This window comes from Pieris napi, chromosome 4 (genome assembly GCF_905475465.1).
Source record: "Pieris napi chromosome 4, ilPieNapi1.2, whole genome shotgun sequence".
NCBI classification, from domain to species: domain Eukaryota; kingdom Metazoa; phylum Arthropoda; class Insecta; order Lepidoptera; family Pieridae; genus Pieris; species Pieris napi.
In genome coordinates, this window is record NC_062237.1 from 8,661,545 (window position 1) to 8,949,902 (window position 288,358).

At 33.1% G+C, this 288,358-nt stretch overlaps 14 protein-coding genes, 5 long non-coding RNA genes, 2 other non-coding genes and 1 pseudogene across 38 annotated transcripts; 11 read left to right on the forward strand and 11 right to left on the reverse strand.

The window, feature by feature from the left end:
• Positions 1-573: 573 nt before the first annotated feature.
• Positions 574-11,048, reverse strand: LOC125048889 (allatostatin). Its single transcript, XM_047647843.1, has 4 exons — positions 10,903-11,048; positions 3,586-3,691; positions 3,091-3,221; positions 574-1,410 (listed from the first exon to the last, which is right to left on the reverse strand). The coding sequence occupies exons 2-4, from the start codon at positions 3,679-3,681 to the stop codon at positions 1,251-1,253; spliced, it is 387 nt and encodes a 128-aa protein (XP_047503799.1). The 5' UTR covers positions 3,682-3,691; positions 10,903-11,048; the 3' UTR covers positions 574-1,250.
• Positions 11,049-29,802: 18,754 nt separating this feature from the next.
• Positions 29,803-36,064, reverse strand: LOC125048985. The gene is made up of 4 exons (XM_047647975.1): positions 35,966-36,064; positions 32,679-32,816; positions 31,273-31,434; positions 29,803-30,687 (listed from the first exon to the last, which is right to left on the reverse strand). The coding sequence occupies exons 2-4, from the start codon at positions 32,793-32,795 to the stop codon at positions 30,607-30,609; spliced, it is 360 nt and encodes a 119-aa protein (XP_047503931.1). The 5' UTR covers positions 32,796-32,816; positions 35,966-36,064; the 3' UTR covers positions 29,803-30,606.
• A 4,925-nt stretch (positions 36,065-40,989) lies between these two features.
• LOC125048815 (RNA-binding protein with serine-rich domain 1-B-like) lies at positions 40,990-43,877 on the forward strand. Of its 2 annotated transcripts, none has more exons than XM_047647728.1 (7): positions 40,990-41,085; positions 41,163-41,270; positions 41,622-41,759; positions 42,054-42,194; positions 42,628-42,869; positions 43,060-43,177; positions 43,363-43,877. In XM_047647728.1, coding segments are annotated over exons 1-7 (870 nt in total). In that variant the 5' UTR covers positions 40,990-41,083; the 3' UTR covers positions 43,484-43,877. The 2 variants fall into 2 exon arrangements, with proteins under 2 accessions (XP_047503684.1, XP_047503685.1); XM_047647729.1 differs by having other exon boundaries at positions 41,634-41,759.
• An 80-nt stretch (positions 43,878-43,957) lies between these two features.
• Positions 43,958-48,116, reverse strand: LOC125048813 (cell cycle checkpoint protein RAD17). Its single transcript, XM_047647727.1, has 10 exons — positions 47,964-48,116; positions 47,768-47,878; positions 47,398-47,692; positions 47,157-47,322; positions 46,570-46,698; positions 46,057-46,238; positions 45,747-45,905; positions 45,355-45,548; positions 45,036-45,157; positions 43,958-44,119 (listed from the first exon to the last, which is right to left on the reverse strand). The coding sequence occupies exons 1-10, from the start codon at positions 47,994-47,996 to the stop codon at positions 43,987-43,989; spliced, it is 1,524 nt and encodes a 507-aa protein (XP_047503683.1). The 5' UTR covers positions 47,997-48,116; the 3' UTR covers positions 43,958-43,986.
• A 1,274-nt stretch (positions 48,117-49,390) lies between these two features.
• LOC125049059 (NADH-quinone oxidoreductase subunit B 2-like) lies at positions 49,391-52,365 on the forward strand. 2 transcript variants are annotated; one of them, XM_047648132.1, is made up of 4 exons: positions 49,391-49,556; positions 49,634-49,946; positions 51,327-51,515; positions 52,174-52,365. In XM_047648132.1, the coding sequence occupies exons 2-4, from the start codon at positions 49,639-49,641 to the stop codon at positions 52,310-52,312; spliced, it is 636 nt and encodes a 211-aa protein (XP_047504088.1). In that variant the 5' UTR covers positions 49,391-49,556; positions 49,634-49,638; the 3' UTR covers positions 52,313-52,365. The 2 variants fall into 2 exon arrangements, with proteins under 2 accessions (XP_047504088.1, XP_047504089.1); XM_047648133.1 differs by having other exon boundaries at positions 49,415-49,514.
• A 1,662-nt stretch (positions 52,366-54,027) lies between these two features.
• On the reverse strand, positions 54,028-111,252 carry LOC125048647 (autism susceptibility gene 2 protein homolog). Of its 7 annotated transcripts, none has more exons than XM_047647428.1 (16): positions 110,663-111,252; positions 99,113-99,235; positions 89,453-89,572; positions 88,905-88,940; positions 88,007-88,033; positions 64,897-64,956; positions 63,264-64,820; positions 62,873-63,027; positions 61,166-61,310; positions 60,445-60,647; positions 60,178-60,287; positions 59,342-59,511; positions 58,562-58,690; positions 57,397-57,453; positions 56,401-56,605; positions 54,028-56,315 (listed from the first exon to the last, which is right to left on the reverse strand). In XM_047647428.1, exons 1-16 carry the CDS (start codon positions 110,900-110,902, stop codon positions 55,570-55,572), a joined length of 4,083 nt encoding a protein of 1,360 aa, XP_047503384.1. In that variant the 5' UTR covers positions 110,903-111,252; the 3' UTR covers positions 54,028-55,569. The 7 variants fall into 7 exon arrangements, with proteins under 7 accessions (XP_047503384.1, XP_047503383.1, XP_047503385.1 ...); XM_047647427.1 differs by having other exon boundaries at positions 60,178-60,290; positions 110,663-111,251; XM_047647429.1 differs by lacking the exon at positions 88,905-88,940 and having other exon boundaries at positions 60,178-60,290; positions 110,663-111,251.
• A 75-nt stretch (positions 111,253-111,327) lies between these two features.
• LOC125048649 (vitamin K epoxide reductase complex subunit 1) lies at positions 111,328-118,586 on the forward strand. Its single transcript, XM_047647434.1, has 4 exons — positions 111,328-111,468; positions 114,238-114,410; positions 116,162-116,259; positions 118,106-118,586. The coding sequence occupies exons 1-4, from the start codon at positions 111,361-111,363 to the stop codon at positions 118,306-118,308; spliced, it is 582 nt and encodes a 193-aa protein (XP_047503390.1). The 5' UTR covers positions 111,328-111,360; the 3' UTR covers positions 118,309-118,586.
• A 4,484-nt stretch (positions 118,587-123,070) lies between these two features.
• On the forward strand, positions 123,071-235,806 carry LOC125048939 (serine/arginine repetitive matrix protein 1-like). 3 transcript variants are annotated; one of them, XM_047647916.1, is made up of 12 exons: positions 123,071-123,278; positions 134,540-134,639; positions 147,286-147,322; positions 147,714-147,883; positions 148,269-148,341; positions 148,854-149,038; positions 225,224-225,376; positions 226,216-226,317; positions 226,877-227,027; positions 227,481-227,567; positions 230,438-231,647; positions 234,157-235,806. In XM_047647916.1, the coding sequence occupies exons 2-12, from the start codon at positions 134,559-134,561 to the stop codon at positions 235,337-235,339; spliced, it is 3,432 nt and encodes a 1,143-aa protein (XP_047503872.1). In that variant the 5' UTR covers positions 123,071-123,278; positions 134,540-134,558; the 3' UTR covers positions 235,340-235,806. The 3 variants fall into 3 exon arrangements, with proteins under 3 accessions (XP_047503872.1, XP_047503871.1, XP_047503870.1); XM_047647915.1 differs by lacking the exons at positions 123,071-123,278; positions 134,540-134,639 and adding exons at positions 135,563-135,647; positions 146,790-146,994; XM_047647914.1 differs by lacking the exons at positions 123,071-123,278; positions 134,540-134,639 and adding an exon at positions 146,695-146,994.
• On the reverse strand, positions 148,054-148,919 carry LOC125048945. The gene is made up of 2 exons (XR_007116914.1): positions 148,820-148,919; positions 148,054-148,305 (listed from the first exon to the last, which is right to left on the reverse strand). It is a non-coding gene; the product is annotated as an uncharacterized LOC125048945 (long non-coding RNA).
• Positions 155,856-163,755, forward strand: LOC125048942. Of its 4 annotated transcripts, none has more exons than XR_007116909.1 (5): positions 155,856-156,141; positions 156,226-156,453; positions 161,764-162,061; positions 162,980-163,028; positions 163,370-163,755. It is a non-coding gene; the product is annotated as an uncharacterized LOC125048942 (long non-coding RNA). The 4 variants fall into 4 exon arrangements; XR_007116908.1 differs by lacking the exons at positions 155,856-156,141; positions 156,226-156,453 and adding exons at positions 159,315-159,353; positions 159,438-159,665; XR_007116911.1 differs by lacking the exon at positions 156,226-156,453 and having other exon boundaries at positions 156,098-156,141.
• On the reverse strand, positions 157,428-165,353 carry LOC125048941. 5 transcript variants are annotated; one of them, XR_007116904.1, is made up of 5 exons: positions 165,049-165,353; positions 164,737-164,964; positions 159,122-159,419; positions 158,155-158,203; positions 157,428-157,813 (listed from the first exon to the last, which is right to left on the reverse strand). It is a non-coding gene; the product is annotated as an uncharacterized LOC125048941 (long non-coding RNA). The 5 variants fall into 5 exon arrangements; XR_007116903.1 differs by lacking the exons at positions 164,737-164,964; positions 165,049-165,353 and adding exons at positions 161,518-161,745; positions 161,830-161,869; XR_007116906.1 differs by lacking the exon at positions 164,737-164,964 and having other exon boundaries at positions 165,049-165,089.
• LOC125048943 lies at positions 157,684-158,213 on the forward strand. The gene is made up of 3 exons (XR_007116912.1): positions 157,684-157,747; positions 157,832-158,059; positions 158,136-158,213. It is a non-coding gene; the product is annotated as an uncharacterized LOC125048943 (long non-coding RNA).
• On the reverse strand, positions 162,970-163,499 carry LOC125048944. The gene is made up of 3 exons (XR_007116913.1): positions 163,436-163,499; positions 163,124-163,351; positions 162,970-163,047 (listed from the first exon to the last, which is right to left on the reverse strand). It is a non-coding gene; the product is annotated as an uncharacterized LOC125048944 (long non-coding RNA).
• LOC125049248 lies at positions 170,033-170,151 on the reverse strand. Its single transcript, XR_007116973.1, has one exon. It is a non-coding gene; the product is annotated as a 5S ribosomal RNA (ribosomal RNA).
• On the reverse strand, positions 170,329-170,441 carry LOC125049251 (annotated as a pseudogene).
• LOC125048940 (N-terminal Xaa-Pro-Lys N-methyltransferase 1-like) lies at positions 223,855-224,573 on the reverse strand. The gene has a single exon (XM_047647917.1). The coding sequence runs from the start codon at positions 224,515-224,517 to the stop codon at positions 223,870-223,872; it is 648 nt and encodes a 215-aa protein (XP_047503873.1). The 5' UTR covers positions 224,518-224,573; the 3' UTR covers positions 223,855-223,869.
• A 1,484-nt stretch (positions 235,807-237,290) lies between the features above and the next one.
• Positions 237,291-243,402, forward strand: LOC125049209 (UDP-glycosyltransferase UGT5-like). The gene is made up of 5 exons (XM_047648359.1): positions 237,291-237,347; positions 237,418-237,652; positions 240,119-240,723; positions 241,778-242,000; positions 242,818-243,402. The coding sequence occupies exons 1-5, from the start codon at positions 237,342-237,344 to the stop codon at positions 243,324-243,326; spliced, it is 1,578 nt and encodes a 525-aa protein (XP_047504315.1). The 5' UTR covers positions 237,291-237,341; the 3' UTR covers positions 243,327-243,402.
• A 1,183-nt stretch (positions 243,403-244,585) lies between these two features.
• Positions 244,586-253,778, forward strand: LOC125049132 (UDP-glycosyltransferase UGT5-like). Its single transcript, XM_047648253.1, has 5 exons — positions 244,586-245,551; positions 246,067-246,304; positions 246,705-247,303; positions 248,607-248,829; positions 252,823-253,778. The coding sequence occupies exons 1-5, from the start codon at positions 245,549-245,551 to the stop codon at positions 253,326-253,328; spliced, it is 1,569 nt and encodes a 522-aa protein (XP_047504209.1). The 5' UTR covers positions 244,586-245,548; the 3' UTR covers positions 253,329-253,778.
• A 518-nt stretch (positions 253,779-254,296) lies between these two features.
• Positions 254,297-258,501, forward strand: LOC125049093 (UDP-glycosyltransferase UGT5-like). The gene is made up of 5 exons (XM_047648190.1): positions 254,297-254,501; positions 254,987-255,221; positions 255,944-256,542; positions 256,988-257,210; positions 257,998-258,501. The coding sequence occupies exons 1-5, from the start codon at positions 254,499-254,501 to the stop codon at positions 258,495-258,497; spliced, it is 1,560 nt and encodes a 519-aa protein (XP_047504146.1). The 5' UTR covers positions 254,297-254,498; the 3' UTR covers positions 258,498-258,501.
• A 201-nt stretch (positions 258,502-258,702) lies between these two features.
• Positions 258,703-262,814, forward strand: LOC125049204 (UDP-glycosyltransferase UGT5-like). Its single transcript, XM_047648350.1, has 5 exons — positions 258,703-258,825; positions 259,179-259,416; positions 259,897-260,495; positions 261,082-261,304; positions 262,173-262,814. Exons 1-5 carry the CDS (start codon positions 258,823-258,825, stop codon positions 262,664-262,666), a joined length of 1,557 nt encoding a protein of 518 aa, XP_047504306.1. The 5' UTR covers positions 258,703-258,822; the 3' UTR covers positions 262,667-262,814.
• Positions 262,815-269,008: 6,194 nt separating this feature from the next.
• On the forward strand, positions 269,009-270,622 carry LOC125048899 (glutaryl-CoA dehydrogenase, mitochondrial). Its single transcript, XM_047647853.1, has one exon. The coding sequence runs from the start codon at positions 269,286-269,288 to the stop codon at positions 270,555-270,557; it is 1,272 nt and encodes a 423-aa protein (XP_047503809.1). The 5' UTR covers positions 269,009-269,285; the 3' UTR covers positions 270,558-270,622.
• Positions 270,623-270,739: 117 nt separating this feature from the next.
• Positions 270,740-270,812, reverse strand: Trnaa-agc. Its single transcript has one exon. It is a non-coding gene; the product is annotated as a tRNA-Ala (tRNA).
• Positions 270,813-288,358: the final 17,546 nt, after the last annotated feature.

Sequence of the window (288,358 nt, forward strand, 5' to 3'; positions counted from 1 at the left end):
TTTTCTACCACCGTAGTATCTATTGTAATTTGTATATAGATTTCATTAGAAAACTCCGTTACAATTAAATTATTTTCTTAAAAACCCTTAAGAATATATCCCAAACCAATGCAATAAAGTAGGTCACATCAAATTATCAAATTTCTAAGACAATTGTCTAATTGTTAAAAAAAGTTACATATATTTGAAATTAAAGGCGACAGTAAGAATAAAATCATTATACTTTTTTTTATAGAAGAGGGCAGGCAAAACCAACAAGGGAGCAAAAGGGCACGAGGGTCATCTGATAGGCCCATGGACAGTCTAACAGAAGGCTTGCAATGCGTTGCCGGCCTTTTAAGAATTGGTACGTTCTTATCTTAAAGGAAGTCGAATTGGGTCGGAAATACATCAGTGGGATGCTCATTCCACTTATATATATATATGATTTTCTTCTTTTGATAGACCTATAGCTACTAGAAATTATTTAAATTTATCGTATTATTTTTTGTTATATTTAAATTAAATATCAAGATAATATCTTCTTTAAAATCGTTTACTTTTGATATAAGATGTTTAAATGAAAACAAAGAGTCAGTACAACAACTTTATTATAGGAATTAAAACATTTTATCCTACTTAATTTTTATGTAAATATAATTGTGTCTAAATTGTAATACATAGTATAATGTAATGTACCTAATAGATTTCAAAACATAGACAGAAAATATTCTGATAGAAAAGTTTTATTATTCTCAACGTATTTTATAAACTCGAGTTCAATTGTGACAATGGAAACGAAATAGAGCTTTTTATGTTATGTGGTACATTTAAAGGCTTTTTCGAATTACGATGTAAGTCGTATCAAAGGTGTCACAAAAAGGGATGCTTCCACGTACGTGACTTACTTTTATTGTGCTCTGTGAAACATGAGCACATTCTGATGGTTTCTACATTGAAATACATTTACGATTATACGTTAAAAATTTATATTTAAATAGGTAACTAGTAAGAACATGAATTGTATATTTAATTACAATACGAATGTCTTTAAACCCAAATTTCTGATGAACCGCTAAATTGCCGCTAAAGATTTTGTTACATTTAAAAAAAAAACAGAATTTTCTCAAGTGAACGTCACGAAACAGTGGAAAATAGATTTAACATACTAATTAAAATATAAATATAATTCCATTTATTTACATTATTTAGTAACGGTCATAAACTAGTGAATATTTTGTTGGCAATCGTCGTTTTGTATCGTACGTTGTTTATTTCCGGAAACAGGAGATAGGATTGAAGTAGCATTGCCGGAAGCGCGCCTGTCGTTTGTCAGCGCGCCAGGGTCGATTAATTTGACCATCCAGGCTCCTTGCTCCCCAACCACGGCTCTGTCTTGGCCAGGATCGGCTCTCACGATTCAATCCCAGTCTATACAAACAATTTAATTTAATATACACTTTAAAGTAAAATAAACTTAACTTAATACCGTATTTAACATGAAAAACGTATAAAAATACTATTATAAAATTATTATAATTATGTTTTTAAGCACCGCTATGAATATTTATTTCAAAACGATGTCGTTCTTCGTTAGAACTTAGGTGCTAAAATTTCATAAACTGTAACTTAATACATTTATCGTTGCCTTAAAGGAAATACTTAACGACAATACTTTGTTTCGATTTTACTTTGCCACAGTTCATTTATACTGGAAAATGTTCATATTGTCGAGAACAGCTTACTAAAATGAAGTGAATGTTGAGGTTTCTTCGACTTCTGATTTTTTTATGCAACAAAGTTGCTTTGGTCTGCCGTGAAGCATTTGTTAATTAGTTTTCCTGATGGTTCGATCGACGATCAGACCGCGCCCTTAAGACATTACGCATATATAGTATAAATGGATATAAACTTAATTAGACTACACATATATGAAAAAAGTGGGAAATCCTTAAAACATATTATTATTTGTTTTAGTGGCGTAAATACTCGATTTGTAAGAGATTAACAGTTATTTTTCGAACGAGAATTAGCAATCTGGGCGTAAAGAATTAGTCTTTTTAACCGACTTAAAAAAGGTGGTAAATAATATATAATGTGTTTTTAATTATTTATCTTTACTAATATAATGAAGAGGTAAAGTCTGTATAAGGGATAATCTCTGGATCTCTGAACCAATTTGATAGTTATTAAAAGGCGATTTCGTGGTAGCCGGATTCGCAAAGTAATTCGGTGAAAAAACGTTGCCTTTTGATGACAGATATATGATTCAGTTCTAGAGATTGATAATGCAAAAGAAATAGCAGCGACAGAATATGTCTAACTTTTATATTATATAAAAAGTCCTCTGCCGCCTCTATCTATCTATTTGCAATGAATTCAAAAACTACTGCACGGAATTTATTGCGGTTTTCACTAATATACTAATATTAGTGACTAATACACTAAAATGATTGAAGGTATATATAATTTTTCAATGTATAACAGTTCACGGTTCACGGGTTGTCCGTGAGAAGCCGGGGCGGGTCGCAAGTATAGGTATATATTCTATAGACTAGGTAGACTTCCCAACCTCTATTAAGCCCCGATGTAGTTAACCTAGGTCAAGGGAAACATGAATTCTGTCCACGTCTTATACCAATTAAGGTACAATACATTCGGGGTTGAACAGCTTTGTGTATACAGTTTTCTGTCTTCGGGTCTGTAACTCAGCATGCAAGAAACATATGTAGGGTATTGAATTCTCAACTACAACAAAGAATCTGAACTACACTTTACTGGAACTTTAATTAAAAAAGTACCTTTCGGTCTTGGGTGTCCAGTAGTTAAAGACTGTTGTCTATAAACTACAGTTCTTCTTACAGTGCAGATAGCCTTCGAAAGTTGGCGGTCACCATAAACCACAGTAAAATCTTATATTATCAAATGAACAAAGTAACTAATAGTTAGAAAGAGTAAAACGTTGATGTGTTCGAGCCGGTTCATCTGCCGCATTACTCCAGCCTCCAGGCTTTAGGGTTGGTTATCCTAGTGGCTACTACTGTCTAGAAAATCATAGTTTAAATCATTTTCGATTGCATATAGAAGACTTTATTAATTTATTTTATATACCTTTCCTCGGCCTCCATTTGCAACAACATCTTGCGCAGTGCAGCCGTGTTAATTGCATCCCAATTCATGTCTGCATCCCCCATAATGGGTCTGCCAATCAACGTGTTTTCTCCTGGTTCATCTTCCGAATCCTAATAGTGAAACATTTATTTAAAAAAAAATTATATGAAAATAATTTAATATAGATCACGCAATTGTTTTTACAAAATCAATAGTATTTATAATATTGGCGGCCTGCCGGCGACATCACACTTTTACTTCAAAAATATTTCATATAGCCTATTTTACACCGATAATCTTATTCTAATGGTGAAAAAAAATTAGAAAACGTATTTCAGTTGTTTTTGAGTTCATTCGTTACAAAGATACAATAAATACAAATATTTCTCTTGTAAACAACATTCATACCATGTAACAATTTGGAGAAAGCTCTTGAAAATTGGAAAGTTTTCATAACAATAATAAAAAATTGTAATTAATCTTTACTATAGTTACCAATGGCGCAGTAAGCACAAGCGATGTCATTAGGAAAAATGTGAGAATTGCCAACAACAAGGCTATGCTGTTGTTGTGGATCGAGAAACCATTCATTTTGATGTTTCTGAAACAAATTGTATACTGTATAGGGTATCATTATGAAATGACATTCCTAATAACAAAGAATCTCGGTCACACTTATACATGCTTTTTAGCAGACACTGTTAAAATTATTACGATACACCGACAATGTTATCCAATTAATAATACTACATAACTTTAAGAACCTAAAGTAATAAAACTATTAAATTATTAAGTCTATATAAATGTTATTAAATAAATTAAGACAGTATTAAAAGGCACAAACTCATCTTAAGTCACGACAGCAGAGAAATTATTTATTATGTCAATTATTATAGAGCCTTTAAGAAATTATTAGGGCATGTGCCCCACAATTACCTTAATGGGAACTTTTAACATAATTTATTTTAGCGTGAAAATGTCGGATCCACCCTACTCCCTATTTTGTGTTTAGTAAGGAGTGCCATTATATGATATTAACCAGATTAAACTGTCTTTAAATATGACAATGAGAATATTATCAATACAACTATTTTACTGTTTTAAATTTATTATAGGCATGCTTGACTGTACGGGTGGGGTTAAATATAGCGCGTCATTTGTAATGCTTATAGTTTTGTATTATGTTAATTATAGTAACTTAATGGATTATCGGTATCAATATTAACTTCTTTCTATTTGTGGAGTCAACAAAACAAAAGAGTGTATGATTTTAAAAACGAATTCCTTTTTTAAAGTCTCACACTTATCACACTTATCTCTCACAAAAATTGATCCAGTAGCGTTACAGGCCTTACTGTAGTTAGGCCGCAGACGCACGCATGATATTTATTTTTAATAAATTTAAGTGCCTTAGCCTTATGAAATTTTTTGGATGCGCAAGACTCTGAAGCCGGTATAAGTGAGGCACTTATCAAGATTTAAGTTTTTTCCAGGTAGACAGTATCATGACTCCAAAGCTGGTGGTTTCCTTGCTAAGCGTATAACCATCGCAATACAGTGAGGAAGTAGCATTAAGCATACACAAACTTCTTTTTGAGTGTTTTTTTTATTTTAATATTAGATTAAAATTTTATACAAGTTTTTATTATAGTATCCTAGTTTTAATATCATAATAAATAAATAAAATATAAAGAATATAATATTTTCCATCCGTTATGAGCAATACTGAATTGATAATAATATTCCTATGGGAGTTCCTATCACAAACCGACCCAAGCTACACACGCTGCCTTGACAAGTAATTGGATACAAATATTATTTACCAATGGTTAACCCGTTTTCATACAGAAGGTCAAATAACTTATTGTGATAAGAATTATCTTATTTATTTATATGGTTTCGTCAATACAATATATTGCATAATTATGAACTTTAATAAAATCCTACAAAAGTTTGAACAATTATTATCTGTAATTATATTTTGTGACCTATTTTTCGTATACTGAGTTTTATCCTAAAATAGTACTGCTTCCAAAACTAAGCGTTTTTTAAGGCGGTTTCTGCAGCGCACCACAACCATGTAGAACAAACTGCCCACATAAGTACTTCCGAACCAATACGACTTAGAGTCTTTCAAGAAAAGTGCGTACCAATTTTTAAAAGGCCGGCAACTCACTCGCGTGCCCTCTGGCATTGAAAGTGTCCATCACTTAACATCAGCTGAGCTTCCTGCCATGCCGTATTGCTCCCTGTTCTATAAAAATACTACACGAAACTTATTTCAATCTAAGCCAGTGAAGGTTTTAAGGTGTTAGTATATATTATTTACTTAACTCGTAACTAATCAACATTTACGAAATAAGTTACAGCAACAAACATCAGTTGCGAACTTCGTAGAATGGCTACAAGCGTAGTGCTATATTTATATTTTGTACATAATAAAACACTTGAAAAATATTATAAATATAAGGAAATGCTTAAATGCTTATTGTAAGGTCTTTTGTAAGTTTTAATATGTAAGTTCGATCAATAAAAGACAATTATTAATCTATCTATCTAATGAGATATAAAATAAATGTTTAATTGAATTTATTTGTATCTTAAAGCGACCGAAAGATAAAATACTTAATACAATAAATTTCTCATTTCTTCCGTTCAAAAAAGCTTTACTTTATAAAACAATGATTAATTAACATTTATGCAAAATCAAAACTAGTTAATAAACTCAGTATCAAACTTATAAAGCAAAGTTGGTTTAGGGTATAAAAAAGAGTTTTTTTTAGCCCAGTACATATACTTTTTACTTATAATACGATTACAGCATTGTTGATGTTCATAATATTCAGTGTGTAAATGAAAATCGTACGTAAAGACTATATAAGGAAAAACTATTGCAGATCAACATATACGGACGGAATTTTAAATATTTTTAAATAATCAGAATTTCTTAAGTACATATTTTGATTAATTAGAAGTGAAAGCTATGTGACTCGTTCTTTGTTATTTAATTTGAATTACAATAAAGTAAATTAGTTCTCGCTTACACTTCTTCGGGGCTAAAGAAATTACAATATAGCTATAGTGAATTAAATGCCGCATTAATATGCAAGCGCGTTGATGCTGAACAAATGAACCTTCTGAGGCAATATCTCCGGCCTTGCTAGTTAAATGTCTATCAAGATGCATAAGAAAGGGCTGCCACTCCCAAGATATACAATTTTTGCAATATTGTGTAGTTCAATAACCAAAATAACATTATTAATCACTACACACTAACTAGGCGGGTTTGATATATAACAATCTCATTAATTATATATCTCGGCGTTGCCTTCTTTAGAATATGTGATATCATCAAGTACACTAAAAATTGGTTTACGTGACTAGAGGCAGGGGTTGCTCTAGGTATTCTTCACAAAGGAAACGACCGCGACAAGGGAATGCCTGAAATGAATTTACAGGCAAACGAATTTTGACGAAACAGAGACATTTCACCGTACACGTCGTATAATAAGACTGTTGAGAACCTACCAGGAGAAAATTAAATAACAAAACTAATTATGATTTAGTAATATAGGTAATTAAATAATTACAACAATATCACCGATTAATTCGTATAGTACACTTGTGAACGTCAGTAAAAATGACTCTAAATTAACATTTAATCACTTTCTCAAATCTAAGGCTTAGAACGGAAAACTGGCAATATAATCGTGCCTAAAATAAATAAATGAACTGAAAACGAAAAGAAATTTTGACAGCCCTAACTCAGGTGCATATTACGTTTCAAATATGTTTTTAAACTGTCATGTACTAACGAGATTTTTAGAAGGATCATTTTTACCGGGAGGGATTGAAGATATATTGAATCATAATAGGATCCTATGCTAATGTGTGTGCCATTATGTTATTCATACTTTGGTTTATTTTGTCCTTTACTTAAGCCGTTGGATTACAAAGGACTTCGACGACCATTTATGAAACTTAATCTTAACATTATTAAATCGATAAAGTCCCGCCAGATATTTGTACATTTCAACCCTAATAATTATTATATTATACAAGAATCGAGTACGAACTCATGGTTAATAGTTTATAAAACGATGGAGATGTTAAAATTTTGTAATACAACGAATTCTATTGATATCTTAAATAATACCCGACAGTAGAATTTAGATAAAAACTAGAACTTTAGGGTTGCCTGGAGGCAAGGATAAGCCGCCCGTTGCCTAATTACTTATGTAACCTACTTACTATATGTATAATTATGTGTATTATGGCAATGAAGTGTAAATAAATAAATAAATAAACTATCTAGACTAGAAAAATTTTGGATTAACAGAACAAAAATGGATGTTTCAAAACACTAAATCCATATAAAGCATAGCAATTACAGTACAATGGGGTTAATCAAGAATTAGTCGTCTGACACTTGTTGCACGAAATATGAATAAATTATACAAGCTGGTTTGAGCCGTATACAGTATGAAATGTAGAAACAATTGAATCAGTGATTTGTAATTTCCCATATGAGACCATACTGGAAAAGCAATTAAGTTGCGCAATTAACAAATTTAAAGGGTATTTAATACAATAATTTAAAAATGTTTTTATCTTATAATGATTTTTACAGCTTACCTAAACTGTAAGATTTTTTTGTAATAGCCTAACTATTCGAAACTAATATTAATACCCGTCATCTAAGTAAAACTAGAGTGTTTCATATTGTAAATTTAAAACGTGAGTGAAGTGTCTAAGCTACTTCAACTTATTATTACGAAAGTTCCCCTATGCGTATCGCGCTTTAAAGCGCTTGCTCATCATTTTATATTAACCACTTGAAAACTTTATTCTATTCCTCGCTGTCTCGTTACTAATAAATTGTACGAGCAATCTTCTACTTACAGTTCAGGATTTCTCATACAAACTAAATATTGTTTGACGAAAAATACTTAATAGTATTACTAGTCTCTTTCTGTCAAAAGGTGCAGGCGTTGGGGTGAAAAGAGACCGATCAGTGCTTTTTTATAAGTTTACCCGCACCGATACCGTGGTATAAGACGCAATCATAAATTTAAACTCAAAAATCGCTATTTAATGATTTGTCCTCATCACTCTTTTGGAATTTTTCGATACCTTTTAAGAAACGAAATTTACTATTTACGACATAACTAAATCGTAGTAGTGATCGATGGCAGCGTACTTATGTCCAACCATTTATAGAAAAATATACGAGTTATATAAAAACGTTACTTACACATAGAAACACATGAGAAGTAATTCTTTAGCTACTTTTACCTTTTAGCTTGTCAGGGATGAAGACATAACTATTTTATGAAGGAAATAACGGGGATTATGGGGTTACGGGTTTGTTTACGGAGTAAACCAAGGTGTAAGTAATAGTTTTAGTTGCTAGCTTATGGATAACAAAGTGTACAACAATTTTAGAAAATAATAACAGTATTTAATACAAAAAAAATACTGGTAACAAGACTTAATATTTCATCGTTATACTGTCATTCTAGTGCGTATGTGTAATCATAAGATAATGAAATAAGGTTTTTAGATAATATATAAAAATATAATATAATAAAAAGAATATATCGTAAGCATTTTGTTATTATTAGGGAAACTACAATGTTAGTGCTAGTTTAGAAAAGGTTCATACTTGCAGTATTATCGTTATTTACAATAAAGTTGTAAGTTTAATTACATTAGGCTTCCTTGAAACCATAAAGGACCATCGTGATTATTACTTAGATACGAAGTTGCGACAACATGGTTACAATGCCAATTAAATCAGATTTAATGAAGAGAACAAAAGAATAAAAAGGAGATAGAAGAGAATTGGAAATGTAAGGATTTTTAATTTAATTTTGTTATTTGGGTTTTAATATAATGATATTAGTTATTCAAATTACAAAAATATAAATCTTAGAACAAAGACCATATCAAAATGTGTTTTGTGACAATTGAAAATATTAGTTTGATAAGTAACTACAACACAAAATACATATCATTTTTACATAATTTGAAAATAATTTTAATTTTACAACAAAGCCAAAAACTTGCAAAGGTTAAAACATTACAGAGTAAGCAGTTTTCTCATTTGCTTAATAAAATTGACTCAAGAACCATTTATTAGACTTAAATATGAGGTTTGTTCTATATTCATTTGTAAGATGTTTTTACGCTTCTTTTGTTTCCAAACGATTCTATCCGAAACGAAAACATAATACCATAATACGTTCTAACTGAAAAATTGATGTGGGTGGATGTATATTTTTAAAGCTAGCTACTGCTGTGTATGTTAAAATTAAAACCTTTTGCTAAGTCGGTTTTATGATTTCACATCTCACCATAATTATTATAAATTTAAAAAATACGTCGTCTTTAAGACGTAAGTATCAAACTTTTAAATTGAAAATTACGACTTAAGCACTCCTAAAAAATGTCAAGTATAAAATCACCGGTACTATGAATTAGGTACCTACTTTTAAACGTTCGTAAAAGTTTGATACACGTTTTGAAATCGAATAAGTTTTCGAACGCTTTTGTGCTTGACGTGTCCAAACCAAACAAAGTAATTTAGAAGCTTCGTTTAATAAATAATTATTATTATTTAATAAGTATGTAAGAAGAATAATAAAGAATGACAATGCTGTCCGCCGTCCAGATTATAATAAACGATTTTCTTAATAAATAAATAAAAATGAATCGCAAAATATGTTGCTAAACGCAAAACTTGAAGACGGCTGGTCCAATTCGAGTAAATTTTTTATTCCCTAAACTCTGAGGAAGGTTTTTATGGAGAAAAAAATATATTAATACTTAGGAGTAGCACAGCAAAATATTCTATAGGTTGGTATGCAAGTACTAAAAAGATAGGCTAAGTAAAAAAATCATAATAAGGTCGAATCGAAGTTCGATAAAAATTTTTTATTTATAACATAATATGGTTAAAATATGGTCTGATACTAGTCCCCACACTAGCGAGACCCTAACTGGATCACAGCTGTAGATGTAGATGTATAACAATATTTTTTAAGAAAATATAAATGCTAAATCTTCTCAAACAAAAGCGTCAGTGTAGCGTGTGAAGCTTGGAGAAAAAATAACAATGCATAGTTTTAAATCTAGTGATAAATGAATATTTACTCATTTGCATTATATTCCACGATATAGCTTTAACGTTAATAAAATTTGTATGAATCCTAATCTAAATTTTAACAGGCACAATGTGTCACGCACTTTTCGGAATTTTCAAGAAAATATGTACGGATGGCGTATCTCATTACATGACATTTGCATTTTTTAACTTGTACCTTATGAATATTTATGAAATTCTTGTGTTGTACAGAATTTGTATGGTTGTATAACATACATTTTAATAACTTATTATGTATTGGCATTAATGTAGACCTGTACACGACGAGTTTAAACAGTCATAGTCAGTGGATTAAACAACAAACCTAAACTCATTTTTAAAAGAGCTTATGGGCAACATAAATAAAAAACTTTGTTATAATGAATTATTAAAACACCGAAGTTTTAAGTACACGTGTGTTAATTTCCCATACGTTTAAACCTACGTCGGCCTGAGCAAACAATACTTTATACGCTTTGTAAATACAATTCATAAAGTGAATTTATTAATAAACACTAGAATACATTTATACGGCTCTTTTAAAAATATCCTATAGTTAAATTCTATTTTTATTACAAGTAACAAAATTTGTTATAAATTTTTTAAAATAAAATTCGAAATGATTTGGAACCCAATACATTAGAGGAAATATAATAAATGGTACTTACCTTTCGTAGCAGCAAAGCGTAGTAACAATGTTGCGAGTCTCGTAGGCTTGTGTCGTAGATGGTTTATGAACGCAAATGAGAGGTGAACTCAGTACGGAGCGGTTTTATAGGGGATAGTGTCCTCGCGTAGGTGAGCCTGTAGAAGCGTAGCGCAGATGCCGCGTAGCGCGTAGCTACCAAGCCGCCCGCCCATAAACTGCTACGATCTAATTAAACTGTAGGAAGCTCTGATTTTATGCAATGTTTGTTTAATTCAACTACAGTTTGAAAGTAAAAGTGTTTTATTAAATTTATTACCCGCTTATTGCGTTTTAAAATTAAAAAGTACGTTTTACAAACTAAATAAAATATTGCATATTTATTCAAAGTAAAACAATATAGTTAGAGTAAATGCTATTTTAATTATTTTAGGTGTAATTTGGATTGAAAATGTTTGGTTTAGTTACGCTGCAAAATGGCAACATCAACGTTCTCAATTACTTTGTAAATATTCCGAGCAAATTAGAATTTTGAAACAAATGATTACTAAACTAATTGTTTACAGAATTTATGCATATTGCTTTATTAAACATATAAACATATAGACGATTATCCTATACCATCTTCGTTCTCCATTTATAGTTCATTCATTCATAAAAAGTACTTCCTTTTTGTTTGGAAATAGTTAAACATTTAAACGCACATTAATAGGCTAAACTGAAATTAATACTTAATGTAAAAAATCCACATTTTTTTTTGTTACGTAATATTCTTCTTAATATTGATATGAATGTATGTATGTATACCAAAATTGAGCATACATACATACATACATTCTAAGTCACAATGCATGTGTGTAAGCAAAGTTCAATGTGATATATATCTAATCATTATTCAAACATTAGTTTGGTAACTGAATACTGATGAACGTTTTCACGCATCTGAAATTACCTTTAGTGATTTTTGCGTTTTACCGGGTGAACAGCTGCTATAATATTATCATATACTAAAATGTTCCAATAATACTCTTATTTATACTGGAGAGAATTACAACGTTGAATAAGATATACAATATACATATTCATAGCGCATTCAATACTACGTAATATTATATTTCTAAATGTTGCGATTGTTTTAACCATATTTATAGTTATAGCATCCATAAGTCGCAGATCGAAGAGGATAATATAATATAGCACGTGTTTGTCTTTTTTATATGTGATACAACTGAACTTCTCTTTATTATTTCTAAAACATTGTGTACCCATAAAATTATACAAGGAATTTTACATACACATACACATCAATTATATTAGAAGATATGCAAGCTAGCAAGGGAAAAAATAAAATAAGCAACCACAAAATAAAAAAATAAAAATTATAACTAAAACTAAATGAAAACTTAAACCGAAGAGCATGATAAACAAGGTTAAGGTAAGTTGGAAGACTTTTGTACGATGCATCAATATTTTCATCGATGTTAGTAATCAATATTAGAATCCTTTTATGTATAGTAGAGTAGAATATATAATAGTAGTAAATAAAATAAATGTTAAAATGTATAACAAATTATTGGTATATCTGTTTCGAATATAGCCAACGTGAATGTTATATGTAAACCAGCAACAAAATGTCAAGTCCGAATCACTCAGGGCAGAGTAGTTATATGTAAAAAATGCTAACCATGGTAACGAACGTGGTAAATTCCCAATTTAAACATATAGGTTTTATAATAAGGCTACAAATATCTTACATTTAATTTATACTGTTATAAGATGTATATGTAGGTGTATTTCCTGCGTCTCTCATATCCTTGTATCTGTTGTTGAATCGGATATACTTCCGGGCCCACTAGGCAGCTTGTGTATAAGGAATTCTTCAAACTTTACGTACGTTTAAATTCTATTCAGTTTTTATTATATATGACGTTTTTTAATTTGTTTTATTATTTGCCCTGGGGTAGGTTAAGTATAGGATTAACAACTGGGGTTTTTTGTTCTATTTTATAATGTTGTACCTTAGAAAGTATTTAAATGTATTTTAAGTTGATCATTTATCATTTTAGATGTAGAAAATATGCGTTCAAGATGTTTTATTGAGTAAACCAAAGCCGAATTTGGTACGTTAAATTATATAGTAATTTTAACCTATTCTAATGTTTTAAGTATAAAACCAAGCTCAGATTCGGCAGAAAGTTGCTTTAAATCAAATCGTAACAGTGTTATCAGTAACAAAACAGATAGCTGTACAAATGTAGTCAGGGCGATAAATTTATCTAAAAATTTGACAAGATACGATCTAATAACAATTTGGAAAACAAATTGTGGGCATCGATTATGCCTGTGTAAACAGATTTCGATAAAAGCGATATAAACAGTATTATTGCGCGGATAACATCGTTTTCTGTATTATTTAGTAGGTTATTCATTACAATATGTATGCATATATGTATAAAGGTGTAGCAAATTCAAATTCAAATTCAAAAATCATTTATTCACGTAGGTAACACAATGTACACTTGTGATTCGTCATTAAAGATATAAATATTAATGCTTCTAATTTTACATTTACTGCCAGTTCTCAAATCAAGGGCGTAGAACGGAAGAGAAGAACTGGCAATAAACTCTCCGCCACTCTTTTTAATCGCCATGTTTTTTTTTTTTTTTTTACACAACGGTTGTAAGGAGCTGCAACCATTACACCATGTTCCACATGACATTTTAAGTAATTAATAATAAGAACATAAATAAAAACAAAGACTTGTCCCCTATCAGCAGGAGGCATGGTGAAATAGGAGCACGCACTTACATTCTCGTGGGAACAACACGCAAACACATAGTCGAAATAATTAACATCACCGCATACACGAATTCAAGTACGACCAGTCACCACAAGTAGCACCCGTTCACGAGTATGACGCATGGCCAGCCATCGGCCCCCTCGCCATATTTTAGGGAGAGAGACAACCCGACGCATGGACGCCGCCACAAGCAATGACATTTAAGCGAGCATGACGATCCTTGAAATGTGGACTTGGCTACATAAGAAAATAATAATAATACTGAAATAATTGGATACCACATGGATCACGGTTTGTTCCCACTTTACATTAAAACAGTCGTGGATGTTGACGATCGCCCCAGAGTCTGGAAATGCAGCCGAGAGATTCAGTCGTGTTACCTATAATATATACTGGAGCAACTCATATCCAAGCACTAGGATCGTTTAAATATTCATTTATATTATAATAAGCCTTAGTAAGCAGTTTTACTTTAATGTACGATTTAAATTTATTTATTGACAACGCTTGTATCTCACTAGGGATTTTGTTGAAAAAACGTATACAATTGCCTTGGAAAGAATTACTCGTTTTATGCAGCCTTCTGGTTGGTGCGCTAATTTTGTCTTTATTACGAGTACTATAATTATGGAAGCTACTATTCTTTTTAAAGATATCTATATTTTTCCGCACATACAAAATATTCTCATAAATGTATTGACTTGCCAGAGTCAAAATATGTAATTCCTTAAATTTGCTTCGGACCGACTCCCGTGGGGACATCCCACAGATCGCTCTTATAGCCCGCTTTTGCACTACAAATATCGATTTAATGTCAGCTGCATTACCCCACAAAATAACACCATATGACATTATACTATGAAAATAGCTGAAATAAACAAGCTTTGCTGTGTTCTCATCCGTAAGATCGCGTATCTTTTTAACTGCGAACGCTGCGCAGCAGATATACATTAACCACGTGAAATTATTCATGAAAGGTTGGCGTGTTTTACTTTTTTATACATCTTATTAACCGCCGTAACTTTTGCAACAACGCATATAGAATTGTTATACTAAAATCTCCCTTACTTTGAAGCGAGTAAATGAAATTTACTATGTTTCTTAATTTCAGCGGAGAGTTTGATCTAGATACTCTTAAAAGTGTTAAGTCACAAAAACAATTAGTTGTTGCTTCTTTGTTATCGCTTTTAGCATTATTCCCACGCGTGTAATTTCGGGACGAATATTTGCAAATTCAAACAAAATATGAAAATAAGAAAGTTGAAAAAGTTCCTTTCTTTAACCAATTTAAAAAGTAATAAGTATTACGTTCTTGTTGTAGTCTTCATAAGATTCGTTCCCATTTCGAATTAAAAAATGATGTGACATATAAATTAACAAACCCACAGTTAGAAACAGTCTTCTAAATATTAATAGATGTTTCTTTTGACACCTTTAATAACTTATTTGATCACATACATTTACGAATTGGATCCTTTGGCAACTAAAAATGATAAAAACGTATTAATAAATATGAGCTATAAACATTACCTTAATATCCGTCTTCTCACTACCGTGAGCTTTTGTGGAAGCTTTTTTGTTAAAAAATGCCAAAAGGTATTTTAATCGAGTCTTACCTCTGGACGCTGTGTGCATGTTTTCGTGTGTTTGCGAAATATATACTTAAATAGATTGAAATTCCACTGATTCAAACGCTCATCCTAAGGGTTGCCGGTTGATAGTAAAAGCTAGTGGCCAGCACTTGGATAACAATGCCTTTGAATATATGCTTATACGTGTGAGCAACATTACGGCAACTCATAATTTTTTAAATTCTACGCGTATGAGTATCATAAAATTGTGTTTGAAGAGCTTCCTCTTGAATATCTCTCTATTTATTTGCTTCTTTTTCCTTATACACTGACTTCGGTGCCTTTCAAACGGAATCAAGTACTAAACGCAAATTAAACCTATGTAAAAATGTATGAAATAACTAGGATTCCAAACTTTGGATATGCTCACGAACACGTCACATCAAACGCATGAGACATCAACGTAGCGATTTGCGAAGCACACGCGTCGAGGTCACATAGTTCTCAGAATCTTATAATTATACTAGCAGACCGGCCAAGCATTGCTGTGGCTGAGGTTTTTGTTATATTACATAGTAGTAAACTATTCAAGGGAAACGGTAGGAGAACACCAGTGATGGGGACCACCATGCTTTTTTGGTGGTTATGCCATTAAATTGTAGCTTATGTGAAACGTTGGTACTTTCAACTCGGCGCCATCTGTTAGAATTGTGACTATCAAATAATAAATAAATATTTTGCAATAAAATAATATTGTGGGTATACCTTGAGATGTAAGCTACCCTATCTTTTAAGTTAGATCAAACTGCACACGGTGTGCAAATTTGATTGATATCGGTTCGGTAGTTTAGGAGTCCATAGCGGACAAACAACGTGACACGTAATTTATATATATTAAGATATATCAGTTGTTGTTTTCATTTCGGTTAGAAACGTCGCGTATTAAATATTGTGATCGAAAAAGTGCAACGCGCTGACGCAGCGCCGCGATCGCGTTACGATGAATCGTTGACCTAATACATGTTATTGTGTAATGAATTAAGGCGAGGTTTTGTCTTTATAATTTTAATTATTATATAAAATTTATGATGTCATCTCCAAGTGTTATTGAAATTAAAACCCAAACCGAGCAATTACTAGTGGGTGAACTGAAAAAGGAAAGAGCCCGATGCTCAGACCTGGAAAGTATTGTCCATCAACTCAAGGAACGAATAGCTCAGCTAGAACAAAAAATAGATCAGCCCTTAACACAAAGGGATGAGGCAGCCGCTGAATCAATTCAGTATGAGACGGACGAAGAAGAACTGGCTAAAGAAACGGAATGGGTGCGACAAAAAAGCAGAAAGAAAAGGAAACTAAACACCTCCCCTTCCCCCATGAAAGAAGTTACTTGTAATAAAGTAACCAAAGAAAAACCCAAAAAGGAACCCCTTCCACCTCCGATTATTGTCGAAAATGTGATTGAATACCAATCATTTTACGATTCCTTACTTAAAAAAGAATTAAATAAAGACTCTTTCACCGTGAAAATGCTTAGGAATGGATCGGTGAAGATAAACAGCAATAGTGAAGCTACCTACAGAGGTATCACAAAACACCTTAAAGAAGAAAATGCTTCGTGGTTCTCATACGAGAACAAGCAGAGTAGGCCAATAAGAGTAATGGCAAAAAATCTGCATGCCTCTTGCAAGCCTGAAAGGATAGTTGAAGACCTCATTCTCCAAGGATTTAAAATCTTAGACGCAGCCGTCAAATATAGCTGGAAAAACAAGGAACCGCTAAACATGTTCATTCTCTCTTTCCACCATCAGGAAAACATAAAAAATATTTATGAAATAAAATCGATACTTGGCTGCAAAATTGATGTACAGCCATTGAAATCACCAAAATTGATCCCCCAATGCAAGAGGTGTCAGGCTTATGGGCACACACAGAAATACTGCTCCAAGGAGCCGAGGTGTGTAAAATGTACTGCAAAGCATCTCACAGTAGACTGTAACAAGCCACGAGACGCGAAACCGAAGTGCGTTCACTGTGGTGAGTCACACCCAGCTAATTACAGAGGCTGTGTTGTAGCTAAAGAATTGCAAAAAATGAGAAACGTTTTAAAATCCAAATCAAAAACTGAAACGGACAAACCTGTAAAACCAGCAAAATTAGTTTCCAAGACTGTTTCCTTCGCTGAGGTTACTAAAGGTCCCAAGATTCTATCCTCAACACAAAATGAGACTAAATCTAACACAGGCTTAGATGAAAAGATTAACACCATACTTTCATTATTGACAACTTTTGATGAAAGACTTAAAAAACTAGAAAGCAGCACCAAAATAGCAGCTTCTAAACGTCCAAAGCAATGATGTCTTTAAAAATAATGGCATGGAATGCTAATGGGCTTTTAAAACACCAAAGAGAACTTCATATAATTCTTAAACATGAAAACATTGACATCTGCTTGGTATCGGAAACACATTTTACCAGGGAGTCGTACATTCAACTTAAAGGATATAACGCCTACCATGCCCTTCACCCAAGTAATAAATCCAGCGGGGGAAGTACAGTTATAATAAAGGACAGTTTGAAACACCATGAGGTCTTTAAATATGAAAAAGAACATATTCAGGCTGTGGCTGTATGCCTATCAATGAAGCGGTGTCCATTAACAATATCTTCTATCTACTGCCCACCAAGACATGCACTTAAGTACGACCAGTACACAACCCTGCTAAAAAGTCTTGGAAATAGATTTGTTTTGGGAGGCGACTTCAATGCAAAACATACCTACTGGGGATCAAGATTAATAACGACTAAAGGAAAAGAACTATTTAATGCTATGAAAGATTTGAGATGTGATGCAATTTCGACAGGGAAGCCTACATACTGGCCAACAGACAAGAATAAAATACCAGATCTTATAGATTTCTTCATATTTAGAGAAGTATCACCAAATGTTCTCCAAATAGAGGAAGCTTATGATATGAACTCAGATCACTCACCAATTTTACTCACAATTGGCGAAGACCCTGTAAAGCGGAAACTGAATCCATGTCTCGTGAACCCGCATACGGACTGGGACAGCTTCAAAATTTATCTTGAGAATATTATAGACCTAAGAGTACCTTTAAAGACTGAGGAACAATTAGATTTAGAAGTAAATAAATTTACAAAGAACATCCAACAAGCTGCTTGGAGCAATACTCCAAAATTTAAGAAAAAGGTACAAAACAACTACTTTCCAGAAGAGATTATAAATCTGATAAAGACAAAACGAGCTCAAAGAAAAAGGTGGCATTACACAAGATGTCCTGAAGACAAAAAACATCTGAATAACCTCACTAAACAACTGAGGAGAGAGATTAAAATACATAAAGATACTTCAATAAAGAGATTCCTAAACCAATTAACTTCTGATGGTTCCACCAACTACTCCATCTGGAAAGCGATAAGAAATATCAAAAAACCTACAACACATATTCCTCCCTTGAGAGAGTCTGATGGGAATTGGGCTGTAAGTAATATACAGAAAGTTAGAAGGTTTGCTGATCATCTAGAAAATATATTTCAAATCGATGAAGAAGATTCACTTGACTTAGAAGAAATATCGTCAGAACAACTAAACATCCGTCTAGTCACACCAAAAGAAGTTTTAAGTGAAATTAAATGTTTAACTAAAAAAAAGGCGCCAGGCTTTGATTTAATTACTGGTGAGGTACTACAGCATCTCCCCCGTAAAGCTGTAGTTAAAATGACAACCTTAATTAATGCTTCATTTCGACTTCAATATGTTCCCAATATGTGGAAAGTTGCGGAAGTGATAATGATTCCTAAGCCAGGAAAACCACCACACGAAGTAACGTCTTACAGGCCCATCTCATTGTTACCTGTTATAGCAAAACTATTTGAGAAACTCTTTCTCAAACGTCTTAACCCTATTATTGCCAAAAAGCAGCTCATACCGGATTACCAATTTGGTTTCAGAGAAAAACATTCTACCATTGAGCAGGTTCATAGAATTACAAATAATATAGAAAAAGCACTAGAAGAACAAAAAGTCTGCTCCACGGTCTTTCTGGATGTAGCTCAAGCATTTGACAAAGTGTGGCACCGAGGACTTGTTTATAAATTAAAGAAACTACTGCCTCGTCAATTTTCAAATATACTAGAGTCATACTTAACACAAAGAATGTTTAGAGTACGACAAGAAGATGATTATTCAGAACTGAAAGAAATAAAAGCTGGGGTGCCGCAAGGGAGTGTATTAGGTCCGGTCCTGTACCTCTTATACACATGCGATATTCCTGAACTAGAAGATAACGTAATCGCTACCTTTGCCGATGATACTGCTATCATGTCTACGGCAGATACTGAAAAGGAAGCGGTAGTAAAACTACAAAAAGCCATAAATACTGTTGGCTTGTGGACCAAAAAATGGCGGATACGATTAAATCAGTCTAAATCAGTTCACATAAACTTTACCAACAAAACATCAAATTACCAGCCAGTATATATTGATAACGTCAAAGTGCCGTTCCAAAATTCAGCTAAGTACCTAGGTATGACGCTGGATACCAAACTCCGATGGAAGGTCCATGTTAAAAAGAAGCGTGAAGAGCTGGATCTCCGTTACACTAAATTGTACTGGTTGCTCGGAAGGCATTCCGCGTTATCAGTTCAAAATAAATTATTGATTTACAAACAAGTCCTGACACCTGTATGGACTTATGGTTGCCAGCTGTGGGGCTGCACCAGTAATAGTAACATCCAAGTAATCCAACGATTCCAAAACAAAGTGCTCAGGGGAATAGTCAATGCTCCCTGGTATATTCGCAATAACGACCTCCATCGGGACCTTAATATAGAGGACGTCGCCACAATAATAAAAAAGACTGCTGGAGCCCACGAACATAGGCTCCACCATCACGTGAATGTCGAGGCTATTCAACTCCTAGACACCACTGGCCTAGTGAGAAGACTTAAAAGGACAAAACCATTTGAACTAGTGAATTAGTGTTAGTGCACGTCAGTACTAAATACACAGTGAGTGAAAGAAAAAAAAAAAATAGAACACAAGAACAGAGTGTCTTCCCTTTAATAGAGACTGTAAGTAGTGTTATTGGACACTTTCTTATGAAAAAATCCTTATTAGTAAATTAGGTTAGACTTAAATTACTTATTAGTCTTAAGTTAGTCTAGATTGTAATGAGCCATGATGTCTTAGTAAAGACACATGTATATAAAAAAAAAAAAAAAATTAAGATATACAAAGTATTTAGCCAACTAAAAATAATACTGCCATCAATATTTTTTCATATAACTACTAGCTGTGTTATATGATAATTGAATTAATAAACAATCACAATCTATTAAATTATGAAAGCCTTGTAGATTCTCAAGTAAAATTTAATACTAACAGTTACACACAGCTACCGCAATAATTTATAATGGATCCTTGAGTGCTTTTAAAGGGTAGCTATAAAACAGAATACATATATACAATATACGTTTATTTACCATACAAGATTTTATAAAGTTGTTGCTTTACTTATTCATTATTCTCATAACATTTTCAGATTTTTCAGACTATTTAAAAATGACACAAATCTTTGATATACCTAGATGATTTTTTTAATGAATGTTTTTACCCAAGGTGGTCTTAATGGGTATTGCTACGAAAAGTAAGAAATATGTTGTAAATTAGTAACCAGAAAGTATATATATATGTATATATATACTTTCTGGTTACTACACCTTGGGTAGTTCCGGCACTGCCCTTTGAAGGCCTCCGTGGCACAAACATTCTACCGGATATAACATTCTTAGAAAATAAGTATTTCTGCTTTTTATATTAAACCATTATGAAAATGATATATGACCTACTTTTATAACCGTAAAATTAAATGAGAGGAGGATATAAAGCCTTACGACTATCAATTTTATAATTACGCTGTCATACTCGTATATAACTGACAGCCATGATTGAGTCCATTACAATCCACTTTATTATTTACGACTAGTAAAAACGATTTCCACATAAGTTCATTGCTTTTCAGCGGGGCGTCTAAGAATGTTCTACTTGGCGCCGAATTTTTTTATTTAGCTTAAGTGTTTATTGATAAAATACGCCTCAATATCAGCTATTAAAATACATACTTTACCGTACATTATACTAAGACCACCCCATATCACTGAAATTATAGTTTTAGCATAACCTATTGGAGATTGATAAATGATAGCAAACATGATTTTAACTGTCATCATATAAAGTGCGCTAGTTTTAAAGTAATATGTAATACTAATACACAATGTATTTAAGATGTGATTTTATCCGGGTGAGACATCTCCCTAGTTGTATATTTGACGGTCCATGGAAATAAAATTGCTACTGAGAACAACTTTCATACACACGTCTACTATAATATGGTAAGATTATATATTTTTTTGTATATACTAAACGTCGTACTTCGTAATTTTTTAATAGATTTGTTTGATCTATCATAATGTAATTGTATCATAGCAACTTTATATAAAGGTTATAAAAAAGCAAACTGTTAATTAGCTATCAAATACAAAAAAGTTTACACAACGTTAAAATACTGCCCTGCGATTCTGTAACTCACTTTTCGAACTCACACAGCGGTTTTCGCATCGGCGGTCATCATAAAATGACTGCTTCACGACTGATTTGAGAGCGACCGCCGATGCGAAAACCGCTGTGTGAGTTCGAAAAGTGAGTTACAGAATCGCAGGGCTGGTAATTAAAAAGTTCAATTAAATACCACGTTTTAAGAGACGGGTTCAAAACCAATGTTTATTTTACGCAAAAGTTGTTTTGTTTATTTCGCTTTTAAGATACCTCATTTAAGTTTAACCTAATAATTTCGTAATATACATACAATTTAATGTGATATTAATACAATAACCTAATTAAATATGTAGATGTAGATAATATCTACGTACATATCATTCAATCTAACCTATCTTCCGTTATCTTAGTCAAATTCTGCGTAAAGTTGGAAGTATTATCTACTATATATGTGTTTTCTTATGTAAAATGATCAATTGTAATAATATTTGTGTAGCTATAGGCTGTGATAACAAGTTTCACGGGTAAACTTAAAATCATCATTACTACACTGAATATGATTTTGTAAACAATAATACCATCAGTGTTAAACTATAGCTAATGCCTATTAGTCTTGAGATCTCGGGTTCAAAGTAAATAAATAAATTCATACTAATTCCATATTTTTGGTAGTGTCTTAAATCAATTTCATTGTGTTGTATGTTTGAACGTAAATTATTACTATACAATCTTGCGTGTATTATTGCGTATTGGCTTGTTTCAACCGAAAGACTTCCAATAAATAAGAGCAGACTCATCTCTTGGGAGTTAAAGCAATTAAGAAATTACGGTCGATATTTGATATATTCGACAAACATTGTAACTGAATTTGAAATTACACAGCCGTAAACCAATATAAGTTTGGATAATTTGCCTCCCTGTGGTAATCAGTGTTGACGTCAATTAGAAATTAAACAAAATTAAACACTGAATACAAACAATATTATTACAGTTATATTAAGTAATTATTTTTATAATATTTGTTAAAGGCAACGCACTTTCGGTTAGCGTTTTGGCATAACCTAGATTATTTAAGTAAACAAATATATCACTTCAGCCCTGCGATTCTGTAACTCACTTTTCGAACTCACACAGCGGTTTTCGCATCGGCGGTCGCTCTCAAATCAGTCGTGAAGCAGACATTTTTTGATTTGGCATTCTGATAAGGTGGGAGCTTGTAGTTTAATGTTTATCTGACTGCCAAATCATAAAATGACTGCTTCACGACTGATTTGAAAGCGACCACCGATGCGGAAACCGCTGTGCGAGTTCGAAAAGTGAGTTACAGAATCGCAAGGCTGTACCTGATTTCGTTAAACATAGCATAAAAATCCATAAAGTAGCATAATACTTGAATTCTAAAAATTCCCGACAGACCGTTTCCTTGAAGATTTCAGCGCCTTGAAAAGCTGTAGCTATGATTTTATCCGGATGATGTTAACTTAAAACTTAAAAGATAAATAAGCCAACATTTTCAACGGATACAAGACGAAAATAGACGTTGCAATATTCCAACAGGTTGTTATAACGAGCCACTTTTACGCTCTACTCACAACGTCTACAATTCTACGATATTTTGAAGTGAATACCCAGACATAAAGAGTAATTTCATTTGCTGCACGTGAATATTATACTTGTATGATATTGTAGGTACCTTTGGGTAGGTTTATAGGGCAAGCACAACGAGTGTCTAACAATTTTTCTAATTGTGGGTAATCAGTTTGTGTCTTCAAATCTTGACAATTATTGTTTGCCGGTAGTCGAACTCGCGACCTCCAGGTTTTACATATACGTTATCAATTAACCATGAAAGTGTAGAACTCAAAATGTTTGCAGCAAAGTACAGTTTTGGTGTCTTTATAAAAGCCCTTTACCCATAAACGGCGCTCATATTTTTAAACAATATTTTAAATAAAAAATAAAAATGTGTGATACGAATTCATCTTTTTTTTTTAAATATTGTTTGGAGGTTAAGAGCGGACTAGTTAAAAGGTGTTTAAAACTAGTTATGCATTTTTTATCATCTAATATAAAATAATACACTCCAGTATAATATATACACATTTATGTTATGCCTTTGCAAGTGTATATATTTTTAAGGTATTACGTCAAATATAAAATATCATTTATTAGATTAATTATCGAGGTTAAAGGACGTCGCGTAGATCGTATAGCATAATCAACTCACTGATCAAGTTACAGAATCACCTTAACGCTGTGGAAAATGTTATTTTATTTTCTACCTTCGAACTTAATGTGTTTAACGCAGAGGTTTATATTTTTATATCTATATTAATTTTTATAATATAACATAAAAAGATTTATATATAGGATAGCTGGTTAAAGTCTCTTACGCGTTATGTCAAACTAAAGCATCTCCAATTGGCTAATGATAGTGTAAAGGATTAGGTACTCTGACGACCCCAGTGCTTACAATCATAAATAATAGTTTAAAAAAAATAAAACACGCTTTTTTCACGATAGACGAAAAATATGGCACAGAGCGCCCCACGCTTTTTCACAATAATACCAGTATTTTTTGTTCATTACCATTTTCAGCCTAAATTAGGAATTATTTTTCACTTTTTAGTTTGATGTGCTTTAAAAGCGTGTTTTTTTTTAGTTTTTTTCAACTATTATTTATTTTTATTTTTTAGTTAAATTTTTTTTTCGGATTATTGCATTGTCATCGATCTTTGACAGGTGCGCAAAATTTGAATAAAATATGTCCGTTTAAAGCGGGTTAAAATCGAGTCCGAAGGAGTCATTACATACATACATACATACACGTGAAGCTAATATAAAGCGTGTAAAAAAGCCAGTTATAACTTCAACGCGATTTTATAAAATTATCGGGATGTCTATATGTGATTCTCAGGGGCATTATTGAATAAGAATGCATTCTTAAGAGTAATGTTGGCCTAGTGGTTTCAGCGTGCGACTCGAGTTCGTATGTTCGATCCTTGGCTATCCCAATGCAACAGATAGAGAAATCTGAGATCCAGATCTTGTAGCGCCACTGACTTATTTTTCTTGGACAAGTCTTTAAATATTGCCTTTTTATAAAACCTATATCGGTCTAATTAGACTAACGCTGGCGAATCTCTTTTAATCACAAGGTAATTACAATTAAGGCAGACACAAAGACATAAATTTATCGTTTTAATAGCGTAAACGGATTTAATATTTACGAAAAAGAAATCATGATCACAAATGATTATCTAAATTTTATTAATTATCATTATTAAGTTTAATACAAAATAATCATTAATAAACATAATATAAGCGTCCTTTAGTGTGTATTTTTTTACACTAGCAACGTCTAAAGTTACTCCAGAAGAACTGAAGCAATATTTCAAAGGCCTGCATAGTGTCCTGTTAATGACGTGGAAATAAAGTAAACATTGTTATATTTAAGTACCGTAATGTAACACTGCGTACTTTGTTGAGCGAAAAAAACGTTGCAATTTCTATCAATTATACATTAAGTAGAATTTAGAGTACAGCACTTACAAATGAAACAGCTTCTCAAGTATTTTTGTTAAACTTAATTCAAAGAAAAAATATTTATTTCGCTAAATTTTACATTTATATCATCTAAAGGATTCCAATGCGGTTTCCTACATTAGTAAATGTTATTTTAGGATAGTCTTTGTACGGGTTCCTGGGTCATCGGGTGTTTGAAATAATAGAAGATTTTTGACTTACTCTGTATTTATCACTCGCGTAACACAATATAATATGAGCGAAATAATGGAATGTTAATTGCTATATAACGACTGAGTGTAATTTAACAATCAAAGAGAGTACTGACGTCTGGCTACGGGGTGTATGATGATTGATGATCCCATAATTTAGTTAATTGTAATGATACGAATGACTGCAAAGTAACAGTCGAAGAGAGTGCCTGCGTCTGGCTATACTCTCGGGGCGTGACTCCGACGATTTAGGAAATAGTCATGCTTATAAGTGATCAAACTGTATAGCCAGGGCACGTAGATACATAGGAAATCGTTATGCTTGTAAATGAGCAAAATGTACGAGCTTTAGCACGTACAGTCTTAATGTAACCAAAAGGTTAATCTGCGAGTTTTTATAAAAGATTACAGCTTAGACATTTCAATTATTCATATAGGTAACAATGTACACTTATGAACGTCAATAGAAAAATGCTTATAGATCAGATTTTCTGTCCAAATCCAGTGAATAGAGCAGACGAGAAGAACTGGATATAAACTCTTGGTTTCCTGTTCTCAGACCTCAAGAGAATGCTCGCTGGACAGAAATTTTGCGCTGATGAAGAGGTAATCGCCGAAACTGAAGCCTATTAGCCTCAGGTAAAGACAAATCGCACTATAGAAATGGTATCGAAAAATTGTATGACCGCTATAATCGTTGTATCGCTCTCGAAAACTCTGAACAATCAATTCTATAAAAAAGTTTTTTTCTATGTTAGCCTACGAACTTTTCAGCCCACCTGTTAGTACACGAATTCAAGTCCGACCAGTCATCGGTACCACGCATGGCTAGCAGAGAAATAGAAATACAAAAATTACATACACCATAATATATTATCGAAACTTTATTAATTAGTATTTAGAAATTGCGTAAATGAAAATGATTTTCGTTTTTTGGTAATGTTAATTTCACATTGTGGTTCAAATTGCTTGGTTTACTTAGTTTAGCATAATCCCTTTCAAAAGTTTCAGGGTTCTATTATGACTATCAAATTTCTTAAGACTTTAATGATAAATCGAGGTTTAGTAGATTAATAAACGAATTTCTGTAAATTTTCTTACATTTAATAATTATGGATTTCCAGATTTATTTTAAATTTACTCACTACAATTATTCTCGAAGATATGAGCTGATGGGCAAACTACTGCTATACTAATTTTGAAATTATATAAATGCATACATTTAATATCTCCATTAGGAATTATCCTTACAAGTTCTTTTTTATTTTATGGGAGCAGTGGCTAACCACCTTTTCGTTACATACGTGGTCTTTAACGATGAGCTCTTTTCTTTAAAATGATCAACGAATCTTGACATTTCCATTTGTAGTCCTGCCTTGCGATTCTGTCTGATTAACAATAAACTACAAGCTCCCTCCTTATCGGAATGCCAAATCGTAAAATGACTGCTTCCCGACTGATTTGAGCGCGACCGCCGCTGTGAATACCGCTGTGTGAGCTCGAAAAGTGAGTTACAGAATCGCAAGGCTGATCAATGATTGAATCTTGTGTTGTGATATTTTAATAAAGTGTAATTTGAGTTTCTTCGTAATAAGTAATTGTAACTGGAACTACATAACTGATTCATATATTTCCATCTCCATGACAATATCACTTATAACTAATCAAAACTAGGCGAACCTACCTAGTTTCGAATATAAAATTTTAAAATCGGATTAAATTCAACCATATTTAATCTCAGGGACTTCTGCCCACGTTATTGTATTTTTATTCAACGCATTCTTGCATAAAATTACTCTTGTGTGAAATGGATTTTGTTACTAAGTACCTATTACGTCCCTGACATTATACAGGTTTATTTTCTTTATAAGAATCAAGTTCTATTCTAGTCAAACCCAATCCCGATCTGTGATTTTTTAACACGTATCACGTCGTCATATCGTACGTTCATATTTATTCTAAATTTGATCAAGTTTTAAGAACTCGATAATTTCCGCAAAAAGTACGTAACGTTTAAGTGAAGGGGATGCATATTTTTTTCAAACCTAGCTAGCGGTCTTTGGATTAATACGAGAACCCCAGCTAGAAAAGCATGTATATTTTAACATAAAGAGGCTTAGCATAATTTTTATTTACTGTGCAGCGACTAATTTGAAAGAACAAATTTCGTCGTTCGAGAGAATCTTCGCAATGTCATTGGGGCGTAGCTTTCGTAGAATACTCGTAATAGGTTAGGTAATTCGGGTTTTTAATGGAATGTATAATATGTATTGGGTTGTTTTAATAAGAAGCTATTTTTTTCGAAGTTTTCACTGAGTCATTTTCTTGGATACTAATAGAACTACTTTTTACCAATAAAATCCATATAAAATTAAAATCTTCAAAACATTCGAAGGAAATTATCACAGATTTTTCATTTAAAACCGATATAGACGGTATAAGGAAGTTTCATGTCACAATAACTGAGATATTTCTTTGCGATACGAATAAATGCGGCCACTAGTGAATAGAGGCATAAAATCAATGATCTAGATGCAAGCTGTAAAGATTTTGAAGTGAGATCATAATCGTGAAAATAAAATAGAATAGCTTGCAAATAGGTAACATTTTAATTATATATATATAATCTTTAATTAAAACCATTGTATCAGCTCATTGATAACTCGGACCAGGTAAAATAATAAATATTTGGGGTTTACCGAAATATACCGAGGGATGATTTCCTAAAAAAAATTCAAAGAAATAATCTATGGGTCTTCAAACAATCAATGTAGCATAGATTAGCCTTCGTATATTTATAGAATTACATAATTTGGCACCTATTTTGGCGCTTTAGGCATTATGTTGTTAATTCTTTGTTGGTATAATAATTGTATAAAATAAATTAAAAATTAAAATATATTATTTCAAATTGTTTAGTACAATGTAATACAAGAAAGGAAATTAACGAATATAATATTATGATGAATAATATTATGAGTAAAATTAGTGACATAAGTTATATTAAACAGCAAGAATGTAAAACTTTAACCATATAATCGTACTAGCGACATCTTGTGTTACACACTAGGGATACTTTGTAAGGACATCTAGCGAAGGGAGCTTTAACTTTGATACTAGGGAAACAAACAGGAGTAAAATAATTGTAATAAGAGTTATTAAGGCCTAGATGGAGTTAACTTTCCAGCAACCTTTCGGACTTTTCTGGGTCTATTTTGTCAGTCACGTCATGGACATAAATTTTAGCGAAAGATGCGCCTTGTATGTTAATTAATATGTCAAAGATGTAGTATGTATAGAAGTTCGAAAGTTCTTGTGCATATTAAATTACCGAATACATAGCCGTACTAAGTCAACGCCGAACTGAATTTAATAATTGAGAAAAAGAATTGATTGCACTACCCTTAGAGAAATTTGGACCGGCGCAGCGAGCTGATCATGAGATCATGAAATTCATTTGATTTACCTATTACGCGTACTAACATCGGGTATGCCTTATACATTAGCATATTGTGTAATTCCTATAATACTCATGCTTTCGTGCTCCTCTACTGCTTTCTACTTCTACTGCTTTAAAATCCTTCTCGTAATTGTTGTGTCTTTTATGAATGTACTCTAAATTGCTTTATATACGCTAAAGTTACGCTAAAGTTTACATTTCCGTGCCTATAATTGTATTTCTTTTTATTTTAGTTACGTTAGTCATATTTTGATAAAAAATCTCTTTTCTGTGAAACAATGCAACGACACTAATATAATTATAACTTGTATATATTTTTTATAAATCTGGTATCTTAATAATCTTGATAAACTCATACCCAAGTGTTCGTTATCTGTATTTTCCAATCAAAAATAATTATTCTTTCACCAGGATTCAAACTCAGAGACAATAGACGATTTGTGTAACAAACTAAGCCATAGAGCTGGTTCTTGATACTTAACAATAAGCCTGAGGGCGTCGCTGAGCTTTGAAACGAGAGTAAACCATAATGTTGTATTAAAACATCAATCAAACTTATTTATAATTGATAAATAATTAATAATCCTTCAATTTGTTATAATTCCGTATTCTGATTACTCTGAATTCGATCAAAACTTGATCAAGACTTTTAATTTTATTTCAATTAAAGGATTATAAGATCTAAATATCTTTATGTATTCTATTCAATTACTTTGTTTTGGTTTGAAATAAAATAAGGATAGATACCCGATTATTATTTTATTTTAATTAGTTAAAAAATGATATTTGTTTTAAAAGTTAAACGAAGACTGCTTTCAGTTTCTTATATAATTAAAAATAGCGAATGTAGGTATTATATACGTAAAACAAAATATATTTTTTAAAATAAGTTATCAATAAAAACATTCAGCTTCACACAACAGCTTCTTTTCATTTTTTTTTACATTGCTTAAGAACAAAATTTTATAAAATATTTATAAAATCAATCGACGTTTTTGTGCAATTTTGTAATCTTAGAATATATAAAGAAAGATAAAAGGGTTATACAGTCACCGCAACTACCTGACATGTGATTAAACAATCAAAATATTCTGCATATGCCTGAAACACAGAGTAACAAAGTATATAGAGCGAGCATTGGGAAACCAAATCCTCGGTTCCACGTGTGTAAATATATAATATTATAAAAAGTGGCTTATTATATTTTAGAGGGACATGTTTTCTGACACTAATTGAACGAACAATTTATTTATTTTTCTACATATTGGCTCGCTCACTTTACTATACATATTACAATATTTCAAATTATTTTATGTGAAATCACACGATTCGATAGCGGCAACTACTTTCAGTACAACCAAAAGCCCCTTTATCCATTCCATATTTTAATCTACATCGTTACAATGCAATTTGTTAATCAAATTAAACAGTAGTACAAAAGAGCGCATTACATTAAACATTCGTAAATAGCTATTAGAAAAATAGTTACATAAATCTTCATAAATAGACGTAAAAATTATTAAATAATGTGAATGATATTAATGATGTGGTATTGAAGATGATACGTATAATTACTGTTAGAAGCAAGTTATTGCGTTAAAATAACATCTGAGGACTCGACCGCGGTTGTTGCCTTGGCCTCGACGTTGAAGACCAGTCTGAAAACCATAATAAATGTATAATTTGTAATAAATAAATTAAAAATGTTGCACATCATTGATATCCATCATAATGGATAATTTATAGGTCGTCCGTATAGGAAGAAAATTTAAAAATTGTTGCATCTTTCGTTTGTGGACAGGTTTTTGGATCTATTGATATTGCGGTTAGTATTTCCCATTATATTTGGTGTAGTAATTTGATATGCGTATAAGTAAGAGATAGTTAACCCTTAAGTGGAGGGTGTACGGACCTTTTGAACCTTCCTCTTGGTCCTTCTGAAAAAAATGACTATGTACATTCATAAAAGTTTTATATACCTAACTTGAAGGGGAAATCATAATTTATTAGACAGTTAATGCCGTGTTTATAGTCTAATTACATCGTATAATATTTACAGTATAGGGTACATAAATTATATGTCTTTCCCAGTCAAAATGTTTCTACAAAATTAAAAATGTATAAGTGTCTTTACACATAATATTTAATACCATTTACATAATAGTTTCAAGTGATTTTCGTGGTCATGGCAACGTAGTCAATGGTCATAGTCTACAAATGATTATAATTAAAATGAGTTTTACCATATCGTTTGCATCATAATGTGCCAATCTCAATGGTGCCGTTCGTGGTCCATCGCGATCAGGATCAAATCGTGAAGTAGGACTTTCCCTTAGAGCCTTTTGCAATGCCACCAGAAGTCTATCAAGTACTAGTGCCGCCCTCTTCTGTGGAACTATGTAGTTCTGAAAATTAGTCTATGCTACAATAAATGTATACACACCCTAGTATTTAAAATACATATTCGAGCACAAGATATATATATAATCTAACAAAAAAAATCAATTAATTTATTCTGAAAGTGATACATATTTTCAGTAGCTGTTAATTTTTTCCAGTTTTACACACAACAATTTTGCGTTTTTATCCCAAGATTGACTCCTTTTTATTGTCCTGAATATCTCAAAAATAACAAATTATAATAAATTTAATTTAATTGTTAAGTTCAAAAAGCTTGTTATTAAATATTTTCCTATGACAATAAATCTTTAAACTCAGTAGATAATTAATCTTCCCGCAGAGTGACTTCAAACTAATTGTCAAAATATGGCCTTAATCGGTTAAGAAGGCGTGAAGTATTATAAAAGTTAACGCCAGCATTGCCTCGATTGTTTAGTAGATTACAAGTCATTACTTTAATGAGCTGTTCTAGATTTGTAAATAATAATTATTTTTCCGAGTTGTTAGGCACAGAAGGCTTACAGTTAAGTAAATGTTTTTTCCAAAAGCAACAGCAGATTAATAATTTTATCTGAAAAGCCTTGAAAAGTTCTGGGAGAAATTTATATTTAGGCTACGAAACAAATACAAGGTTTTCACGTAGGTAGTGTTGACCCAGTACTTTATCTTGCGACTCTCAAACATGAGGTGCTCGTATCACAGCTTCTTTGAGTTCGAGCACCAACTTTTTCTTTCTAAGTGCGCATTTAACACTCGCTCGTACGGTGACCAAAAAAACGTAAGGAAACTGGGCATGCCGCCATGTGTAAGGCACAGAAGCCTGATCACCTACTTAAAACGAATGATCACGAAACAAACACAGAATCCCGAGGCCTGGAACAAGGGTCGAAACGCCACCGTTTTGAAGTCATGTGGGTGTTATAATTAATCAAATTTTATGAATTCCTAAAAATTTAAAGACATTTTTAATATCTTTCAATTTGTATAAGATGACCAAAGTTTTGTACTTAACGACTTCCTATAAACCACTTTTCCTTTTTGATGTAAAATTACAATGATTCGTCATAAATCTTACAAAAAATAGATACTATTTCGATTTTGCTTTATGACTACGCATTTTTACTTATGTATCAATATCACTAAAAAGTATAACAATAATGTAAATTATAAGAAGGTGCTATTTACATGCAAAAAGAGCTAAAATGTTAACGATTTTTGTAAATAAAGAATAAGTAAAATTATCCTATACCTCTTGTAAATTTCTAGGGTCTACTGTTAAAGGATAATCTTCATCGACCAAAACTGCTGCGGGTAAAGCTGAGACGAGAGTAATAGACAGTGATACGATTAGCGGTAGTGACATCATCTTGATAACATTACCCAAAGCCTGAAAAAATACATTATCATATTTAACGATATGGATAATAATAAATATATAGACTTTAAACTTATTTCTGTGAAGCGATATAGAACCTAGCGAGGGCAATTAATTTTTTTACTAACAAATTAACACCTATTTAAATAAATAACTGGGTACTACGATTAGCTCCAGCCATGGACGTTTTCCATCTCATCAAAAATATTATAATATATTAAGAATTGGCCTTCATGGCTTAGTTTAATTTATTTATTCCTCAAATCTTATGTTTGACATGAAAAAATATTTGTGGGTACTAACCATTAACTGAAGTGAAAGTATCTTCACCACTATTGGGGACTTACGTACATTATTATATTATTGCAACATAGAGATACTTCGCCACGATAATAGCCTTAGACCGAATGAAAAGTTATACATATTTTATATGTATCTAAGGTTACAGTTAAAGTATTTACCTAAAATACTTTTACTTTAGTGTCGACCTTGTGACTTAGTCATTATCAAGTGAAAATGTACTCCAAATAATAAAGACGAAATATGAGGAATAGGTAATTTAAAAGATTTATAGCAAAAACCGGAGAATCGAGGTCGCATCCTCATTGTATCATGTTATAACGAAGTCGTTTGTTCATATTCATCAATAATTCTCTAAGTCCCTGCTGTCTAGCGAAATTTCGATATTTTATTTATTAGAATTTTTGGTACGTTTTTGGGTTAATCGCTGATGACTGTGCTTTTTTATAATAATGCTACCTTTTGAATGGAAACAAAAATAAAGCGAAGTTTTAGAATTAATATGACTTTGGTAGCTTCATAAAACTTATTATTATTATAACAGCTTTTTTAGTAGCATCAATATTATACACGATGCCTTAGACACAAACATTTCTTTATTTCAGATTAAATTTTGTCTTACCTTTTCTAATGTACTCGTAAAATATTTGTTTTTTCTTATATCTAAATCATCATGATTAATTGATTATTCTTTCTTTAGGTACAACTGTCCCCACAATGAAGATAAACATTGTAAGAAAAAGACTTGTGACCCAAAAATATTTACGTACGTTAGATACAGAAGGGTGGTCACTTATTTGATAAAAGAAAATGAGGAATCTAATGCCAAGTCCCATTGGGTTGTTGCGATAGAGACCGAAAGAAATTCTTTATTTAAAATTACCACCGAGTTGGCATTGTTTTTCTTATTATCTACTGAAACGGCGCAGATATGAATCGGAGTAAATAATCCGCCAAACATCTCAAGCATTGACAGCGGTCTTACGATAGTCTTTTGAAAAATAAAGGACAAATGGCACACTTATTTACGATTGTGGATAAACTTGTTTATTGCTTGCCCACTTTACTGACCAACTTGATATCTTTTCATGGGTGAGTGCGTTTTAAATAATTGTTTTCCATCGCTTTATGTCCTCAAGGGCAATTTCGTTAAATATTAGAGCATTTTCACTAATACGAATAAAATGTGCTCTTCAATATCTTCAATTTTTTTACGTGCGTTTACTTTTGAATACAACATATTTAACGAATATAAATCCAATACATTATTTTCTTAAAGTGTCTTTTCGAATATTTTACAGCAGTCGTGATGATGTTGAGAAACTATGTCAACACTTAGTTATGTAAATAATGCAATCAATTCGAGTTCATATCGTTTACTTAGATATACATCTAAGTAACTTGGTAGAAAATAAAAAAAACTATTTTTAAGGCGTAAAGTGGTTATTTTCCAAGCCAATGTTAGTGACGGGCGACTATCAAACTTCAGGTGTGTACGAATATGTATACCGGGTGTTCGAGTATGAGAAGCATTATTGATAAAAATTTCTTTTTCTAAAAGGTTTATAGATGAATCTTGAAATAATAAACTTTCACCGGGATTTGAAGGTATAAAATTTAATAATATTGAATCTTTACACAATTCATACCTATGGTATCTTAGTTCTTGCAAAATACAAACCTGGCCCATTGGTCCGGTATTGAAAGACACAATTATAAAAAGCTTTAAATTATGTTGAAGTTTGGTTAATATATAAATAAAACTAACAGCGTTTTAGCATATATAAAATATTTAGTATATTTGCATCAAAATGAGTGGCAGTGTTTATGAAAGGATATTAAAAAATATCTAGAAAATCCATTATGCTTCGACACGAGTGGAACTGTTGTTATAATAAACAGTTGCTATTAGCGCATTAAATCATAATTTCTTTTTATCAAGCTGATTTTATTTCTAATTATACAAATCGTACCATAGAAACCGTATAGGTGCTACGAACGCGTAGAATGTGGGTCGTAGACCTCAATATTATCAGAAAATTTACGTATAAATATATATTTTTTTTAACCGTTAAACTACAATAATTTATAAAAAAAACTAAACTATATACATGACACTAAAAATATTTAAAAAAACTAAACTAATAAAATATATTCAAAATGTGTATCAAAGTTCTCTTAATGTGGCGGGAGTTCCTCGGTGGGTTGCTAAACGCTTCGTGCGTGGGCCCCTGTCTCTTTGTAGAATAATAATTTTGCAAATTATTAAAATTAAACTACATTGCAAAAAAGGGAAACAACATATTTTTCTAATTTTATTAATATTACTAATTAGTGTCAATATAATAAAACTAAACTATGAAGTTTTGTTTCACGTAACGTCTTGGCACAGCAGTATTTTTTTAATTGTATATGTAATTAAAGATCTTTATGATATTTTTTATTACAATCTGTCAATCTAGATTCAAATTATTATTATACCAATTTTAACTATTTTTTTTTACTCTCAATACCTCCCCTACGAGACACACCTCAATATGTTTTATACTTATGAAACATAAATTTATCGTAGTAACTATATGTTATCTTAACATATTTTTCATGTTAGAATATTTTTTTGTAAATTTAAACAGTTTTTTACCATTTTCTTTTTATTTGGACTGAAGGTTGAATTTAACTTAAATTCATAACAATGTTAATTGAACCGTTACTTTAATTACAAAATTAACAATAATGATAATAATTAAGAACATACAAAAATACCTAATTGGTTCTTGCACACTTTATCATATAATTATTACTCTTATTAAAAACTTATTTATTGTTTATATATAATTTTAAAAAATAGTTATAACACTTACCTTAGTAAATTATCACTTTTATAGACTGATGAAAAGTTAGAGTACGGTTGGAGTTGTTTCCCGCGCGGTAGCGTAGAGCGTAGTATTGGGCGGGCGGGACCGCCCTTCCTTTATAAGAGCCTGATTCTAAAGGACGCGCATATAGTAATCATGCACTTAGTTATGATAATTATAGAACATAAAATAATTCGTATATAAAATGGTAAGTAGAATTTAATTTTAGAACATTTTTGACGAAAGCTAAACTAACTTTTACAAATAGGAATTCACCACGAGGTTTTAAATTGAAACTAAGTTATATAAAATGTAGTATGTACTGAAAAATTAATACTTCCTTTATATTTTTATATTTATAATGAATGTTATTGCTCTGTTAATCAAACCAAAATATTGATGACCTATTGTACCTGAGAATTCCATTTCTTGTTAAACGAACTTGGTCTTCTGGGAGAGAGTCTATTAATAAAATATATATTTTTAAGTATTTACACTCAATTCACGAGCTTCTTAGTAATCCCTAAATATATAAGACGAATCACAGGACCTAATAATTAATTTTGCTAGCAGGCTATACAAAGGCCTTTGTAGTTGTTAAAATGTATAAATTTTTATACTGTAAACATTACAATCGTTTTAAAATATTTGTACCAACATCCTGAAACCAAAAAGTACTAGAAAATAGGTACTTCTTTCGGGTATAGAAGTGTCATAAAACTTTCAAAGTTTCTTGAAACGTGATAAGGTAATAAGATTTGGCGATTACAAAAACTAGAAATAGATCCAGTTATGAAGATGCTGAGATTACTGGCGCGATGTTGAACACGTTTAATTTATGTTATACTACTTCCTGAAGTATATGTAATAGACAATTATTTTGAGATATAAGCTACGGTCTCATAAAAAACATCACCCTACAATATAAGTGCACGTTATAATCTTATTTGAGAATATGAATGAATGTAATTTTTCTCGAAGTAACCATTCGATTCCATTAATAATAATTTAATAGCCACGAAAAGTATACCTATTTCATACTAAACTGTGGTTAAACAATGTTATTTCAATTCTATAACCACAGCTTATCTAAAGGTGTTTAATCCCTTAAAGTGCCGCTATCGAGTTGATATTATGTTGATATTAATATTATGTTTATTAACTACCATCTATCTCATTTATGACGTCACATAATCGGTGTCATTAAAATTAATACAAACAGACGATGGGGCAATATGCATGATGATATTTTGTCTTCATTGACCAAGTAGGTTATGCTTTATTTGCCTGAAACAAACCTTGTTGTTGGTTCTTAGACATTCTGATTCCCTACAGAATAATGGTACATGTAGGTAGAAAAATCTATTGGGTTCGGCTGAGATTCGAATACACGTGTGCTCAGAATGTACCAGTCACTACACACTCGGTTTTATTTCAGAGGACGCAGAATATGTTCTCCAAACGATAATAGTTTATAAATTGAAAAAGAATAAAAAGTAGGTAAACGAGAATGAGAAAAGTCTTTTGCATTTTTTACTACTTTTATAAGGTATTACAAAAATCAAAACTGTTACAAATACAAAATAAATACAGAATTTTGTACTTGAAGTATAAATACATTTATTCCATATCAAATAATTCACATATCTATGAATATAAAAACTATCCATCGTCCAGAAATGCATTTCGGAAGGACATGTATTTTTAGAGGGGCCTTCGAAAAGCGATATAATACCCATGCGCCCTTCGGATTCATCTTTCCATCATAAAACAATTTGATTTACGGCCTCCGATGAACTGTCCTGCGTCACAAAACAAAATTAAAGCGTGTTTCATACGTTTTGTATCATGTCTAATAAATATTTCTTTTAACTATTGAAAGTTGTTTCCCCTCTTTGCTCCTCTATGTGACCTAAATCCAGTCTTCTGTATCTCACGAACAAACAATTAGTGTTTTCTGAAAAACAAATTTAGTTCCTCCGAATTATTTATTTAATTAAGCTGCTGCGCACGTAAATTGATTTTTCTATATACTAAGTACTGTATATATGGGGAAGAATACTACAATAACCTAACAATAATAAAATAAATAATGGGTGTAACCATTTAGTTATGAAAATAAAATTTAATATGGAAATACTATAAAAACGCCGACTTAACCCAAATAACATTTATTTGACAGCATTAAGGTATTTGTTTTCTCAAATGTGGATTATGATTTAATGTAGGCGGATAGACCACTTGTTTGCAAAGGGGTCACAGACGGGTGAGGAGGAAAGCTCCCGGCTGCGTTAATGTGACTGTCGTGTCACGCAGCATGGCGCTTATAGCTCCACACACTGGGGTCATAATAAGAGTGATTACCCAACGTTTACGGAGAAAGCTAACGTATACTGTTTTTAAAATCAATACAGATTAATCAATTATATTATAAAATCTGACTTACTTTTCCAAAAAAATATTCGTATTATTTTTATCAATATGGCGAGGCGTTTTTGACCACGGTCGGGACTGAAACCTGAAACAACATAAATTCCAGTAGAAACAACTTACTAATAAAATAAAAAGCTAAAAAAAATTATTTGATGAGTAAAACATTTTTTTTTATAAAACTATTAAGGAGAGCCCATTGCGCAGTGGCGTAACTATACCATCTGGGGCAAATTATTTGGATGGGGCCCTATCAGTAAAAATCGTCACGTTGTACTTAGTTTAATTTTAATAAACTTCGAGATTTTCAGCGTACTTAATTACACGTTGTATATGTCCCACTAATGGCCATAGGCCTCCTCTCTTAGCCGAGAGCGAATGGTCTGTAGTCCGCACGTCAGCCCAATGCGTATTGGAGACTTCACATTCATCGATATAACATAATATCTCCTGGGCAGGGGCCCGTGGTATTTTGCCAGCCCTGCCACCCTATTGTTACGCCACTGACATTGCGTAAGTATTTAAAAAAAATCAATACAAATTAAATAAAATCAGTCTGCATAATATGTTTACCCAGTATATTAAATTGTATTTATGTTTTTACTTCTTCTCAAACCTTTTCTTTCATTAAAGTGATTTTGGCGCAAGCTTTATAATAGGCAAAATTGAACACTTTTGCTGGAATTAAGAGATAGCGTAGGATTTACTGGATGTCGGGAAACTCTTCGCCAAATATTATTGGTTAATGGCTATGAATTTAAGAAAAACAAAAATGAATGTTGTTTGTTAATTGAGCGCAATGACATATCGGCCTGGAGACATTACTATTTAAGATCTATATCGTTGAGACGTGCAGAAAGAAAGAATATGAATGCTGCCAACTTCAATAAAATATGGTTAGAAGAAAAGCTCCTACCCAATTTCAATGAGCCAAGTGTAATTGTTATGGATAATGCCAGTTATTATTTTGTTATAGTAACTAAAGCCCCTACGACACAGAATCGCAAACATGAGATAAGAGAATGGCTTACTTTGAATAATATTCAATTTGAAGAGTACCATACGAAAGCAGAACTGCTATGTCTAGTAAAACGGTATAAACCAGAGCCAATATATGAAGTCGATGAAATTTTAAAGCACAATGAAGGTCATGAGGTATTGAGACTACCTCCATATCATTGTGATCTAAATGCCATTGAGCTGGTATGGAGTCTGGCAAAACGCAGAGTAGCAAATAAAAATATTAAAATGACAGAGCAGTTAAAACAAGTGATTAAAGAGTCATTTGAAAATGTAACAGCAGAACAGTGGAAGAAAATGACTGATCATGTTGTACATGTGGAAAATAAATATAAAGAAAGGGACTTGATACAGAGGAACATTTAGAAAGGTTCATAATCAATGTGAGACAGTGATAACAGGAATGACTCTGATGAATATATGCATATTATTTTGGATTCTGATTTTGATTATTCTGGATAAAGTTGTGTTTTATAATAAATATAGTTTTAGTTTTCCATGCAATGCTAGTCATTTTAAGTTTCAATAGTAAAAGACTAAATACATATAGTATTTAATCTCATAGAAATATTATCAAAGTAAAAAATAATAAAATAAAATCAAGTAAGTTTAATCCACAAAATATATCAAGCTTTTTCGTTATCTTCTTTCATTAGCCAGACTCTAGTCAAGACTAAAGGTCATAGACTAAATATAATATACTCTATGGTCGTAGAACGTAGACTTTACTAAAATTATAATGGCGGATAGTCCAACAGTGTGACCAGATTTAGTAGATTTCTACTTTTTTGGTAGATTTTGAGGTACTGTCAACAGAATTTAGTATGTAAAAATTATTTGGTATTTTTCAGTAGAATTCACGCTTTTCAGTTATTCTAGTACTTTTTTTGGCATATCAAATAAAAGCGAAGTATTCCTCTTTCATCGATTGGATTATAACTATTTAATGTTCATTCTTTTCGTTACTATTCGTGCCGTGAGCATAGAGTGTGATGTGGGAATTCCTTTATTGAGAATTTATATAATCGAGTTTAAAATAAAACATAAATATACACAAGGATATCGCAATGAATAGGAGCAAGATCCCTTATTTAAAGTTGGTTATTTAAATCTACAAAATTTTACGTTATTTTTCAAAGTGATCAGACCCTTATTCATAAAATTGAAACAGACATACAAAACATGATGAGTTCCATTTAGAGTTGCTTTATAAAGATAAATTATATAAAAACTACTCCGCTTCAGTCAATAGATCTGACAGAAGTACGAATTACTCGTATGTTCAAGTTAATGGACTCAAAATTGCTTTATGACAATGTTACCCAACATAAAGACGAAAAATCTTTACTTTAAGTATCATTTTATACATTATTTAGAATTTAATTTAAAAAAAAAACTTGGTTTCTTTTAAATTAAATTCTTATTTTTATTATTTTATCGTTTTATCAAGAAAACATTCATGTTTTACGTTGTAACACAACAGCAAAAAAATATATGTAATAGATTTTCTCGTTCCTTTCGGTAGAATTCAGTAGTTTTTAACCTCCACAAGCAGTAGATTCGTCAATTAAAATCTGGTCACACTGTAGTCCAATGATTAATCACCAGTGAAGCCGTAATACCGATGCGTTTATAGAATAACGAATAGTATATTAATTGTTGGTCCTTTTGAAAATGTAAGAACTTAAATATACTTTAGTAGTTGTTTGAAACAGCATCATAATATATTCAATCCTTAATTATTACTTTGCAGGGCGCGAAACAAATCTCCATCAATAGTTTCCGATAAAGATAAAAAGAAACCCAAAGAAAAGAAGAAAAAAGGAGAATCGGGCTCTAGCAGTAGTGATAGCAGTGGAAGGTAATGCTTTGTGTCAGCCGTAGCGACTTGTGAAACTGAATTGATTTTGATAGAGGTTATGTTCAGTTTGTTTATGACCAAACAATTTATTTAAACTGTTTGTATGAGATGAGTTGTCGCCTTTTCTTAAAAAATATTTTAAAACAAGTGGAGAATACCTAAGTGAAACAAAAAATGTTTCCTTTAATCCTAAATAACACTAATTAATAAATTCATCATCATTCTAAATAGAGTTGGTATAATGCTATCAGCTTAAGGTTTTACTGGAAAATTATAATATTAAACATTCTTCTCAAGAAATCTTTCTTTCCAATTGTTTAGTAAACAGTCGTTCATAATTTATATTTATAGTTCATCTGACAGCAGTTCATCAAGATCCTCATCAAGGTCATCATCAAGCAGCTCTGGCAGTTCATCCCATTCTTCATCAAGTTCTAGCTCCTCTAGTAGCAGCAGTGGTGCTAATGATAGAACTAGGCCTAAGAAGAAGTATGTAATTTTTTATATATATTGGTTTTATCACTTGATTTTTGTTATGAACTATGTGATACTAAATGGATAATATAACATGTTTTTCTATTGTTTATAGTTAAACATACATTTAACTTAAATATTATTTCTAAGGTTTGTATAACCATAAACGAATATTAATTAAACAATTTGACATGACTAAATAATTTTGTGTTATGAATATATACAAATATATAATAATATAGTAAATGAATATATATGTGAATAACATTTCCAATAAATTTATATGAATATTCTTTAATTACCCTTTAGAATTTCACCCCATAAGAGTCCAGCAAAGGATCGCCGTGACTCAAATAGGGAAAAACTTAGGGAAAGATCACCATTAGATAAGAAGAAAGTGATTACACCATCAGCTACAGACAAGGCAAAACTAAGAGATAAACTTGAAAGGTATTTCAAATTATGATTAAACATAAAAATATAGTTAGTATAAAGTATTATCTATATTTTTCTCAACCATTAAGCTTTAAGATGTACTTTAAATTATTTTCCTCTAGTGAATATCTAGTTAATGGCCAGTGCACACTACACATAAATACAATTTGATAACTTATTTCTGGATATTTTTATATATGCTGTTCAAATGCAATTGCTTCATTTGAATTTTATATTTAAGTTTGCTAAGTATTACATGTAGACTGAAGATATGTGGCATATAATATATTTCGAGCGAGCCCTCCGGCATTGAGAGTGTCTATGGGCGGCGGTATCACTTAACATCTGATGAGCCTTCTTCCCGTTTGCCCCCTGGTATATAAAAAAATAGGTTTATTAAACAAATTCTTATCAGCTTGTTAAATGTTAAGGGCCTATTCCTATTCAGATCACCAGCCCGCAAGAAGCGTGAGCGTTCTCCTGCACCTCGACCGACTCGTATACACATTGGTCGGCTCACACTAAATGTTAACCGTGAGCATATTCAGGAGATATTCTCTACATACGGAACAGTGAAAGCTGTAGAGTTCCCAATGGACCGACTGCATCCTTATAATGGCAGGGGTTATGCATATGTGGAGTTCAGCAATCCGGATGAAGCAGAAAATGCTATGAAGCATATGGATGGAGGTTTGAAAATCTGTTTGATTACTAAAAAACATTTTGATGACTTATATTGTATATTGGTGAAACTGGACCATCCAAATCATTCCATAAATAGTTATGGCTTAGAAATGTTTCAATAATTATAATATATATTGTGTTGACATGTGATAAAGACAGCTCCATTAAAAAAAATTAAATTAATTAATATTTGCAGGTCAGGTTGACGGTCAGGAGATAACTGCAGCGCCGGTGTTGATCCCGACACGTCCGCGCCGGCTGTCACCTCGCCCGCCCCCGAGACACCCGCCGCCGCGACGACACTCGCCACCTAGGTATACTCTTTTATTTCTCTGTACAATACAGTATGGTCTCAATAATTTGCTTAATGAAAACATAAATCACCAATAGCGCTAGAACCTTCAAGGTCTTGGTCTCAGATCTGTATTTGTTTTGTTAATATGCAAATATTTGTTTGAGAAGATGATGAGTAATATTTGTGTGTTAAATCTAATTCTAGATACCGGCGTCGCAGTCCGGTTCGCCGTCGGTCCCCTCCCCGTCGCCGCCGCACCCGCTCCCGCTCACCTCGAGCTCAACGACGACGACGCTCCAGGTCCTCTTCCTCTTCCGACCGTTAAACACAGACAAAACACTTACACACAAGCCTTCATAAACAATGAACACACCTACAAAACAATCCCTTCACACACACACGCCTATACACTACACAAACCCACACAGGCTAAAAATAAAAATATATTGACCCCATCATTTTATATGTTCATACAAATATAGACATTAATTTGTACATACATTACAATACATTTAAATCAGTGATACAGTCCAGTCTTTTCAGGTGAGTTCATGTAAAAGTCTTTAGTGGGCAGGTAAGTATAAATTTATTTGAAAACTGTCATATTAACATTAACTAATTTTCCTCATAAGCTTGCAAAATGGAAACTTCGCGAGTGACCGTGATTGACGTATAGTGGAGTGCTATGTAATGTAATTGTATTAAATATATAAAATTAATGGGTTTTTCTTTTCCTTCCCAGATCCCAAGATCATGCAACAAATTCCAAGTAGTTGAAACTTTGTTTGCAATAAAAATATTTTGTACTACATGGTTTTATTGACCGCTTTAATCCGAAATATCTAAAAGAATGTCTTCAGCTTTATTGCCAATTATTTTGCAGTAGGTCAAGTAGTCTGTCACTAGTACTTTGGCTTTGTATAAATAGTCTTTGTCGAGTTGTGGCATTTCTTTTAGAGTCCTGAAACAATGATTATATTCTAGAAACTTCCAATCTCTCTGCATAGGGAGATATTTCTGCCTAGCTGATAATATAAATTCTTGTATCTTGAAAAATATTAAAACCATTAACTATTCGGAATTTGTACAGGGCACTCATTTATTAGCTATATATATAACATTGTAGTAGAGATGTTATGGATATGATATTTCGGATCTGGATACGGATATGGATATAGGAATAAAATTATATCGGTTTCGGATACGGTTACGGATATGTAATTATTTCGGATTATCCGTTAGTTTCGGATAGTTTCGGTTACGGTTATTAGATTGAAGTAAAATATAAACACAAAAAGTATGTAATAATTTAGTTTTATATATAGGTTTCATATAGTCTAGGTTATCAGTTGGTATTATAATCGGTCATATAGGTAAGTAATTATTATAAACCTCCTCAGTTTTATCTATTGAAATAAAAGTGCAATAAATTTAATAGCTTTACAAAAACATTTAGCTTTATACATTGCACATATTAACTTATAACCTATGTATAACATATTAAATGTTTTCTTTTTAATTATTTTTGTGAGTAATGAAACCATTAACAACCTGTCGAAACATGTAGTTTTATCTAGATTTTGGACTCTGCTCTTATCCGAAACTATCCGAAAGTTGTGAAACGGATACGGTTACGGTTACGGATATATATTTATTTCGGATATCCGATTGTTTCGGTTACGGTTACGGAGCTCCATAACATCCCTACATTGTAGCTTGTTAGAATATTTATGTAGGTGCTTGAAATGAACAATTAATTTTATAAGATTTAATTTCTTTTTGATGGAGAGATACACACCCATCTTTACAATCTATAGCGTTTATAACAATAAGCGCTCACATTACGAGACACAAAATAATTAATGGTTAATACTTACGGATATTGCACTCTCATGTTTTTGGGACCACGCACAGGATTCCAAGCTGATACAGGTGCTTTGTTTGCCAACATTAGACCAGCTACTGCTGTATATAAGCCATATTCCTGACATGTTTTCTCCTAGAATTAAAGACATCAATTAACTTATAATGTTAATTGAAATGCGTAGTGAAAAAGTCAAGCAATATAGCGACAATTCTATATACATACAAACTAATATAATGTATTAATTACCCAAATTTGGTATATACAAATATACGTTCAAGAAATTTTTAGTTTTTACTAAACAATTAAATAATGGTAAATTCTTGACCTACCCTCCATTCTCCTAACATGAAGTCGCCATCACTTAGAGCTGATGCTGCTTTATCTACATCATTAAGGCTTGAGAAGTGGGCTAAGTAATTTTCTTCTAAAAATGCAATAAATGAACTTGGGTGGCTAATGAATTGTTCTATTACATCTCTTGGTGAATGTGTTAAATTTGTACCACCATTCTCTGAAGGTACAACTGAAAAACCAATTTAATCTAATTATGACTGCTCTTTAAATACTTGAAAATAGCAGTAGGGCCACACTTGGTGGGAAATAACTTATAGTTACAATAACTAAAGGTAATACAATTTAAAATGTAAGCTAATTAATTAATATTCTTTAAGTTGTTTATATTAAATGAGAAAAATTATATGCAAAGTAGTACATTATGTACCTTTAGGATTTAAAACTCTGCCCACTCCATGTAAAATACTAACAGTTTGATCCTTTCCCAGTGACATGAATTTACTTGATGAATTTTTTTTCCTTTTAACGCCTTTGCTTTTTACTTCCTTTTCTTGAATTATACTTGTCTCTAAATTCATTGTAGAACCTAAAAAGGTGTCAGTACAACATGAACTATTAGTATTAGCATAATATCATATTATTTACTTACAACTATTTTAAGATAAAATCTTGATTTGAAATTAACTTATTTATAGAATTATCATTTTGATTCTACATTGGGCAAAATAAAATGGTACCTTTTAATGCTGCGAAATGAAGATTTAAAATCGCAGATCTGACATCACCTCCCGATGAATGCACTACTGAATCCACTACAGATGGGCTAGGTATATTGTACATAGTAGTGTATTTCTTACTAATTATATCAACTGTTCGTTTTAAAGCTGACTTCAAACCCGTCACAGATATACTATTGAACCTGAATAATTATTAACTTAATTGTGAATGTTAAACTTAAAAAGATGCTAATTTTGAGGCTCTATTCAAAGACTTGTAGTACAATTAGATAAATTAACATTGATTAAGTCGAGGTATGTAAGACCTCTCACTAGGGCAATCTGCAGTTATTTTTAAGTTCCTGTATCATATAAATTATGCAAATTGGCTTGCGCCTTAACACAAATAATAGTTATGGACCCCTGGATCCCTATCTATGGATATTTAGATTATGCATATTAAAAAAAACCCTGGAAAAAGCTGTAAAATTTCCAAGGAATCTTAATTGATCATATACATACTTTTACACTTACATTATATGATTAATATTAAACTGATCCTTTATTGTGGGAGTAAAGAGGTGAAGAGCAGTATTCTTATTGTCACTGTGAGTTTCCGAACATATAAAAACTAATGGACTTTTTGCTCTTCGCTTGTACTGTCTGAAAAAAATCTATTTTTAAATTACAGTCTATTATAAAAATCTACATAAGAATCTGTTAATTTGAAAAAATATTAAATAAAAAAGTATTTTAATTAAAATAAAACATATTTGCCGTAATAGCTGACTTAGAAAACATTCACATCTCATAATATATATATATCTTTAGATTTATGTAATTGTTACTTTAAATCTAAGTGCTCGGGTCTGACAAGCAAAAAGCAAGAAACTCAGACAGGATTCATTTTTTAACCAAGTTCATAAAATATCATTTATAAGTAAAAACTAGGACAACTTATGTCCAAGCACTAGATTTGTTTATGTAATCTTTTACATTATAATGATCCTAATATTAGTCTAGTTATGTTCTAGAATCTAGAAAATACTGTTCTCTTAATTCCTAATGTATTAAGTTTACTATATTATGGGCTATGATGTGGTAGTATTGAATATTCTTACTGCAAAATATCTGTGAAATCTGCTGGTGTTCTTAGAAATGCATTTGGAAAATCTTCTACAAGTACCAGTTTTTTACTGTTACTATCCAAAAGAGATGTAAAGTTTGCTGCATTTATTATGAAATCTAAAAATTTTTTAGTCTGAGATTCTTTATAATGGTAGTCACCTGAAAATATTTAATTACATTAATGTTATTAGCCTATGTATAAGGAAATACATAAATTACAAGAAATTTTAATACCATAATCAGAAGGAATTTCTATATCAACAGGAGTTATCCATTCTGTTAATTTAATATCATGTTTAACTGCTAATGTGTAAATAGTTGCAGTTTTTCCGCACCCTACTGGTCCTGAGAGTAATAACATGTTACTATTGCTGCCGCTTAAACATGAACATTTTAACCACTCTTCAACTTCTTGTACTTTCTTATTATGAACAGCTAAGTCTTCTATGTTTACTGGGTCAAAATTTTTCATCCAATTTTTATTGTTTACATTATGCACTGTTATATTATTATTCTGTTTGAGTGGAACCTTAAAAAAGTAAAGGTATAAGAATTCAAAAAGATATTCTACAATTATATAATTTGTTGTTTCTAATGTACATACCTCTTTATCATAATTTTTTGTCTCTCTGGGTTTATTTATACTATTCCCTTTCTTTTTCTTTGGAGGATCAGGTTCCTCAAATTCAAACATGGGTTTAAACCATTTTCTTCCCTAAAATCATAATCCTATTTATATTTCCTAAAGTAAATTAAACTTTCATTTAAATAAATCAAGTTTAGAAACAAACTTCGTTTACCTTCGGAGTTCCCATTATTGTGTGTGCGTGCATATAATATAAGAAAACATTCACCGAGAAAACGTATTGTAATTATAAAAATATATATCTTTTAATAGTTATTCTGAATAAACAAAAGACGACTAATATAATATAAATAGGGATGTGAAAAAATAATCGATTTTATAGTAATATTAATCGATTATATACATTACGCGTTTAAATCGATTTTCATAAAGTGTCATCTGTTTCATCAAAAACGACGGTCGACCGCCAAGATATATGGCAGGTACATCACGAAAAATAATGACCTTGGCATCTAACCCATCAATCGTCAAAAATACCGAATTGGACCTATACGTTGCGGCACCGCTATCGGATCTTATGGTAGATCCTCTCAATGTCTATTGTCTGTCTGGAAGAGCTCTGAAGGGACTTTTCCTAAGATAACCGAATTGGCTCTAAAACATCTCTCTGTGATGGTCTGTTCCAAAGCGGGAAATATGGTCAGGAAAACACGAAACCGTATTTTAGGAAAGAGATTATCAAACTTACTATTTTTAAACTGCTTACCTAAAAATTTATGGTAATAATTATTCTTATCAAATGTAAAGTTTTTAAACTTAAAGATTAACGTTATATTTGTTTTATATTTTAGTTATCGCTTTAAGTATATAGTAATTTAAAACTAGTCGAGTAGCAATTTTCTTTTTTTGAGAAAATAAGGTTGTTATTTTGTTGGGATGCTCATCATTTCATTTTTATTTTAATGAAACGATTAACGGTACTGAAATTTTTTATCAATAATTATATTTGATTTCCTTATTTCTTATCTTGAAAGTTTAAAGAAATATTCGCTTTGATTTTTAGTTTTGAATTGGTTATTTTTTTATACATATCGTTTTATTTGATTTTTAACCTAATAAATTGTTAATATGGATCTCTTTGGTTTATTATTGAAAAATGAAAAGCATGATTTTTAAAAAATATAAAAAAAATCGATTTAGTCGATTCTTTTCCATTAATCTTACATCCCTAATATATTATATGCCGTACCCGGTACCGGACGGCAAAATTAAATAATGCTTTGTTTTGAAAATAAAATTGAATTTGACGTTCGACTTTTTTTTTTTTTTTTGGAGTTATGGCCTGGTATCTAGACCTTTAGGCCAAATTGACGTTCGACTGATTTGTTAAGATCACAGACCACTGAGACCTGAGTCCAAAACGGAGACAGGTAATGTTCAGTACTAACTACAGTTTGCTGTACATGCTAAAAAAACATACGTTTGAAAGTATTTCTAAAATTTTGTTACTATTGATTCTCATATTTATATTTTATTTATAAAAAGCTTTAATTTTCTTAAAAATATATTGGTTTGTGATATGACATAATTATAGTAGTCCTATGGTTTAATGACATTTGAGGTCTGACAATTCGCAATCGCTAATGTAAAATGTTTCAACTTCAATGTTTTTTGAAAGCTACGTTTTGCAAGTGCGCGTAGTTACGTAAAATACTTTAATATTAATAATAATTGTTTTAAGAAAAATAGGGGCACCACTTGAGTGGTGAGATATTTTATTTTTTAGGAAATATTACATTATAATTAGGTAAGTGCTTCAGAGTATATGAATAGGTCTTATAAAACTTAACTTAAGGCCCTAACTTGGTTATTGCGTTCTTTCAGAAAATATGCAGGCAATAAAAGCATTAGGAGCTGCAGCAGCTCCTTCTAATGTTCTCTCTGCATTAAGGAAAGGTGCTTTTACACCTATAATAGATCAAGTGCGGCAAACTCACTTGCCAGCACCAGATATATCTGAGAAGAGACCATACTCACCTTTTCAAAACACAACAAATATGGCAGAATATGCTGTTGCTCGTCTTGATGATTTGCTTAACTGGGGAAGGAAGGGTTCAATATGGCCTATGACTTTTGGTTTGGCATGTTGTGCTGTAGAGATGATGCATATTGCTGCTCCTAGATACGATATGGACAGGTTGGTCACTCTTTACTTTTAGATTGAAATGCGGTGACATTCATTATTATTCCATATATTCCATACATCATTACAAGTAAAATGATTTATGGCCCATTACTAAAATATTGCATTTCCTAGCACCTGTTTACCAGACTCCTAGTCCATGCTTTGTCTTGATGTTCCTCACTTAAGCACCAACTACACAAAAATCTAAGTTCTGTATTGTAAGGTGATCAACTATTTTTTGTTCAAAGAGTACACTTTGCAAGTATTCCATAGGTGAAAAAAAAAGAAACAACAATTTTTTTTTATTTTCTTTTAAAAACATATTTTTCTTCAGAGTGGGGTTTTTGCTATGTGAGGATGTTTGTCTAATTGTGTAGCCACATCTGAACAACTTTCATTTTGCATATTAAATTTGACTGTTAAGATGGCAGATAATGTTTTTACAGAAAGTTGCGACTTCTCACTGCCCCAATAATCATTCCCTAGTGAAAATACCCTTTCAACAGCAGCATAAGTGCCTGGAGCTATTAAAACTAAATTATACAAATGAGTACTTTCAGAGTGCAGGATTTAAAAAGAGTTTGTGAAAAAAGAGTACAAAACTCAGTAAATGAGTGTAGTTGGTCACCTTAGTACACCTTACAATACAGTATTGCAGCGCTCGTCCTTACTTCACCCATACCTTAAAACATATTAAATATATCCATAGCACTAGAGCTCATGAGCACATCCCCCATATACACACCAACATTTCTAAGCTAAATGTATTTAAGTTTTATAAATGTTTAGAATATTATGTATAAATGTGTTCCATTTTTGGCTATATTTCTTTAATTAACTTATCTTTTATTAACATAAATTTATTTTTGTCAGCTAAAAGTTGTCACTTTTTATACCGTTTTTCTAAAACTGAAATTACCTTTTAAAAAATCTTCGTGATCCCTTAAAAAATGTGTACCGCGGCAACTACTGTGTCAAAATATTCAAATTTAAAGCATTCATTCATGAGACTTCTTTAAACTGCAGAAATAGGTAGCAATCACTAGGACCTAGGTCCAGAGAATATGGAGAATGTTTCATTAATTCGAAGCCAGCTTCTTGTTAGTATTGGTTTCAACTATCAAAAAACAAATGACTGATTTTGAAATGAAATGAAATAATTTATTTGAATTTCGAATTTCAAGCCAATCAATAGGTAAAAATACTGGTTATAGAATCTCCAATTACATATATAGGTAAAGACCTATTACAAAATTAATAAACTTTATTAAGCTGCTGATTTGCAATTGCTGAAGGATGTAAGATGATATGATACTAAGAGTGTTATTATTAGTTCATGAAATAGTTGGTATACCTAGTAGTCTGTTTTTTTTAAAAAATATTACTTTTCAGATATGGAGTCGTATTTCGAGCTTCCCCAAGACAGGCTGATGTTATGATAGTGGCTGGGACACTGACAAATAAAATGGCTCCAGCTCTAAGAAAAGTATATGATCAAATGCCTGATCCAAGATGGGTGATTTCTATGGGCAGCTGTGCTAATGGTGGTGGATACTATCATTACTCTTACTCAGTTGTAAGGTAAACTATGTGATATTACTAGTAATTAAAAATGTAGGTACTTCATTTGTTAACAGAGTAAATTTGAACCAATAAATAAATTTACATGATGAAAATCTCGCCTGTGAAAAGGAAAAAAAAAGATAGGTTTATGCTATTTTATAGTTTGTAAAATGTTACTAAATAACAATTTGTTCTGCAATGGTTTAACATAATTTAAAGTACAGAGTTTATAATACATATACAATTTATGTTTCAATATATTTAAATGGATAATATTTTGTTATTATCTTTATTTATATACTGCCTCAAAATCTTATCATTATCATCTGAAATAAGTATCAATGAATTGGTTATAAAGATTTATCATATGGCATCTACTACTAGTAACTAGTAAATAACTAGTAAATAAATGAACCATATAAAACAGTGTTCCTATTTTACACAAAATAGAATTTCAATAAAACAGAACATACATTGTTATCTAATACACACAATTCATAAAACTTAGGTTTTTAAAGCTAAAGTTAACTAAACATTGTTTTTTCAACAAAACTGTATTGCCAGTCATTATAATATTTTCTATATCAGAAGATAAATAAGGGTAATATGCAGAATCAAGACTTAGCACTATATGTGACTCAAAAATAAGCAGTACAAGTTAAAAAAAATCTTTCAGAGGATGTGACCGAATTGTCCCAGTAGATATTTATGTGCCTGGTTGCCCTCCAACCGCTGAAGCGTTGCTGTATGGAGTACTTCAATTGCAAAAGAAAGTCAAGAGAATGAAGACAGTTCAAATATGGTACAGAAAGTAATCCGTAGCAGTGTAATTTATGATCTTTAAAAGTAAATAGAAATCATTTAAATAGACAGTTTATCAATATTTATCTTCCTTTAACATTATTTTGAAAATTTTGTAATGTACAGTAATATATAAGAATTAAAGGATGTAGTTGTGTGAACTGATTTTTTTTATAGCCATTGTAGTTATGGAGCTTAGTGGAGACTGTTACTGGAGTTGTCCTTAAATGGAAAGAACAAAAATTTGTATTAGAAAAAGAAAAAGTTAATTTAGACTAGTGTTAGTAATTACATAAAAACAATTCTTATTTGAACGCTATTGCGTCTGTTATTTTCACCTGACATCTTTTGCTGTACCAGTAATTATGTTGTATTTTTTAAATTATTCATATTTTGCGATATTGAGGTTTATACGAGGTTGCTTTATACGAGGATTGACATCTTCGTATAAAGCACGTGCAGCAAGCAATCCCAATTTCTAAAAAGAACAGATTTATTAGAAAGTTCGGTTCGTATGATGCCGACAGTCGAGTTTTTTACGGGCTAGGACAATAAAGCGACAAAAGAACGTACACAGCTCCGCAGTTTTAGCTTATTTCGGCAACTTAAAAAGTACTTTTTATTATTTAATTGTCGTTATTGAGGTTTGGTGTAATGTTAGAGCTAAACCAACCAAAGCCGAGTGATTTCGACGCTTTAGGAGGTCTGTCGGTAAATCGACGGATGTTCTGACTGTTCAGTCTCTTCACACATACATTCTATAACAAAGATGCAAGCAGCTTCATTTAGAATAGATATCTAAAGACTACTTTGGATACTACTTTTATTTATTTAAAATGTTTTTATACCTTATTAGGTAAATTGTCAGGGGTTCATGGCAAATAACTTCACAAAAATTTTTTTTCAAGCACTGATTTAAAAATGTCCAAATATTTAACATTCATTATTTTTTAATTATTATTATTAACTATTATGTTTTGGTCAATCCGATAGTATCAAATCGCTTGGCGAAAACATACATTTGATATTTTTTAGCTTTGTTGTTATATACTCTGATTTTTAATTCCGTAGAATTCTGACATTTCGTAAGTGTTGCTAATAAAACTTCTCCACCGAAAAAGAGAGAAATTTGACTAATTTGAGGGCAATACAAAAAAAATGCTACGTATTTTTTATGTTTTACCTACAAAAAGGTAAATCTAAATATTTACTTACTCAAGTGACCTAATACAAAAATAACAAATACATATTTCAATATCACGAACAGTATATCGAATTTACTTTATTCTTTAGCTGGCATCACTGCCTACTAATTCCAATTTCCAGGTTTATTAAAATAAAGGTTATCTTTACTTGTCCGTTTTTTACTGTTTGTGATGAAAAGGAACGTAATTAACACTCGCCGTTAAACCACTTTTAATGTGGATAGATTAACTAACGATAAAATGTATGTATAGTCTCAGATGTTCAGACTCGTATTAAAATTGAAAAATGTGCCCGGCCAAAAAGGTTTGCCATTCCTGACATGTCAAAAAATGATAGCTGTCAGAATTCTACGGCATTAAAAATTTGAGTATAGGTAGGTATGGTCTCAAAATTCTAAATGTCAGATATGTGTATCTAAAACGATTCTTTAATAAACACTCGTTTATTTGAATCATCAAATATAATTCAGAACATACAATGTTTAGGATATCTGACTAGAATAGGAAAAATACAAAAACTCGGATTGGTATAAAAATCAAAAGTTTTAATGGTATTTTCTGAATCGCACCAAGCTTTCATTTACTTTTTAGTATACAGAATGATTTTTGTATAAACTATAATACATTTTTGATAAATAAAATAATTGGAACACAATTTGAAGTGCCTTAACATTGTAATTTTGTCTGACCCAACATTCACAAAAAACATGGCACATGTTGGGTATAAAAACGGAAGCAACAACAAATTTTATATCGAAATGCTACTTGGAAATAATTAAAGGAAGAATGCAACATGATAATTTATTATTATTGTAATATTATCTAACTGCAAATAGATACTACTCTGAAGTCAGACAAAACGCATTTTACAATATAATAATATCACATATTTTAAATGCAAAGAGTCAACTGCTATTACAACAGACATATTGCTTCTAAAGAATCACGGAAGAAATGAGTACATATCATAAATAAATAAAACCAACACTGGTACAATTGAAAAACCATTTGAGATTTTTAACGGAAGTAAAAATTAAACTCCCGATACAATAATAATTTATGGGATTTTTATTTTATTTGACGTTAAATAAACCGATTCTATATTTTAATTACTAATTTACAATCTAATATTTACATTTTATTTATAAGTATATATAAATATGTATAATTATATCGATAGCGATTCCGTTCACCGTATCTATTCTTCAAATAATGCGATTGAATGTATATTTAACTAATGATGGTGACACGTTAACAACTCGATAGATATCTCATGTAAATAAACAAGCGGAAGTTTACAGGGCGCTTCGAGATCTCGTCTTAGGCCGGCTGTCCACTGGCAACTGACTTCATTCATTGGTTATTGAAAAATATTGTCCAAATATATACATTGGCTGTAAGTCATATATATATATATATACTTTAGAGTATTTATTAAGATTTATTCTGCGGCATGAAACATAGCATGCTTAAATTTCAAGATGTCTTGTTTTTTTTTAATTGTTGACAAGACCAAACTAGACTGGCTCGAGATACTCTTAAAAGTACCATATGAAACGGGCACGCGATTGCGAGTGCTCAGTCGGCCCCATATTGCACACAGCGACCCCTTCCCCGGCCCCGCCCCGTGCGACCCTCCCCCCACTACCACTCTACACACGACCACTGTACTTTACAAATTTCCAAACAATAGCTATCTATTGTATTTCATCTCAATTACACCGTTCTCACGTATTCGAGACGAGCTGTAAGACTAAAAGATCGTGTGTAATTAAAAACTACGATATAATATTACACTATAGAGAGACGCACGCGGCGGCCATTCAGCAAGCGACGATACAATAAATAATTTTCTAAAACGATAGTACGACGCATTGCAGCTCGGCAGAGCGGGCCGTGTCACGAAAACTTCGCTATGACTAAATTGCAATACGCCATTGCGTTACATTAATTTCACAAACACATTCATAGATCGTCGCCGCGTCTGCCGAGCCGCAAGTCAACACATCCTCTCACTCCGCGTTCACGCTACACTATTTACATTCGCGAATCGCGTGGTGCCGCTATCATCGCGGCTCTTCCTTCTTGAGCAGGTCGAGAGGGGCGAGCGGGGCCATGGGCGGGGCGAGGGGCGCCATCGGGGCCATATGGCCGCCCATGGGAGGGAGCGGTGCCCCCACGCCGCTCCTGTGGTGCAGCAGCGGACTCGACTTGAGCTGCTGGTGGTGGGCGTAGGCACTCAACATCTTCGCTCGATCTTCCTCTGCTCGGATGGCGGCTTCGACCAGGGGGGCGAAGCGCATGTGCTGCAGGGGGTCGAAAGCGGCTCTGTAGGGATCCCAGTGTGGCGGGGGGTAGGGAAGCGTCGGCGGTCGGGGAGGTTCCTTTCGCTCGTCCTTGGGTTCTTGGTGCGAGGGATGCGTGGAACGGTGAGGGGATCGAACTCGGGCTCTCTCTATGTCCCTATCGCGCTGTTCCCTAGCTTTACGTCGCTCGCGTTCCTCTCTATCCCGTCGTTCTCTTTCCTCCCTTTCACGTCTCGCTCTCTCCCTTTCCTCGTGCTCTCGGCGGACTTCAGCCGGCGTTGAAACAGGGGGGCGGTGCGGCCGCCAAGCGTCGTGAACTAAGGGATGGGGCACAGCATGTAATGGTGCAGAAAGCGCCAGCTCTCGACCGTACGGCAGAGAATAGGGCGCCCCAGGGAACCCGCCCCCGTACCGCGTGAATGGGGACACTCCTGAAACGCCCAGCTCACGCTCTGCTCCCAGCGGCGCACTACCGTATGCCGCACGAGATGGGTGACGCACTATACCTACGGAGATAAAAATCGTTATCATTAAGCCACATGTATAGATATACAAAGAACGAAGAAGGTAATATAGAAAATGGTACCATACCTAGCGGTGCGTGATGCATATAGGGTGGGGGCAGATCGTAGGGCGAGCGGTATGCGGGCGGCGGTGGGGCAGGGGCGGGGAAGGCCCGGAGTTTGTCCTTGTCCATGGCAGAAGGCGCCGCACCCGAACCAGTCTTCTCCTTCTGTTGGTGGTTGTAAATCTCCCAAGCGATACGTACGTGCATCGCGTTCCATTTTCCAGTTTTCTGAAATACAAATAATAAACAATTTAGGATAGTAATGAAAAAAAAACACTTTGAGCTGAACTAAACAATCTTTGTTTATAACAAGCTTGATAAAAGCATATTGTATTGCTCTTAATGAAATTTTGATATAAAATATAAATTTCATAATGTTTAAAAAGCATAAATAAAGAAGCAAAGTAACGGACACAGCATGTTTGGTAACAGTTGTCCGATTTACACTAATAATATATTAGAAATGAATTTTGTTTGTCTTTTTATTAAACTAGTTTTAAAAGTATTTATAGAAGTTGCTAAGAAAATTAGAAAAATTTATTATAAAAGCGTTGTAGTATGAGTGTGATATGGGGTAAAATCTATGGGACAATGTTATCATCTTGAATGGACGGTCCATTGCTTTTACGCCATTAAGCATACATAAGGGAAAAAGGTGAGAAAACACTTGAGCTACAGCTAAAATTCAAAGACAAATCTGGACTTGTGTTTGAATTTCACTTCCCTTGTACCCATATTCTACTGAACTGATATTCCCTTTAACATATAGGTCAAACAAAAAGTGTTAAAAAACATGATTTACAACAATTCAAATCACTAATAGATCTTTTTTGCATCAAATGTATAGTTATGTGAATCTAAACAAATGACAAGCAAAAACAGCACCTACTTTATTAACTTACGAACGTCTTACTTGAACGTTCGTACTTTGTGTTGTCATATTTAACTTGTAAGTAGAATATGGAAACATGTTAGTGTAATGAATAGGTTGCATGCATAAAGTGCTGAAATAGACCTACCGCGACAGCGGGGCGTTGTGGCGGTTTAGAGGCGGACTCGCTTGATGACACTACGGGCTGTTAACATGACGCGGAGCCAAGGTTAATGTATGAAGTGCAAATAAGGAAAGCATTAAGCTGACCAATGATTTAATCTAGAGGGTTTACGAAAACGTGCCAACTTAACGCATACATCAGAGAGTGTACGGAAAGAGAACCAGCGTGGTAGTTATGCGAACGAATATAAATCTTATTTGCTAGTCTTAATTTCATTTATTCACATACTTTTACTGTCAGGCTATAATGACGTAACAATATAACGAAAAAGGTAATTTAGCACAGCAAGGCTTCAAAAGCCCACGACGGTTCTCTTTCCGAATAGACTCTATTCAGTGCTATTATTTCGTATCATCTCTCATAAGCTGCCTGAAGACAACTCATGGCACTGGTTTTATCAATGACATTAGCTTACAGATCCTGGGTTCGAGGAAATTAGTGAAAAATAACTTTAATTTACAAAATATTTTCATGGAAGTGACTTTAAGACTAAATATTGTTTAATTGGCACGCTTTTATAACTTATAAGCCATAAATCATTTTATCAATTTCTTTCTGAAAGTAAATATTTATTTAAAGCTTTGGGTTGTAAATCTTAAATTTTTCTTTTCATACAAAATGATGTATGACTCTCAATACTATGTTAACTATTAGGAAGTTATGCCCATCCCAGAGAAAGTAATGGAATCTAAACTACCAGCAACTACATTGAGGGAGAAATCTAATTTCTATATGATTTATTCTATAGTATTTAACAGAAACCTTTTAAAATGTTATGTATATAATATATAGCACCTTAAAACAATAGATACGAAATACAATTTACTCATAATTAGTAAAATTTTTATTATCAAACATCGGAACAAAGGTTAGGTCAAGTTCATGACCTTAAAAAGGTGAATGACAACAAGTTCGAGAAAATTTATATTTTTAAATATTCTAATTGAACTTAGTATTCACAAGGGCTTCGTTACGAACCTTAATTAATTAGTATAAGAGTCCTACAACATTAATAAAATTATTATTTAGAATTAAGGGCTTATGTATAACAGCAATATACACTCAAGTCAAGTGTAAATACACACTGCCTATTTATTTATTTTATACAATAAGATTGAATTATGCTTACCTTAGGTGCATATGTAGTGAGTGGGGCAGGCGGTACGTAAGGCGCTGTAGGGTGTAACAAACTTGAGGAGTATGGATATAGACTCAGCCCGGATCGGTACAGCGAAGACATCTTGCCAACATCCTTGAACTGAAATAAAAGGAAAATTATATACAAATAATTCCTTCAATTTGTATATTAAAATTACGCAATTTACAAAATAGAATCCAAAACAAATTTATTATAATAATTTATTTTGCATGTATTCACTCGCCAACAACTGATAAACATATTTTACTTGGGTAGAGCTTTCTCTACGTTTATAAACGAAATATTCAGTTTCTATAAGACGAACCATATGCGAGATTTTGCAATAATGTATTTTATTTTTTAGAATAGTTCTGTACTTGAAACGTGTGTTCTACAGTTAGTTGGAGACAATAAAGTGTAAATATCTTAATAAAGTGAGCATTGTTGGCCTAGTGGCTTGAGCGTGCGATTCTCATTCCTGAGGTCGTAGGTTCGATCCCCGGCTGTGCCCCAATGGACTTTCTTTCTATGTGCGCATTTAATATTTGCTCGAACGGTGAAGGAAACCGATATGTCTTAGACGCAAAAACTCGACGGCGTGTGACAGGCACTGGAGGCTGCTCACCTACTTGCGTATAAGACAAATGATCATGAAACAGATTCAGAAATCTGAGGCCAAGACCTAAAGAGGTTGTAGACTGATTTTTTTTTAATCTTAATAAAGTAGTTTTTTCTATTATGACGTTGGTAAATAAATATAATTTCACTCACGAGTGGGGCGTGTGGCACCATCAGCTGATGTGGATGGGGCGGCGCATGCGCCGGATGCTGGTGCACATGGGTGTGTTGGTGCTGGTGATGATGAAGCTCCGTACGCACCGCTCCAGCTGCAGCCAGGAACCGGTTGTCCAACTCTCTACGAAGGAGATCCGCGCCTGGACCTGCAAATATCAAGTGATATGTTAGTCCTGTTATACACATTTATTTTTAATCAACTAGATTTTCAGTTGTATGTGATATTGTAAGAATTTGATATTATCGCTATAACGCTAATAGGAGATTTAAATAGGTCAACAGAGGTCAATGATAAAGTTTGCTATTTATATAGTTTACTATGTAGATAACCCTTGCCCCGTTTTGTTAAGATGTATTATAGTATCAGATTTTTTGCACCCTTTACTTTCTAATTTATACTATTATTATATATTTATACTTTTTATTGTTTTGAAAACAAAAGTCAATACAGGAGTAAGATTGGTAGACAATGATAAACATTTAATGAACCAAATTAAAATAAAACTTAGTAATAATGTAACTTATACATGTTTTACACTTCATGTCCATAAATTAATTTCTTCGCAAAACAGTAAAGCTAGAATTTCTAATAAAACGCAATAATTGAGTTGTGTGATAGTTTTTTAATCTGACAGTTAAATCAGTTGTGACCAATCAAGTCATTTAAACTACTCATTGTCAGTTTTTATAATATCTTCTTCGTAGCAATATTTATATTTATGAAAATTTATCCTAAAAAATTTCATCTCAAGCAGAAGCTGCATAACTCTTTGTTTTATAAAACATATGATATTTTTTTACGTAAAACTCACTGGATTGGAAGAGCGATTCCGCCGAGAAGGGATTAGGATTAGGCGCGAGTGGCGCTCCGAACAATGGCGGCGCAGGCGCAAATCCAGCACTGCGCTCTGACGGGGCCGGCCTGCTGCAAAAATTATTTTAATTACACTTCATGCTTGGGAAAACATTTTATGATATATCAGAACCATTCAAATATATATTTTTGTTATTTATACTGAGTAAACAATATTTGAATAATGAATGAATAAAAAATAGTAAATATTGGGTCGTATACTCACGTTACCCCCCAATGGGCGGGCGGTTTGGCACTTGAGCTGATGCTGGGCACTGTAGGCACTGGGGCTAAAGAATGGGACAGGTGCGGGGCTGGGGCGGGGGCAGTAGGTGTCGGAGCTGCAAGTGTGGCGAGCCCACTAAGGGATGAAAGTGGGGCTACTGATGGCTGTAAGCCTACTGACCCGCTGTGCGTTGGCACAGGACCCTGAAATGTATACAATTACCTTTAACATTTCAAATAAGAAAAAACGCACGAATTATCTTCGCCTTAATATCTATAAAAATTGTACTTGTATGTTATAAGTTTGAACACATTCTTGCAACATATTAATATTTTTTTAACATAATATACATGTTATACTTAATTTAGGCAAAATTGTATTGCCTATTCATACAACATTTTCACATACAAGAATCTATAGAGGCAAACGGTTAATAGCGGTAAAGCATAATTGAATTGTTGTCTGCCAATCAAGAGGGAATTGAAATACGCGTTATTGTTAATATTATTTTCGACATTCCAATACTTTACACCACATAATGGTAACTTTTAGGTATAAAGAGTCACTAGGTGGTCACGAAACGTTTTATTATACTTGGGTACAATACTGTACTTGGATTCAGAAAAACGTTACGGCGCGTTACATGGGAGGGGGGTCAATAATCTCCAAAAAATTGCGTGACGTAATACTTGAACGCTCCCCAACTAGTATGACAACTTACAGATAAAGGTGCAGCGAGTGGAGCTGGTAGCGGGGCGGGTAACGGAGCGGCCAGCGGAGCGGGCATTGTCGGTACTAGCGAGGCAGCGGACGCCGCCGCGCTCGCTGATGAGGCGGGCGTGCTGCGAGATAGACTGCTGATGTTACTGAAATATAAGATTGTACTATTTAAGGTCGGTGTAATATTTAAAAGAATAAGATTCGAACTCAAAGTCAGCTTCTTTAAGAATTGTTCAATACAACTGTTGTTAAGAAAACAAAGCCTAATTCAGTCACTTTTAAGCAAAACGAATATACTATAAGTATTAATAGTAGGCTCAATATTTTATTTTTATGTTCACACGATAACGAACTACAGCGGCAAGAAGTCTTGAATGTTTCGTAATTGAAAATTGTTTGATTAACCTGCTGAAATCAACTTGAAATCAATTAACAGTTAATTGCATATCATTACAGTAGAGAAATACAATCTGTAACTGCAATACGCATAATATATACGTATATGTATATAATACGCACAATACTGCAATAATATTAACTAGGGATGCATTGATACGCCTTTTTGCCGATACGATACCGATACTCTTATAGAAATATCGTCGATTCCGATACCGATACTAATGCTAATGCTTATTGAATTCAAATTAAATTAAGGTAAAATATATCAAGTTTGATTAAAGTTTTTAATTTTTTTTTATTATAAAATATAAACAGTCACAAACTTTAAATATGATTAAAGGTTTAGTAAATAAAATTAAGAATTAAGAGTAATAGTTAAATTAAAATAAAATAAATAACTGTTCATAATTAAAATTAACATTGATAAGATTTTTGTCATTCTGTATTTTATTTAATTTGGTATTGAAAAAATACTACGCGCGATAGCAGTTAAAAACCAACTAAAGTGTCTAGCGAAATGGAATACGCGGAGACTAAGCGGGTGTGAGGGGAATAGATAGTCCGTGCTTCGTTTCCCACGCCCCGATCAAACAAGATGCGCGTTTACATTACTTTTTTTAAAGCGCGAAATTTGAAAAGTATCGTTGTATCGGCAATCAAAATATCGCCGATACCGATATATCGGCAAACCCAAAGTGTCGCCGATATATCGGTATCGGTATCGGATGCATCCCTAATATTAACCAATTTTATTAGTGAATTTCATCTTAAGAATTTAGCGAAAAGCTCTTTATTATCGAGACAACATTTGTATGGGATTATTTCGTTACATTTCCAATCAATATTAGAGACAAACAGGAAAAAAGCACTTCGATTTGTTGAACTAACATTTTAAATAAATAGTGAGTCACAAGGATATGTAAAGATGCGTTTTGTATAATCTAAAAATCTTAATTTTGTTTAATTCCACCAACTTACGTGTTTAACTCACATAATTACCTGATTGTAGGAAATGCGTTCGTTACATAATACAAAGTTTACATTGGTAAATTAATGATAATTACCAATTATCGTTACATTGTTGTTGATACGTGAAACACGCAATTCAATAATTACGACACCAGATACAATATTGCACAAATCGATTCACTAACATTAAGTACTTCGAAGTAAACGCTATTTTTAGCTTTTACATTGTAGCGATCGTCTAAATAAAATAAAGATTTAATTTTTTCCATGGCTTCTCATTCAAAAAACAAGTTTCAGAGGCCCTTTTTTATTTTATTTCTTAAAAGAAATATTTTTTTACCTGAAACTTTCTCTTTCTCTGCTAGGGCTTTGAGTCCGTGGAGAGTAGGATAAAGGCGCGTGCACACCCGCACCACCGAGCGAGCCTGGCGTGTGTGGGCGAACTCCTTTAGGTGTTTTTGGTGCGACCAGTGGAGAGGCCGCTAGACTTGTCCTCTGAAATGTATAAATCCATAGAATTTAGCAAATGCAAGGTATTAAATAAATAATAAAATAAATAATAAACTTTAAGTACGGCTACGCTTCGGTATGATTTTCTACCATACTGATGTAATTTGAATAAAGACGAGTATTATTTAACTACGCAACTACTAAAAGTTATCTCATACTTTGTCAATTTTAGCACATAAAACAGCGATTGTTTTTTTATAAACAAGTTAAAGAATACAAACCGTGTCATTGGTATTCCTGGGTGATGCAGCAGAAGGCGGAAGATATGGACTGTGTTGCAAAGTTGGGGCGTAGGGTGCGTACAATGTAGGGTACGCATTTGAATACGCTGCAGGCGGCGGGTACCCGTTAGGCGCTAGGGATGAGCTAACCACCGCCACACTGTCAGATATACGCGATATTTCAGGCGGTCTCGTGTCCACTACCGGCGGAGGCGCAGGGTGACCGCTGGTAGCGCTAGATGCGATTACAGCGGGCGCTGACGTCACGGGGGAAGTGTCCATGTGACTCGGTTGTGACGGAACAGCCGAGTGAGGCAGACTGGGTTTCATACTCGGCGTCATACTTGCTATCGTACTGGTAGCGGTTGCCGTCGAGAATATTGCCTGCCCCACGTGGTTAGGCGTCGAGCCTAGCGGGTGAGATGACATCGGGATATGACTCGTGTGGCTCAAAATGGAATGGCTGTTAATTGGGTGACTTAAATGCGTAGGCGTCGGTGCGGGCGTCGACCCAGGCAAATGGCTTGAAGGTAAGTGGTTTGCGACGCTGAAGGGCGCAAGATGCGACGGCCTACCCGGATAAGGAACGGAATGTTTCTGTAAACTCGCTTGACTTGGGTAGCTAGGAATAGCATGGTGCATATTGGAACTTATACTCGAGTTTACATGACTAGAGCCAATAATTGGGGTAGGGTAAGGTCGGGAAGGCGCCGCGGGAGAGGCGGGCCGCGGCGTTGGTGCTTGCGCTTGACTCGGAAGACAATTTGAACCCGTAGTAGTCGGCATCGGCATCTGCGGGACGATGTTCTGTGGCACATTAGGCCCGACACGGTTTGGATACGAGGTAGGAATGGAGGAGTGGGGCTGAGAGGGTGGCGCGCTCCGGACTTCATGTGCAGGAATAACTGTATGCGGCTGAGATTGTGGGACGCGGTTGGGGAGACTAGGGTGTGCGGGTTGCGTGGCAGTGGGCGCGATCTGCGGCGGTCGCGGAGATGAGTGGTGAGCGTGCAGATCAAGAGGCGCATGGGCTTGTTCTGCGGAAGGCGGCTCGGTCCGCGTCTCATGGTTAGTAAGGCGGAAATCGGGAAGGGCAGCAGCGTGCGCTTGGTACGCCGTATGTGAAGGGAAGAGGGGTGAAGGAGCGGGCGGAGCTGGTGGAGCGGGTGTAGGACTGTCGGCGGCTGCGCGAGCACCAGGCTGCAGCTTGTTGTTACTCGCGGGCCGTTCAGGTGTGTCAGGGCCGGCTGCCCCGACTGGTCGGGCAGGTATTTGTGTCGCGGCCTGACCGTCTATGGCAGGAATGTGAGCGCCGTTAGGCCTGTGCGGTGTGTCAGCGCGGAATGGTGGCGGAGGCAGGGCAGGCGGAGGAAGGGCAGCCGGGGCGGGGCTCGGGGCGGGCTGAGGCAGCGGCGCGGGCGCCGGACTGGCACTTCCGCCGACTGGTGCCCTAGACAAAGCCAGGGCTCCTCCACTACCTCCCCTAGCGACGAGGTCATTTTTACCGCCACCCGCACCCACTCCTGTCACCCGGAACAGAGAGCCTGCGTCTGATGCCTGAAACAAAATGTTTATCTTAAGTAAAAATGCGTTTCTAAAGATTTATCATGAAAAGGACTTGTAAATAACTCACATCGTCCATTGATGCATCGTGATATCTCGGAGAGGCATTCCTGCTATTTTCTGGACTCGCCTATAACAATATAAAATATACATTTAATAACGCTCAAGTTATTGTTCTCGTAATAAGGTGGCGTCATAAAACTGTAGTTGGCGTTGTTAACCATTACAATTCAAAATAGGTTTCATAGCATGTTTTATGTTCTTATTGTTACTTTTATAGCTTATATCCGGTTCTAGTTCTAGATATTATGGCATCGATAAAAAAGTTATGCATCAAGTGCTTGTAACATAGCTAAGTTATATTGAAAAATAACAACATGCCACATACATATGCACGATAAAAACATAGATATGCAAAAATATAATCACTTTTTTACATGCTACAAAAATTTTAATGTTGTTTATTTGGCCACAAATATGTCAAATCATTGCAAGGTGTCGATTACGAAGTTGTTATCGAAAGAGATCTGGCATGATAGCAAAATATAAATATCGTAGAAAGTACGAAAATAAATTTATTTTTCATTTCAGGTAGTAAACGAGACGATCGAGAAAAATGAACGTTTTAACGTCGATTGCCATTATAAAGGAAGATCTTAAAGATATTTATGAAGGCGAACCGAAGTCTTTAACTGGGAATGAAAGTAATTACTCTGCGGACGTTTACGATCTCCGGGGAAAATGGCTCAATAAAACTATTTGGGTAACCGAGCTGTTTGAGCGGACAGATCACGATCGCAACAAGTTTCACATTGATTAAAACAATATTTAACGGGAATTCAGATACTCCAGACCATTATCGTCAAGAATTAAATTTTTGATTTCCACTATTAAACCAAAGTGATTCAATATTAGTGATAGAAAATAAGCTATATTTACTTTTGGGGACTGCATTGATGTTAAAATATACGGTAAATAATGAAAACGAGTGATGTAATGCCTTGAAGTATCATTAACTCCATCTAATACATAAAACTAAATATAAACGACTCCCCACACTATTCAATGTACAAAAATCGGTTATCATCTACAACGGAACTTTCATTTACCGTTAAATATCCTGTAATCTCGTATTTTCCAATCGACAGATAATACATTTATCTAAATATAACGTATTTGAATTAGTTTATTATTTTGATTGAACACGTAACAACGTAAAAACGTTTTTATTAATTTATCGCTGTATTAGTCAGCGTATATATCTATATTTTAATTTAAAAACTACATAAATATTACAGCGCATATTTTAAAACTCGTGTAAAAGACTACACATTCGTTTCAGCGTCAATTTAATGTTTGGTTTCATCCGGGGACCAACAATGGAATGATAAATCAGTCGCGTGCTACTGCTTCCCTTGCTTTAAGATACAAAGGTGCCGCTTATTGTTCTGCCTTTTGAATGAACATCGGGTCGGTAATATCAAGAAAATCGTAATCATCTCACGTATTCAATTTTACGGGCGACAAAGGACTTTGATTGTCTATGCATAAGCTTTATAAGGATGTATTGTTAGTACAGTTACGCCACCTCTTGTAAAAAGAATACATTACATATATCTATCGTTATTATTAAATAAATAATATAATTTATATTTCGTTTTATAAACACATAAATTATCCGTTCCATTACTAAACTAAATTAATATTCAGACTTACGATAAAAACTCAAACCACTTCAAAGCCACATACCAATTATTTACGTTTTTTATTTAGCTGCTTTAAAAATTCACGTAAATTATTTTATAGCAACCATTTTATTAAGAGCACGAGTGAAATATTTAACGTGTATATGTACGCTTTGTTACGGCCTGGCCACGGGGATCGGCGGTGCGAACCGCGATGCGGGAGGCGAGGCGACCATTCGCGCGGGGCCGTTTGCAGGCCACGGACCAGTCACGTTTGCCGCCGCGACCAGTAAGGAAGTTCGACAGCGAAATGTCTTTATCGAAATCATCTCGATATTGCTTGGAAAGTAATAGCTTTTGGTGCAAGACCTAATATTTGGAGAAATTGTGGAGAATTCCACAAGAAGTATAAGAAATTCAGAATATATCCAGAATATTTTTTTTGAGTATACCAGAATGAGTATTGAAACCTTCAATTATATTCTTATGAATATTCAACCAGAATTGGAGAAAAAAGTTAATGCAAATAGAATTTTAAGTGCCGCTGAAAAATTATTTTTGAGATTAAGGTATATTAAATTAATGCTGTGGATGGCCAGACTTCCAAATAGCTGGTCTAGCCAGTATTTCAGTAACAAAAAACTCTGTATTCATTTTTCGCCGCGACCACGACTAAACTTATTTATTCCCTTCTCTATTCGCCGCGACTGCCGCTCGACTCCGTGGCTTGCACCGTACTGATTCATGCATTTGTTTCGCTCGCCCGTCGCGACGTCAGTCGCCCGCGCGATTCGCTCGGTACATTTCGCCGGTCGCATCGCTGGTCGCCGTTGCGCGTGGCTTGATTAGTACATTGCTATGAGTTTATTTCAGTCGCTAGACGCATCGCGGTTCGCACCGCGCGAATATTCGCGTCGGCGAATGTCCCGTGGCCAGGCTGTTATGTAGGCCACGGCTGCACGCCGAGAAAATTGCGTCTCATTGATATTTGCTCTCAAACCTATCAAAGCTAATTGTAAAATAAAAAGCAATCATATAAACGAACTGCCTCATTTAAGAATGAGTTAAAACTCTTAATGTCTTAAGCCTTGTATCTTCCTAGTTTTTTTATAGCTGCTAGTATGTTTGTCGTTCTCCTAATTTATAAATTTTGTGCTGATGACAGCATGAGTTTTACTTTGTATTGTATTTTTTATCAGTGAAACTTTTTGTTTATTTTATGTTTTACTTTTATTTTATTTTTACTGTATAGAGATGTATCTGTTTAGTTTCCTTAATAAATAAACCTATTTTAAACCCACTAAAAATATTTATGGTAAGAATAAACCCGGAATCGCAAAAAACGCCGACGGTATTTATAGATCTTGGCAACTCTATTAACTAATTTTTGGATTCTTCGAGTTGATAAATAAACGTAGTTATTAACAATGTATTGTTCGTAGCGAGTTGGAACGTTGGCCGCTTGTCAAAACGGCTTAACATTCAAATAGATAATCATAGAGATATTAGCGCGATGAGTGATGTCGTGTTGGGTAGTAATAATAGTTCCATCGAGCCCACACCGGCCAGAAACACGCACGACTCTAAATAAACCAGCAATAAAAATAAACGACCCCATTAGTCAACCGTGTCAAAATAAACTTTGAAAGTCGACTCTAATATTGATCACGCTTTTAAATATTAATGTTGTTGCGATTATTTAAATGCGAACATATTTTTTTCTCGCTTATGATCTCAATACGGCACCGTAGGCAGTTCGTAATAAAACTCTTCAAAGAACAGGTATTTTAATTACGAATTCAGAACCGATATTAAAGTATAATCTCACGACTACAGCAAGGATGCTCCCCCGGGCCTAGCCATTGTTGTGAAGCAAGGCGCAGAGGGGGACGGAAAAAACGGCATGATAGCTTTTTCGCCCCTCATTCGAAATTCTAATACTTATACAAACTTTTAATAGGGTAAAACTTAAACTCGACGGGAACAGTCTGGTAGCAAAGTTCAACAGTACTGATCATAGCCTTTGGCGAATTTGTAATGGGCCACGTTTGCCTTATTAACGGTTTATTCAATTCGATACAACTTGACATCTTTGACAGATGTAATTTTTATCCAAGTATTTTATATTACGACACTTCTGGGAAAGTTTACGAAACTTTAAAACGACAATATGCAAAATATTTCTCGTGAAATCGTTATTTATAACACTCGAAACGTTAAGAATATAAACACTGTATAAGTAGACGGGTTTTTTTCAAAAGGCCGAACAAATAAACCTGTGTGAGCCGTGTGAAAAAAATACTAAGTGCCCGCCATGAATATTTAGCACGAGAATTGTTTGTTCGTGACCCGAATTTATGCTGCATACCAAATTTCCTACTATGTGACGGTCCGTGCATTGTAAACGAATCGGACGCAGACAATATGTAGAGGCGACAAATTATTGGACATGACCAGAACATTGACGATCCCGATATGGTAGATAAGCGTGACTTTAAAACATTCGATATTCAAAATCACGACCTTATCAGGTGAATAAGTGCTCTTGGAAATTAATTAAATGAAGAGATTAATCCAGTTCTCTACAATCAGGTAACAGATATATGAATAAAATATTGATAATAATTACAGTCGGGCTCGTTTTATGTGCATCTGTAGAGTTAATGAGTAATGCCGGGGGCAGTGTTCAGCTCCGCGGTAAACATAATATCAGCTCCGGTTTAATTTGTTTATCGGCCAACAATCAATCATGTTTATGTATTTTATCTATTTACTCTTGGTTAATTAAATGGTCAAATAGTCTTGTTAATAGTGTATTGACGCAAATGGTCTATAATAATGGGAGAAAAATTCTTATCTCCATTACCGCGGACAATGGATAATTTATAATACAATTAAATAGAATTACTGGTTAATGAACAGGGCTTGTCATACATTTTTAATAATTGGTTTAATATGATAATTATTAATATCCAATAAACAATATTATACGGTTAACGATGGCAAATTTAATTTGTCCGTTTAACAAATTAATATTGCAGCATTCGAATGTTATAATAATTAATAGGCAGTTTCTACGACCATTAAAATAGAATGAATAGTCGAGTAGTTTATGGAAATAATAATAAAATTGATGCTTTAGCTGATAATAGTAAACCGATTTATATATAGAAAATGTATTGAAACAAATTATCAATATAGAATAGGAAAAGCTTTATTCATTCATTACAATATAAAAGTACAAATTGAAAAATTATAATGTTTTTTTTATTAACAAACATAATTAAATATATGTATAAATTATTCCCTAAAAATACAAGACCTTGAATTATAAGATTTTTTCCTAGTAATTTCATGCGAATAATTATTATGTGCGCAATTAATTTAAATAAATGTAAAAAAACCTTGACAAATCTAGTTTGTGATTTTGCGTCGTATTAAATTGCAGCTTAATTAAAATATTGTTTTTATGGATAGATAATGTATTTTTAATATCCATTAATTATCTTAAAGGTCGTTATTATAAAAAAGCCTTTTTTATGCAATATTTGAATACGTTTTATTTAAATGTTGTCGTTAAAAGATCACTAACTTTTGCCTTGGCTGTTCTGCTGCTTTAATTTTGTTTTTAATTATTATAATGAATGTAGACGGTTCGGTGGACGGAGAACCATCGTCACGTGAATTTTTATATTAAATTTTTAATACATTTATTTTAAAAATGTAGGATAAAACACTGAGGTAATTTTAAAGTAACTAGCTCTTTAATCGTGGAATAACTTTTAGTATACATGTTATGAACTTAAAGTTTGAAAAAGTTTTTAAAACTTGTCTAGTCTCTAAAAATGCCAACTTCGTTAATATTACCTACTAACATTGTTTAGCACTATAACAAGACGTGTTTGTGTAAAAGGACGAAAATCTAGATGTAAAGTATGTAGATTTAACACCACCATCATTCGAGACTAGTAATGGTCTATAGGTTATGGCGAAAAAAATACAAAATAGTCACTATTATATTACAAATAACATTATAGGATTTTTCTATTATGTAGCATTATTTTTATTTCATAAAAAAAATTTAACGCATCGTCACATGTTACACGCGAAGTTAGCGTCGTGATCCGCCGCAATTCACGAAATCGCAGTGTTTTGTTTGCGAAATTTTCTATTTTCGTCACGGTGTGTTAAGTTTTAGAATAAAGACAAACTTTGTTATGCATATAGGGATATAGAATCTGTTAAAATCAAAAAATCAAATCAAAATTATGAATAAATAAATTTTTGACCACTAGACATTTCTGATGTTACGGAAAAAGTTCGATTTATTTTAAATATTTAATATATATCAATAAGAAAATGTTCTCTTCAAATAAGACCTAAACCAATCATCTGATACTTGAATATCTTTTGGTTTAATACCTCATTTTCCGTCTCATGTTTCGCCGGGGATCTCTTTGGCGTATCTTTATCCGTTTTTCCAGCGGTACACTTATCACTTTTATCAATTTTACTATTTGTCACGAAAGTATCGTCACTCTTCTGTTTCCCGCCTTTTTTCTTGCTTTCTTTTTTACAACCTCCCTCAGCATTGCTCTTAGGCGAATCTTTGATCCTCACTATGGCAACTGTTTTAACTTTTGTGTTTTAATATTAAACACTAAGTGAACGTTTAACACATACAATTTAACTTGAAAACAAATTAAAATTTCCTTCACTATTTCCCGAATTGTTTACAGTTCACGTACCAAAATAATATTCGGATTATTTCACTCACTTAAATCCATGAAAATCACTGCAATCCTCAGTCACTGAAATCCAGGGAATGCGTGTGTTGCGTGGGCGAACGCGGATACGTGATTAAAAATAACAATAGATCGCGAACCGCGAGTTGTGTATCGGCGTGCGACAGGTCGGCCGTGCGGCCAGTTCGTGAGTGGCGCGCCGGCCGCATTCGGCTGAACGGGTCGTCGACGTCTAGCCCGCCTCGCCCCGCGCACGCGCCGCCCGCCCAAATGCTGTGAGCGCATCACCCAAACCGCCCTATGTATGCAGCCTGCTCTCAGTTACTCTACTCGTATTTTTTTTATTTACGTCGCTCTACAATTGTTTGAATATTCTTCCTGAGGGGTCCCCATCATTTGTTGTCTCGCGAAACTTTAAATATTTGTTGTTTTTCGTGATATTCTATGCAAGAAGATGTTAACTTCTCTAAGAGTACATTTTAAAATGTTTTATCTGTCAAAATCTTAATACTCCGATAAAGTGATGATGAACTTTCCCACACACTACATCGTGCTTTACTCGGGTACCTAGTAGCAAAAACAATATTACAGTATGGTCAACCCGTTCTTAAATATTAGTAACTCAAAACAACAGTAACGTTTTATAAAATAAATTCTTGTTATATGCTGTATATAATATTGTTGAAACGCTCCGAACTCAAGCACCGCAATGCCAATACAATAGCTAGTTACTGTATACGAAACAACATTACAAGCGAAACCGTATAGAAATCTAATAAGCGTGCAAGATGTACAATCGATATCAAATAATGTGCTCCACTTCGCTCTTATACCGGAACACAAAGGTTCAAATTTGTTTACAGGTATTTGATTTACAAAGCCCACTGTACGTGTTCCATTTCAGCGTAAAAATCTTGAATGCGTAGAGATTGCAATAAAATATTCATATCGAAGTCGATGTTATTAAGACCGCTGAGAAATGTTAATTTGGTAATTTATTTGAGATGAAAGGAGCAAAAGAGCTTTAGGGGAGAGTGTGAAATAAAAGGTATGCTCGAAGCTTAGAAAAGAAAAAACGCTGGAATTAATTTGATGGAGTATTAGAACTGCCGTCGGGCGATTTGTTAGTTTTACCCCATGTTTTGTTAGTGATTAATTTTATCATTGCAGCGCCTTTTATACCTTTTTAATTAATACATTCCCTTTGTTCTTCATGATATATCGAAGTTTACCAAAATATTAAAATTCGATTATTGATTTAAGGATAAAAAAATGAAAGTTCTTTAAGCTCGAATAACATAAATCAGAAAAACATTAAGCACACCCCAGGAATCAAACTAGAATGAAATACGACGCTTAGATGAGCACTTACGTGGAATCAAAGCTGTGCCTATAAAACAAAGCGTTTGCCTTGTAGAACAATAGAAACATACGATATTTTAATACAAATAATCAAACATAACCGAATTGAAATTGAAATATCATTAATTTCAATTTAACATTTGAGTAAACAGATAACAAATTAATTGTTGAATGTTAATGTGCCTACCGTGTAACCGAATTATGCATGCCTCAATTAACAGTGAAAATATTAATCGTATAAAATATTTAACATGAGTACAAATCTTTGCTAATAATGTTTATTTAGCTTTCACTACCAGTTAATAAATTTTAATTTTTTTGTAATTTTTAATTTGAAGAGCTTTGGGATAGGTATATAGAGATTCAGGCAACCACGTTATCTTCCAAGGTGATCACTTCTCTACCTGTGCCTTTAATGTGAAATCGTTTTTAATTATGATTTTAGATTTAATTGAAATCCTTGGTTACCAATTTAACGCCAAACGCAAATGCTTGCTGCTTATTAGTTAGTAGGTAGTTCCTATCAAACAGACAAGTTTCTATTTCAGTAATAACTAAGAAGAATAAGTTAGCGATCTTCATTTCACTGATTTCCTTAATTGTAAAAGTATCACGTTACAACGTAATTACACATCAATCTTTTTGACACATTTTTGTGACCATATTTCCGTCTCACATTTTAATAAATATTTGTATATATTTACTAATCAATTGACAGTTTCCGCGTTTAACATAATTGAATAAACATAACCTTGTAATTTAATGGCATTATAAACGATATAGCATAGTTTTTTAACGTTGAATTTCACTTGAATATCAAAGCAACAGTAAAACATGCAAATTGAATATCTTTAGATACGATCTGATAATAAAATTAATATTCAACTTGTATTTTAATAGCAATTAGCTTTAACTGGACATGATAATTGCTTCCGGCATTGATTGCGTAGATTAAGAGCGGTTCACTTGCAGCCCGTTAATGACGTAAAAACCGCTACTTATCAAGTTTGTGGTGATCGATCTATAATTTAACTTTACAAACAATTTTGCGCTATCTGATTGGCCTCGATAGTCGATATAAAACAGGATTCGTTGTCGTGGCGATGGATGACAAAAGTGATTAACACGATATAACACCGGTTCGCTACGAAGCCCTCGGGGTTCGTAATGAAGGGCCGGCCCCGATTTGTGATAAGAATCTAAGCTTTTTCAGCAACCTATAAATTTCCGGTCCCGTATTAATTGACTGGAGTAATTTCAACACTCAATTTACGCCCATATTTTGTTTACCTGTTATAAAATTGTAGACAAAAGTTGGTTTATATTTTGCAAGCCCGGCGTAATCCTATTATGGTTTTTCATAACATTCATACGAGATATTTTCGTACGGTAAATGGCGAACAACGACAAACAGGGGTGAGATCCGAATTGGAGGGAATTGGAAATCAAATAACGACAGCGGGATTTATTTCGAACCTCATTCAATTTGCGGTGAACGTATTGTTGAATTGTTTTTTATGTCGACTGTATTTTAAGAGCGTTTGGTTTAACATATTTCCGATTCAATTAATAGTGGAATTAGCCGTACTATTGTTGTATTTTCGGTTTTAATATTTTTTATGATTTTGGTAGTGTTTTAAAGAGAAAGTGCGATGTTATGAAAGCGCAATACAAAAGGCCACACGTGCTCATATCGTGAAATGATATACTAAACATATTAATACCCTAGTGACTTGTGCGCACGAACTCTGAATGATAATGAGAACATCACTGGCGTCTAACGAAACGTTTTTAGGTAATGTATGTACTTTAATACCTACACTCTTTTTAATCGTAAACCCCACAACAGCCGAAATTAAAACAGCTATTTTCTCTTAAAATGCATTGTAAAAATGTGACTCGCCGAAACTAAACAACAATGGAAATGAAAGCAAAAATAGCAGTGGTTTTTAAATTCAAAAACCTTTGTGACGAGCTCGTGGCTCGTGCTAAGCGTCAGTAGTGTACTAAGAAGTTGCAATCAGGATTTGTGACAAAGAAACCAGAGACCGACGGAAATATGCAAGAGCGTCAACGGCACAAAGGGATTCGCCACTCGCCGGGTTTTTGTCAACTTACAATAATGTCATCGCGATCTAGTAACTTGTTATTCGTGATGAAAAAAGCTGTTGACATCAAGCCGACAACCGGTTCATTTAGATAAGATCTTGTAAAGATTATATAATTGGCATATTTAATACGTTGCTAAATCTAAAGCTACGAGATTTAAATTAATTTTACTACGATTTATTAAAATTGCCATACGTTATAAACTGATGATAGAATTCAGTGTCAACAGAGTGCGGAAGTAGGGAGGGGAAATGCAGTCGACGTTGCAGTGTGAGGTGACATAAAATTTTCAACGACTGCGTTGAGTGTCCACAGACATTATCTAACAGTTTGCGAGAATACCGACTCTTTTCATATCTTTTGAATGCAAACTTTCCGTATAAATAATGGTCTCTCAACAGTTTTCAGCGTTTATGAGATTCCCATTTCTCACAATATAGAATCTTACTAATGTCATTTGCCATTCTATTTACCACACAGGAGGCAAAACAGGAAAAAATAAAGTGCAGCGGTGGCAGGGCAAATGCGAAACTGACGAGGGTCGGAGAATTTCGTTATAGATGTGAATAAATAATAAGTTAGCTCGGCTCCCGCAGAGTCGTACGGCCTTTGTTCCCGGCTATTTTATACGATGGGATTACGGCAGACGCAAGCTCAATTTACTCCACTAATCGACCACCGGATGGACGGCATAAATTACCAAATCAAGTAATATGTAAACAGTACTCGCAATCTTTACTCTGCAAATGCATTTTACGTGTTCCATTCTCTTAACTGCACGAGCAAAACTCCAAACGAATAAAAAAGCACGGTAACAATCGTTACGTAATTTTCATGCAGGAACAAAGTCGTCAGAAAATGTTCTACATTTTTGATGCTCGTTTCGAATATGTTTCATTGTTGGAGTTGTTTCTTTTCAAACGTTATACGCCGCTGGATTCTTTTACAATATTTTTATGAAAAATACATGTTAAGTTAATAACGAGACTTTGTGATTCTAAACATACAAATTATTTTTTACAGTCTGCTATCAAAAAGCTGAAAAAAAATATTATTATTTTGCCAAATTGATAGTCATTGACGATCTGATTGTAGTCATCGCATGAATTTGTTGGGGGTTTCCTAAATTATATTGTAACAAGTTCAATATAAAACTATAGGTTTTATCTCAATAAATGTACTAGCTTAAAATATTTCAGTAAGAATCCTTTAAAAGTGAACAATTAAATCACTCTAAAGAAACCAGACTCAATTAATTCCATTCCAGTGAAAGGATAACTTTATCGTTGAATTTATTATAGAGCTCAATTTCCAGATGCAAAAATCGTTTTGCAAGAAGATTAACCATTGGAATAAAATGCAGTAATAAATTTTCATTGTATCAATGCTCCGGGTATTAAAGGAGAAAAAAGCGAAACAAGCACGCGACTGGTCCAGATGGATGATTTCGATCTTTGGAATGTTTTCGCCGGCTGCCAACTGGCTTGTTTGAACATTTGACAGCATCGATCAACCTACGCCAGCGATATGCGATCTCACATATCCTCTAAATCACTGGGTCATTTCGTTTATTTCTTTTATAGTCGATCAAAGAGACTTCAATTATTTTTGGTATTGAACGTTGAAATTCTACGTTAAAAGTTCGTAAACTACGTGTTTTTAGTTTGCATTGTAGCACCAACATTTTTAGCAAAGTTAATTTGTAATGTCAGCCATATCAGTGTCATAGCACGTCAAACAAACACGCGGCTGGCGCTGGCGTAGCTATTTCGTTAACAAAGCGCCGTTCTATAAGAGGATTTGGTCAAAGAGAAAGAGAATTTCGACGCGCTTTGTACGCCAAATTGAATTGAATGTCATGTAGAGCGCATTCCGTATGCTCAAAGGCAGTGTAATTGCGATCTGGCGGCTCCATTTAAAATGAATTCGTACAAATCTCGGCTAAGTACAGTGCTGAGAGTCGTAGAATAGAGTGTAGGGCGAAGTGATGTTTTGTAAGCAGTATTCGCGTTGCAAATCACGGAACCATCCATTCGTGTCGCAGCGAGACTTGGTTCCTTGCCAGACGCTTTGTTTTATCATCCTTCCTAACCGTTTGGCATCTAAACAATGTTTTCATTTAAACGCAATTGATATTTCAATTTATGTCCGCCTATTGCAGCTATTTATACATTATCAAGAGGAGATAAATCGTGGACGTTATGTTTTCACTCGTAACTATTGTGATTGTGCGATAGATTTATTACGTTATAAAACAAATACTAAAGATAACAAGAATTCTTCAAAGAAGTATTGTGATAACAATTTCGTATAAAGCGGCTAACGTAACAAATAAAAATAACACAGAAAACAATAAGCTCTGATTTTTCAAATAAAATTATAACGTATTAAGAGCACAACAAACCAAAACAGATAAAGAGAGTACGTAATAAAAACAGTTCAATTTTAGGGGTATTTTGTCGAGGTTATATCCATAAACTGAGCAGAGCGAGGGTAGACCTCCCTGCCCCCATCCTCTCCTCCTACCCTTACGGTACCAAGTAATGAATAAACTCACTAAACACAATTTCACGATGAGAGTAATCGGCCCACTCTTTAACGCTTTGTGCGACTGTGATTTTCGATGTACTAACATTTAGTGGTGCTATTTCATGTTTACTCAATTTAAAACTTCATTTATATAAAAACCACACAACTATTAAGTCGTTAAGAGCTGAGTGTGGTTACGATAATAACACGGTAACAATTTTGCCATTAATTCCTACAGTAGTTAAGTTGTTCATAAAACGAGAAGAACAAATGCGCATGAGGGGCGCTAAGTGTAATTAAAGCGAGGTACTCTGGGACCTACCCTTTCGTATAAAGTAATTCCTGCTCACATAAAACTCAAGACGTAATAGCTTTGGCGACCATTGTAGGGTATTGCGGTATCCAATTTACTCGCTGACCGGTCTTCTGTTATCTTAAGTGGAGTGGACATAAACCACTTCACACCAAAGAGTCGTTTAGGGATCCATTGTCATACGTCAACCCTTTTTACGACGGTGAAAATCTGAACTACATAAAGCAACAAGAGAACGGGCTATATTCAATAGTCGTAAGTTACTATCACTTGATATTGTAAAATGCATGTAAAATCAACGTTGCGCAAATATTTGCACGCCAACGCTGTAATAGAACAAAGTATTAAAGAGAGTTTTCGGGCTTGTTCCATTGAAATATCCGGTAAAGCTCTGAAGCTTCTCTGGCTTGGTTTTGTTTTCGCGTATAATGTAAAATGTTGTCACCATGTCACTATACGCTCTACGCTCTTTTTTATTATAATGAAAATAAAAGTAGCTTAATAAATAGATAACATACATTTGCAGTTTTAATTTTTTTTAATAATTATGCGTTAGCTCAGCTTAAGTCAACCTATAAAAGTTTTCAAGGGATAAAACTTATTGTGAAGTTGAAGTATAAAAGACTTTTAAAACTTGTGCAGTTGTTGAAATATTTGGATTCACAAGAACAACACATCTGTTAGAAGTTCATGAAAAGTGCAACACAATCTGCTCTTTTCAGCTCTGTTTTTAAAATACATTAACTTTGGTGACATGAACTGAATATAAAGAGGGAAAACTAAGCGAAACGACGGAGAGCAATGAGGCGATGCATAAAGTCACTCCGAGACAAAGTATAAAACAACAAAGTGGTCGACGCATCTAGCTCGGCATAAAGAGGGGAATAATCCCGCAACGTACGTTCTAGCGCCGACAACGAGTGTTTTAGCGTCCATATAAAATAATGATCTGTCTTCCCGAGCATTATTCACGTACAATTTACGACACAACAAAGAGTAAATCTATTTCAGAGTTTATAAGATGCCACCGTGTTGATTTATTTTATTATTTACTAGCTTACATCTTCCATGTTTGCGTTGTGTTACATTTAAAAGTAGGCTTATTTTTTCTTCTAAGGAACTCAATTTAAGGCAAAGTTTATAAAAATTGCTTTCCACTTTCTGTAACACACACTACTATACATGTGCGAAATTAGGATACGATTTGATGACCGCAGTTAATGACAGTATACCTACATATTAAATCGTAATTGACACTGTAATGCCCTCGTTACGGCCCTTTGCAAAGACAGGCTACCCCTGACAAAATTAATTGTTGTGCCATTGAGCGGAACGAAATATCGCTCGCGGACAGGCAAAAACAATAACCCTACAATATAAACTGTCAAATATGACTGGTAGCAGATTATTTTAAACGATTTGTGTTCACGGGCGTGAACCGTCACGATGGTGAAGGTGATAAGTGCGTGGCAGCGATAACATCGGTAATAATTTAACCAACTCAAAACATTAAGTCGGTACGAAATAAACGCAGAGATTTCTTTTAAACTTTCGCCCGAACGCTGATCGGTATCTCGTAAAAAGCGTATCGCCATAACAGACGTTTAGTGGAAGTGGAAACCGATTTAGTAGTGTCAGAGCGACGAGGTAATAAGATAAACACGAAACGGGACAAAAACACTCTTAATGAGCTTGCGAGAATGTACAGGAGATACGTCGATTCCAAGCAGCCGCCAGGCGTGGACCGGTTTTGCATGCTCCAATATTAAGGCTCATTTTAATGTCTGTACGTATTCAATGCTAATTGAATTAGAACAGCAAACACTATTCTCGTTAGTACCGCTTACTTAATTAGTGTTCGCCTTTTAAGTGCATAGCACAATTCTTAACGTATGTCAATTAAATTATTACGGCACGATGTTGGTTTTTCTCATTGGCTTATTAATAATCGTTAAAGGCCGTCAGCAAAAAATGTCACGGACGTGCGGTCTGTAAATATCAACGTCAGATGTTGCCACCGAGAGAGCATTAAGTTAAAACGAACCCAATTAGTTAAGTCTATTGACACGGCGTTGACATCACTCATGTGTGCATAGTGCGACTATTGTAATGTTTATTTATAATTATGATAATAGAAATCTCGATAAATATTTAAGTAAGATATTGCGGAGTAAGTCGACTTGTTGATGGATATGTGTTATCAGTGCTCGCAACTATCTGAAGGCGTAATGTAAGTAACATTAGTGCTGGGAACGAGCAATTAATCCAGAAACCGCACGCTCAAGCGACTCCGTCTCGGCTATGATACGATTAATCTCAATGGGTGGGGAAGCGGTTGTTCGTGTACTTAAACACCTGTCATCCCCCTCATCTCCAGGGATCGCCTAACTTAGATTACTTTATAATAATTCCTCCAAAATTTCACTCCAGACGGAATATATAAATTGGCTTTTGTCATACTTGCCGCATTATTAATGGATTACAACATTTCAAGTTGCGGAGTGATATAGTCAACCGCTTTATTACGGTGTCGTCGCGAGCTTAATTTCGTCATTCCGTGCTCACTGCTGTTCACCACTAACGATCTTCAATAATTTTACCTAATAAATGAGTGCTGAAACTTTAAATGTTATCTTTGAATTAATAATTGAAGTCTAATTTAGAATATCGAAAGCATGAGAAACCTTTACATTGTTTAGTAATGTTAACAAGGTAAAGGAAAGCGATTTAATACAGGCTGTACTGGCTTTATGTTTATATTTACATACAATGTTAAACATGTTTTATTTCTGCTTGTTATCGTTACGTAAACGGCCTGTTCTTAAGTGGGATTTCAGAGTAGGATTATAATTATGATCTCGTAAATTTTTTAATCTAAACCTTAAATTATAGTACCTACTTTTGTTAGCTTAGTTATATATCTCCGTGTTATTTTTTATATCACTTTGTATTTTATCGATTCGACTTTTTCTAAAGATAGAGTAAATGTTCGAACAAATAAATACCACGTATAGACTTAAGGTAAATACAAAGAAGGCGTAGTTTATGACCATAAATGATCTTAATGTAACATTTTTTATATAAAAAAAATCCAAAATTTATACAACGTATACGATTGCTTTTATTTAAAGTACCAGTAAAACACAATAATATTAGATAAATTAAAGCAAAAGCGCTGTAATAATTTCTACTCCAACACGTTTCCAGAGATGTAAACAAATGAGAAATGCAGCATAGAAAACAAACGAGCAAACGTCCACCCGGAACGTGGGCTTTTAAATTCCAGCGTCGAGCCGTAAATAAACGTCATGGCACAGATGCACTAATGCCTATGCGTTATACGGACCGTAGATTGCAACAGTGAATGAGGCTAAAGGCGTTTCGAACTCAAAGCACGTTGAAGTCCGTTTATCAGAGAGCTCACACCGCAGCCGAGCGCAGTGACAAACGGAATAGCAGAGTGCATCCCGAGTGAGCTGCTGATCTGTCGAGAGATATCTCGACCTCGACTCGAGTGCTACGGATAATTACGGCCCTTTGACGACGAAACTTTATCCACGGCCTCGGCCTTCGCTATGCAAATATTTTTATTTTCGTCAAAAATCCATTTTAAAAATATAGCTATTATAATACGTTATCAGATGATAAAACCATGTCAGATTTAGATCCTTATCGGTAATGCAAGTTCCTTGGCGTTTAAGAGATAGATAACAGCGCAGTGTTTAGCGAGTGACATGCATGTAGTTTTTATCTCTATCATGCTTACTGATACGCAACAACGACAAACAAAGATAATCGCAGGTTAAGGATGTTTAATAATATAGTTATTACAGTATACAGCATTTATATAATTACAATCTCAGCTAGAGTAATGGTAATGGCTCACTTGACACGAAAGATATTAAAATTACAATTTGCTTTAGTTAAAGCGGGGTCTTATTCAAGTCGAGCCGGTTAGCGCGACAGCATAATACGAATCTGAGTTTTCAAGCGAGCAAGCTTGCGGGAGTCGAAGGGCGGTGTAGCGGGATTGGGGAGGCTTGTTATTACACCCTCTCACCTACGCAAGGGGTTTCAGCTCCGTACTGTCGCACAAGATTAAGACGCTTCTAGCTTTACCGTTAACGCTCTGCCTTCCGTTCTACTCGTTTTGAATAGCGTCAAGAGCTCTCCTCTTTCTCTCCGCTTACTTTAATAAAACACGATCGGTTGTGTACACTCTCAGTCGACTGCAAACTGCACTCTCTAATGTTTACAATATCTTCAAGTTCATACGTCTACTACGTCATACTTCATAAAATATTTATAACGTGAATAAATCTACACAAGAAACGATACGACCTTTACGATCCCGGCACGAAAAACCAAAGAATAAAGAAAATCATCTATATCGTACAAGAAGGGCCATAAAATATAAGCTGCTATCAAAAACCATTTATATTAGGCAGTTATGTTTCGCCACTTCGGTTATAAATAAAAGTGCTGAAGGAAATCCAGATAAGACGGGAACGAAATAAGTTAAACCGAATGGGAGAAGGCATTATCATTGGCAAGCTCGGAACAAAGAGAATGTGGATAGCGAGCGTACGAGAGTACTTTATAGGCGCGTAAATATGTTTTATATCTTCTACTGTCTGTTATAGACTGGCGCGCCGCCGATCCACTCTGAGGACGCTCCACCTCCCGCCACCCTCGCCAGTCGCCCGGAGGGCTGCTTCGCTCTCGGAAATGCCGAGCTTTAATAAAACATATATTTTTCCGAGCGAGGAAAATACTGGGGAAACTCGCAATTTGTTCTTTCACTTTATGCTCGTTTACAAGACAAAAGTGGAACATTCCAGAAACATTATGTTAATCACGCAGTTACGTACATAGTTTATTGTAATTTATAAAAGTTATTTGAAGAACGTTTCATACGTTATGAAAGGGAAATAAGGCGCGGGGGATGGAAGATTGCGTGTAATGGGAGTGAGAAGTCGTAAAACGTTCGTATAGGGTGTTTATGCTGTTGATCATTAGGATTGTACAATGTAGTGGTAGTTGACGGTGCCGCGATGACCCTTATCTTGAATGCGCCAGTGTCGGCGCGGGTGTGGCCGATTTATTACGGTTCATGTCGGCACGCCGCTACTGAATTTAACCCTCCAACTTGGACACTAATTGTATTGCGTCTCAACTCTCAAACCACTGTTCTTCGCTTTATGTGCGGTTCAACGCATGCCATAGCAAATACAACAATAATTTTTATATCAAATTAAGAATCAGCCGTGGAGATTAAATTCTTGTTGCTGAATATAAAGAGTCTTAAGTGGTCGGTTGAAAGAGCGCTGAGGAAAATTTGTTACGAGTTAGAGTAAAACCGCGAACTCTCACCGCACCCAGACTCCATAAAATATTACAGTAAATGAAAGAAGCTCTTTCAATTAACTGAGGCAGGTTTGCGTAAGGTAAATCCTGGCAAGAGGCGGCCGACAGTGCCGCGTCGGGAAATATTTCTTTCGGAGCGATTTAACTTTAAAACGTTAAGTTCTATTAGATGTGGAATTTCAAAGTAATTAGTGTACGTGAGAGCGGAAAACGTTTATATTTATATGCTCAAACAAATTGTAATTTAAATGGTAGACTGCAAAATACTTTTTGCTAGCGAAATGCTTTTAAGTTTCTCTGAGGAAGTTTGTATTATTTATTAATGATGTCTACAAGGATAATGAAGCACGAATTACCATATTTTACGAGACAATTCACTGTAATATTTTATACATTTAATGTTTGTTTGACTCTTAATTTACTATAGAAAGTTACGTTAGCGAAACACTAAAGGGCAATTACTTAGTATATAAATAATGCAATTAAGAAGTTTTATTTAAACGAATAGTATTCGAAAATGGTAAGGTTACTATTATAGCTCATATTCTTACGAAGATCATGTTTTGATAAATTAAGGTAATATATTGTTTAAGTCGTGAGTCTTATCATAAAAAGATTTAATCTATGGATGCAATATCCTCTCAATCATATACAAGTAATTTGATAGCTTTTTGTTCGATCGATTGTCTCGTTGCTATGAGCTTGTCAAGTATTCATGTTCTTATTAATGTGTCTGGAATCCCCCTAAGCGGTGAGCAGATTGCGTTCACCTCGCTCTAATCGACTAGAAGTGATACCTATGATGAATGATGATGAGATTTACACATATTGCTGACCGTTATAGAACATGTTCAATTTAGATAAATTGAATTTCATTCTTATAGGAGGTAACAACCTAATGTTACATACTACAAAAAATAGAATTAGGTCCTAATCTTTAGAGTTATCATTATACGAAGCCAATCTAAGAACGACTACAGCTACAAAAATGTTGTTCGTTTTCGTAACTGGCTGATTCAAGGAAGCATAGAGAAAATTAAGACCTTGTTAAGGTTCCGAAATTCTTCAACTAACAATTAACTATTAAAAAATGAATTAGTTCAGCTGTAATTAGCACCGTTATTTAGACACATAATGATAACATTGTACAAAACTACATTTGCGCTATACCCAACATTATCTTGCCTTAGCAAGGTATTTTATACCTAAACTCATAAATGTTTTAAACAAACAAAGGTAAATCTTAAAGGTAAAGGTTATCCTATAAAATTACTCCTCTGCTAAGCTACTTAAAATACCACCTTGGAATAAATTAATTAATCCTATCTGCATTACAAAATTAACGTGGTAGAAACATTTAGAGACTTAAACGGTAATATGCCAAGATGTCTGTGGGCTGCTGGTTCATAAGCAATTATTCACAAACAAGTGCCTACGGGCTGCGGTCGACCGTCATTGCCGGTTGCCAGGGTCACCTTAGAGAATAGAGATTACACGAGTTAAACTTACTATTAAACTGCATAGGCATGTACATGACACATAACTTAGTAGCTGTTCTAAATTCATTCGGAAGTATAATATACTAAAAGTATTTTTATTTAAGCGATAATATATTCCAATGTAAGTTGGTTTTATGGCTAAACGGTTTCCAAGTTTCGTAATACGTATAAAAAATTATTACACAAAGTTACGAATGAATTATCTGTAAAAATTAATAAAAATACTTGAGTAAAAACGTATTATCGTTGTATTTAGTATAGGAATTAATTAGATAAACAGCTTATATATAATTTGAAATGTATGTACGATTCAATATAGCGCAGAAAGTCAAATAAATTAACGCAAAGCGCATCTGACGTTAGCGAGAGCTACGTAATTACCCAAATGCGGATTTGCATAAGAGTTGAGGAATAATTGAACCCCAGTGTAAATAGCCAGAGTTAAATCGGATCTAGTTTTCCCGCTAAGTGCGGCGAACATTCTAAACAAGGCTTGAAAGGTGTTCAGCATGAAGTTTTAACTGGATTTGCTTTGTGGGATATTTCGCTGGTGTAAGGCCGCGCAATGTTTGAATAAGTGTATTTATGTTTTCACATTATAGTGACGTATATGTTTGATGTCATTTTACTACGAGTATAACACAATACGTTCGTTAAGGTGGGAACTGACCAATGTTACGAAGTGTAATGTAACATGTAATGTAAAGGTGGGAACTGACCAACGTTACGAGGTGTAATGTAACATGTAATGTAATGTTACACAGCGAGTATTCCGTGCAGTCAGTACGTCGTGTTACGGGGAAAAACAACGTAACACGACGTACTGACTGCACGAATGCTCGCTGTACAACATTACATTACATGTTACATTACACTTCGTAACATTGGTCAGTTCCCACCTTAATGTTGTACAGCGAGCATTCGTGCAGTCAGTACGTCGTGTTACGTTGTTTTTCCCCGTAACACGACGTACTGACTGCACGGAATACTCGCTGTGTAACATTACATTACATGTTACATTACACCTCGTAACGTTGGTCAGTTCCCACCTTTAAACGTTACTTTTTGTTACACTTCCCGTTAGTCAAGCGACTAATTATTATAATTTATTTATTACAGCTATAATGCTATATACTGCAACATTACAATGTAACAATAAATGGAGGTTGCTTTTCTTTGAGATCATATTTTATAGGTAGAGTGGAAAAAGATAGACATAGACGGTGATTGCCATATATTGGACGTTCGAGTTATAAATTGTTATATCCAACTTTGATTTGTATTGTGGTAGATTACTTTGTAGCTGGTTCTTTTTATAATTATCCTGTACTCATTTTGTTTTATTGTATAATAAAACAAAATTAGGTTTAATAATCGTAATACCAATATATTATATTGGCTTATTGCTTTATGTATGTGAGGGGTTTTGCGTGTGGTGTCACGTATCCCATACTGACTTTAATACAAGAAAGCTCGGATAAAACGCTCGTTAATAACAACACGAATGACACTTCGCTTTCACTTTCACTTGTTACATCCTTGTTTGTTGAAATGTTTTGCGACCTTTCATCCACATTGGTTTCGCGTTGAGCTGCTGCTAATAGTCTGATTCGTTTACAATTACAACATATATTTATTTAGTTAAACCAATTCTTAAATATTGAGTGAGTATTGAACAATTATTTTTATGTGAATTTTAAGGTTTTGGACAATGTATAAGAAGAACAAGAAAGTTAGTATTGATTTAAATTCCTAGCCAAATTTTTGCTCTAGATTACGCTAGGAAATAATTTAAATTAGTGAAATTAGTTAAACAAACATAACATATACGACGACGACCCTCCCTACGGCTTAAATGAGCAGTGATAAATATTACTTTAACTTTAAGTATTCCCCTGAGCCAGAGGCTGTACTACATACGTATATGACAATAATATAATAGCTGATCTTACAAAAAACCCACAACTCAATTAAAAAGCTTCGAACCGAACGTTAATTTTGCAACGAAGCTCAAGAGAATCGTCCGATAGCGTCAAATCCTGTCGGGATAATTTAATTAATCGACGGCACAACACTGATTCTCTTCAGATATCCATTTACCGGCATTACTGTGCAACTCGATTAAGTTTAATATTAATATTGGGAGCGAAACGCCCTGTAGTTATTGCTTTCAATTACGTACGTAATTATGGCAAATTGAATTAATGAGATTGTAATGGAAACGTACGAGTTACGTTTTAAACGAGCGATAATTAGAATAAATTACTACTAGTATTAATAAAAATACGATTATCGCTCATCAACTATTACATTGTTCACAACTGTATCGTTAATATGGATTGAAATTCTCAAAGAACTTTAAGCCACGCTGTTATTAGTCTCAGTTGGACTGTTTGTATTTCACACTCGTGATCATTTATCAAACGATCGAGAAGTCATTTATTTGCTCGGAGCGCTATCGAGTGGTATTATTTTAAAGTTTTCAAACTTCAAGTTTATTTTGCTCAAGTGGGTGGTGTTTGGGGGCAGCGAAGCGGCCAGACGTAATTAGATTAAGAGGTACGTGGTCGGGACCGGATTGCAAGCGCCTGCGAACAATGCTATCACTCTAAAGCTCTTGGATTTCAATGGCCGTCGACTTTGTTTGTGGTTATTCCCATTTGTACGTGCTTAAGCCGACTCTGTTTATACAACAGCAAACGTATTGAAATTATTGCCACGAGTTTTCAGACAACAATATTCATTACGTTTTATTTATAAAATCGCTCTATGCCGATTTAACAATAAATATAACATCAATGTTAATTTAAATAAAACCAATTCATTCCTCCATCCGCCGGCGGAAATAATTCTCTGTTAATTTTGGGATAATTCGGGCGAAGCTTATTAAAATTTCAACGGTTTAACCTTTCAACAATTCGATTGTAATGAAAGCGAATCTTGGCTGGACGCGTAACGTGATTTTATTACACCGGTTCAGTTCAACGCTAAAGTGAAATATAATGTACTTAATTAGGGGCACTTCGCGTCAGCTCAGATCTTGTAATTACGAAACAGAGCAGCGGCGCGTAATCAGCACCCTTTGCTACGTCGACACGCGCTAAAGCTTTCCATGTTCAACTCTAGCCGCTTTTGAAACACATTTCACAACCTGTTGACGAGTTAGTTAAGCCCCTACAGCGTGTACAGAGCCGTACAAAGCGAAACTCGCTATTAACCCTCAACTGCACGTTCGCTTAACAACTCTGACCTGCCAACTAATTTCTGTCGGGGGTACGCTCTTCAAATAGTTTAAAATAGGTACGTGACAAAAATCTAATTAGTGAAATGGTCTAAACAATTTGTAAACAGGTGCTCGGCTCTCTCGGGAGATTAATCACTCGAAGCCGCGTCCAGTAATAAGCCGAGAAGGAGTAAGGAGTAAGTAAGTTTGCAACTCGAATCGCGCAGACATTTATCCTCTACACTGTTTTCAACTTTCAAAGAGTCGGGGAGCCGTTTAATTAATTTACGCGTATCGTAAACACCGCCGTGGTAAAGTTTTAACAAGAGGAGTTTTAGAGATACTTGCCTTGTCATCTTCGCCTTCACTATCACACTGCAAAGGAGAAAAAATATTATGAGTAAGTACACAACATCGCTGAAAAATAAAAGATAACATGCATTAACAGTGATAATAAGCAGACATGCATGGCGGTTGATATAAATTAATTCTGTGCGACTAAACAAACTGCACTCTAGTACGACACAATGAAACGAGACGACTAAAGCGTTGTTCAAATACTGTAGTATTATCATGCAAATAGCTTTATTGTCAAATATCACATTAATGTTAGATAATGTATGTATCATTGTTACAAGTGAATACAACATTCATTTGTTCGTAAACATAATATCAATCTCCGTATAAATATTGAGAAGTCAATAGAAGAAAAAGACTATCGTCGAGTTGGATCGCCAAATAAGCCATACAATATTTACGAAGTGAGATCGCGCGGGGAACAAGGGATCAGAATGAGATATTACAATTTCGAATAAATACAGAACATGAAGTATTCAGGGCGGTAAGGTAATGTTATAGTACGGTGCGGTACCGCCTCGACAAATCTTGTGATTTAGCAGCGATACGCGCCGAATATCGAATAGGGACTGTGTATTTTGCGTGATCAGGGTAAATTTGCACAAGGTAATCTAAAATTATAGCTTTCGCGTTTAAATCACTCTTCTAATGGAGTTTCATAACAATACTACAATGTTTACAGATGTGTTTAAAGCCTTATTAATGTACGAACAACCCCAAGTCTCGGAAATTATTACAAGTGAAGACATAAAAGTAAATGAACGGAAAAACAAAAAGTGAAGTTGCATGCTGAGTGAGTTAAACTCGTAGTTTAAATAAAAAGCGCAGTCGAGTGTTCGAAGGTATGGCAGAGATTTGTAAACTTAAGGACAACAATGATTATACTCACGATATAGCCTTTTCCGGAACTACAGCGGCTACTGGCCTGTAGGCAGGAAAGAGAAAGCGAATATGTGAGTGGAGTGGAGTGAAAAGGGGAGGTAACGTCGATCCCATCTCTCCCTCAAATTGACATTGTGTTGTTATTTGTCGCCGATACATCCGTGATAGCAAACGTTAAACATTCAACCCCACTTTATTCTATTTTTATTCCGTTAATCTCGCGACATTGAATATTTATACCGGATCGTAAGAGTAATAAATTCTCGTGCACATTTTTAGTTTGATTTATAGCGGTATAATGATAAATTCGAGCTGAGAGATGGGTAATTGCAACTAAAGTAGATTTACGTATGAAATCATCTAAGAGACTAACAAAAAATACATCCACAACATTGAGTGAGATAAGTTAACATGCAATGCCGTATCGGACGTAAGTTTTACCGATGGTCACAAGAGATATAAGAAACTTTGTGGACATATAACACTTGCTTATTTGTATGCTATGACTGTACATCGATCGTAGGCGGTTTTTGGTACAAGTGTATGAATACGTACGTCACTAAGACGATCGCGCGAGGAGTCGGGATCGCGTGGTGCCACGGAACTGCCAGTGAGTCTTTCTGACGCTCTGCCGCTGTCATCCGACGTACCAGCGTCTTGTATCAGCGTTAAACCCTGCAGAAGATCATCTCATATCAATTGGTTACATAGCTTATATAGATGATCTCATGAATAATTCCTACAATGAATAATAAACGAATCACAATTTCAAATCAAACTTGTTACAGACTAATTTAAATCCTATACCGTTAACGTAGCCAAGGGCATATAAAAGGGGCACTTTATTTCACAATTCTATTACTTGAAGGGAAAAGGAAAGCTTTTATGTGGGTCTACGAAATTGAGCGGTGTACGGAAACTTGATAATACGGAAGACGCGAAAAGACAGGCCTCCGTAACATGGACTGAACGTCGGTAATAAAAAGAGTTTTCCATTTATCACATTTCGCGTCTATTTTACTGTGGGGAGACGAGAATGCGTCTCTGCTTAGCGTCGAGTGCTCGACGGAACGGATAAAAGAAAATAAAACGACTAACTCGCTGTAAATGGATAACTCTCCGACCGCCCCCGCTCACTGAACTTCCATGTTATTATTACTTAGAAGTTAGTCTCGAATTTGATTTTGTTTTTCTATCCCATCTTGTATTAACTTTTTTGTTTGGCGTTATTAATTTTTGCGCATTCATATGGAAACGTTTGTATATTTTTATAGGTAAGGGGGGTTTACATATTATGTTTTATAAAATTCACGTCTATAAATAAGCTTTGAATTGAAATGTTATTTAGGTGAATGGAAATTTAATTGTAATTTAATTATGAATGTAATAATTACAAAACGAATGTATTTGTGGCTGTGTTAAACACATTAAGGAGAAACTCTTATTAAAGTATGTAAATTATCCAATTTTTTATTGTAAAATTATACAAATGTTTTTGAAACATATTAAGATGTATATAAAAGAAAAATTCAAGTAAATGACACATAATATATTTATAAACACGACGGCAAAGTCATTATCATTATTCGCTCCCAGTTAGCTTCATAATAAATGATGCCAAAAGGGAGTGGTCCCGTCCCATAATTCGTTTCGTGAAATTTTTTTGGCACGGGATTTTCCGGATTTTACTCTCCACTCGAAAATATTATCACAGCTATTACGAGGAAACTGAGCTCTCTTTAACGACAGAGACGCCGAACATAATAAGAATGAAATACGTTGTCTACACATTAAAAAGGTCGATTACACCTCCGAATGACGATTCAACGGCATAAATAAAAAGTTAAAGTCCTTAAAGGGAAACAAGCAGAATTGCGTCTATGGTACTATTTGCAAAGTTTAAAGAAAAAATCAAGCAGAGCGTCCAGATAAACTTGGTATATATAGGCGCTTGACGGAGATACGCCTATGGAAGATTATAAATAAAGCATATTGTCTAAATACGGGGTCGATTACGCCCCAATTCTAATAAACGGGATACGACCCTTTACGGATAAGTCGCACACATTTAACCCGTGCGTACAAGACCCCTTAATCCGGTACAACACCGCGTTTTAACGCCGGATGTTAACCGCATAATTGCTTTCGCTCATTACAGCTATACAATTGTTTAACTGATTTAACGTTATTTAAAAACGACGCGTAAGGTTAAATTAGCATGAAGTGAAACGGATGCGATATATAGGAGCGTTAAGAGGGCCGTTTTGATGGTTATTTTAATTGAAAACACTTGGGTTAAAAGAAGTAATGTTAATCAACAGTAAGGGTCTGTTTCACAATGTATGGATAAAGTACCAAATAGCTATGCAACACAAATTATTTGGAAGATAAATTGTGCTATTTGACAATCATCGGACTCATAACTTATGATGGACTTAATGTGACGAATAGTCTGACAGTCGTGAAACGCAACAATAGTGTTTATCCTACCAATAAGTAATAAATATCTAATTTGGAACTTATTTAGAACTTATCCGTACATTGTGAAACAGACCCTAAATGTATCAAATATGAAAATTACAGCAATCTATGTCAAAAACCATGATGTCAATAACAAAGCCATACAAAGCTCTACGTACAAAAATTAAAAAGTTAAATAATTAGTAAGGTCACAATTTCATATCATTTTCCACGAATGTCAGAACAGCCACCACAACGTGCCAGCGGTGTACTGCATGTAGGTCGTACGAGGTCGGTTTGGGCGTAGGGTGGTTGGGACACGACCGCTAATTGAAACAACGACTGCCGGACATTACTTATTCATGAGAAATCCATACGAACGTGATCCACGCGATAAATCATTCAATTTAAGTTTTCGTAGACACTGGTTTCTGATTTCAATCACGATTATATAATAACTTGTCTATGGACACCTTATTAATAATGCATTGTCGTCTGGCTGTGCGCTTGTTAATTCAAATGCATAATAATTAAATAATAAAAAACCTCGCATTTTTATTGAATGAGAATGAAATCCTTTGACATATGCTGTTTCGAGTAGTCTTAATATTTTTTAAGCCATAACTAATAAACTAAAAAATAATTATAAGTTACGTCTATCAAAGGCTTTTAAAAGTTAAGGTTAATCAAAAAGTAAACGTTAATTCAGGTTTATTAGTGTCATAATTGTGAGCTATATGAATTTTGTGTGCCCTTTTTTCAATTTAATACAAAATCACATCTCGTTTTACAATGTAATGTTTCCCAACTAATATCAAAGTTATTGAAGATAGTTCAAAACTTTTATGTGCAGCGAATCTGCGACTGCCGGTGCGACTGGCATATTTAAATAAAGATTTACTGGAGTTCAAAGCTTTTACATATTTTATAGCGTATTTATTCTTAACAATATTTAAACATTTAATGTATTTCAATACATGGAAATAAAAGTTCGCTGAGTCAACCCATAGTAATTTTAATTAAGGCTAAAAATTAACATGGTTTAAAGTTTCTGCCAATTTAATAAAACTATATGTATTACAAAATATTTTTTTAACAGAGACAGCCGTATACAAAATAAACCTATTAAGCAATATTTCAATTTTCAGTTTAAGTGCCTACAATCAGCTAATGTTATAGGATAAAATAGTGATACTTTCAGCGTTATGGATCTTTTAAATCTACAAGCGCAAGTTATCTTACATTATATTTGTACGATGCATTGCAATCTGCATAGTAATGCAGTCAAATAACGTCGGCGTTGCGTTACCGAGACCTAATTCTGGTACAAACATTGGATATTGACTTTCACTCTACTAATTTTACATAGTTTTAAAGCGGTAAAACCAAAATTATTCTTTAGTAACTCCTAAACTGTTCTACAACCTACTTAATTTTAAGGTAAAGTCAATCGAGTAGGAAATCGACATTTAAAGGCAATAGGAGGGCTAAGACTAAGAAGGACTAAGGAGAAGTAGATAAAAAACAATATAAATATGACACACATTCAGCCCGCTTTACGTTACGTAGTATAGTACTATTTCAATCAAAATAAAGGCGAGTATTAAACACTAGAATCCTGCGGCACTGAGGTGGCAAGGCGCGGTTCGTTAAGTGGCGTTGCATAATTTATTTATGTCTCGGCACGTTACTCCCATGTTGGGAGTTGACGATACCCTAATTACTGCACAGTGGCAGACGGAAGCTATCTTCAGTTACTTAATTTAAACAACATTTGAGCTAGGTAATTAATTGTGCGGCGAGGTTATCTGATGTTAGGGTTCTATAAAAAGTAATTGCTATTTTTTGTTTTAACTTTACTCCCATTAATGTATGATCTCAATATGAACTGTTATAATTTTTTATTGAGAACAGAATAAGTTATATTTGGTAATTTAACGTAAGAGATGAACGCGAGCAAAGTCTTTTATAATATAAATGGGCGTTTATTATTTATTAAATACAGTGTGGTATTAAATGAGTGTACGTTTTGATAAGTTAAGATAAAATAAAGATAAAATATTCCTATAGATTTCGAGAAATTCAAGATAATTACTGGAATTTCGACTGTTTATCAGCTGTATTTAATTTTTTAACTATAATACTTTTTACCTAAATAGATAAGCTTTCAAATTTAAGGGATAACGAAGTAATGAGGACGCTATTTAATTTATTGTTACTAAATTAAAACATTATTAAATTAGAGTGCAATCATAGTCAAAATGCTTTCAGAATGATAAATTGACGTAATTTTATACACTATATACGGTTTTAGGTCATGTATTTTGCAGCCGATTTGTAAGTGCTGATATTCAGGGGCGCAGGATCAATTGGCTGCAACGTTGACGTGACAGCGTCGGAGCCGGCAAATGGAATTTTGCGACAGACCGAGCTCAGATTAATATTACACCGAGCCAACCCGTGCTAATGGAACTGCGATTGAATTAGCATTTCCACTGCATTGTGGCGATTACGCTCACTAATTCTGTATTTTATTGCCACATTTATGTTGACGATTTATTTAAACTATTCATGAACTTGTGAATAATCGAATATCTATTAAAACATGAGATGGAACGTATTCATTTTAAAGATTCGATTCATAGTAGTACAATGTCTTAACTGTACATATTTGATTTCATAACGTAATCCAATCAGACATTAAAAATACAACTCTTCCGGTTGAGACATCGGGCGTGGTTTCTGATATGTTAATGAATGTTGAAACTTTTTGTTACAACTATACAATATATTGCAATCAAGTCAATTCAGATGTTAGTAAAATTCATTCTTGAAATCAATAACACAAGCAAAGGCGAAACCAATTCAATAATAACAACTATAAAATACATAGGCACTACACCTTGAGATATTTATATGCAACGATAAAAATTCACAAATCCCCACTTAAGAAACACTTGATACATTACGCACATAAGACAATTCAATACGATAAAAATAAAAGCAATTCATCATCTCTGAAACTTATCACTCACTGAAAACCTTAAATACATATAATATCGTAAAAGAGTACTTCCTATGTCTACGTATCTACAAATCTTGTCAGAAATAACCAGATAATTTAATTCAGAATATATTTATTATCTGTTCTACAAGATTTTCACTAAGGCCGGCATGAAATACAATTTTATATAAATATGGTTTTGTTACCAACGTTTTGCAACGCGGAAACATTAAGTGAGGTAATAGGTCCCTTCGTTGGTACATCAAGTAATTATATAACGGTCCACGGCTTAGCATAAGCTAGAAGTTTAATTCTACTACCACTTAGTTAAATTTACTTTGAAATTGCGGTTTTAATATTTATTTATGTTCAAAGTTAATTAACCGAATTCCGACGTTTGCGGATGCAAAAACAAATCATTTTAATTAAGACCCTATGTGTTATACAATCGCTAAGTAGTGAAAGGGAAGTTACGTTAACCAATACTCAATATGCGTTATGATGTTAAAATCACTGACAATAAACATTCTAAAGCCAATTATTAGCCATATATATAGCATCCATTATAGCAAACCATGCCTATATGGTTGTAATGTGCTTTTTATCAAGGTTGTTGCATTTTACTTAAATGTTAATAGAAGAAAGTAAATTATTCATAAACTTTGGTTAGTAAACACTAATCAATAAAGCATATCAAGATAACACTTGCATAATATTTTATATATTCGAAGAACATATCTTACAAGAGATGATAAGACAAAAGAACACTGTATAATAGTTGTAAGACGATTTTCACGTAAGGTCTCATCGTTATCCCCCTAGGAGAAAAGGCTATACTTCGGCTAAGTATCGAGTAAGTAATATATTAAGTATATTTTTATTAATATAAAAAAGGTTGAACGGTTTACTATGTAAATAAATGTTAAACAGTTTGTCTATCTAAATGTATTAACGTTTTTAAGGAAGTAATGTCTGATCGAACACGATAAAAACGATTAATGGCTCCCAGGTGAATCGACTTATAGGTCACCTGTGGATATTTATCACAAGTGCGTTTTAATGCTATTACTCGGCTGATATGGCAATATCATTTATTAATGGTTTCGTCTGAACCCCGCAGACTGCACATATCAGCTGTTGGCGCGATTCTTTATCCGATAAGGAACGTATACGACATAAGCATGCAATATCACTGCGAGAGCTGAATAAAAACGTTCGTTGGCGGCGGCCGTGGCCACTCGCCAGTTCTCCGTGACAACACAATAAGGATCGAGCCGTCGAAAGCAATCAACTTGTGTTCACTTCACCGCAACCAATTTCGTCCGGAAGTTCAATTCAATTTGTACTTTATATTGTTATTTGTGAGTGAAGTTTTCCGAAATCCGAAGAACGTCCCTCTTAATCACGTCCCTCTTAAGATCGTTAATCGAGAACATAAAATACGACTACTATTTTATAGTTAACAATTATTACAAACAAACGGCGCCGTAATGTACGTGTAAAACCAATTAAAGTCAGAAGTTGGCTGTCTGGTACGTGTTTGAAATTTTACTGCCTCGTCTCGAAGACGGGAGCGTAACTTAATGATCATGTAGTGTACCGGGAGACTATATTCCGTTTGACGATAAATTAAATTTGCGAAGCGCTATTAGCCGACACCCCAAGTTCCAACTGCCAACCTCGCTTGTAAAATACAAGTATTGTACTGAACTATAAAATAATGTATCATTGTGAACTGAACTGTCTAATCTTAATAAAACAAAGAATTTAAAACGCTGTTCGCGCACAGTTTATTTGATGTTTACACTATAAATCGCCGAGAAGGAATTCAGAAGCCAAGCCAAAGAGTCGATATAATATATTCTTTCCTCGAAAGAGCAAGATTTTCCGCTTTATTCGCGCATAGGGCAGGCAAATTGGATGGGATTGCGACATATCTCGGCTAGTGGCGAACCGTCGAAAGGCAAGTGTTCGCATGCCGGCGTGGACTTCTTGCCAACGGTAGAAACGTGAATCTATTTGGAGCTTATGTGCAAGAATACTTACGAGACGAAATTCGTGCAAGTAGTGGGTATTAGCGAAAACGTTATTCCTTTCATATAACGCGATATTTAACGCAAATTTTCTGATATAGTTTAGTAGTATTATTACGAGCAAACGATAAGACGTTACAGAGATGGTATTCTCAGTTATGAATAATGTATTAAGAGCTTTACTTATAACCGTTTGAGTATTTTTCTAAGGGTTATACAAGAAGCTTTAAGCATTATGTTAATGTTGATTTTATGTTTTCTCATAAATGCTTACAATATATTCATGGCATTTAGTAAACTGCCTATACATAATTCTATTGCTCATAAACTAGTGTCATCGCTCAATAAAACTAGTATAAATTCATATGAATACTGTTTGTGTACTGAATATTTTATTGCGAAACAGTTGTAGCATTCACTGAAGTTGTGATCATGAGTAATAATCGGTCAATTTATATAGGAACAGAACACAATGGTTGTGCGGACAGTGGGTGGGTAATATCAGTGGGTTTTCAGACGTTTTATTTTAATATCGTGTCGAATGCCGTCCACATTTCGCCCATTCCATCCAGTCTTTATCCAGTGCAATATTCAAGCGCATTGTGATTCACAGCCTTCCGTCTTGCTACTCTCACTACAATCAACTATTCACACAAAAGCTTTTCAATTTTATTTCCAGCGTTTATTTATCATCAAATGTATTTACAGTTTTTGCTGAGATTGCTTTTTAATTTTATATCCATTGAGACGATCATTTACGAAATACGTTTTGTAATATTGTTTATTTTATTTCAATATAGTATTTTGAACATGTATGAAGAGTATTATGTGTGATGGGTTTCAAGTGCATATCATCGTGCTGTTTAAATAAGCAAAAGGGATATTTAAAGCCGTTGTTGTCTTGAAAACATTAAGACATCAAATAGACATTGTAGGGTTGTTTGGCGAGTGTTCAATTGCGGCAAATGGCTTAGTAAACGATAAAAGATAAACAACTGGCGATAGTAACACGGCCGTTTAGCGAGATGAACCGAAGTGCGATGACAAGTCTTTTTATTTTATGAGTTTTTGCGAGAATGCCCGGAAGCGCAGCCATACAGATTTAGAATCGCTGCATTTAGACGTGAGCTTACTGAATAATATGTGAACAACTGCGTGCCTTTAAAGCAAATGTGAGAGTTAACGAGGTAAGGTTTTAGGAATACAGTAGAATAATAATTGAATAAACTGAATTGAAAACGCCTTGAATACTAATTAATATGACTGAATTTACGTCATACTTGCGTTATCACTTTGATATAATGAGATGTTAAATGCAAAAATATTTAATGTTTATGTTACCTTCTACGAAAAACATATATAAAAACAGTTTTAGACTATTTATTTGATTTTCTATTTATATAATTTGCCTCATATCGGGATAACTAAGAGTGGTATTCAATTATAAAATATGATAAACGGGAATCATTTTTGTATCTTAAATTTTTGATTATATTTGAACGTTGAAAGTCTCATTAAAAATAATATATCAATTCTTATTGGTCAAAAAAGTTTTACATATCATTTTGCTAACTTTGTGTAGGTTAGTTATTGGTATTTTTTATCTAAATTTTATTGTAAATGGTAAGGAATGTAAGTGGCACTATTATTAAAGGTGAAAAGTCAATAAGTACGTTTACAAATACCATTAGGCACAGATAATTGAATAACACCTACACGCATTAGTCGCTATTTGTCTAGCGATTGTGTTCAAGGTACCTTATTATAGTAATGGGAACATAATGTGTCATTGTAACAAGGTAGACGTACAGCTTTAAAAGATATAGGTCCGATTTATTAGCATTCTCTATCATCCAAACCAATTTTGATAAATTAGTATGAAAGGATGCTTTATCTCTCTCTAATAGAATATTCAATTTCATAGAGCTATTCGTCTTTCTTATAGAAAATTGCGCGTAAACCAATTAAAACGGAATTGAAATACTTTAAATATAATTTATTTAGCTACTTAATATATAGTTTCGTACCACGTGACACACAAGTATATTGACTGTTGTGTTAATTTATACATTTTGAAAATTGAAAATGATTGATTAACTATTTATCAAACGAAATTTGTTTTTATCAATACAGATAAATTACTTGATAGCGAGTATATATAGTATTTTATCTGTAAAAATAACAATGTAAATTTAAGAAACTGTTATAAATGATAGTTTTTATGTTTCACAAGCGTTCTATTTGAGCCAGAAAACTTGATCGTTGAAGAAAATTTGCGGTCACCGGCGCGGTCGCTTGCAATTGTGTTTAATTGGCGCAACCGGCACTTATTTACAGTTGTTCCGCTCATATTAAACTTCTAATACTTATACGACTACGCTATAAACAAGCTAAAGCGTGATTCGACTTATTCTGTTCTTAGATGTCTCTTAACAGGTACTTTCTATGTTTTCAATGTTGTTTTATCCGATATTGCATATTATGGGAAATTTTTAGTATTTCTGTGTAATGTGTATAATGTATATCATGCTACTACAAAATCAGGCCCGCATTTTCTTTCTTCATTTTTGACGAACGCTTAATTGTGTATAATCTATTAGTGACTGCAGTGCATCAACCAAGAGCGCGGTGTATGTAAATGCAGACTACCAATACTAATACGGCTCAAGCTTTCGTGTCAATGAATACAAACAGGCTAACATAACACACAGAACTTACGTTAGAGTTGACATTGTTAGTCGGGTGGTTGCGGGTTGCGTCTCCGGCGAGTGCAGCCAGCGGCAGGCGAGGTTTGGTTGACAGCGCATTCGTGCGCGGCGAGGAAGCACATTTTACTGCAGCCTGTGAACGAAACAAATGTTGAGGACGTCTTGCTTTATACCTTTTTATAAAGTTTAATGTTTAGCTGTTTTTATTGACTTATTCTTAGCATCGTCAGAGCTTGTTGTTTTAGTTATGCTTTGGCGGTCACCTTGTTAATCTATATTACAAATATTGTTTTGGAATAAACTGGTCAAGTTTTACGTACCATTCATTAGATATATACGGTATTTACATAGAAGATACAAAGTTGTCTAACATATCAAAAATATGTTTTATCAAGCAGAGGAAGGCGTAGCTGGTAAAAGCTAATTTAAGTAAGAACAATTTCAAAAGGAATCCATTAAAGGAATTAATTTAAAATGTCAACCACTCTCGAGAATATTTATTGCTGCTATCAATAGTAGGTAATTGGTTCTAACTAGATACGATATCAATTTATCAAGTTAAATAATTAATAATATTGTCAACGATGTTATAGTGAAGTAATAACGTAGTTTTTGACCACAAGGTGAAATAAAAAAGAGGCGGATTAAATATCTTTTAATACTTAGATAAAAGTTTTTATGTGTAGAAGCTTAGTCATTTTTTACAAGAAAAAATATAATGTTATTAAGTTCTAAGACGTATTAGTATTACTTTATAACACCTACATGGTAGGTACTAGCTTCAGTGTTATTCAATTTTTTTTGAAGTTATGTATCCTTTTAAACAAGTTGTGTTTTATTTATTATTGTTTTGTTAAACTATTTGCTTTATAAAATGAATTATTTCTTAAAGTAGTTTAGTTAACTGAAGTCATTTCGTAGCGGAGGTTACAGGCTATTTTAAAACACTATCAATATACGACTCCATTAATTGGTTTTATGGACTACATATTGAAAGACGTATAAATGTCATTATTATCCAAGATGAAAATAAATTTAAAGCAGATGGCTGAGGCTATTAATTCCACATAAGTAGTTTGATAATAAATATACTAAGCGGATTCTATGCGATTAGTTTTATTGACATAACACGTAAGCCACACAATATATCAACTATCATAACTGCTTGTATAATGTATATGTCACTTTTACCGAAATAATGTATGATTCATATATAACCGTACGCATTTACTCTATACCTAATTACAATTATTGTTAATAAAACGGTAGTGACCAAAATGTTCCTTTCTTTAAATCGACCCAGAATTGTTGTGACATATCTAAGTGACAACTTTAGTATGTGAATGTATTGCGACTTAGAAAAGAGTAGGTTAAGCCCTCAGGCAAAATATCTTTTTAAAAACGAAATACAATCATATTCAGAAGTAGTTATTTATATCTGTTATGCGTATTTCGCTGTGAATTTGATATAAGTGGCAATAAAATAAATAAATCACGGAAAACATTCATGTTTGCAACATCAATTTATTCGGAGCATGAAATAATATTACGATAGAGGCATCTGGATTTAAGATGTCGTTCCCACGGAGTTAGAGCCGCCGGCGGAAAAATAACTCGACCGTTTTCTACGAAACTGTGATAACCTTTTTATTAGACTGAAATGAATTGTATAAAATCTTTTGTCAAATAAAGATCTCGGTGGAATTTTCAAACATTCTTTTGTAATATCCGTACAACAAATTGTTCGGATTACCATTTAAGAAGCAAAAGTAATTTTGTGTTTGAATCAAGACGTTTTTGTTACATATTCATGGTTGAGATTTAAGATAACATTGTAATAAATATTTCCGCGATAAGCATTTATTTAGATTATTATAAAACTTATCATTTATCATTGTTTTAAGGAAAAAAGAAAATCTAAATATTTATAATAAGTGACACGGACACATTTCAGTGTATTTATCACTGACCATCTGTCTTAAATATATCGTCCAAGTGTGTTTCAATCACACTCCACTTAACCAAACTAGGAAAAAGTTATTATCCGGCAATCAGAACCCATAACCGGGAAATACGCACTATACGATACAAATAAAGCAACGCGGCGGTAATTTATCGGTATTCTAATTTTCCTATATCAAGAATAAATTTTCGCAACAAAATAACTGTAAATGGAAAACATATTACGATAAGAAAATCTTTGCGTTAGCCGTAAAGAGAAATTAAATGTAAATGTGAATATATAACCGTCAATTATCGGGCGTAGAGAGAAGATAAAACGACAGATAATGTGTGTCATTAACTTTTAGAACAGCACTTAAGCACAAGGTGGTAATAGTGTAAACAGACGTAAATCAATATCGTCATACTTTAGGATTTGATTGAATAATTGATGTATGGGACTGAAACCTAATGAGTACAAGTTTCAGAAGTAGTATTTTACAGTAAAGATTTGGCATTAGCTCTTTAAGAAGATGGAATAGAAATTGAATTAACTACAGTAAGTAAAACAGATATTAAATATTAACCCCCTAATGACATTATTTTACTAGCTTTTTAAATCTGTAATACTGTACGATACAATTATAATAATATTCATTTAAATATATATTTTTTTAGTATTCATTTGAAAAAACAAGTAAAGACGACTACGGTCACCTTACTGTACGCAAGGTTAATGGAACAGTTGTATTATTTACGCTTTTATATACGGCTGCAAATAAATTCGTAAGATTGCTTTATATAAAAGTGGTGAAGCCAAATTATAAGACTTAATATAAGAATTAAAAGAGGTTGAGAGATGTTTAATTACTTATATGGAAAGCGTAAAAAAGCTGTAATAAGTAAATAAAATATTACAAGAAAACAAAATATTAAAATGTATTACGGACAAAAATCATTAGCGCACTTTATTGCACGAGAAAATACAGCGATACCATAATCTCAATCAAAATCTAATCTGAACGGTGCGACTAAGGGTGAGATCTATAGAGCGCACTTAGACTTTGCTCAGACTTAACTATAACCATTCTTTACTTTTTTAAAGGATAATAAAGAAGGTATTGCATGAAATGAAACATCAATTTCTGTCTTAGCTTGAGCTTAGCTTAATCTCACCGTTAAAATGTCTATAAATATACTAAATCATAGTTTAACCTTAGTGTTTTTCGTAAGTAAAGTCTGAGCAAAGTCCAAGTGCGCACTATAGATCTCACCCTAAGAACCAGCGTAAATTGTATAGCGTTAGTAAGTCGATCCACCTTTAAACGTGAGAAAGTCGTTGCATATAAAATAACATATCCCGGCATCGTTAACTTAAGTAATCACCTGTCAAATTCTGCCGCGATCACACCTCACACCGATCGTATTGTAATTACTTTACCGACAATGAATTAATCACCAAATACGACAGCACTGATATTATAATGCTTTCTTAAAATTTATTTAACTATTTATAAGTCCGCAATTAACATAAATTACATTAAAGTTACGTTATTTAAATACGCATCTAATTAATTCGTAGATAATATACTTATAATTATTTTAAATGTATTTTTTTTTGTTACAATGTATTTATAATTGTTAGCTTTTTTCTTCGTCATAAATACTAAGAATAATTAAAACAATATGCAAATTTGCCGTATAATTAATGTTTCAACTGTGCAAGCACAAAAAATATAATTAATATTGCTTTGCTATTTTTGCAATCAAATAATGTTTATATTCCTCTGCAATAACACAAAAATAAAATTTATAACATCACATTTATTTTTAAATTAAGAGCCTTGCATGCAAGGTTTTAGGCAAATTTGCACCGATGTAGGCCATTGCTGCACAAAATGCATTTAATTTTTAATCTTGCGGTGGCGGAGGCTGGGCTAAGCGTGAACTTAATTTGCCGGAGCGCTTTAATTAACGGCGACACGGCAGATCATTAATTAAGTCATCAGACAAGCGGGTGTGAGCGCCGAGCGGATTAGGTGCTACGGTAATCAACGATTATGGAGCTCCATCGAGTATAATATAATTATCTCGTTCAACAACATAAGCTTGACAAATTTCTAAGTTGACTGCAATTTAGATGTAACAATTTAACTTAAGGCATTCACAACAGATTTATTTGCGGTGAGAGCTTAACAAGGCACAGTACACATGAGCCATATATAGCTGTCTAATTATAGGACTAGAAGACATATTTATTCAGAACCAATTGTGCGGAGATCCACTTCATTAACCTCGTTATTATTTAATAAAATATAAGGATAAATAGCTCAAATAAGATAGGGCGACAGACCACTACACAATAGATAAACCACTAAACAATAGATAAAAAAAAACTCTCTTGGATCAATTTTAATAACAGTGACTGTTTTAAAGCTTTTTCATAAGTTAAGGTAAACATTTTCTATTTCCAAGAGCTTTGGAGTCTGTTTAAGAATATCCGAACAGGCTATATTACATGTATTACTTTAATAAATAGTCCAATAATTAAATACGATACTTTAAACTTAAGAGACCGTCAATTATTACCGAGGAAGGGTGATCCCGAGCGACTGCCGTGGACGCCCAAAGTTATTAAATTCGACTATTTATCGATAGCCTGTCGAGCGGTCCTAATTTAAGATGGATAAATCATTCATCACGAGAAAACATTTACGAAAGTAAATAGCTAAGGGAAAATTGGTATTTGTTGAACACAAATAAAAGCTACATTATATTTCTTCTACGTAGTGAATGTCCTGTGTATCTGGTCATATTAAAAGAAGGTCATAATATGTTTGGTTAAACCTTAACACTATAACACAAAAAGCTTTGGATCAAAAGAAAAAATTTAAACCTTAAAGGCATAAATAAAAAGTATAATACTCTATTCAATATCCATTATGATCACTAAACACGGTAACAGCAAAAAGCGTTAAAAAACGAAAGCAATTGTGAAGAATCTTTAGAAAGAGTAAAAAAAACATCCATTCATTTTTGTTAACAAGATTGTTTAGATATCGGGTTCTGTTTGTTATAATAGCGAACTGCTACCGACTTTGCCCGTAAGAGACTTTTTAATCTTATTAATCGAATGCTATTCTACCTACTAGTTTATGTATATATTCTATTCGGTTTTACCTTACTTTCCAGGCGTTGATGTTTTCATATTTAGTATTGTATATATTTTCGAGGTACATATTAGGTTATCAAAACCTAAATTAACCATAATAACATTGTAATGAAATAAACCCCGTTGTAAAGTTTACGCATACTGACTTTAAATATAGTCATGTAAACATTCAGTGCTGTTACTTGTAAGCTATCGGCACGAGGAAACAATTATGGGAGGGATGTTATCGAAATATTTTGTAAACTAGTGTTATTGTCGCGTGTCGACGGGTGTTTATTTCTAAATGGGTACCGCCTCCGAGCCTCCCTATTTGATAGGAACCCTTGTAAAAGCGTAATTAATATCGTCTTCAAGTTGTAATTTTAAAACTTTAAATATTTACTGAAGTAAAATGTGATTGTGTGTACTAAAAAAGGCGGCGAATAAGCTAGTGTCATTTGCAGTTATAGCAAATACCGTTTTTTATGTTTTAAAACTGTGTTACCTAACTTAGAAAACTACTGGAGAAAAACAATCTGTGTAACCATTAACTTATTATCCAAATAATTTATTAAATGGTATTCGTTTACATCTGAAGAATAATTTTATGAAATTGTTTTCAATCCACGAGAGATAAATAGTAATAGTCCAATATTGTCCAGATTTCCATTAATTTCCGGGTCATCAATCAACCGAAATATGTTGGAGTTGTCAACATTCAAAAGGGCACGAAACGACCGCTCGGGCACGTCACAAACGCAATTCAACTAACTCGATTGTAAACATTGACTTTGCTTTGACGTTTTGTGCGATAATAGGGCGATGTATTACAAATGTTTGTATAATGTCGCGTAATAAACGCAAATATGTGCTAATATCCACTTCACGGCATCTGTTATAATCAATGATTACATATGTACAAGTACAACTAAATAGAATAATCTGATTAATTGGTGTGGTCACGTTTTATTTTTTAGCACATTTTTTATGTACAGACAAATTTGGAATTACATAAACAGTAAATACAAGACCTATTATTCCTGTAAAATGTTTAAGCAGCAATTATCTATTCAAATAAACATCCCTACCCCACCGTTATTTTTAGTAGGGACTGATAACGTAAAAAAGTTCTGTTTGTTATACGCTCTATCGAGCTGTTATAATTGAAATTCAAGCCAACATTTACACGAGACTAATCATAAACTCTATTGTTTATACTCGCGGGCTGGAGTTACGACAAGTTTAACTCATATTTTACAGAGTTAATTTAATTTAGAAGCTTGTGCCACCGCATTAACGTTTATGTTAGCAATAATGTTTCCAACAAACAGTTTCTAAATAAGAAATGAGTTAACGATAAGCCACTCACACTACAATGTATCGTAAAGCATGTTAATAGCTGTGGAATAACGTATGCAAATAACTGGTGTTTTACTAAAGTTCTGCTTCAACATCAAATTAAAAAATATTGTTAAACTCAGGCAAAAATGGCAAGCATTATTACGTATCATAATTAATATAACCCTGAAGTTGTTTTATATGAGATTTTCGCACTGGATGGTTAAAATGTCAATAGAAAGTTATGTTAGTAAATATTGATTTCGGCTTCGCGATATATATATATATATATGTAATAAAATTGAGACGTATATATTATCTTTAAACGCCAAAAGGTAAGCAAGGTTTTTATTACAAGTGTACTTTTGTGATCTATTCCGTCATCTCAAGTCTAGTCAAGTGGATGCCGTTCGATCGCTCTTGCCGAGTCTCGCCGCGATTTGCATGATAAAGAGCGCTAACTTCCAATAGCTGTACGCGACACTAAGGACGCCGCTTTTCATGCCTTTCACAAGCCAATGAATAACTTGCCTACCTTATACTGAAGGCATAAATTTTATTAAATCCAAGCAAACATTTGAGCGTGGAAATCAAATCATTTTATTTAATTTACCGTTACTTAAGTGAATTTAATCCAAATAAACATAGTTGTATACGATATAGACGGTCTCTCTGAAGAGAAAAAAAGATTAAAATGTACGTTTGTAACATTCTGGTTAATAACAACCATCTTGGTCACGAAAACTATTAAGTTTTTATAGTTCTTTTCGAAATTAGAGGCACATTGTATATCGGTTACCGCGTTTAATTACGCGTAGAATGAGCGATTAGCCGTTTTCATTCTCTAATACAATAGCCTTGTTTAGGTTTACTGTACGTCATAAATATTTTAACTCCCGCTTTCATAGCCAATTTGCCTTTTAAAGAGAAAGTATTTTCAATAGAAAGTACCTGCTTTAATTTTTGCTCAGTTAAAATTATGCGGTAATATTGTTTTGTATGACAAATCTGAGGACAGCATTAAACTCTAGTATTATTATGGAAAAATGCAGTTCTTAGAGAACTGAGGAAGGACTTCAATTTACCTAGATACAATGAAAGAGATAGAAATGTACCACAGCATGTCTCATTACATATAGGGTTATGGTGATTCACTCATTATAAACACTTTTAAAACAACCATTTTTAAATAAGGTTAACCATGTAACCTTTATATATCAATGAACAAAAAGCCAAATGATATAATAAATCTGGCAATGAAATAGGAAGAAGGGAAAATATGCATACTATCCAGATATTGTATGACAAAATGAAAGCGCAATAAGTAGGTAACATAAATGGCAATTATATGTATATTAGGTAATCAGTTAAATATATAATGAAAATATTATTCAAGTTGCTTTAAGCAAAATTACTAAATTGTGTACATAAGCAAAGTTCCAGCCATATTAAACACAAATAAGTGTACCAAAAATGTTTAATAAAACTTGTAGGTAACAAAAATAAATCTGTACACATGCTCGAGACTGGAGTATTTGCATAGTTATTGCTCAAGAGAACACTCAACAATTTAAAGTAAGTACGGGCAAACAAAACTTTCCCCTACAAGCTTAGGACAAAGCAATTTTTCTGCAATATTCACATACCTATATGAGGGATTTGTTTATTTGCCTGTTATAAGTACATTTATGAGCACTAGTCTTTATGTGTCTATGGGTAGCGGAACCACTTACCATCAAGTGAGTATCTTAGTTATGTGTCCTTATCCTATACAAATAAAGGAGTCACCAAAACTTAAGCAACACACATAATTAGAAATTAATTACTTATACAAAGTAAATATAAAATTGATTTTGTCTTACTAAATTAAGAGAGGCTGTTTTCTGTCAGATTAATAAATGCTTACCCAACCTAATACATACAAACACAAAACCTTTACATTAAAACAGTATTTTATTTGGTTTGTCCCTGATAACTTAAGGCGACAAAAAATCTTATTTCAGCATAAATACATTCCATTTCAAACGTCATTTAATTGAACAATAGCTAGACGGTGTGCCGTGTGGGTATTACAAAGAGGGATACTATAGGTAACAATTAACATCGAAATACTTTCAGTGTAGTTTCCAAACTCGAAGTTACGTAGTTAATAGTTTTGTTGACAATCGAGTTTCGAGTTAACTGAAGCACTAACGGGTAATAAAAACGGAAGAAACTTTTTCAAAGTATTTATGTCAAAAACAATGAATAGGAAGTTTGTCAAGACAAATTTATATTCTTGACCAGCGTTTCTAGAATATAGATTTCGTTTAAGATAATTGATTTGACTTTTATAACCTTTATTTTGTAAGAACTGAAACCTGTTGTTGCGTGATATAGTTTTTAACACTTGATAACATTGTTACTTACGTAAAACAATGCGTCTATCATGTTTTTATAACAAGGTGGTCATTACTCAATTAGGTTTAATGTGTGTATTGTTTATTTTTTACTATTAAAGGAACAATTAACAAATAATGGGATAAAATAGCAATTACATTCTGTATGTGTAGCGTAGGTCGTATATCATATGAATTAGGATAAAATCCAGTCAGAATAATTCATAGCCATAATGTAAATTCGAAAAGCGGAATTTTATACATTCTATCGCTCGGTCCCAATAAATATTCAATTGGAAATATTGCAAAGTCATTTATAAGCAAAAAGCGTAGCTCAGCAAATTCGTCGGTAGTGTATTTTCACGCTAGCCAACTTCTCCGTACCAGATTCAATCTCAACCGCTTATCAGGTGGATGGGGCTTGTCAAACTTTTCAAATTAGTTTTTACCACGCTTCACTTTACATTTTAATAAGATTAGCTCGATGTTCAGTCTAAGTACAGTAAACACGCCAACTTTATGATCAGATTTTATATTTTCTTTACAAACTACGTAGTACGTACCTACTATTAACAAGTTTTAGCCCATTTTCAGACTTTATATTAAGAAAATTATGAAATAATTGAAATAGCACTATGACAATAAGTTAAATAAGTTTTAATTTGTTAAATTAAACAATTTATTTATTTTCAGGTTAACTTATATAATTATTTTAGGGTTACACAAAATGTATGAATAAGACCGAATATGTATACTCTGACAGCTAGGTTCTTTAACTTAATGGTCTACTTTTCTATGACTAGGGAGTGCAATTTATTTAAGTACAATGTCCTCAAGGCGAAACGGGAGCTGGGTTACCGTGGGAAAATCATTAGGCAAGTACTCATTGTGTTTATAGTTCGCCGCTCAGCGGGCGTCAGATGACACGGTCATGCTCGTATAACTTTACTTCAACCTCGTCGGCAATTAAAATCACGACACCGTTGCCCTACGGCGATAAACTTTAAAATGTCTGGTAAACACACCGTAAAGTGCAAACATATTATTCTTTATTTATATAAATATAAGTATTCGTAACCTTAAAATGTATGATATAAAAAATTGTACCCTAAGAAAAGTTAATAATTTATATAGTATAATAGTTTATGAAAGCCTCAATATTATTCTTCTCTTATATTTTTATTTAAATTACATACTTTGTATGGTAAATATAAATAAAAATGTTTTTCATTTTTTTAGACAATAACCCATACAAAATCTCAGCAGCCTAGATATGCTAGGTATACAATATTCTTTAGCAAAGATGTCCTTTATTTATACATGGTTTTTTCTATAATTGAAGAATATCTTTACTTCCCCGTTATGCCTTAAGACCATCATTATTACTAAATCAAATTATATGCACCTTAACAACCATTTAATGCAATAAATTTTGTTAATATGTAGTCATTATTTCAGGATTAATCATGCTATTGCTTAGTATGAGAATTGAAATGGGCTTTGTATCATTTTAATTTCAGAATCCAGTAAGTTAGCTAAATAAGCTTTATTATAAACTATTTTAACTTTATCTTAGATTATTAGCTTCCATTATCTGTGAGGAAACATTATTGTCCTACATTTATGTTTGGTACCCAAGCGCTAAACATAAAACAGAAAGTAAGTAAGGTTTATCAGAGAGTTTGAATGAAAGCCTCAATTGGAACTACACAAAAATGAATTACCTATGTGTGTGTAAAAATTTCTAGCAGAATTTATTTTTTATTTATATAAAATATAATAACAGGTTATTAGGAAACCCCTATACATAAGTGGTTTTAATATGTAACCACATGCATTATAGTGAACAGATGTTGGCGCAATTTCCAAACCAGTTTCTGGTAGAAAATTAAGTTGCAGCCTTTGTAAGCAGAAATTGCACAAATGTTGCACACTGCATGTGGCGAATTAAATAGGAGCAAAGGAACCTGTTTTAGAACCTATAACATTTGTGCACAAGGCTCAAACAAGCCACAAATGGTGAGCCTGTCACCATAATTTAGAAAGATAACAAACAACTTAGTTTTATTAGATCAAATGAGACCTAATTTGTATCGTCGTTCGAGAAGGAAGGATAAATGAGCGCAAACGAGCGAAAGCCAGAAGCCACTTAGACCGAATTTACACTTAGCGGGAGATCGCGGGTGCACTCACGCTTCGAGTAATACAATCGACGTCAGGTACGCAAAAATTTCTTATCCAGTACTAAATGTTGAATTGGAAAATGTCTGATAATAATGAATAAGGTTTGTCCAGGGCTCAATGTAATTTCAAAATAAGTACACTATTCTTTATTCAATAGGTCAATGCACTTCCGAGACGTCGTTCGAGGCGATTATGGAGCGACGTTTTTGTAATGGGGATACTCATAAAAAGGAACAGTATTTAGCAATGCAAAATTAATTAATTCATAACGAGCTTCGCTATAAATGTTTATCGTGCATGTATTACATAAACTGAATAATATTGACAATGGATTCACGTTATCGCTATTTCGACTACCACTATTATCAATAAGTTTAATCCGATTGTGGGATTGATTATTGTTAGTATCACCTAATTATACAGTAATAGCTTATTAATTTGTATTGGTTTATTACGGTGAGCACAAATCATAATAAACATAAACTCGACAGACAAAAGCAAAAAGGTACTTGTTTAATTTTGTTGTCAAATAAGTTTTCGTCTTAGAATATGATTCAATAGGACTTACTTCGAGATCTTCGTAGGTGCGAAATGCCATTATGGCGAAACCATCGATGATATCCTCCTCGCCCAGAGGCTCCTTGGACTTCTTTCTCCTGGCCACCGGGCGAGGAGGCTTTTCTCTCGCAGGGGACTCATCCTCGCCACTGTCCCCATCTTTAGCCTTACTCTCTCTCTGTGCTTGCATGCGCTGAGCCCGTTCCCTTCGCCTGTTTCGCTGATTGCGCTGCTTTACTTCGTTTTCCATCGTTCGCACATTATTCGAAACACCCGACCACCGTGCTTCACTACACTAAAGTCCGCACTACACTTTTATCACACATGGCTATCCTATGTTTCTAAACCAAAAACACAATACAAATCTTGCACACAGAAGACACTGGCTGTTTCCAATGGCGGACCGTACACCGTTGCCGCATTGCAAGTAAAATGGCCGCGTAGCACTCGACGGGCTGTCTTTTATCACTTTTACGTAAACGGAGGCATAATTACACTTACACTAAGATATATTACAATATATTTTAACAAAAACTTATACAATAAAACGATAAATTAGTTTTGTACATTATTCTCTATGTTCAGAATCAGTCAATAGTCAATACAATGAAAGGTGTTGCACGACGCCAACGCTGCGTTGCGGTCGCGATGGTGAACTAAAACAGTGCTGCCAACATAACGCACATACATTCCGCAAAATTGGGCGTCATGGGTTGGCAATGTGGCGATTGTAACCACTCTTCTCTCTTATGTTGTGTTCTCTTTCTTTATCGTAAATTCCAAAACAGAGGATTTGACCTACATAAATTTTTTCATGTAAGTAACATGACTTTAAGTATTTATTTATAAGATTTAATTTGTTAATACAACCTGGATTCTGATTTGACTGAATAGAATATTGCGTAGTTGTTCCTATGTTATACCAAAAAATATTCTTTACAACAATAATTTAAAAAGCTATTCTTTGCTTAAGGTTGGTATAGATGTGCTCCAACAGGCTATGGTACCTAATCAGTTTTGACATTTATTATTATGATATATGATAAAAAGTATTCTTTACAGTATTTTACAAAATAATTTGAGTATTATGACGATCAATAAAAATAAAATATGAAATAGGTAAATAGAAAACAGAAATTTTGTTTAAAATTCACTAGTAGTAGCTGCTCACTAGATGGCGTTTTTTTCTAATTATGTTTTACATACCTAATATCTGTGTTTTTCTGATACTGCTCCTGTGGCAAGATCTTTTTAAATATGTTTAGCGCCATCTATGTATATTAATTAGCTCTGTTTTGGTCCCAAATTATTATAACCGTCGGCACTCGGCAGAGGTATGGCCTAACAATAAAAAAAATTATAACATAACACTTGACTTTGAAAAGAACTATGAGTATATTTTAAACTATTATTACACATCAAATTATTTTGGTACTGTAATCACAAATGTATTTAATTACTATTGTAAAGTATAACATTCTCATTATACGCTTCAAAGGATCTAACATAGATTTATGCCACCCTATTAATTTTGTTATTTACAATCTTAGACACCCCGTTATTACACAATCTTAGACAATGTATGTGACAGTAGCGTGAATATTCATAAGCGTTGTATGAATATTAAAAATGTTTAATAGAGTGTGAACGATCTAACTGAACAAGCAAACTGAAATCCTTACTTGATGTTCGCTGCGTTCAAACGCTAGTGTTTGTTTTCGAGCTTTTGGATTGAAAAGTTTAAGTTTAATGCAATACATTTTTAAATCAAAAGGAGGAAGTTTTGAAGTTGGAAAAAATAATGAATGTATTAAATTATTAATAACATTAAAAATACAGTAGAATACAGTTTTCTGCCTCCGTACCTCATCGAACTTACAAATGAATACTGGTGTAAGTATAAAACACGAACTACATAATATTGTCTTACTCGCAGCTCCCGCAGCTTAAATGTATTTTTTATATTCTTTTAAAAAGAGCCTTAGAATTTAACGGCTTTTATTTGCGTAATAAATAAATATTAAACACACTAGAAACCGATAAAATGACAAGTTTATTGCAATTTTTTATTGAGATAACCCATGCGAGACGACGGAAAGGTTAAATTTTATAAAACAAAATTATAGTTTTTTTAAATAAATAAACGCGTTTTAATATGGTAAAAATATTTTCTAATTAGTGATAAGTTTCACTGAGGATTTTTTTTTCATATATGGGAATATAGATTTATAAATCACTTTATGCTTTGAGAAATTCGTTATGGCATTAGGTGAGAGCATGGGGTGCGTCAATAGTGTGCTCCCCTCAGTCTATAGTGGTAGTAATTAACTTACGAGGGTCTGTGCTACGTGATTTTTAAGTTTAATATAAATATGTTTTCGTCTATGAGGTGAAAAGTAAGGATATAATAAACGCCTCATCAACTGTGGGCAAACTTAGGTATAAGAATTTAATTTTTCTTAGTATACCTTATATATTTGCAAAGAAGCATAGGTACTTGATTATTTGATGTAGAAAAAAATCTAATAAGAAAGTGTAATAACTAGTGTTTAATGAATTAGTTAGTTTCATGCCGATTACCAGTGGTTGTTGCATTTTAAAAGCGTTATTATTAGGTTTTTAACTTAGCCTATGGTATATACTGGCTATTTTTAGGCTGTTAGGAGCTGATTGCTGTATGCATTAAAATATTAGGGGTTTAAGGCCAGCAACTCAGTCGCAAGCCCTCTGACATTGAGTGTCCGTGGGCGGCGGTATCACTTAACATCAGCCCTGCGATTCTGTAACTCACTTTTCGAACTCATACAGCGGTTTTCGCATCGGCGGTCTCTCTCAAATCAGTCGTGAAGCAGTCATTTTTTGATTTGGCATTCTAATAAACAATAAACTACAAGCACCCACCTTTTCAGGATGTGAGTTACAGAATCGCAGGGCAGGTGAGTCTCCTGCCCGATTGCCCCCTGTTCTATAAAAAAAATCCGATATGAACTGAAATTTTTTAACTGAAATTGAAGATGTGACATCAAGCACAATATTTACCCTCATTATATATCCATCTATATATAACATTGCTGATATCTTATTGAAAGTTCATTAATTTCTTGTGATAGAACTCTGGGAATTTAGATTCGATAATGTTTATGAAAGGAGCATTGTTGGCCTTGTGGCTTCAGCGTGCGAGTCTCATCCCTGGTCGTAGGTTCGATCCCCGGCTGTGCCCCAATGGACTTTCTATGTGCGTATTTAACATTCGCTTGAACGGTAAAGGAAAACATCGTGAGGAAACCGACTTGCCTTAGACCCAAAAAGTCGACGGCGTGTGTCAGGCACAGAAGGCTGATCACCTCCTTGCCCATAAAAATGGCAAATGATCATGAAACAGACACAGAAATCTGAGGCCCAGACCAAAATAGGTTGTAATGCAGTGGTACTACATACTTTATTTAAAGTAAATATTGGAGGTAAGGTAACGTTAAATCACGCTGCTGTTTCCTGGTTGGCTCCGCGATCTTCTTATTTCAATTAAACAGCCGGCTGCAGTATCACCCCATGCCTCATACCATAACAACTTTACTAACATTTCAGTTCAATATGGGCGTTCAAAATATAAATCGTGGTGTGGTTCTCACGGGAATCCTTGGAGTTCTGGTGTCGATATACTCTCTGTACGTCGAAATGGCTGCAGAGTCCCGGCCAGGATATAAAGCACTCTGCGACCTCGCTGAACACGCCAGCTGTTCCAGGGTTCTTACATCTGAGTAAGTATATGAATATTTCTTGATTATTTTTTTTAAATATAAATCCATCTGCAATCAGCCTCATGGATTTTATCAGATTCCTTGATTCTTTATGAACAGAGCGTCTTAAAAGGCGGGTAACGCACTTGCGAGCCTCTTGCCTGTTTCCCACCTTTTCTATAAAAAGCTTTAATTTACTGTAGTGAGTGTTATTATTAATATCTCATGGATAATAAACCTCAATTGGGTGTAATAATTGGTTAATAATTTATTGAGTATTATAATAGAACTTTTATCTGAGCAATTCACTTTATATGTTTAAACCAAATCTTTTCTTTTATTTTACTAAATAATTTATTATTGACTGTGGTGATCGCTTATTTATTTATTTAAAAAATGCTTTTGCAACGGACATTACATTTAAAAATCTTATATTTAGAAACAAACAAAAGAAAACTTGCACACCTTTTAAGAGGCAAACAGCATGCTTTGTTTATTATTAATATTAATAATCACTAATAAAACATACTTAAAAACGAATATCTGTAGGTGTGTGAGTACTGCCGGACACCACTCCATAAGACAATGTCTAGATTCAGTGGTGTAACAATAGGGACTAGGGTGGCAGTGCTGGCAAAATGCCACGGGCCCCCGACCCATGAGGGCCCCTGCCCATGAGATATTTTGTTCTATGGATGACTGTAAACTCTCCAATACGCTTTGGGCTAAAGTGGGGACTACAGGCCATTCCCTCTCGCCTAAGAGAGGAGGCCTATGTCCATTAGTGGGACATTTACAACGTGCCATTGAGTACGCCGAAAATATCGAAGTTTATTCAAATTAAACTGCGTACAACGTGACGATTTTTACTGATAGGGCCCCATCGAAAGAATTTGCCACGGGCCCCAGATGGTATAGTTACGCCACTGTCTAGATTATATTATAAACGTCAAGAAAGCACCTTTGATTTGATTTTGTAGTTTCGGCGAGAATAACAAGTTAAAATATAAATGAATATAAAAAAGTGCTGCTACGCTATGCTTCAACCGTTTAATATAATATAATGTACGTTTTTGCGTTACTTGACTGTAGACTCCCTTCTCGTTGCACCGGTCCTATTAAAGGACAGCTGTTTCGTTCTTATAGGGAAAATATAAGGAATTACATCGTCACCAGAAGAAACTAACCAAACAATTAAACAATAACTGTTGAGTATAGACCGTAGCTACGGGTGGTCACTCGACTTCTTTATTGAAGTCCTTTTATCATGCTTTACACCATTTTTTTTTAATCTGTGCGTAATAATTGCATAACTTTGTCTTATCTGTAAAAAAGTGGTATATTTCTGACTAAATATTGACGTTGATGTATTTTAATTGAATTAATGCCTGAGTAGATGTGTAAAGGTTTGTCTATCTTTTATCATATTTTGAAATAAATATTTCGTTAGTACCATATTTTTCTGTACTTTATTAAATTTTTTGTAATATTGATCCACTCCACTCCTTGTCCACTTAGAATAAAGACACAACATATCTTAAAATTGCAAAAAATATGCAAAATATCATTACTCTCTTTTTTACGTTATAATAAACGTTTTAAGAGTTAACGACATTCCTGTCTCGAAATAAAGTTCGCTTTGAGTCTGTGGACCATAGACACATAGAGTAAGTAAAGATCACACTAGCCTGACAGCCGGTCCCTGTGGTTATAAACCAGGATTCGACTCGTTCAAATTAAGACATTTTTGAACAGTAGTTGGTTAATTACAGGTATTCTAAAGCGTTTGGTTTGCTGCCAAGAAATTCAGCGTTTGAAGTACCGAATTGCATTTATGGGACCCTCTTCTATTGCATTATGATCTTTCTGAGTAAGTCCATTAACCCTTTAATAAAATATTTAGTTACAGTTATTAAAATTTATATTTTCTTTGTATTAAAAATGGATTTAAGAAAGTCACACCTGACGTCTAAAATAATGTGGAGGTCTGTTCCATCAAAATAAAATTATATTTAACAACGACGTCATTAACGCATAGTTTCGTACAAAAACCGTGCACATTTTTCAATTCAATTCCACAACTGCTCGTTAAAATAAAACAGCAAAACATCGCAAATAATTTAAAACTATACAAAAACAATAAACCTTTCGAGAAGGCATGTGCATAAAATTATCTTCTCAAATTGAGATGTCATCATAAAGGGCAAAAACACACTGTCGGCAGCCGTCTGTAATTTATGGTCACCGTATACTATGTGATTACGTCCTAATGACGGCAGTGGATGGGACTTACAATTTTTTCTAGTTTATTGAAATTATTGCTATAACATTCTAAGGGTCGTACGCTGGAATTTTATATTCAACTACAATTCTTTGAACGGTTATTACTAAAAAAAATTACAACTTTGTATATATCTAGTACGCCAGGAGTTAGTTAAGGCATATTTATACTAGTGGTAACATGCTTCTATTCGTTATGGAGACAAACTGTACGGTGATTAAACGTAAGACCTTACAAATCTTTATAATAAACTTACAAATCGCATTTAAAAAGGTGCCTTTACACCGATGATTTCGCCTTCAATGACCTTTCCAAAGAAAAATGCCGATCAAATTTCTGGCGATTTTACAATTATTAATTGAGTACTGGTTAAACCGTGACACGTTTTAAATGTTGTCTCTGGTCTTGAAGACGTCATACAATATTACTGAAAAATTATGAAAAAAAGTATTTCTGTTTTTTTTTAATATTATACTAGCAAACTCGGCGAACTCCGTTTCGCCACCAGATGGCTTCGTTTTATGTAACATTTCGTTTGGTGATCCCGCTTTTCTGTTGAATTTTTTCCTGAATGTTCTTTGCTATAAACCTCACGGAGCCCGAGACCTTTCCAACGAATGCATAACCGTGGAAATCGGTTCGTGCGTTCTGGAGTTATAGCGTCAGGAAGGAAAACCCGAGTTATTTTTATATATTAGATAACTATTAGAGTCACGCGAATATAATGTTGCCCTGCTTTTAATATTTTTTTTATTTTTTCATATATAAGCTTAAACCCTTACAGCAAAAAAAATTGTATAAAGAAATAACAGCATATCAAAAATCTGCAATGAAAATGCATTGCGTCGTAAGAAATCTTGCAAACTACGATTTAAGATGCACTTATTTGGCCTCTTATTGCTAGTCATATATGGAAGTCCACGACTTGCGAATAACAGTTATCAGAAACTTACACTTTCCGATTTCTTGGGAAACTTGAATTGCAAAGAGTTATGGCGGCGATGGTAGAGAAATATTTATGTTGTGTATTTTGGTTCTTATTTATGATAAAAACTATAATAAATTCAAACGTAAGAATAGATTAAAACTATTGAAAAGATTTTCATGACCTATGTTAGAATAAAAATAAATGGGCTTATTTCACCAAAAGACATATCGAGATTTAAATCGATCGATCGATCAATCCCAACTTGGTTTTATTTAAAGTCTGTAAAATCCTAGCAGGGATGCCATGTATTAATAGTAAACTTTATTTTATTCATAATAATATTATTATAATATGTTATTTTAGGTATCAATAAAAGTGAACACATAGTTATTGCTTTGTTGGCTTAATAGAGATATACCATATACTGACAGAATGAATAGTTTTAGAAAATATCGCGGAAATCCAGAGTATTAAAAGGCTTTTAACTTGTCTAAACATTTTTTTCAGGCACCTATGACAACATCGCTGTAGTGCGACTTCAACTTCTACTGAATGCAGCATCGCTAATAACTTGTGTGTACTTGGCTTACCTTCTAATATTTGTCCTACGCGATTTTTGCATTGTATGTGTATCCACGTATGTAATTAACGCATGTCTTACATATTTATCGTTAAAAAAACATTCATTATTAAATAAGAAAAAGAAATAAACGTGTACTGCCATCTACCGTCAACTAGATGACTTTTATATTAATGTCAGCGCCATCTTGTATGATGTAACTAAATTAAAACTTTTGCTAGTTTTCGATAGATAGAGCTTCTGTGTCTGTAATAAAAATATTTATTGTTGGGAATGAGGGTTTATAAAAATTTAATTTTATTATTGATAAACATCGTATTTTTAAAATTTTTTGACTTAGCATTTAAGATATATCTTGATATATGTATAATGTTTTTAGAGAATCATGAGTACATAACTAACTAAATTTTCGCTTGTTTATTTGTAGATAGTACCTATTCCTTACACATTTTGTTTATGCTGTGATAAAATAATAGATGCATATAGTTTACTTAAGTTAAACCAGAGAAAATTTTAGTATTGGTTTTTTTAATGAGTAAAGGGACTTTCCGACTAGATTCCTTTATTATAAGCAAGTAAAATCTTAAGAAGCTTATAGACTAGTCTAGTCTGACACAATTTATTAATTCACAATCTTTGATTGACCTTCACAATAATCAACTATAAAACACATCAACTGGACAAAACAATTTTTAATTAAGGCTTTCTCTTTTATTGACCCTAAATATTTTGCTACCATCAAAAACTATTTTCGAATATAAACTACTTTTTATTGTGATCGAAACAAAAAAATAATATCTCTTGTCTCAATTTTCTGTTACAAAGAATTATTAAGCATGTCAAATATGGACTATTGCACACACAATTTGCTCGAAATGGACATCCTCAATCCTTGTTGACTCACGTGTGCTTAAAGAATATTTTATAATAATTCATACAAGACTCAGTATTTACTGTTTGATTCACGTTTCAATTGTGTTTTAACCAAAAAAGTTCTCGGTTCGCTTACATGTTGTGTTTGTATAACGTTATTAGTTTGGAAATTCCATTTCACTATCAAAGTTTAAAGACGTTGACTAGAAAACGTAACAAACATATTCCTCTATACAAGCAACATAATTCAAGAGGTTTATCGACTACAACTTGTTATTATCAAAGGAGTGTAGATTTTCATTATTTCGTATATGAAGTATAAAAAATTTGCCTCAGAAAATATGACCGCCCCGGTACTCCGTAACTTCTAACAGTGATACGCGAGGTTTTTGTATGCAATTTAGATCTATCAATATTCGTTGCACTTATGTCACGACCTAGGATTCACGTGATATAAAACTTAGCTAATGCGAGTTAAAGTACCAGGGGATAAGAATGCGGGACGTGGACAATGCTACGCTGTTACCGTGTCCCGCATCTGGAGATTGCTGCTGGTGTCATGGGGTTTCGTATGCACAGTAACGAGTCCCGCATAAACCTCCAACTAAAGGAGTCGCGGGGTGTGCGTAACGCAATTACGACCAGAAAGGGAGTTAGAAGGTACATCAAAGACCAAACGAGAACGAGTTGCATTTCATTGTAAATGGTGCAACGGAGTCATCCAATCACAACCGAAGGAATCGCGCTATCGTTTCGTCTTTTATTTATATATCTACCCCTTCATGAAAATTTTTGCAGTAGGCATACCTCATTAGACCCTAATGATTGGTTATTTAGTTAGGCAATTATGCAACCCAGGTATTCTATACGTAAGTACAACAGCCGCGTGTATTTAGTATAATTTTACATGATAATTAGCTGTTCCATAGAATTCTAAAGGCTTTATATGTCATCAATTTGCATTTACTTGCATGCCGATGGAAATGGTGGGTGGGGGACCTTGAGAAGATGACAAACAAGTTAGTAGGCCCTTGTATACTACTTCCTTAATAACTTCTATAATACGATAACTAAGGAAAAATCATATATTGTTTGTCGCGGCCGCATGATTTGTGCATATGGCTTTACGAATACGACTTTTTTATAGTCTATATTTTGTTATTTATATTTTTGTCATTTACATTACAAGTATTTGGTCTATGTCAGTGCTTGAAATAAAATAAAAAATCTCTACACTACACCAAAATAAAAATATAAAATAAATCAGTGGCGCTACAAGTTACAACCTTTTTAGGTCTGGGCCTCAGATTTCTGTATCTTTTTTCATGATCATTTGTTAATCTAATAGGCAAGTAGGTGATCAGCCTCCTGTGCCTGACGAACGCTGTCGACGTTTAGGGTCTAAGACAAGCCGGTTTCCACGATGATACCTTCACCGTTCGAGCGAATGTTAAATGCGCACATAGTAAGAAAGTCGATTGGTGCATAGCCCGGGATCCTCAGGGATGAGTCGCACGCTGAACCCACTAGGCCAACACTGCTCACACCAAAATACTTTTGCTAATTAATACTATAGTACTGGTTGATCTAATTCTAATTAAACGTTATAGTTTTTGCCATTAGAACATACTTTTATGGTACGAAGAACGCAATACGAATTGTTATGATTAAACGACGTAATAAATATTAGTATCGTTCCAAATATACTAACTCCTATAAAAGTCCCCATTTTGACTTATAAAGACAAATGAAAGTAAAAATAATTTAGGAAAATAAATAATAATATTGGAAAATAATGCAATATTTTGATAATTATTCTATGATTTATTTTCTAAATTGCCAATCGTACGAAAGCGCTCCGTAAGTATGCCTGGTTAATTCGCCAGTTTCGCAATAAATTAGGAAACTTTCAAGCATACTGACTCACTGTTCATAACTCAATAACTTTTTATAGCGCCGTTGGGTGCTAGTTGTGCCAAATTTGCACCTAACCAAACCCACACTACATTGTGTTAACTGGCATATTATAATCCTGCGTTAGCCTACGCGAGCCATATTTGGCCTCTACGTTTATTACTTTGCGGCAATTACTACTGTCCTTATAGCGGCCTTAAAAATATTTTTATTGTTAGCTCAAAAGGCGACCTTATTATAAATATGTTAAATAAAGGTAAAAGAAAAAAAGGAGGGCCTTTGGTAAAAATACAAAAGTCAAAAATCATTTATTCATATAGGTAACACAATGTAGGTACGATGAACGTCAAAAAAGAAATATATGTTAAATGCTTCTAATTTTACATTTACTGCCAGTTCTGAAATCAAGGGCGTAGAACGCAAGAGAAGAACTGGCAATAAACTCTCCGCCAGTCTTTTTAATCGCCAAGTTACAGTACAACCTGTGTCCATTCCTTAGTTAATTGTAATAATCGGGTAATATATGATCTTGTATCAATGTAATATTTGATCTATGCATAGACGGGTATCAAACCTACGACCTCAGAGATGAGAGTCACACGCTGGTTTCGAGGCCTATACTACTCGGCGTCGTTATACAGTGTGTAAATGCTGCCATATTACGCCGCCACAGGGATCACGTTTTTATTTTGAAATGATTATTTAATTTTTCTTGGAAAATACAAAGAAATCAATATACACACATTGTATCGAACTATATTATAATTTTCAAATAGCTAATTTACGTAACAAAAAACTGGCTTGACATGTACGTTACAGCAACTAGGATTCCATAATGTTTATTGTTGTCCAATACTTGACACAGTGTGTGGGTTACTCATGCATGTTGTATTGTTTATATTTACATACATAATATATGTGGTAACGCACATTAATCATTCCAATATTTTTTATTACTTGGAAACTTATTAGATATTTAAATTTATTAAAAGACAGAGTTATAATAATAATAAGCTTTATTTATAGCAAAATACAGTTGTGGCAAAATTGAAATAACGCTAGTCCCCCCAAGTGTATTTAGTGTCTTTTGTTTCGGGACCTTTTTAAGAATTTTTATATCTTAACAATTGTCGTATGGTTAGCGCTACATAAGACCTTGGTACATGTATTTCGCATACGTTCCAACATTTATAAATCAAATATATTTTTATTTGACAAAGATAACATTGATTAAACTACCTTTACCACATTTGCAACAATTTTATGATTTTTTTTACTATAACTTGATTTACACACATATATACATATGTGTCTATATTTGCTTATTTCCAGTAGATTGGACAAGTCGCTAGTACAGAATATTATAAACGATTTAAATTGCGTGCAAATTATGACATAATTTTCCTACGCTTTATTACTATGTATTTGGGACCGAAGAATTGAAGTTTGACCAGTTCGCCCACATCACAAGTACGACTAAAATTCCTTTAAATCGATTTTCAGTAATAACACAATTCAACATTAAAATATTTCGAGTATAGTTGTAATTGGAAACATCTTTTAAACCCATAGTCTAAAGACCTTCGGACTTAATGTGTGAAATGTACAAATATAACGTCGTTAAATACAAATGCTTTAACAGCTTGGTTGATAGGTATACAGATGTATGATGTGTTTTGTCTTGACTTTATAATTGAAAACTATATCATAAATACTATATGATAAACGTCATGTAAAGAATTTTGATATACAAATATATAGGATCGAAATAATCAAAGGGCAACAAATGGTATTTAACATTTCTTTAAATTGTCGTCATCATATTAGAATCTTCATAAATATTATAAGTATATAGGCTAATCCTAAATCGGACAATTCAGTACATTGCCTAATGAAGCCGCAAACGCGTCAAATTTGTGCTTTTTAAAGCGCAAGTACAGGTTTAAGTTCAGGAACCTGGCAGACAAGAATCCAGTTATCGAGTAAATTAAATTTTAAATCATGTCCATAAAAAGATTCGGCACATTTGGGCTTGATTACGAATAAAATAAACATGACTCGGCCCCCACTCCTGCGCAGGGTGCTTGTTCAACTGATTCGACTCGATGTCATGTTGTATTGAACTCTATGACGACCGCTCGTCTTTTGTTAACCGTTTACCGATAACACTTTTCTGAATGAAAAGTCTGTGAAAAGTGTAAATTTCGATGTGTAGTGTTGAATTTCAGAGCTAAGGTTTTCAGTGGTCACGTGTGTGTGATTGTTTGTAAATCATCTTACATAACCGAGCGTGAGAATCCGTTTTAACTGAAGGTAATGTTTTGTTTGCGTTGCTGAATTTATTTGCTGAAATATTTTCGGAATGTTTAGCAAACTTTACGTAAATATGTAGGTTAAACTTTAATACATATTTCTGTAAATCTTTGTAGTATTAAACAAACAATACTTGTATAAATGTACACACATTGCTTTTATGTATAATTTATTGCATATCGCTTGTATATATTCTTTTCCCCTACCTAAGTATCAGTTATATAATTTAAACTATAGCGTAATAATGAGGCATTAAAACTATCATTTACAAAGGAATGCAATGCATTTTCAATTTAATATGAATAGATAAAAAAAGGCAAATTATTAAATACTTAACATCGCATATACTTAGTTAAGATTAGCTATGACATAAGACGTCAATGGGTTGTGTATGGGTGCGCACATTTTATTATGCTTAGTATTTATTCAATGACGCATTAAGCAGGTATATATTTTGGTTAGCCATATATAGAGAGCCTCATTTATGTTTATATATCTTTGAATTTCGTTTTAACGTATTGAGTGGCTCTTGTTTCACATATTATATTAGTTATACTTAAAAGAATGAGACAAAAATCTGTATGAAAAATACTTTAGTAAATAAATGGCTTAAAAAAACATGAGATAATAATTAAAAAAATATGTTGATGTCCATAATTACTATACAATAAATTATCACATTTAATTTATTTATCAGAGAATCGACTTTTAAGTTATACACGTAGTCACGTGGAGGCTCTTATATAATAATATATAACTGAAAAATTAATTTAGTTGTTAATTATACAGTGAAACGAACATCAGAGTTATAAATAAAAATCAATTACAGTATTCTCTGAGATGGAAAATTACAAAATGTTAACTGAATCAAGTCATTCCTCATACATGTCTTGTTTCCGGTAACGTTGACTAAGGACAGACCGGATATGGTTTGCGTTAATACTAATTAGCAAATATCCTTGCGAAAATAAGTACTATAATAATTATAGTTAGTCATACCTAGATTAATTTAAAACCTAGTGGCATGCCCTTGCCTCTTTTATTCGGTAAACGCTCAGTGCTACCTTCCCAGGTACATTGCCATATTTTTATGTAGTTACACTACACGACACTCGTAATGTTTCTGAAGGCTTACTAGTGTCTATATACATATTGGAGTATCTTTAGACTTTCCATATACTTGGTATATAGCGTTCGAAGTTTTCGACTAGTATATTAGACTCTGTATGTTCGCGCTGTATTTAGTTTCAAACTTTTTTATACTATGTTTTTCTATTTATTACGTTTACGTTACACGTAACTGTTTGAATTATATTTTTTTTCATAACTTCCAACAACCAGCCTCGTACGAGCACTGTTTGAAATACATTACCACTATATAGGAAATTATTGATCAATAATAATTAATTATCAATAAATTGTAAACGGAGACTTTAATACATTGCATATTATACGATTGCATGGAAATGGAATGCATATTGGAAAAATTACAATTTTAAAAATTAATTTCAAATACATTTTAATTTCGGCGTTTCACTTATTGAAACTATGAAATATTTTAATTTAATTCACTTTTTAAATATATTTTATTAGCACCAATGAAAATAAATTATAATCTAACATAAATCAAACCAGTTAACACTGTTTATATTTTATTACACATAAAATGGGCAATATATTTTGGGCGACATTAATCGAAATAGAACGTGTATTGGTATAGTTCATAAATATTTATGTAAATTTAATGTACTAATTCAACTAGTTTGTACCTAATTTATTAACATTTGAAAGTGGACAGCCATTACACAATATTACAGAAATATCCTTCATTGAGGCTTAGTTTGGAGTTTCGCATTCCCGAAACAAACTATCTGTCAAGCAAAAAATATGATAAAAAAGTACTTTGTAAGGGGTTTAGTTGAATAGACGTGGTTGATCAAAAGTTTAGTAGAGTACGGATTCAAAGATTCTGTATTAGCAAACATCTTCTAATTCATACCAATCAGTCTTATGACACTTCTCATTTTTTTTTTAGTTAAACCAATGTAGATTGAATGCGTAGTTTAAATTATTTTATATTTTCTGGCACTTGCTTATATTTTAAGTATCAACAAAAAATAAGGTAAATTATGTTTAAGAAAGTAACGGCAGGCTTTGGAATTATAAAAAAAATCAAAGTTGTGAAGGGTTTCGTTGCTTTATTTTAGTTATAAATATTTTTTTTATTATTAGTGCATATTATTATTTTAGCATTACGAAGAGATTTCAAGCATTATTGAGATTTACGAAGCGCTAATTGACAAAAAGTACTAGCATAGGCCAAATATGTAAAGGCAAAACTCTATTTTAAATATCATTAGTCCTACTATTATAGATACCTACATTGTTCCTAAGGGATATAGACAACAGTGATTAGTGATATTATAAGAGATTAAGCAATATTTTTTGTTTGTACAACAGATTCTTTTTTAAGAATTGCTACGTTCTTTTCTAGGAGGACCCTAAGTTGATTTGGTTCGAAAAAACCTCGATGGCCAGCCGATGTCACATATTTTTCGCATTAACTTTCATATTTTCCTGCAAAACAAACAGCACGAAAACAAGTTTATACATTCTTATATTAAAACAATACTGTACTTAAATTATATATCATTTTCTTATAGTTCATATAACAGTAACAGAAAAACTTATTCAAATTATTAGAACGGGATAAACTTTTTAGGTGTAATCATTAATTCATAATGATCTTAGATGCTATGTTGACATGCTCAAAGCGTTCAAATTGTTTTCATCGCTACATAAATGCTGTCAAGCAAAAAGCGGTAATAAAAACTTAAATTGTCTTGGACATCTATACGGTGTTATTATATGCGATTTAAGAATAATGACAGTAAATTTTTCAGGGGCGCCTACGCGTGCTTTGTTTTGTTAACTGTTATTTTAAGATCAATGCTCTGAATAATTTGTATGCATGGCGATAATTGAAGAAAAAATGAACGTGGGTGGGTGAATAATAGATTCGAGTTTTTTTTTGTTTGACAAATCTATTTACTCCTAAGCTTCATTAGTTATGCCTTGGTAGTTAGATACAATGGGACATTACTTGTTGTAATTATTTTCAAGAACTAGTAATAGTTTATACTATTATACTAAGCTTTTGCACCTCTCTACATTCTTTCTACAGATACCGGCAAACATCTTGAACATTGAACAAGGGAGTGGGGGAAAGTTTGCGCAGCGCGGGACACAAACGTCAACTGATTTACCAATCACGCGATCGACAAGTCAGTCTCCCGCCGCCGCGTACCACCGACCCCCCTCCCCCCCCAGTGATACCTAAAGATCGCTTCTGCGCAGGCAAGGACATTTGTTCAAGATGTTTGCCGGTATCTGTACCTTAAGTTTTTTTCCAATAAGTATTATAACTGTAAACCTATAAGCTAGACGTTAATATATACGCATTGGGCCCGTTTTACCTTTATGAATATAGAACTTTTTATGTCGTATACAGAACATACTATGAAGACTTCATAAAAACAGTAAAGTTCAATCAAATAAAAATTCCTACACCGTACCAAAACTCTTAGAGTAATTTACTTTTTGTCCATCAAATTACGTTACCCTTTGTTCTTTTTGTGTAATACCTGTTCAAGCGAGTCAGCGTGACGTCTTTTTATTTAATTAACATGGACACCATACATTAAAATAAAATTATAGGTAATTATTGGAACGATGACTTGATAAAATCGTTTAAGGGTTATTCGTTTTATTTTTCATTGCTAGGTAAATATGTATGTAGCAAAAGTACTCAGGCAGAGTTTATTCACACTTTTGGTAAGTGGTTTTTATGAAATGTAACACGTTAGGTACTAGACATATTTCTATACAGCATAAATATATTTATTTTGTTATGATATCAAACTACAGTAAACGCAATCAATTGTGTAATTGCAAATAAAAGCGAGATTTCCAGATTAAAAGTCGTTTATTAAATACACATTTATAAATAATTGAAATCATTTTCATTAATTTTAATGTTTATAATGTTGGGTTTCCTGTTCAGGCGCCCGCCATTAAATCCGGTGTCTCTTCTTTAAAAACTGTGATACTGGCGTAAACTAAATATTAATTGAACTATTAAAAACTTAACCAACACTAGGCATAAGTAAAAAATATTCTCGACATTGTACCAACGCCTTGAAGTGCCTTGAACCTTGTACACGTGACGTGGACGCATCGTTGACAAAGTATAATTCACAGCACGAATAGAGTTGACTAAAACCTTGAGACGACTGGGTTTAGTACAAATTTCATCAAATAAACGAGAACTATGAAAAACTTTAAAATTAAAATGAAATCTTGTTTAGTTGAGCTATCTTTCGTACTTAAAAGAGAGCGTCAGACACGAGATTTCGATAACAGCTATTATTCATGTAGTGACCCATGTGTAGCTCAAGCATGAGACTGTCAAGTATTTTTTTTATATGATGGAGGGGAAAATGAGTCTACGGGACAGCCATAAAAGGCAGCTATCGCAGACCCATATTATAGTGGGTGCGTTGCCGGCCTAGAGGGTGGTACACAACCGGGTGCTTTAAGATTTCATGCAAATATTTTCGACATGTTGTACATTCAAGATTAAAGTAATTAATTAATCGAAAAATAGCTCCTTATGTTAGCGATGTTCTATAAAAACTTGTATGAAAAATGATCCTCTGACATGTAATTTCGGACGGTTTTTGTCTCAGCCTCTTCGTCTTATTTGCTGGAATTCGAAACATGATCTTGAAGTTATGTATATGGAAAGACAACTGTCTTTAATAAAGACAAGTTATTTCATAGTTTGCAATAAATGGCAATGCAACTTTGCTATCAATTAAGTTAAGGCGCAATAGTAAATAGTAAGTAAATATAAACTAATTTCTAAGCGATGACATTTAGGTAAGTATATACCTTTAAAGCTACCTGGTATACAGATACTGACGTTGCTTTGGATTTATTATGTTAAAATAATACACCGACGTCTTTCTACCAGTTTATTAAACCAGTACGGAGGGAGGACTTTACGGATCTTAGTACTGTTTGTAATTTTAGTTTTTGTATTGTATAAGCAATAAAATAATTACCTCAATACAATGTAAATAAATTATTACGCTATTGGAAATTTTTTGACTATAAATAATATCTGCCAAGTTACCCGGCTTTACCGATGATTCAGAATGTCATGCTTCGTATTTTTTACCATCGATTGAACATTGTTTTCTTTATAATTAAAGATGAGTCAACATTAATAACCAATAATACGATTCTATAGTCAAAGACCGCTCTCAAAGCATGATGATATACGTTTTGAATTCTTTAAATTGTGGTAGAGGTCTATGATCATGTAAATTGATTAAATAATTTCAATAGCACAGGTAACTTAACGGAAAAAAGTGAACTACAAACCTCTCCTTCTTTTTTAAATTTTCTTATTATTATGGGTACGTATTGTAAAAATTCTTAGTCGTATGTAATTAACTTCGTCTCATTCCCAAAATATTTTGTAATGGTCATATCTTTTCTTTGTAACCCTAGAGTTACTAGAACTAATAGTCTTCTAGACGTACCTACGGCTCGCTCCAGTGAATAGGCTATGTCGCTTTTACAACTTAATTACTAACATTGATGAAAATATTGATATATTTTACAACAATTTTCCAAATTACCGTAGCTTTGTTTATGTTCTTAAATAGTTTTAAGTTTCTATTCAGTTTTAGTTATTATTACTTTCTTCAGTTATTATTATATTATATTGCTTGTTTAATTTTTCCCTTGCTAGCTGGCTTATGTTCTAATATAATTGATGGGTATGTGTATGTGTGTAAAATTTGTGATGTTATATTTTCTTGTATAATTTTATGCATCCCCTGTTCAAGTTTTTATATAAGCACTATATGGGGGTCTCCGATTTTTCTTTGGTGATTACGTCAACAGTAATTATTTATTTTTTTACAAATATTAACCACACATTATCTATGCTTGAAAATGAAATGTATTATCGTTTTCGTACTCGTTTATGTATTAATATTTTTGAGAGCTTTGCTAACGCTGACAAGAGGAAGGGGGCGGGGATATTAATTGCAATCTGCTTACGTAACACTGCCCCATACACTTTATAACTTATAAATTAATTGTAATTTTAGTACCTTTTATATTCATTTATGGTCATACATGTACTAAATAACAAACTGATATATTGTAACGTACAAAACTTTTGCATATAACGTTACATATACTTCATGTACATTTATCTACTCTGCAATTACATTTAGCTTGATTTTATGTTACACATATATTTAAAAAATAACTTTTATATGTGACCATATGGTCATCCAAAGATAACCCTGACAGGGAGGAAACTATTATAAAAAGTTGTCGCAAAAAGCTTAAGGCTAAAATTAATCATGTCGACGCCCGGTGCAAAGAACTTGACCGAGATTTAAGGCCATAGTTGAGTGACATCGTATGAATAACAATAATTTGTGGTGTGAACCGCAGATTTATTGAATTATTCATACAATATGTCACTTTACTATACAGGGTATCACATAATTTGTTAAGAATAGTAATTTGATAAAGATAGCATCGTCCATATATCTCAGAGGTTTACTTTTTTTACGAAGGAAATATATAATTAAAAACACATACAGCTGTGTTAAGTTAAATGGCTATTAGTTTAAATAAAATTAAATATCAGTACTATAATCTAAATTAAGATTTAAAAAGGTATTAAGAATTACTTGTACTTTGTGCGTTTATCTATAAAATAATACGAAAATAAATTGATCTAGTTTGGTTTTTATGAAAAAAAAATCAGCGATGCTACAATCTCTTTAGGTCTGGGACTCAGATTTGTGAATCTATTTCATGATCATTTTTTTTCAATCTAATAGGCAATTAGGTGATCAGCCTCCTGTGCATGACACACGCCGTCGACTTTTTCGGTCTAAGAAATGTCGGTTTCCTCACGATGTTTTCCTTCACCGTTAGAGCAAATGTTAAATGCGCACATAGAAAGAAAGTCCATTGGTGCACAGCTGGGGATCGAACCTACGACCTCAGGTATGAGAGTCGCACGCTGAAGCCACTAGGCCAAAACTGCTTACAATTGGTTTTTATGAAGTTGGTTCAAAATTATTATCACCGATATAGGAGCTTTTGTTTGTTAATCGGCTTGCTTATGAATGAAGCTCTCACGACTATCTTAGAAATCTGAAGTATACCTACATAATTCCACGTGCCTTTACTTCCTCTTAAGCCTTAAGATAAAGGATAGTATCACAAGTCACGTATAGCCACACCTACATTGGCTGAATCAACGTTGTTTGCTTGAAGTCATTTGTTAGCTTATACTAGGTACTTTATTTCTAGAACATTGTTCTGTTACGGAAAAAATTTAGAAAAGTTTTGCAAAATTATAATTTCTTGCAGCCTTTGTAAACGTTTGTTTATAAATTTCATATGGTTTTAATTCAATACACAAATGATATTATTTGACTTTTGTTCCCGTGACTCCTGTTCTAACAAATCTAAAACTACATATTATTGTTCCTATGAAAATCCTTACGCATTTTTGTGCGGTTAAAACTAACAAAACAAATATCTTCGACAATTTAGAGAATCAAATAAGAATGGTTGCAAATCTATTTAAGAAATAACGTATTCATAATTTCCAATAAAGAAAGAAAACAGCTTGGGTTTTCACGTTTTTTCCTTACGAGCTATAAATATCGAATCCATAAAACTCCATTGTTCCCGCGATGCTGTTTGAATAATTCATCGGGGCAAAATCTGATACCTACTTAGTTTTACGAGATTTGGAAAGAATGTGAACTAACAATGAGATGATTGCTCTTGATCTCTAAAATCCTTTCTCATACTTCTTTGGTGGTGATACCAACAATACATTTTATTACCAAAAGGTAGGACAACTGCTAGGTGTACTGGTTGCAGCTCCTTACAAACGTTGTGTAAAAAAAAATGGCGATTAAAATGAGTGGCGGAGAGTTTATTGCCAGTTCTTCTCTTCCGTTCTACGCCCTTGATTTGGGAACTGGCAGTAAATGTAAAATTAGAAGCATTAATATGTATTTCTTTACTGACGAGTCATAAGTGTACATTACGTTACCTATATGATTAAATGATTTTTTTACTTTACTTTACTTTACTATTGCTACTGTAGCTCACTGTTACAACCTATTAAATAATAAAGATCGCATAAACTTGTATAAAATTGCACGTAAAATTTTCATCCACATTTTACACAGATATTAGAGTTTATTGCTGTGTCAAACTCTTGGTGCAACTACTGTAGTGAACTGAAGTTGCGTCAAAACTCCTACGCATGTTACAAAGTATTAACCAGTAGGGTCAATAAATTCTTAGAGATTATTCCAACAGTAGTCTTAAGTTTAATTTTGAATGTCTTTCTATTTAATTTTAGTATTAACTAAAATGTTTGTGTCTTCTTTTATATTAGCAGTCAATATTTATTAGTAAATTAATGCTTGCTTATGATTATTGTAGAATTAATTTAATAGATATATTGTAGGTACTTTTTCATGGAGCTTAATTTTGTTACGACGGGGTGTGGTAATACTTTTTGGTTTTACAGTTATGAAATGTATGTAAAATAGACAAAACTAGGTCCTAAACAAATTTACATACTCATATTAGTTAAAATTTAGTTTGAAATTTGAAAAAAAAAAAATGCTTTTTTCTAAATATATTTATTTTTAACCACGGAATCTTGGTCGTATTATATAAGTAATTTTTATTGGTATCTTATCAAATCAAATGTTTTGTACACTTATGAACGTAATATATAATAATTTGTACGTAGGTATATAAAAGTATGTCAATAAACAATGAAAAATATGCGAAAGCTTTAAGTTTTTGGTGAGCCTGAATAAAGGAAAGTATTCCTCTGCTACCTTATTCTATATACAAGTTTCCATTCTTGTTGAAGGCCAATTGACTCATCAAACGTATGGTTGGCACGTCATTATCAGACTTTAAAATCATTTTTATGTGAAGCAAGTGCTTCTTATTTTGATAAAATCAAAACGTGAAGTGATTAATGCAAAATAGGCAAGTGTTTTGCCTTCACAAATGATCGTACAGTTCCTACTATGCCAGTTTAGTACTTGATATAAATTGGAACATTTGAAGTGGCACTACAAATGCCGTTACTATTGCCTATAGGTTTAAAAAAAGGGTGCGTGTACTTATGTACGCGCGTAGGAAGTTATACTTCTTTGGCATTATTAAAAATAGAATTTTATTGCATGCAAATAATTAATTACAATTAAATAATCAAAGACTGGAAAAGGAGTCATTATAGTCAATAAAGTTCAGTTTACATTTGAAAAATTAAATAAATAAATATTTATTATTATTCTCTTCCATTAAGTGTAACATCAATTCTATTATTATTCGAATGTTGTTTTTAAATTATGTCCAATGCCGTAGCATCTTCCGTGGGCAACTTCATTCAGTTAATTTTTTGTCACGGTGCGCGCGCATCGTAAAATTTCACTCTCATCAATTTTTCATAGCGCGCCTAAAGAAGCATAACTTCAAAAACATGTAATTAGGCTAATAGGAATATAATATTATAGTAATGATTGTAGTCGTCAGTCTACCAAGAAAGTTTCGATGCAGTTTTCTTTCTGCTATTTTTAGTTCCAAATACGCCCACGGAGAGTTCCTCAAGTTAAGTTTTGTTTAGTCAAATATAAAAAAAATGTTTTAAGTAGATTGTTCGATAGTTTTCAATTATTATTATTATTCATCATTAACATTCATTTAACATCGTGACTTTATATTGTGATGGGGATTAATGGTATTTCATTCAACTTTATCTTGGAATAATTATTTGTTATTCGTAATATTTATTATATATTAAAATCAATTTTAAAATAATAAAATACCTAATAGTATCTGTAAAGATTGGTTGCTTTAATATTCAAAGTGAAATTTTATTGTCCTGTGTTCGAAGTTCAAAATCTTAATACCGTCAGTGCGAAAATAATAATTTAATTAAGAATAGGACAAGCAGATTTTTTAATATTTAATTAAAGCTTTCTATCGGAAATTATGTGTATGAACCAAATAATATCAGATGCGTTGCGTATTTGCGTTTAAATTTATCGGTAGTGCTTCTAAAATAAAGATTTCTATGTCCTATATTAGGCAACAGATTCCCATACAAGCGTTTCTATGTCATTTTGCGACACCATGTATTGTGGTCACGTGAAGGTCACTGTACTAAGTAAACAATGAACCATTTCGTGTAAATATTTCTTAGTTTCCATTGTCAGGCAATAAAGTTGTCGATAGTGGGCTTGATCTGAATGCCAAATGCAATGATATAACCATACATTTAAGGAAATTTATTATTATTTTATATCTACAGAAAAACCAACCATATCAATATCTTTATTTATTCATTCTGGTTGCCAACAAGATTTTTTTAGCGATAAAAATTCCCGTTGCTGGCAACACTTTTTATTCTTGTTTATTTAACAATAAATTGAAAATGTTATGTTCTTAAAAAAATATTAATTTTAACGTCTGTTTTTATGTATACCATTCTAATTTAATTTCTATGACACATAATAATTGTTGTTGTGATAGTCTAACAAAATTTGGCATTAAATTTTGGTAAAAAAAGGTTCGGCGCAACGATTTTTGAATCGATTGTAACCGGAAATGTTGTTTTATCAACTATGTGATAAGATTCACGTGTTTATTACTTCGTCTTAAGAAATTAAGGTCATCTGAAGTCACACCAAAAATTAACCAAGACAAACGAAGATCACTTGGTTTTTTGTTTTGTCCCATGCTTGGGCACTTCTGCGTAGGCTTTACTTTATTTAGCTTAAATCCCAAAGCACGTATGCTTCCTAAATACATACTACTCGTACCAGGTGCCCGCGTGTTTTTCAAACCCTTGTTTGCAAAATCAACTGATAATCCAGCTAGCTGCCATGTGTATTTTTTTAAATTTTACAACTTATTAACATATGGCATAATGATAGTAAAATAATTTTAAATAAATTAATTGTTGCTCCGAGCTGTTGAAAACCGCGAAAAATCTTCATGACCGATGAATTAATCAAACGCGTTTCGAAGATAAGCTTTGAACATCCCCAAACTGACAAAAAACAATTCTGTTCTATTTACTCATTTCTTATATTAATGACGTTGTATTTCAGGAACCGGTGATGTGCTGAAATGCCGAGCTCAGCATTAGAAAGGGACACCATCTCCGTGTCCCCAGTACAACCCGCCTCATTTGAAGATGCTGTAGCTACTGTAAGTGTACATTGTTTATAGATTCTAGACGTACTTCATGTGGGCAAAGACAACTCTGTGCTTCTGTGCCATTTGCTTGCGAATATTTTTATTCGTGGAATTATTTAAAAAAATGGTAAATTTACGGTATCTAAATGTTTCCAATAAATAATCTTTTGACAATAATGATCCGTTTAAGTTCATTTAATTATACAAATAGTTATTAGCAGTAACGTAAATTTTTTATATTTATGATATATTATTACTTAATTTTTTTACTATCATTTATCTGGTGACCTGGTAATTATTAGCGGAATTCAACGCTAATAGTAGTGTAACGGTAATGATTAAGCTGGTATCAGAACACTCAATATAGTTAACGTTATAACAAAATACTAGAACTAGTTGTATAAACAAAAGTCATAAAAGTGTTGACATCGTCATTTAACTGAACTACAATAGTACGGTAAAGGTGAATGGTAATTAAATACCGCTAGCAAATTACTCTACTATTAAATAGATTAAAGATTATTTCAACACGACAAAGCTATTGCGAATATTTTATTTTTAGTTTTCACAAAGTGTGTAAAACTGTAAATGTTACAGAAAGAAAAGGCTATACATTTTATTCCTTATATATTTAAGAATGAATTTTCTGTAAATCCCTGCTTAGAGATCATTCGACATAAAACCCTAAAACTGCAAAATCTTCATATTTTAACCTGCGCCAAGCTAACTTATAGATTAGATATAACATAAAAATAATTGGTATTTAGTTATGTAATAAATACATAACGTATTTCACCTTCGTTATTTACACGTTTTTGTATTTAAAAATCCTGTATCAATTGCAGCTATTGTGAATGGAAAATGTTGAGGCTAGCGGATAGTACAATTACTTGCATACAATACTTTATTAGTGTATTCTAGTGTACTGCAGTTAACAGACACGCGCGGTCTCTTCACTTCGCGAAAACGAGTGTCGTTTAAGAGTTTGATGTGAAAGTGCTCTAGTGCTAAGTGTATTTGGTATTTATTCAGTGTTTGGCTACGGTTGTACGAATTACCGTGCCTATTAAAATAAACCTTGTATTTATCGGCTTTAGCACAATCGCTTTATCGCTCACGACTTACGATTTAGCTACCAATTTTATACAATAGTGCAATAATGAAATTGATATTTACATTAAGGTATATTTTATTGAAACGGTTATGTTAAATTGTCTTTAACTATTGACATTTAATCCAATTACGATACGAATATGACTCTATGGCATGGTCACAGGTGCCTTGTCACATCGTAGAGATAATTTTAAAGATTTTCCTTACGTGAGATTTAGTCTAGTGGTTTGTACAACTTCCATATCTTAAAGAATAACTAATAAACTGCAAACTATACGTAATATTGACGACAATAATAATTATTATTATTCAATAGCAAGTTAGTGAAGCTGTAGGGGCATGAGATGTTTAGTAGCTTTAAAATTCTCTACTATTTTACTTTTAGTAGTCCTAAAACGAACACGAATTCACTCCCACCACGCAAAGTTAGACTACTAATATGCATTTAATTAGCGGATAACCGATTACAATTACAATTTACTATAGATTCTTTGTTTTATCAAGAAATATTTATATAGCATAACTTATATTAACGCACCAAACCTTATATAACTTCTTTCCTTAGCAAGCAAAATATATTATTAGATTTAATAGGATAAATGATTTATTTAAAGCCTTACGGTAATTTTGAATATAAAATATGTACACAAAAGGCGTGACGTGTGTACACAGAGAACAAATTAATCTAAAGTCTAATAGTTACGTATATATATTTTTCAGTTCTCACACTTTACTAAGATTAAGTAATTCATTGATCAGGGTTACGCAAACCGCAGTGACAGTTTGTGAATAGATCAGTAGCTGCGTGGGAGTTTATGTTAATGCCTACTGTTCGCAATACCTTTTTATACAACGCTTTATTTTAGTCATTATATAAATGACATTTTTCACAAGTAAGTGACAGATAGTACTGGCTATCAAAAGCACAAAAAAGTCTGTGGAATCTCTCGTTCTTGGCCTCAGATTCCTGTATGTTTTATGATAAGTCGTTTTCTTCCGAAAACGAGTTTAAAATTGATATGAATATTTTATATGTATTTACTAGTTCGGAAATTATCTTTTTCTAAGTTTATGGGAATTATTTTGTAAATAGAGCTTGTATTTTTCTAATTTGATATCTTTTTCGCCTTTAACTTACATCATGAAGTAGTCTACTATGATTCTTAACTCTCGTCGGACTTGGTTTGAATTTAAGTACCAACTTAAAACAAAGGCGCTAGTATGCAAATGCTAAAGAAAACTTTTTATACCATTCGAATTTTTAACCGCTTAAAATAGTCCAATCATTTAAAAATAAAAACATATAAGCCATTGAAAATAATACGAACACACTTAATATGTGAGACTAATCGCTTAAAATATTTCTAGAAATATTTTAAAAGGAAACAATAAAGATCTCAGCCCTCATATGCTATTAATATGTAGATTTATTCATCCATTTTGTCCGTGTTATGACATAATATTGACGTTTTATTTCGACCTTGCGTTATGACATCCTTGTTTGTGTATATCTTTATAAATATCCAATTTTTATAACATATCTAAAAAAGTGCGTGTTGACAATTTCATTTTCAGATCGTGAATGACTTTAATAAGAAATATAATCAGCCATAAAAACAGATATTTCTGTCACACAAATACATATATTTTTATATTGACAGACCGTCTGGCAAGACGAAACAATTATTGTTCCGCCGGTAATTGTACCTAAAGTTTCTTCTGGTTATACGTATTGCGTAACTCTCACTGGTTGAAAAACATAGGCACAGAAAAATATCACTTGATAAATGTAGACACTGAGACAGTCCCGGGTAGGCCAGGCCGGTCATCCAAGATTCTACTGCCTAAATATCACTTATAAGTAAACACTGGCAAAACTATGGACGGTCAGTATTTTAATTTTACAGTGTAATTAAGACGTATCAGTTAAACGCTGCTTCATAATATAGTTTGAAACAAGAGGCTCATGCTTGACTAATTCGTATCACGTATCAAAGATTCAGGGACACGCTCTCCGCGCCTTCAAGGTGCCTTCTTTACCCAATTATACAGGTCAATCACAAAAACACATCCTCTGAAGCTGTTTAATGATATGCCAACATACATATATCTTATATACATAAAATGTATACTTATCCCCCTATAGCCTAAATGTATTTGTAGCCTTTGGAATCTTTTTAAATATAGTTTTGTTCAAGCGTTATTTTCAAGATTATTCGATAAAATAACAAATCATGCGCGCTAATAGATGACCCATGACTCTAGACATAATGAAATAGTATAACCACAGTTTATAAATTTAGATTTTTTTTACGTTTTTTGTAGTCTGTAGTCTACAGACTACAAATAAAATTCACACAATACTGCTTTTTTGACACTTCAATGAAAAATGAACAGAAGCAGCAATACGATACCTCTAGGCCAGTTTTTAATATCCGGTAACGTTTGATTGATTGATAATAAGTACAAATGACGGTGCTCCTTCTAAGATTACATTTTTATAACAGAAGCATTTTTCAGAAACTTAATACTTATCTGTTGCAAAAAATAAATTAATCGAACTTAAACTACGTGAATTTCTATTTCTGATATTTAAAAAAAAAATGGTTGAACTTGTTAGTATATATTTTCCAATGCTACACAGTCCCTTATAAGTATACATTTTCCTGTAAAGGAAAATCGATTAGTCAATTTACGAAAAATCTGTTTTATCACAATGTCTTCCTTTACTTGAAACATGAATTAGTGCATAGCCGGGGTTCAAACCAACAACTTCAGGGATTGCACACTTTATGCAGTGTTCATTACACATACTATTGATTGCATTAAAAACATAAATTTTTACTTCTACACTGCACTATTTCAATTAAATTTTCATTTATCTCGTTTTAATTTTTATTTGTTATTTTTAAACAGCGTTACAAAGTTACCAATGAAACACATAATAACACGTCGATTTTATTACAGTAAATATATATATATATGATCACGCAACATCGTCAATTAAACAAACATTCTGCTGACTTAATTACTTTTAATAGAATACAATATTTGCATAAGCGCACAATACGTATAGTTTTATTAATAAAACTAGAAAATCGTTCATACTGTGCGTGTGTAGACTATTTGATTAATTAATCGTATAACAAAGCGATCGATTTAAGTCACGCTATATTGTTCTGATATTTGGTCTCAGGTCATATAAGAATGATTTGAGACCAAAATCATTCAAGGAAAATTCATTCTTTGTCATTCAAGATCGTATTCGTATTGCTAATGTTGAATGACTTCCATTTTTGGTCCTGATATTGTGTCTAAATCGAGCCACAGAAAATATGTTGTATAATATATATTATGAATTTTTTACGGAGATTTCATGGAATTTATTTAAAACAAAAACATATTTACCTCATAGCTTTCGCTTTACACGAACACATGACATGAACTCTATTAAGTATGTTTTATATTAATAATACGTTTGTATACTATTTTTTCCGGTTTTATTTAATAATACAATCAGAATACGGTAAGCTACAACAAATTGAGTACTGTTTTTTGTTATATTAAAATACATTTGACATTACACAAAAACCGTAATAAATCAATGTCCAAATTCAGGTTCAGAAATCTTTATTGAATAACTATGGAATAATGACTTGTCACAACAACCTTGAGTAAAGGGTTAGGCGGTCAATGGGCCAGTTACTCTCCATTTCTATGATTTTATATACGCTTTTGAAGAATAAGGCTTTGTATTGTGTACTGCTTTATAATGCGTGTTTAATAATCTTAAAAGAAATAAAATAAATATAGTTTAAAAAAACTATATTTATTTTTAAAAATTTTTTGTTCATTACCATTTTCAGCCTAAATTAGGAATATTTTTTCACTTTTAGTTTGATGTGCTTTAAAAGCGTGTTTTTTAGTTTTTTTTAACTATATTTATTTTATTTTTTAGTTAATTTTTTTTAATTTTTTTAATTTTTTTTTCGGATTATTGCATTGTCATCGATCTTTGACAGGTGCGCAAAGTTTGAATTAAATCTGTCCGTTAAAAGTGGGTCAAAATCGAGTCCGAAGGAGTCGGTTACATACATACATACATGCATACATACATACATCCATACATACATACAGGTGAAGCTAATATAAAGCGTGTAAAAAGGAACATAAACAAGCTGTATCCTATACCTATTTATAAAACATTTTTGCGTGTTTTGAGCAGTGTTATCTTAGTGGCTTGACAGGTGATTCTCAACCATAAGGTCGAGTAGTCGTATCACAGCTGCGAATCAATGGACTTGACTCGATTCACACTCTTATTGTTAAGGAAAACATCGCTTACCCAACACAGAAGACTGATCACCAACTTCCCTATAAGGAAAACAAAAAAGTATAAAAAACAAAAGAAATCTGAGGCCAAGGCGGAGTTTGTTTTATTTCTGCGTTTCTGTTTTTCATAATAGTTTGTGACTACCTCCAACTTACTGTTTCCTCTGGTAGTTCGAAGAGATAAAGTCATAAGAATGAGCTCCTTAGCTAAAGATCAGCGAATTTGTCTCCTTTAATCGTAGCATAAATAATGTAATAGACGGATACAAATACTTTTTGTTTAAACATTGTATAAGTGTTATTAGAAATATATTATAAAATCAACGACAAAAATATTTGAAATTAAAAATCAGTCTACATACAATAAAACATCGTACCCGTGCTATGTACTCGTATGTATGCAATAAATATTTTTATATATTTAAACCTAGTTTAATATAAAGTTTTTTATTTCATATCATAATATGCAAGCGTAAAAACTCCTACATTAGTTCTTCCCTACTAAAATGTATTCCATTAGCTTGAAAAACATAATAGAACCTATTACGAAATTACTATTTTTGTGTCAAGTGTTTTAGCAATGTTTATTCAAGCAGAACCTCATTAATTGTTAGTAATTTACTGTGGAATGTCAAGTTAAGTGATCAATTAATGATGCAAGTTTAAGTAACTGACGAAGTGGGTTAAGTTCTTTTTTATTGGGCTAATTCAATGATGAAATCAATCACTAATTCTTAATATGTGGACACCTAATTACGTTTTAAAAAGTGGATAATCACACAAATATATTAAAATATAATTATAGATACTTGTATTTCTTACACCACATGCATTTATAAACCTTGAACCATTATAAGAAAAAAAATGTGTGCGTGTACTAGGTGTACACACGTAAGAAGTGAAACTTCTTTATGACCTTATTTTTCGAAAAATGATCTACTATATCCAACTTTACAGAAATTGGTTAAATAAAGTTAAATTAGATAAAGTTTAACAAAAGGCTTTTATTATCATAGACATGAATACAAATACAATTATTTCACTTTAACTTATTACTGTACTACTATGTAGTACTGAGATTATTACATAATTTCATTAATTGTAATAGAATTATTAGTATTACTATCATTGTTATCGTTATTATATATAGTACACGCACACATTTTTATTTTTGTTACTAATGGCTTCGAATCTCTTCGGATCAACTGTGGTAGGGACAAGAAAAAGATGGCGCGTAACCGAAAAATGTGACAAATGTGTGTAATTTTTTTTCCAACGCCGATAAAGAAGTTTCACTTCAATAATTGGATATTAATAATATTGTAAGAATCTAGGAACCTATAATAAAAGTAGTAAAACGTTTTCATGCATGTATTAGTGAATGTTAATCTTTTATCTCTTATAAATAATTAACCTATCAAGGTGTGAAATGAATTGTCTTAGAAAAGTCTTGTAACATCTAAGTAAACAGCTTCCTAGCGTTATGCAATCATTTTGCATATTAAATCGTCAGTGGTTAACAGCGAGCGTGAAATGTTTACTAGAAATTCTATTGTGAGGCAATTAGATAATGATTTTCCGGGAGATTTAAATTATTATATATTGTTTAGCAGTGTTTGGTTATTCAAGAGTTAACCCTGAAGACATATCTTCGAACGACATGTCGTAAAACATGACAAAGAATCTACGATTCAGGTCAGAAAAGATTATTTTGGGTAGAAAGTGACAGTGTCACATTATTATTTTATTTATAGAACAGGGGTGGCCAGGAGGCTCACCTGATGTTAAGTGATACTGCCCATGGACACTCTCAATGCCACAGGGCTCGCGAGTGCGTTGCTGGCCTTTTATATATTACTTGTATAAGGATTTCATAATTGAATTCGTTTCATTCCCGTGTCAATAATACTAGGGAATGATAATATACGTATAATTACGATTTAATATTGGGCAATTAAACTAGTATTTTGATTTGATATAAAAATTAATACGCTTTTTTACTATTAATGGCAGGAATTGTCGTAACTTAAAAATTATTTTTTTCCTGTTACAACTGATACATAGTTAATGAATATTAATGTTTATAGTTTCCTAACGCATTAAAATTAATACTTTAATTGCACACATGTTTTCCTTATTAGTAAGTTAATGTTTCTAGAAACAGTGTACTAAAAATTTGTTGTTGCTGTTTTCTTTTTAAAATGCGACAAAGACACTTTAGTGTAACTGTACTAACTCACTTAAATGTTTTTTATTGTAAGAATAGTTGGTATAAAAACAGATTTAGATTTGTGTACTGAAGAAATAACTGTACGTCAAAATATATTATTAACAAGATCAATTGTTTCGTAATTCAAGAAATAGAACCATCGTCGCTTTAAATTCTTTTCAAAATGATTGCTATTAGTAGCATATTGTTTTGAAATGTCAGATTTTTAGATACAGTTGACCTCCGTCATAAATATAGGCTCCTAGTCATTTTGGTAATCTACTCGCTATATTTGGAGTGACCTTTTTGTAAATGGTTTTGCAAATGAGACTAATGCAATATCTTAAGAACTGGGCGGACAGCTAAGGGACATTACATACATTCTTGTGAATATTGTTTATGTTTTTATATTACTGGTAGTTTAAAAAAGTATATTCTTTAAGATTATTTAAGATTCTATAAGATTCTTTAAGATTCTTTAAGATTCTTTAAGATTCTTTAAGATTCTTTAAGATTCTTTAAGATTTTTTACGATTCTTTAAGATTCTTTAAGATTATTTAAGATTCTTTAAGAATTATTTAAGATTATTCTGATCCAAAGACGATTTGAGTTGACGATTTAAGTATAGAGCCCAATGTGTGACTTGATAATGTCATTTTGCGTGGTAGGTTCTCTTTAACAGAAGTATTCCATAATATAAATAAATAACAATCTAATAACTAATAAAATAGAAATTATGACGCGACAAAAACAAAAACCAATCTTAGAATAATATTTGAGGTTGCATAAAGCAACATACATATATGTATACCTTTAGTAGCCTTAAAAAGCTGTCACCATCATAAAATACTTTAAGGTAATATAATTATCATAACATGTAATTTATGAAATCAATCACTAATTCTTAATATGTGGACAACCTAATTACGTTTTAAAAAGTGGATAATCATCCAAAGATATTAAAATATAATTATAGATACTTGTATTTCTTACACCACTTGCATTATAAACTTAGTGTGAACCTTGAACCTTAAGTAGAAAATAATTCGATATGAATAATATTGTAAGAATCTTCTTCTTCCTATTCGGTGCACTCTTGACAGAGCGGTCGTGATCGCTAGGAAGTAGTGTAGTAGTAGGGGCAGATGCGATGCGCTTCACGACGTTTTGCGATCGTCGCCTATTAGTGGTCATTAATTGTAAGAATCTAGAAACCTATAAATTATGACGCGACCAAAACAAAAACCAATCTTAGAATAATATTTGAGGTTGCGCAAAATAACATACATATAACATTTAGTAAGAAGCCTTAAAAAGCTGTCACCATCATAATACGTTAAGGTAATATAATTATCATAACATGCAAATGATTTACTATACATGCAGGGTTCATTAAATCTACTAGAACAAGATATTTACTTGATACAGTCCATTGTATTCGACCTACAAGGTGATACACCATTTTAGCGACTAAATAATACACCCACGGACTCAGTTATGACAAAAACATTATACGATATCTACCGTTATGTAGTTAGTCATAAGACCTAAAATTCGGTGAATGTTTTTGCTGTTTCAGCCTGATTTAGCGGTAGTATGATGCTATTGTTCTAAAGTAAGCCATTCGATATTGATGGGCAATGGAGATAGGTAGATAGCCAGAAGCAAATCGGGGTTGAATGCAAGGTCTAAAGGCTCTTTGTATCAGACCCTTGCTAATTAAATGAGTAATATACAAACTATATATGTCTACAGAATAGTAGGTGATACAGTCCTGGTGCCGTAACAATAATTTGTTATGTCTTTACCTACGGTATAAATGATACGAAGCAAGGTTTCAAAATATGGCTCAGTGGGCGAACACTTGAGTAAAGCTAATAGGTTCTGGGTTTTGTTTCTGGCGAAACTTCTAACTTGAAGCGAAAAAATCGGTAATAAATTCAATGGACGAAAATAAATTAAACTATTTTAAATTAAATTATAAATCAATATAATACAATAACCATAGCCGTGACCCAATTGGGCATGAGCACAATTTGTCATGAGCGCATCACAATGCCCACGGGCGGCCTTGCGTCATGCTGCACTGGTCATTGCACAAGGGCGCGGCCAATTTGACACGTGCTCACACCTTATCTCACGACTATTAACATTATAATTAAGCGCACAGTATTTCTAGATCAAATACCGCAGTTAAAAAATAATATACAATAGCTATTATATGAATTCCTTGGACCCAACAACAGGATAAATACAGTTCTCCATTTGTTTCACAAGTCATATGTATATATATCAATCAATCATAATTTTTTCTTAGGAAATTAATCGTATTTCATATACTCGTATTTAAAAATCGAGTGTACTCCTCCCTCAAAGGCCGGCAACGCACCCACTAAAAATGGGTGTCTATGGGCCACAAAGACTGCACCTTTTGGTCGTCCCACAAGCTCGTTTGCCCCCCTATTATATAAAAAAAAATACTTCGGGTAAGATGCAGACTTGAGACGTGCTTGCTTACGCTGCGAGATAAGTTGACTTACGGAAGACATACTTAGCAATAAGCCACGGCGATATAACACACGTACTTATATTTACATAAACAATATTTTTTGTGTGAAATAGTCTCGTATCAATTAAGTAATCAGTCTCTGCCAACCACTATTTTAGTGTAGTAATCTTAGATAGTTAAAACATTAATAATTAGTAGATAATCACATTGGCATTCATAAAATAATTGTTTTATTTTTAATTTTTATTAATTATTTTAGTATGAAACAATTTACAGTTATTAGTTCGAATATTGAAACCATAATCCACATTCATTATATAGGTACTTTAAATAAATAGCAGAATAATAATAATAATTGTAATATTTTCTAAAAGTCAATTTTATTCAATGGAATGCGTTTTATTTTCTTTTGTTTTGCTTCACTGAACTATCGAGTTGAAATTCGCAGAGAGAAAACACATTCTTAACTATTTTTAATTACAAATATTTAGATAATGTATGCTATTTAATATCTTGTATATTTTTTAAAGGACTAAAGTTTTACTATTATATATAAATAAGTTTATAATAATATAATTTTCTAAATTCTAAATACCGTATTGTAATTAAAGAAAGTATATTTTACAATAAGTATTAGTATTTGCATAGAGATGTGGGGTCTCACTGCATCTTCTACCGCATTTACCACGGAGAGTGTTCAGAGGAGTTGTTCGGATTAATACCTGCAGTTTCATCATCGGACGTCGAGGCATAATACTAAATTCCACCCTTATCACCTCGACGTCCGTCGTTCGTAAGCGTTTTACGGCAGTTTTTGCCCCGAACCACCACTATGAAGAACCAGCTGCCCACCGAAGTATTTCCAAACCAATTTTGCTTAGGGTCACGAAAAGAGTATACCAATTCTAAACAAGCCGGCAACGCACTTGCGATCCCTCTTACCATGTGAGTGTTTATGGGCGGTGGTATTACTTAACATCTGGTGAGCCTCCTGCCCGTTTCCCCCCAGTTATAGAAAAAAATATATATTTTACAAATAAATTTTCTTGTTGTCGTTACCTGGATTATTTTTAAATTTTACTCCAATCTAAATAGAGCCAATACCATAAAATTAATTAGTTTACGATTTATGGTATGTGAAGATATAAAATTGATAGCTTTTTGATATGAATCGCACATGTCGTGCGCGTGCGACACACCGGAAGTGGCCGCGTAACTAGTGGAATACTCATGCGCCTCTTGCATTTAGGGTTGTTTATACGTTTTCATACCTTATTCAAAAGATTAAGTTTTTAGTGTAATATAAAAAAAATTGAAAGATTCGACAGAACGGAAGTATAAAGTGCGCTTTCTATATCTTCCTGTTCTATGTTCTATGTGGTATTTTAAATCGGTTGTATGCAAGCTAGATAATTTCAATTTTATTTCAATAACTTAAAATCATTGATTAGTAAAAATAAATAAAATAGCAAAAATATAGATCTATAATCTAATAGTTACAACGTAAAAAGCGTGTAAAAGTAAAGTGAGATATTTTGTGTTTGAAAATTAAGGTTTTTGGTCTTTGTTTGAAATACTTTAAAAAATAAGCTTCTTCGTACTAACATTGGTTATTTTGACATACAAAATTAAGTCTCTTTACAGAGCAAAAAATTTCTGGTTTGATCCTGTGAGGTATAAAATTAAATAAAATATGAAATTGAAGAATCCAAAGAATAACAATTCCTCCTGTTTCGGTTAGAACGCGGACACCTTTGTTTTCTTTCGCAAAATATAGCCAGCCCTAATAAATATTATAGAGGTGCCAAAAGAAAATGTTAATCCACACGATCCATTAATTGCATTACAGCAAAGCCTTTTGTGTTCAGTCAATTATTAGCAAACGATTTGAACACACGGTATACGTAATTGTTTGTTATTACTTTAATTGTCTTTAGTTATACAATAAAATAATTAAGCATAATAAATTTAATATTGTATAAAATTGGTGTATTTAAGATCAGCTTATCTATGAAAATAGATTTAGGTTGATGTGTTAAAAGTGTTGTCTGTAAATAACGTAAGCTGAAGTGTAGTTGTATGTATTTTAATGGTGACAGTTTTCTCGTTGAGTGAGCATGGCGCCATCAAGCGGCGGCCGCGTGTATTATTACGTTACACGACGGCGCCAGCGAATTCCGACGAATATAGTTTCGGAAACTTGGTAAGAGATGGCAGTAGTTTTTGAGAACATATTTTATAAATTATAAAATATTAAAATAAACCCAACAACTAAAACTGAGGCCATATATCATATACCACTTGTATGAAATCAAAATGTTTCTCGGAAATTTCTGACATAATTAATAATTGATTCCTATGAAGTGTGTGGAACTATACTTTACACGTAATAATTTATAACAATCTAAGTAGTTTAGGTTATGTCGTGTACATAAGGATTATAAGTGAATTTTGTGTTGTTTCAATTAATAAGTACTTATTTTTATCATTACAGGCAGAGCCAGGAGAAACGATAGCTACAACCAAAGAAGGCAAGTATATATTTATAAAGACAATTAAAAAAAAAACCTTTTTTTACGAGGTTCTACAATTATAAGTTAAAATTAATCATTAAAGTTGTAATAATGCTATAAATTCATTATTGGTTAATGGCGTCCAATCATAATCAAGCTAAACAATGTTCAGCTTTTACCCTTAGATGTACGTACCTCGGATACGCTTACCCCAGCCTGGTTAATCTCTTAAAATCAATGATTAATGTTACGATTTGTAAGTTGCACTTGCGACCACTAGCGAGCCCTCTGGCAATGTGTTATTTATAAAAATACTCTTGCCAATGAGAAAAACGAACGAATGAAATTGATGAAAATATGCCGTTTCTATGACCTCCAGGCTTCTAACATTTATATTTGTATACTACAGAGGAATGGGTGACACGCAAGACGAGCGAAGTGACCACAACACGTCAAATCGCTACGAGAGTAAAGAGGGAATTGGTGTTGGAAGATGGCCGCATCCTCCGTGACTCTGGACCAAAGATTTCTACTTCTGTCAACGAGGATACACATACCACCAACTTTCAACAAACTGAGGTTAGTTAAATTAAATTGTATTCGTATTTTTGTGCCGTGCCATCAAAAACAATCCGCAATTATAGAACTCAACAGTGCAAAAAAATAAACACAATTAAATATTACATAGATAAAGAAAAATAGTAATATAATATGTTTCCTTTTTCCAAAAAACAAACGAAACCAACAAAAACAATCCATTTTCATTTATTTATTGTTAAATTTGCGCCAATTATTTAAATCATTTTCTTACGACGAAAATTGATTGATCACAATTTCATATTTAATGTCTCAAGATAATAAAGAATTTAACTAAAGAATTTGTAAAATGTAATAGTTCCAGTGAGTTGTGAACTTCTTTTCCCCTTTTGTTAGAAGTGGCTTCATAATGCATATGTAATTACAGCATAGGGTACCTGAAGACCAGCAAAATCGAGAACCGGCTGAAAATCATAAAGTAACGGGAGGAGTTTACGATGGTAATTATTTTACTACTTTTTTTAATTGTTTATTGCTTAAAAATTACAAGTAATTGAAAAAAACTTAAAAAATAACTAAGGGGTGCACACCTTAGTACCCTTAAGGGCCAAAAGAAATGGAATAAAAGCATATCTTAGACTTTAGAGCAATAACGATGATTTCAAACGTGCGTTATATGTACAGTTTCACACACACAAAAACGACGGTGTGTATCAGGCACTGAAGGTTTACACCTACATGCCTATTAGAAATGATTACGGAACAGATACAGAAATCTGAGGCTTAGAGCTAAAAGGTTGTAGCACCATTGGTATATATTAAAATATCAGGAAAAGTCGTAGTTACGTTATTGTTTAAACATCAACAACGCTTGCCCAATATTCAATAAAAATTTACTATTAGTAATAATAAAAGATTTACTATAAAATATAACACAAAAAAACAAGTAAATAGTGCCATTATTCTTTAATTTTTTACCGTATAAGCTTCAATATAATCAATTGTTTTTTAGCACTGGATGGGCCCGAGAATGCAGTGGTACCAAACGATGCAAAAGTCTTGGTGTCTTCGCAAGTGGTTGCGAATCCAGACGGGAAAGTTCGGGAAAGTCACGAACGAAAAGTCCTTACCAGAAATATTACAGATAGAGTGAGGGAGACAGAAGAGAAAATACATACTGGCGATACTACGCACGAGGTTAGTTTCTTGCACAGTTTGTAATTTATCGCTTAAATTATAAGTATTTTTAAGAAAGATTTCTCATTGAAAAAGTTATAAGTTGTTAGAACACATCCAATAATAAGGTTATCGGAAATTATAAATAAATTGAATGAGATTCATTTTAAGAGATTGAACAATTTAAAAAATATAATAATATTTAACTCATTAAACATTAAATAATAACAACAGCAATATTAAACGTTAACCCTGAAACGATATGGTAAATTTTGGCCAATTCAAGAAACGTTCAGGCGACACACATAACCCTATAGGTAGTATGTAAGTAAGCCATTTTTAATCTAGACGGATCTAACGTTAATAAGCTAAATGAAATACTGCTGGTCTGTTGGAGCAGAACCATAGTTTATTTATAAAAGTTGCCACATCGACATAATTAAGAATTTAAAAATACGGAATATTATCGTGGCTCTATACATAATTACAAGTATAAGGCCAGTCAGGACTATAATGTGCATTACCATATTCTGAATATAGTAAATCTCTAGAGATATTCAATTTAGTAAGCTAAAAGCATGTGGTGCATTTAAATCCCACTGCAATAAAGGCGCCAAAGTAGGGAAGTGCGTTTGACTTTCGTATAATATTAGTAATACTTGCTTATAATGTTAAAGCGTAATATGAGTAATACCATTTCTTTTTAAGTTACATTAGTACTTGGAAAGGAAATCAATTATTTTCTGTAAACGTTTTAACTATTTGACGCAAAAACTTCGCGCGAGTGGTAGGATCAATAGTATAAAGACAACAAATGATTAAATCTTACCATTTTCTATACATATTATTAAATAAAAACTTAGCTTTGAACAGTAATGGTCGCGATCTTGAAATTTTTAGACTTAAAAAATATTCAGCTGTAGAGTCGATGACGTCACGACGGAATTAATGTCACGGTAAGTCCGTGTTCTCTATGGCGTCATAAAAAGTTCAATATAGAGGGCACGCTGAGTATTTAGCTCCAGTTTTTGTGTATTCGTTACGTAGGTAAGGTCGTTGACTCCTATGATACGGCCCTGACCTTTATTATGTAGTCCTGATAAAGGTGAATTTACATTGTGAACATGTTGTTTACTTCTGAGGTATAGTTATTGAGTAAGGTACACACGAAGTGTATAGTATACAGCTTTCTAAGTTTAGAATCAAAATGTTGAACAGATCTCTTCTGTATGGCAACAGGTGAAGATCAAATTAAATTATCTATTTATAAGGGTGATTAATCAAACGTTAATATAGCTCGCGGAAAAAAATGTTTTAAATTTGCTAGGAAATATTGTTATTATTTAAACCGCAATCGATTTTAAACTTACTATCAGCAAAATTGGTAAATACCCAAGTTTTATTTGTGGCTCATAACAACAATGGTATAGGTATTGAAATTCACCAATCCGATAAGCGTTTCAAAAACAGGAAAACAGTGGTCAGTTCTCCGCTAATGAAAGTCATAACAATAATTGATAGGTTGAACTGGTTTTATCACGACGCTTGTATTGGTGCTTATAAATTCTTATCTATCAATGGATATTGAGTAAAGCACACATAAAGTGTATAGTTTACAGCTTTTAGAATTCTAAATAGGGGAAAAATATAAGTTTTGCTTTGAATAGCGTAAGGAGATTCAAGTACTCGCCTACTGTAAAGAATGTCGATAAAAAAATAATACGTATGAATACTTTTATTATCTTACAATTAATTTTTAAATCAATTAATAACATTTTAGAGGCAATTTCCGATAAATTTACTCATTAAATAATTATTAACATTTAATTGAGTAATAAAAAACATAGCGCTCTGAATTACCGGTATACACTCGACAACACAAAAAGAGTTCCTTAACCTTCAAATTTATTTATGTTTACTGTCTAACAAAAATGACTAAGATCTCTTAGCATTTAAAAAACCGCGGTTACTTATGCTTTGGGTAACTGCGCAAACGGTGTTGCCAAGTCAAATACAAGACTTTAAAGAACGCAAGTTCCGAGTGATTTTTCATAAAAAATATAAAATATCTCCGTAATATGTTCGAAAAATTATTTTCTACAAGCGAAACTGGCCGTTATGATGAACCTTGATTTGTATAATGCAGAAGCGTCTCAAAAGTGTCTTTTTAACAGCACTTAGATCATGTGGTTGTAACTTTCTGTCACTATTTGGATCTGCCGGGTCCGGATCACGGATAAAGTCAATTCTAATCATAATTACCTCTTGTCAACGTTGTAATCATAAAATATGTCAACAATGTTCGATACCAATAAACAAATATAAATAATGCTGTGAAGCAGGAAAGAATGGGAGTTACGGTAATTATTACGTGAAGCGTTCCACATTCAAGATATTGGTAGGAAAGGATTGAGAAAGGAATGTGGAGAGGATCATCTTAATGTGAGTTTATAGAATATGCGAAAAAAAATTATTAGATAGCTCGGACTGGGATTCAAACCCAAAACCTTCCGAAGACATGTCGGCTACTCTACCATTTGAGCTATCCGGTCTATACTAAATTTCCTTTCGCTTATTCTATATACATTAAGCCACACCGTCCATCTTACGGTAAGCATTTTTACAAGCCTTTATACGTATCGAAACCCAGGACTCGTGCTCTCGAAAAGTCCTTTCGACGTATCTTGGTCCTGATTCGGCTATTTGCTCAAAAAAATGGCAGCTGTGGTGCATCTCAAAGAGGCGTGGAGCCATTGTAAAGAAAAACTTTTAGCTTCGATGCACAGAGAAGACTGAATAGACTCAGCAACAAGTCCAGTTGATTTCCTTTATATAATTTCTCTTATCATCAATTATCGCGGTATTTCGTTAACTGTCAATGTCTTTTGACCACAATAGAAATAAACTTTAGTCACAATATATTTACTGGCAACACATTAATAGATTTAATAACAGAAAATAGTTTTTAATAAATCTCTTATGAAGTGAACTTAACAAGACTTGTCCTTAGACACAGATAACGTTTCAAACTTTAATATTGTGCTTTGATAGTCAGCTATTGGATGGAATTTACGTTTATCAGTTTGTGGTTTTTCCATGTCATCAGACTGAAATAGCCTACTGTGTGGCTTAGTTACAGTCCTTATTATTCAAATTGTAATAATTATTTTACATAAGTAGCTTATCAAATGTGCGTCAAGTTAGAAGGAAAATAGGCGATTTATGAGCAGAGGTTCAAAATAGCAACCTATATATTGATTTTAGGATACGGAAATTCAGTTTCTCTTCAAATAAAATTTCTATCACACAGTACGAACATTTATTTGTAATACACACACCGAAATAAAACAAATCACATTGATATATTTTTTATTTCAGACCGTACCAGGTAGTCGGTGAAAAACATGTGAAGTTTAATTACATATCAAAACATCTTACACACTCGGTGACACATATATCAACGTCTTAACTAGACTACTTACGCATTCAACGGCGACATACTGTCTGGTGCGTTAGTAACATTACCAATGTAATTTATTAACTCAAATGAAGATAAATACTTTTTCCGTCTTCAAGAGCTTCCGGTTTAGTATCGTAAATTTTACTGTATTTAACATCAAAGATGCCCTAATTTGCAAGCTTTCAATAGTCCGAGATGTCAAGGCTAATTAAACTGAATTATAGGGTTATGGCAGTTTAGGCAATAAAAAAAAACATGATCTTGTTGTTATATATGGCGCAACAGAATTCGCTGACAAGTATTCATTCAGGTCAACTTTCATCAGATGAGTTCTAGAATTCACATCTTGACGTATGCATGTACGGAAGCGCCAGGATATCTTAAACATTGAACCACTTTTAGAACCATGTGAAACATTAATAAGGTAATAAGTAAGTGTGATTGAAAGCCACATGCTGAATTTGTCATTTATCGACAAGTGTTAAAGAGGAGAGTAGAAAAGGAATTTTCGGCTGACACGAAAAATAACTTTGGCAACTACCATTCAGTTACCCGATAAAGGATGGCTTATCAACATTTTTTTGCACACTTAAAAAGTAATGTAGCACTTCATAAATGAACGAGTACTGCTTGAAACTCATAACACCAGCATAACGTTGCTCGCGTACATTAAAAACCACTTTGGGTAGACAAATTTTGGAGGTTTTAATAAGTATCAATTTAATTATAGACGCATGAGAATAATATTATTTATAAACTGGAATTTTAGCGTTGAACAACAACGTACGCATTAAAATATTTCGAGAAATTGACAATGAAAAATCTAAAAGTGGATTTCAAAATCGAAATAGAAAATTTATTATTTAACTATACTTAACTCAATTATGTGCAAGTGGTGTAGTAAGTAAATGACAATTTAGTTGTTTAAAAATTCGATAACGGCAGTGGACACATTATCTTCTTAACATAGACGCCAAGTAATTGGTAACACAAGACATAGTTATCTAAATGGATCGTAAATCCGTATTTTTGCTGGCGAATTTTTTTAAGAACACTGGGCAGTGACAGGGTCCCAGTTTTGTCAAATTGCGCAGCACATATATCAAATACGCAAAACAGCGCAGAGCTACCAATCCCGTCGAGGCATTGAACAATTATAGGAGCGATTTTCTTATCAGCCGTTTGTCTCTCTAACTGAAGGCACATGTCTTTGATATTGCAATAAAAATCTATGAATGCATCCGGCTTGTGAGAAAAGTTATCCTCCGGCCAAGCGGTGTATTGATAATGCGATATTTTTTGCACCCAGCCAAACTTGTCGGTCAGACTTAACAAAGTTAAATTATAATGTGGCTTGATACTAATTTTTAGGGTCTTAATTCTAAACTTATCACTAACTTTCACACAACCCTCCTTTGAGGACCAGTATTGGTAACACTTCTTATCACTTAATCGACTGATCAACACTATAATTTGGACTTTGTAATTTGACACCGCTTGCCAAAATTTGTCACAGTCATCTTCTTCCAAACTTTTAATACAAATGTACTTCCGCTCGAAATCATAACCATCGACGAAACTTGCGTCAAGGACCGTCCCATCATTCCTGAGCTTGATGCGACAGTTAAGATAGCGCGTAAGATACATACCTAGTTCCTTTCTACACTCATTCTCATTCTGAGCTGACGCACTGTTTCCCTCTTCGTCATGACGAAGCATGCTGAGGGACTATTGCGTAATATTCCTTAATGATCCTGATAAGTGAATCAGGTCTGTTCATAAAGCTTAGAAAATCACTGGCATTGATATCTACAGCGGAGTTTGTTGCCATTTTTCGAAGTGTTGTTTTCTATCGAACTTAACTAAGTTCAACTATTGTTGATAACTTGAGGATAGAACTTTTCGAACTAATTTCCATTTCACGGTGTTGGAACTTATATATCCACCGCCGTGCCCATTATTAATCAATTACCTTAATCAAACCGTTCCCTTGCGATGCATTTCAGAACGTAAGCATCGCACTCAATGGCTTCATTATCGCTTAGAGTCACGTGAGGTAACTGTGCTTAGCAGGTTAGTATGCGCAACCCCTTGATTTATGAATAGAAAGGGGGAAGTTTGTGATATGTGTAGGCAAATTAAAGGTTTGTTGGTGGAAAATTGGAATGAAGCCAATTTACGGGTTCACCCGGTCATCAGATTTCCCCATGACTATCAGTCGATGTTTATTTTCAATATAGCATAACAACAGTCAAACATTTTTCTTCAACGTAAATAGAAGGTATTACATTATGTACCTAATTCACTTACAAGTAGGCAACAACGTTATTCTGCTCCAGCATATAAATAACAAAAGAACCACGTTGAAAGATTGCATGATGATATCTTATTACAGCAGTGTATTTTATAGAGTGAGTTCCATTTCATTAAGATATTTTTGGCTGAGTCTCATTTTCGCTCACTTATAGTCAACCCAAAACTAATATTGCACTTGTCTTTTAATTTTATTTTAAAAGCACCAATGGATCCACACTTAAAGCTAGCTCGTATTATACCAGTACTTTTTTGGTGTGAATCATAGGATATAAAGGTAAGCCTCATTAATTAATGAAGTAAATAAAAAGTTAATAGTCACATTCTGCGAACACCCTTGATACTATAGCGGTAAATGCCTAAAGCTTGCGATAAATTTATGAACATAACTATAAGGTGATAAAATATCTCATAGCTAAACCATAAACTATACCATACAGAGACTAAAATTTTGACAATCTACTCTCTTCGTGTGGATCTCAAATTTTTGGTTTAATGATAATGACTTTTAGTACTTTAGAGAAGCTTTTTACGCGCTCTCCTAAATACTTTTCAGAGCACGCCACTTATTTTAATGTAGAAAAAATTATAAAAAAATTTATTACATTTCTCAAGGCTATTTTCAACTGAAAATATCAAAACACGGAGAAATTATAGTTGATGGCTTAGAAAAATAATAGCAAATCGAATGTTATTAAATTTATCAGCGAAAGTGGACCATTGAATAGACGCTTGCGTGATGTTAATAGTACATTAAGATACGAGTGGCTTAAATGAGCGATTTTGAGACGACGTAAAGTTAGCGCACTCGCTTCGCTCGTGCGCTAACATGCCGTGAATGATCGCTCATTTAAGCCACGAGTATCTTACACTATTTTGTAGCACCAGTATCCTAAATTCGTCTTCAGTTTTATTTAAATTTAAATATAAAAATTAATTAAGGAAAAGCAAAAATAGTATATCATGCATAGCAGGACCGCAAGCATTCCAAATATATAAAACTTAGAATGCTAAAATAAACAATGCTTAAGTGCGCAAACTTGCCCTACATGACTCTATTTACCTAATTTCATTACATTATCCCGCATAAAACTGTTAATAGACAACCGAAAATTATACCCGTGTATACGTTGTTTATTTCACGATGACGTCATTTGGGTTTTGCCCATTTTGAATCATGTCACAGGTCACAGTTTGTTTATCTTCACTGAGTTAGTTTCACAATGTTATTATTATCGACGCATGATCAGGTTATCGGGGTGATTTTGATAGCTGGAATGACTTATAAAAATAACTCCCGGCAATTCAGTAGCTCTTTTGAATTGCTCTAGTAAACAGCTCCGGCATTGAGGTAACTATTCCTCATAATTTTCCGTGCATTTGTGTATTAGCTTGATGTGTTTATTTAGACGTTTAACTGAAATTTTTAAAACAGTTTTTAGAATAAAAAAATGAGCGAATACCAATATTTGACTTCGGAAATCCAAGTGCCGAAAGAATGGCCGGTGAACATTGCACGACAATTATTTGAACATCTTGTTAAAAATGCAACGATACGTCATCGAAAAGGTCAGCAAGTAGTCGTTACCATAGAAAACGTATCGGCAGTAGTTACCAAATTTGAAAACAAGCCGGGATATATTTTAGAAAAAATAGAAGAAATGTAAGTGTCCTTTTTTTTTTGTTTACTTATCAGATTTTACATTCTATTTTTCGTAACAATTAAACTTTATTTTTAGAAAAGATGAAAGTACTTACAAAATAGATCTTATTTTTCCGGCGAAAGTTGTGATTCTGCCGCTCAAACCTGGCGGGATGATTTATTTTTTATCTTTCAGACAATGTTTGCCGATTATTTTAAACTCTGATCACTTTATTTCGTACATGCTTGTGTTGAATCCTAAATTACACCAAGTTATCACGGTCGAACCAAACATGGAAAAGTAAGTATTTTATCTATACAAATTCCCTTACTTTTATTTATTTATTTATTGCAGTCCCAACAACCTAATATCTCATAGCTAAACCATAAACTATACCATACAGAGACTAAAATTTTGACAATCTACTCTCTTCGTGTGGATCTCAAATTTTTGGTTTAATGATAATGACTTTTAGTACTTTAGAGAAGCTTTTTACGCGCTCTCCTAAATACTTTTCAGAGCACGCCACTTATTTTAATGTAGAAAAAATTATAAAATTTTTTATTACATTTCTCAAGGCTATTTTCAACTGAAAATATCGAAACACGGAGAAATTATAGTTGATGGCTTAGAAAAATAATAGCAAATCGAATGTTATTAAATTTATCAGCGAAAGTGGACCATTGAATAGACGCTTGCGTGATGTTAATAGTACATTAAGATACGAGTGGCTTAAATGAGCGATTTTGAGACGACGTAAAGTTAGCGCACGAGCGAAGCGAGTGCGCTAACATGCCGTGAATGATCGCTCATTTAAGCCACGAGTATCTTACACTATTTTGTAGTACCAGTATCCTAAATTCGTCTTCAGTTTTATTTAAATTTAAATATAAAAATTAATTAAGGAAAAGCAAAAATAGTATATCATGCATAGCAGGACCGCAAGCATTCCAAATATATAAAACTTAGAATGCTAAAATAAATAATGCTTAAGTGCGCAAACTTGCCCTACATGACTCTATTTACCTAATTTCATTACATTATCCCGCATAAAACTGTTAATAGACAACCGAAAATTATACCCGTGTATACGTTGTTTATTTCACGATGACGTCATTTGGGTTTTGCCCATTTTGAATCATGTCACAGGTCACAGTTTGTTTATCTTCACTGAGTTAGTTTCACAATGTTATTATTATCGACGCATGATCAGGTTATCGGGGTGATTTTGATAGCTGGAATGACTTATAAAAATAACTCCCGGCAATTCAGTAGCTCTTTTGAATTGCTCTAGTAAACAGCTCCGGCATTGAGGTAACTATTCCTCATAATTTTCCGTGCATTTGTGTATTAGCTTGATGTGTTTATTTAGACGTTTAACTGAAATTTTTAAAACAGTTTTTAGAATAAAAAAATGAGCGAATACCAATATTTGACTTCGGAAATCCAAGTGCCGAAAGAATGGCCGGTGAACATTGCACGACAATTATTTGAACATCTTGTTAAAAATGCAACGATACGTCATCGAAAAGGTCAGCAAGTAGTCGTTACCATAGAAAACGTATCGGCAGTAGTTACCAAATTTGAAAACAAGCCGGGATATATTTTAGAAAAAATAGAAGAAATGTAAGTGTCCTTTTTTTTTTGTTTACTTATCAGATTTTACATTCTATTTTTCGTAACAATTAAACTTTATTTTTAGAAAAGATGAAAGTACTTACAAAATAGATCTTATTTTTCCGGCGAAAGTTGTGATTCTGCCGCTCAAACCTGGCGGGATGATTTATTTTTTATCTTTCAGACAATGTTTGCCGATTATTTTAAACTCTGATCACTTTATTTCGTACATGCTTGTGTTGAATCCTAAATTACACCAAGTTATCACGGTCGAACCAAACATGGAAAAGTAAGTATTTTATCTATACAAATTCCCTTACTTTTATTTATTTATTTATTGCAGTCCCAACAACCTAATATCTCATAGCTAAACCATAAACTATACCATACAGAGACTAAAATTTTGACAATCTACTCTCTTCGTGTGGATCTCAAATTTTTGGTTTAATGATAATGACTTTTAGTACTTTAGAGAAGCTTTTTACGCGCTCTCCTAAATACTTTTCAGAGCACGCAACTTATTTGAATGTAGAAAAAATTATAAAATTTTTTATTACATTTCTCAAGGCTATTTTCAACTGAAAATATCAAAACACGGAGAAATTATAGTTGATGGCTTAGAAAAATAATAGCAAATCGAATGTTATTAAATTTATCAGCGAAAGTGGACCATTGAATAGACGCTTGCGTGATGTTAATAGTACATTAAGATACGAGTGGCTTAAATGAGCGATTTTGAGACGACGTAAAGTTAGCGCACGAGCGAAGCGAGTGCGCTAACATGCCGTGAATGATCGCTCATTTAAGCCACGAGTATCTTACACTATTTTGTAGTACCAGTATCCTAAATTCGTCTTCAGTTTTATTTAAATTTAAATATAAAAATTAATTAAGGAAAAGCAAAAATTGTATATCATGCATAGCAGGACCGCAAGCATTCCAAATATATAAAATTAAGAATGCTAAAATAAACAATGCTTAAGTGCGCAAACTTGCCCTACATGACTCTATTTACCTAATTTCATTACATTATCCCGCATAAAACTGTTAATAGACAACCGAAAATTATACCCGTGTATACGTTGTTTATTTCACGATGACGTCATTTGGGTTTTGCCCATTTTGAATCATGTCACAGGTCACAGTTTGTTTATCTTCACTGAGTTAGTTTCACAATGTTATTATTATCGACGCATGATCAGGTTATCGGGGTGATTTTGATAGCTGGAATGACTTATAAAAATAACTCCCGGCAATTCAGTAGCTCTTTTGAATTGCTCTAGTAAACAGCTCCGGCATTGAGGTAACTATTCCTCATAATTTTCCGTGCATTTGTGTATTAGCTTGATGTGTTTATTTAGACGTTTAACTGAAATTTTTAAAACAGTTTTTAGAATAAAAAAATGAGCGAATACCAATATTTGACTTCGGAAATCCAAGTGCCGAAAGAATGGCCGGTGAACATTGCACGACAATTATTTGAACATCTTGTTAAAAATGCAACGATACGTCATCGAAAAGGTCAGCAAGTAGTCGTTACCATAGAAAACGTATCGGCAGTAGTTACCAAATTTGAAAACAAGCCGGGATATATTTTAGAAAAAATAGAAGAAATGTAAGTGTCCTTTTTTTTTTGTTTACTTATCAGATTTTACATTCTATTTTTCGTAACAATTAAACTTTATTTTTAGAAAAGATGAAAGTACTTACAAAATAGATCTTATTTTTCCGGCGAAAGTTGTGATTCTGCCGCTCAAACCTGGCGGGATGATTTATTTTTTATCTTTCAGACAATGTTTGCCGATTATTTTAAACTCTGATCACTTTATTTCGTACATGCTTGTGTTGAATCCTAAATTACACCAAGTTATCACGGTCGAACCAAACATGGAAAAGTAAGTATTTTATCTATACAAATTCCCTTACTTTTATTTATTTATTTATTTATTTATTTATTGCAGTCCCAACAACCTAATGGCAAATAACAGGGTCACTTTATAGTGTAATGATACAAAATTATAGTAAAGAGTTTACAATAAAAATGTTAATTATAACTAGCAACATTGCAGTCACTATGTGACTGCCGTGACTTGTGAACTATAAATAAATAAAATTTTGCTTCATTAAGGAAGTACTTTAAATTAAATTTAAATTTAAATTATACTTTACCGGACAAATTTTTGAAAAAATAAAATTTTTAAATGTTAGTATTTGTTCAGAGTCTTACGAAAAAATCAGACGTTTGCAGTATTTCTCGAATTATACTATCAGTCATGGATTAGATGAAGTAAAAAAAACTAAAAATCAGATTTTCGAAATATTCAGGTTTCTTTTTTTGCAATAAAATATATCAGTTACCGAGATATTTATTGAGAAATTAATATTTAAAAATCACAAAGAATTCTCAAGTTACTTACTATAAAATGGAGTCAAAAGATTTGGCAACGTTGCGAAGCGCGCGAGCTTCAGATCATTCAATAAATTCAAACTAAACTTTAACGCGCTTATGTTTTTCATGCATACTTATTAGTTAATTTATTGTTAGCAAATTTTCATAATTCATAATTGAAAAATAAAACAATAATTAAAAAATACTAGCATTCCTGCCATGAGACATTAGAATGTTATGGTTTTGTGACAAAACATTTTTAATTAATTTATTTATTTACACTGACTGCAAAAAGTTAAACACGGTTAAGGTTATATTGTGCAAATAAAAATGTAAACAACCGAAAAAAAGCGTTGTCAAATCACGGATAGGTTACTAACAGCTGATTTACAACAGTCAAATTAATTTTTGTATTTAACTATTTTTTTTTTAATTTTCAAAATTTCAACGATTAATGCCTCATATACTATTTATTTTTTAATTTTAGGAATTTTTATGGGTTTTGTATTTTAATTTATTTAAAATTTACTACTACAGTTGTTATGACTCAACTGGAGCGAAAGTACTTCCTTAATGAAGCAAAATTTTATTTATTTATAGTTCACAAGTCACGGCAGTCACATAGTGACTGCAATGTTGCTAGTTATAATTAACATTTTTATTGTAAACTCTTTACTATAATTTTGTATCATTACACTATAAAGTGACCCTGTTATTTGCCATTAGGTTGTTGGGACTGCAATAAATAAATAAATAAATAAATAAAAGTAAGGGAATTTGTATAGATAAAATACTTACTTTTCCATGTTTGGTTCGACCATGATAACTTGGTGTAATTTAGGATTCAACACAAGCATGTACGAAATAAAGTGATCAGAGTTTAAAATAATCGGCAAACATTGTCTGAAAGATAAAAAATAAATCATCCCGCCAGGTTTGAGCGGCAGAATCACAACTTTCGCCGGAAAAATAAGATCTATTTTGTAAGTACTTTCATCTTTTCTAAAAATAAAGTTTAATTGTTACGAAAAATAGAATGTAAAATCTGATAAGTAAACAAAAAAAAAAGGACACTTACATTTCTTCTATTTTTTCTAAAATATATCCCGGCTTGTTTTCAAATTTGGTAACTACTGCCGATACGTTTTCTATGGTAACGACTACTTGCTGACCTTTTCGATGACGTATCGTTGCATTTTTAACAAGATGTTCAAATAATTGTCGTGCAATGTTCACCGGCCATTCTTTCGGCACTTGGATTTCCGAAGTCAAATATTGGTATTCGCTCATTTTTTTATTCTAAAAACTGTTTTAAAAATTTCAGTTAAACGTCTAAATAAACACATCAAGCTAATACACAAATGCACGGAAAATTATGAGGAATAGTTACCTCAATGCCGGAGCTGTTTACTAGAGCAATTCAAAAGAGCTACTGAATTGCCGGGAGTTATTTTTATAAGTCATTCCAGCTATCAAAATCACCCCGATAACCTGATCATGCGTCGATAATAATAACATTGTGAAACTAACTCAGTGAAGATAAACAAACTGTGACCTGTGACATGATTCAAAATGGGCAAAACCCAAATGACGTCATCGTGAAATAAACAACGTATACACGGGTATAATTTTCGGTTGTCTATTAACAGTTTTATGCGGGATAATGTAATGAAATTAGGTAAATAGAGTCATGTAGGGCAAGTTTGCGCACTTAAGCATTGTTTATTTTAGCATTCTAAATTTTATATATTTGGAATGCTTGCGGTCCTGCTATGCATGATATACAATTTTTGCTTTTCCTTAATTAATTTTTATATTTAAATTTAAATAAAACTGAAGACGAATTTAGGATACTGGTACTACAAAATAGTGTAAGATACTCGTGGCTTAAATGAGCGATCATTCACGGCATGTTAGCGCACTCGCTTCGCTCGTGCGCTAACTTTACGTCGTCTCAAAATCGCTCATTTAAGCCACTCGTATCTTAATGTACTATTAACATCACGCAAGCGTCTATTCAATGGTCCACTTTCGCTGATAAATTTAATAACATTCGATTTGCTATTATTTTTCTAAGCCATCAACTATAATTTCTCCGTGTTTTGATATTTTCAGTTGAAAATAGCCTTGAGAAATGTAATAAAAAATTTTATAATTTTTTCTACATTCAAATAAGTTGCGTGCTCTGAAAAGTATTTAGGAGAGCGCGTAAAAAGCTTCTCTAAAGTACTAAAAGTCATTATCATTAAACCAAAAATTTGAGATCCACACGAAGAGAGTAGATTGTCAAAATTTTAGTCTCTGTATGGTATAGTTTATGGTTTAGCTATGAGATATTAGGTTGTTGGGACTGCAATAAATAAATAAATAAAAGTAAGGGAATTTGTATAGATAAAATACTTACTTTTCCATGTTTGGTTCGACCGTGATAACTTGGTGTAATTTAGGATTCAACACAAGCATGTACGAAATAAAGTGATCAGAGTTTAAAATAATCGGCAAACATTGTCTGAAAGATAAAAAATAAATCATCCCGCCAGGTTTGAGCGGCAGAATCACAACTTTCGCCGGAAAAATAAGATCTATTTTGTAAGTACTTTCATCTTTTCTAAAAATAAAGTTTAATTGTTACGAAAAATAGAATGTAAAATCTGATAAGTAAACAAAAAAAAAAGGACACTTACATTTCTTCTATTTTTTCTAAAATATATCCCGGCTTGTTTTCAAATTTGGTAACTACTGCCGATACGTTTTCTATGGTAACGACTACTTGCTGACCTTTTCGATGACGTATCGTTGCATTTTTAACAAGATGTTCAAATAATTGTCGTGCAATGTTCACCGGCCATTCTTTCGGCACTTGGATTTCCGAAGTCAAATATTGGTATTCGCTCATTTTTTTATTCTAAAAACTGTTTTAAAAATTTCAGTTAAACGTCTAAATAAACACATCAAGCTAATACACAAATGCACGGAAAATTATGAGGAATAGTTACCTCAATGCCGGAGCTGTTTACTAGAGCAATTCAAAAGAGCTACTGAATTGCCGGGAGTTATTTTTATAAGTCATTCCAGCTATCAAAATCACCCCGATAACCTGATCATGCGTCGATAATAATAACATTGTGAAACTAACTCAGTGAAGATAAACAAACTGTGACCTGTGACATGATTCAAAATGGGCAAAACCCAAATGACGTCATCGTGAAATAAACAACGTATACACGGGTATAATTTTCGGTTGTCTATTAACAGTTTTATGCGGGATAATGTAATGAAATTAGGTAAATAGAGTCATGTAGGGCAAGTTTGCGCACTTAAGCATTATTTATTTTAGCATTCTAAGTTTTATATATTTGGAATGCTTGCGGTCCTGCTATGCATGATATACTATTTTTGCTTTTCCTTAATTAATTTTTATATTTAAATTTAAATAAAACTGAAGACGAATTTAGGATACTGGTACTACAAAATAGTGTAAGATACTCGTGGCTTAAATGAGCGATCATTCACGGCATGTTAGCGCACTCGCTTCGCTCGTGCGCTAACTTTACGTCGTCTCAAAATCGCTCATTTAAGCCACTCGTATCTTAATGTACTATTAACATCACGCAAGCGTCTATTCAATGGTCCACTTTCGCTGATAAATTTAATAACATTCGATTTGCTATTATTTTTCTAAGCCATCAACTATAATTTCTCCGTGTTTTGATATTTTCAGTTGAAAATAGCCTTGAGAAATGTAATAAAATTTTTTATAATTTTTTCTACATTAAAATAAGTGGCGTGCTCTGAAAAGTATTTAGGAGAGCGCGTAAAAAGCTTCTCTAAAGTACTAAAAGTCATTATCATTAAACCAAAAATTTGAGATCCACACGAAGAGAGTAGATTGTCAAAATTTTAGTCTCTGTATGGTATAGTTTATGGTTTAGCTATGAGATATTAGGTTGTTGGGACTGCAATAAATAAATAAATAAATAAATAAAAGTAAGGGAATTTGTATAGATAAAATACTTACTTTTCCATGTTTGGTTCGACCGTGATAACTTGGTGTAATTTAGGATTCAACACAAGCATGTACGAAATAAAGTGATCAGAGTTTAAAATAATCGGCAAACATTGTCTGAAAGATAAAAAATAAATCATCCCGCCAGGTTTGAGCGGCAGAATCACAACTTTCGCCGGAAAAATAAGATCTATTTTGTAAGTACTTTCATCTTTTCTAAAAATAAAGTTTAATTGTTACGAAAAATAGAATGTAAAATCTGATAAGTAAACAAAAAAAAAGGACACTTACATTTCTTCTATTTTTTCTAAAATATATCCCGGCTTGTTTTCAAATTTGGTAACTACTGCCGATACGTTTTCTATGGTAACGACTACTTGCTGACCTTTTCGATGACGTATCGTTGCATTTTTAACAAGATGTTCAAATAATTGTCGTGCAATGTTCACCGGCCATTCTTTCGGCACTTGGATTTCCGAAGTCAAATATTGGTATTCGCTCATTTTTTTATTCTAAAAACTGTTTTAAAAATTTCAGTTAAACGTCTAAATAAACACATCAAGCTAATACACAAATGCACGGAAAATTATGAGGAATAGTTACCTCAATGCCGGAGCTGTTTACTAGAGCAATTCAAAAGAGCTACTGAATTGCCGGGAGTTATTTTTATAAGTCATTCCAGCTATCAAAATCACCCCGATAACCTGATCATGCGTCGATAATAATAACATTGTGAAACTAACTCAGTGAAGATAAACAAACTGTGACCTGTGACATGATTCAAAATGGGCAAAACCCAAATGACGTCATCGTGAAATAAACAACGTATACACGGGTATAATTTTCGGTTGTCTATTAACAGTTTTATGCGGGATAATGTAATGAAATTAGGTAAATAGAGTCATGTAGGGCAAGTTTGCGCACTTAAGCATTATTTATTTTAGCATTCTAAGTTTTATATATTTGGAATGCTTGCGGTCCTGCTATGCATGATATACTATTTTTGCTTTTCCTTAATTAATTTTTATATTTAAATTTAAATAAAACTGAAGACGAATTTAGGATACTGGTGCTACAAAATAGTGTAAGATACTCGTGGCTTAAATGAGCGATCATTCACGGCATGTTAGCGCACTCGCTTCGCTCGTGCGCTAACTTTACGTCGTCTCAAAATCGCTCATTTAAGCCACTCGTATCTTAATGTACTATTAACATCACGCAAGCGTCTATTCAATGGTCCACTTTCGCTGATAAATTTAATAACATTCGATTTGCTATTATTTTTCTAAGCCATCAACTATAATTTCTCCGTGTTTTGATATTTTCAGTTGAAAATAGCCTTGAGAAATGTAATAAAATTTTTTATAATTTTTTCTACATTAAAATAAGTGGCGTGCTCTGAAAAGTATTTAGGAGAGCGCGTAAAAAGCTTCTCTAAAGTACTAAAAGTCATTATCATTAAACCAAAAATTTGAGATCCACACGAAGAGAGTAGATTGTCAAAATTTTAGTCTCTGTATGGTATAGTTTATGGTTTAGCTATGAGATATTTTATCACCTTATAGTTATGTTCATAAATTTATCGCAAGCTTTAGGCATTTACCGCTATAGTATCAAGGGTGTTCGCAGAATGTGACTATTAACTTTTTATTTACTTCATTAATTAATGAGGCTTACCTTTATATCCTATGATTCACACCAAAAAAGTACTGGTATAATACGAGCTAGCTTTAAGTGTGGATCCATTGGTGCTTTTAAAATAAAATTAAAAGACAAGTGCAATATTAGTTTTGGGTTGACTATAAGTGAGCGAAAATGAGACTCAGCCAAAAATATCTTAATGAAATGGAACTCACTCTATAAAATACACTGCTGTAATAAGATATCATCATGCAATCTTTCAACGTGGTTCTTTTGTTATTTATATGCTGGAGCAGAATAACGTTGTTGCCTACTTGTAAGTGAATTAGGTACATAATGTAATACCTTCTATTTACGTTGAAGAAAAATGTTTGACTGTTGTTATGCTATATTGAAAATAAACATCGACTGATAGTCATGGGGAAATCTGATGACCGGGTGAACCCGTAAATTGGCTTCATTCCAATTTTCCACCAACAAACCTTTAATTTGCCTACACATATCACAAACTTCCCCCTTTCTATTCATAAATCAAGGGGTTGCGCATACTAACCTGCTAAGCACAGTTACCTCACGTGACTCTAAGCGATAATGAAGCCATTGAGTGCGATGCTTACGTTCTGAAATGCATCGCAAGGGAACGGTTTGATTAAGGTAATTGATTAATAATGGGCACGGCGGTGGATATATAAGTTCCAACACCGTGAAATGGAAATTAGTTCGAAAAGTTCTATCCTCAAGTTATCAACAATAGTTGAACTTAGTTAAGTTCGATAGAAAACAACACTTCGAAAAGTTTGGCTGGGTGCAAAAAATATCGCATTATCAATACACCGCTTGGCCGGAGGATAACTTTTCTCACAAGCCGGATGCATTCATAGATTTTTATTGCAATATCAAAGACATGTGCCTTCAGTTAGAGAGACAAACGGCTGATAAGAAAATCGCTCCTATAATTGTTCAATGCCTCGACGGGATTGGTAGCTCTGCGCTGTTTTGCGTATTTGATATATGTGCTGCGCAATTTGACAAAACTGGGACCCTGTCACTGCCCAGTGTTCTTAAAAAAATTCGCCAGCAAAAATACGGATTTACGATCCATTTAGATAACTATGTCTTGTGTTACCAATTACTTGGCGTCTATGTTAAGAAGATAATGTGTCCACTGCCGTTATCGAATTTTTAAACAACTAAATTGTCATTTACTTACTACACCACTTGCACATAATTGAGTTAAGTATAGTTAAATAATAAATTTTCTATTTCGATTTTGAAATCCACTTTTAGATTTTTCATTGTCAATTTCTCGAAATATTTTAATGCGTACGTTGTTGTTCAACGCTAAAATTCCAGTTTATAAATCATATTATTCTCATGCGTCTATAATTAAATTGATACTTATTAAAACCTCCAAAATTTGTCTACCCAAAGTGGTTTTTAATGTACGCGAGCAACGTTATGCTGGTGTTATGAGTTTCAAGCAGTACTCGTTCATTTATGAAGTGCTACATTACTTTTTAAGTGTGCAAAAAAATGTTGATAAGCCATCCTTTATCGGGTAACTGAATGGTAGTTGCCAAAGTTATTTTTCGTGTCAGCCGAAAATTCCTTTTCTACTCTCCTCTTTAACACTTGTCGATAAATGACAAATTCAGCATGTGGCTTTCAATCACACTTACTTATTACCTTATTAATGTTTCACATGGTTCTAAAAGTGGTTCAATGTTTAAGATATCCTGGCGCTTCCGTATATGCATACGTCAAGATATGAATTCTAGAACTCATCTGATGAAAGTTGACCTGAATGAATACTTGTCAGCGAATTCTGTTGCGCCATATATAACAACAAGATCATGTTTTTTTTTATTGCCTAAACTGCCATAACCCTATAATTCAGTTTAATTAGCCTTGACATCTCGGACTATTGAAAGCTTGCAAATTAGGGCATCTTTGATGTTAAATACAGTAAAATTTACGATACTAAACCGGAAGCTCTTGAAGACGGAAAAAGTATTTATCTTCATTTGAGTTAATAAATTACATTGGTAATGTTACTAACGCACCAGACAGTATGTCGCCGTTGAATGCGTAAGTAGTCTAGTTAAGACGTTGATATATGTGTCACCGAGTGTGTAAGATGTTTTGATATGTAATTAAACTTCACATGTTTTTCACCGACTACCTGGTACGGTCTGAAATAAAAAATATATCAATGTGATTTGTTTTATTTCGGTGTGTGTATTACAAATAAATGTTCGTACTGTGTGATAGAAATTTTATTTGAAGAGAAACTGAATTTCCGTATCCTAAAATCAATATATAGGTTGCTATTTTGAACCTCTGCTCATAAATCGCCTATTTTCCTTCTAACTTGACGCACATTTGATAAGCTACTTATGTAAAATAATTATTACAATTTGAATAATAAGGACTGTAACTAAGCCACACAGTAGGCTATTTCAGTCTGATGACATGGAAAAACCACAAACTGATAAACGTAAATTCCATCCAATAGCTGACTATCAAAGCACAATATTAAAGTTTGAAACGTTATCTGTGTCTAAGGACAAGTCTTGTTAAGTTCACTTCATAAGAGATTTATTAAAAACTATTTTCTGTTATTAAATCTATTAATGTGTTGCCAGTAAATATATTGTGACTAAAGTTTATTTCTATTGTGGTCAAAAGACATTGACAGTTAACGAAATACCGCGATAATTGATGATAAGAGAAATTATATAAAGGAAATCAACTGGACTTGTTGCTGAGTCTATTCAGTCTTCTCTGTGCATCGAAGCTAAAAGTTTTTCTTTACAATGGCTCCACGCCTCTTTGAGATGCACCACAGCTGCCATTTTTTTGAGCAAATAGCCGAATCAGGACCAAGATACGTCGAAAGGACTTTTCGAGAGCACGAGTCCTGGGTTTCGATACGTATAAAGGCTTGTAAAAATGCTTACCGTAAGATGGACGGTGTGGCTTAATGTATATAGAATAAGCGAAAGGAAATTTAGTATAGACCGGATAGCTCAAATGGTAGAGTAGCCGACATGTCTTCGGAAGGTTTTGGGTTTGAATCCCAGTCCGAGCTATCTAATAATTTTTTTTCGCATATTCTATAAACTCACATTAAGATGATCCTCTCCACATTCCTTTCTCAATCCTTTCCTACCAATATCTTGAATGTGGAACGCTTCACGTAATAATTACCGTAACTCCCATTCTTTCCTGCTTCACAGCATTATTTATATTTGTTTATTGGTATCGAACATTGTTGACATATTTTATGATTACAACGTTGACAAGAGGTAATTATGATAAGAATTGACTTTATCCGTGATCCGGACCCGGCAGATCCAAATAGTGACAGAAAGTTACAACCACATGATCTAAGTGCTGTTAAAAAGACACTTTTGAGACGCTTCTGCATTATACAAATCAAGGTTCATCATAACGGCCAGTTTCGCTTGTAGAAAATAATTTTTCAAATTTTTCTATGTTTTTTTTTATTTAAATTCTTAAATTTCGACATTGAACAGGCCCCAGGTGAAATTAATTCTACTAACCTTAATAATATATAAAATTAAGTCGGGCTTGTTCAATTTTTGATTTGTCTCCAACCCGAATAACAGACTAACATTATTTACGATAACAAAAGCCAAATATAAAATAATCATAGATTTCGTAACTGCCAAATATTTAATGTTCATCTCGTATACGGTAAATTCTGCCCTCTAATTAAAGAACATATTTAAATAACGTTTACGAATAGACAGATATTTCCACAATATTCGAATAACGTGATAAAAAATTGATTAGATTAAAAAAAAACTTTAGAGGTGTCAAGGGACACCCGGATGGAATGAAATTCCTTTCGATTAATTTATATGTTAATTGGTATCATAACAGTATGATAGATTTTCACGACACCAAGACGAAAAAAAAAAGCCAACATCACGAGGTGTTCCCAGGCGGTCACCCATCCAAGTACTGACCTCGCCCGACGTTGCTTAACTTCGGTGATCGGACGAGAACCGGTGTATTCAACGTGGTATGGACGTTGGCGATAGCTAAATCGAAAATGTAAAATATAACAACTATAGCAAAAAGTGTCGTTACAACTTTTGGTCTTAATTTATTCCGTCTAGCCCCCTTTCGCAACGGTCGATAACTTCGTTCCAACAAGACTAATTTAGTTAAGTGATTCCAAAAATAATTTTCATTTCTTATCCCTACAAAAAAAGCCAACATCACGAGGTGTTCTCAGGCGGTCACCCATCCAAGTACTGACCTCGCCCGACGTTGCTTAACTTCGGTGATCGGACGAGAACCGGTGTATTACAATAGCTAATAGCAAAAAAGTGTCGTGACAACTTTTCGTAAGAATTTTTTCCGTCTAGCCCCCTTTCATAACGCGCGATAGGGAACTTCGTTCCAATAAACAATAATGTCAGTTATGAAAAATTCAATACGTCACATATTGGTTGTCCAATATTTATGCTTGCATTCAGAAACTTATTTCTCTTTGTGTTAATTTCTTAATAACCTATTGAATTAAAATTTATTTTGTATTCATAGTAAGGGGGCGTCCATAAATTACGTGAGTTGTTTAAGGTTGGGAGGGGGTCGAGTCAAATCTCATTTAATCTTACGTTGGAGAGAGGGGGGGTCTTGGCAAATATCACGCAATTTTTTTTCTAATTAAAAAAAATTAGGAAAACGGTTGACCCTAAAGGCTATCTCTGCAACTTCCCGCTAACTCCATACCTAAACGCTCAACATTTCACTTATTTTGTTTTAGTTGTAAATAAAAGCTCGAAGCAATTTTTTTTTCTTTTTACAATAACAATCCAACTCGTTTACGTAAGAAACCTACATTTTGAAAAATCTCACGTGAGATTGGGGGATGGGGGAGGGGGTTGAATAAAATCTCACGACATCTCACCAGGGGGGGAGGGAGGTACAGAAAATTTAAAAAACACCTCACGTAATTTATGGACGCCCCCTAATACTTTCATAAAATCATGAATTAAGTTCAGCTTATCTGTAACACGACATTCATTGACTGTTAGGCGGTACGAAGTTCGCCAGGTCAGCTCGTAATTATATGAAATAAAGCTTGTGTGATATTACTCGTACTGTTTTGTCTGTAAATGGTATGCCGCGGGTGTCATGTCATCCCATTGACAATCGACAGATATGACGATAGGCTAATGGAACGACTCGATGCGCATGCGTTATTTGTGACTTTTTCCTGTGATTTATAGACTAGTAATATTCATGGTGCTCTAAGGTAATAAGTTTTAACCGACTCGGTCTATAGGAATTTAAAAGCACGACATATCTGAAGTGAAAAAAATTTGAACACGTTTTTAAGAAAATTAAAAGTGAAATTTGACACAGTTATGTTTTTGCAATCATGACTTACAATGTACATTCAATAGACATTTTTTTGAGTAGCCTTAATTATTAGGGAACCCTTAGCTTAAATGAATTTTGGTCGAATAATCGACACTAGGCGGCTACTAATTTTATTATAAACAAAGGACATTTTAATAATTACACATGCAAAACCAAAGAGAATTATTCAAATTCAATAAATGAGACTTTATATAAAAGAAGAACAAATATAATATCAACATAATTTGTTACAATAAATTACAATACTTCAATTTATTTTTTGTGTGAAGCTTCAGAATTTCTAAATTTACATAAGTTTTGAATTTATATGTTAAATTGTAAGTCATACACAAGTTTTGTTATTCTCTGTGCGAGAGTAATTGTTCTTTGCGATACATCGTTGCACTTAAACAATGTTTTTTATTCATAGAGAATTATCTTTATTTATTGGCACATTGTTTATGCGTTGTAGGCGGTCAAGGAATTCTACGATTAGTTACAAAGGCTGTGGTAAAAAACAAGTGAAGGGTAAAATGGAGCAGAGCCATAGATTATCTACACAAGTTGCCATAGTGAAATATTATTATGGAAAGATAAAAATACTGTTAAAGATCACTGTATTTTATTCTGGAAAACATAGTTTAGAACATAGTTGTTGTTTAATCACTAATATTAAATACTTAATAAAGAAAATTGTAATGTTGTTAAAATAATTAAAATATGGGAAATATTTATCGTCGAATATTATTTATATATAATTCAAAAATATACTAAAAATTGCAATTAAAAACATGTTTTTTTTATTTCATGGATATTTTAAAGTAAACGTTGTGTTGTAACTTATGTTCCGTAGTGGTTACGACATGCCAGTACTGTATTCGATGCCGGCGAAATACAATTGTTCAGACATTTTTTAATACATGTAAAATCCCATTGGGGAACTACCGGCAAACAAAAGGATTATTTAAATTTATAAGCACAACATAGTAAACCTTTTAAAGTGTCGATACTGAACGCATTACTCTCTCATACTTGAGCTTTCTCATAAATTGATAGGTACTTGGAAATTATAATTTGCTCAAGATGATATTCGCCGAAGGCGCCGCGCCTACGCTTAAACGTTTACTACATCTTTTGAGAGCTTATTAACTCAATTTTTATACCACACGATTTCACAGCTTTTAACATTTACAAAAATTATTTTTTTGTATAACATTATTAAGTCTAAAACTTAAATCTCAGAGTGACTAAAACAACTATACCATTTAACAAAAGTTGAAATGACTTTCAAATCTTATGAAAACAAAATCTTAATTGTTAGCAGGATGTGCTGAGAAATATTATCGTCAACTTATTTAAATTAACTTTTCTAAAAATACTGCAACATATTTCTAACTATATTCATTACAGGTGTACAAGAGAGACTAATAAAAACACCAACTTTAAAAAGCTACTAAAAATGTTACTTTGCTATCAAAACTAAATCGTTATAGATTTTATTATATATGTCTTAATTATCAGTTCACATAAGATACCCAGTTAATGATTTCTGTTTTCCCAGTATTGCAACATTGTAAACGTTACTGATAAGAGTAACAAGGACAAAACATTCAATATCTACAAGGTTTAATGTGAATATAATGAATAAGAAAGATAAGATTAAGCTAAAAAAAAAATAAAAAAAAATTAAAAATATAAATGTTTACTCTAAAATTGTTGAAGTCGAATCATGAGCTAGCTTTGTCGTGTTTGTAGCAATTATTTCGTAACCCAATGCGCGTTTAAGTCTTTAACAAAAGCTTTTTAGTACAAATTCCTAGTCTGTTCTTGTTATACAGATGATTTGAACAAGTTTATAATCATTGTATAATAGACGCTATTACAGCTACCCACTGAAGTATTTCCGTACCAATTATTAAATGTGAGTGTATCGGCAGCGGTATCACTTATCATCAGTAGAGGCTCCTGTCCGTTTGTCCCTGTTCTATATAGAAGATATACCCGAGCCCTTTGTTGATAATTGAAATGCATGTAAGGAGTACAATTCAAATCACACCTAGGGAACGATAGAGAGCGTTGGGGACTTACATTTATTTAATACTCGCCAGGACTTTGCTTTAATTTAAATTAGTTACGCGAAGGGCGATAAAAATATTTTAATTAACTAAAATCATATTTTTATAGGAATAACTTTAACTTAACTTCAACATGCGCTAAATTTAGATTTCTTTTGTCTTTTTAGTGGTCTAGTTTTTGTATGGTCACTCTTAGGGTAAAAGCCTCTTTATCTGTCCTGTGCTTTAAATGTATTAAACTATAATTTATTTACGGGGTGTGAAGATCATAATAGGCTATTTTATGGAAGTCGGTGCCATCAATGAGCATGTTATCTAACACTGCGGCTGAGCTATGCTTGAACAAACTTCTTCAGTTTATTTAACGTTTAAAAAATACGTTTGTACTTATAGCTATATATTATTAGCAATGTTGTTATATATGGTATGAAATAGTACCCATTATAATACTATTAGAGGTGTTTGAATAATAGGAGTTAAGATGTTTATCTGGATATCGTTTTAAATACGTTGCAAATAGAAATACCATTCAAAACAAAATAGGAAAGATCAAGGTTAATGATGCAATCGAGTTAAAATAAAATTGGAATTTATTTCTCTGTAGATTGAGTATTTGTACTATATCATTTTTTTTTTGTTTTTATAGTTCGGGATCATGAAGGTGTTCTTTGAATTTAAATATCGTTTCAAGTTTATTTAAATTAATATTCGTATGTATGCAGGGGTGATGTGAGATTAATGGTACTCCCATTAATACACAACCGTATATTATTAGCATTGTTTTATGTATGTAATATACACGTATCGTTGTAAATAAAAAGTATTTTGTGGAATACGTACCCCTTGTAAAGTTTACATTATAGTCAAGTGCGAGTTGACCAATTTTACATACTTATTACTAACAGGTCAAGATGATTGACCGCAGACATTTGTACGCAACTATGTAAATTAAGAGCAATGTTGGCCTAGTGGCTTAAGCGTGCGACTATCATCCCTGAGGTCGTAGTTTCGAGCCCTGGCTGTGCACAAATGGAATTTCATTCAGTGTGCGCATTTAACATTCGCTCGAACGGTGGAGGAAAACACCGTGAGGAAACCGGCTTGCCTTAGACCCAAAAAAAGTCTAAGGCGTGTGTTAGGCACAGGAGGCTGATCACCTACTCGCCTATTAGATTGACAAATGGTCATGAAAACAGATACAGAACTCTGAGGGCCAGACCTAAAAAGGTTGTAGCGCCACTGGATTTTTTAATGTAAATTAATATTAATAAAACTATTTAAGTGTAATATGTCTTCATGTATTTAATTAAGCTCAACATTCAATACGAATAAATATTATGAGAATTTGTTGCGTCAATTATAATGTACACTAAGGATTATAATTTCTTTACAATAATTATTTAATTGGAGTCGCATCAGTGTTGGTCTAGTGGCATGAGCGTGCGACTCTCATTTCTGAGGTCGACGGAGTTATCCCTGCAGTCAGCATGAGGAAAGCGGCAGATCCAACAAGTCAAGTGTGTGTGAGGCACAGAAAGTTGATCACCTCAGCCTTTTAGAAAAAAAAAAAACAAATGATCACGCAACAAATATAGAAAACGCTTGTTTTGTTATTAGAAGTTCAAATGTGTGTTATAAGTGAACATTCTTGAAATTAGTATTAGTAATTAGTATTTTTAACAGGATTTTACGCAATGGAATTTTTTTTATTACTTTTTGAGTAAGACCATTGATATGAATTTTGGCATATCAAACAATAAGACGAAATAATTACTATACATAGACCATGAGGCCGTTCTGGGTAAAAGTTTGATCGTTGGATCTTTATTTTTTGTTCTAATATTGCAGTTGGAATTCGATGCAAATCTTACGAAAGATGTCATGCTCAGGGTTAAGCACTCAGAATTGACCTTTTACAAAATACAGTTTAACAATTTTATTTGCGTTGACTGCCTAATTTGAATAACATACGGGTGTCATGTCATATTCACGACAATTTATGGATTGCTAAATACTAAATTATTGTATAAGTTTTTGGCATGTGTCAGATGAAACAATATATATCTCATACGTTTACACAGTAAAAGAACGTCTTCCCGCCGTATGTAAGCGTAGACCTTTTGAGATATTATGCAACATATTTTAATGACATTTCGTCAATAGACAGAGTGATCAATAAGAGACATAGAAATATATTTATTGTAATCCTTGCGTAGTCACTCCTCAAAGAGCAGTGTTGGTTTAGTGCAGAGTTCCCCAAACTTTTTTGTGTCGTAGACCCCTTGCCATGTTTTTCCGTGTTGGGTAGACCCCCTACTTACTGATATTGATTTCCTATAAATTTCAAATTGTATTGCGACCACAAAGCGAATACCAACATCCTACAACTTACACAATTTTATAAACATATAATACATTTTTTACTTCATACCTATGAATAATTATTTATAATAGTACCTACTATTATAAATAATGTATATGTTTTGATATTATAAGATAGTATGATTTAAGTAAATACGTACTATCAGTGTAGGTGTTGAGGTCCACTATCGTGGACCCCCATTTTCATTTCATGGACCTAAATTTTTTTTCGCTGACGTAGACCCCTTGCAGATTGTCATCGACCCCTAGGGGTCGATATAGACCACTTTGGGAATCACTGGGTCGACTGTTCGACCGGGTCGTTCAACAGAAAACATCGCCGCCGTGAGCCACAGTGTTGAAGAAGATCAAAATTTGTCAATTCAATCACGACGTTCTCAACAATTGGGGTTATCCAAAAGCACAACATGGCGAATTTTGCGAAAGGATTTGGCTTTGAAGCCTTACAAGATTCAACTGGTGCAGGAATTAAAGCTGATCGACCATTCAAATCGCCGCAGATTCGCTCAGTTCATTCAGGAACAACCTGCTGGTTTTTCTGAAAAAATCATTTTTTCAGACGAAGCCCATTTTCATTTGTCAGGGTACGTCAACAAGCAAAATTGTCGCATTTGGGCTTCTGAAAATCCTAAAGCAATTATTGAGAAGGCTTTGTATACTCAACGTGTTACTGTGTGGTGCACTATGTGGTCTGGAGGCGTGATTGGGCCGTTTTTTTTCGAAGATGAGGCTGGAAATGCGGTAACAGTCAATGGATCACGGTATCGCGAGATGTTAACCACTAAATTTTGGCCTATTATTGATGACATGGATATCACTGAAATGTGGTTTCAACAGGACGGTGCCACATGTCACACAGCCAATGAAACGATCAATTTATTGCAAACCAAATTTCCCGAGCGCATAATTTCGCGAAATTCAGCTGTTAAGTGGCCAGCCAGATCGTGTGATTTAACACCACTGGATTATTTTTTGTGGGGCTATGTTAAAGACAGAGTCTATACGGAGCCAATCGAATCGATTGCAGCCTTAAAACTCAAAATCCGTGATGTCATTAACGAAATAGACCCTCCATTTTGCCAAAAAGTGATTAAAAATTTTGATGAAAGAATCAACATCTGTCAGCGTGGTCGTGGTGGACATTTGCCAGATATCATTTTTCATTCATAATTGCCAAACTTTTCTCTTTGTAATACAATAAAAATTTTATTCATTTTCCTCTAAATTCTTTGTTTTATTTTGTTTTAGAAAACAAAGTTCTTGTTGAAAAACCCTTTATATCTGTGTGCCCTTTTGTGGCAAAGGCCTTCTGAAAATCCCGTCATTCCTCTCTGCACTGTGCCACTCTCTGCCTTGTACCACCTGCTGTTTAATGTGGTCTATCCACCTTCTGAGTTGTCCCCCTTTTTTACGTTTGCTGTACCTTGGGCACCAGTAGCTTTATTATATAATATAGCTATATTAAAAATGATTAAATATACCCGTGATTCAGTCTTTTCTTTGTAATGAATAACATTGCCTATTATCTTTATATCTATAAATCCATTATTATTCATGAAGTTCTCGGATTAGAGCGTTGATGTATTTGATATAGTTTTATGCGAAACCAGACAGGTTTATTGTCAATAAAATTTGCATAAATTCCAGTAAGCAATTGTGTATAATGTATGTTCTCAATTTAGTATTGCGATAGGAATGTAACGGTTCCAATAGATTTCGCTCTAACGCTGTTAAGATAGTGATACCTCTGAACAGGTGGTACTTTATTTCAGATAGGCGTAATGATAGCGTAGTTGACTCGGCAAACCGTTATTGCACAAACACTAGTTGATAATAGCCACAACCATTAGTTCCTGGGTTTTGGCAATTCTTAAACTATAGAACAGATTATAATTAACGATTCACGATGGAAAGGTTTTGAGAAATGTGATAGATGCGTATCCTAGTGAAATATTAAGCTCGCTCTTTTCAGTGGAAATCAGATTCCAAGTCAGTAATAATTTAACAATTGACGATTTAGAAGTGCTTTATAAAAACAAAACTCTTGACTCGTACTCGTTTGAGTAAAAATTAATGATGAATGAATGAACTGACATCCTGACGCCTGGCGATTCACAACACAGTGCCTTTGAAGGCACTTTCTGCCGCGCACCATGTCTTCGTGGAACCAAAATACTTAGGGGCTTTCAAGAAAAGAGCGTGCCTATCCCTGAAAAGTCGGCAGCACACCCGCTAGCCCCCGGTGTTGCAGGTGTTCATGGGCAGCGGTTATTACTTTATTCAAAGCAGCCGGCGGGTCACTACTTGTTTACCGTTTTTTTTTGCTCAAAAAAATTCAAAATTCTTTATTTGTTTAGCTATATACAATAGAATTCAGATTGAGCCCTCCCTAGTGACAGGGAAGCCTCGCTCTTCTATAAATTAACAAAGTTTCAACAAAAATAACCAACAAAAAATATGAATGTGTAATTGTGTGTGTGTGTGAAAGACAAAACAAATCTAAGTGAAAGTGCATAAAAAAGGTGGATTAAGGAAAAAATGTATTATGTAGGATTTAACAGTGATTCTGTTTTGTCATAGTTCAGTGTACCGGTTTAAAGTTGTTTTACATATTTTGTGGTATGTAAGATTATGCAAGCTAAGGGTTTTATTTAAACTATTGTAGAGGCTAAGCGATTATTGTATTGATTACGTGCAAAGATAGTCTTGCAAATTGCTTAGCTAATTAATATATTTCCTATAAAATATATATGTTTTTATATATATATAGACACAATACACATACACCGTCAGCGTTAGTTTTTCACTTTATAACTTAATCATGGCACAGATTAAATCGATTCTTCCGTGACAAGACTTATATCAATAGAATACCAGCTACATTACTCACGCGAACCAATGATTTATCACTTTTTTAAATTCTCGAGTCAACAATATCGATGTGAACCTGCACTGACGTGAAAGCTGATTACAAAAAGCACAACAATGCAATGAATTGAATTGTTCACTAAGGGCTAAGTTTATTCAATTACTATTTCCATTGTGTTTTATTTGTTATTAATAAAATTAACCTTCAAAGAGCACCTTTGACACATACAAAAAATATTTGTATATCAAAACGATTTTATAAAAAAGACGCATACTACGTATAATTATGGTTTTTATCCTCAGTTTGTTTCTGCTTTCAAAAACAAGTAAGCCACAATGAGAAACGGCATCCCTCAACTGGGTGTAGAAAAAAAAATGCTTTTAAATAAGGCAATTTTTCCTCCTTCTGGCCTCCTTCCTTCCTTTTGCTAAGGTAGAGTAACTCAAAGCAAATGCATGTTGTCTAAGATACCCAGGCATACCAACTTCAAGAGAGAACTGATCAGATGAAAAAAAAAAAAAAAAACCTTAAAGGATCCTTTCCGCGACTTATTTCGACAAAATGATTGAAGTCAGTAACAACTTACGTATCAATATTATTTATGACAAACAAATATTATGAGTAATTTATAGTAATAGCTCCAAAGTCATCATCAGCATGTATCCATCGAATCTCCATTAAAACACTATTGCGTAGTAATTTTGAACCTACCATAGCCACTTTAGCACTCAGCAAAAAATATACAGAGACTTAAAGTAAACCATAAAAAGCCTAATCACTGTTCTGTCGGTCTTAATAATAACCCTTGAAACCTCAACGCATCTTCAGTAATAAATCGAAATAGTTTCAAAGCTTTCCTGTGAATGTTTTTATGCAGCGCAATTGAAGACAGCTTAAAGACTCCACTCAGGCGTATTAACTTTCGAACAGCTCAATATTAAGTGCGCATTTATGTATTCTTGTGTATAGGCAATGAAACAAAATCGCAAACCTACAAAAATAATTAAAAGTAGCTGAAATTTTTTCGTCTGAACTTTTCATGTTTTTTACTATGTATTTAATTAGCATTTTACGTATTGCTCTGTTGTTTACGTACGTTCTGGCTTCGCATAACATATATATTTTTAATATTTTGGAACTCTGGGATAATATAGCATTGATGGTTTACAAACTTACAAAACTATCCTCTTTATAGTACTTATATATATATAGTCCTACTTATAAGCTCCAAATAAGAAAAGATGAAACTGCCGTATTTTGGAAAAACACCAACATTAAATGCCCTTTTTTCTGGTTTACATTAATTCTGAAATGTTTATCTATTCATCACAATATTAACAATAATTAAAACGTCTCATCACTAAAACATAACCTCTCATGACAATGTCAATGAGTGATGACTAACTGATTGACATTGAGCTGTCAGGCGTCAGCGGCGATGCGACATTTAAACTAAATAAAAGCTATTAGTGAAATGTTTAATTCAGAATAGGCATCTTTACAGAAATATAACAATATTTTGAATACTACTTTGCGTAAGTAAAAGCTTTAAACCTTATAGAGTTATGGTTACTTGTATTACAATGAAGTAAATCAATTAAAATTATGATTATAAATGTAACTTAAGTAATCCAATAATAATTATATAATTTAAAATAATGGTATATTTCCAGATAGAAAATTCTAAATCAGGATCCCTTTAGTTGCGTCCTTTGAGTACACCCTCACATATTAACCGTGAAATTGTATGCAACAATCAAAATTGCACAACGCCAGGAATGTGACCCCGGGTCTTCCTACTATCAGAATATCGGTATCTTAAAGCATTGTATGTTGATTTGATTAACCTTCGTGTACAAATGGCAACACAATTACGAACATCGAGAACTATGAGCCATAGAATTACGAGAAACCTGAACTTCGCGACGTCCCTATAGCGATACTACCTTGCACTAATGTTTATTAAATACGCTCGGTTTCAGCAGAAAGAACAATTAATAGCCCACTCTTATGTGTGTATATATGGGTAGAGTTAGCAGCAGATTTCCAAATAATATAATTTTATACGGCGTGGTCGAATTTGTTCAATTCTTTACGTACGTGAGAATTTAGTACAACATAGCAACTACTGGCTCCTACTGTCACACTTAGTACCTACCGCCTTTTACAATGTTAAATTGTTAACCAATTATTATGCAAAATGTGGACGCTTGGGTGGACGGAGAAATTGTTTTTTAATTTAATATGAAACGTTTTAAAAAACGAAGATCGTAGTTTTTAACATTAACGTTACGTCAATAATAATAAAGTATCTTACAATAAAAATCTTATTCCTTGATGATATGCGATGATAATAATGATGATGAAAACAAAATATTCGACATCAACCTATATTGTTTCTCCAAACAGGTCCGACCTTAACAGAGCTATAGGCAAGGTAGTCCTAGACAATAACTTAAGCTGCTAAGATAAAATCTACAAGGCGCGGCTCAAGAATTCATGTGATCACCGGCCGATTCGATCTAAGATGGGTGTAACGAAAAAATACTACGATTAAAATTAATTATACTTTCTGTAAGACTAAGAGATTTTATTTTGACCTTTAATTTACTTGAATATATTTATTTTTACTACATAATGTAACACAAAGTTATTCATAATACAGGCAACTTACCATACGTACGTGAATTACCATATTTCTTATTTCCTTCAAAACGATGTATTACACGGTTAAACTTTTAGCTATTAATACTTGAACTTGCTTCGTTTATATTTACTAAAGGCCGATTTACATTATCTTAGTGTTTAGGAGGTGCTTTAGGATAGTACTTTAGTTGAAACATGTAAACGCTACTTGCTTTAGTACGGTTATACTTGACTTTCAAGTTGAATCAAAATAGAATCGCTTTTTTTTTGTTTCAAGTGATACCCCTCCCGTGCCCCCGCACCCCCCGAGTTCTTCCATCGTTGTGTGTAAACACGTAATTTCGTAAAATCTTTAGGAGAGTGCATAAGTGCCGTGAAACGCGTGCGTGTTTTTTGATTTTTAAAGATGGCTAAATGGTCGGAAGATACAACTATCAAATTTGTGTCTGAATATGTTGTTCACGTATGTTTGTGGAACGTTAAATACAATTTATACAAATACAAACAGGCTAGGCATTCGGCATACACTGCCTTAAAAGAAGCTATTTTATTTATTATTTATATTTAGTTTATTTATTTCGAATAAAATCTCGTCTTCTATTTGTTTCATAACTACAGTTAGTATTTTGCGTAGAATAGAGCGTATTTACCGACGTCGTTGCGCGTTCACTGTGGCGCTGTAATGATACTCTACTGGAAGAAATGTAAACGTTCACTCGCAACGCACTAAAGCACTAAAGAACTTGCCTTTCAACTTGTACTAAAATACTCTCCTAAACACTAAGATAATGTAAATCGGCCTTAAAATATTTAAGGTACTATTATAATGTTACGAATAATCAAGTAGGTTTCATTGTTACTTTATCTATAAATATGAAACTTATCCTTGTTTTTTAACTAATCTTTCGAATTTTATAGTAAACAGTTTAAATCCATGTTTCTCTTTCTATCTTTGGTCTGTAGCTCATGTCTGAGCGTTGTGGTCAGTAAGGAAGCATCTGGAGCGGACTATCTGCTTCGCACGTTTTCTGTGCAGCGCCTCTCATATTACAGTGTATAGTTTTGAGGACGAGTATTTCACTTGTTTGATTCACCTGGTTGGTGAATGGCATCGTGATCTTTTGCTTTCTATGTCACCAACCACGATCAGTTTCTCCAACTTCTCATCGCCTCTGCGCATTGTATGGCCGAAATATGAGGAAATTGTTGTCGGCATATGGCAGACATGTATGCAAAGTAGGGTAAAGATTGATGTATTGCTGCGCCTCGCAGTCCACGTTTTTCTTTATTTTCGCCTCTAGCACATCTCAAAGCCTTAACATCTCGTAGTCATCCAGAATTTATACATTGGAAATCCTTTTTTCATCATGATGAACTGTATGGCCCATTAAGCAACATCTGGAAGAAAAGAGGAATTGGAGTACAAAACCAAACTCAGATTGATTGGGCTCTAGTATTCCCTATCTTTCTGTATGGAGTAGCAACGTAGACCATCCTAAATCCGTGTATATTTATTAAAAAAAAAACATTTTGTTCACTTATATAGTATAAATATGCATCTAAGCATTATCCTGTCGTAGCCATTCAAGGATTATTACCCAACCGCAGAACGCTGACTTGTTCAGTAATCTGATCCCTTGCATATTTCATTTTGTTATAACTATTTTATGTTATATTACATCGAGAATTCTAGCGTCTATAAGATTTTATAATCAACATTTATAACATCCGCTGTAATCGTTCGTCATTAATGCCTTATGAATTAAAAACCATAGAATAATTTTAGTCATTAATTAATATATAGCTTTAATCATTAATATTAGCAATTTTCACTAGCTATAAAATAGCTTATAGTGACTTTTTTAGTCACTTTTTGGGTCAGCGGTGTTGCGTTTATAGTGATTTTTATGAAGTGAACTCTTATCTAACAAGCTAATCATCTTTATACTTGCGTTGGGTGAAAATTTGTGAGATTTCTTTTAAAGCACACATAGAATAAACAGGCAATCGTTTTTAAACGCATGCATAATAAATCGTTAAAATATTTTTATTAAAACTAGACTACACTGAATAGAGCTACTATATGATGCTTTTCTATTCATGAGACTCTTTTGGGAACAGTGAAGGTACACAGTGATAATGGGTATACTTAATATATTTAATAAGCGGAAAAAGCTTTTGTATAATAGATCACTTAAATTTCTTATAACTCATCTTGGATTGAGCCATTTTCACATCTTAGAAACAAAAATTTGTTGCTTTGAAATGTTCTGTTACGCTATAGTCGACAATATTCAAGTCTTTACCCCTAGTTATCTATACGAGTGTGTAATTTGCGGTATAAGAATTTAACCAGATCATCGTAACTTCATAAAAAGAGCAAAGGACTGTAGCTATTACACCTACAGGTACCTTCGGACATATTTACGATCATATCCGCTTATAAATCTTTCGCTTATATTTAAAACGAATCAGTAACATTTTAATATATTCTATCTTTAAGTTAAGTTTTAATGTAGGTTTTTAGTTCTAATCGACTTCCAAGTAAAGCGATTAAAATTGTATCGATAATGTTAGATCATTTTGTTGTACATTATTGGCCGTTATTCTTCCTGGTATTAAAAACAAGGTTCATAAAAAGGTTTGTGAACCCTGGTCAGGAATATACTCATTAAAAGCAATATAGTTTATTGCGCTTGCGCCTGATCAGAAGTCTGGTCATAATATTACCACTGATTTATGTTAGTCGCATCCGTTTAAGTATCAGTTATTCTTGGCAACTACTTTTCTTAATTCTATTCTTAACTATATAGAGTCTTCGTATAATGCTCTTGAAACCAATTTGGGTTACAACATACGGGATTCAACTATGGGGTTCGGCGTGAGACTCTAACATAAGTATCATACAGAGGGTTCAAAATTACATGTTGAAACAAATATCCAACTGTCCGTGGTTTATAAAAACATCGGAGATTCATGAGCACCTCAAAATTAGGACTGTCAAAGAGGAGATCAAGACCTGGAGTATGAAATACGTAAAAAGGCTAGAAATGCATTCTAATAAGCTTGCCACGCATAACCATACCGGACCTAATAAATAGGCTTAAAAGGCGACAAATCCTAAGTCTTGATAGACACGGCTGAAAAAGAGGAGCAGTCTTGTTGGAGATTTTGCTCTAAACGCCGAACAGCTCTCAACACATCTGCTCATAGTCTAGGTGACTGATTGCAAGATCAAAATTAATATAGAGTCTTCGTTTGATAATTTTGACTATCTTTCCTTAAGAGATATAGTACTTACTTGGACACAGATGAAGTCAATTATTGTAAGTCTTCATAAATTCAAAATGTAAAGGCATATCAGGAAACAACTTCGACCATTTACAACCTTAAACTTGTAAACCTTTCTAAATTAGAAAAAGAACGAAATAGAAAGTCACAAATTAGCAATTACGCGTTTTAATTCAAGCTCACAATTAAGTGAAACAATACATAGCGACCCCGATGTGTCGTGGAAACTGTCACAACACCGCTTTCCATCACATGCTTCAGGAATAATACTGACGTATAATAAATTATAAGGAAGTTGTGCCTAAATGGTTTCGTGTGCGGCAGTATTGTAACTTTGATTAGAATCCTATTTTACACACACTTGAATTTGATGGATTTCTGTGTAAATTAAAAAATATATATACATAGGCCACACATTTTATTCTCTTTAAAACAAATGAAAATATATACTAAAAACGCACATTGGGACAAACACAGGAAGTAACAAAAGATACAGACTTTACACTTAGTGGCAAGGATGAACAATAATACCAAAGTAAGTGAGTCAATATGAGAAAAAAATTTTTTTTTATTTAATATATTGTTGTCATATTACATAAATATTGTTCTACCAGTGTGCCCTTTTTTACTTTAAAGGCAAGAGAACGAAAGATTTCTTACGGTCTAAGTACATATTTCTTAAAGCATCCACGAAGGCTTTATAAGGTCATTGACACGGATGATAAGATAAGTTGCTTTAAGGAATTTTATATTCAAAGAGCTGTTGACAGGTCGTCATACAAAATGTCGTAAGATGAGAGATAAAGTTTGATTTATAAAAATAGCAATGACACGGTTAAATCGTATGAACGATGTAATTTTGTGTACTTTAGAACTTTAAGCATACACCTACTTATACTTTGGAGATCTAATAAAAAGAACGAAGAGACTTCTTGGGATTTTTTATACAGGTTCACTTTTCTATACGAATACTAGCTGATCCGGCAAACGTCGTTTTGCCATGTATATCATTTATAATAAAAATAGGGGTTGATCGTAGAGGAGTGAAAATTAGGGGTTGTATGTATTTTTAAATGCAAAAACATAATGAAATTTTTTTTATCTAAAAATAATAAAAAAATTAGGAGTGGGCTGCCCTTAACATTTAGGGGGATGAAAAATAGATGTTGTCCGATTCTCAGACATACCCAATATGCACACAAAATTTCATGAGAATTGGTCAAGCCGTTTCGGAGGAGTTTAACCACAAACACCGCGACACGAGAATTTTATATATTAGATTTTGAGAGTTTGGTTTAGTATACAAACAATGATAGAGTTGTATGAGTACATAAAACGTAGTATTGTTGACAGACGAAGGAACAATTGCTTAGTTTAGTTCCGCTCCGTTATTTTCTCGGCGGGTGCCGTGAGACTTATGCGCCACTGCTTCTTTAAAGTAGCGTAAAGCATGTATGTATATATGAAATAATGTTTAAACTATCAACATTGTAATAGCTACTAGCTAGTTTTCTACCTTTTTCCCCGTACCAATGCCCGTGTAACTAGCCAGCCGAGGTATTTTCGAACCAATTTGACTTAGGGTCCAAGGGTCAATTCTGAAAAGCCCAGCATTTTGGCAGAAATATAATAGCAGTATCTATGGGCGGTGGTATCGCTTAACATCAAGTGCTGTTTGTTTGACCCATAGTAAAATATATCCCAAATTACTAATTAACAACATTAACGGTGTAAAGTACTACAACCTTTTTCATTTTACGAATTTAAATTCCAGGTCTTCCATTCTTATACATCCAAAATAACTAAGCGAGCTACGGATGCTTCAACTTAGACTATACTTGAACACCTATACCAGTTTAACTTTAAAATACGTAGTCCAAGCGCTTGTAAGTTGTAACAGATATCTCGTACACCTAATTCCTTTTGTAAAAGTATTAAATCGTGATTTTGTGGGAACTAAATAGTCCACAATTGATAGTTACATGCATGAACAAAAACCGGGCCTATCTGTACTTAGGCTATTCATACACGAGCTACAGAAAGTTCTAAGTACTCTCGTACCAGCTCAGAAGTACCTAGTCGCAAATTTTCGTATGCAAACGTAAAATTTGTTGACTGGTTGCTCCGAATTTGCTATGTAAATAGCGTACGTCTAGCCTTCAGCCGTCAGTAAAGTAACCACAGTTATGAAACAGATTTGTTAGTTCTCTTTCACGTGATATACAAAAGGGAACCAGACCTTGCCCAAATTTTTGATACCGTAGAGACCGAGCTAGCAATATAATGATGTTGCATTTTGAAGTTATACTTTTTTAGGCGCGTTATGAAAAATTTATGAGAGTGAAATTTTACGATGTGCGCGCATTGGACATAATTTAAAAACAACATTCAAATAATAATAGAATTTATGTTACGCTTAATGTAAGAGAATAATAATAAATATTTATTTATTTAATTTGTCAAATGTAAACTGAACTTTATTGACTATAATCACTCCTTTTCCAGTCTTTGATTATTTAATTGTAACTAATTATTTGCAAAATCAAATCAAAATCAAAATACGTTTATTCAATTTAGATGCTTCTTAGAGCATGCTTATGAATGTCAGCAACGTTTACAGAATTCACGAAAGAGCAAGACTACGCCATGCATGCAATCAAAAACTATTTTTAATAATGCCAAAGAAGTATAACTTCTTACGCGCGTACATAAGTACACGCGCCCTTTTTTTGACACAGCTTTTAAAACAATTCCTCTTAATAGTCTGTGTTGTTCACTTGTGCAAAACCTTACTCTGTGCCATAGATAAGATAATTCCTGTCAATGAATACCGTCTCACTGCAATAAATTCACGGTCTTTAATTATAAAATTGTCGTTGTTGAGAATAAAACTAAAAGAATTGTAAAAAGGCCGCACCTGCCAATGGTCAGTCGAGATACGCGTTTATATTTAGCGTTACTATTTTATTTAGCAGTGATAAAAGGTTCCAGTGAAGTGGCACAGAGTGGTGGGAGCAGTTGGTGTGTGGTTTTGTCTAAGTATTTAAATAAGCACGCTCATGACTTAGTCTCTAGAAATGATAACTGCTCTTGGTGCTAATAACAACAAAATGAAAGAATCTAATGGATCTCTTAATCTACGGGATATTAATTTAACCCCTGAGTAACATAGGTTATATTTATTACCAAAAAATTTAAAAATGCAAAGCTGTCAAATTAAACATCATCTTCGGGGCTCTTGTTAAAAAGTGTGTTTCAGAAGCCTTTTATGGACAAGATAGTATCACATTTTATACACTAGCAATGGTTTATTTTGGATATATGAATTGGAAATAAAAAGTATTTCTACTGTACTGTAACTTTTAGTTCAGAAATTTTGAGGTGGTATTATTACGGCATGCGGCGGATTTCGTCAATTATTAATAAAATGCTGTTTATCCAATTCAACTGCGACTTTTTATTAATTCTATATCTACTGTTTTGTTATACTGTGGTTGCGGTATGCCCTTTATTAAGAATCATTTTATTTTTACTGTGATTGCATCATTTAAGGCTCTGCTGTAAAAAAGTATAAAAAGATGTCTGTAAGTTGAATAATATCAGCTTTTGTGCTCGCCTTACGATGAGTTTTGTACTACATCAAAATTTATTTAGTAAAGAACGGGATAAAGTTAACAATAATATCTAATTCCTCAAACAAAATTAAATATATTTCATTAACAATTTAATCATCATTTTATTTTACTTTTGAGAATTTAATTTATCTAGAAAAATTTATTTAACTGTAATAAGTTGTTTCAAGTAAAGTTGTAGGCAAAAGTTGTACTTTCGTTAAGAAATATGAAAGGACGCTATCTTGGCAACTTATAATAATTTATTATTATTTTATCACTTTTTGATCTTAATTCTTTGCATTTCATGAGATGGAATGTCGTACAAGTTAATAAGAAGGGCATAGGTTTTATTTTACTAGAATTTATATTTGTGAATAAGGTTTGTTATATACATGGCTATTTATATCTATATTATTATAAAATTTTTCTCTCTCAACAACTTTAACTTGATTATGTCTTAAATCTTTTTTTACGCGAAAAATATAAAATAATAATTAGAAGAATATATAGCGTTAACCATAATCACTAAAAGAACTAATCTATATGGTTTAATTATATGGGTTGCACTTTAAATGAGTTCTCAGTCCTATTTTAAATACGTTTATAACGAAACCTGGAGTTTTGATATTTCATAAATTATGACGATAAAACTAGTATAAATATGTATTAGCCATTTCAAAGCTGTATCGTAAATTTTTTGCTTCGCGTCTGCATCGCCCGAAAGCTTGTTTTTCACTTATCAAAAGCTTTCGGAGATAGGGTGGCCTCGACGCAACGCGCCGGCCACTTAGTGTTTCACGAGCTCTACTTGAAGACGCACGTCTTTAGTTTGATTAAGTATATTTATTGCTACTGCACTACTGATTATTAAGGATAATATTATAAGTGAACAGTGTGTGTTGGATTTTTAGTGTTTTGTCTAAAGTTGTTTTGGTAAGTTTTCATTATTTAAAACCTGTTTAAAATTTATTCAAAATTTGTAATTTAAATAAGAGCTTTCTTTTAAGATTATTAGCATTAGATACATTTCATTAGAGATAGATTTGAATTGTGAGTGGGTAGTTTTAAAAATTAATTAGTTTGTTGAATCTATTTAAAAGTTTACAACAATAATTGTGTAAGTTATTGCAAACAAGTTAAACCGGCGTGAAGTTGTCAATAATACTATAAACAAATGAAGATAAGTGCGGCTTTAATTAAACTTATGATTCCTTGCCAGAGTCATTCGAAAGCAAACCAGTGGCTCAGCATTCTGAAGTCCCAAAGCTTGTTTGACCGGCCTGAAGGTAGCCGGGGAACGCGTGTTGCAGAATAAACTGTTTTTATATAATTTTTATTACCAAATTCAGTTAGAATGAGATTTCGAGTATAATATAAAATACATACTATCGCTATGCAGCAAAGGGTAATGTTTTAGAATGCATTTACAACCAGAGAACTGTTTTTACATGCAAATAGGTACATAGTATAGAAAAATTTATATGATTAATTTTATTAATTTTTTCTTTAAGGTCTGAAAGAAAAATATAGTAATTATGATATGATTAAAAAGTAAAATACATCTTTAGAAAATATTATGGAGAGCCTCTGCAGGTTATAAGATAGGTTTAAACATATTTGACGGTTTACCAAAATTCTGATAAATTGTATAATATATGCAATGCTTTAATTATATCTGCGGTGTATTAAGCTTTAATATGACCAAATTCAAAGGTGTTTAAGATTACAATTTTACGCAAAATCAGGCACTTCAGTACCTATGTTAAATTATTCGTGAATTAACATTCTCTTAACAAAAATGTGGTAAAAACCTCGTTGCGAAAGTAGGTTTAATACGGTTCAGATTTTGCAGAATTCATTTTTAATTAGCGTTCTTTTACCAAAACGGTTGTATTTCATAAAAACAGTAATGACACAATCAGTACATCGGACTCTTCACATATCGATATCAAAATTATGATTCTCATTTGGTATCACAATACCTTGTGGAATTTCAAGTGAGAATTTTCATGTCACTATTAATTATGTTTTAGTTATTTTTTACATATCACTTCCGTAGTATTCTTAAATTTTTATGGTGGTACAATACATTGTAAGATGTTTTTAAAGATGTGAATCATACATGCTTAGAAGTACCTAAGTTAAATTTTTGAAAAACCCTTTGAGAAAATTAGATAAAAAAATATAGCAAATATAGCTTTTGAAAGCAACTAGAGCAAAAATAAAGCAACAATACATCAACTACTGTAGATCGTTATGTACATGTACTATTTATTAACCAAAAACGCGTGGACAAGGATTTTTTGTTTGACGGCGCTAAGAGACATCTATGATAGTATACCGTCATGGCATATGAAGAACAATCGCAAGCTAGCAACCAAATGAGTCAGAGCCTTAATGTGGTATACAACCGACTAATTAGGAGATCTCCGGGTGTGCTCGGTCAAAGAAAGGTTATTTCAAATGTACCATTATTATGCAAATCGGGTTATCAGATTGCAAAACTCTCCGGTTTTGTGTAACCGGAATAATACAAAGTAATACCTGTTTCCAAGCTTCTGTTAATAGCCATGTTTAATATATAAAGTATGTTAATATATGAATACTACAATTTTTAAATAAAAACTATGTTCCTATATTTTGCAGAAGTATAATACAAATAGACACAATAAGTGTTTTTGCACTTCCCTTAAAAATACTCTGATCCCATTTTATCCTCTTCAGAAGTAATTTAATTCATACCTCAACTTAAAGTAAATCCAAGATTATATAAAATGTCCGTAAATAACTATAAACCATTTTTGTAGAGAGAGAATTTGAACATTCCTTAAAAAACATTAGTTTTAAGTTTCAGTTTCACTATTTGCACGTTTTGAAGGCATTGACATTTTCCCTAGTTAAGTGTGCACCTACCGTTGGCAGCTCCATCTCCCATAAGCTCTTAACTTTTTAAATTGATTTTAGAATACATATACAAATAATTAATGTATATATTTATATGATAAATCAAACATGAGAAAATGTAATTCTTGTATTACTAAGTAAGTGTTAGATAAATATAAACAAAGGTTATTCCCACTTAAAAGTAGATATACAAATTGTTATCGTGTATAAATGGTTCGGACGTTCAGTGAAATCATCTGAAAATCGATTCTTAACAACTTAATTACGGTATTTGGCACGCAAATTTTTAAATTATCATAACGTTTATCATACATGCATAAAGGGGCTTGTGTGTTTCTCTTGTATATAAATAGCTCATATCATATTTATAATCCTTGCATGATTATTTTCAGAAAACCGATGGTTGATTTTTTCCTAATCTTAATATATATAAATTACGTGTCACGTTGTTTGTCCGCTATGGACTCCTAAACTACCGAACCGATTTCAATGAAATTTGCACACCGTGTGCAGTTTGATCTAACTTAAAAGATAGGATAGCTTACATCTGGCGCTGTGTTGAACGTACCAACGTTTCACATAAGCCACAATTTAATGGTATTACCACCAAAAAAGCATGGTGGTCCCCATTGTAGCATCTATCGCCTACCTGCTATTACGAACATTAATAAATTAGTCTGTCTTCCGAGCCCGCCTTTTATTGACGTATCATTTGGCGACGAGGTTTAACGATTAAAAAAGTATAAAATGTCGATTGGGAAAATTGAATCATTTAATTTGGGTTCCAAGCAATGGCCAGCGTATATTCGGCGTGTTAAACAATTTATAAAATTAAATAACATTAGCGAAGAATTAAAAGTTAGTATGTTGGTGACCGTGGTCGGAGAAGAAACATATATGCTCATGTGTGATCTTTGTGCACCAGGATTTCCTGAGGATTCGACATTTGATGAGTTAGTCAAATTAGTAACAGAACATTTAGAACCTCAGAGGTCCGAAATCGCGGAACGGCACGTGTTTCGTTTGCGACGGCAAAAAAATGGGGAGTCTTTAACCGACTACTTGCAGGCCCTTAAACACTTGGCCTCTTCATGTAATTTCGGCAAGTGTTCATCTTGCTCAACGTTGGAAGAAAATCTTCGGGATCAATTTGTATCGGGTCTGGCGAATGATGCTATGCGATCTCGAATTTTTGCCGAGGAAAAGATACAGTATAAAGAGGCTGTGGAACTGGCACTGGCATTGGAGGCGGCTGAACGGCACGCAGAGGTCAGTGGATCCACACGGGCATCGGTGAATGAGGCATCAGGAACAACAGGCGGTCAGGTGAGCGAGGGCTTGCATTACGCGCGTGGCGGTGGCCGTGTGGGCAGCCAACAGCCGCGCACGACCTACATACCGAGCGCCAAGGGCGCTGGTGTTGCTGTGCGTTCAGCAGGTGGAAGCGCGGGGACTTCAGGTTCTGGTGTTTCATGCTGGCGCTGTGGCAAGGCGCACACAGCGGATAAGTGTCGTTTTAAGCAATACAATTGTGATGAGTGTGGCCTACGGGGTCATTTAAAAGTGATGTGCAAACAAGTGCGTGGTAGTGATAGTCGACAGAACTTTGTGTCGGACGAATCTGATGTTGAGTTATTTAATTTGAAGTTGAGCAGTCAGGGTAACGAACCTTATTTTATAAAGGTTTTTATAGACAGTAATTTAATTCGATGCGAAGTAGACACGGGAAGTCGTATATCAGCAATAAGTGAAGAAATGTATAATAGATTTTTTTGTCATAAAGTAATTATAAGGGATGGCATAATCTTACGTTCTTATTCAGGTACTCAGATCGAGTCTTTGGGTTACATTGAGGTAAATGTACGTTTGGGCGACGTGGAAGTTAAATTATTACGTTTATATATTATAAAAGAAGGTGCTAGACCTTTAATAGGACGAGAATGGTTACGTGCGTTGAATATTAAAGAAATTTATCTTAATGAAATAGCGGAAGATTCTTTTGTGAATAGATTAAGCAAGGAATTTCCAGAAGTTTTTTGTAATAAGTTGGGCACATGTAAGAAAACTATTCAATTACAACTTTGCGATAACGAACCGGTTTATGTGCGAGCGAGACCGGTGCCACTAGCACTTCGCGCGCGAGTTGAGAACGAGCTAGCGCGTCTTGAGGCAGACGGATCCATTTATCGGGTGGAGTACTCTGATTTTGGGACCCCAATCGTACCAGTAGTTAAAAAAAATGGGGAGATACGTATTTGTGGGGACTATAAAATTACTGTGAATCCCAAATTAAAAAGAGATTTTTGTCCATTACCACGAATTGATGAATTATTTGCTAATTTAAGAGGAGGGGAGCAGTTTACGAAAATAGATTTAACGCACGCGTACGAGCAGTGTCTTTTATCTGAGGAATCACAGCCGGTCACGGCCATTACTACCCATATGGGTACTTTTGCTTATCGTCGTACTCCTTATGGTTTATCATGTATACCGGAAAAATTTCAAAAATTAATGGAAGAAACGTTGCGTGGAGTGAGCGGCTGTGTCGTTTTTTTAGACGATATTTGTGTGACAGGCTCGAATAGAACTGAACACATAACTAATCTTAAGGCTGTACTCGAACGTTTGCGTAGTATGGGGCTAACTGTCAAATTATCTAAATGTAAATTTTTGCAAGATAGTGTTAAGTATCTTGGTTTTATTATAAATAAAGAGGGTTTGCAACCAGATCCTGATAAGTTACAAGCTATTAATAATGCACCCACGCCAAGTAATGTAACTCAATTAAAAAGTTTTTTAGGCATGTTAAATTATTATGGAAAATTTATTGTTAATTTAAGTACTCTTTTGCAACCGTTACATAATTTATTAAAAAAAAATTCTTCTTGGGACTGGAATTCGAAATGTGAGGAGGCGTTTGTAAAGGCAAAGCGATCACTCTTGAGTAAACGGGTTTTAGCGCACTATGAGGAAGGTCGAGAGTTAGTTTTGTCAGTGGATAGCAGCGCTTATGGGCTGGGTGCTGTGTTAGCGCACCGCTATCCGGGCGGGGTCGAGCGGCCCGTAAGCTGTGTTTCTCGCACGCTTAATGCGGCGGAACGCAGTTACAGTCAATTAGACAAGGAAGCGCTCGCTATTGTCTTTGGTGTTTTTAAACATCATCAATATTTGTTTGGAAGACGTTTTACATTGCGTACGGATCATCAACCGTTGACATATATTTTTGGCAGTAAGGGAGGTATTCCTCTGACTGCAGCAAGTCGGTTACAGAGATGGGCAGCACGTTTGGCTGCATATGATTTTACGATAGAATTTGTACGATCGGTAGATAACGGTCCAGCCGATGCTTTGTCGCGTTTGCCGCTTCCTCAAGAGGGTCGATTTGCAGATTCAGTAGATTATCTTAATTTGGTTGCGGACTCTTCACCTATTTCTTATAAAGATATTGCCAGGGAAACTGAACGAGATAATTTTTTGTGTAAAATCAAACGGTATATTTTTTTTGGTTGGCCAAGCGATCCAAGTTGTGAAGGTGAAAAACCATATTTTGCTAGAAAACATGATTTTGCTGTTGAACAAGGTTGTATAATTTATAAATATAGAATTGTGGTTCCAACGAATTTACAAAAAAATATTTTGGATGAAATTCATGAGGGTCATTTGGGAATAAATAAAATGAAAAGTTTAGCTAGGAGCTATGTGTATTGGGCGACTTTAGATCGCGATATTGAGACTCTTTGTAGGAACTGTGGGGCGTGTCGGTCCGTGTTGGATGCGCCACCTCGAGCCCAAATTCACCCATGGGAGTTTCCTTTACATCCGTGGCATCGTTTGCATGCTGACTTTGCGGAATATGGGGGTAGGCGGTATCTTATTGTTGTTGATGCAAACACGAAATGGATAGAAGTATTTTTAATGACTAATACCAGCGCGTCTTTTACAATTAGGGTTTTTAGAAATATTTTTGCAAGATTTGGTTTACCATCACAGCTCGTGACTGATAATGGTCCACCATTTTGTTCTTTTGAATTTGAGTCTTATTGTGTAAGTAATTGCATTAAACATACTACTTCGGCTCCGTATCGACCTCAGGGCAATGGAGCAGCGGAAAATGTAGTCAAAACCGTTAAAAAAACAATTAAAAGGGCAGTTTTTGAAGGCGAAAATATTGACGCAGCTCTCGATAAATTTCTTTTTAAATATCGCAACTATGAGCATGCCACAACTGGCATTTCACCGGCCGTGGCGTTGCTAGGGCGTCGTTTACGTAGCCGTTTAGACGCAATACGACCGGACGTGGCCGCCACTGTTCGGGAAAAGCAAGAGCGGCAACTCGCGAAAATACCGCGTGCTCAGCGAGAGTTTGAAATTGGAGAAACAGTACTTGCAAGAGATTATAGGCAAGGAGGGGAGAAATGGGCTTCAGGAAAGGTGTGTAAAAGGACGGGCCCGGTTTCTTATAAAGTTGATTTGGGCAACGGTATTGAGTGGCGTAGACATGCAGACCAAATTATTTCAAATAAAAACAGATTTTCAATGTCACGCACGAATACAGCGGTTGTCTCAGAGCAGGAGGGTAATGATGGGCTAGGGTCTGAGATGGTGGAGGTTACAACTGAAGAGAGTGATCCTAATAAAACTATCAACAAATCTGATGATCAAGCGTCTCAGGTGGAGCCTCAGTCAACACAGACCCTGTCCGAGTCACCGAGTTGCTCTCAGGAACTATCGGCTCGAGCATTGCGTGCTTTAAAGCGAGCTAAAAATAATAGTTGATAAGTTAAGTAAGTTTGTCATGATTAAAGATTTTATTTTGGTTTAGTTTATTAAGTACTAGGTTATGTAAATTTTGTAATATTTCTTGTATTCCTATTGTAGTGGTTTAAAATGTATTTCGTGGTTTGTAGGGGAAAGATGTAGCATCTATCGCCTACCTGCTATTACGAACATTAATAAATTAGTCTGTCTTCCGAGCCCGCCTTTTATTGACGTATCACCCATGACTGGTGTTTTCCTACCGTTTCCCTTGAATAGTTTACTACTATGTAATATAACAAAAACCTTAGCCACAGCAACGCTTGGCCGGTCTGCTAGTATTATATATTTTTTAAGTCCAGTAATTTAAGTGTGAAAGTAAAATTAGCGAAAGAAGTTCTTTAATCAAATCAAAAAAATCTTAATTTGTATATAACTAATTATGGATATCATTGGTAACAACGGCTAGTAATTAATTTCAATCCAGGCAACGCGTTTTACTAGCAATAAAATATATATAAACTGTAAGAGTCGCAAAATATACAACTGGCGTAAAATTTAAAAGTACTTTTTTTATTTAAAAGTACTCTAGCAACGTGTTTAGCGTAAAGGCATACCACGAATTTAGAATTCACACATTCTTAATTTAAAACTCATAACTGTTAACACACCTTTCACCTCGTCAACGCGTATTTCAAATAGAAAATAACTGATGTGATAATGACCGATGATGGAGCGTAAACGGAATTGTTCTTACGCAACTTCGTCCGTCCGCAACCTATAGAAAAATCATAGGGCCCACTAAAATTACCTCTGACTAAAGACAAAACAAGTAAAGTCAGAAATATAAGAAATTCTATTTCGTATCTCAAGTCACAATCGGTAAGAATCCACTTCATCGCTAATATGTCTTATATTTATTATTATTGTTATTTTTTCTTTAGATTTTACTTTATTTCATTTTAGTTATAGTAACGTGTTATTTTGAGTTTTTTTTGTTAATAATTTTTGCATTACTTGTACTCTACCCTCTGTAGGTGTTTCTTTTTCATTGGATTGGTTTCCGGGAAGAAATCGCTTGTTAGTGATAAGGCCGCCCGTTGCCCTATAACTTTTGTAACCTGCTTTTTTATGTTTGTTATGTGTATGTTTTTGATTAAGGTAATAAAGTATAAATAAATAAATGTCAAAGACAAATACAGCTCCCTTTACTTGTGCGTAAATAAGACAGATATAGACTGTCGAATTGTGTAATTGAAGCCATGCCAATTAGTAACGTCGTTCTTATATCAAATCGGGACGTCATGGTGTTTGCTTGATTGTCCACAATGTCCATTAAAGCAATGTTAGGCTGTGAGCACATTGAAATGTTTTCTAAAGCACTTAACGACTGATTGGTAATGCATGGTTTACAATACATACAATATTGCCTGGCAGCTTAAACAAATTTTCCGTATACATAATTTGTATACTACAAGAACTATTCGACAATGTATGTTCATTGTTCGTGCTTTTGTTTATATACAATATTGTTACTATACTAGGTAATAAACCTTAACTATTCGATCTTACGTATTTTACGTATACCCAGAGTGGGATTTTATGATTACGTTAATTCTTAATTGTATAGTATAGTAGGTCTATCACATATCTACTAATTCGCGATTTCGGAGGATAGAGAAACAAACGTGATATATCGATAGAGAATCGTGTCTTATCGAAGGCTTTAGACTTGTCCTTAGACAGATGTGCAGTTATATTATGGAGGCTGTAAACATTTATGACTTTTGAATGTAATAATTATACCAAGAATTAAGAAAGTTATCAAGGAAATAGATGCATATATCAGCCTTTTACTATCAAAGCAATTATCAGAGCGATGGGAAACTGTATGAGGAAACCGATATGTTCGATTTGTTAACAGAAAAAACAAATGCACGATTAAAACGCCAAGACCAAGGGTTGCAGTGTCATTGTATTGCTAGTTAAATCAAAACACTTCCGAGAGCGTCCAATGTGTCGAAGCTTAAAACATTTACGTATTGTTTGTCATCGTCGAAACTTCACACTTGACTTAGCTCCAGGTAAACAATTTCACGGAAACACAGTCGTAAACTCAGTTTTGTTATGTCATTTTATAGTTCGTGACGAGCAACCTGCAAAAGAAACTTAAATTGTAACACGAGTAGAACGAGTTTGTTTTTTTTTTGTTATATCCGTGATTGAAGCGCAGAATCCGTGATGTGCTTTGCATTAATCATAATCATTTTAAATAGATAACTAAAATTTCATAGATTAAATATTAGCATACTTTTTATACTTCGAATACGTTTGTGTGATTATTTTTTAATTTATCCTCATTTATTCAGGATAGCACAGCCTACTATCCTGTACATATAGTTTTAGAAGTATTCGACATATTTTAGCAAATATGTATGTATTTTTGTTAAAAAGTTTATTGGTTATTTCCTTACAGTCTGATTAATACATCAACATGTAATTAGCAACAATATTACTAAAATTAAACTTATAAACATAAACTAATTATAATAAAATAATATACATTGAAATAAATAACGAAACTTAACATAAACTAAAATATATCATTAAAAGGAGTCCCTTTAGGCAAGGTTCCGAAGATACTGGCAGCGTTCCCCCTTTGAATTGCTAGACTAATTCTTTGTCCGAGGTAGCTGCCAGATCTTCGGTCTCCTGTGATGTCGACTAACCTTTTTGAAATTTCTTTAAAAAGCCTTAAAGCGCTAGGACCCCACGGACCAAGGGTCTCGACACCGAATGGGACAAAATCATATTCAGAGCCCAGACCCCTGTATTTGCAAAAAAATTAAAAATTAATTTAACTTTAACTTTATTAATTTTTTTTTATTTTTAATTTTGTCTGATTAATTATATGACAATATCTATTAATATGGCAATTGAATTATCGTAAACCAGCCCGGCCTTGAGGCGAGGGTTATTGACCGGTGAAAGTCGCGCGCTCTAATCAACTTAGCAGCTGTCGCTAAACTGTGAACCTGGACGTAATCCACTGATTATCTAACTTTATCGTAATTGTATTTTTCCTAGGCCATAGTCAAACAGAACACGTAGGTTTCCTGCATGGAGGCTGCAGAGTTTCGGTCATATTTATATATAAAGATTAAATAAAATGTATAATGTTTCTTAAAGGGGCTTCATAGCCTAGCGGTCTTATTAAGTGGCAGCTAGGTGAGGTGTACCGGGTTCGATTCCCGGTTCGAGGGCAAGTTTTAATTTAATTTAAATTTGTTCTCGGCCTTTGGGAGGGTTGTGCGGTGCCGGGCGAGTGCCTAAACCGTACATGGAGGACACGGTCGAATTTCTTAAGAAATACGTATTATAAAAAATCCTATACTTGACGCTGGCTAATGCACAAATCGTGCCAGAGCCATATAAAAAAAATGTTTCTTAAAAGAATCCTGAGGATTTTAGTACCTGTAATAATGCTGTAATAGTGTAATATTTATCAAATACATCGTTGTATATCATACCACATTTTTTTAACTTGAAATTATTTACGTAATCATAAGTTGAGACTACAGGAAAACCAGTCGTGCATAACGTAAGAGCCAAAACTCATTCCCACTATCACATTTCCAAAAAGTAATATTTATTGTAACATTTTATTACACAACTTTTTCCTTTTTAGCACATTTACACGAGTAGTCCAAATATAGCTTCCAATAGCCTTGTATAATGCATCCTATGTCATTAAAAACATTACCGAAGTGGCACTTGTAAGATGGTATCTTAGTGACATATCGATTGTGCATTCCCGATAGTAAAGTCGGCGATTAATAAAGAGCAAAGATATGAGATGTGATTGTAGGTGAGCGAGTGAGATCGTAAAAATATATCGTCTCATTATCGATTTATGTACACTCATCTTTTATATACGAAGGCGTAACTAGATTAGCCAGAGCTCGAGGGTCGTTTCTAGTACTGGAAAGCGTAATTCTTATTCCCTTTTTTATTCGGATTTATTAGGCTTTTTGTGTTGATACACTAAAAGCTTTTAGTTTGACTAATAATTGTTTTTAATAACACTTTGTGTGTATTAAATCTATTTTTATGCATTGCATGCGTCGTGACTTTTCCTCAGATTTACACGGGTTTAATCTGCCTTTAATTCAATTTATTTGTAATTACTCAATTTATAATTTTTCTAAAGGTTATTATTACGATAAATTAAGCGATTTAAAAATCAATAAAAATCACAATTATCGAAAAGTTTTTCATTATCTTTTTAAAGTGTTGTAAATTCGTCTCATTAAGTACTTAATTATTAACTGGTCGTGTTTTTTCCGCTTAATATTGTAACATGTTAAGATTGGAGATAAATATCATTGATAGTGAAAGTTTTGATTGAAATCACGAGGCGAATGCTAGTTAAAATGGGCGATTCATTTATCTTGTTATGCAATATAATATATTAGTAATTACTGTTGTAAATTCGTTGCTCAATTGGTCACACTATCTTCCACGGAGGAGGAAAATTGTACATACAAAGGGGCTGCAATGTTGTGGGTTATTTTTTGTTAGATATGGTATCACGGACTTTTTCGTAGAAATTGATTGACTTTAAAACTGTGATACATCAGTTTGTTCTATTATCAATAGTATCCGCAGCGTACGCGATTTAGGACTTTTTATTGGCCTTTATGACGCCTTGGGTTACACTACACTATTGTAATTTCATACGGAACTAACTTAACTGACAGTTAGACACTGAGACTAAACATACAGAATTTTTTTTTTGAAAATATTGGAGAAATAATTTTTTAAATCGGTCCAGTAGTTTCGGTGCATATTAAATGCAATCAATAAAATCTGTTCTCTGTATAATATAAGTATAGATGTTATTCTTAAAACTGATATTAATTATTATATAACTTGAATAATCCTATTAGGAATTTCTTTCTTATAAATACATATTATATGGTATTAAAAAACTGAAAAATTTAAACCCGACAGATAAACAAACCAAAAATCTCTTGGCTTGTTCTTCTTAGACTAGGGCACGTTATATTTAGTTTTTGAGTAACGTCCACAATTATCCAATGATTCTAAGTGATATAAACACACTGTTGGTTTTATTTCGCTAAACATTTTCATACAGCCACAGTCAGTCCTTAGAAGTAAATCTTTGCTACACATTAAACAAAGTTACGTGTTAAGTGTTAGTTAAGCAATAATTTGTATTAAAATTGATAAAACGAAGGAAAAGTGATAAAATTTATAACATGTAGATATCATTTAACTTAGAATTAGCATAATATGCAAACCAACTCTATTTTATTTTTCTTGACAAACGACTATTTCAATATAGTGCAATAATATTTGCCTCGATTATAGAAAGTATAGGTTCATAAACCTGAATGGTCGTTTTTGTGATCAATGACTTGAATTTTATGAATTAGAAAGCTTTATTGCGTCCACGATACTTATGTGTGATGAGATTTCTTTGTTATTGTGGTGATTGCTAGAAATGACAATCAATACGTCTATTTAATACTTACTTGCTTTGATACAATCGGATGAAAATATTGGATCATTTTTGTTTAATTTTTAAACAAAAATTTCTAGCCACGGTAGGCTGATCATTTGTCAATTAGGAAAAAAAATATCAAACAGATATAGAAATCTGAGGCCAAGACAAAGGGCTGTAACGCCACTAGTTTTCTTATGATAAATCAAACATTTATTCTTTTATTTGTAAACATATATATAACATATCAAATTATTTTATCAAAATTCGTAAACGTAGGTAAATTGTCTCAAAAAGCTCAGCCAACACTATGTAACATATTCATAATATTTCAAAATTAAGGTGCACTATTGGATATTTTAATCTACACAGTCTTTATCAGTTTTTATCGATAAAAAAATAAGTTCTCGTTAATTTCGTATCCAAGCTAGAAGCCATGCAAATCGCGTTCTGTAAAACTTCAAACTTAAACAATAAAAACCCATTACAAAAGTGATTAAAACTAACAATTACGTATCGATAAATTACATAATATCAACTTGTAATTAACTTAATAATAGATGCAAAGTCAAATATTACGTGTTCACTTTCTCGAGTCGACACCGTTCTTAACAATTAGCAGTTTTTAGAAAAACTAGGTCATTATGTAATTCATTGTTTCTCAGGACATGAAGGATATTTTTAGATTTAAGAACGGAAATATTATCGAGAGAACTGTTCAACAGGAACTGACGTAAAACTTATGAGAAATATAATTTAATATATTAAATATGACGATGACTTTGGAATTCACGTAACCGTAATGGAGTGTGGGATCAACAGTAATTTTACGTACACAAACGAACTCAGTTTTGACCCATCAACATGCCAATTTTATTCTGTAAATGTCTTATTAGCGACAAAACTAAAAATAATTTTACAGTACTATTCAATTAATATGATTAAACATATTAATAATAGTTAAAATGTTTAATACCTATATTAATACTTTTAATATTAGGTATATTATAAATATTCGGTACTTGAAATAACTAAATACGTTTTTGGAAAGAAGTCAAACTCAAACTCAAACTCAAAATAAGTCAACTTGGATTTGAAACCAAACCCTTGATAGAAACCAATTCTAGGTATACGAAAAGGTGTTAAATGCATTTCCAAAAACTTATAAATATGTATTTGCGGCGTTCTACATATGTCTTGAAATACTTGGGCTATATATTATATTCATTAATACATATATGGCCAAATGAAAGCATGTTTTATAAAGTGACAAATATTTTATCTACATTAAGTATTTCGAAAATATTTATGAACCTATTTTATGAATGCGATATATGCGCCAATTAATTCCTTCAATTCAGTTAAAAATTTAAAAGATTTATCGTTTCACACTGTCAAAGCTGATATTTCGCTATAACTTTCTCCCGTATAGTACAAAATATTGGTAAAAGGAGCAGTTCTTTGACCTCCAATCAACAGTAAATGTAACTGTAAAATAACGATTAATTCTACAATCATTGTACACGTACGACATTGAGGTATTGTAAAGTTTATCCGATGTTATATAAACGCATACTTTTAAAAAATAATTATTTTGTAAAAGGAGAAGTGACAAACGAGTAGAAGACTCACTGATGAGTGAAAACTGCAGTTCTCGTCCTTAAGCCTACAATATATCGCAGTTTGGGTGGGTTATTGGATAAAATGTACACTTATTATCGTTGACTTAGAATATTAAGAGAATATTTTTTCTCATTCATCAAAACTTGTTATCTTCATTGATACCGAACAAGCCTGTACATTTTTCTCACTCAAACTTCCTTAGTGTTATAAGCGTGGCGATTTCCGATCATGGGAGTTACGCCCCGAGAGTATAGCCAGACGCAGGCACTCTTTTCGATGATTACATTGCATTCATTCTTTATATAGCATTAACATTTCATTGTTTCGCTTATATTCTATTGTTGTACGCCAGTGGTTAATATGGAGAAAAACTGATGATCCAAGAATCGTACAGACAAACTAGTCGTATTTTCCTACTGAAAACCGTAGCAAAAAACATATTATTGTAGCCACCCGTTTCTAACGAATATATTGGATATAGCAACTAGACGCTTAATAATACAGTTATGACAAAATGTTTACATGGAAGTAAATGCGACACCGAAGCGAATTATGAATTTTTAATTTTACTCACATAATTGCTCGAAACTTGTGTTTCATAAATTCACACGGTCGGCGTTTGGGTGTGGTTTATTACTGTAAATCAGAAGTGATGGACTTTATCTCCATCAATCGCGCCCAGAATTCTTCGAGCTTGCTATAGGTCAATAGGAATTTAATTTACAATCATCGTACTACAGTCTATAAAAACAAGTTGGTAATTTTTTTTGCAACATAACTAACACAATTTCATGAGGTATGAAATAAATCTTCTTTATATACAAACACAAGTTTATGATATTATTAACTTGAAATTTCAAGTGTTTTTCGCTATGCTGTAAACAAGTGCTGGAAAGCAGTTATGTAAACAATGAAATGTAATATGTAACAGTCGTGTAAACAAAAGCTCAATAGATAGTATATAAGATATTGAGGAAACTCTCTCAGTCTTGAACTCCAGCACTAAAAGGTTATAATTTTTTCATGACAAACCAAAAGTTGAATTTTTGCCTAATTAATTACCATTGTGGAAAATTGCTAAAGAGATTACATTTAAAACAACCCAACAAGAAGGTACATTGTCATAACACGTTTATCCTTTAACATTGAAATTATACAAAGCGTTCTCTAACAATAAACTGTGTATTTCAAGAGCACTGTGCTTAAACAAGAGTTAAGCTATTTCATAAACATCAAACATATGAAGAGTTGTACAGCCCAGCAAGCCCCTATTATTTCATTAATGATTAATGTAGAACGTCATCTTCTCAATAGTAGAGAATAGTCGAAGCAATGAGGAAGCTTGCATCGCCTGCAGCTGCCAATAGCAGGTTAATAATGAGCACTTGGTAAAATGACCCCATAGGTTGAAATTGAACTCTAATCTTTCTTGATTATAATCTGGATTAAAGTGTACTGGATTAAACTATTGGGTTGAGGGATTTAACAACTTCGTGATTTCAATACATACTTATAACATTATTAACAAATAGTAAAGTTAGCTTAAAAACTCACAAATTCAATTAAACAATCACATGATATCATCTAACAACATGAGTAAAAGTCCGCATACAAATACAAAACTGAATTGACAAAAAAACAACATAAACAGTAGTGAATAATAGCACCATAATCCTGGGGTAATATTATTTGAAATAAAAATACCGGAACGATAAGTAAAATCGTGTTTGTATAATTTTGTAAATATTTATTAACACTTCGTTGCATACAGAACTATAATACAATCAACATAATTAAATGAAAATGAGGGCAACTGGCGGCCTTTTCGCTTTCGAGCGATCTCTTTCATGCAACCACTATATTAAATGTTTGTAAACATGTAGGAACTAAATGCGGAATTCTTTTGACCAATTGTTTCTTGAAAAACATAAGCTAGCAATATTGTTTTATGCATGTAAACGTTGTTTTCCGTTGGTACAAAAACCAAAAGAAAGTATCTGTAAAGGGCTGTAAAGTCAAATATTAATAAAGTCAAATCTCAACAGTTTGTGCTAGATTATAACTGTTAGGCAATGTTAGGACTAATGAAATATTTTCAACGTAGGCTGAATAAACAGTAGCTGCAATCACTTTTCTATCAATTAAAGCTATTACGACAATTACTGTCCCACGCGATACCAAGATTTATGCGAAAATAAATTCACATTAATTCGATACGATAGATCAATTTACATAGAGTTGTATCGACGTATTTAATTGAACATAGAAGAATTGTGGATACCTTTAGCTGATATATTAAATTAATTATTAGCTTATTGTATTAGAATAAGAATTCATTAGTACAATGTCTAATAGTAGGAATCCTAGTTTACAAGAGGTTTCACTACCTTGAGATTTTTTTTAGTAACAGGCGGCCAACGGACAGGCTCACCTGATGTTAAGGGATACCACCGCCCATAGATACTCTTACATTGCCATGTTTTACATAACTCTACGTTACCATTACAGCAGTCGTGTTTGGGTAAATATCGATGGGGTTAGGGAAATTCGTGAATCATTGGTATCACATCATCTTACGCAAGTTACTTTATATGTACACGTTGATGTTACTTTATATGTATTGTGAAAATGCAATAATAACCAGCTAACTGTATTGAAGGAGAGTACAATTACGCTATATTTCCCGTTAAGGTAGAGGAGCAATGCTCAAGACGTTTATTATGAACTATTTTACAGTACTTAGAAATTACAGTACGCCGCCAGCAACTCCTCTGATTAATATACTTTGTGTTACGGCCGACAAACTATTTATAGCGACCCTATCTCATATTCCAACACCTCAAATACTTTACTACTATTTGCTCTTTACTCACTAATAATAATAATCCAGTTGCTCCCAGAAAGGGTCTTGACCGGAGCTTGCATCCGTTTCTGTGATTAATTTTATAAAACAAGTAGGTGACCAGCCTCCTGTGCTATCGTAGTTTGGTGCGGTTTCGTTACTGTGATCGCCTTCACCGTAGGAGCAAGTGTTAAGCCGTGATTCGAACGCACGACCTCAGGGTTGAGAGTAGTACGCCTAAGCCCCTAGGCGAATAATCTGTATTTACTTACTGGTCGAATATTAATACCAAATGTATGCATTATGCAAGTTATATGAGTTTCTTAGCATTAAATTTTTTATGTCATGTCTGGGATCCGTAATACATTCATATCACGGTTTTCGTTACCATTGTTTAAGTGTTAACAATACCATTAAGAATCATATAGCGTAGACATGGAGCAAGTGACATGAAATTTATATAAATAAATTTATACGAAATTAATAAAATAATTTATTAATTTGCCAGTAATCTTATAGCATGGGTCGACTCCATTAATCAAACAACATTTTTAATACTGTTCACGATTGTTGCATGTTACAACGACGTTTCTATTATTTTTACGTACACAGAGGTTATTTATTTAATAACACTTACTACTGCATTAATAGTACATATACAGATAACATAAATGATTGAGGAGGCAACGGGCCTTATCGCCAACAAGCGATCTCTTCCAGGCAAACCTAGTAAGAAAAAATAAATACGAAGGGCAAAAAGTGCATAGCTAAATTAACAAGAAGAAACTTAAAGATAACAAAGTAGACTTATTCAATTACAAAACTAACATCTAAAATAAAATAATAAAGGGATTTCCGAACCAATTTGACATAGACACGAGCCACATTGCAAGGCCGGAAATGCCATCACAATCTAGTGTGATAAGAGAGTAGGCCTGCAGCCTGTTTAATAAAAAAGTGGAAATAAGATTTTTCAAATATAGAAAATTATTTATATATTTTTAATATATGTCATTGCGTCGAGCCGTAAAACGTGTCAAACGTATTGAGTCTTATTCTATTTAATCTGCTCATGGTGATGTTAATTATTAACCGCAAGTCTCAAAAACAAAACACTATAGTCGAATTTTTAATTAGACGATATCAACTGACGTTTACGGTGTTGTCAGTTTTTAATGAAATAAAAATAGTGTTGTGACAAAGTAAAAACCCCTGAATTAATGATCGGTGATGGCACTAGTCGCCGCGCCGCGCTTTGTAGTAAGACGTCAAAAAACTGATTGTAAAGGGTTTTTCAACAAGAACTTTGTTTTCTAAAACAAAATAAAACAAAGAATTTAGAGGAAAATGAATAAAATTTTTATTGTATTACAAAGAGAAAAGTTTGGCAATTATGAATGAAAAATGATATCTGGCAAATGTCCACCACGACCACGCTGACAGATGTTGATTCTTTCATCAAAATTTTTAATCACTTTTTGGCAAAATGGAGGGTCTATTTCGTTAATGACATCACGGATTTTGAGTTTAAAGGCTGCAATCGATTCGATTGGCTCCGTATAGACTCTGTCTTTAACATAGCCCCACAAAAAATAATCCAGTGGTGTTAAATCACACGATCTGGCTGGCCACTTAACAGCTGAATTTCGCGAAATTATGCGCTCGGGAAATTTGGTTTGCAATAAATTGATCGTTTCATTGGCTGTGTGACATGTGGCACCGTCCTGTTGAAACCACATTTCAGTGATATCCATGTCATCAATAATAGGCCAAAATTTAGTGGTTAACATCTCGCGATACCGTGATCCATTGACTGTTACCGCATTTCCAGCCTCATCTTCGAAAAAAAACGGCCCAATCACGCCTCCAGACCACATAGTGCACCACACAGTAACACGTTGAGTATGCAAAGCCTTCTCAATAATTGCTTTAGGATTTTCAGAAGCCCAAATGCGACAATTTTGCTTGTTGACGTACCCTGACAAATGAAAATGGGCTTCGTCTGAAAAAATGTTTTTTTCAGAAAAACCAGCAGGTTGTTCCTGAATGAACTGAGCGAATCTGCGGCGATTTGAATGGTCGATCAGCTTTAATTCCTTCACCAGTTGAATCTTGTAAGGCTTCAAAGCCAAATCCTTTCGCAAAATTCGCCATGTTGTGCTTTTGGATAACCCCAATTGTTGAGAACGTCGTGAAGTTGACAAATTTTGATCTTCTTCAACACTGTGGCTCACGGCGGCGATGTTTTCTGTTGAACGACCCGGTCGAACACGTGTTGGTGTTGGCACATTTTGTACCGAGCCTGTAGACTCAAATTTCGCGACCAAATTCTTAACAGCGGTCTCAGAAGGACGATTATACTGGCCGAAAATATCACGAATTTTACGAAATGTAACTTTAACAGAACCACCATTTTTATAGTGGATTTGAATTATTTTAATGCGATTTTCGAGCGAAATTGAATTCATTGTAATAATTGCCAAAGCACCTGCTACGAATACCGCCAAAAACTAAATGTCAAAACTATCACGTTCTCGGTGTTGCCACAATTGAAAAACAAACTTCTTGTTGAAATACCCTTTAGTTACATAGTACTAGTACCTAACTTATATCAGTGCACTTTTATACAATTTTGAAATAGAAATAACATTCTTTTATTGTTTGAAATGATTGACTATTCACACTCATTGTTCATTCATCTGATTGAACAAGAACTGAACGCATCACTATTACTTTAAATATGGCAACATTATTTTACAAAGTGACATTAGCTACTGTCAGTTGGCTTCGTCTAATTAAAAATACGACTATAAGTCATACTACAAAAATCTTATACAGCGATTTCATGTGACTAGTGGCCTTTGGCCTAGTGAGGACTACATACCTACATTTTAATGACAATATCTTTACGTGCAAATAAAGATGTGTTGTGAAATTTTGTCGTAACTTTATTAAAACAATAATTAAGTGTAAAATTATTATCTATTGTTAGATTCGGAGTTTCTCCCGTGAGGTTTTTCAACAATATAAATTTTATGTCAGTGAGAAATTCACAGGGAAATAGCACTTGTTATACTTCCGATTCGTTCAATTTAACCTCATTTTTTCGCTTCTAGTACCTAATTAAACACTTATATGTTACTTAACAAATATTTGATAATATTGAGTTGCATAAAGTGTCTTATTCAAAGTTTACTTTGATATTTTGTTTTTTACTGAAGTCGCTGACTTATTATCTCATATTCCTTTTTCAAGAAGCAATCTTGTTTCGAAGACTGTCAACTATGTCAAACTTCAAACTAATACTACCACTACAATAAAAATTTTTCTTATATAATATTGTATATCTATGTAATCTGTTTTGGCTTTTTGTACTGTATAAGTGTTTGTTTTGTAATATTTTGTATGTTAGCTGTAAGATTACTTATAATTAAATAAATAAATAATAAATAAATAAATAAAATGGTTCTACGGCTAGTCCTCAAAAATGTTATAGTTACCCCAGAATTATTTTAAATATGTAACACCAAAATAGTTCTGGGGTAACTATAACATTTTTGTGGACTAACTACAATTTTAAAGGGAACATTTTGTATTTGTGTGTGGATTCTATACTTGTGCTATGATATTATTCGATGATTCAATCCAGGTTATACTCAAGGATAATTAGAAAATATAAATAAAGGGTTTTTCAACAAGAACTTTGTTTTCTAAAACAAAATAAAACAAAGAATTTAGAGGAAAATGAATAAAATTTTTATTGTATTACAAAGAGAAAAGTTTGGCAATTATGAATGAAAAATGATATCTGGCAAATGTCCACCACGACCACGCTGACAGATGTTGATTCTTTCATCAAAATTTTTAATCACTTTTTGGCAAAATGGAGGGTCTATTTCGTTAATGACATCACGGATTTTGAGTTTTAAGGCTGCAATCGATTCGATTGGCTCCGTATAGACTCTGTCTTTAACATAGCCCCACAAAAAATAATCCAGTGGTGTTAAATCACACGATCTGGCTGGCCACTTAACAGCTGAATTTCGCGAAATTATGCGCTCGGGAAATTTGGTTTGCAATAAATTGATCGTTTCATTGGCTGTGTGACATGTGGCACCGTCCTGTTGAAACCACATTTCAGTGATATCCATGTCATCAATAATAGGCCAAAATTTAGTGGTTAACATCTCGCGATACCGTGATCCATTGACTGTTACCGCATTTCCAGCCTCATCTTCGAAAAAAAACGGCCCAATCACGCCTCCAGACCACATAGTGCACCACACAGTAACACGTTGAGTATGCAAAGCCTTCTCAATAATTGCTTTAGGATTTTCAGAAGCCCAAATGCGACAATTTTGCTTGTTGACGTACCCTGACAAATGAAAATGGGCTTCGTCTGAAAAAATGATTTTTTCAGAAAAACCAGCAGGTTGTTCCTGAATGAACTGAGCGAATCTGCGGCGATTTGAATGGTCGATCAGCTTTAATTCCTGCACCAGTTGAATCTTGTAAGGCTTCAAAGCCAAATCCTTTCGCAAAATTCGCCATGTTGTGCTTTTGGATAACCCCAATTGTTGAGAACGTCGTGAAATTGACAAATTTTGATCTTCTTCAACACTGTGGCTCACGGCGGCGATGTTTTCTGTTGAACGACCCGGTCGAACACGTGTTGGTGTTTTGTGGCACATTTTGTACCGAGCCTGTCGACTCAAATTTCGCGACCAAATTCTTAACAGCGGTCTCAGAAGGACGATTATGCTGGCCGAAAATATCACGAATTTTACGAAATGTAACTTTAACAGAACCACCATTTTTATAGTGGTGCTACGAATACCGCCAAAAACTAAATGTCAAAACTATCACGTTCTCGGTGTTGCCACAATTGAAAAACAAACTTCTTGTTGAAATACCCTTTATATACCATCGAATTAGATACAGTTAAAGAGCTAAAAAGCATACACACTATGAACAGGACATTGTTAGCTCCAGCATCAGTCAGTCCGAAGGGAATTTTGTAAAGTATGTTTCCGAAAGTAAACTTTGATTTTCAATTCATCATAAAATGCACCAATGACGGTATTTGATATAATGGGGTGAGCAACCTCATGGTCCTATTGTTATGGCCACATGAGAATGTTGAGCGAGCACATCGAGGGAATACCGATGATATTTCCGTGAAATGCTTATGCTCGGTTCTCAGCTACGTTTTTAGCCTTTGCAATGTCAAGTTTTTAAATCACTAGTCACTTCAACGCGCACTCTCTCACATTTCTAATTCTACATGGTTTTAATTGTATGAAGACCATTCTTACATACTCAGTACACAAATAAAATATTACCATTAAAGTTTATAAGAAACAATTATTTGCTAAAAATAGTAGTGTATATTTATAGCAAAATGCAACGATAATAATCGACTAATAAAGACGTCAAACGTGAAATTGCAGTACAAAATGAACGGAGATAACAGCTCTATAGATAATTAATTAAAACCGCCTTTATAATAATAGTTAAGAAGTCCATTGCACCAATTATGAGCTATTAAAATTAATTTCTTAAGAACTACAAGCTCAGCACAACTAGCGCAAAAATGTTAACATTATTTAATAATCCTGCGAACTGACGGCTGAATGAAGAAGGTATCAATTACAGATCCTTGAAGATTACCGCCTGTTGATAAGTTTTAATTCATTTAAGCGTTCGTCTTTTTGCTATCTGACAAGACAAGCAAATTGTTCTTTTAAAGTGCCACGCCACTTGCATCTTTGGTGGTCAAATCTCGAACAAAGACTCGAAAAAGAAATTAAAGAAATAATTACTCTAAACATTACGTGTCTTAGGTTTCGCAAAGCCCACACGATTTAAATGTATTACCATAATTTTTTAATGTTTTGCATAATTAAAAAAACGATTTCAATTTTCAAAATTTTATGTAAAAATAGATAGAATAATTGCAACATAATTTATGTATTGTCTCATCAAACAGATTAATTTAAATAATAATTTTGATTTAATCTGTCCCTATAGCAATGATATATTTTTTCTTATTATAGGTTGAACCAACTTGATATAATATGAATTTATTGTATAATTTACATATTTAATTTTAAAAAATTTTTTAACTGTCACATTTCATGATATATATTTTATGTTAATTTCTACTACACCAATATTTAATTTGCATTAAGTAACCGTATCAATGTCTAATCTGTGATATCGCTGTGTGTCATCTGACCACGGTCAACAATTTTCCGTCGAGTGAACGCACGCGTTCCCTTTCAAACTGATTTTTAGAACGCTAGGTAATTAAAGAGGTAACTTCTGTAATATTTCTTAACATTTATATTTGTTTTTCGGTCTAGCTGTGCTGTATTATATTGTCTATAGCGTTCCTTAATTGGACAAGATTTTGTTAAAAATGTAAGATTACAGTCTTCTGCTGCATTTACTCACTACTTATATTATGAAGTTTGAGAAACAATTATCCAATTTGGTGGTCGTTCCGAAGTTATGCATTCATTTTCGCAAATCATTTTTGTTTAGATGGATTTTGATTGTTACTTTACTGGCCCATCTATGCATATAATTTATTTTACAACAATATTTTTATAAGTACCATATAAAAAGTCATATACTGTACAAATCATATACATAATTTTTTTGTGATATCACAATTAGATTATTATCTACTGAAATATTCTAATGACATGTGTGTATCTATTTAAAAAATTAATGAAATTTACTTCGTGAGAAAAGATCAAAATTCTAAAGCATCTAAGGTTTAGTGGGACTTTGATCTGACCGCGTTTCATACGATTCGTTATAGAGTGTCGCCATGTATCATCAAATATAATTTCCAAGATGAAAACCATGTAAGCTACGTGAGGTCCGTTTAAAATCGTCACTTGGCCATCAAAGTCGCATTAATAGTCAATCCATTGTCGCAGCCGTGTCGAATAACAGTTGGCGCATCCTGTCAGGAATATATGTATGTATTATAATAGCCTCTGAAGTATACGAAAATGTATATATAAAACCTATTAAATTGCTAGTATATCTAATGAAAAAAATTTCAATGTGTAATAATTAATGTTACAATTAAGTTCTAATAAAGTCAATACAATACTTAAACCTACACCCTTCGTTTTAAGATGAAATTTGATTTTCAAAATGCCATATATAAATCTTAAAACACGTCAAATTGGACGCTCAAGATATTAAGCTAGAAGGTTCATTTTTGTTTAAAACATATGAGTAGGTACATTTATAATATTTTAATCCTATTTATACATCAGATTTTTCAACACTTTTCTTATAAATATTCAAGTCATTTTGACATTTATTAGAGTATTCGCCTTTGAATCATACACGGTTTCCATGATACACAGCTCCATTCAGCTGCAATTTCAAAGGCCTAACTATTTGAAATAATCCTTATACCAATTGATTTATTAGTCAGGGAAATAAGGGCCTATAAGTAGGCTAATGTTTTTATTCAATATAACATTACTGGTCACGAATCGTAACTGTAAATTATAATTTAGGCGCGGCATTATAACTCGGTAGCCGCTGTAGGTCAGAATGTTTCATGACTTGTTGCTTTCAGAGTTGGACATTGCCAATTTAAATTGAGTCAAAGCCGAGTGGAAAGCGGTACTGTACGTGAAATATTGTGTCAATATTTCACGTCGTAGGTTCGATCCCCGGCTGTGCACCAATAGACTTTCTTTCTATGTGCTCATTTATCATTTGCTGGAACGGTGGAGGAAAACATCGTGAGGAAACCGACATGTCTTAGACCCAAAAAAGTCGACGGCGTGTGTCAGGCACTGGAGGCTGATCACCTACTTGCCTATTAGATTTAAAAATGATCATGAAACAGATTCAAAAATCTGAGGACAAGACCTAAAGAGGTTGTAGCGCCACTGATTTATTTTTTAAGGATTGGTTAGAGTTACGAAATATGCCATTACATTTATGACATAAGGGACCACTGTTATTCACGGGCCTAAGCCAGCTGCGTATAGTAGATTTTTATATTTCGAATTTCAATACATTACTCTATTTATAGAAATTTGTGACTTAAACTTTTGTATCTTTGGAGGGTAATGTGGATTCATCATCAGTTGCTGTAGAGATTTACGTAACAGGTTTTAGTTTTTAGTGGTTGTCAAAATTTCCAAATTTTAAGTTTATTACTAATAGAGACACGAACATTGAATCTTTTGGTAAAATATCTTCTTTTAGTTGACATCTAGTATACAGTGAGTATATTGTTTTTAGAAATCACATTCAGTAATAAATCAGTCAGTTTCCGGTTAAATTGACCCTAGGAAGTTATTTATATAATGGAAAATTGATTGTTCACTTTATACAAAATGGTATAATTTAGTAGGTCACGATTTTGTACAGTAAGGTCAAAATAACTTTACAAATTAATCATAACAAGTAGCAGTTCTAGTGTACATACTTGTATGGTACTGTTATTTAAAACATCATTTTAACCTCAATAAAACATCATAACTAATCTTCAAATAGTGTCTGCACTTGCGTGCTCAAAATATTTTTTTTTACAATTATATGTTAATTTTTCTATGGGGCAAATAAAATTTTAGAATTGTTACACATATCACCCGCACCAATACATAAACACTGCAATAGGATCCGATACACTATCTAATTATTAACTGTTGTTATTTTATTTATATATAGGAAAGCTTTTAAAAATTGTTATTCTATATTATGCATGTTTATTTTTATTATTTTTTTAATATAAATTTCCCAATATCCCCGACTCTTGTGGTGCGTATGCATGTTTATTGAACTAAGTAAATTATATGTCACGCTGTATGTGGCAGTACAGATAAAGAATAACGGAGTGAAATTTATACGTCATGTATAACTGTTATCAAATGGACTTGAATATGTAAGCGTAATGGTAGCATAACCTCATTCAAAACATTAAAGCTAATAAACATTGCGAACGCGATTAAATTAAAAGGTCATATCAGAAATCGTATCTTTTTATAACAAGTGCCTCATTAACAACCATTGTCTGGTAGAAATCGTTCAATCAAACATTCATAATACACATTCATTACTTAATGTTTGTGAAGTCTTTTACAACACCAAGATAGATTCCTTTGTATATTATATTATGTTACTTTGATTTAAATACAAAAAATGTAAATATTCGGCTTTTTTCTGTTAAAATTTGGGTTTGTAATATTTCGGTACTGGAATCATATAAAAGCGAAATACATAATTCATAATAAATAAATTAAGCTGACAAATTTACGAAAATAGCGTAATTTCTTATTACCATGGTTACCATTTCTTATGCTTGTTAAAACCGTTACCATGGCAACAGGCATGGCATTATTTTTGACTACCTTTCGTAATCGTATAGCCTCGTATTCTGTAAATTTTACTTAATTCCCTAGTCAGTCATAGGTCTCTTACGTATCTTCGGCTATTGGCAGTGCTGAGTGAAACGTCGAATTTATATCTGTTAAGAAATTTTATAGTATTATAACATATTTCTAATGCCATTTAATAGATTTAATATAAAATAGTTTTCTTTTCACCGTATTCTAGAAATAAGCTGCTTTCTTAACTTGCCCTGCAGCTTCCAATGAGGTAATTTCTCCTGCATATTTGGTCGTAGATTCCCGACGATTTTCTTTCCGCACACTTCAAGTGGGTCAGTAAAGAAATTGATTTCTCTTATATATAGCAAGTTTTACCGGATTGAGAGAGAGAGAGACTATCTCATCCGTCTTATGCATATGACAACTTATTCTTGTTAGCTCAAGGGTCGATTTCACGTAAGTCTTTCCAGGCCTAAAACTACTACAGCTTTATGAAATTTATAAAACCTTGAGATAAATAATATGAACAAATGATATGACGGGTGAATAATAGTTGCTATTAAAATAGCACCATAATTAAAACATACATTAAAAAAGTTCAATAGAATTATAGATTATAATGTGTTTATTACTTTATCTAGATCTGTATTTTCTCCCGTTTATTGAAATTGCACGCTCAAAAAGAGGACAATCGGCTGGGTGCAGCGTGTTGATGAAATTGTAGAGTTGAGGCCGTAATCTCGAGTTATAAGGTGAATTGAAAGCGGTTTGGAGAGTTAAAACAATGTGTATTTAAGCTGAAATATATTTATATTTGCAGGCGGATCTTGCCTTGTCCGCCAGGTAGGCCTTGCCAGACGATGAGTTGTTAAATAATCATCAAAGGCAGATAACCTTTCAAATAAATTAATAAATCTAATTACTCAAACACTGATTTCAAATTACGTGATATAGCTAGGATGGAAAGGACACTTATGAAATTGGTTTAAGGTATTAATTATTGTTAATAATTTAAATAATTTATAGTTTAAAAAGTGATAATTGGGGTACAGTCAGGCTGTAATGAAATCAAACCAAATAATATGTTTTACCTTTCTCTTTAATCTATATAATTAACAAGTCAGAATAAATGCATCAATTATTTGTTTGAAAAGTAACGTATATTTATTTCATCACAACATACGTTAAGCAATCCCTATAATAAACGCAAATAGTCAATGCGAGGTCAATGTATCACTTCACTTGTTTCAAAGCATGAAATAATGGCCTGTCAGCATTTCCCATAAATAACAGAACATTGTCGATAAAATGGTGCTGTCACCACAGAGTACAAAGTTGAGGGTTGATAGTAGATCTAAAGACGTTTAGTCTGGCGCAGCGGGAAGCAGAAAACCACAGACAATACACTTCCATAGATATACGCCGCGTCTATGATTTCTAACGTTTGACACTTCTAAGGCTAATAAATATCGAAACAATTTATAGTTCCATTGGGCACTCTGTGATGTAATCAATGAATGCGTCTGTTATAATAATGCGACAATAACCATATTTATCACTATAATTAAATTATGTGACTGATTCCCATAGACTGATGAATAATTGATTGTCGTTTAACCAAGCACTTTGACAACGGTGAAGTGAGGCTCTCCTTTGACCTTGCACTTGGAAGATTCAGTGAAGGAAGATAGTATATTGTTGCTTTATGCGCTGAAATATTTATTAGATGTGGCATGCATAATTTATCAGTATAATAAAACGTTACTATAGACATTAATAAGACCATTAAAAAAGGTTAAATACCTTAGCATAAAATTAGCTTCTATTTTGCTTCCAATGTATTTCAAATACGTAAAACGAAACATGTATTTTATAATTTTAGCACTATAAAAAATTGATCTTGCCGTTTTGTTCTTATAAATATCTATTAATAACGGCTATTTGCAATTTAATAATATCTATTTGTGATACTTCTGTTAGGACTATAAGTTTGCATCGTTGATTTAACTACCACCCACGTATCCACTTGTAACTAATAAAGGAAATGCAAGGTGAGATGCGGATGCGCAAGATTAATCGTATGTTCGCGCCATTAATATTGTAACGAAAGCGAGAGAATTAATGATCGTCCCAAGTATGGGGTTTATCTGGTTTTTATAATGTCAAGGCTCTTAGTACTTCCCCATTAAATAAATTATGGTTTAAAGTGAGGATTTTTATAGAAAGTATTTTGACCATAAATTAGTCTTAGTAGTAATGTTTTATTTTGGTACCATTACACTGTTATGAAAGTAATTAAATCATAAAATTTGTTTGTTAGGTTCTCGCGTTATATTTTGTCTATTGCGTTCGCATTTTGCATTTTTGTCCAATTTGTCTGCTTAAAGAATACGCCGAAAGGCATATGGCGGAAAGACCATGCCTGGTCGCAAGGTGAATATTTAGGTACAGGCACTTACGTGCATGGCCAAATAATATAAAAACTACATATATAGTTATCCAAACAATTCGTTATTTGCTCTCATTACTAATTCTTTATTGTGCGAGTCCGAGTTTTATGAGGCGGAATGTGAAGCCTATCGACTATCGAAATCAACTTGTCGTGGTGCAACAGGTATCCGAAGGTCGGTCGTTGCATGGAGATTGTTCAATTTTCATTGAACAACGATAACCCGATTGCCTTTTATGGTTTATTTTTATATAAACGACATATTTACAATAATAATGTATTAGCTACGTGTGAAGACTATCGAGTTCCGTGGCGCAATATGTATATGTTACCTCCGGACTTGAGTTAGTTTTTTTTTATGAAACAGGAGGCAAACGCTCTCGAACACCTGGGGCTAGCGGAATACACCAAAAGAAATTAGTATTGTTATCGTTAAATAAAAAATACAGATTCAGAAGTGCTCGTAAACTGTATACTTTGTCTTTATGATTCACAAAAAGTTATAAAATTATTGTGACGCCTACAAAACATATTAACAAATATGTAAGATATAAAATTACCATTATTTATAAAACTCCGTTGATTATCTTTTTCTCTTTTTAAATTTTTTTATCATCCATAGTCAACTTAAAAATTCTTATATTACTTGCAACCAGCCAGCCTGATGTAAAATATGCCTATTTCGGAGAAAATGTAATTCATCCTTTATTTGTAATTCAACTTTAATCTTTTGTTTCTACTATACAAACGTGGTGCGGCCATTGCCATGTTAGTACTTTGCAATAATTGGTCGAATCGCTAGTGTTCTCCATTTTCCACGGCTCTGATTGATGATCAGGACGAAAACCATTCTTAGACAACTACAAGACCACCAGTCTTTCTTCAGTGTGTTACCCCTTTGGTATCCTGAGCCTCCAGATATCAAGTAATCAATAATAAATCAATAGAGTCCAGATAACTTTGAGAGGATTGTGTTGACCGGTAGAGTGGATGGCATGAGAGTACCAGGCCGATACCCCTTTCGCTTGACCTATCAAGTTAAGGTTACAGGCCTTAGCATTACTCAGGCGCTGAAGCTTGCCACAGACAGGGAGGACGGGGGAAGATGTGAAACACCAACTAGACAATCAGTAATGAAGAACTAAAGAAGAAGACAATAAACAACAATACAAATAAAGAATAAATGAAAACATTTAACTAGTTAAGATCATTCACACACAAGAAATTCCCAGTTGCATTATCGTACAATCTAAAGCTCGGCGATGTCACTAGAAAGCCTGTGACACTGATGCATAGGATAAGCGCAGCGGTGCAAGACATTCATTAATTGAAAATTAGCCCTAGCTATTTATTAGACATGCAATAGGAATGTCTATATACACGGCTCTAATAAGAATTCAGTTAATCTTCCCTCGTAAGTTACCGCTTATCTTAGCTCACGTGTTAGGCTCGTTAATTAGAACTGCTTTTGAATTTAGAACGTTTTTTTTGCACAGTAATTTTGCTGATGTGAAATATAGTAATTTTTAAAAAAACATGTTTGATGTTTATCTTTCATACGAAACAGTATTTAACTTTCCTTTTTCATTCGCAATTTTACTCTAATAAGCTGCCTGATACCTGTGGCATCGTTTTTATGACATAAGGATAATAGGTAAGAGGGTTTAATTGTCTATGAGTCTATTAAGACTATCTATCTTAACACTATATTTGTATGGTATCAGTTATTACTCATATTACAAGTAATACATATTGTGGGAAACTGTAGACCTTAAAGGAGTAAATAGATTAATTAGATTGTCCAACAATATCGCAACTTTGATAATATAAATGAAATTATGTTTCCGCGAACATGATAATTAACCTTTAGATGTTAACATCTAATGCACCTATTATTATACTTAAAACTGCAATGATTTTATTAAATTATTGAGTCATTCTTTCTAGTCAAAGTCATAATATATATTGATTTAACTTATGAGGATATAAACGCCATTTTTTACTGCCGAGGTTATTTTGACTGCCTGTTCTCAAATCAAAAGCATAGAGTAGACGCAAGCAAACAAGCAAAGAAACTCACTCTTTTCAATCGCCAACTGTTTTATTTTTTACTAGATATTTGTAAGGAGTGTTGGCCTAGTGGCTACAGCGTGCGACATTCATCTCTGAGGTCGTAGATCCGATCCCGGCTGAAGTGATTCTTCGAAAGTTAAGGAAAACATCATGAGCAAACCGGCTTGCCTTAGACCCAGAAAGTCGACGGCGTGTATCAAGCCCAGGAGAATGATCACATACTTACCTATTAGATTGACAATCATGAAACAGATCTCTGAGGCCTAGCCCTAAAAGAGGTGTAGAACCACTGGTTTATTTGTAAGCAACTACCATTAATGAGCGTTATAATAATGGACTTGAAAATATATTAAACAAAATTCACATGGATCGATTACAAATATAGTAACCCTTAATAGTTTTACTTAACCGATGAGGCGATCTTTAGGTCGGCTCTGCGTAGGCTTGATAAATACCTAACATTAATATTCTCTTAACAATGAGACTGAATCGTAGACATTTGTTAAAATAATTTTGCAATATTCTATGATGTTAGACCTTAATGGGTTCATAACCCTGATGGCTGATTAGGCTGGTTTCGAAATGATATCATTATTATGATTTGTGGGTGCTAAAATACACTTTATACAATTTATAACGTCTATTAATGAGTTGAGCTCGGCGGACGAGGCACCGCCGTTACCGCATCGAGACAATTGTGTGGCACATTTAGGTTATGCTTCAGGGTTAAGACTTAGTATACACCGAGTCCTACATAATGCTAAGTATAGGGTAGGCGCAATGCTAAGCTAAGCAGAAGCAGTGAGTCTGTAGTACCAATAAGGTAGTGTATTTGTATAATGTAACATTCGGATTCAGTGATTATTATGTTGCCTAGTTCATATTATAGGGCTAATTTTATGTGTTGGAGTAATTTTTAATTTCAAAACATAGTAGAAGATAGCAACAAATCCTATATATATATGAAACAATAAACTTATAATGTGTAAGTACATATATTAATTATTCAATTCAACCGAATAAGAATACTTAGGATGTCAGTATTACGATAATATCAGTATCACATATTATATATAAATTGTTTTGAGCGGTGTTGGCCTAGTGGATTCAGCGTGCGACTCTCATCCTTGAGGTCGTAGGTTCGATACCCGGCTCTGCACCAACGGTATTTCTGCATTGCAGTGCATTTCGTGAGAAAACCGGCCTGGCTTAAACCCAAAAAGTCGACGGCGTGTGTCAAGCACAGGAGGCTGAGAATAGGATTGACAAATGATTGATACAGAAATCTCAGGCCCAGACTTTAAAAGGTTGTAGTGCCACTGGTTTTAATAAATAATGCATCGTTTAAAAATAATATTCAAGTTTTCAGTCTTACCAGTTTTTTAAGTCTCAATACCACTTAGGAAATGTATATGCAGATAGATAATGAAAGAGTCAGCTGACATTTTATTCAAATCATTGGTAACATTTAAGTGGATTCCCGTGTCTTGTTGCTAAGCTGTTTGCATGTTTTACAGAAGTAAGAATTTTTGAGTTAAATTAGTGGCTAAATGTATTACTGATTTAAGTGTAATACATATTTAAATAAAACTTCTTTAACTGAATATACGTCAATTAATTACTTACATATTATCTCGATGTTTGAAATGATTTTTAGCAATTGAGGTTGACTGTTCGCCTGTGTCGTGTCGTTCTATTATATATGACAAAATCAAGTTCTATTGAAGTGTTCTTACATTATCTTACTGAGTTCGAACTGGTGATTTTAAAGGAAATAAAATGCTTCAACTTAAATAGACGTGCGTGCTACCTTTATTCTCTTTGTATTTCATTAACGGCCACATTCCTTGGAATTGAAATATCCACCGTTCGACAAACAACCGGTTCGTTTGCGAATTACTTTTACTTCTGCAATGGCATTTGAATAATAAAATTTGTGACAAGAACTATCAGTATTTATTTTAAAGTAGCTGAACCGAAAGACATTTAAATGAATATTATTCAAAAACATAGTGTTTATTATTGTAATGATTTCTATCTGTGTTACAGTGCCACGTACTTGTCTTGGCCGGTAAGAGCGTCGTTATCATGGAAATTAGTATTATTAACCATTATAAGGTATTCAAGTTTGAAGTCATGCAGACTAACTTAATAATTTATTGAAATGTCTAAAATGTGTAATAAGACAATGTATACTAGTATCTACAAAATACAGTTCTAGGCTAAAACAAACTTAGGAACAACTGATATGATAGGTTTTGTTACCTGTAGGTACTAATAATATAATATATTTTAATATACCTAGCAATCAGAACCGTTGGATAATTAAAACTTTGCCATTGTAATTAATAATGCAAGAAATAAAAATAAATACATTTCAGTTGGATTTTTATTTGATGTTGGTGGATATCAAAACTATTTATTGTACGCACCAAAACGGTAGTACCAACTTCAGCCGTCGGTCAAGAAAAGTATGTGGCACTGTTAACGATATTTGCCACACACATTCTGTCAGTAGCTGACAGTTATTTGAAACAACTGATAATTACGTAAAATTAATATTGTCGTTATGTTTCGTTCAACTTATTATTCATAAGAACCTTCTCCTGACTGTAATAAACACAACAAAAGTAATTAGTGATATTGTTCACGCGTGATGCGATGGCATATATATATATACGTAGATTAAGAATAAAAATTGGTTTAGTTAACAAACGTAATGTATCTTCGAGAAACCTGCGATCCTGGATGCTCGCACTGTGGACTCCAGTCCACAGTGCCTTGAACTGCCGGCCTTATAAAAATATCACAACTTCAGCATAAAAGTTTTCTTTAGCACTTACATTTTAACAACCAATATCTCAATAGCAGTGTAAAGTAATATATAAACAATTATTTATTGTTTTAAACCCCTTTGACGAATTTAAAGTAAATCTTGAAAGCTTTGAAACATGGTTATAGCGTTTCTACGTGTACAAAAGCGAATATATAATTAGAATTTATGAGCATGTTTCTTAGTTCTGTTATGTCTAGAAATTCTTGCGGTTTTAGTACGTAACATTGTGACAAAGGAAACTCAAGACTGTATTTGAATACGACCGGAAGTTGTTTTGGTAATGTATATGGTATAAATGTATGTACTATATAAAGCTAATATATACTTCAAGCCGCAATCGGGTCGACACTTTTTGTTTTGGAAGTAATCCAAGATTATGACCTCGTTCCTCAAGACATAATGGAAGGACTGTGTATGTTAAGGTCTGTTTGGTAATAAGAAGTTGCTTACACACATCAGTATTAAAGTGTATAAATATAATAAACTGGATAAATTAAAGACAAATCTATAATCAATCTCCGAAAGATTCAACAGAGGGACCTACCGTAAACCCTTTATTTCGACCCTACCTTTGAATTGCATTCACTTTTCATATATTTTCCTCTGAAATTTTTCTTTGTCTTTATAACTACTAGCCAAATAAGTTTTACGATTTGAAACAGCATTGAATTAAATCCTCAAATTGACTTTCGTAACCGCAGTGAATCCACTCAACTGTGGCACGTCTCCAAGTTCGTGATGAAGTCAGCACACGATTCGACACTACATAGATAAGCCTTTTTCATTATGATTATGAATTCACGGACCGTTATTTTGCGAATACGTGGTAATTTCTTATCATTCTTTTGAATAGTTCTTAGTAGGTTTAAATAAGTGCTTGGCCGCCTACTAGATAGGTACGGAACATCTTTTCCTTTATTTATTTTTGGTAAAAAAAACCACTTTTGTTGATTAGATCAACAGTTGATTATTGCCAATAGAGTAATTTTTGATATATGAAAGGTAAAAAATTTAATTTAAAAGATATAGAATATATATTACACTGTCAGTTTAATTCGCTCATTGTACCAAAGTATTAATGAATATAGAATTTTGGTTTCCACAAACATTTTTAATACAATAATTACTTTTCGAGTTTTGATTTCAACGCAAACATATATACTGGATAGATATCATCAGGAAAACCAGTTTGAATCTTCGTTTTTATCACTTTCAAGTTAGCATCATCAAAAATTTTGAGCATCAAATTACTTGGGCGTGTTACAGACGAATCAACATCATCATACTCCAACTCATTACTTGATACATTTTCCTTGACCACTATAATTCCATTTTTGTTAAGTGCATCTCTACATCTCTCTAAAAAGTTGATTAAATCATAATCATGCAGATGACCGAGGACCCACTGGCACCAGATGACGTCATACCTTTCTTGCGGTTTAAAGAGATGTAATCCAGTCTGATACAATGTTCCCAATTTGCAATTATCCCCAATTAATTGTTTAGCCGTGCTAATAAACTTTTCATCTTGTTCTACCAAATCAACCTTATCAAAATATGGCAGTAAAAGGTTTTTGCTAACTCTACCAATTCCGGCTCCACAATCTAATGCTCGGTTGCGTGCAGGTGGTTTGTTTACAGAAAATATTTCATTGAGAAATTCCTTAGAACCTTCAATATCAATGTCCGTTATATAGCCAAAACCTCCGAGTACTCCGTCTACAGTGGAGGGGACGTTTTCCCAATATTTTGCAGCTTTTTGGTAGAACATAGCTTTAGAAAAGGTTTAACAGTTTGGTCTTTGTTAATGTAAACAGACATTTTATTGTCAGTGTCAAATCATAGAGTATAAACGAAATAAAAATATTAATTTCGCTTTGCGCTAGACTACATAAGTAAAATAAGTACCCTAATGTTACATGGAACCGATGTTTAAAAATTTATTTTAAACTGTGAAATGATTAAGGACAGATATATTAAAAAAAACTAAAAATATACTCAAATATATTTGCAGTAAAATGTCTCTAAAAGTCATGAACTTAATACTTTGTTCCACTTATTTACCCCGGAGTTTTTTAACATAATTTTTTGTAGATGAAATTTAATACACGGGGATTTTGAAAATTTAATGAATTATATTAATTTCCAATTCATTAAATTTTCATAGGTATTTGATTAGTTATATGAATTTATACATACTAAGCGAATTAAAATATTTTTGTATTTTTTTCAATTACTCTTCCTAAATATTAATCTAGTTATCAAATTACCTTTTCATGCTCAGAATTAAAATATAATTTAATTATAAAATTTATAATAAAGTACTCTTTTTTTCTCACTTTTATCTCTTTCTGTCAAATTCTGATTTCATCACAGATTGAAAGGGACAGACGTTAAAACAGTGCAATTGTACTGATTTTTATAAATAAGAGGGTCATTTAAACTTGTAATTTAAAACTACTTTTCTTTTGTTTCAGGCTCTTATAGCAGCAGTAAATGAAACGGAAGAAGAAGACATCCGCGATGCTTTGAAAAACCAGACAGAACATCAGCTAGCCCTCGTGCCACGAGGTCCTACACTTGTCAGAGATACTGTCGCCTACAACACTACCATCACCACTGATGACACGGTAAGTGTATTATAAACTCTTTGGTTAAAATTAAGAGAAAAAACTAAACATTTCAAAACACTATACTTATTCACTGATCCGCAACTGTACATGTTAAAAAAATTGTACCATATTTAAAATGACACATAATTTACAAAATAAATCTTAAAAAGCTAAAGTTAATATAGCTGAGCAAAATGAGTCTAAACCTTTCGAAAAAACAATCGTCAGTTTGTTGGTATTAGTTGATGATACCAACATAATATTTTAGCGCTATAAAGATACCAAATTCCAATTAAAATATTCTTCGATCCCAGTAATAAAAGAGGTGTTATATGACCCGCTGATCTAGTACATGTCTATTGGCCTAACGGTTTTCTTCACATCATGATTGTGTTAAATTTCATTTCTAACATATTCCAAGAACTGGTTGGATTTCCGCGACTCAATGAACTTTCATTGTTTTCACGAATGTTGATTCTATAGCGTCGTGATAGAAATATTTTTATATTGCTCATTAGAACACTGTGTACGTCTTATTAAATAATATATAATTTTTGAGACTAAAATGTATTAAAAGGTTTGGGAACGCTTTAAGAAGCTGAGTTCCAAGCTCGTCTATATAAATTAGTATATTAATTATTTATGCAGTAATCGCTCGATACCGGTTATTGATGTCTATCGAAACTATTTAGTGCTGGTTGAATTTAAATTACGATTTTCTGATATTGTATTAACAACTAGTACTACTACTACTAACAGACTATTAAATAATGCCTTATATAATTTTTAAAACCATGCGTCTGAGTAAAATTATGACGTCCACACGTAAGTACTATAATAAAAAAAATATTTTGTAGGAGGAGCTGCGAGCTTTGCGTCCAGATGGCACGATACTGACAGAGAGGCGACACACTAAGGAACAGGAGCGCATCTGTGACGAGGAAATTGACAAGGACGAGGTAACATTTCTTCTTAGCAGATTAAAAAAGCTGCGTTTTTACAAATAATTTTCTTTTCTCTAAAATTTCAATGTGCGACTCTCATCCTTGAGGTCGTAGGTTCGATCCTAATCGTGAACCAATGGACTATCTATGCGCATTTAACACTTATTCGTAGGGTGAAGGAAAACATCGTAAGGAAGCCAGTATGCCTTAGACCCAAAAGTCGACGGTGTGTGTCAGGCACAAAAGCTTGATCACCTACATGCGTATGAGAAATTATTACAGATACAGAAGCTGAGGCCCAGACCTAAAAGGCTATAGCGCCATTGCCATATAAAATCAATTACATTACGAAACTATATTTTGATAACAATGCGTAAAAGAGTACTATTTGTTTTGATGATATAATCTATAGAATTCTGTTAGTGATCGCTTAGTATGCTAGCTATAAAAGTACACTAACCTATAATAAGAAATATTTTCTGGTCTGCTCAATTATTATTATTACTTGAAATGTGTGTCTCGTGTATTCGGAAGTGCACGTTTTTTCATTTACAATAACTATATTTACTTTTAGGTTTGTTCGGTGAAAAGTGACGAAAGTTTAATAAAAGAGTCCGGTGGAAAGGAAAGACGCAAGTGCGTGGAGACTGAAAGGTCAACTGACCTGATGGCGGGTGGGCTACGCGTCGCCACACAGTTGCAGTCCCGAACCAGGACCGAAGAAGGTATGTTTTAATATTATCTGAGGCATGTTTGCTCTTAACATCCCGTGACTACGGGCTTTCTAGCATTGTGGGTCGAATGAGCGGCGGTTGGACCATGCTTAGATACCTCCTTCCAGTTGTTTAGAATTTAAAATGTAAAAGAATGAAATGAAAAAACGTGAAGTACCTATGTATACTCACTTATCTATACTATTGTTATTAAAATAACAATAAACATAGAATGGAATATTTATACTTTTTACGATATACTTTATGGTTTAAATATAGCATAAATGAACAGCGCTTTACTGCTTAGTCGTAGATTTAAATATAGAGACGAGAAAAATAACTTTTTTCATGGAAGTATTTTTTTTTATTACGAAACTAATTTAATACATGGATTTAAAGTAATTTAACCTATTATGACAATGATTATTTTTAAATGGGTATATCATAATCATTATTTTGTTTTAGCTGAAAGAGAAGGACAACCAAACATGGATGACGAGTGGGACAGCCTTTCAGTTAGAATGCGACGGCAGCGCCGCATTCGACTTAACGGTAATAATTTGAATTTTTAAGTCATTAACTTTACACATGTTTACGCAGTTCCTAGATATAGCGATAGATGGCGCCGATCAACATTATGAAATATTAAGGATGTAATTAGGTGGTGCTTTTGGCCCGCTGAAAAATATAAATTGTTTCAATATTACACGAGTTACAAAATATAGAGAAACAAAGTTTACGAATTTAACAATACGCTGATAAACAATGAATAATTTTATGCAGCTGTTTTAATCTGATGTCAGTAAATAAAGCGTAACGAATGAAGGTTATCAATACAACATGATCAATAAAACATAAATTTAACAACTATTGCATATAATATATATGATATTGAATTTAGAACTATTCAACTATATTTAGTTTTTTATTATTAATACATATTAAGTTCCATATTTATGCTATTTATACTAGTTATTAATAATTGATTTACGGCTGTGTGAATCAATATGAGTAAATTTTGTTGCATCCAATTAATAAGTATTAATATGTTTTGCCCTTTAAACATGTCCCTGCACCTACTCGTGGTGTTTTGTAAAAGATAAATACGAATGAATCTACTTCAATAGTTATGCTTTTACTAAATAATATATTAAAAGAAAAACAATTTAGTTGCTTTTGTCCAATGTGCTTGTTACTACTAGTTGATCCGGTGAACTTCGTACCGGCTCAGTCAAAGATGTCGTCTTACAGATTAGCTGAACTTATTTATGATTTTATGAAAGTATTACAATAAATAAAAAGCAAACATTAAGTTCACTACTTTATTAAGAAATTTACAAGAAACGAAGTAAGATTCTGAATGCAAGGATAAATTTTGACAACCAATATAATGTCAATGCTTTTTCATTACTGATAGGATTCTAATATGAAAGCAGAGATAACTCTATGGACGGGATGAACATTTGATTGGTCAGAGCCAAATACAACAAATCAAAAACTAAAAAAAATATATCCAGCCGATCTTCGAACAAACTTTTTTTATCCATTAATAAAATTAAAAATGATCATAAAAAATTACTTAAAATGTCTGACAATTTTTGATTATGGCTTTTATTAGGAATGGAAATATTACAAATTATTTGTGCGGTGTATATATTCAGATGTTTGATGATAATTATAATAAGCCTTGAGACAATTATTGCTTTGAAAGGAGTGATTTAAAGATCACTTGAGCATTTCCGAGGATATTTTAAGTGATGTGATTATTAAAAATCTGATAAAAACGTTCGCATTTAAGCGAACATCAAAAAGAAAAGATAGATAGTCAAGAAATTAATAGCCAATTTGTATAGGTTTCACACTCACTAATAAATAATGCGAAATGGCTTTAAAAATTTTGTCAAATAGCCTTAAATATCAGCGAGTAAAAATTACTTAAAATCACTATTATTGAACAAAAGTACAAAGATTGAGATAAGTATATTTATAATACAAAAAGATACGCAGATATGTAATGGCATAGTTAGGCACGATGTTGTAACCAAATATGTATACTTAAAATTTAACTGGAACTTATTTAAATTTGAAAGTTTTATAAAAAATTACAATATTTGTTTATGCGTAAGTCTTTAAATCATTTGTAATCTATGAAATGAGTAATGTTTTTTTTTATAATCTGTTTTATAAATTCCATTTTTAAATGATGCAACGGCACGATTTTCACTCCGTATTTTTGCGTACAATTAAATACGTTCAAAAGTAGGCAAATTGATGTTATGGGTCCATCTGTTATCCATTTATGGACGGTAACCAGCCTACGCGTTTACTGAGGTCAGTTTCAACTTTTGACGTAGGTACCTCAGTAAAACACGGATTGCAGTCCGCAAGCCTGCACAAACTAGCTGCATTATAGCAAGTACGTTATTTATTATTATACTTATCATTGTCAGTGTCTATTTGTTTCGTAAAGGCTTGAAATATAATTAGAATATTTTTTAAATAATGGTGTGAGGACCCAAAGCGTAGGCTGATATAAAATACAATTAATGAATGTCACATTTTGCGGAAATATAATCAAATTTATCTCTACCACACGATTAAATTTGGTTAAACATCTTTTATAAATTGGTTATATACCTAATGTTGACGAGGACCTACTAAAACAAAGTTACTCGGAGTAATTTCTCTTTAGTTTAGTTGTGGAAACTTTAATTTATACTTAAGAACAAAAAGTAAAAAATTGTAATTCCAATCGCATCGGTCATTTTTGTATCTTTAACTATCTCCTTAAATACGCAATAAGCGTCCTGGCCTGTTTAAAAGGTCTTCAAAAAGTTAACATAAGTAGTATGTATATATGAGTAACACAGAAATGATTGTCCAAAAGACAATCTCCTAGCTTTAGTTAGACACGTCACATGTCTTCCAAATTAATTGACGCCGTAGTGATACTGGTACGATTCGTATCAATTGCACAATGTGCTACTAGTATTTTTATTCATCGTTGCAAAAGACAGGATGCCAAAAGTTCATGGAGAGAAATTAAGATATATTATAAATGTCAACAAATTAAGCCGTTCAAGATCAATCGTTTATTACGATTAATATGAAACTAAACGGTTTCAATACAACTTGTTATACGAACTACTCGTAGCAATTACATAAGTATTCGTTCTATAAACCTTGTCGACCTAGAAATTAATATTCAGTCAATAATTACGACGGTGTCTCATAGCGCTTCAGAAAAAAGCCTCGGTTGTTTGCATCTTGCATTGACCTTCAATGGTTAGCCAAACTTATTGACTGTACGATTACGCCATAACATGTGCGAAGATGTAAGGTGCGGCTGCCTACCACTCAACGGAAGGTGCCCGCGCGCGCGCACGTATATCTCGTTACCTAATATATTATCTGTTTTACAGATCAAGAAAAGGACTACGCAAAACGTCCAATTAACTTTGACATAGAGGAAGAAACGCGCAAAAAAGAAACTTCTAAATGGTTAGAAAGCCATTTTGGTAGCGAGTCGCCTTCATCTCATGACTCCATCGCCGAGGAAATCGGACGACGGCCTGAAACTGGTTACTATGTAAAGAAGTCTGAAGACGAAGGCTATTACGGGAAGACCTCTACTGTGCCGCCACCACCACCAGTGTTTCCCGAACGAGTTCTTCGAAAGACTAAGTCATCAACACCTTCGGAGGAACGCCCACAAGGGAATAGGACAGGTGGATATTTTAAAGGTGTTGCAGATTGGTCACAACGCCGTGCTACAAAGCCCAGAATGCCTGAACCTCGCAGCTCATCTCCCTCGCCACCGGTGGTGCGTTCGCCATATGCCAGTAATGATAGGTTAAACGGTTCTTCGCCGAGACATGTGTACGGAAAGCGCGATTCGCCTCAGGGAAGGTCATCGCCGATCGGTCGCCGCCACCCGCCCTCGCGCGACGACTCTGCCTACGTCTCTTCCTCGACAATGCACAGTCCTCCACGTGGTTCACCATTTCATCCACTTGAAACGGATCGGTCGTTCCGTGAACCTTCCATTGAAGATGATTATCGCCCGCCTGTAGTTCCTGAACGGAAACGTAATTTAAAGCAGCGGTCCGAGGATCATCGTTACGATAGCGGATACAGGAGTTCATCACGGAATGGTAATTCAGGACGTTCACGAGACAGTCACGAGGACAGTGCCGTAGAACCTCCTCCAGATTATTCGCCCCCGAGGGAGCGTCGAGGTAGTGCGGACAGAGATAGAACGCCACCACGGCGCCGAGACGAAAGAAAGCTAAATCAGAAAACTAGGTTTGCGGACAATGGACGACGGCCCTCACCAGTTAGAAGATCAGTGGGATCAGCGATTGGGAATTCGATAAGGAAGCTAGTGGGAAAGATACGGTCGGCGTCAGCGGAACGAAAAGCAAAGTGGCGCAACTCGAGATCTCCGTCGCCGGAGCATGCATCGCGGACGTATAAACAGTACGGGGGGGAGCTGGCGCCCCCTGCCGCTCCCCCGCACCGTTATTACCTAGGAGAGGACCCTTTTGCGCCCAGCATCTATGGCCGTGAGCACAAGTATGACGGCAGTCCTAGACGCGCCACAGCTGTTGATGCCCGTGACCATCGCGAAAGGTAAGATCTGATACCAACATATCATTATAAACCAACATTATTTCATTATTAACCATAGATTATCTATTAAATATACAATTCATAAAGCTCTTAATAGAAGTTTCTAGTAAAAAAGTACTGAGAGACGACACGTGTATACCTGGATAATTTGCGCACTATCAATCAATTTTCAGAACATTAGTATTTTTATGGCGCTACCTATTATAGTTTTTAATAGAGCGTTAAATTATAATATGCCCACCTGTATTTTACGCTAACCTTAAATAGAATCTTGTCCCTGTACCACCCACACTAAAAATATCGACATAAAATTTAATTAATGAGCGTTGTATTTACAATATCACATTACGAACAAAAAAACCACCCAATATTAAGACTTAAATTAACAAAGTAATAAAATGTAAGTACGGAATTTTAAAAAGCAGAAGTCTTGAGGGATTTTCTTAGACTCATTATCATCAGCTATTCCTTTAGATCCATCTTTGGACGTAGGCCTCCTCTATTTATCTCCAAGTCGATCGGCATTTGCATCCATTTTCAAATATACAATTATGTGGTATTTAATACATTTATTTACTTGTTATAATCTTCTAACTCATATATTAAGACAGCCTTCCAATGTTCTTCAGAACTATATTCCCTTTGTGGTGTCTATTGAAATTATCTAAGCAATAAACTAAAACGCAATTTATTGAGTGCATAATTTATTATTCTCGGCTGTAAGTGATATTAAATCAATGCAAGTACCTAATGCTCAGTCAACGTAATAATTACGATTATATTTTCCTTGTGGTTTTGCAACATACCGTCGGTGTCTTTTTACAACATATATAATTTAATCATAATTAGGATCCAGGAATAATATCTATATTAAATTCCGTTATATTGTTTGCAATACATCTGATTCTTTATTTGAATTTATTTAGCTTCAATTAGCAGAGAGTGATCTAGACTTCTCTCTTCGCGCTTTGATCTCGGTTAGTCATATAAAATTTTACCGCTTTTAATTAAAGAGTAGTAGTAGTAAGTAGAGTAAGCTATTATCTATTATGCACATAAATTGTATAAAGCTAAAGATGAGATTTTATACAATTATATAAAAGGTACAGCCCACATAGTCGAAGAAGAAAGTTTACAAATCTAATAAATACTTACATATTCAGGCATTTGCAACTTTCACGATTTGTAGACACTATTAAGACAATCATTATACGTCGATTTGTATACCTCTTTCGGTTGTATTAAAGTATAAGTAAAAATAAATAATTGCTTTTATAAGTTACAAATATATATTCACTACGTGAAATTAGCAATGATAAGCGGTCTTGTCTTGGCAACCTTTAATCTTTGTGCCGGAAGTGAAAACAACAGTTTAACTAAAACAAAAATACAAAATACAGACTCGTAATAAGTACATTTAATAATGTATGAAGTTTATTTACAAATATAAGGCACACATTTTATTACTGTTATACATTAATTGTATAATAAACAAAAACTTATCGCTGTATTTAAAATCCTAATAGGTACTCAGTACAATTTATCGATTTACAGACTTCAATCACGTCACGTCAATACATTCCGGCATATCATACCATAAAATCTACCTTGCCGCTGTCCATGAGCATTGCCTAGTATGGGAATAGTGGTTTCTCAACAAAACAGCCCTTATTTAGTCTATAATTGAGTCAGTTTCTTGAAACATGACTCATTGTAAGAATATGTCAACAGGTGCTTAGGCGTCATTGAATCATTGCGTAGTGCAAAAATGTATCGCTTCCTTCTCACTGATTTAGATTCAGTCTAGATTCTAAACATTTAAAGAAATTCTGATGTCTTTAAGTTGACATAATGTTAGGACATTTGGGTTCGAAGTTAGTTACAGAAATTTGTATCTATATTATTACAAGTTTTTTGATCTATGCTAAAGAGGAAAGATTTGATATGTAATGGATAAACTCTAAAGCTCTGAACCTATTAAAATAAATACCAATATATAAATCTATATTATTAGAGACTAACATAGGCTTTATTACAAGCTACGATGAACAGGAGGGGGAACAGAAACGGAATAAATTTTATTTTTTGTCCTCAGTTTGGTTTATCACGTTCTTCCGTTTTCGGGAACTACGGGCTTAAATTTTAAAAATTAATGTTGTGCTGGTTTGTCTATGTATTGCGGAAAGCTGTATTATAACACTGCGCCGTTGAAACCGCACAGCTAGTCACATATAAACATATATAATGTATCTAAATTATCCTCTTAAACAGCAAAAAGTATCGGTCGCAATGAGGTGACTTTAAAAAAAATAGTTAATAGCATATGTGAACAAAGCATGATCGTTAGTAGTGTAGGCGGAGATCCCCATTGAGTCCAATTAGGTTTAAATACAAGATCACTTGTTTTTATGATACAAACGGATAATAATTATTGTACGTGGGAAGAGTGCTTATATTGTTACTAGAATATTATAGTGTTTTTATTCTATCATTTTTTTCTCTATTTCAGAGGACAGTACTCAAGCACGCTCGGTCGATTCAGTCATTCTACAAGTCGATTGAACCCGAACAGCGAAACTGAGGAAGAATACTTACGGTCAGCACAAACTCTGCCGAGGAAACTTCACGAACGCAAAGATAAGAAACCCACCGAAAAGCCAAGCTCAAACAAATATTGGCAACGTCTTACCTCAAATAAAAGATCTACAAGTGCCATTAATATATCGAATAATTCTTCAACGCCTGAAACAAAGGTAAACGGTTACCCTCCTGGTCCCGCAAAACCTGCGCGGACCTACAAGGGTCTTAACAGGAGTAAGAGTTTTGCTATGGGCGTTCCCGAACAAGAAACACATCCTAGGTACATTTCAGGCATGAACAGAAATTACTCCACGATGTACAAGTCTAATCCTCATTTGAGCCGGCTTGATGAAACCCCTGAACAACTTAAAAGTCCCGGTATTGTGTCAATTATAAATCGAAGTCAACGCGATCTCGCTGATGCTGTTTCGCGTGAGACAGAACGGCGTCGCGACGGACTATTCGGTGCGCGTTATGGAAAAACGGCACCAACCACCAACGGACATACTAATGGTTACAGCAAATCTTTCGATGAAACAGATAAAAAGAAGATGTTTTTGAAAGGACTTCGGGATCGCGCACCTGAACTATATCAAACTTTGCACGCTGACGATGAATCGGATGGAAGCAGGTTGTCGTCGAGATATGGAACTCCATCACCCCATTACAAAGAAAGAATATCTGAAGAGCGTAAAATCCCAGTTTATAAAACAGATTCTATGAATAGAGATAGCAGCCCGTTTGTTTCACGCTTGGAGACGAGGTTGAAATCTCCAATTAATAGAAGAGAGAGTAACAGTAGTGACAATTATTCTGAGACCTATAGATACACTACTAGGTCTGGTGATCCTGAGCGACCCAGTGTCACAGATACAGTAGAAACTGTTAGCAAAAAAATCGTGCCGTCCAAAGATGGTCGATCAAAGGAGATAATTGAATCCAGGGAAGTCAATTCGGTGACAAAAAGCAGAGGTTATAAGGAGCCTATTACAATAAAATATTATGAAAGTGACCGACCACCGAAGTATGAAAGCAGAAATGGTATAACTCCATTGTATACAGAGCGTAGGCGAAGCAATTTTAAAGTAACAGAGAAAGTTAGAGATTATTAAGAAAATCTATATCGTCAATACCATTTGCTCCGCGTGTTTTATATTTTTATAACGTAAATACAATACTACTTTTAAGGAGGTGCTATACAAGCGGAAGAATACGAAACCTTCATACGCTTATATTTTATGTGTAGTTCCTGTCTGTGTTTAAATTTCGAGACAAAACAAGACACTATACGGAGCGAGGTCACTTGACACTTTCTGCCATAACATTGATAAATAAAGGACTGTTAGAAACATAGAATGTTTCTCTATACATTTATTAATTTACCCATAAGTTGCTTTATGTAAAAAGTCATAGCTATACTAATTATACTTAACATTGAAACGACTCCGTCCAGATATAACGTCAAAATAATGGAACTCATTATTTGTGAATAGTTTTATATTAATTAATTAATTTTTAACATTTTATTTCAGTAATCTAGATGTTTGTAATCTTGAGAATAAATATGTATGATACATAATCCATGGTGTTTTATTTTATTAATGACATCTGAGTTGATATTAGCAAGGCAAAGAAGTTTGCAAAGACTACTTGTGCATGGGACCAAATATTTAATATAGATATTTTTAAGCTTACAATACGATTATGAATATTTATATGGGTAAATAAGTATGATAGAGCAGTGTTGGCCTAGTGGCTTCAGCGTGCGACTCTCATCCCTGAGGTCGTAGGTTCGATCCCTGGATGTGCACCAATGGGCTTTCTTTCTATGTGCGCAACGGTGAAAGAAAACATCGTGAGGAAACCGGCTTGCCTTAGACCCAAAAAGTCGACGGCGTTCGTCAGGCACAGAAGGCTGATCATCTACTTGCCTATTAGATTTAAAAATATCATGAAACAGATCTAAGACTTAAAAACGGTTGTAGCGCCATTGATTGATTGATTTTTTTATTTTTAAATAAGTCTGATCTTAGAAAAGTACGTTAAAAAAATATATTTAAGGTTGTTTGTACAACTGTTTTTATTGTTATCTTGAAGGCAGCTCAGGGACATGTCTACACTTGGTTCTAAAATAAATATCAAAAATTTTAATTGAAAATCGGAGCCTTATTATTAAATAATATCAGGTATACAATTGTTTTCGTTATCTTCTGCATTTTCGCAACCGGGCAACTGCCACCTTACAATTTGTTAAATTAGTTTGCTTTCATTCTGCTTAAAATTACAATACCATTAACAGTATAAATAAAATTGATTTTGAAATTTTATATCTGTATTTGCAGTTTATTTTTGCTTAAATTACAATTTGCGTTATTAGATAAGATTATGTCGAGCTATACTTATTGAAAATCAAACTTTTTAAGTTCTATAGATTTCTGGTTGTATTACGTATAGAAGGTGAACTGATGATATTATGTTTTCAATAATAGTGCCATCTATAGTTCTTAGTGGTAATTAAGATAAACGTTTTAATATGACAAAAATAAAATCGGCATGATTGAATTTAATGCCATCTATATTTGAAGATGCGAACTAGTAGAAAAAAAACAAATGTGACGGTATAAAGATGATACTATAAGTTTATTACCAATAATACAGATGGCAGTTGAATAATATTTAAAAATTTGGTATCTTATATTGGAATTTTCAAAACTGTCCTTGGTGCCTTATGGCAACTTTTTACCAATACAATACTGAATCTTACTTTTAGGATTGATATAAATAATTAGCTCTCAAAACCATAACAAATATAACGATAATATTGGCTAAATAATTGGTGTTTTGCATTAATATGTACCCAAAAAATCAAACTTAAATGTTGGTGAATGATGTCGGGCGTTTTATTTGAATTGTATTTTCTGAATACTCCATTTCTCGATGCCCTTCAATAGAACATGTAATTGTGGTGTTTAATATTCATAATATGCAATTAAACAGTAAATATAACGAGACTATACTTTTATCGCTATTACGGGTTTAAGATCATTCAGTTAACAACACTGTGGAAGAGGCATTGTGCGTTATTTATTAATATGTTTAATTTAAATTCTAAATATGACGGTAAGATATTTTTTTTTTTAAATAATATTATTGTGCTTTAATTCAATTTAATCTCGATGTGTTATTACAGCTCAATATTCGTGAATGTATTATTTTTTTATGCTTACCGTTTTGCGAGGCAGCCAACATACTCTATGTTGTACCGGTCTCTTCAAGATCTCATGATATATTTCTTAGACCAATAGGACTTGAACTGGCAAACAGAGGTCATAATGTCACCGTTATAACCTCTTTTGACGTACCAAATTCCCCACCAAATTATCACAAAGTTGTAGTAGAGAGGAAAGAAATATGGGATTTAATGGGTAAGCATTTTTCCACATATTGAAACATAAAGAAATCGCTACGTCTTGTAAGATTCGAGACTTATCTCAAGTAAGATAATAACTATGACTACTACTTACCTATGGAAGTTCACCAAAGGCAAGCAATAAACATTTTAAGTTTAGATTTAAGGTTTTTTTATGTAATAGGAGGCAAACGGGCGGACCCGATGTTAAGTGATACCGCCGCCCATGGACACTCACACCACCAGAAGGCTCGCAAGTGGATTGCCGGCCTTTCAAGAATTGGTACGCTCTTTTCTTGAAGGACTCTAAGTCGAATTGGTTCGGAAATACTTCAGTGGGCAGCTGGTTCCACATAGTGGTGGTTCGCGGCAAAAACTGCCTTAGAAAACGCTCAGTTACAGAACTGATGATATTTGTTTATTGTATAAAAAGCTAAGGAAAGGTTGCTGCTTGGATTTCCTCTTATAAAGGGTTAAATGTTATTGTGTTATTAAACTAATGATGTTAAAAGGCTATCAGGTGCCTATCGAATGCACAAAGCAAATGCATTATATTTGATAAAGATTGATACCGTATCCGTAGCTCGTCAATACTAAATTAAACCATTTTAAAACATTTACACTAACTTTTATTATTTGAGAAGGTACATTTAATCACGTCTTTCATTCGGTACCATGTTCTTAATATCAGTATAATATCAGTCAATCATACATAAATATCACAACGTTTATTCATAAAGTATCAAAAAGCAAATAAGGTTTTTTCATACTAAAAATAATACTCGCGCGAACTTTCTCGAGCCGAGACGTGTAAATTCATCAAAGGGTTATTTTGATACAATATGTAATAACATATTTGATTTTTAACCGTACATATCTTATTTAACAAATTAAGTGAGGGTCAGCGGTAAATCCCAAAAAAAAATGTATTTAAATTATTACTTTAATTCAATTACTACCTTTTAACTAAATATGAATATTTAATCGGCCCATAATAATTAGTTGAGAATTTGCCGGTCCTATGTGAGGTATCCGATCAAAGCAATCGATGTATGTTGTCCGCTTTCTTTTATAATGCCCGCCTTCTACTGCGAGCGGAACGGACCCATTACGGACTCCGCTTTACTCATAGCGATGATATTCATACATGTTCTTCCACCAAAGCGGAGACGAGCGGAGCGGAGTGAGCGAATTGAAAGAGGATAAGAGGTTAGCTAGTTGAGCGAGTTTCCCACTGAGTCCGTACGAAACTCGCTGAGCAAATTTTATTATATTTCATACAGTTAATTCCACACACATACAAAAGAGTAAAGCAGAGCGGAGCAAGCGAGTAAAGCGGAGTCCGCTGCTATGCTATTGAAAACTAGTTTTGAACGGAGTCGTCAAGCAAATCGTTGTACATTAGTAATAAATCTCCTTTTGCGGGCCTTCCTCGAATGTGATTATTGATCCAAAATCTTAATTTACGCCTGATCTGCTTCCTTTATTGTGAGACAGTATTAAGATTTTATTTACCATATTAATATAATCATCTTCACTAGAAGCATCTGACATAGTGAGATTCACAAAAACGTCTTGATTCTACGAAGGGCTGCCCAATAATGGTGCTCAGCTCCCCGCTCGCAAAAGGACGCACAACCTCGCTGGATGGAGCGAGAACTAGGTAGAAAATTAACGGAGTAGTCATTCATTTCCCGCTTCCCGCTCCGCCTAGTTGACCTCGTCAGTGGAAGGCGAAATAAATTATTTTAAAAACTCTTTCTTAGTGGAAGGCAAAAACTATTATCATTTCAAACTCCGTTCCGCCAGTCATCTATTTCTCTAACACTTACGCAGTGGAAGGCGCGCATAACGGTGTTGCGTCAGAGGGGTGCAGGTATTGCTTATGCGGGGCAAAGGGCACTCCCTTGAACATCTAACAAACACTTTTACAACCAAAAACAAAAAAAGACAGTAACAACCATTTAAAAAGAATGAAAGTTTAATTTGACATCAACAAGCCTTTAAGTCGTTTAAACCTTAGGTCAATGTTATATGTGTTATAGACCATACAGTTGAAGTAATTTTAAAATATTATGTTGTTATTATTCTTAAATCTGTAATGGACGACAACATATACGTCCTTAATTATTATCTAAATTAAGTCAAGTTAGTTAGGAACAAATTTTCACTAAATTAACAAACGTGCTAACCGAACATTAATTTAACACCATATTTTCTACTTTTGCCCATACACAAAATTCAGCATCAGACCTCTAGACCTCATGATCACCGGACTTCATTCGCGCGGACTAAGTGTTCAGACGACAGAATAGACTAACAAAGGATTATTAAAAATTTTAAAATTCTTCTATTCAAATCACATAGAAAATCTGTTGCGTAATTCAAAATCCACTTTTATACTAAGTGACCTACATATTAAACTGCGATACAAATGTGGACTAAGGTAAAGGTGTGTTAATTACTTTGTACTATTTTATAGGTACCGCAAGACCAAACTTATTCGAAACAACCAAAATATCAACCATCAATTTAATAAACACAATACTGTGGAAAGCAGGGCTTGCTTTGACGGAACATATTCTTAACTCAACTGAAGTACAGGATTTTCTCAAACAAGATAATAATTATGATTTAGTTATCTGTGAGACATTTGTTCAAGACGCTATATACTACTTTTCTCATAGATATAATGCACCATTAGTGCTTGTAACACCCTTTGGAAATTGTATGAGACACAATATAGTTGTTGGAAATCCATTACAGCTAGCGACTATTCACTACGAGTTCGTTCCGATAGAAAATCCCAAAAGTTTTATGGGACGTATGAAAAATCTTTTCATTTCAATATATGAGTATGTATCGTGGAGGTTTTGGTACTTAAAAGAACAAGAGATATTAGCTAAAAAGTATATGAAAGGTTTGCCCGAACCAATACCAAATTTATACGATATAGAAAAAAATGCAGTACTATTTTTGGTTAATAGACACTTCAGTTTTAATGAACCAATGGCATATCTACCAAATATTATCGAAATTGGGGGATTGCATACGACAATGAACGCTGAAACAGAAATATTATCAAAGGTATGTAGAATTATGTATCTTATATATCAATCTGATATGCCGATGATAACACGTCATAAAGATATAAAATATTTATAATTTCTATTGCAAATATTAATTAGGTCTGTAATATACTATATATATATATATATATATATATATATATATATATATATATATATATATATATATACATATATATACATATATATATATAGTTGGCCTAGTGACTTCAGCGTGCGACTCTCATACCTGAGGTCGTAGGTTTGATAGGCCCCGGCTGTACGGTAATGGACTTTCTTTCTATGTACGCATTTACCATTCGCTCGAAGAGTGAAAGAAAACAACGTGAGGTTCTGTCAGGCACAGGAGGATGATCACCTACTTGCCTATTAGATTCATAAATGATAATGAGCTAGATACAGACATCTGAGGCCTAAAAAGGTTGTTGCGCCACTGATTTTTTTAAAATACTGTATAAAGCTGAATTAAGAAAACAATTAAAAAAAAAATCATTTTGTACAGCATTTGAATTGATTGTTTTTGTTAATTTTACTCCCGCCAGTCCCAGTTGTAGCCCAGAGTACCTTCATCCTAGATAAGGAAATTCCTGAGAGCGTAGGGCGTTCGATTAAAAATTTCAAAGCATTTCAGACGTATTGAAATTACGAATTTCGGTCTTTCAAAGAGATATAGTCTATTTAAAAGTAATATCGCTTCAAACCCTTAAACCCCGAAGTTGCACCCCGCACCCCGCACCACCCAACCCCGACATACGACATCGGAAAATGTTTAACAGGTTAAGCAACAACAGTTTAAGGTAGTTGTCCTTGTGCAATTATCCTTCCTATTCCCTTAATTCATAGGTAATGTGCCCCCTACAACGTTTAAATACGATAGCGTACATAAACGACGATAACTAATAAACATACTTTCCATCCCCTACATAATACTGTATACACCTACATATACAGTGCTATTAAATATTTTAAGGTTGTATTAAAAATGTAGCCAGTCCAAAAAATACTTAACTCTAATGAAGATTTGTTAAATAAAAATGTATTACTTATTTTAGGATTTAGAAAAAGTATTGAACGAATCCACCAATGGAGTAGTGTATATCAATTTTGGAAGTAATGTTAAAAGTTCTGAACTACCAGCTGATAAAAAGAATGCTTTTATAAGCATTTTGGGGAGACTTAAACACACAGTTTTATGGAAATGGGAGAATGATCGCACAGAAGATATGCCACAGAATATAATCACAAGAAAATGGTTTCCACAACATAAAATATTAGGTATGTATTCTGCTATGAAAATATTGTGCCATTTTATATCGCTCGAACATGCTTGTTTGAGAAATGCAATAGGAAAATTTGGAGACTGCTGAAAGCTTGTATTACCTATATCTCTTAATAAATAGGATGTGATTTAGTTTTGTAGATATAATATTAGTATTTAATGTACTTCGAGTTGATTATATTCAATGAAGTCTACAGAACTTCCAGTAAGGACGTATTTTTTAATGTCCAACATGTTAAAAAAACCAGTGGCGCTACAACCTTTTACGCCATCTGGGCCTTAGATTTCTGTATCTGTTTCGTGATCATTTGTTTTTTTCTTATAGGCAAGTAGTTCATTAGCCTACTATTCTCGACACACGCCTTCGACTTTTTCCTTACGATAGTTTACTTCACCGTACGAGTGTTTAGTGCGTAGGTATACCTATAGACAGAAAGCCCATTGGTGCACAGCCAGGTTGGAAACCCACGACTTTAGGGATGAGAGTCGCACGTTAAAACCATTAGGCCAACACTGCTTTCAAACCTATTTTAGGAATTATTAAAGTAGAAATATATTGTCTCTCAATAGCACTAACACTTAAAAAACACGCTGGTCGTGTCCACATGTTATAGGGATGGCACCGCTTTTGATATTTATGTATGTATGTCAATTTATATCATGTGTTTGTCCTAATTTTGTGGTCCAAATAAATAAAAAAAAACACTTGTGAATAAGTGCTTGTACCGAGATAGGACCTTTTGAAAACTATCTAAATATGGGCAGTTATAGGTGGGGTATTCGATATATTTTTTATACGTAAAACAATTTCAGCACACCCCAATATAAAACTATTTATCGGTCACGGGGGAGCAATGAGTACCCAAGAAGCTGTTTATCACGGAGTTCCTATCCTGGGTGTACCCATATACGCTGACCAATACAACAATCTACTTCTCACCAAAGAAGCCGGCTTTGGAGAAATACTCAATTTTAATGACATCAATGAGGCATCTACAGAAAGGGCCATAAAGGATATACTCGAGAAGGAAACATATATGTTAAAAGCTAAAGAGGTTTCTAAAATATTCAGAGATAGGCCAATGAATCCTTTAGAAACAGCAATGTTCTGGATAGAATACGTTATCAGAAACAATGGTACAAATCATATGAAAAGCTCTGCGATTGATATGCACTGGACTGTATTCAATATGTTGGACGTTTATGCATTTATCGTAATAACATTTGTGACAATTGTTTTTCTTGCAGTAAAATTGTTGATTGTTTTAAGTAACAAATTACGTTTTAGGGGGGTTCTGACGAAAAAACAGAAACGCTCTTGAATGTGAGGTAAAGAGAGAATACGATTCATGATTTATGATTGAATAATGTTTTTTTATTAAAGGTTAATATAATCATTAATTATTTAATTATTTAAGCAGACAACCATAAAATTCCTATCCTAAATATTATAATGTATATGTAATCAGCACACATCACCGCAACAATACCACACACAGTATGATTTTTTTACTACGTATTATTTTATAGTCCGTTGCAATGACCCATTAACGGGTAATCCAGCCTTCCAGCTATTACCGCCAAAATGCCGTTAGGGCTCCTCCACACGCGCCTCACCAGAGACTGCTCAACTGCAGAACAGTTCACACCTGCACAACCAAACATTGACGTAGACGCATTTTAGACGCATTGTAGACGCACAGCAATAGCGAGGGAGCTCCACCAACATCATGAACGCATTATTGAACAGTGAGAACAATATATGAGTTCGAAGTCTGTGGCTTCCCAACGTACAGAAATCCTCGGACCTTTGTGAAGCCTGCTAAGTGCCCAGGAGAATTCTGTGCTTCTAGAAGGAGCTAGGCTTACTTCGTTAACCAGGACTTAACGCACAACAGTATCTGTCCTAAGTGACATAGTATCTGTCCATTTCACACAGTTAATTTGATTTCCGTACCAATACTTATATATATTTACGACTTGCGATGATGATTGAGTTGTTATCTTTTTCTATAGAGCGTCATAAGATACAGTTGCTGGTGTTTTTCTTGAACTGTAGGAGACTAACTTATTAGATATTTCCTTATGGTCACTTACTCCATCAAAAGTCACCGGAATATTTGTGCCACTTTTTAAAACTAACTCTGGCCTTCCTATGAGTTTGCCTAACCGATCCATTCTAGCCAGCGATTTTTTTAGATCTTCTATACACTTGCTTGCCTGCATTCCCGTCCCTCCATAGAAACCTTCGATAAGGACAATATGTCAGACTACATTTTAGCAATAAGAACAAAAGGATTTGGATTATAGGATAACAAACAGATTCACACAGTAACTTCGTCTGATCGAAATAACACACAGTGACCCGGCCAGCGTTTGAGCCACTCACTTGATCAATATATGTTAATGTCAGACGCTAAGCCCAACATTTTTATATCAACCATTTGAAATCATTACATATACTAGTAAATTCAATATAAAATTATTCATTTGGATGAGCATTTAAATCCCCTAACATATAAATAGGTTCGTTGTTATAGTCATTACTAATTAAAACACTTACGGTTTCCAAAGCGTCCGTAAAAACGGGTAGATTAGCCAGTTGGTTTACTGGGATAGGAACACTCCCCACTAAGAAACACTTTGGTAGGTATACCACAGCAGCGCCATCTAACATACCTTCGGCAGGGATAAGATTTAGTCAGATTTTCTATTTTTATTATGCATAAATCGCCTAAATAAGGCTCGTTTAGGCCACATATTTCCATCCAAAAATGTATTTAATTTAGATTCTGATACAAAGAATTATATTTCATAACATTTAAGCTTTATGTTTCATAACTTTTTTCATACTTATTTTGTCACTTTTTCATGCGTCTTATTCCATATTATGTGATTTACAATGTCTAACTATCAATATAATATTAAAATTGTTGTAGAAATTTTGACAATATTGATATTATCTGAACGTTTTTTTGATGGGCACGCTGTATGATGATGTATGTATTCTAACAACTTCTACCAACTACAGTATCAACTGACAATGCCGACGGGATAATTTTTTTTTCTCTAAAATAATACATATTATGATTTTACTTTACACTTTTTACATATAATTTAAATAATTTTATAATTTTGCCCTATTGTCGTACCGTATTTATTAATTATTTGATTAAATTAATTAAGAATTCGGACTCGGTCTACTAACTTGTGAATAAGAAAAATATTTTTGAAATTATTCTTGATATACTGTCGAGGGTACATACAAATAAGTCGTATAGATCACTTCTGCAATACAAAAAGATTTAAAAATATTTTTAAGTTTACTTGGGCGATAAGTACTTTTTGTTTTCACGAAGACTTCTCCATATTGTGTTGCTTAATTATTTGAAGGCCAACTACATACATTTTTTATGTCGGCATTCGATTTTTGCTAGTGAGTATGGGTCGAAGCAACAGACAAGAACCTTGCAGACCTGAGGTATCATGTAAATTGTTCCGTTAAAGGTTTTGTTATAATATTATTACTGTGATAAGTGAAAACATGGTAAGGTCAACATTTTTGTAATATGTAGGTAGGCTTTTGTTTTTTAGGCAATGAAATAATAAATAATAATTTATACCATCATTCAAAAATAGGACAAATAAATTTGTTTTCAATAGCTTGAAATATAGTAAAAACGCATACTTTAAAAATTATTCAGATTTTTAAATGTTTTTGTTTAATATTTCGGCGTGCATTCTATTATTGTAACTTGTTTCTTTTTACTTTAAACAATCTAATTTGTGTACTTTTTAAGAAATAAATATTTACTTTTTAATTTTTATTTTCATACTCATTTTTACATTTTGTCCTCAAAATAAATTCTGAGATTAGTAGTAGAATTTTTTAATATCTTAAAGAATGTTACATTAAAATTCCATTACAACTATATTTGAAATATTTTTTTATTATCATTCTTTTTGTATACCTAATAATACAGGATATTGCTTAATAGTTAATACCTTATTTTCAAATCATTATTCCGTAATATAAAATAAAATAAGTACATTGGATTTTAGAATTTCTACTGGTCTTTATTTTTGGTGGTTATTGTTACGCCGTTTTGCGAATCGGCTAATATACTATATGTTATACCGTTTACATCTAAATCACATTATATTATGCTGAGGCCCATTGGCCTGGAGTTGGCACGAAGAGGTCACAATGTTACTGTTATTACTGCTAATAAGGAGGATAATCCTCCACCCAATTACCACGAAGTGATGGTTGACGATAAAAAAATATGGGAAGTTATTGGTGAGTTCTAGAAATATAAATTTCTATCTGATAATATCTTTGTTTCGGTAATATGTTATGTATAAAGAGATAAAATTCGCAAAGCTTTTTCAAAAAAGCAATAATGTCGACACTTGATTTAAAGAGTTACATTTTTATCAAGTTTCAGAGTTTCTTTGAGTTGGACAGATTTTTTACTAATTATTTAACGAATTAACATTATCACACTAAGGTACTGTACCTTCATCAAGATGGGTTCTAGTTAATATTGTTATGTACCTACTTAACAAGCACGGTAGCGCATTTAGCTTACTACGATAAATTGAAGACAATAAATATGAATAGGCAAATCACTTAGCAAGTTTATCTAAATCAAAATTATTGTAATTAATGAAAAATTTGGAACATTAATAATTTGTAGGTGGCGAAAGACCGAATGTGTTTACAATGGTCCAACTATCGGCGGAAAGGTTTCACGAAAAGATATTGTGGAATGGAGGCATAGCATTCACTGAAGTGACCCTTAACTCAACGAAAGTGAAAAGTTTTCTTAAACAAGATATAAAATTTGATTTAGTTATATGCGAACAATTCTTCCAAGAAGCTTTATATGCCCTTGCGCATAAGTATAATGCACCACTCGCATTGGTGACTACTTTTGGGAACTGTATGAGACACAATATTCTGGTTCGAAATCCTTTACAATTAGCTACTACAATATCAGAATTTCTGGACATTGAAGAACCGGGGAGTTTCTGGGGACGTCTGAGAAACCTGTATTTCACGGCGTACGAGTTTCTATGGTGGAAGCTTTGGTATATGGAAAAGCAAGAAGATCTTGTAAAGAAATACATGTTTAATTTACCACAACCAATCCCGTCATTGTATGAAATCCAAAAGAACAGTTCACTCATTCTAATAAACAGTCATTTCAGTTATGATACTCCTATGGCATTTTTGCCTAATGTGGTTGAAGTGGGGGGTTTGCATTTGATAAAAACTGAAAAAGATCTTCCTAAAGTAAGTATTTTTATTTGCTTAGTCACAGATGACCGTAACGAATTGAAACCTTAAATAACAACGTGAACATAATGAAAACATAAACAGTATCTTAAAACTAATCTCGTAAAATAGTTTTTTCGGTCTCCATAAATTTTCATGAAAAAATTAATTTTTGAATAAAATAAAATAAATTAATTAAAAATTAAACGAAAAACATTCACATTATCATTAATTATTTAAATTAGATTTATACCTATCCGATAAGCTATTGAATTAAATTAATAAATAAAAAATTTAGGAACAAGTTTGAAAGACGACAGTTTGGTGGCGGTTGGTTGTAGGTATGGTAAATGAAACTCTTTGTTTGAAGCTGGATGTCAACTGGCTTTAATGGTTTAAACTTTAATAGATGAGCACTAACTAACATAAAATTGGGGGGTTGTGACGCTGGTTCAACAAACAACTAACTTGGCTTATTTACGGGTTCTTAATCAAAGTGACACTTCAATATAAGTGTAGTCGACCTATTAGACATTATCGAAAACGAGAATATTTTATTACAATTTATGCGAGTTGATAAAACTAATGGGCTCATTTTGGCTTCAAGTGTGCGATGATTGATCATAATGAATATACATGTATGTAACTTAACTAATGTTAGATTATATAATATAACCTTGTTAACTCGACCTTGGATATTATAGTTTTAACAGGCGTTTCCGACTTACGAAAGCATGTGGATAGTGAATTTATTATAATATACGAATGGCACCAAACACACTTACACGACGTAGGTACCCTTTATAGAGCCATGGGACGGGTAAATTTCTATGCCCAATTCAATAATATTATTTAAAGCCATCTGATGCAATCTGTGCTTTCCAACTCGGAATCAAATAAGTTAAATAATTTAATTATATCTACCTATACATTATGAAGATATATGTAGATGATATTCACGTTGATTTTGTGCGTTTTGCAAAACATCGGATTTAGTCGCTTCCTTAAAAAAACATCTTGAACGCCTATTCGGGTTTTCTAAAAATAGAAAATTTTCAACACGTTTTTAACGCGCAGCACCGTTCCAACTATAAAAATATGCTTAGTTAAGTTGTTTTGTAGTTAATAAATAAAATTATTGGTATAATTGGTATTTCAAAAAGTTAACTTAAAGGTTAATTCATTGTCAAACTCTCAGGGTCTCCCATCACAGACATAAATTTTGCTTATATGGAAGACCCAATAACGGGTTAAATTTAACTTTGTCACAGTACTTTGCAGTAATAATAAATTGCTTTAATAATCTATTGGTATGTTTCAGGACTTACAAAAGCTTTTAGACGAATCCCATCATGGGGTTGTATACGTTAATTTCGGGTCTAATGTACGAAGTAATGAACTACCAGTCGCAAAACGGGATGCATTCTTGAATGTGTTTAGAAAATTAAAACAAACAGTTCTATGGAAATGGGAAGATGACAGTTTGAAAGATGCACCCAGTAATTTGGCAGTGAGACCGTGGCTACCCCAAAAAGAGATCTTAGGTAAGTACGAAGTGAAAATAAAATAATAAGAATATTAAAAGACAGTAGACTGTTAATTCTATTATCTGTATTGGCTTTAAAAATTAAACATACATAATTTCATGAACCCGCCAAAATGCTTCTTTAGGCCTTTGATAATACCTAAACAAAATTCAAGCTTTTTACGTTATCATTCTTAAATTACACAAATAGACATCTACACTAATAATATTTACAATTTATTTTACTTCAGCTTTAAAAAAAAATAGTAGCGCTACACTACAACCTCTTTAGGTCTGGGCCTCAGAATTCTGAATCTGTTTCATGATAATTTTTCAATCTAATAGGCAAGTAGGTGATCAGCCTCCTGTGCCTGACACAAGCCGTCGACTTTTTGGGTCTAAGACATGTCAGTTTCCTCACGATGTTTTCCTTCACCGTTCGAGCGAATGTTAAATGCGCACATAGAAAGAAAGTCCATTGATGCACAGCCGGGGATCGAACCTACGACCTCAGAGATGCGAGTCGCACGCTGAATCCACTAGGCCAACACTGCTCCCAGCTTTTAAAAGCCATATTCAATATAGACTACTCTTATTAACACTTGTTTTTTTCAAATACCCCATAGATATCGAAGGTTCTGTGATTTTATTAGTTCATCATGAGCTGAGCTCCACGCTTTTATTATTAATATTAAACCTTTATTTATTTCCACCCATATAAAAAATACACTATTAACGACGTAACAAAAATATAATTGAATTTAGATTGTAATTAAAATATAATCAATGTGTAGTTGGATAAAGACCCAAAGGGGCCGATGGCTGGCCATGCGTCATACTCGTGAACGGGTGCTACTTGTTGTGACTGGTCGTACTTGAATTCGTGTATACGGTGATGTTAGTTATTTTGACTACGTATTTACGTGTTGTTCCCACGAGAATGTAAGTGCGTGCTCCTATTTCACCGTGCATCCTGTCGATAGAGGACAAATCTTTGTTTTTAATTTATTTAATTATTATTTATTACTTAAGATGTAATGTGGAACATAGTGTAATGGTTGCAGCTCCTTACAAGCGTTGTGTAAAACAAAAAACTTGGCGAATAAAACGAGTGGCGGTGAGTTTTTTGCTAGTTATGTCTACGCCCTTGATTTGAGAACTGGCAATAAATGTAAAATTAGAAGCATTCCATATCTTAATATATATAAATTACGTGTCACGTTGTTTGTCCGCAATGGACTCCTAAACTACCGAACCGATATAAATCAAATTTGCACACCATGTGTAGTTTGGTCCAACTTAAAAGATAGGATAGCTTACATCTCAATTTATACCCGCAATATTATTTTATTGCAAAATATTTGTTTATTATTTGATAGTCACAATTCTAACAGATGGCGCTGTGTTGAAAGTACCAACGTTTCACATAAGCTACAATTTAATGACATAACCACCAAAAAAGCATGGTGTTCTCCTACCGTTTCCCTTGAATAGTTTACTACTATGTAATATAACAAAAACCTTAGCCACAGCAACGCTTGGCCGGTCTGCTAGTATATATATAAACTAGTGGACCCGACAGACGTTGTCCTGCATGATATTTCAAGCAATTAGTAAAGCAAAGTATGAAAGTACCGACTGCAGCGCCATCTGGCGGGCTGATTTGTGAATCTAAACCATTCCCAGATCCCCTTGAACACACACAAAAAATTTCATCAAAATCGGTCCAGTCGTTTGAGAGAAGTTCAGTGACATACACACTCACAGAAGAATTATATATATAAAGATGTAAGCTATCCTATCTTGTATATTGTATATATATTGACGTTCATTAGTATACATTGTGTTACCTATATGGATAAATGATTTTGACTTTTGAAATGTAGGGTTGGAATACCAATTGGGTATAGCTGGAGAAGCTGGAGGAGAACTCCAGCTTGTACCATTCATCTTCGTTTTTCGACTATTCCATCTAATGCTTTCTCGCTACAGCTATGATATCATATGACCGCGTTGTTTGTGCTCCAAGGTTTAATCAATTAATTAATCGCCTCCCTGAATAAACCGACTATAGAACATTAAAAGTAATTATCTATCCGAGTCGGCAGTTTCTAAGATAAGATAACTTCATAATATTAAGTGTTAATTCTAAACTAAACTTAAACACCAATTTATATGCATATTATTACTAATACGATATTTTAATATTAAATTTTCCTTAGTCATAAATTTGTACCTCTCTGTTACTAGAAACAAAATATGTAGTAATGCAAAATAATTGAATGGAACATACGTACACAAACACAATTACACTTAAATGCATGATCAACAAAATCTCGGAACATATACTTAAGTTATTACGAAAGAAAAATACTATTATATTATTTTTGTGTCACATCATTTTTAAGTCGAATGACATTCAAGGACACTTTTAAGTAGTCCATTGAAAAGTTACATTTGGGGTTGCGTTTTTTAGAGGACGCAATTTTATTTATGGAACATGTAGGGGGGGTCAATACAAGCTTAACTCCAAGTTTGTGGGGTTGGCGTGCTTGTCCCCCGGCCGCCATCTTTGATAAAGGGGTCCAAAAACCATGTTTTTGGCTATATCTCCTGAACTATCCATCGTACATAAAACTTGCAAAGACACATTTTGTAGCAAATCGCTGTGTCTACGATTATGTCCATGTAACTTTTTATCATAAATCCAAAATTCAAAAAGTTATAAATAAAAAAGTGATAGCTAGCTACCATTCTAATAACTGATTGATAATATAATTATGTCGAAGATTACCATATCAGCAAGTTGTCTGTGGAATAGGCCTACTAGGAATACCAATAAGTAAAATTGTAGGAATAAAAAAAAAATAAAAAAAAATATATTTGGAAAATTTGTTTAAAATAAACGAGAGATCTTAAAAGTAAGGTAAAACTGCTGTTTTGATCGGATTGTCATGAGCATTGACGCACCTAGTCAACTTTAGAAATAGAAAATATTTTCACTTTTTTTACTTATAACTTTTTAAATTTTGGATTTATGATAAAAAGTTACATAAACATAATTGTAGGCACAGCGATTTGCTACAAAATGTGTCTTTACAAGTTAAATGTAGGATGGATAGTTTAGGAGATATAGCCAAAAACGTGGTTTTTGGACCCCTTTTTCCAAGATGGCGGCCGTGGGACAAGGGTGGCGACCCCACAAACTTGGTTTTAGCTTTACACTGACCCCCCCTACACATCAAAAAAATAAAATTGCGTCCTCTAAAAAACGCAAGGTTAGGCCTAAAAAATGTAACATTTCAATGGACTAAAGGACAAGTAATTCAATTGGAACTAAATATTAATACTATACAGACTATACTTATAAACTGTTTAAAACTTTAATATGTTTAGCGTAGATAATACAAATAATATAGAACACACGTGGTGGGTTCGATGTATTGAAACAATATTTTTTCGGGTAAGGTTAATAAAAATAAATAATAGTTTAAAAAAACTAAAAAACACGCTTTTAAAGCACATCAAACTAAAAAGTGAAAAATAATTCCTAATTTAGGCTGAAAATGGTAATGAACAAAAAATACTGGTATTATTGTGAAAAAGCGTGGGGCGCTCTGTGCCATATTTTTCGTCTATCGAGCAACCCACTTCACTTTTTAGTTTGATGTGCTTTAAAAGCGTGTTTTTTTAGTTTTTTTAAACTATTATTTTTTTTTTATTTTTTAGTTAAATTTTTTTTATTTTTTTTTTCGGATTATTGCATTGTCATCGATCTTTGACAGGTGCGCAAAATTTGAATAAAATCTGTCCGTTTAAAGTGGGTCAAAATCGAGTCCGAAGGAGTCGGTTACATACATACATACATACATACAGGTGATGCTAATATAAAGCGTGTAAAATTGAAATGTCATCCCATAAGTAATCATTATTTTCTTTACGCATTTCTTAGGGTAACGTTACTTTAATATTATAATGTTAAAACAAAATGGACACTGATATTTTTTTTCAGCGCATCCAAATATAAAATTGTTTATATCACATGGCGGTCTAATTGGAACACAGGAAGCTATCTACAACGGTATACCAATAATAGGCATACCCATATATGCGGACCAATTCAACAATTTACTCCTAGCCGAAGAAAGAGGATTCGGAAAAATACTGCAATTCCAAGACATCAACGAAAATAGACTCGAACAGCTAATTAACGATGTTCTTCATAATAAAACCTACGCAGACAATGCTAAAGTAGTATCTCAAAGGTGTAAAGATAGGCCGCTTAATGCTTTAGATACGGCCATGTATTGGTTAGAATTTGTTATACGATACAAAGGTGCTGAATTTATAAAGAATCCAGCAAGAGATATGACCTGGATGGGATATAATATGTTGGATGTATACGTTTTTATATTGATAGTTTTAGTGGGTGCAGTTTCCATAATACTGTATGCTGTTTTGCAAATCACTCATATGTTACGGTTTAAAGATTTTTCGAAACAAAAAAAGATGGATTAGTAATGACGGCCTTAGCGAAGTCTGCGTTCAATGACTTTGTTTCCTCCTAACTCTAAAATTCTATGCGCTAAGTATGACTACTGAATTGGACTTTGGACGTGGATTTTGACATACGCCATAATTCGCATTAAATTCCGACTTTGAGTCTAACTCTGTTCGTTAATACTCCATATTTATTACATTGGGTTCAGCGGTTTGTATAGCGGCTAAATGGTTAACTTAAATTTCTATTTTGTTACTAATAAGAAAATCCCTGTTTGTCTTTGGATAATAATCGTGAATACAATCTCTCACAAAAACAAACAAAATTGTCGACGGGTTGATAAAGTGTCACCCATACAGGACTTACGAGATCACCCCTGAGGTTTATGGGATGATGCTATATTTTAATTTTAAGACTATAAATAGAATAATTTCAATTTTGACTTAATAATAAAATATATTTGAGTATATGTCGTTTTAATTTCTATCTACTTTTATACTCGTACTACGATATATACATAGTAGATATACAGTGCTTTTACAGAGTGGCGGAGAGTTTCGTGCCAGTTCTTCTTGCCCGCTCTAAGCCTTTGACTTGAGAACTGGTAGTAAATGTAAATTTAGAATTAATTTAACTTCTTTTCTGACGTTCATAAGTGTACTTGTTTACTATATGTTATTATAAAGTTATTTTGAGTTTGAATTTTTAAATTATAATAATGTATAAAAATAGCTGATTGTTAAAATCGTAATTTAGTACAATTAAAAATATCGATCGGGAAACATCGTGTACCGTAACATTAACTTTTACACTTAAGTTAATAATTATTACGAGTTAATCACACAACAGGTAACTGTTGATCACGCCATCTAGGAGATGTTATTGAACAACCAAGTGGACTCCTGAACTCAATTATATACAACATCGATGCAAAAATTCTACATGTAGTACATTCAATCACCTCTAGGTGGCAGTATTTTGGGATTATCAAACACGAGGCAGACGTTACCAATCAAGATAAAATTGATATCAATTTTAGTTGAAAACCAGCCATAAAGCCAGTCTGTTTGAATTTGTTGATAATCAAACATATAAATGTTTGATTAAAACTGCGAGGTCATTACTACTGCGATGTATTAGACGTTAATTGGTAATGTTGCGAAAGATATTACATAAATTATAATAAAATGGTAAGTTCTTTTTAAAATTTTTAAGCTTTGGGTCAGTCAGCAGTCTGAACTTTGCAATATAAAAATAAGAACATTAAATGACATTTAAATACTGAAATTATCTCTGTATAGGCTCTGTGGGTGGGTCTCCTACCATGAGCTCATAATGCGAGCCTATCGACACCATACAACTGAGATGCAACGCGTATTTATTACATGCCGTCGAAAAAATCAGATAGTTTACGTTTCCACGTGACCTTAGCGATAATCTGATTTCGTTCATTCAGTTTGTATATTTGTATGTACCATGACCTTGGACTGAACCATAATTAGACTGACTTCAAACTATAATAAAGAATGTTTCAGAAAGCTCATAATGGATTCAAAAGTAACTTTAAAATAATGGCGGGAGTTTTAGAAATAGATATTGCGAATGACAATTTAAGTTTATTTTAGTACAGATGTCGCTTATGTTATAGTAAATATTAACCTTAGCCTTTTTTTAGATGATGCCCAAAATATTCCTTCTTTTTATACTCTTCGGGTATTGTTATGGAGCCAACATTCTCTACGTCATTCCGTTTTCCGCAAATTCGCATTATTTATCACTAAGGCCAATTGGATTGGAGCTAGCTAGACGTGGTCATAATGTGACAGTTATCACTGCTCATCTAGAGACTGATCACCCACCAACATACCACCAAATTAAGGTTGATGCTACTAAAGTATGGGACTTATTAGGTAATTTGATTTACATGTTATATTAAGTAGTCGTATGTGTTCGTACATTTGCCTGTAGAGGCATAGGTGATGCCGATGACCGATCGCGATCAATACTGTACTTACGTTAATAAAAAAAATAGTGCTCTGTAATCTTGAGGAATACATATTCTTTTAGGATTTTTCAAGATTGAAAATATATATAAATATGTTTTTTTTTACATAAAAAAAGCGTTTTGAAGAAGGCAGAGTTTTAATACTATAATATCCGGAGAGATAAACTGACCTATGATCTTTTTATCAAATGAATTTCTACAATAAAACACTTAAGGCCAATTGCCAAAGGCCATCAAATTACGTTTCACAAAACATGTACTCCTGGGCTCTAAGTAAAGAAGTAGGTACGTGATTTAAATTCTATATATTTTTATCAAAAAAATAAATCATTGTCTTACGTGATTATTGTTAAATAGCATCTACGTGTAATACTAGAGTATATTCTACTTAACCAACTCTTAAGAAAGAAGTAAACAATTCGACATATTTAATTTCGTATTTCGAGTACATGAGCAAAGCTGACAGTAATTAATACTTTCGCTTCACGATCAATTTAATTATGAAACATATTGAGAATGATGAGTAAAGATTATTACGTTTCTAATCAGAAATCGCTAAAACTAAATTAATATTAGAACATATTAATAAATAATCCAAATACCATTAACATATTCTGAACTTTTCAGGCGAAAAAAGACCAAATGTGTTTTCAATGGTCGACCTATCCGCAGAGGAGTTCCACCAAAAATATATCTGGCCTGGTACACTGTTAGTCGTAGAGAGGGCGCTGCAATCACCTGCTGTGCAAGAACTATTAGCAAGCGACATGAAATTTGACCTAGTCATTAACGAACAATTCATGCAAGAGGCGTTTAACGCATTGGCTCATAAATATAATGCACCCTTAGCTCTTGTTACAACTTATGGAAACTGCATGAAACACAATTTCTTAACAAGAAACCCGCTTCAGTGGGAAACAGTCACCTTTGAATTATTAGATGTGGATGATCCCACTAGTTTCTTTGGAAGGCTTAGAAACATGTATTTCTCGATGTATGAATTTGTATGGTGGAGATTTTGGTATTTGCAAAAACACGAGGAGCTGGTGACGAAATATATACCCGGATTGTCGACACCTGTGCCTAGTTTATATGATATACAAAGGAATACATCATTGATGTTACTTAACAGTCATTTTAGTGTTGATATCTCAGCAGCCTATTTGCCAAATATTGTTGAAGTAGGCGGAATGCACCTTACAAAAAGTGATAAAAGCCTGCCACAGGTACGTAATATATACTTACATATAATACATATACTGTATGTTTTTTTCACACATATTTGTTAACATCTGCAATATTGATAATTTGATTAAACAATTATTTTGTATCTACTATGTAATACCTCATAAACTACTTTACAATAAATAAAAGCAATACGGTATCAGTGAGTTCTCATCTACTATGTAATTTGAACATCGATCTGCAGTGAAAGATTTTTATTAGCTTTTATAAACTAGTCAATTGTTTAGGAAGCGTTATCTTTTGAACGACTGTTCCCTCCTGTCAAAAAAAAGAGTTCAGATCTATGTTATCTCAGAATTCGTAAGTAATTCTCGGAAGTACCGAGTCGACACTAAGTTCGTAATTTTTTGAGGAACTCAGCGCTATGTGTCTATGTTGATATCTATAATAATTTTCATTCAACATTAAAATTATCTATTGTTACAGGACCTTCAAAAGTATTTAGATGATGCCGTACATGGCGTGGTCTACATAAACTTTGGCTCAAACGTTCAAAGTACAGACTTAACAGGAGAAAAACGCCAGGCATTCATAAATGTATTTAAAAGACTAAAACAAAGAATTATTTTTAAATGGGAGGAAGATACATTAGAGGGTAAACCAGATAATGTGATGATAAGAAAATGGTTGCCACAAAAAGAGATTCTTGGTATGTTCTAGTAATACTCATACAGATCTAATAGTAATATTCATAAAATCATTTACTCCGTATTATTAAATAATGTTGATAAAACTATAATAATGAAATGACGATAAATAATTAATTATAAAGGTTTTTGATCATAAAGCGTAGATTTGTAATATTGAGAAATTATATATTATAATCTGCCTTTTGTTGCGAATGTAATAGCATTTGTAATGATGACTTGTATGATACATATATTATATTATGTACTATTATATAATTTAATAGATAAATTTCAGTGATACAAAGAGTACAGTAGATCTTATCTCTAACTCATAAAGATATCAAATAAATTCTATCACCCGATAGTATAACCGATTGTGGATAACTTGTTCTAATGATGTAACAGAATTTTATAAGCTTGTAATTACTGGTATTGAGTGGTATTAAATAATTTATGAACATACTCTAAATCTGGTTCATACACTGAGCATAAATTCTTAGGGCTTGGGAGTAGCAGAATTTACTTTATGGTTTCTTAATGTCCTATATATCTTTATATATATAATTCTTCTGTGAGTGTGTATGTCACTGAACTTCTCTCAAACGACTGGACCGATTTTGATGAAATTTGTTGTGTGTGTTCAAGGGGATCTGGGAATGGTTTAGATTCACAAATCAGCCCGGCAGATGGCGCTGCAGTCGGTACTTTCATACTTTGTTTTACTATTCGCTTGAAATATCATCCAGGACAACGTCTGTCGGGTCCGCTAGTATTATATAAAACTTAACGCCTGTCAAAATTTTTCAGCCCATCCAAACATAAAAGTCTTCATCTCTCACGGTGGTCTTATAGGCACACAGGAGGCAATTTACAACGGCGTTCCTGTAATAGGTATACCCGTATTCTCCGATCAGCTGAACAATATACTCCTATTAGAAGAAATGAAATTTGGAAAACTATTGAAGTTTCACGATATAACTGAAGAAAGGCTGTACGGCTTGCTTAAGGAAGTCCTAGAGGATCACTCGTATACGGCGAAAGCAAAAGAAGTATCAAAGAGGTTTAAAGACAGGCCCATGAATGCTTTAGATACGGCGATGTTTTGGCTAGAGTATGTTATAAGACATAATGGTGCCCCATTTATGAAAAACCCTGCGCTTCAGTTTAACTGGTTCGAATATACTATGCTGGATGTTTATTCATTCGTAGTGGCTGTATTAATATCTATAATATATGTAATTTATAAAATTATAAGTACCTTAATAATGTTAATGTGTAAGAAAACGAAGAAAATTAAACGTTCATAAGTAATGATTGTTTTTTTTGTTCATAAACTGCACAAACAATTGACAATAAAAAGAGAAATGATTAAAAATTTAATTATTAGAAATAATGTTCAATCTATTTATTTATTCTTTAAAATAGCACTATTTACCAAATAAATAGGTATATAGTGGTTATAAATACGAACTAAAGTAATGTCGTTTTGAAAAATGTAAAAATTGGTAATGAGGGTACCACATTATTCCAGGTTTTGCATCTACCTACAAAAGTATAAAACGATATTCGTAGATGTGACCCAACGTGTCACTTGTACACACGCTTTAGTACATTATAGCAGATATAGTGATTATGGTAAGTACATTCTTAATTTTCTTTGTCCTTTTGCGTGATGGTTTGTAAAAACCAAGCAGATATTCAAAACTTCAAAAACAAATGACATTATTTGAGGGGAAGACTGCTAGATATATTTACAAATAAAATTATAACAGGTTGTGTTAATAATACAGTTATTTTCCCCTTTCGTCCAAATGTGAATTGTTAAAAGAAAATATTTTTCTTAATAATTGCTAAACAACATTTAATATAAAACGAAAGTGGATGTGAAAATATAATAATAAGTATAGTTTAGTACCTCTATAGAAACAGTAATTCAATGATCACTACAAGTAAGTACTACAATTTTTTTATAATTTGAATTTTTTTAGGGCGCTTTCAAGTTATGGTCACTGCTGTCACTACTCGTTTATTTCTGTGATGCGGCTAATATTTTGTTCGTCATCCCCTTTACAACACGATCTCATTATATTAATTTAAAGCCGATTGGTTTGGAGCTAGCTCGACGTGGACATAATGTGACAGTGATCACGCCGTACAGAGAAAAGAAATATCCACCAAACTATCACCAAGTCATGGTCAAAGATACGAAAATATGGGATGCACTTGGTAAGATACTATTTTTTTTAATAGACATAAAATAGACATAGAATGAATTTAAATATTTTCTATGGAAAGGTATGGTTGCGAGATCCTTAGAGAAAGTTTTAACAAAACAAAATTTTAGATTGGTGAAATTTTAAAAATCTTACAGTTGTTAATTCCGGTGCTAGCAACTTAATTCAATTGGACGTTAATTAAATATTAATATTACATAATTTCTAGTGAAAATTAATCTTAAATTTTTTTATTAATATTCTGAAATACTCGCCTAGTTCTTTAATTCATTCTTGATGACAAATTTAATGATGCTGAACATGATAGAACCATATTTTATGGATGATTAAAAGTTTATCTACTTATCCAAGCCGTGAAACTTCTTATTTTTATTTTTGTAAGCTATGCCAAAATTACATGACATGATTAAGATAAGTAGTTAAACATTACAACAGTATGTAATGTTAAAATAATTCTATTTCCTTTACCCAGGCAAGGAAAGACCAAATGTCTTCACGATGGTGGACCTGACTGCTGAGGAGTTCCACAACGAAATTTTATGGCCCGGTGGCTTAGCACTAACCGAGGAAGCCCTTCAATCATCTGAAGTACAGGCCCTGTTTACAAGCAACACCACATTCGACCTAGTGGTCAATGAGCAGTTCTTTCAAGAAGCTTTCTATGCGCTTGCGAATATATACAATGCTCCTTTAGCACTAGTTACAACCCATGGAAATTGTATGAAACACAACTTTCTTACTAGAAATCCCTTACAATGGGCAACAGTCACCCACGAGTTATTGGACTTGCATCATTCAACAAGCTTCCTTGGTCGACTACGAAACATGTATTTCTCAGTTTACGAATTATTTTGGTGGAAATTCTGGTACTTAGAGAAGCAGGAGGAGTTGATGAGAAAGTACATACCAGGATTGCCTCAAAAGATGCCCAGTTTGTATGATGTACAGAAGAATGCTTCTTTGATGCTGTTGAATACTCATTTTAGTGTTGATACTCCAACTGCTTATTTGCCTAATGTTGTTGAAATTGGTGGAATACATGTAGCTAACAGTACAGGCGCACTTCCAGAGGTAATTAATTAAAACTAAGGTTAATAGCAATTTACTAGCGGATCCGACAGAAATTGTCCTGTAAACACATCTTACATACAAAAAAAATATCTAATAATGTAAATTATTCTCGGCTCCACTTGAACACACAATAAATTTCATCAAAATCTGTCCATTACGAACGAACTCATGCATAGAAGATTTATATATGTACCAGGTGTATATTTTCTGTATAGATAAATAACCTAGACGCAGCGCCAACTGCCGGGCTGATTTGTGAATCTAAACCATCCAAGGCGCCGCTTGCAAAAAAATTATGTTATGTAATGAGATATTTTTAAAGAGATTGAAATTCTTAACTCAGATTATATTATTTATAACCAACTCTAATTAAAGGACCTTTAACATTTATTATCACCTACTCGTAAGTGCTATTCTAAGTTGCAAGGCTTGTGCTTTTTATCTATATGGTCTACCATTATTGTTCAACTCAGCAAAAGGTAGTTTGTCAAATTTATTTTGTCTTTTTTATCGATTTCACGGACAATTAGTTCCCTTATTCCGTTCCCAATTCACATAAGAATAACCATTTGCCGTTCATTTCCAGGATCTACAAAAATGCTTAGACGGCGCGGTAAATGGGGTGGTTTACGTAAATTTCGGTTCAAACGTGCGGAGCTCCGAATTGAGCCAAGAAAAGAAACAGGCGTTTATCAACGTGTTCAGGCGACTCAAACAAACCATTATTTGGAAGTGGGAAGACGATAAATTGGAAGATAAACCTAAAAACGTGATAATACGAAAATGGTTGCCGCAAGTGGAGATTCTCGGTGAGTGTAAACGAATTTTTTATTGATTTCTGAACACAAGGTACACAAGGGTCTGAGCACAAATTAATTATTATTTTGAATTTTTATATAGTAGAAACAATATAGTATGATACAATCAAAATCAAACATAATGTTTATTATGGGGATACTCAAATGTATCCAAATTCCAAACTTTAGTCAAGAAAATGCGTTTCTTATTCCATTTGTATACTAGATGTAATATTATATTATTTAAGCCCTTTACAGATGTAAAGCGGTTTTAAATATTTAATTATATTTTTTTTTGTGTATGAACCACATTTCATGAACATGAAACTTCTATTCACTTTGATAGCTACTAAAATTGGTACAATGAAGTTATATTAATGTAGATAATATATACGATTTCTTAGAGCTTATAAAACTTATAGAGCTTACTCGAGGTATGAGAAATATCTATTTTCTCAAATATTTATGGTAAATGTAAAGATCAAATTAAATCATTTAAAAAATGCTTTTTAATTTACAATAACTACCAGCCCTCCAGGACGGATGAGAAGAACTAGCAATAAACTCCCCGTCACTATTTTAAATCGCCAAGGGTTTTCTTTTGTTTTTTTTTACAAAAGTTAGAATCCTTCTTCTTAAGTTGGAGAAATATACACCTTCCTTCCTCTACATTGATTGATGATTGATTTTTATCGTACATAAACTATTATTTTATAAATATATATACATATATATATTAATATATATATTATTTTATATAATTTATACCGATTAACTAGGAAGGGTATTCAACCGCGTACATTAGGTTCTTTTCAATTAAAAAATTTCAGTATAAAACTTATATCATACAAACACTGTAAATAAATTACTATCATTCCAGCTCATCCTCACGTCAAGGTATTTGTATCCCACGGAGGTTTAATCGGGACACAGGAGGCTCTATACCACGGAGTTCCATTAATCAGCGTACCAATTTATGGCGATCAACTAAATAATGTTCTGACACTTGAACAGCTAGGTGTAGGAAAACTACTACATTACCACGAAATCAATGAAGAAAAACTATATCAGTTATTAGACGAAATTCTTAATAATAGTTCTTATATGGCCAAAGCCAAGGAAGTATCGAAAAGGTTCGTCGACAGACCATTAAATGCGTTAGATACAGCTGTATTTTGGTTGGAATACGTTATAAGAAACAACGGAGCCACCTATATGAAAAATCCAGCAAAAGATCTAAGCTGGTTTGCATATACTATGATCGATGTATACCTATTTATTGCATTTATTATATTAATTTTAATTAATGTATCAATAATGTTTTGTAAATTTCTATTTTTTAATAGAATGATAAACAAAATGAAGATTGATTAAATATTTTCCATGAAATTTTTGCATAGATTATTAATATTTCATGTTAATTGTTTACCGTAATTTAAGAAGTATTTAATAAGCTTGTAATATACAGGAACAACTGAAATGTAATAACTATAAGATATTTGATTAAAAACTAAAGCACGTCTTTAAATTGTTTATTTTGCATAGATTTTTTGAGGGTGATTTTTATAGATTTAGTAATCGATGTTTCTCATTTTGTTTTTGTAAAAACCAAATCTATACTTATTATTATAAATTTGAAGAGTTTATTTGGTTGACACTTACACTCATCTGGGAAACTGCTGAAATAACGTTTCGTACAAATTTTTGTGAGCGAAACCGCACAGTGGTAGTTGTATCTAATTAAAATAAGACTATGGTACCGTGAATTTTAAATTTAGAATTTCAATTTACCTATTGCACGTTCTACGTTTTATGTATGCCAAAATCAGCAGAATCGGAATTTCTCAGATAAAAACTCATGTTTGGATATACATAATATTAAAACATAATTATCGCAATTTATGAAAAACATTTCAAATACACGATAATGAGAAATTATTTTCGAATGAAAACCGATTCTCATTTCCCATTGATATTGGGTTTACTTCTTGATGAATACGGGAATTCCGAAATTTTAATTGCAATTACTCATTAGAGCTTCGAAGCTGACAAAATATTGCAAATGCCTTTGATTAGTATAAGGCGCGTGTAGTATATTGTACGGCCTGTCACGGCGTCACGCGGCTGGATATTTATGTTTTTAATAATTTGGAAATTAATAGTCTAACTCAGTGAAAATATAGCATTCTTATGGGTTTTATAGAATAGGGGGCAAACGGGCAGGAGGCTCATTTGTTGTTAAGTGATAATGGACATGGAGACTCTCAATGCCAGAAGGCTCGCGAGTGCGTTGCCGGCATTTAAAATTGTTGAATTTCAATGCTGTAGCTATTGCAAATATACTTAATAGCCAATATAAGCTTTACCCATTTGATTCGTATATTTTACAAAACACTAGCAATGTGTTTTGTAAAATATACTCGGAAAATTCATATCAAGAAGATCCTTTGAATTATTTAATTCATACCCATCATTTAATGTATAATCCATCTTACGGAACAATCTAATATTCATACGAGTATACTCTTAAACATTTCTGGTACCTATAGATAACTTAGGTAAATAATGTTGATATGTATATGGTTTATTAATTGACATTACGTTTTTACTAGTTTTCATCTATTTAAACTGAATTTATATCTGATCTATAGTAATAGGTGCATCTGATAGAGGCCGGTAAATATTAAAACATCGTTTCATCATGGAAATTGGTTGGATGAATATCGTTGAGGGATGCAATCTGAATAATGAATAACGAGTGATCGGTCTATTTGCTTATTCTCTACTTTTTTATTAGTTATTACTTGACAACTTAAATAGTGTACAATAAAATATACTTCTATTCGTTTTAATAATTTTCGTTAGTATTTGCAGATTTTAATATTGTTTATTTTTATTTGCAAAGTAACTGGCGGTACATTTAGATTGATTAATTATAAAACAACTGCAATAGGCATGCAAATAGCATAATAAGTTATTTATAATTTTTGTCAAAACTTATGGTCTAAATACTCTTCTACGTTATAAAGGCATCTTGCCTTTAAAAAAATAATCACCTTCCTCTTGAAAGCAATTCAAAATAGTGATCTATAACTTCTGGGAATATGATTAAATAGTTTGATCGCCATAGCGTAACCTTTTTATAAATACATCGTGGTGCAACAAGCAAGGTGCACAGCTGTGTTGGATCCCTCGGGTTTAATAAGTTAACATAAGGTTTAACCTTAATAAGATAACCTTCTTGTATCTGGGAATGACATCAGAACATATTAACAATAGTTAAACTTAAGTCATACAAAATTGTCTGAGGACGAAGAATTTTTGTGACATTTCAAGAAGGTGAATACCAATAGGTATTGGAGTTTGGTGGACAAAAGGCTCGCCATATACAAAGGGATATAAATAACCACTCATGGACACTCACAATGTCTTATGGTACAATACTCCGAGCCGGCTTCAAATACAGATGTTTTACTTTATAATATATCTAAATCTCGGCATGAAAATAGGTATTTTTCTTATATATGTTTTTGACATATATAATTTAAAAAAAACAGTATTCCAGTATAACAGAATCTGTCACAATCATGAACGTTAATTAAGCTATACTTTTACAAAGTAATTTCAAATTTGTTACTAGATTTTGTAAGTAGAAAGCTTGAAATACGAGGTGTAAATAACAAAGAAATGTAATTAAACCATATTTTAAGCTGGCAATATGAATCAAACACAATGACCGTGTTTTGTCTTTAACCAACCATATTTTTTAAAGCTCAGTTTTAAAAATATTAATATTTCTATTGGAATATTAACAGTAGTATAGTAAATATTTGCAGTAATTAAAAAACTACCAGTGTTTTGTTAAAAAAATATTGTTTTTTATTGTTTGTTATTGTTTTAAGAAAACAATTTAATTTTATTAGTTTCCATATTGTCTTTTGATATTGACATTTACCATTTCGGGATGTTCGCTAATAACTTATTCTAATAATGTGTCATAAGACGTAGAAATTAGTAGCTCATATGTGATCACAGCGACCGCCGGCTTTATTCTCTTACCATTAAGTACATAATTTTAAAGACGCTTTCTATTATATGACGGAGTATATAAAAGAAAGCGTCTTTTTTTCATTAAAAAGTTAATCATCAAGGTCCGAGAATACATTAAAACCTAGTTTAGTATGTTAACACTGACTATAACATCCTTTTATAAAGAAGACAGTCATGTAGTCTAAGACTTCTTCTTTCTCTTTCTGACCCGTGCCTATGTCAAAATCCAATACATTTTGACGAATGGGAGCCATAGTTCACGCTAAATCTCATTTTTGAATACCAAAAACCGACGTAAAGGCTGACTCCGACCTGCCTATAAAAATCTTAAATACAGCCTAGATAAGATAGATCTGTAAAGAATTGTATAATCACTGGATTTTTATCTAAAATAGGTATCTAAAACCCATATAAAATTGGCCCATAGAAAATACACACATGTATATTAGTTTATTTTTCATAATAATTGCTTTTCCAATACCCGTCTAGAGGATTAAAAATAAATCGAATTTGGCAATAACATCGCACTATACGTAAATAATTTGCAAGTCGCATTCCGGATTTAGATTTCCAGTGAATCCTTCAGCAAACATAAATGGAATTGTCGTGTAGTTTCAGAGCCAGAAATAGGAGATAATATAAGTACCTGCGAAGTACCTTGTATTTCGACTGGATTGTCTGTTACAATGCCGGAAATACGCCTGGCCGCAATCGTTGCGCAATGCGACATTGACGCATTTATTGTTTTTAATATTTGTAAGACATAGTTTCTTAAACCTAAAAACACAATTAGTGTTAGTATTTTAATATTAATTTACTACTCTTAATGTAGATTATTACGTTATTTCCTAAATTAACAACTTCGTAACAAGTTAAGTAAACCAAATAAGTGAAAACACAAAGGCAGTTTACTGTGTGATGTCTGAAATAATTAGAAATACCATTTGACAAAATATGTACTGGCGTTCAATATCTCTCAAAATAGCTTTTGTGTACAAATCAGAAGTTCATAATATGAAAATAACATGGGCAAACAAAATAGTCGGCAATAGATTTATAAGGGTTTGTTGTTCTTAAACAATACACGATCACACAGTTTGGGACTAGACATTTAATTAACTTATCATGACTTATACACATAGTATATTATACTTCTAGTATATATACACATGCTGTGGCTGGTTGCTTTTTAAATTCAATACAATATTGATAACAATGATATATATTTTTTGGAATTTAAAGGCTTGATATCGTATGAATCAGCTACCCAATACAAATGTAAAATTCTATTGTTGTTTGAAATATTAATTAGTTAATAAACTGGCGAATCTAGTCGGATATTTACCTCTTGTCAATACAAATTGATGTGGTCATTCAAAATGTGGTTCAGAACACTGATGTAGAACTATTGTCATATAAATCTATTATTACTATTCAATGTGCGTAGCTAATAATAATAATCACACCGAGACAAAAAATAATATCCTATGAATATAAAAATATACTTCCTAAGTTTATTTGTTAATTTAAAAGGACAATGAAATTATACAATGTGTGATCTGATTAAAATTTACATATTTTTAAGCTAGAAAAACAGTGCTGGCTTTGTCAACGTTTTTGTCAGCAGTAATGGAAGCTCAGAATAAAATGTATGCTAATCTGACATTTGCATATGAGAAAAATCACTGGGCCATTAAAGAGTGTCCTGCCGGGGCGCAAAGGGTAAAGAGAATACAGACCATCCACGTACAACAAGGAAGACGGAAATGATATAGAGGCTAAGGCATCATTACCCTATGGCTTTTGTTATGTAAATGGACATGAATTATTTATGTATATTCAGGTGGCGCTTTATAACATAATTAGCTTTTTATTATTGGCTTCTTATACAATATTAAGAGCATCAAACGAACCTCAAGATAGTGCCAATAGAGAGACAAAGGACACAATTTTCATAAAATATAAATAATGTAAACCGTGTTAATAGGTCTATATTTACTTTTAAGAATACATTTAACGTACAAAGCAAAAATAACAGAATATTTTTGTGTTTTTTTTTAAATCAGTATCTTATAAACATAATATCACAGGCATCAATCAGTAATATGTCCAATTTATGTATAATTTATATATTACTTGAAGACGCGGCGTCAAGAAATATTTTTAATTTTATACTTACAATTCTAAATTTAATAAACCTTAATTGTACGGTTGTAGATGTGTTCCGAGAACGCTGAGCAGGAAGAATGGTTTAAATGAAATTTTTGTTTAACTCGACAAAGAAAGGAATGAAACATTGTGGAGGACCTTTTCGCATTCATAACGCAGTGGTTTTTGCTCTAGGTCGTAAATAAGAGGACATACTGTGCACTCACAGGCTCCTCTCGTAGTTGCAATTTTTCCAAGCTTTTTTCTTCCTGTACGTTTTTTACGCGAATTTTTCAGTGACATGTAATTTGCCTGTTTTATTTGCTTGTACAATTACGAATACACATCTGCTAGTTGTCTCATATTTCTGTTGAGGTTTTTATGTTTTCGGTCAGAGTTATTTGGCTTGCCAAAGTTTCTTATGTTAGTAAAATACTTGCCTATATAATAATAAAATATAAAAAATAAATTAATAAAAGCTTATTACTACATTATAGACAACACATAGGAAAGCACCACCCGGGAAAAGAAGAGTGGGCAGAACAAAAAGAAGGTGGGCTGGTGACATAATAGATATAGCAAAAAAGACTGGCAGATAATTGGTAAAGATAGAGACATCTAGAAAGGGTTGGAGGGGGCTTTCACTCAAGAGGTCCATGTCCACAAGTGACTTAAATATTACTACTAACAGTTAGCTATAATGAAGTACCTACTAACAACATTTGAAATATAACTAAAGGATATGGAAATAAAAATATGGTTTTTACTACATCAATTGTCTTTATTGAAGTCAACATACAATAAAATAATAGGCAATATTGAATTCAATGTAAAATCCATAACTCATAGAAAAATATTGACAAAAAACTGTTAACTAGAAAATTTAAGTCAGGTCCGTGTATATTTTTGAAATAATTTCTCGATATAGTTCCAAGGAGTATGTTTAAAAATTCACTGTAAACTAAAGCTAGTTTAAACGTTATAATCAAGTACAAGTAATATTTAGTTACTTACTCCAGTTAAGTTTTCCTCGCGAAGTCGGAAGTATGTAATAACTGCAGTACTTGAGTTGTTTAAATATATTCCTACCCAACGGAATAACTAAGAATGGGACTTTAATCTTTTTATATGTTTTTATTGAGTTAAGTATTTTGAGGTAATCAGGTTCAATTAAAAAATTTGTTAAAATTTCAGCAAGCAATTCAACGTTCGATTAGGTTAGGTTAGTTTAATAATGAATACTATTTTTAATGTGATTACAAAATTTGAAGGGCATCTGAATTAAATTTACACGAATGATATTTCATAAGCAAATAAATAATTTCATATCACCACAGATATTATTTCTTATCAATAAATTCGTATTTTAAATAAATACATAGCTGTTATCTAGAATAAAAGCATTCTTGTTACCTGGAAAAATATGTATATATTATACAATATGTTCCACCTCTCCCTCCCACTGAGTTATTTAGAACGCCGCTTACTCGTTGTTTACGTCACTTATGATAACTGAAGATAGTCGCGAGCTGCGAATCAAAACAGTACGCCGCCTACTGTCACAAGGCCAACTAGAGGTTATTAACTCCGTGCTAGTATATCTCATAATAATATTATAAATGTACTGCTAAAACAAGACTGATTTGTATAATCATGTTTTAATTTATTCGTGAAGTGTTAGAATATTAACAACCAAGTGAATGTACCAGTAATAAGTACTTCGACGGGAACTCGTAAACAACTGATAACAACAAGGTATTATACAGCTTTTGATCTAAGAGAAACTTGCTTTATAATGGCTGTAACTTTTAATAAATTTACGAAATTGTGGACGTCTGCCTACAACAATAATATAAGGGCGCTATCGACGACATACTCTAACAAAGCTAAAGTAAGTTTCAATTGGGAGGATCCTTTGAACTTGGAAACTGAATTGCTTGACGATGAAAAGGCAGTTCGTGATTCTGTTAAAAGTTATTGTCATGAAAAACTGATGACCAGAATTATAGAGGCAAATAGAAAGGAAATTTTTGATAGAGAGATCTATAAAGAAATGGGGGAGCTAGGTATCCTTGGGTGTACTATCAAAGGCTATGAATGCGCAGGAGTCTCGAACGTTACATATGGATTAATTACAAAGGAATTAGATGGTGTTGACTCGTCATATAGGTCGGCAATGAGTGTTCAAAGCAGCTTAGCCATGGGTGCTATTTACATGTATGGCTCAGAAGAACAAAAGCAAAAATATCTACCCAGAATGGCGAAAGGAGAGTTGGTCGGTTGCTTTGGGTTAACCGAACCGAATTTCGGGAGTGACGCTGGTGGTATGGTCACCAAGGCAAAGTACGACTCAAAAACAAAAACCTATATCTTATCTGGATCAAAAACGTGGATAACTAACTCGCCGATCGCAGATATACTTATAATATGGGCTAAAAATGAAGAGGAAAAGGTAAGAGGTTTTATAGTTGAGAGAGCCCAAGTAAAAAAAGGTTTAGATACACCAAAAATCAACGGTAAATTCTCCCTGCGAGCCTCAGCTACGGGCATGATATTGCTCGACGAAGTGGCTATCCCGGAGGAGAATTTATTGCCAAACGTCGTAGGAATTAGAGGGCCTTTTGGATGTCTCAATAATGCTCGGTATGGGATCGCTTGGGGCGTACTCGGTGCCGCCGAAACGTGTTTGCGGATCGCTAGGCAGTACACATTAGATAGGAAACAATTTGGAAGACCGCTCGCTTCGAATCAGCTGATACAGAAAAAAATGGCTGATATGTTGACAGAGATAAGCCTCGGTTTGCAGGCGTGCTTACACGTGGGACGTTTGAAAGATAAAAATTTGGCAGCTCATGAGATGGTGTCGCTATTGAAGCGTAATAATTGTGGCAAGGCGTTAGAAATTGCGAGAATCGCGAGAGACATGCTCGGAGGGAACGGTGTGTCGGATGAATATCATATTATTCGACATGTCATGAACCTCGAGGCAGTCAACACTTACGAAGGAACACATGATATTCACGCATTAATTTTGGGTAGGGCCATTACTGGGATAGCTTCTTTTTAAATATAGTAACATTTTATAAGGTTATTTTTTTATGTCGCTTTTTGCATTTTAATTTGATATAAATGTTATGTTGTTTTTATTATAAAAGTTAAATAAATGTTGTTTTTGATTTAATTGCTTTTTGACATGATCATTGACCTAATTGCTAAGCAATTGACAAATAAAAAAATATAGTAATTACTTGGAGGCGCCGGGTATCGATCCCGGTACCTCTCGCATGCTAAGCGAGCGCTCTACCATCTGAGCTACGCCCCCGATATCTAGTATGTTTAAATTAACGATTTGATTCTACTATATAGTAGATGTTAATCAAATTTATTCTTTAATCATTCGTTATTTGCGAAATTATATTAAGAAAATAAACATGATATTAATATTTATCAAAATACGTAACAAGTTTGATTTTAAACAAAACTGCCTCTCATATAATTTGATTTTAATGAATATCTCAAGAGATTAAATAGAGAATAACTACGAAAAATATCATAATGCACCACGCGGGTATTTATTAAGTATGAGGCGGGTCTTTGTGCTATATAGGCTTTGTGCCTATTTTAGTATAGTAGTTTTATTCTAGGAGTACATTGTCTTCCCTTATAATTATTTAATTAATGTACACAAAATTTTGTAAAACCTATTTTAAAACAGTAAGTGTGGAGTTTCTTGTCCATTCTTTTCCACACGAAACTACCTTTTGGAAGGGGCAACTAGAATCATATTTATATTTTATTTAACGTTCAAAAGTGCCATTTTAGGCGGTCTAATTGGAATAAATGATTTGACTTTAATTGACTTCTCGAATTAACGCGTCTTTAACTGCGTGTTACATCTACTGACTGCAAATATGCCTATGTATACGTAAGTAAGTTTTGTGATGTTTTTATTATATAACAGGGGGTAATCAGGTAGGAGGCTCATCTGATGTTAAGTGATACATATAGACACTCACAATGCCAGAGGGCTCGCAACTTGCCAGCCTTTTAAGAATTGGTACCCTCTATTATTAAAAGATCCTAAGTCGAATTGGTTCGGAAATACTTCACTGGGCAGCTGGTTCCCCATAGTGGTGATGCGCGGCAAAAACTGAAACGCTCAGTTGTGGAACGACGGACGTCGGGGTGATCTGGGTATTTCGTATTCTGCCTCGACGTAATGAAACTCAGCTGCATTCGAAGCAGCTTAAATCGAACGACTCCTCTGAATCGGTATGTATGTCGGTATGTAGTAGTATATAAGTAAGTAGATAAACCACACACACGCTAAAACTCGTCTCGAAATAATAATTTAAAAATAATTACCAGTAAACAAAAACATTGTTATGCCTTAATTATTGGAATGTTTCAGTAATTAAAATAAGAATTCTTAATTCAATTAAGTATTTATATTTTATCTAGGCTGTTTTAAACAAAATCAACAAGCTCTTGTACTAGCAACTTACTAAAGCATTACATGAACTAAGTACCCGGCCTATCCCAGTTAAGTATTGTGGCCTGGATTTCTTTTAAACATTTTCTAGATTTAGTTGAATGCTGTAATCTAGTTCTTTGGATGTTATGGAAGAGAAAAAGATGTATTTTATTACTCGAATATTTTGTGAACTTCACGTCATTTACTTTTAATGCTGATTTATATTTAGAAAAAAAAGAAAACCGTAAATATACCAAAATATTTATTTTAAAGAGGAAAAAGCAGTTCGAAGTTTGTTATACATTTTAGAAGTTTTACGCGCTGACTACGTCAACTGCTATTCGTTCCTTTTGGGTGCTTGGTGGGTGCCATTATATATATATATATATACATGTACTCCTATTAATGTAGCTAATGTTTTACAGGAAAAGCCTTGGTTTTTATACCTTTGACATGAATATACTAGTACTACTGAATTTCTGTTTGTGTACATATTCTGTAACTAAATAAATCCGCTATCACTACACCCCATTGCTAATGATAATGTATGGTGCACATACATCTGTGGGATTTATATTCTACACTATTCGCATATTTACAGGTCTTTTTAATTTCAAGTAACAATCAAAAATCGTTAGTATAACTTCACATACACTACATCTATACTACATCACTTCACTATTTATTTGATAAATGTATCATGTTTAAATTCTGCCGATTAATAATATAAAAGTAGGTTACGTTTGCGTCGCATCTGTATTAAGATAAACTATTCCTAGTTAAATAATAATATTCGTCGTTATAGTCAACAATTGTTTGATTGAATTATGACACGAAGTGTGATAATGTTTACATACAACAATAACAAAATTTAATATTGTGTTGTTACTTAGCTTACTTTTATTTAAATTAACACCATTTTCAGAGAAATACTACTAAAAATGAAATAGGCTTCACGGAGCGACCTCACTGCTCCGAGGATTTCTATTCGTTGGGAAGCCACAGCCACACATTCCAGAACTACGTGGGTGACTGATTCCTTAGCGCTGAAACAGCCTCCGCACAAGGATCTGTCTATCGCACCTAGGACAAAGAGGTGTTTATTAAGGATTTCACCTCGTATTCAAGCGTGCATCTCTCAACCCTAAGGTTTTGAGTTCCAAGCCCGACTAGGCAAAACGTTTTTCCTTCTATGCGCGCATTACATCATCGTTTCTTAGGCCCAAAATCTCGTGTTCTCTTGTCTTTATTCAGTAAGTAGAAAGATAAATCTCTGAACCGATAATTATTTATTTTCAAAACCATATAGGTATAAAATCACTGAATATATTAATAATTCGTACAACACAGATTCAAACACACATTACATAATTAACCTATTCAAACTTACGTTGCATATTCACTTTTCCATGCAATTAAAATTTAATTTTGTACCAATAATTCAGTGAACATAGACGGAATCTTAGCGCCTGATACTTTTTACATTATATTCGAATTTAATCATGTAAATATTTGTATGAAGCGATACGAGCCAATAAGTAAACAAATTCTTTTAATACTTTGGTATAGCAAAGTGAAATAGTTTGTTAGTAAATTGTATAGTTATTCGTAACTTGACGGATATTAAAGTTCATACATCAAAAGAGCCTTCAGACGCTGAAATAACTCCCATGAGGGAAATTTTTAATATGAGACGGAGTACTTACATAGATAGCTCTGGCCTTATTCCGGCGACGTAGAGAAATAGTCAAGTTAGAATGTCTGCAAGGTGACGAGTTATTTAAAGCTTTAAAATTGAGTGCCTTCATAAATAAAAACTGTATCAAATTGAATCGGGAAGTGCTTAAATGAAATGCATTACTATTATAAAAATTCTATTCTGTCTGTTCTATAGCTGTCAATAGCTAAGTACTTTTTTTATTTATGTAAGGAAATATTTTTTAATAAGTTTTATTTTCTTTAGCTAACTTTTTTTTAAAAATTTATTAGTCGATATTTTTGTCTTGTGTACTGTACTGACACTATTACAAACGTTTAAAGAACTTTATTTCTCACTACAAAAAATGTATTTTTATTTACATCTGAAACTTAATACGTATACACGAACGAGATTTTGTATAGTCCAAAATCAGAAAAAAAACAACAATAATTACGAGTTTATAAAAGTAGTAAGTTTTTAGAAAATTTAATTATTCAGTTTAGCTACCACATCAAGATATAACCACTGTGTCAGTTATAAAATGAGAGGTGGAAGGAATACTGAACCAGTGGGAAATAAGCTTTTTGAATCACTTCTGAATCAAGTATTATAATTAAGATTTTCTTGAAACGATTTTCACACATATTGCCATTATGAAAAAAGTTTATTATCTGAACTTTTATATTTGTCTTCAAAAACACAAAAATTACCGTAAAGTAAATATGTTTTTGTCGTTTGTAATGGTTTTGTCGTGCCATTGTCTATGAAGTGATTTGGTACCCACGTACCTTATTTGACAGAATTTCGGGCCACTTCCCCGAAGATCACATAAGAGCAAAATAACAGTAGATACAGGCATAAAATTTAGAAGAGGTTTTGGTTTAGATAACTCGTTTGAAATGAACAGAAAGATTCTACGAATATGTCTTTATGGCTTACTGATCTCACCCTATGATAAGTATACAATACTTAGTAAAAATTTAAATACAATTTGCAATAAAATCCGCTTTTAGGAAAAGCTAAACTATTAGAGCAGACATCGGTATTTTAAAGCGGCGGTGAAAAAGTGCAATTCCCCAAGCTCATTAGACACGTTGATACCACCCGATACCGTCAAAATAAATGTCCGACACTAGTGTCGCTATTGGCAACTTTCCAATGCGATGTTTTCTCAAAGTTCCAGCAACTTGTATTAGTTGCCCGCAACTTTCAGCCGATACTATCTGCTTAGTCGAATTTTTCATCGATGCAAAAAACTTTAACGAATTTTATTAGTCTGTGACGTGTCTGGGTTTCAAATTTGCTATCTGTAAGACATTCTGTGAACGAATGTTACTTCTAAACATAATATAACGTTCACTGCCTTATTGGTTTAGACCAGGGGTCTCCAAACTTTCCAGCCGTAGGGCCATACTGATTACTCCAGTAAGTTCCGAGGGCCAAAACCATATGTCATTATGCTTGTTATAAGTTATGTTTTTATCACAATAACAATAAGCCTACAACAATGTTATGAGTAGTTAGCCCATGACCATGTAGATGTAGATGTCATATTAATAATTATTCAACAAAAAATTAGAATACTTCAGTACACTAAATTTTTTTTTTCAAGTATGCTAGCTCTCCGCGGGCCGGACAAAATCTGTCCGTGGGCCAGATGTGGCCCTCGGGCCGTAGTTTGGAGACCCCTGGTTTAGACTTTAGTGGTTAGCATGTTCGTATGTGGTATTTGATTCAGGTTCAGAGTCGGCCGCCAGATATTAAATCTAACAAGATTTAAATAATTGATGTTCTATTAAAACCCTATGTTAAAGTTGGCGGTGTTTGAATATCACGAAGATAAACTCGAGATACACTCGACAACTTAAAGTTCTACGTTCGTTATGCGAAAGGTTGTTCCATCCGATCAAGCTATGAGGTATAGTATTTGGACATGCTACTACTAGTACTTGATATCATCACGAATAACCAGCCTCAATCTCAAAATAATATAATAAACATTCTTTTACAGTACATTTTGCGAATTTAATATAAAATGCCTGTTCATAAATCACATACTAATTACTGTATTTTTGCTTACAACGCCATCTAGTGCGATACGAATAAACCCTGTACCCATTATTAAAAACGTTCATTAATTCGTTTTAGCTGGGAAATGGTCCATTACCTCCTAAATGTATAAAGTTAAACACCATTAAAATCTGAATTTACAGTAATTTGCTATGTTTTTGCTAATGGAATCGGTTTATGGCCGTCATCAAACTTGAGTAATAAAGTCCGTGCTATACTACTTCTTTGGGCATTGGCCTAGCGGCTAGGCTCGCATCTCAATCCTAAGTTTGAATATGTTTAAATGGATTTTACTTTCCGTATTGAAGTCTAAAGGCTAAAGAAATTGTTTGTAAACCTTCGATTTAAAAATCGACTGCGTGTCTTGCCCATCTACTTGCCTATAGGAAATATAAATGATCAAGAAATCTGACGCCAAGACCAAGGGCTGGAGCATCGTTTATTTACTACATTAGTTCGAATCGTTTTATAGCGTTTAAGATATCATTACTTAATATTTTATTATTAAACTTCATTACCATTACACTACTATTACTGGTACTGAATATCTTATCTTAATTAGCAATCTATGTTCTAGAAATTAGTGCGTTGGAACTTTGAATTGCGTTTATGGAACAATATCAAATGGTGTAATTAGAAGATCACGTCAATTGACAGATTTTGAAGGAGTAAGCTTTCTGCACATTAGAATCGGACCACACGAGGTCATATATTAATTTATGTAAAAAAAATTAAGTTAGGATATCTTGGCATTATCATTTGTCAAGCACATTGGCAACTGAACAATTGTAATTACTAAATGATCACTGTTTTGTGTTATATGCGTTTATCCGGTGTTTTTATATGTGTAATCTCATAAATTAAAGACAATATGTTGTCTTATCAGAGAAATGTTTTAAGCGCTCTAAGTATTAATGAGAATTAGCACTCCCGTCACTTCCATAATGAAGTTTGACAGTTGCAATAACATTAAAGATTTTACAAAAGTTTTGTGACTGGAGTGCTAAACAATGTATTTAACACCGATTATTCAGGTGCTGCCCTGCGATTCTGTAACTCACTTCACGAACTCACACAGCGGTTTTTGCATCGGCGGTCGCTCTCAAATCAGTCGTGAAGCAGTCATTTTATGATTTGGCATTGTGAAAAGGTGGGAGCTTGTACTTTATTGTTTATCAGAATGCCAAATCATAAAATGACTGCTTCACGACTGATTTGAGAGAGACCGCCGATGCGAAAACCGTTGTGTGAGTTCGTGAAGTGAGTTACAGAATCGCAGGGCTGGAGTTCTCGGAATCGCGAAGTAACATTCCTAATAATAAGTACTTTGGTATTAAAACCCTAGAATGTAGACGTTAACAATACGAGTTATGTTTTTACACATTTATTTGCAATGGTTTAATCGATTGCCCTGACTTATTACCACTTATACTATTCCACATACCTTCTTCATACAAAACGCTCGCTCTAATACAAACTATTTACTTATCCATGTATCGTATATCTTCAGAATATTACGCAAACTATCAAGATAATGTGAGGTTTTTTTAATGTAACAGACGGAAAACGAGCAGGAGGCTCAGGTCTGATGTTAAGTGATATCTTAATAGACGTTTATATTGCCAGAGGGCTTGCAAGTACATTGGCGGCCAATATATATTAGTATATTGAATTCATTTATAACGCATCTTGTAATTTGAACGTATGTGTTTCACAGATTTTTTTTGTTTATATAATATACTAGCCGTTTCGCGCCCGCTTTGCTGGACGAATTAAAATAAATTTTATGTTTCATTATTTTATTTTTTTTTCATATTTTTATTATTCTTCTTTTTAACTTCCCGCTAAGAAAATTGAAATATTTCGAAAATCGAGTTTTTAACAGATGTTGACGTTTAGAGGTTTTAGGAAGCCTCCCCGAATGTTTCCGCGGTGAAGTCCGTATGGATAAATTTTCATAAAAGTTTCAAGTTTCATGTCGATACGATCAGTGGTTTAAGCGTGAAAGAGCCTCAAACGAACACCATTTTCTTTTTATATATATAGATTAATTTTGTATTATGTGTTTTGTTTGAATGTTTTTTATCCATTGTGAAATTGTGTAGATGTTATTGTTGTAAGTGAAGCTGTGGGAAATTTAATATATAAATAAAATCCAGAAATTCCCTATTTTGCAACGTTTTCCTATAACTTATTTCACATCTTTACCTTAAGGCCATATAATTACGCTTAACATTCAACGCCATAATTTGTAAATACCACACGAGTTACAAGAATTGTCTAATGATCTTTGATAGAAACAATAAGTTTCGTACGTAAGTAAGTACATAAAACGTTTACTAAAATTTAAATATTTACGTAATAAAGATATTTATTAAGAAGATCGTTCACAATCTCTTTCCTTAAATTGTGTGTATATTCTTATGAATATATATATATATATATGAATACACGTATATATATTATATAGGCGTGAAATGTCTTCACCATAACAATTTTTTTAATGGCTTTTATTTGTGCCAACTGGGCACAAGGTACTTCGCCTGTGTCGTGTAGATGGAGAAGGCACGAAGGAGATTTATCGGTAAAAATAATAATTAAAAAAAGTTGAATTTCGATTGTTAGTTTTAAGACAGCATAGACAACACAAATATGAGTAATAACATTTTTAAATACCTACTATTTCCTAATTACGAATACCATAACTATTATAAGTCTACGAATCTTAGTGACATGAATCGTAATAATTATTTGGAAATCGTATGCCATACAGCGCGCGTCTCTAAACTTTATTTATGTACGTCTCCAGAATCTTAAGTAACGTTTATAAAGTGGCAACATTTAGAAGAAATTAAGCTCGATCGTTGCCATAACGGTGAAAGTTGCAATCGTGAGGAAATCACAAAAGAGTCAGTTTTAAACTGAAATCGGGCACTTGAAGTATTAATTGCTTTTCGTACTTCATTGTAATTCAGATTTTGTGAGGGAGATGCAAATTACTCTAAACTATTCCAGTTGCTCCAGTTTTCTAACTGAAATGTGAAAAGTTTCACGAAAAACAGGCGGTATAGAAAGTCTACTTGCTTTCTGCTGGGAGCTTTGTTTTACTTATCTGCTTGTGAAGTGATTAGAACTAATATATATGACATTATCAATATTATATTTTCTTAGCTATAGGTAGTTAATTATAGCAAATAAATAATATCTTAATATTTATGAATTACGCGTCACGTTTTTCCGCTATGGACTGCTAAACTACTTAACCTATTTCAATCAAATTTGCACACCGTGTGCAGTTTGATCTAACTTAAAAGCTAGGATAGCTTACATCTTAATTTATACCCGCAATATTATTTTATTGCAAATTATTTGTTTATTATTTGACATAATTCTAACAGATGGTTCTGTGTTGAAAGTACCAACGTTTCTCATATAAGCTACAGTTTAATGGCATAATCACCAATACAGCATGACTGGTGTTCTCCTACCGTTTCCTTTGAATAGTATACTACTATGTAATATAACAAAATATTTTGCCACAGCAACGCTTGGCTGTATCTGCTAGTATAATATAATACCTAGAAAACATATAATTTATATTTCTTTAGCATTATGAATTCAACTGATTTTGGAAATAGACATAGAAAACAAATAATATTTTCCAGTGTTTGTTTTATGTATACAATCAAATAGTTATTGTTTCCCTGAAAATGAAATCCGGATTCGCCAGATAAAACGTAAAAACTTGATTCTCGTGTTTTTAATTAAAAAATTACGTTTAAATGTTTTCTACGAAATTCAATATTGAATCTACTTTACGCTAACACTAAAAACATAGGAACTAGTAACCAAAGTCCAAGAGCACCTTTGCCTTAAATGTTCATAGATATGCAGTAGTCTCTTAAAACACGCCATATTTTCTATCTCTTTATTAAAATCCCCTAGTCAATAAAACTCTAAGTACACGTCTTGAATACGAGTAGCTAGGACTATGGAATTGGCCAATAGTATAGTGGAAATAAAGTTTGGCTAGTCAAAAGTCGCAAGTATACGCCCATATAATGTAGTTTTTTTGATACAAACATGATGGCGAGATGCTGACTCTAGGCTAAAACCTAGGCTCGGGAATACTAGTTTATTACTATTTCTGTGCATAAGAAACAAATAAAAGGCATTTTTTATCTACTTACTGTTAAACTTTATCAGCGTGAAGACGTGGATGACGCACACGTATTTGTATACGCGTTTTTCTGATTGTAATACTGTTTTACTTGTCGCTGGCTAAACTAGACTAGAATATATCACGTGGAAGCAATTTGAACACTTCGCTGCAGTAAACGTTATTTATGATAAGGCGCCTAGCACTCTTACAAGATTACGGCTAGGTGGATTGTGGGATTTTTGGGGTAACACTATCTTTTATCATAAAAATTTAATATATAATTTTGACCTCTGATAAGAAATAAATTTTATTTATTATTTATTTAATTATAAGTAATCTTACAGCTAACATACAAAATATTACAAAACAAACACTTATACAGTACAAAAAGCCAAAACAGATTACATAGATAAACAATATTATATAAGAAAAATGAAACAAATAAGCGCATCAATAAAAAAAAATATATACAGAAAACTGAAATTTAATATTTAAAACAAAACATAATACCAAATACAACCTAAACAAAATTCGAGTCTTCCCGCCCCTTCAAATATTTTCTCACATGTTCCTTGGTGAGGTGGAAAATATCAATATCCTCATAATTAGTGTCATAGTTAGATAAAACCCGAAACATTGGTGAATTATGCAGGTAATTCGAGTTCGTACGAGGCACATGGAACAATTTTGAGTGTCTTGTCGCATATTGAGAAGGATTAAGTAAGGATTAAGTAGAACAATTTTTCCAATATTGTTCTACTGTTTCAAGTTCTACATGTTTAGAGAAAAAGCTCAATGTTTCAAATCATTCCCTTTTTTGCTTATCTTCCTTATACACATGTGCAGCAGCAGTGCAGTGTTGCTTAATCATGTGAAACTCTGAGATCATTCACGCGTTCGTATCACGGCTCATACAAATTTTTCTTTCTTTGCACAATTAACATTTACTCGTAGGGTGAAGACAAATATAGCAAAATCTAAATGGTAAGGTTTATAGAAATGTATTCTCATTAAAAACAAAAGCATACTTGTCAGTAACATGATGAAATAAAAATTAATAACAAAAAAGTTATCTCACATGTACGCAGTTATTGCATTAGAGTCCATCTACCAAAAAACTTCGCAGGCCTATTCGAAACGGGTCCACTGCTACTATTTCCCGTATCTCAGGAGGCAAGCTGTTGTAAAGACTCACCCCGAAATAGGTTATATTTTTGCGACCGTATTCGGTTCCGTAGTTTCGTAGGTGTATATTATTAGTGTTATGCCGGCTACGTGTAGGATTGAAGTTACATTTTATGCTCATGTGTATTTGGTTATGTAATTTTACAACTTGTTGTGTATTTATACAGCTGTTTAATGTTCATTAATTTTGTGTCAAAGTATAGTTTGTTAGTGGAAGTAAGAGTAAGATAAAAAAGAGGATTTTTTAAATTTATTTTGTAGAATCTGAAGTTGTTTAAGTTTACTTTCGTTGGAGCGCTACCCCATACTTCTATCAATTATAATAAATGTGATTTTACTAAGGAAATGTATATTGTTATTCGAACTGTTTTTGGAAAGCATCTAGAAAATTTAGTTGGTTAATAATGATTAGATCCAAAATAAATATGATGGAAGAAACAGATGAAATCTCTGTCTGCATCTTCTACTGCATTTATCATGGAGAGTGTTGAGAGTAGTTGTTCCGGATTAATTCCTGCAGCTGAGTGTCATCATCGCACGTCGAGGCAGAATACGAAATTCCACCTGTATCACCGCTACGTCCGTCGTTACACAACAAGGCGATTTTTAATGTAGTTTTTTCCGCGCACCACCACGATGTGTATTTCCGAACCAATTCTTTAAGGGCCAGCAACGCACTTGCGAGCCCTCTAGCATTAAGAGAGTCCATGGGCGGATTTATCACTTAACATCAGATGAGTCTCCTGCCCATTTGCCCCCTGTTCTAAAAAAAAATATTTATACTCATGTATTAATTTCTAATAATAGAAAGAATAAATTATTATTTAGAATAAATGTTTCGTTTAGCTTTATGTGAGTAACTTCTCTAGTTTTAACTATACATATTTAAATCTTCATTCTAAAACCGGTGATGTGCTACCTGCTTTAGGTGTCAAGTGCTATTACTACAGCAAGTATGGCTAAGCTAAATAATATTGTGAACCGGGGCAATTTTATGGTAAAATTGTTGTTAATCTAGGTTTAATCGCAAATACGGTTTCTTCTTATATTACATTGGTAATAGCATAAATAATCAACACTGTTCTGCATATAAAAGGTTTTATGTAAATTATTTACTACGAATAATATGTTTAATATGTTTGTAATTATCTAACAGAACCTTCTCAACTGTTATAATTGCATCAATCATCATAAATTATATCACCCGCTATAATGGATTAATTCACAAGAATTGTTCTTAAAAAGGCACTTATGTAATACGCTTACTAAAAGATCTAGCTTTAAGTAATTTAGTAAAATCGAGCTTACTAAGTTTCACAGATGTTGTAGTAATATTGACTGTTAGTAATTGCTTTGTTTCTAGCGTTATCTATATGTCGCAGCCAACTAGCTTAATTAGGCGTTCAATGTACAGACTAGCGTCTTTACTAAACAGTGCCGTTTAACCAGCGGCCTAAATGATATTCAGCCGTAGCGTTTGTTACACATTTATTTAACTGGCTGGCTAATGCTTAGGCCATTCGTACGACTATGTGACAGAAACAAAAAAGCTGTAATATCTGACATAAGAAATTCTTTATTTCATATATTTAAAATGTAACATATTAGTGTTCTTATACTTACTCTAAGTGTCACTTACATACAATTTTTTGGCAAATATCTTCTAACTTGTTGTTTGCCGTAGCTATATTGCCAGTTTGGTGTAGGTGACAGAAAGTGGAACTAAATTGAAATGAACAGGACAAGTAATGTAATGCACCGATCCAAGTAATTTGCCTAGCTGTTTGAAGGCCGCTAGTTGAAGGGCGCTGTTTAGTAAAGAGACTAGGCTGTTGATTGAACGGCTAGTTAAACTAGTTTGCTACGACATATACACCGTCCATCAGCTTCAGGCAACATCTGTTAGGCGCGCTTAATCAATCAGTTCGCAATCATCCAGAGCTTATGAGATCATAACGGTTTGAGTACGCAAATGACTTTTAAGGAAGCATTAATTATGAGAACTATTCATCAAGTGACCTATTAATCAAAGGCTTATTCGTTTCATATGGGTTTATGAAGGGACCATCATTAGCATAATGGCTTACAACGTATTAGTATATTATGAGAGGCATTTCGGCAATTTGTAGCGAGAAGTTTTCGTTAGAAATTCTTATAAATATGATAGAAATAAGGTATGTTTATTTACGGTTTAGTACAGACTTCCATACGGCTGAAAAGCGAATTTTAAAAGTATTTACGTACACAATTCTCGTACGTACCAAATTCAATTATATCTATAAAAGAATATATATTTGTGCAAATGACTTAAAAACCAAGGTACTAATTGAAATTAAGTAAATAAATATACGAGTTTTGTGTTTGCTTATTAATTGTAAAAATTATACACTCAAAATGTACTTTATTTTTAAAATATTTTGGATATAAATAACAGTGATATAGAGAAATACAAATATTTCTATAATAAAAAGACCCCACATCTAATAAAAATCACGCAATATTCATATAAATATATTTGGCGAAAGCCTAAAGCGAAGGAAAATATCGTGCTGAAACCCGAATATGTCAGGCTACATGGAAAAACTGACGTTGTGTGTCAGGCACATTAAGCTGACAAATAATTAATGAAACATTTACAAATACCCTAGACACGTGGATTGCGGTGCTACTGAATTATTTTGAAGGCCTCCGCTATTAAAAGTATTAATGTTTTAGAGAAGAAAATATGTTAAGTTAAAAGCCAACACGCGAGAAATCTCGCCCATAAAATTTCCAGCATTTCTCCAAAAACCGTGTCCGAGCCTTTGTGCGGGACTTCTTTATTTTTTTTAATTAGTCTCGTTATTTAAAGCGCGAGATCTAAATTTATGTATACAGGTCATCTTTTGACTGAGTTTTATTCAGCTCTTGCTAAACTTTGGAGAATACCTTTACTTCAAGGCTGGTTCTCAAAACCCTATCAATTATTCTTAATTATGTGGTTGTCCCTTGTTTTTTGTAAATAAGGTTTCTATGCTTTAGTAGCTTTAGATTCTTTTCTAACGTGAGATAATTTTAACAATGTTAACTCGTGTGACTGGTTAATGAAAAAAATTGTAAAACAAAAACATTTATGTTTCTATTATAAGGCTTCATGTATAATGGCTGACGGTAGGCGGGCATTCAATTAAGTCCCCAATCAAATTACACGCACATAACTTAGACTTTACGTCCCTTTGTCACTTCGTAATACTTAAAAATATTTACTGAATTAACTGTCTTTATTAAGACCATCTCGAGGAATTAATCATCATTGTAGACTCGACGTGAATTTGTGAGAAACACTGCTTTGCTTTTAATATTTCAACGGGGCTTTTAAGATTATTGACCGTGTAATATTACATTTATGAAGTGCATTTGTCTTTTGTTTTTATTCAAATTACGAATATGTATTTAAGAAGTCAGCTTCGAAAAAAGTTTTAGTTTTTATTTACTTGTTTTTGTTATTAGGTTAGAATTTGTAAGGTTTGTACTTTATCAACAACAGTGATCGATTCATACACAACTATTTAATCCGTAGAACTGCTACGAGTTTTAGTATAGTAAATTCCTGTCATTGAAGGCATTTTAAGAAATTAAAAGAATTATGCATAATCGCGACGCACTCACGAGTAAACGGGCCACAGCTAGTAATTTATCATATTTCAAATATGTACGTGATAAATAGGGTAACGAAAAGAAGGAAAGGAAACTATAGCTCACTAATTAGTAAAGTTTGTAAATACTTCAATAAATTCCATGATCAATAAGGAATTCTTAAAGATCCTTTCTCGGAACGTATACAATATGTGGATGGAAAGTCAGAGGCCACTAAATCAAAAAGTTTTACCAACTTGGGATATTGCGGTTTATCTTAAACTTGTGGAGAATTTTTCTTTAGTCTTAATATAATTAGGCGTCCAAGTTTTCAGAAAGGAAATTGCCTTACGGAAAATTATAAGATCAAGGATGACTTATATATTTAGAAGCTATGCCAAGTTTTTGTTAATTATCTAGTAAAATTATAAATACACAGTAAGAAAGATTTTGGTGGGACAGATTTTGTATCCTAACATGAGTATTCAATAATTAAGTGTTTGTGGTTAAATTCCTCCGAAACGGCTTGACCGATTCTCATGAAATTTTGTGTGCATATTGGGTATGTCTGAGAATCGGACAACATCTATTTTTCATCCCCCTAAATGTTAAGGGTAGTCCACCCCTAAATATTTATTTTTTATTTTTAGATAATTTTTTTGTTTTTATTTTTTTATGATACAATATTAAAAAATACAAACAACCCCTAATTTTCACCCCTCTACGATCAACCCCTATTTTTTTATTATAAATGATATACATGGCAAAACGACATTTGCCCGGTCAGCTAGTAATAATATAAAGATAACACGATCTAGAATTTAAATTTCGCTGAAGTAATAGTTTTTGAATTGCACTATAGAAAAAACAAATTCTAAAGCATGTTGGGTTCTTTACCGAGATGCCGAGATGAGTCCGACTTCCTACAGCCACGACGTTTTATTAAAATCTAGAGAGATTATAAAAATCCGAAAGAGTGTTAAAACTTACCGTAACAGAGACTTCAAACTATCATCTCTTTTTAAATTTCAAAAGTTAACATTTTTAATTAAAAGACTTCCACGGTTTGAAACAGGTTCAATTAAAACTATGTCTAGTCAAGAAAATTTAAGACTGTTTAAACTGACTTTCAGTTTAAATAACGATAAAATATTTTTATTAAATCAATAAAAAAAATATTGGTTGTTTGTAAAGTAGGTTTACGATCGAGATGTTTACGTGATAACGTCTTATTGGTGATATAAGTTTTTGGGAAGTAAGGAATTAATGAAGATAACAATTTTTTCAAATTTTAAATTACATCTATCGTTTTATTCACACTTTTGATGATAAATTTCGGGTGTAAAATGACAAGTTTACTTATTCGACTATGATATACATTTTTCTTCATACATTCACGGAATGACTGGCAGCGCTTGAGATGAGACGGGAGATCGGTCCGTCTCTCTCTCGTTATACCTGCGATCGCGCTCGTGAGGTTTTGGTGTGACACAAGTTTCTGAACATGTCACCCGACTAAAACGATTTTAAAGACGTTATCACGTCAAAATTAAAATAAATCCATCACCAAAAGTATACATTACCACTTTAGTTAGTCGCTGACCTATATATACAAAGTGTGCTTGAAGAAAAGATACTTAAAAGAAAGTGCGTTATTCATCATCCAATAAGTAGTCAGAAATAGCGGGGTTGAGAATATAGAATAAAAACACAAGATATCGAATTTATTTCAATTGTGATTGGTTAAAAATGACTAACTTTTGTCCAATAACCCCTATATGTGGCAGAGGGTGTCCACAGTGAGTCTTCATCGCGTTCGGTCTTGAGCCTCGTACTTCACCTCGCTCCAAGTCTTACCAGCTCTCTTTGCCTCATCCGCAACTGTACAGCCCCACGTTTGCCTAGGACAGCCACGCTTCCACTTTCCTTGCGGGTTCCAATCAAGCGTCTGTTTGGGAATATCATTGGGATCCCTTCGAACCTATCCATTTTCATTTGCGTCGCTTGATCTGCTGGCTGATCGGGGTTTCTCGGCAGCGCTCCCAAAGTTGCTCGTTACAGATCTTTTCGGGCCAGTACCACTAGTCAATTCACAGACACACGACACAATCCATCTTGCCATTTCGCTTTGTTGTTCGCACCATAGTTTGTCATTTTTTTTTTGTTTAAGATTTAAGCTCATGATTAAAATTGTGATGAAACAATTCAAAGTATATAGCTATGTAAGTTAATATAAATTGTTTAAAACAGTAATTATGAAGCTCAAAGCTTTCACAGGAATTTACAGATTCTAAAGTGCATCCAATGCTTTTGTTTTCGATTCAATAAAGGTATGTGAATAATTAAATTACTTATAATTTATTGTGAATTTTATATTTTTTATTTATTTTACTATTTCGTGCTCTCCATGACAGGTTTTTGTGCTTGTAAACTGTCCAATGAAGTAAGGAAAGTGCGTGCATACAAAGAACACAATTTACAATAATATCACCATATTCTGAAGTACAATTTTAATAAAATGAGATAAAAGAGTTTCGCCGTATTACAGAATGTCAGATTCAGTACTTTCGCTTAAAATTAATTTTCACTTGTTAAATTAATTTTCGCTATTGTTTGATTTTACGAAATAATTGTTATACTTAACTGAAACTTATTTATTTTATTCTTTTGAATACACATTCCGATAACAGTTTTGGTAAAACAACGTATTATAAAGATATTTAAGTAGTTGAGATGGAAATAACAGATGAAACTGACTAAAGTAAAAAATACATCATCACATTTATGTAAAGAAGTAAATTTTGAAAAGTCGATGAGAAATAATCATCAAAGTTTATTTTGTATTAAGATTTTTTTAAATCACCTTTTGATTCACCTTCCACGTCAATACTAAAAAGTAGTATATGAAGTACGCATTGATGGATTCGAAACTTTGCTTTATCTAAATCGTAATTAAGTACGTCGATGTATGTCAGTGTGAGCTCAAAGGCGTTTCGAATTGGATGCGAAAGGATTTGCAAAAATTGCATTCGTTGCAAACGTGCTTACGAAATACGTGTCGAGATTAAACTCTATGTAAGCAGTGGGAATTGGTGTTTATGCCGGTTACTGATATCCGACTTTAGACGTAATTAAGACAAGAAACTTTCAATAAATTTCCTTAGAAGTATTACAAATATTAAAAAATCAAATAAGATTGTTATCGCTCAATTTTTTTAGAGTCTTTTTTATAGGTATATTTTCTTTGGCTAATTCCCCGGCTATATTGTCGTTGTTGTATTAAGTTTCAATTGAGTATTAATAATATAGTAAACATATCAAGTATATAAGAATTCTATGACTGCTAAAACAATGTGACAATTTTGAGAATTAATTATGTAGATAAAGGATTGCACATAGTTAATAAATAAAGATAGTTCTCATTAAAGTAAAACAGTTAGTATTATTTATATAGATTCTCACTCATTAGAAATAAGGCAAAATGCAGCAACTGTGTAATAAATAAATATATTAATTAAATATAATATTAAAATTCTTTTGTTTTAAATCAATCATTTAACGTGTATAAAGTAGCGTTTTAAGGGAGCATTTCTCGAGCTAGGGACATTTGAGTACCCCTTGTGAACGAATTACTTTTGTATAAAATAAATAAATGATATAAAA

Excerpts from the sequence above, each read along its gene's own strand:
- LOC125049093 (XM_047648190.1), top strand. Across the intron at positions 256,543-256,987 it reads GTGATAAAAGCCTGCCACAG|GACCTTCAAAAGTATTTAGA; the intron begins GTACGTAATATA and ends CTATTGTTACAG. Across the intron at positions 257,211-257,997 it reads GCCACAAAAAGAGATTCTTG|CCCATCCAAACATAAAAGTC; the intron begins GTATGTTCTAGT and ends AAAATTTTTCAG.
- LOC125048815 (XM_047647728.1), top strand. Across the intron at positions 41,271-41,621 it reads AGTAGTGATAGCAGTGGAAG|TTCATCTGACAGCAGTTCAT; the intron begins GTAATGCTTTGT and ends TTATATTTATAG. Across the intron at positions 42,195-42,627 it reads CTAAGAGATAAACTTGAAAG|ATCACCAGCCCGCAAGAAGC; the intron begins GTATTTCAAATT and ends ATTCCTATTCAG.
- LOC125048647 (XM_047647427.1), bottom strand. The coding sequence starts at position 110,902 with ATGGAAAACGAAGTAAAGCAGCGCAATCAGCGAAACAGGCGAAGGGAA. Across the intron at positions 64,821-64,896 it reads ACGATGCATCAATGGACGAT|GCATCAGACGCAGGCTCTCT; the intron begins GTGAGTTATTTA and ends ATTTTGTTTCAG. Across the intron at positions 59,512-60,177 it reads GGAATCGCTCTTCCAATCCA|GTCCAGGCGCGGATCTCCTT; the intron begins GTGAGTTTTACG and ends TGATATTTGCAG.
- LOC125048985 (XM_047647975.1), bottom strand. The coding sequence starts at position 32,795 with ATGATGTCACTACCGCTAATCGTATCACTGTCTATTACTCTCGTCTCA. Across the intron at positions 31,435-32,678 it reads ACCCTAGAAATTTACAAGAG|AACTACATAGTTCCACAGAA; the intron begins GTATAGGATAAT and ends ACTAATTTTCAG. Across the intron at positions 30,688-31,272 it reads ATTATGATGCAAACGATATG|ACTGGTCTTCAACGTCGAGG; the intron begins GTAAAACTCATT and ends TATGGTTTTCAG.
- LOC125049059 (XM_047648132.1), top strand. The coding sequence starts at position 49,639 with ATGCAGGCAATAAAAGCATTAGGAGCTGCAGCAGCTCCTTCTAATGTT. Across the intron at positions 49,947-51,326 it reads CCTAGATACGATATGGACAG|ATATGGAGTCGTATTTCGAG; the intron begins GTTGGTCACTCT and ends ATTACTTTTCAG. Across the intron at positions 51,516-52,173 it reads TACTCTTACTCAGTTGTAAG|AGGATGTGACCGAATTGTCC; the intron begins GTAAACTATGTG and ends AAAATCTTTCAG.
- LOC125048940 (XM_047647917.1), bottom strand. The coding sequence starts at position 224,517 with ATGTTCTACCAAAAAGCTGCAAAATATTGGGAAAACGTCCCCTCCACT.
- LOC125049209 (XM_047648359.1), top strand. Across the intron at positions 237,653-240,118 it reads AGAAATATGGGATTTAATGG|GTACCGCAAGACCAAACTTA; the intron begins GTAAGCATTTTT and ends ACTATTTTATAG. Across the intron at positions 240,724-241,777 it reads AAACAGAAATATTATCAAAG|GATTTAGAAAAAGTATTGAA; the intron begins GTATGTAGAATT and ends TACTTATTTTAG.
- LOC125049204 (XM_047648350.1), top strand. Across the intron at positions 260,496-261,081 it reads GTACAGGCGCACTTCCAGAG|GATCTACAAAAATGCTTAGA; the intron begins GTAATTAATTAA and ends GTTCATTTCCAG. Across the intron at positions 261,305-262,172 it reads GCCGCAAGTGGAGATTCTCG|CTCATCCTCACGTCAAGGTA; the intron begins GTGAGTGTAAAC and ends CTATCATTCCAG.
- LOC125048939 (XM_047647915.1), top strand. The coding sequence starts at position 146,881 with ATGGTGACAGTTTTCTCGTTGAGTGAGCATGGCGCCATCAAGCGGCGG. Across the intron at positions 149,039-225,223 it reads CTGGCGATACTACGCACGAG|GCTCTTATAGCAGCAGTAAA; the intron begins GTTAGTTTCTTG and ends CTTTTGTTTCAG. Across the intron at positions 227,568-230,437 it reads GCGCCGCATTCGACTTAACG|ATCAAGAAAAGGACTACGCA; the intron begins GTAATAATTTGA and ends TCTGTTTTACAG.
- LOC125048813 (XM_047647727.1), bottom strand. The coding sequence starts at position 47,996 with ATGCACGCACACACAATAATGGGAACTCCGAAG. Across the intron at positions 47,323-47,397 it reads AGAAATTCCTTCTGATTATG|GTGACTACCATTATAAAGAA; the intron begins GTATTAAAATTT and ends AAATATTTTCAG. Across the intron at positions 46,239-46,569 it reads TTTAATATTAATCATATAAT|GTTCAATAGTATATCTGTGA; the intron begins GTAAGTGTAAAA and ends ATAATTATTCAG.
- LOC125049132 (XM_047648253.1), top strand. Across the intron at positions 246,305-246,704 it reads AAAAATATGGGAAGTTATTG|GTGGCGAAAGACCGAATGTG; the intron begins GTGAGTTCTAGA and ends AATAATTTGTAG. Across the intron at positions 248,830-252,822 it reads ACCCCAAAAAGAGATCTTAG|CGCATCCAAATATAAAATTG; the intron begins GTAAGTACGAAG and ends ATTTTTTTTCAG.
- LOC125048899 (XM_047647853.1), top strand. The coding sequence starts at position 269,286 with ATGGCTGTAACTTTTAATAAATTTACGAAATTGTGGACGTCTGCCTAC.
- LOC125048889 (XM_047647843.1), bottom strand. The coding sequence starts at position 3,681 with ATGAATGGTTTCTCGATCCACAACAACAGCATAGCCTTGTTGTTGGCA. Across the intron at positions 3,222-3,585 it reads TTGTGCTTACTGCGCCATTG|GATTCGGAAGATGAACCAGG; the intron begins GTAACTATAGTA and ends TTTCACTATTAG. Across the intron at positions 1,411-3,090 it reads CAAATGGAGGCCGAGGAAAG|ACTGGGATTGAATCGTGAGA; the intron begins GTATATAAAATA and ends TTGTTTGTATAG.
- LOC125048649 (XM_047647434.1), top strand. The coding sequence starts at position 111,361 with ATGGGTTGGCAATGTGGCGATTGTAACCACTCTTCTCTCTTATGTTGT. Across the intron at positions 114,411-116,161 it reads TCCAGGGTTCTTACATCTGA|GTATTCTAAAGCGTTTGGTT; the intron begins GTAAGTATATGA and ends GGTTAATTACAG. Across the intron at positions 116,260-118,105 it reads TTGCATTATGATCTTTCTGA|GCACCTATGACAACATCGCT; the intron begins GTAAGTCCATTA and ends CATTTTTTTCAG.